The 259,301-nt window shown below is 39.4% G+C and overlaps 10 protein-coding genes across 26 annotated transcripts in view; 1 reads left to right on the top strand and 9 right to left on the bottom strand.

The window, feature by feature from the left end:
• Positions 1 to 122,606: 122,606 nt before the first annotated feature.
• On the bottom strand, positions 122,607 to 138,950 carry ncapd3 (non-SMC condensin II complex, subunit D3). Its single transcript, XM_074647005.1, has 35 exons — positions 138,820 to 138,950; positions 137,544 to 137,719; positions 137,171 to 137,333; positions 136,702 to 136,868; positions 135,576 to 135,746; positions 135,424 to 135,491; positions 135,229 to 135,316; positions 134,781 to 134,914; positions 134,419 to 134,491; positions 134,080 to 134,205; positions 133,532 to 133,784; positions 133,335 to 133,373; positions 132,929 to 133,021; positions 132,693 to 132,766; positions 132,414 to 132,548; positions 132,057 to 132,277; positions 131,471 to 131,662; positions 131,288 to 131,385; positions 130,298 to 130,407; positions 129,970 to 130,077; positions 129,733 to 129,847; positions 129,452 to 129,547; positions 128,545 to 128,783; positions 127,869 to 127,948; positions 127,210 to 127,347; positions 126,844 to 126,977; positions 126,376 to 126,584; positions 126,143 to 126,253; positions 125,814 to 125,981; positions 124,558 to 124,670; positions 124,397 to 124,461; positions 124,179 to 124,226; positions 123,685 to 123,747; positions 123,490 to 123,538; positions 122,607 to 122,839 (listed from the first exon to the last, which is right to left on the bottom strand). The coding sequence occupies exons 1-35, from the start codon at positions 138,869 to 138,871 to the stop codon at positions 122,770 to 122,772; spliced, it is 4,239 nt and encodes a 1,412-aa protein (XP_074503106.1). The 5' UTR covers positions 138,872 to 138,950; the 3' UTR covers positions 122,607 to 122,769.
• Positions 138,951 to 143,627: 4,677 nt separating this feature from the next.
• On the bottom strand, positions 143,628 to 145,488 carry LOC141774374 (calcium homeostasis modulator protein 2-like). Its single transcript, XM_074647006.1, has 3 exons — positions 145,058 to 145,488; positions 144,153 to 144,772; positions 143,628 to 144,065 (listed from the first exon to the last, which is right to left on the bottom strand). The coding sequence occupies exons 2-3, from the start codon at positions 144,702 to 144,704 to the stop codon at positions 143,649 to 143,651; spliced, it is 969 nt and encodes a 322-aa protein (XP_074503107.1). The 5' UTR covers positions 144,705 to 144,772; positions 145,058 to 145,488; the 3' UTR covers positions 143,628 to 143,648.
• A 3,093-nt stretch (positions 145,489 to 148,581) lies between these two features.
• calhm3 (calcium homeostasis modulator 3) lies at positions 148,582 to 153,287 on the bottom strand. Its single transcript, XM_074645371.1, has 4 exons — positions 152,226 to 153,287; positions 150,740 to 150,867; positions 150,516 to 150,643; positions 148,582 to 149,031 (listed from the first exon to the last, which is right to left on the bottom strand). Exons 1-4 carry the CDS (start codon positions 152,510 to 152,512, stop codon positions 148,582 to 148,584), a joined length of 993 nt encoding a protein of 330 aa, XP_074501472.1. The 5' UTR covers positions 152,513 to 153,287.
• A 1,241-nt stretch (positions 153,288 to 154,528) lies between these two features.
• On the bottom strand, positions 154,529 to 167,328 carry hells (helicase, lymphoid specific). The gene is made up of 23 exons (XM_074647007.1): positions 167,069 to 167,328; positions 165,981 to 166,081; positions 164,879 to 164,997; positions 164,520 to 164,642; positions 164,373 to 164,414; positions 164,252 to 164,279; positions 163,629 to 163,687; positions 163,499 to 163,540; positions 163,144 to 163,371; positions 162,738 to 162,920; positions 162,499 to 162,642; positions 161,352 to 161,548; positions 160,519 to 160,612; positions 159,962 to 160,123; positions 159,342 to 159,484; positions 158,538 to 158,682; positions 158,269 to 158,352; positions 157,403 to 157,522; positions 157,145 to 157,261; positions 156,865 to 157,024; positions 156,666 to 156,762; positions 156,451 to 156,527; positions 154,529 to 155,191 (listed from the first exon to the last, which is right to left on the bottom strand). Exons 1-23 carry the CDS (start codon positions 167,074 to 167,076, stop codon positions 155,109 to 155,111), a joined length of 2,556 nt encoding a protein of 851 aa, XP_074503108.1. The 5' UTR covers positions 167,077 to 167,328; the 3' UTR covers positions 154,529 to 155,108.
• Positions 167,329 to 170,252: 2,924 nt separating this feature from the next.
• Positions 170,253 to 182,650, bottom strand: LOC141774377 (ras-related protein ORAB-1-like). The gene is made up of 6 exons (XM_074647008.1): positions 182,213 to 182,650; positions 176,364 to 176,436; positions 175,863 to 175,958; positions 173,958 to 174,053; positions 172,301 to 172,432; positions 170,253 to 171,541 (listed from the first exon to the last, which is right to left on the bottom strand). Exons 1-6 carry the CDS (start codon positions 182,224 to 182,226, stop codon positions 171,341 to 171,343), a joined length of 612 nt encoding a protein of 203 aa, XP_074503109.1. The 5' UTR covers positions 182,227 to 182,650; the 3' UTR covers positions 170,253 to 171,340.
• A 2,337-nt stretch (positions 182,651 to 184,987) lies between these two features.
• cep68 (centrosomal protein 68) lies at positions 184,988 to 193,606 on the bottom strand. 2 transcript variants are annotated; one of them, XM_074647010.1, is made up of 9 exons: positions 193,473 to 193,606; positions 190,853 to 190,944; positions 190,458 to 190,752; positions 188,383 to 189,423; positions 187,093 to 187,333; positions 186,530 to 186,726; positions 186,272 to 186,394; positions 185,632 to 185,728; positions 184,988 to 185,541 (listed from the first exon to the last, which is right to left on the bottom strand). In XM_074647010.1, the coding sequence occupies exons 3-9, from the start codon at positions 190,725 to 190,727 to the stop codon at positions 185,366 to 185,368; spliced, it is 2,145 nt and encodes a 714-aa protein (XP_074503111.1). In that variant the 5' UTR covers positions 190,728 to 190,752; positions 190,853 to 190,944; positions 193,473 to 193,606; the 3' UTR covers positions 184,988 to 185,365. The 2 variants fall into 2 exon arrangements, with proteins under 2 accessions (XP_074503111.1, XP_074503110.1); XM_074647009.1 differs by having other exon boundaries at positions 186,530 to 186,729.
• Positions 193,607 to 196,043: 2,437 nt separating this feature from the next.
• LOC141774379 (uncharacterized) lies at positions 196,044 to 205,870 on the top strand. Of its 15 annotated transcripts, none has more exons than XM_074647012.1 (31): positions 196,044 to 196,165; positions 196,562 to 196,764; positions 197,772 to 197,960; positions 198,110 to 198,291; positions 198,451 to 198,583; positions 199,308 to 199,418; positions 199,580 to 199,654; positions 199,758 to 199,930; positions 200,052 to 200,147; positions 200,231 to 200,308; positions 200,432 to 200,527; positions 200,651 to 200,746; positions 200,870 to 200,929; positions 201,271 to 201,366; positions 201,490 to 201,549; positions 201,673 to 201,768; positions 201,892 to 201,987; positions 202,111 to 202,170; positions 202,294 to 202,389; positions 202,513 to 202,608; positions 202,732 to 202,791; positions 202,915 to 203,010; positions 203,134 to 203,229; positions 203,353 to 203,448; positions 203,572 to 203,667; positions 203,791 to 203,850; positions 204,850 to 204,909; positions 205,033 to 205,128; positions 205,252 to 205,347; positions 205,520 to 205,560; positions 205,657 to 205,870. In XM_074647012.1, the coding sequence occupies exons 2-31, from the start codon at positions 196,588 to 196,590 to the stop codon at positions 205,752 to 205,754; spliced, it is 2,961 nt and encodes a 986-aa protein (XP_074503113.1). In that variant the 5' UTR covers positions 196,044 to 196,165; positions 196,562 to 196,587; the 3' UTR covers positions 205,755 to 205,870. The 15 variants fall into 15 exon arrangements, with proteins under 15 accessions (XP_074503113.1, XP_074503114.1, XP_074503120.1 ...); XM_074647013.1 differs by having other exon boundaries at positions 199,758 to 199,924; XM_074647014.1 differs by lacking the exon at positions 200,432 to 200,527 and having other exon boundaries at positions 196,045 to 196,165.
• Positions 205,871 to 206,912: 1,042 nt separating this feature from the next.
• On the bottom strand, positions 206,913 to 209,214 carry sdhaf4 (succinate dehydrogenase complex assembly factor 4). The gene is made up of 3 exons (XM_074647030.1): positions 209,024 to 209,214; positions 208,614 to 208,727; positions 206,913 to 207,513 (listed from the first exon to the last, which is right to left on the bottom strand). Exons 1-3 carry the CDS (start codon positions 209,100 to 209,102, stop codon positions 207,404 to 207,406), a joined length of 303 nt encoding a protein of 100 aa, XP_074503131.1. The 5' UTR covers positions 209,103 to 209,214; the 3' UTR covers positions 206,913 to 207,403.
• A 3,824-nt stretch (positions 209,215 to 213,038) lies between these two features.
• Positions 213,039 to 221,640, bottom strand: tlx1 (T cell leukemia homeobox 1). Of its 2 annotated transcripts, none has more exons than XM_074647028.1 (3): positions 220,964 to 221,640; positions 218,009 to 218,246; positions 213,039 to 215,395 (listed from the first exon to the last, which is right to left on the bottom strand). In XM_074647028.1, exons 1-3 carry the CDS (start codon positions 221,427 to 221,429, stop codon positions 215,185 to 215,187), a joined length of 915 nt encoding a protein of 304 aa, XP_074503129.1. In that variant the 5' UTR covers positions 221,430 to 221,640; the 3' UTR covers positions 213,039 to 215,184. The 2 variants fall into 2 exon arrangements, with proteins under 2 accessions (XP_074503129.1, XP_074503130.1); XM_074647029.1 differs by having other exon boundaries at positions 218,009 to 218,210; positions 220,964 to 221,639.
• A 36,100-nt stretch (positions 221,641 to 257,740) lies between these two features.
• The window catches only part of lbx1a (ladybird homeobox 1a), a 3,274-nt gene continuing 1,713 nt past the window's right edge, over positions 257,741 to 259,301 (bottom strand). The window contains exon 2 of the mRNA XM_074645372.1: positions 257,741 to 258,575. Within this exon, the coding sequence (XP_074501473.1) occupies positions 258,052 to 258,575 (524 nt within the window). The 3' untranslated portion in view covers positions 257,741 to 258,051. The remainder of the gene's footprint in view (positions 258,576 to 259,301) is intronic.

Consider the following 259,301-nt stretch of genomic DNA (forward strand, 5'->3'; position numbering starts at 1 on the left):
GCATTGACTTGACTGTTGAATTCAGTAAGTGCTACTCATTGGGGTAGTTTTAATTGACAAAAGCAACTGAATGCATTGGAAGCAATATTTTATGGGAATCCCTCTCAGATCACCTCGAATGGAGACACTGATGATTCTTATGTTCATAAGTGCTTCTCTTTGGGGTTGTCTTGGTTGTGAGTACTTCAACAGAAATATCACTGATGGAGTTGATATGCTACAGACGGAAACTGAAGAAAGATGTTATTGGAATCACATTCAGATAACCTCAAATGGATACACTGATGATTATTGTGTTCATAAGTGCTACTCTTTGGGATTGTCTTGGTAGTGAGTTCTTCCACAGAAATATCACTGGTCAAATGCTGAGACAGTCAACTTCCACCATTTTCACACCACTAGCTAAATGCCTAAAATTTGGCACCAACAAAAGCTGTCTTGAAGTGTTATGGCTGATTTACCTTTTGGAGTAGATATTCAGTGTTAACTGTGCTTCATTGTATTGCTTTAAAGGACTGCTGAAGAGAATTGACCACTCAACTGCTAACGACTTGCATACATTTAAGGTGATGGTTGCCTCCTCACAGAGCCATTGAAACTTCATCAAAAAGAAGGCGGAGTTGGGTGGGAATGGCTGCATTTGGTATTTAAGAAGGGCAACTTTCTGCAAGAAACACCACTTCCACTGCAGCTGGGACACACCACAGGAGATGCCAGAAAGAACAGAAATACGAAGAAACTCATGAGCAAAGAAGACCGCACACTGCAAGTCTCTGATATTGGCCCAACTTGAGCATTGGCTTGAGTTTGAATTCAGTAAGTGCTACTTGTTGGGGCAGTTGAACAGGAGAATATGCTACAGACGGAAACTGAAGATAGATGTTATTGGAATCACATTCAGATAACCTCAAATGGATACACTGATGATTATTGTGTTCATAAGTGCTACTCTTTGGGGTTGTCTTGGTAGTGAGTTCTTCAACAGAAATATCACTGGTCAAATGCTGAGACAGTCAATTTCCACCATTTTCACACCACTAGCTAAATGCGTAAATTTGGCACCAACAGTACCCAAACATGGGCACTGACTTGACTTCTGAATGCAGTAAGTGCTACTTGTTGGGGTAATGTTTCTGACCTCTGAAGTCCCAGCTTACTTTTTAAAGAATTAATTAAGACAGCCATTTTAGATTGTGTGTTACCGGTTGAAGAATACTGACGTGTTTTGAAAGTCATGCATATCACCCTAATTTGAGCATTGACTTGACTGTTGAATTCAGTAAGTGCTACTTGTTGGGGCAGTTGAACAGGACATATGCTACAGACGGAAACTGAAGATAGATGTTATTGGAATCACATTCAGATAACCTCAAATGGATACACTGATGATTATTGTGTTCATAAGTGCTACTCTTTGGGGTTGTCTTGGTAGTGAGTTCTTCAACAGAAATATCACTGGTCAAATGCTGAGACAGTCAATTTCCACCATTTTCACACCACTAGCTAAATGCGTAAATTTGGCACCAACAGTACCCAAACATGGGCACTGACTTGACTTCTGAATGCAGTAAGTGCTACTTGTTGGGGTAATGTTTCTGACCTCTGAAGTCCCAGCTTACTTTTTAAAGAATTAATTAAGACAGCCATTTTAGATTGTGTGTTACCGGTTGAAGAATACTGACGTGTTTTGAAAGTCATGCATATCACCCTAATTTGAGCATTGACTTGACTGTTGAATTCAGTAAGTGCTACTCATTGGGGTAGTTTTAATTGACAAAAGCAACTGAATGCATTGGAAGCAATATTTTATGGGATTCCCTCTCAGATCACCTCAAATGGAGACACTGATGATTCTTGTGTTCATAAGTGCTTCTCTTTGGGGTTGTCTTAGTTGTGAGTACTTCAACAGAAATATCACTTGTCAACTTCCACCATTTTCACACCACTGGCTAAATGCCTAAAATTTGGCACCAACAGTACCCAAACATGGGCACTGACTTGACTTCTGAATGCAGTAAGTGCTACTTGTTGGGGTAATGTTTCTGACCTCTGAAGTCCCAGCTTACTTTTTAAAGAATTAATTAAGACAGCCATTTTAGATTGTGTGTTACCGGTTGAAGAATACTGACGTGTTTTGAAAGTCATGCATATCACCCTAATTTGAGCATTGACTTGACTGTTGAATTCAGTAAGTGCTACTCATTGGGGTAGTTTTAATTGACAAAAGCAACTGAATGCATTGGAAGCAATATTTTATGGGATTCCCTCTCAGATCACCTCAAATGGAGACACTGATGATTCTTGTGTTCATAAGTGCTTCTCTTTGGGGTTGTCTTAGTTGTGAGTACTTCAACAGAAATATCACTTGTCAACTTCCACCATTTTCACACCACTGGCTAAATATGTAATTTTGGCACCAACAGTACCCAAACATGGGCACTGACTTGACTTCTGAATGCAGTAAGTGCTACTTGTTGGGGTAATGTCGCTGACCTCTGAAGTCCCAGCTTACTTTTTAAAGAATTAATTAAGACAGCCATTTTAGATCGGTTGAAGAATACCGACGTGTTTTGAAAGTCATGCATATCACCCTAATTTGAGCATTGACTTGACTGTTGAATTCAGTAAGTGCTACTCATTGGGGTAGTTTTAATTGACAAAAGCAACCGAATGCATTGGAAGCAATATTTTATGGGAATCCCTCTCAGATCACCTCGAATGGAGACACTGATGATTCTTATGTTCATAAGTGCTTCTCTTTGGGGTTGTCTTGGTTGTGAGTACTTCAACAGAAATATCACTGATGGAGTTGATATGCTACAGACGGAAACTGAAGAAAGATGTTATTGGAATCACATTCAGATAACCTCAAATGGATACACTGATGATTATTGTGTTCATAAGTGCTACTCTTTGGGGTTGTCTTGGTAGTGAGTTCTTCAACAGAAATATCACTGGTCAAATGCTGAGACAGTCAATTTCCACCATTTTCACACCACTAGCTAAATGCGTAAATTTGGCACCAACAGTACCCAAACATGGGCACTGACTTGACTTCTGAATGCAGTAAGTGCTACTTGTTGGGGTAATGTTTCTGACCTCTGAAGTCCCAGCTTACTTTTTAAAGAATTAATTAAGACAGCCATTTTAGATTGTGTGTTACCGGTTGAAGAATACTGACGTGTTTTGAAAGTCATGCATATCACCCTAATTTGAGCATTGACTTGACTGTTGAATTCAGTAAGTGCTACTCATTAGGGTAGTTTTAATTGACAAAAGCAACTGAATGCATTGGAAGCAATATTTTATGGGATTCCCTCTCAGATCACCTCAAATGGAGACACTGATGATTCTTGTGTTCATAAGTGCTTCTCTTTGGGGTTGTCTTAGTTGTGAGTACTTCAACAGAAATATCACTTGTCAACTTCCACCATTTTCACACCACTGGCTAAATATGTAATTTTGGCACCAACAGTACCCAAACATGGGCACTGACTTGACTTCTGAATGCAGTAAGTGCTACTTGTTGGGGTAATGTCGCTGACCTCTGAAGTCCCAGCTTACTTTTTAAAGAATTAATTAAGACAGCCATTTTAGATCGGTTGAAGAATACCGACGTGTTTTGAAAGTCATGCATATCACCCTAATTTGAGCATTGACTTGACTGTTGAATTCAGTAAGTGCTACTCATTGGGGTAGTTTTAATTGACAAAAGCAACTGAATGCATTGGAAGCAATATTTTATGGGAATCCCTCTCAGATCACCTCGAATGGAGACACTGATGATTCTTATGTTCATAAGTGCTTCTCTTTGGGGTTGTCTTGGTTGTGAGTACTTCAACAGAAATATCACTGATGGAGTTGATATGCTACAGACGGAAACTGAAGAAAGATGTTATTGGAATCACATTCAGATAACCTCAAATGGATACACTGATGATTATTGTGTTCATAAGTGCTACTCTTTGGGGTTGTCTTGGTAGTGAGTTCTTCCACAGAAATATCACTGGTCAAATGCTGAGACAGTCAACTTCCACCATTTTCACACCACTAGCTAAATGCCTAAAATTTGGCACCAACAAAAGCTGTCTTGAAGTGTTATGGCTGATTTACCTTTTGGAGTAGATATTCAGTGTTAACTGTGCTTCATTGTATTGCTTTAAAGGACTGCTGATCAAATTGACCACTCAACTGCTAACGACTTGCATACATTTAAGGTGATGGTTGCCTCCTCACAGAGCCATTGAAACTTCATCAAAAAGAAGGCAGAGTTGGGTGGGAATGGCTGCATTTGGTATTTAAGAAGGGCAACTTTCTGCAAGAAACACCACTTCCACTGCAGCTGGGACACACCACAGGAGATGCCAGAAAGAACAGAAATACGAAGAAACTCATGAGCAAAGAAGACCGCACACTGCAAGTCTCTGATATTGGCCCAACTTGAGCATTGGCTTGAGTTTGAATTCAGTAAGTGCTACTTGTTGGGGCAGTTGAACAGGACATATGCTACAGACGGAAACTGAAGATAGATGTTATTGGAATCACATTCAGATAACCTCAAATGGATACACTGATGATTATTGTGTTCATAAGTGCTACTCTTTGGGGTTGTCTTGGTAGTGAGTTCTTCAACAGAAATATCACTGGTCAAATGCTGAGACAGTCAATTTCCACCATTTTCACACCACTAGCTAAATGCGTAAATTTGGCACCAACAGTACCCAAACATGGGCACTGACTTGACTTCTGAATGCAGTAAGTGCTACTTGTTGGGGTAATGTTTCTGACCTCTGAAGTCCCAGCTTACTTTTTAAAGAATTAATTAAGACAGCCATTTTAGATTGTGTGTTACCGGTTGAAGAATACTGACGTGTTTTGAAAGTCATGCATATCACCCTAATTTGAGCATTGACTTGACTGTTGAATTCAGTAAGTGCTACTCATTAGGGTAGTTTTAATTGACAAAAGCAACTGAATGCATTGGAAGCAATATTTTATGGGATTCCCTCTCAGATCACCTCAAATGGAGACACTGATGATTCTTGTGTTCATAAGTGCTTCTCTTTGGGGTTGTCTTAGTTGTGAGTACTTCAACAGAAATATCACTTGTCAACTTCCACCATTTTCACACCACTGGCTAAATATGTAATTTTGGCACCAACAGTACCCAAACATGGGCACTGACTTGACTTCTGAATGCAGTAAGTGCTACTTGTTGGGGTAATGTCGCTGACCTCTGAAGTCCCAGCTTACTTTTTAAAGAATTAATTAAGACAGCCATTTTAGATCGGTTGAAGAATACCGACGTGTTTTGAAAGTCATGCATATCACCCTAATTTGAGCATTGACTTGACTGTTGAATTCAGTAAGTGCTACTCATTGGGGTAGTTTTAATTGACAAAAGCAACTGAATGCATTGGAAGCAATATTTTATGGGATTCCCTCTCAGATCACCTCAAATGGAGACACTGATGATTCTTGTGTTCATAAGTGCTTCTCTTTGGGGTTGTCTTAGTTTTGAGTACTTCAACAGAAATATCACTTGTCAACTTCCACCATTTTCACACCACTGGCTAAATATGTAATTTTGGCACCAACAGTACCCAAACATGGGCACTGACTTGACTTCTGAATGCAGTAAGTGCTACTTGTTGGGGTAATGTCGCTGACCTCTGAAGTCCCAGCTTACTTTTTAAAGAATTAATTAAGACAGCCATTTTAGATCGGTTGAAGAATACCGACGTGTTTTGAAAGTCATGCATATCACCCTAATTTGAGCATTGACTTGACTGTTGAATTCAGTAAGTGCTACTCATTGGGGTAGTTTTAATTGACAAAAGCAACCGAATGCATTGGAAGCAATATTTTATGGGAATCCCTCTCAGATCACCTCGAATGGAGACACTGATGATTCTTATGTTCATAAGTGCTTCTCTTTGGGGTTGTCTTGGTTGTGAGTACTTCAACAGAAATATCACTGATGGAGTTGATATGCTACAGACGGAAACTGAAGAAAGATGTTATTGGAATCACATTCAGATAACCTCAAATGGATACACTGATGATTATTGTGTTCATAAGTGCTACTCTTTGGGGTTGTCTTGGTAGTGAGTTCTTCAACAGAAATATCACTGGTCAAATGCTGAGACAGTCAACTTCCACCATTTTCACACCACTAGCTAAATGCCTAAAATTTGGCACCAACAAAAGCTGTCTTGAAGTGTTATGGCTGATTTACCTTTTGGAGTAGATATTCAGTGTTAACTGTGCTTCATTGTATTGCTTTAAAGGACTGCTGATCAAATTGACCACTCAACTGCTAACGACTTGCATACATTTAAGGTGATGGTTGCCTCCTCACAGAGCCATTGAAACTTCATCAAAAAGAAGGCAGAGTTGGGTGGGAATGGCTGCATTTGGTATTTAAGAAGGGCAACTTTCTGCAAGAAACACCACTTCCACTGCAGCTGGGACACACCACAGGAGATGCCAGAAAGAACAGAAATACGAAGAAACTCATGAGCAAAGAAGACCGCACACTGCAAGTCTCTGATATTGGCCCAACTTGAGCATTGGCTTGAGTTTGAATTCAGTAAGTGCTACTTGTTGGGGCAGTTGAACAGGACATATGCTACAGACGGAAACTGAAGATAGATGTTATTGGAATCACATTCAGATAACCTCAAATGGATACACTGATGATTATTGTGTTCATAAGTGCTACTCTTTGGGGTTGTCTTGGTAGTGAGTTCTTCAACAGAAATATCACTGGTCAAATGCTGAGACAGTCAATTTCCACCATTTTCACACCACTAGCTAAATGCGTAAATTTGGCACCAACAGTACCCAAACATGGGCACTGACTTGACTTCTGAATGCAGTAAGTGCTACTTGTTGGGGTAATGTTTCTGACCTCTGAAGTCCCAGCTTACTTTTTAAAGAATTAATTAAGACAGCCATTTTAGATTGTGTGTTACCGGTTGAAGAATACTGACGTGTTTTGAAAGTCATGCATATCACCCTAATTTGAGCATTGACTTGACTGTTGAATTCAGTAAGTGCTACTCATTAGGGTAGTTTTAATTGACAAAAGCAACTGAATGCATTGGAAGCAATATTTTATGGGATTCCCTCTCAGATCACCTCAAATGGAGACACTGATGATTCTTGTGTTCATAAGTGCTTCTCTTTGGGGTTGTCTTAGTTGTGAGTACTTCAACAGAAATATCACTTGTCAACTTCCACCATTTTCACACCACTGGCTAAATGCCTAAAATTTGGCACCAACAGTACCCAAACATGGGCACTGACTTGACTTCTGAATGCAGTAAGTGCTACTTGTTGGGGTAATGTTTCTGACCTCTGAAGTCCCAGCTTACTTTTTAAAGAATTAATTAAGACAGCCATTTTAGATTGTGTGTTACCGGTTGAAGAATACTGACGTGTTTTGAAAGTCATGCATATCACCCTAATTTGAGCATTGACTTGACTGTTGAATTCAGTAAGTGCTACTCATTAGGGTAGTTTTAATTGACAAAAGCAACTGAATGCATTGGAAGCAATATTTTATGGGATTCCCTCTCAGATCACCTCAAATGGAGACACTGATGATTCTTGTGTTCATAAGTGCTTCTCTTTGGGGTTGTCTTAGTTGTGAGTACTTCAACAGAAATATCACTTGTCAACTTCCACCATTTTCACACCACTGGCTAAATATGTAATTTTGGCACCAACAGTACCCAAACATGGGCACTGACTTGACTTCTGAATGCAGTAAGTGCTACTTGTTGGGGTAATGTCGCTGACCTCTGAAGTCCCAGCTTACTTTTTAAAGAATTAATTAAGACAGCCATTTTAGATCGGTTGAAGAATACCGACGTGTTTTGAAAGTCATGCATATCACCCTAATTTGAGCATTGACTTGACTGTTGAATTCAGTAAGTGCTACTCATTGGGGTAGTTTTAATTGACAAAAGCAACTGAATGCATTGGAAGCAATATTTTATGGGAATCCCTCTCAGATCACCTCGAATGGAGACACTGATGATTCTTATGTTCATAAGTGCTTCTCTTTGGGGTTGTCTTGGTTGTGAGTACTTCAACAGAAATATCACTGATGGAGTTGATATGCTACAGACGGAAACTGAAGAAAGATGTTATTGGAATCACATTCAGATAACCTCAAATGGATACACTGATGATTATTGTGTTCATAAGTGCTACTCTTTGGGGTTGTCTTGGTAGTGAGTTCTTGAACAGAAATATCACTGGTCAAATGCTGAGACAGTCAATTTCCACCATTTTCACACCACTAGCTAAATGCGTAAATTTGGCACCAACAGTACCCAAACATGGGCACTGACTTGACTTCTGAATGCAGTAAGTGCTACTTGTTGGGGTAATGTTTCTGACCTCTGAAGTCCCAGCTTACTTTTTAAAGAATTAATTAAGACAGCCATTTTAGATTGTGTGTTACCGGTTGAAGAATACTGACGTGTTTTGAAAGTCATGCATATCACCCTAATTTGAGCATTGACTTGACTGTTGAATTCAGTAAGTGCTACTCATTAGGGTAGTTTTAATTGACAAAAGCAACTGAATGCATTGGAAGCAATATTTTATGGGATTCCCCTCTCAGATCACCTCAAATGGAGACACTGATGATTCTTGTGTTCATAAGTGCTTCTCTTTGGGGTTGTCTTAGTTGTGAGTACTTCAACAGAAATATCACTTGTCAACTTCCACCATTTTCACACCACTAGCTAAATATGTAATTTTGGCACCAACAGTACCCAAACATGGGCACTGACTTGACTTCTGAATGCAGTAAGTGCTACTTGTTGGGGTAATGTCGCTGACCTCTGAAGTCCCAGCTTACTTTTTAAAGAATTAATTATGACAGCCATTTTAGATCGGTTGAAGAATACCGACGTGTTTTGAAAGTCATGCATATCACCCTAATTTGAGCATTGACTTGACTGTTGAATTCAGTAAGTGCTACTCATTGGGGTAGTTTTAATTGACAAAAGCAACTGAATGCATTGGAAGCAATATTTTATGGGAATCCCTCTCAGATCACCTCGAATGGAGACACTGATGATTCTTATGTTCATAAGTGCTTCTCTTTGGGGTTGTCTTGGTTGTGAGTACTTCAACAGAAATATCACTGATGGAGTTGATATGCTACAGACGGAAACTGAAGAAAGATGTTATTGGAATCACATTCAGATAACCTCAAATGGATACACTGATGATTATTGTGTTCATAAGTGCTACTCTTTGGGGTTGTCTTGGTAGTGAGTTCTTCCACAGAAATATCACTGGTCAAATGCTGAGACAGTCAACTTCCACCATTTTCACACCACTAGCTAAATGCCTAAAATTTGGCACCAACAAAAGCTGTCTTGAAGTGTTATGGCTGATTTACCTTTTGGAGTAGATATTCAGTGTTAACTGTGCTTCATTGTATTGCTTTAAAGGACTGCTGAAGAGAATTGACTACTCAACTGCTAACGACTTGCATACATTTAAGGTGATGGTTGCCTCCTCACAGAGCCATTGAAACTTCATCAAAAAGAAGGCGGAGTTGGGTGGGAATGGCTGCATTTGGTATTTAAGAAGGGCAACTTTCTGCAAGAAACACCACTTCCACTGCAGCTGGGACACACCACAGGAGATGCCAGAAAGAACAGAAATACGAAGAAACTCATGAGCAAAGAAGACCGCACACTGCAAGTCTCTGATATTGGCCCAACTTGAGCATTGGCTTGAGTTTGAATTCAGTAAGTGCTACTTGTTGGGGCAGTTGAACAGGACATATGCTACAGACGGAAACTGAAGATAGATGTTATTGGAATCACATTCAGATAACCTCAAATGGATACACTGATGATTATTGTGTTCATAAGTGCTACTCTTTGGGGTTGTCTTGGTAGTGAGTTCTTCAACAGAAATATCACTGGTCAAATGCTGAGACAGTCAATTTCCACCATTTTCACACCACTAGCTAAATGCGTAAATTTGGCACCAACAGTACCCAAACATGGGCACTGACTTGACTTCTGAATGCAGTAAGTGCTACTTGTTGGGGTAATGTTTCTGACCTCTGAAGTCCCAGCTTACTTTTTAAAGAATTAATTAAGACAGCCATTTTAGATTGTGTGTTACCGGTTGAAGAATACTGACGTGTTTTGAAAGTCATGCATATCACCCTAATTTGAGCATTGACTTGACTGTTGAATTCAGTAAGTGCTACTCATTAGGGTAGTTTTAATTGACAAAAGCAACTGAATGCATTGGAAGCAATATTTTATGGGATTCCCTCTCAGATCACCTCAAATGGAGACACTGATGATTCTTGTGTTCATAAGTGCTTCTCTTTGGGGTTGTCTTAGTTGTGAGTACTTCAACAGAAATATCACTTGTCAACTTCCACCATTTTCACACCACTGGCTAAATATGTAATTTTGGCACCAACAGTACCCAAACATGGGCACTGACTTGACTTCTGAATGCAGTAAGTGCTACTTGTTGGGGTAATGTCGCTGACCTCTGAAGTCCCAGCTTACTTTTTAAAGAATTAATTAAGACAGCCATTTTAGATCGGTTGAAGAATACCGACGTGTTTTGAAAGTCATGCATATCACCCTAATTTGAGCATTGACTTGACTGTTGAATTCAGTAAGTGCTACTCATTGGGGTAGTTTTAATTGACAAAAGCAACTGAATGCATTGGAAGCAATATTTTATGGGAATCCCTCTCAGATCACCTCGAATGGAGACACTGATGATTCTTATGTTCATAAGTGCTTCTCTTTGGGGTTGTCTTGGTTGTGAGTACTTCAACAGAAATATCACTGATGGAGTTGATATGCTACAGACGGAAACTGAAGAAAGATGTTATTGGAATCACATTCAGATAACCTCAAATGGATACACTGATGATTATTGTGTTCATAAGTGCTACTCTTTGGGGTTGTCTTGGTAGTGAGTTCTTGAACAGAAATATCACTGGTCAAATGCTGAGACAGTCAATTTCCACCATTTTCACACCACTAGCTAAATGCGTAAATTTGGCACCAACAGTACCCAAACATGGGCACTGACTTGACTTCTGAATGCAGTAAGTGCTACTTGTTGGGGTAATGTTTCTGACCTCTGAAGTCCCAGCTTACTTTTTAAAGAATTAATTAAGACAGCCATTTTAGATTGTGTGTTACCGGTTGAAGAATACTGACGTGTTTTGAAAGTCATGCATATCACCCTAATTTGAGCATTGACTTGACTGTTGAATTCAGTAAGTGCTACTCATTAGGGTAGTTTTAATTGACAAAAGCAACTGAATGCATTGGAAGCAATATTTTATGGGATTCCCCTCTCAGATCACCTCAAATGGAGACACTGATGATTCTTGTGTTCATAAGTGCTTCTCTTTGGGGTTGTCTTAGTTGTGAGTACTTCAACAGAAATATCACTTGTCAACTTCCACCATTTTCACACCACTAGCTAAATATGTAATTTTGGCACCAACAGTACCCAAACATGGGCACTGACTTGACTTCTGAATGCAGTAAGTGCTACTTGTTGGGGTAATGTCGCTGACCTCTGAAGTCCCAGCTTACTTTTTAAAGAATTAATTATGACAGCCATTTTAGATCGGTTGAAGAATACCGACGTGTTTTGAAAGTCATGCATATCACCCTAATTTGAGCATTGACTTGACTGTTGAATTCAGTAAGTGCTACTCATTGGGGTAGTTTTAATTGACAAAAGCAACTGAATGCATTGGAAGCAATATTTTATGGGAATCCCTCTCAGATCACCTCGAATGGAGACACTGATGATTCTTATGTTCATAAGTGCTTCTCTTTGGGGTTGTCTTGGTTGTGAGTACTTCAACAGAAATATCACTGATGGAGTTGATATGCTACAGACGGAAACTGAAGAAAGATGTTATTGGAATCACATTCAGATAACCTCAAATGGATACACTGATGATTATTGTGTTCATAAGTGCTACTCTTTGGGGTTGTCTTGGTAGTGAGTTCTTCCACAGAAATATCACTGGTCAAATGCTGAGACAGTCAACTTCCACCATTTTCACACCACTAGCTAAATGCCTAAAATTTGGCACCAACAAAAGCTGTCTTGAAGTGTTATGGCTGATTTACCTTTTGGAGTAGATATTCAGTGTTAACTGTGCTTCATTGTATTGCTTTAAAGGACTGCTGAAGAGAATTGACTACTCAACTGCTAACGACTTGCATACATTTAAGGTGATGGTTGCCTCCTCACAGAGCCATTGAAACTTCATCAAAAAGAAGGCGGAGTTGGGTGGGAATGGCTGCATTTGGTATTTAAGAAGGGCAACTTTCTGCAAGAAACACCACTTCCACTGCAGCTGGGACACACCACAGGAGATGCCAGAAAGAACAGAAATACGAAGAAACTCATGAGCAAAGAAGACCGCACACTGCAAGTCTCTGATATTGGCCCAACTTGAGCATTGGCTTGAGTTTGAATTCAGTAAGTGCTACTTGTTGGGGCAGTTGAACAGGACATATGCTACAGACGGAAACTGAAGATAGATGTTATTGGAATCACATTCAGATAACCTCAAATGGATACACTGATGATTATTGTGTTCATAAGTGCTACTCTTTGGGGTTGTCTTGGTAGTGAGTTCTTCAACAGAAATATCACTGGTCAAATGCTGAGACAGTCAATTTCCACCATTTTCACACCACTAGCTAAATGCGTAAATTTGGCACCAACAGTACCCAAACATGGGCACTGACTTGACTTCTGAATGCAGTAAGTGCTACTTGTTGGGGTAATGTTTCTGACCTCTGAAGTCCCAGCTTACTTTTTAAAGAATTAATTAAGACAGCCATTTTAGATTGTGTGTTACCGGTTGAAGAATACTGACGTGTTTTGAAAGTCATGCATATCACCCTAATTTGAGCATTGACTTGACTGTTGAATTCAGTAAGTGCTACTCATTAGGGTAGTTTTAATTGACAAAAGCAACTGAATGCATTGGAAGCAATATTTTATGGGATTCCCTCTCAGATCACCTCAAATGGAGACACTGATGATTCTTGTGTTCATAAGTGCTTCTCTTTGGGGTTGTCTTAGTTGTGAGTACTTCAACAGAAATATCACTTGTCAACTTCCACCATTTTCACACCACTGGCTAAATATGTAATTTTGGCACCAACAGTACCCAAACATGGGCACTGACTTGACTTCTGAATGCAGTAAGTGCTACTTGTTGGGGTAATGTCGCTGACCTCTGAAGTCCCAGCTTACTTTTTAAAGAATTAATTAAGACAGCCATTTTAGATCGGTTGAAGAATACCGACGTGTTTTGAAAGTCATGCATATCACCCTAATTTGAGCATTGACTTGACTGTTGAATTCAGTAAGTGCTACTCATTGGGGTAGTTTTAATTGACAAAAGCAACTGAATGCATTGGAAGCAATATTTTATGGGATTCCCTCTCAGATCACCTCAAATGGAGACACTGATGATTCTTGTGTTCATAAGTGCTTCTCTTTGGGGTTGTCTTAGTTGTGAGTACTTCAACAGAAATATCACTTGTCAACTTCCACCATTTTCACACCACTGGCTAAATATGTAATTTTGGCACCAACAGTACCCAAACATGGGCACTGACTTGACTTCTGAATGCAGTAAGTGCTACTTGTTGGGGTAATGTCGCTGACCTCTGAAGTCCCAGCTTACTTTTTAAAGAATTAATTAAGACAGCCATTTTAGATCGGTTGAAGAATACCGACGTGTTTTGAAAGTCATGCATATCACCCTAATTTGAGCATTGACTTGACTGTTGAATTCAGTAAGTGCTACTCATTGGGGTAGTTTTAATTGACAAAAGCAACTGAATGCATTGGAAGCAATATTTTATGGGAATCCCTCTCAGATCACCTCGAATGGAGACACTGATGATTCTTATGTTCATAAGTGCTTCTCTTTGGGGTTGTCTTGGTTGTGAGTACTTCAACAGAAATATCACTGATGGAGTTGATATGCTACAGACGGAAACTGAAGAAAGATGTTATTGGAATCACATTCAGATAACCTCAAATGGATACACTGATGATTATTGTGTTCATAAGTGCTACTCTTTGGGATTGTCTTGGTAGTGAGTTCTTCCACAGAAATATCACTGGTCAAATGCTGAGACAGTCAACTTCCACCATTTTCACACCACTAGCTAAATGCCTAAAATTTGGCACCAACAAAAGCTGTCTTGAAGTGTTATGGCTGATTTACCTTTTGGAGTAGATATTCAGTGTTAACTGTGCTTCATTGTATTGCTTTAAAGGACTGCTGAAGAGAATTGACCACTCAACTGCTAACGACTTGCATACATTTAAGGTGATGGTTGCCTCCTCACAGAGCCATTGAAACTTCATCAAAAAGAAGGCGGAGTTGGGTGGGAATGGCTGCATTTGGTATTTAAGAAGGGCAACTTTCTGCAAGAAACACCACTTCCACTGCAGCTGGGACACACCACAGGAGATGCCAGAAAGAACAGAAATACGAAGAAACTCATGAGCAAAGAAGACCGCACACTGCAAGTCTCTGATATTGGCCCAACTTGAGCATTGGCTTGAGTTTGAATTCAGTAAGTGCTACTTGTTGGGGCAGTTGAACAGGAGAATATGCTACAGACGGAAACTGAAGATAGATGTTATTGGAATCACATTCAGATAACCTCAAATGGATACACTGATGATTATTGTGTTCATAAGTGCTACTCTTTGGGGTTGTCTTGGTAGTGAGTTCTTCAACAGAAATATCACTGGTCAAATGCTGAGACAGTCAATTTCCACCATTTTCACACCACTAGCTAAATGCGTAAATTTGGCACCAACAGTACCCAAACATGGGCACTGACTTGACTTCTGAATGCAGTAAGTGCTACTTGTTGGGGTAATGTTTCTGACCTCTGAAGTCCCAGCTTACTTTTTAAAGAATTAATTAAGACAGCCATTTTAGATTGTGTGTTACCGGTTGAAGAATACTGACGTGTTTTGAAAGTCATGCATATCACCCTAATTTGAGCATTGACTTGACTGTTGAATTCAGTAAGTGCTACTTGTTGGGGCAGTTGAACAGGACATATGCTACAGACGGAAACTGAAGATAGATGTTATTGGAATCACATTCAGATAACCTCAAATGGATACACTGATGATTATTGTGTTCATAAGTGCTACTCTTTGGGGTTGTCTTGGTAGTGAGTTCTTCAACAGAAATATCACTGGTCAAATGCTGAGACAGTCAATTTCCACCATTTTCACACCACTAGCTAAATGCGTAAATTTGGCACCAACAGTACCCAAACATGGGCACTGACTTGACTTCTGAATGCAGTAAGTGCTACTTGTTGGGGTAATGTTTCTGACCTCTGAAGTCCCAGCTTACTTTTTAAAGAATTAATTAAGACAGCCATTTTAGATTGTGTGTTACCGGTTGAAGAATACTGACGTGTTTTGAAAGTCATGCATATCACCCTAATTTGAGCATTGACTTGACTGTTGAATTCAGTAAGTGCTACTCATTGGGGTAGTTTTAATTGACAAAAGCAACTGAATGCATTGGAAGCAATATTTTATGGGATTCCCTCTCAGATCACCTCAAATGGAGACACTGATGATTCTTGTGTTCATAAGTGCTTCTCTTTGGGGTTGTCTTAGTTGTGAGTACTTCAACAGAAATATCACTTGTCAACTTCCACCATTTTCACACCACTGGCTAAATGCCTAAAATTTGGCACCAACAGTACCCAAACATGGGCACTGACTTGACTTCTGAATGCAGTAAGTGCTACTTGTTGGGGTAATGTTTCTGACCTCTGAAGTCCCAGCTTACTTTTTAAAGAATTAATTAAGACAGCCATTTTAGATTGTGTGTTACCGGTTGAAGAATACTGACGTGTTTTGAAAGTCATGCATATCCCCCTAATTTGAGCATTGACTTGACTGTTGAATTCAGTAAGTGCTACTCATTGGGGTAGTTTTAATTGACAAAAGCAACTGAATGCATTGGAAGCAATATTTTATGGGATTCCCTCTCAGATCACCTCAAATGGAGACACTGATGATTCTTGTGTTCATAAGTGCTTCTCTTTGGGGTTGTCTTAGTTGTGAGTACTTCAACAGAAATATCACTTGTCAACTTCCACCATTTTCACACCACTGGCTAAATATGTAATTTTGGCACCAACAGTACCCAAACATGGGCACTGACTTGACTTCTGAATGCAGTAAGTGCTACTTGTTGGGGTAATGTCGCTGACCTCTGAAGTCCCAGCTTACTTTTTAAAGAATTAATTAAGACAGCCATTTTAGATCGGTTGAAGAATACCGACGTGTTTTGAAAGTCATGCATATCACCCTAATTTGAGCATTGACTTGACTGTTGAATTCAGTAAGTGCTACTCATTGGGGTAGTTTTAATTGACAAAAGCAACCGAATGCATTGGAAGCAATATTTTATGGGAATCCCTCTCAGATCACCTCGAATGGAGACACTGATGATTCTTATGTTCATAAGTGCTTCTCTTTGGGGTTGTCTTGGTTGTGAGTACTTCAACAGAAATATCACTGATGGAGTTGATATGCTACAGACGGAAACTGAAGAAAGATGTTATTGGAATCACATTCAGATAACCTCAAATGGATACACTGATGATTATTGTGTTCATAAGTGCTACTCTTTGGGGTTGTCTTGGTAGTGAGTTCTTCCACAGAAATATCACTGGTCAAATGCTGAGACAGTCAACTTCCACCATTTTCACACCACTAGCTAAATGCCTAAAATTTGGCACCAACAAAAGCTGTCTTGAAGTGTTATGGCTGATTTACCTTTTGGAGTAGATATTCAGTGTTAACTGTGCTTCATTGTATTGCTTTAAAGGACTGCTGATCAAATTGACCACTCAACTGCTAACGACTTGCATACATTTAAGGTGATGGTTGCCTCCTCACAGAGCCATTGAAACTTCATCAAAAAGAAGGCAGAGTTGGGTGGGAATGGCTGCATTTGGTATTTAAGAAGGGCAACTTTCTGCAAGAAACACCACTTCCACTGCAGCTGGGACACACCACAGGAGATGCCAGAAAGAACAGAAATACGAAGAAACTCATGAGCAAAGAAGACCGCACACTGCAAGTCTCTGATATTGGCCCAACTTGAGCATTGGCTTGAGTTTGAATTCAGTAAGTGCTACTTGTTGGGGCAGTTGAACAGGACATATGCTACAGACGGAAACTGAAGATAGATGTTATTGGAATCACATTCAGATAACCTCAAATGGATACACTGATGATTATTGTGTTCATAAGTGCTACTCTTTGGGGTTGTCTTGGTAGTGAGTTCTTCAACAGAAATATCACTGGTCAAATGCTGAGACAGTCAATTTCCACCATTTTCACACCACTAGCTAAATGCGTAAATTTGGCACCAACAGTACCCAAACATGGGCACTGACTTGACTTCTGAATGCAGTAAGTGCTACTTGTTGGGGTAATGTTTCTGACCTCTGAAGTCCCAGCTTACTTTTTAAAGAATTAATTAAGACAGCCATTTTAGATTGTGTGTTACCGGTTGAAGAATACTGACGTGTTTTGAAAGTCATGCATATCACCCTAATTTGAGCATTGACTTGACTGTTGAATTCAGTAAGTGCTACTCATTAGGGTAGTTTTAATTGACAAAAGCAACTGAATGCATTGGAAGCAATATTTTATGGGATTCCCTCTCAGATCACCTCAAATGGAGACACTGATGATTCTTGTGTTCATAAGTGCTTCTCTTTGGGGTTGTCTTAGTTGTGAGTACTTCAACAGAAATATCACTTGTCAACTTCCACCATTTTCACACCACTGGCTAAATATGTAATTTTGGCACCAACAGTACCCAAACATGGGCACTGACTTGACTTCTGAATGCAGTAAGTGCTACTTGTTGGGGTAATGTCGCTGACCTCTGAAGTCCCAGCTTACTTTTTAAAGAATTAATTAAGACAGCCATTTTAGATCGGTTGAAGAATACCGACGTGTTTTGAAAGTCATGCATATCACCCTAATTTGAGCATTGACTTGACTGTTGAATTCAGTAAGTGCTACTCATTGGGGTAGTTTTAATTGACAAAAGCAACTGAATGCATTGGAAGCAATATTTTATGGGATTCCCTCTCAGATCACCTCAAATGGAGACACTGATGATTCTTGTGTTCATAAGTGCTTCTCTTTGGGGTTGTCTTAGTTGTGAGTACTTCAACAGAAATATCACTGATGGAGTTGATATGCTACAGACGGAAACTGAAGAAAGATGTTATTGGAATCACATTCAGATAACCTCAAATGGATACACTGATGATTATTGTGTTCATAAGTGCTACTCTTTGGGGTTGTCTTGGTAGTGAGTTCTTCAACAGAAATATCACTGGTCAAATGCTGAGACAGTCAATTTCCACCATTTTCACACCACTAGCTAAATGCGTAAATTTGGCACCAACAGTACCCAAACATGGGCACTGACTTGACTTCTGAATGCAGTAAGTGCTACTTGTTGGGGTAATGTTTCTGACCTCTGAAGTCCCAGCTTACTTTTTAAAGAATTAATTAAGACAGCCATTTTAGATTGTGTGTTACCGGTTGAAGAATACTGACGTGTTTTGAAAGTCATGCATATCACCCTAATTTGAGCATTGACTTGACTGTTGAATTCAGTAAGTGCTACTCATTAGGGTAGTTTTAATTGACAAAAGCAACTGAATGCATTGGAAGCAATATTTTATGGGATTCCCTCTCAGATCACCTCAAATGGAGACACTGATGATTCTTGTGTTCATAAGTGCTTCTCTTTGGGGTTGTCTTAGTTGTGAGTACTTCAACAGAAATATCACTTGTCAACTTCCACCATTTTCACACCACTGGCTAAATATGTAATTTTGGCACCAACAGTACCCAAACATGGGCACTGACTTGACTTCTGAATGCAGTAAGTGCTACTTGTTGGGGTAATGTCGCTGACCTCTGAAGTCCCAGCTTACTTTTTAAAGAATTAATTAAGACAGCCATTTTAGATCGGTTGAAGAATACCGACGTGTTTTGAAAGTCATGCATATCACCCTAATTTGAGCATTGACTTGACTGTTGAATTCAGTAAGTGCTACTCATTGGGGTAGTTTTAATTGACAAAAGCAACTGAATGCATTGGAAGCAATATTTTATGGGATTCCCTCTCAGATCACCTCAAATGGAGACACTGATGATTCTTGTGTTCATAAGTGCTTCTCTTTGGGGTTGTCTTAGTTGTGAGTACTTCAACAGAAATATCACTTGTCAACTTCCACCATTTTCACACCACTGGCTAAATATGTAATTTTGGCACCAACAGTACCCAAACATGGGCACTGACTTGACTTCTGAATGCAGTAAGTGCTACTTGTTGGGGTAATGTCGCTGACCTCTGAAGTCCCAGCTTACTTTTTAAAGAATTAATTAAGACAGCCATTTTAGATCGGTTGAAGAATACCGACGTGTTTTGAAAGTCATGCATATCACCCTAATTTGAGCATTGACTTGACTGTTGAATTCAGTAAGTGCTACTCATTGGGGTAGTTTTAATTGACAAAAGCAACTGAATGCATTGGAAGCAATATTTTATGGGAATCCCTCTCAGATCACCTCGAATGGAGACACTGATGATTCTTATGTTCATAAGTGCTTCTCTTTGGGGTTGTCTTGGTTGTGAGTACTTCAACAGAAATATCACTGATGGAGTTGATATGCTACAGACGGAAACTGAAGAAAGATGTTATTGGAATCACATTCAGATAACCTCAAATGGATACACTGATGATTATTGTGTTCATAAGTGCTACTCTTTGGGGTTGTCTTGGTAGTGAGTTCTTCCACAGAAATATCACTGGTCAAATGCTGAGACAGTCAACTTCCACCATTTTCACACCACTAGCTAAATGCCTAAAATTTGGCACCAACAAAAGCTGTCTTGAAGTGTTATGGCTGATTTACCTTTTGGAGTAGATATTCAGTGTTAACTGTGCTTCATTGTATTGCTTTAAAGGACTGCTGATCAAATTGACCACTCAACTGCTAACGACTTGCATACATTTAAGGTGATGGTTGCCTCCTCACAGAGCCATTGAAACTTCATCAAAAAGAAGGCAGAGTTGGGTGGGAATGGCTGCATTTGGTATTTAAGAAGGGCAACTTTCTGCAAGAAACACCACTTCCACTGCAGCTGGGACACACCACAGGAGATGCCAGAAAGAACAGAAATACGAAGAAACTCATGAGCAAAGAAGACCGCACACTGCAAGTCTCTGATATTGGCCCAACTTGAGCATTGGCTTGAGTTTGAATTCAGTAAGTGCTACTTGTTGGGGCAGTTGAACAGGACATATGCTACAGACGGAAACTGAAGATAGATGTTATTGGAATCACATTCAGATAACCTCAAATGGATACACTGATGATTATTGTGTTCATAAGTGCTACTCTTTGGGGTTGTCTTGGTAGTGAGTTCTTCAACAGAAATATCACTGGTCAAATGCTGAGACAGTCAATTTCCACCATTTTCACACCACTAGCTAAATGCGTAAATTTGGCACCAACAGTACCCAAACATGGGCACTGACTTGACTTCTGAATGCAGTAAGTGCTACTTGTTGGGGTAATGTTTCTGACCTCTGAAGTCCCAGCTTACTTTTTAAAGAATTAATTAAGACAGCCATTTTAGATTGTGTGTTACCGGTTGAAGAATACTGACGTGTTTTGAAAGTCATGCATATCACCCTAATTTGAGCATTGACTTGACTGTTGAATTCAGTAAGTGCTACTCATTGGGGTAGTTTTAATTGACAAAAGCAACTGAATGCATTGGAAGCAATATTTTATGGGATTCCCTCTCAGATCACCTCAAATGGAGACACTGATGATTCTTGTGTTCATAAGTGCTTCTCTTTGGGGTTGTCTTAGTTGTGAGTACTTCAACAGAAATATCACTTGTCAACTTCCACCATTTTCACACCACTGGCTAAATGCCTAAAATTTGGCACCAACAGTACCCAAACATGGGCACTGACTTGACTTCTGAATGCAGTAAGTGCTACTTGTTGGGGTAATGTTTCTGACCTCTGAAGTCCCAGCTTACTTTTTAAAGAATTAATTAAGACAGCCATTTTAGATTGTGTGTTACCGGTTGAAGAATACTGACGTGTTTTGAAAGTCATGCATATCACCCTAATTTGAGCATTGACTTGACTGTTGAATTCAGTAAGTGCTACTCATTAGGGTAGTTTTAATTGACAAAAGCAACTGAATGCATTGGAAGCAATATTTTATGGGATTCCCTCTCAGATCACCTCAAATGGAGACACTGATGATTCTTGTGTTCATAAGTGCTTCTCTTTGGGGTTGTCTTAGTTGTGAGTACTTCAACAGAAATATCACTTGTCAACTTCCACCATTTTCACACCACTGGCTAAATATGTAATTTTAGCACCAACAGTACCCAAACATGGGCACTGACTTGACTTCTGAATGCAGTAAGTGCTACTTGTTGGGGTAATGTCGCTGACCTCTGAAGTCCCAGCTTACTTTTTAAAGAATTAATTAAGACAGCCATTTTAGATCGGTTGAAGAATACCGACGTGGTTTGAAAGTCATGCATATCACCCTAATTTGAGCATTGACTTGACTGTTGAATTCAGTAAGTGCTACTCATTGGGGTAGTTTTAATTGACAAAAGCAACTGAATGCATTGGAAGCAATATTTTATGGGAATCCCTCTCAGATCACCTCGAATGGAGACACTGATGATTCTTATGTTCATAAGTGCTTCTCTTTGGGGTTGTCTTGGTTGTGAGTACTTCAACAGAAATATCACTGATGGAGTTGATATGCTACAGACGGAAACTGAAGAAAGATGTTATTGGAATCACATTCAGATAACCTCAAATGGATACACTGATGATTATTGTGTTCATAAGTGCTACTCTTTGGGGTTGTCTTGGTAGTGAGTTCTTCCACAGAAATATCACTGGTCAAATGCTGAGACAGTCAACTTCCACCATTTTCACACCACTAGCTAAATGCCTAAAATTTGGCACCAACAAAAGCTGTCTTGAAGTGTTATGGCTGATTTACCTTTTGGAGTAGATATTCAGTGTTAACTGTGCTTCATTGTATTGCTTTAAAGGACTGCTGATCAAATTGACCACTCAACTGCTAACGACTTGCATACATTTAAGGTGATGGTTGCCTCCTCACAGAGCCATTGAAACTTCATCAAAAAGAAGGCAGAGTTGGGTGGGAATGGCTGCATTTGGTATTTAAGAAGGGCAACTTTCTGCAAGAAACACCACTTCCACTGCAGCTGGGACACACCACAGGAGATGCCAGAAAGAACAGAAATACGAAGAAACTCATGAGCAAAGAAGACCGCACACTGCAAGTCTCTGATATTGGCCCAACTTGAGCATTGGCTTGAGTTTGAATTCAGTAAGTGCTACTTGTTGGGGCAGTTGAACAGGACATATGCTACAGACGGAAACTGAAGATAGATGTTATTGGAATCACATTCAGATAACCTCAAATGGATACACTGATGATTATTGTGTTCATAAGTGCTACTCTTTGGGGTTGTCTTGGTAGTGAGTTCTTCAACAGAAATATCACTGGTCAAATGCTGAGACAGTCAATTTCCACCATTTTCACACCACTAGCTAAATGCGTAAATTTGGCACCAACAGTACCCAAACATGGGCACTGACTTGACTTCTGAATGCAGTAAGTGCTACTTGTTGGGGTAATGTTTCTGACCTCTGAAGTCCCAGCTTACTTTTTAAAGAATTAATTAAGACAGCCATTTTAGATTGTGTGTTACCGGTTGAAGAATACTGACGTGTTTTGAAAGTCATGCATATCACCCTAATTTGAGCATTGACTTGACTGTTGAATTCAGTAAGTGCTACTCATTAGGGTAGTTTTAATTGACAAAAGCAACTGAATGCATTGGAAGCAATATTTTATGGGATTCCCTCTCAGATCACCTCAAATGGAGACACTGATGATTCTTGTGTTCATAAGTGCTTCTCTTTGGGGTTGTCTTAGTTGTGAGTACTTCAACAGAAATATCACTTGTCAACTTCCACCATTTTCACACCACTGGCTAAATATGTAATTTTGGCACCAACAGTACCCAAACATGGGCACTGACTTGACTTCTGAATGCAGTAAGTGCTACTTGTTGGGGTAATGTCGCTGACCTCTGAAGTCCCAGCTTACTTTTTAAAGAATTAATTAAGACAGCCATTTTAGATCGGTTGAAGAATACCGACGTGTTTTGAAAGTCATGCATATCACCCTAATTTGAGCATTGACTTGACTGTTGAATTCAGTAAGTGCTACTCATTGGGGTAGTTTTAATTGACAAAAGCAACTGAATGCATTGGAAGCAATATTTTATGGGAATCCCTCTCAGATCACCTCGAATGGAGACACTGATGATTCTTATGTTCATAAGTGCTTCTCTTTGGGGTTGTCTTGGTTGTGAGTACTTCAACAGAAATATCACTGATGGAGTTGATATGCTACAGACGGAAACTGAAGAAAGATGTTATTGGAATCACATTCAGATAACCTCAAATGGATACACTGATGATTATTGTGTTCATAAGTGCTACTCTTTGGGGTTGTCTTGGTAGTGAGTTCTTCCACAGAAATATCACTGGTCAAATGCTGAGACAGTCAACTTCCACCATTTTCACACCACTAGCTAAATGCCTAAAATTTGGCACCAACAAAAGCTGTCTTGAAGTGTTATGGCTGATTTACCTTTTGGAGTAGATATTCAGTGTTAACTGTGCTTCATTGTATTGCTTTAAAGGACTGCTGATCAAATTGACCACTCAACTGCTAACGACTTGCATACATTTAAGGTGATGGTTGCCTCCTCACAGAGCCATTGAAACTTCATCAAAAAGAAGGCAGAGTTGGGTGGGAATGGCTGCATTTGGTATTTAAGAAGGGCAACTTTCTGCAAGAAACACCACTTCCACTGCAGCTGGGACACACCACAGGAGATGCCAGAAAGAACAGAAATACGAAGAAACTCATGAGCAAAGAAGACCGCACACTGCAAGTCTCTGATATTGGCCCAACTTGAGCATTGGCTTGAGTTTGAATTCAGTAAGTGCTACTTGTTGGGGCAGTTGAACAGGACATATGCTACAGACGGAAACTGAAGATAGATGTTATTGGAATCACATTCAGATAACCTCAAATGGATACACTGATGATTATTGTGTTCATAAGTGCTACTCTTTGGGGTTGTCTTGGTAGTGAGTTCTTCAACAGAAATATCACTGGTCAAATGCTGAGACAGTCAATTTCCACCATTTTCACACCACTAGCTAAATGCGTAAATTTGGCACCAACAGTACCCAAACATGGGCACTGACTTGACTTCTGAATGCAGTAAGTGCTACTTGTTGGGGTAATGTTTCTGACCTCTGAAGTCCCAGCTTACTTTTTAAAGAATTAATTAAGACAGCCATTTTAGATTGTGTGTTACCGGTTGAAGAATACTGACGTGTTTTGAAAGTCATGCATATCACCCTAATTTGAGCATTGACTTGACTGTTGAATTCAGTAAGTGCTACTCATTGGGGTAGTTTTAATTGACAAAAGCAACTGAATGCATTGGAAGCAATATTTTATGGGATTCCCTCTCAGATCACCTCAAATGGAGACACTGATGATTCTTGTGTTCATAAGTGCTTCTCTTTGGGGTTGTCTTAGTTGTGAGTACTTCAACAGAAATATCACTTGTCAACTTCCACCATTTTCACACCACTGGCTAAATGCCTAAAATTTGGCACCAACAGTACCCAAACATGGGCACTGACTTGACTTCTGAATGCAGTAAGTGCTACTTGTTGGGGTAATGTTTCTGACCTCTGAAGTCCCAGCTTACTTTTTAAAGAATTAATTAAGACAGCCATTTTAGATTGTGTGTTACCGGTTGAAGAATACTGACGTGTTTTGAAAGTCATGCATATCACCCTAATTTGAGCATTGACTTGACTGTTGAATTCAGTAAGTGCTACTCATTGGGGTAGTTTTAATTGACAAAAGCAACTGAATGCATTGGAAGCAATATTTTATGGGATTCCCTCTCAGATCACCTCAAATGGAGACACTGATGATTCTTGTGTTCATAAGTGCTTCTCTTTGGGGTTGTCTTAGTTTTGAGTACTTCAACAGAAATATCACTTGTCAACTTCCACCATTTTCACACCACTGGCTAAATATGTAATTTTGGCACCAACAGTACCCAAACATGGGCACTGACTTGACTTCTGAATGCAGTAAGTGCTACTTGTTGGGGTAATGTCGCTGACCTCTGAAGTCCCAGCTTACTTTTTAAAGAATTAATTAAGACAGCCATTTTAGATCGGTTGAAGAATACCGACGTGTTTTGAAAGTCATGCATATCACCCTAATTTGAGCATTGACTTGACTGTTGAATTCAGTAAGTGCTACTCATTGGGGTAGTTTTAATTGACAAAAGCAACTGAATGCATTGGAAGCAATATTTTATGGGAATCCCTCTCAGATCACCTCGAATGGAGACACTGATGATTCTTATGTTCATAAGTGCTTCTCTTTGGGGTTGTCTTGGTTGTGAGTACTTCAACAGAAATATCACTGATGGAGTTGATATGCTACAGACGGAAACTGAAGAAAGATGTTATTGGAATCACATTCAGATAACCTCAAATGGATACACTGATGATTATTGTGTTCATAAGTGCTACTCTTTGGGGTTGTCTTGGTAGTGAGTTCTTCAACAGAAATATCACTGGTCAAATGCTGAGACAGTCAATTTCCACCATTTTCACACCACTAGCTAAATGCGTAAATTTGGCACCAACAGTACCCAAACATGGGCACTGACTTGACTTCTGAATGCAGTAAGTGCTACTTGTTGGGGTAATGTTTCTGACCTCTGAAGTCCCAGCTTACTTTTTAAAGAATTAATTAAGACAGCCATTTTAGATTGTGTGTTACCGGTTGAAGAATACTGACGTGTTTTGAAAGTCATGCATATCACCCTAATTTGAGCATTGACTTGACTGTTGAATTCAGTAAGTGCTACTCATTGGGGTAGTTTTAATTGACAAAAGCAACCGAATGCATTGGAAGCAATATTTTATGGGAATCCCTCTCAGATCACCTCGAATGGAGACACTGATGATTCTTATGTTCATAAGTGCTTCTCTTTGGGGTTGTCTTGGTTGTGAGTACTTCAACAGAAATATCACTGATGGAGTTGATATGCTACAGACGGAAACTGAAGAAAGATGTTATTGGAATCACATTCAGATAACCTCAAATGGATACACTGATGATTATTGTGTTCATAAGTGCTACTCTTTGGGGTTGTCTTGGTAGTGAGTTCTTCAACAGAAATATCACTGGTCAAATGCTGAGACAGTCAATTTCCACCATTTTCACACCACTAGCTAAATGCGTAAATTTGGCACCAACAGTACCCAAACATGGGCACTGACTTGACTTCTGAATGCAGTAAGTGCTACTTGTTGGGGTAATGTTTCTGACCTCTGAAGTCCCAGCTTACTTTTTAAAGAATTAATTAAGACAGCCATTTTAGATTGTGTGTTACCGGTTGAAGAATACTGACGTGTTTTGAAAGTCATGCATATCACCCTAATTTGAGCATTGACTTGACTGTTGAATTCAGTAAGTGCTACTCATTAGGGTAGTTTTAATTGACAAAAGCAACTGAATGCATTGGAAGCAATATTTTATGGGATTCCCTCTCAGATCACCTCAAATGGAGACACTGATGATTCTTGTGTTCATAAGTGCTTCTCTTTGGGGTTGTCTTAGTTGTGAGTACTTCAACAGAAATATCACTTGTCAACTTCCACCATTTTCACACCACTGGCTAAATATGTAATTTTGGCACCAACAGTACCCAAACATGGGCACTGACTTGACTTCTGAATGCAGTAAGTGCTACTTGTTGGGGTAATGTCGCTGACCTCTGAAGTCCCAGCTTACTTTTTAAAGAATTAATTAAGACAGCCATTTTAGATCGGTTGAAGAATACCGACGTGTTTTGAAAGTCATGCATATCACCCTAATTTGAGCATTGACTTGACTGTTGAATTCAGTAAGTGCTACTCATTGGGGTAGTTTTAATTGACAAAAGCAACTGAATGCATTGGAAGCAATATTTTATGGGAATCCCTCTCAGATCACCTCGAATGGAGACACTGATGATTCTTATGTTCATAAGTGCTTCTCTTTGGGGTTGTCTTGGTTGTGAGTACTTCAACAGAAATATCACTGATGGAGTTGATATGCTACAGACGGAAACTGAAGAAAGATGTTATTGGAATCACATTCAGATAACCTCAAATGGATACACTGATGATTATTGTGTTCATAAGTGCTACTCTTTGGGGTTGTCTTGGTAGTGAGTTCTTCCACAGAAATATCACTGGTCAAATGCTGAGACAGTCAACTTCCACCATTTTCACACCACTAGCTAAATGCCTAAAATTTGGCACCAACAAAAGCTGTCTTGAAGTGTTATGGCTGATTTACCTTTTGGAGTAGATATTCAGTGTTAACTGTGCTTCATTGTATTGCTTTAAAGGACTGCTGATCAAATTGACCACTCAACTGCTAACGACTTGCATACATTTAAGGTGATGGTTGCCTCCTCACAGAGCCATTGAAACTTCATCAAAAAGAAGGCAGAGTTGGGTGGGAATGGCTGCATTTGGTATTTAAGAAGGGCAACTTTCTGCAAGAAACACCACTTCCACTGCAGCTGGGACACACCACAGGAGATGCCAGAAAGAACAGAAATACGAAGAAACTCATGAGCAAAGAAGACCGCACACTGCAAGTCTCTGATATTGGCCCAACTTGAGCATTGGCTTGAGTTTGAATTCAGTAAGTGCTACTTGTTGGGGCAGTTGAACAGGACATATGCTACAGACGGAAACTGAAGATAGATGTTATTGGAATCACATTCAGATAACCTCAAATGGATACACTGATGATTATTGTGTTCATAAGTGCTACTCTTTGGGGTTGTCTTGGTAGTGAGTTCTTCAACAGAAATATCACTGGTCAAATGCTGAGACAGTCAATTTCCACCATTTTCACACCACTAGCTAAATGCGTAAATTTGGCACCAACAGTACCCAAACATGGGCACTGACTTGACTTCTGAATGCAGTAAGTGCTACTTGTTGGGGTAATGTTTCTGACCTCTGAAGTCCCAGCTTACTTTTTAAAGAATTAATTAAGACAGCCATTTTAGATTGTGTGTTACCGGTTGAAGAATACTGACGTGTTTTGAAAGTCATGCATATCACCCTAATTTGAGCATTGACTTGACTGTTGAATTCAGTAAGTGCTACTCATTGGGGTAGTTTTAATTGACAAAAGCAACTGAATGCATTGGAAGCAATATTTTATGGGATTCCCTCTCAGATCACCTCAAATGGAGACACTGATGATTCTTGTGTTCATAAGTGCTTCTCTTTGGGGTTGTCTTAGTTGTGAGTACTTCAACAGAAATATCACTTGTCAACTTCCACCATTTTCACACCACTGGCTAAATGCCTAAAATTTGGCACCAACAGTACCCAAACATGGGCACTGACTTGACTTCTGAATGCAGTAAGTGCTACTTGTTGGGGTAATGTTTCTGACCTCTGAAGTCCCAGCTTACTTTTTAAAGAATTAATTAAGACAGCCATTTTAGATTGTGTGTTACCGGTTGAAGAATACTGACGTGTTTTGAAAGTCATGCATATCACCCTAATTTGAGCATTGACTTGACTGTTGAATTCAGTAAGTGCTACTCATTGGGGTAGTTTTAATTGACAAAAGCAACTGAATGCATTGGAAGCAATATTTTATGGGATTCCCTCTCAGATCACCTCAAATGGAGACACTGATGATTCTTGTGTTCATAAGTGCTTCTCTTTGGGGTTGTCTTAGTTTTGAGTACTTCAACAGAAATATCACTTGTCAACTTCCACCATTTTCACACCACTGGCTAAATATGTAATTTTGGCACCAACAGTACCCAAACATGGGCACTGACTTGACTTCTGAATGCAGTAAGTGCTACTTGTTGGGGTAATGTCGCTGACCTCTGAAGTCCCAGCTTACTTTTTAAAGAATTAATTAAGACAGCCATTTTAGATCGGTTGAAGAATACCGACGTGTTTTGAAAGTCATGCATATCACCCTAATTTGAGCATTGACTTGACTGTTGAATTCAGTAAGTGCTACTCATTGGGGTAGTTTTAATTGACAAAAGCAACTGAATGCATTGGAAGCAATATTTTATGGGAATCCCTCTCAGATCACCTCGAATGGAGACACTGATGATTCTTATGTTCATAAGTGCTTCTCTTTGGGGTTGTCTTGGTTGTGAGTACTTCAACAGAAATATCACTGATGGAGTTGATATGCTACAGACGGAAACTGAAGAAAGATGTTATTGGAATCACATTCAGATAACCTCAAATGGATACACTGATGATTATTGTGTTCATAAGTGCTACTCTTTGGGGTTGTCTTGGTAGTGAGTTCTTCAACAGAAATATCACTGGTCAAATGCTGAGACAGTCAATTTCCACCATTTTCACACCACTAGCTAAATGCGTAAATTTGGCACCAACAGTACCCAAACATGGGCACTGACTTGACTTCTGAATGCAGTAAGTGCTACTTGTTGGGGTAATGTTTCTGACCTCTGAAGTCCCAGCTTACTTTTTAAAGAATTAATTAAGACAGCCATTTTAGATTGTGTGTTACCGGTTGAAGAATACTGACGTGTTTTGAAAGTCATGCATATCACCCTAATTTGAGCATTGACTTGACTGTTGAATTCAGTAAGTGCTACTCATTAGGGTAGTTTTAATTGACAAAAGCAACTGAATGCATTGGAAGCAATATTTTATGGGATTCCCCTCTCAGATCACCTCAAATGGAGACACTGATGATTCTTGTGTTCATAAGTGCTTCTCTTTGGGGTTGTCTTAGTTGTGAGTACTTCAACAGAAATATCACTTGTCAACTTCCACCATTTTCACACCACTAGCCAAATATGTAATTTTGGCACCAACAGTACCCAAACATGGGCACTGACTTGACTTCTGAATGCAGTAAGTGCTACTTGTTGGGGTAATGTCGCTGACCTCTGAAGTCCCAGCTTACTTTTTAAAGAATTAATTATGACAGCCATTTTAGATCGGTTGAAGAATACCGACGTGTTTTGAAAGTCATGCATATCACCCTAATTTGAGCATTGACTTGACTGTTGAATTCAGTAAGTGCTACTCATTGGGGTAGTTTTAATTGACAAAAGCAACTGAATGCATTGGAAGCAATATTTTATGGGAATCCCTCTCAGATCACCTCGAATGGAGACACTGATGATTCTTATGTTCATAAGTGCTTCTCTTTGGGGTTGTCTTGGTTGTGAGTACTTCAACAGAAATATCACTGATGGAGTTGATATGCTACAGACGGAAACTGAAGAAAGATGTTATTGGAATCACATTCAGATAACCTCAAATGGATACACTGATGATTATTGTGTTCATAAGTGCTACTCTTTGGGGTTGTCTTGGTAGTGAGTTCTTCCACAGAAATATCACTGGTCAAATGCTGAGACAGTCAACTTCCACCATTTTCACACCACTAGCTAAATGCCTAAAATTTGGCACCAACAAAAGCTGTCTTGAAGTGTTATGGCTGATTTACCTTTTGGAGTAGATATTCAGTGTTAACTGTGCTTCATTGTATTGCTTTAAAGGACTGCTGAAGAGAATTGACCACTCAACTGCTAACGACTTGCATACATTTAAGGTGATGGTTGCCTCCTCACAGAGCCATTGAAACTTCATCAAAAAGAAGGCGGAGTTGGGTGGGAATGGCTGCATTTGGTATTTAAGAAGGGCAACTTTCTGCAAGAAACACCACTTCCACTGCAGCTGGGACACACCACAGGAGATGCCAGAAAGAACAGAAATACGAAGAAACTCATGAGCAAAGAAGACCGCACACTGCAAGTCTCTGATATTGGCCCAACTTGAGCATTGGCTTGAGTTTGAATTCAGTAAGTGCTACTTGTTGGGGCAGTTGAACAGGACATATGCTACAGACGGAAACTGAAGATAGATGTTATTGGAATCACATTCAGATAACCTCAAATGGATACACTGATGATTATTGTGTTCATAAGTGCTACTCTTTGGGGTTGTCTTGGTAGTGAGTTCTTCAACAGAAATATCACTGGTCAAATGCTGAGACAGTCAATTTCCACCATTTTTACACCACTAGCTAAATGCGTAAATTTGGCACCAACAGTACCCAAACATGGGCACTGACTTGACTTCTGAATGCAGTAAGTGCTACTTGTTGGGGTAATGTTTCTGACCTCTGAAGTCCCAGCTTACTTTTTAAAGAATTAATTAAGACAGCCATTTTAGATTGTGTGTTACCGGTTGAAGAATACTGACGTGTTTTGAAAGTCATGCATATCACCCTAATTTGAGCATTGACTTGACTGTTGAATTCAGTAAGTGCTACTCATTGGGGTAGTTTTAATTGACAAAAGCAACTGAATGCATTGGAAGCAATATTTTATGGGATTCCCTCTCAGATCACCTCAAATGGAGACACTGATGATTCTTGTGTTCATAAGTGCTTCTCTTTGGGGTTGTCTTAGTTGTGAGTACTTCAACAGAAATATCACTTGTCAACTTCCACCATTTTCACACCACTGGCTAAATGCCTAAAATTTGGCACCAACAGTACCCAAACATGGGCACTGACTTGACTTCTGAATGCAGTAAGTGCTACTTGTTGGGGTAATGTTTCTGACCTCTGAAGTCCCAGCTTACTTTTTAAAGAATTAATTAAGACAGCCATTTTAGATTGTGTGTTACCGGTTGAAGAATACTGACGTGTTTTGAAAGTCATGCATATCACCCTAATTTGAGCATTGACTTGACTGTTGAATTCAGTAAGTGCTACTCATTGGGGTAGTTTTAATTGACAAAAGCAACTGAATGCATTGGAAGCAATATTTTATGGGATTCCCTCTCAGATCACCTCAAATGGAGACACTGATGATTCTTGTGTTCATAAGTGCTTCTCTTTGGGGTTGTCTTAGTTGTGAGTACTTCAACAGAAATATCACTTGTCAACTTCCACCATTTTCACACCACTGGCTAAATATGTAATTTTGGCACCAACAGTACCCAAACATGGGCACTGACTTGACTTCTGAATGCAGTAAGTGCTACTTGTTGGGGTAATGTCGCTGACCTCTGAAGTCCCAGCTTACTTTTTAAAGAATTAATTAAGACAGCCATTTTAGATCGGTTGAAGAATACCGACGTGTTTTGAAAGTCATGCATATCACCCTAATTTGAGCATTGACTTGACTGTTGAATTCAGTAAGTGCTACTCATTGGGGTAGTTTTAATTGACAAAAGCAACCGAATGCATTGGAAGCAATATTTTATGGGAATCCCTCTCAGATCACCTCGAATGGAGACACTGATGATTCTTATGTTCATAAGTGCTTCTCTTTGGGGTTGTCTTGGTTGTGAGTACTTCAACAGAAATATCACTGATGGAGTTGATATGCTACAGACGGAAACTGAAGAAAGATGTTATTGGAATCACATTCAGATAACCTCAAATGGATACACTGATGATTATTGTGTTCATAAGTGCTACTCTTTGGGGTTGTCTTGGTAGTGAGTTCTTCAACAGAAATATCACTGGTCAAATGCTGAGACAGTCAATTTCCACCATTTTCACACCACTAGCTAAATGCGTAAATTTGGCACCAACAGTACCCAAACATGGGAACTGACTTGACTTCTGAATGCAGTAAGTGCTACTTGTTGGGGTAATGTTTCTGACCTCTGAAGTCCCAGCTTACTTTTTAAAGAATTAATTAAGACAGCCATTTTAGATTGTGTGTTACCGGTTGAAGAATACTGACGTGTTTTGAAAGTCATGCATATCACCCTAATTTGAGCATTGACTTGACTGTTGAATTCAGTAAGTGCTACTCATTAGGGTAGTTTTAATTGACAAAAGCAACTGAATGCATTGGAAGCAATATTTTATGGGATTCCCTCTCAGATCACCTCAAATGGAGACACTGATGATTCTTGTGTTCATAAGTGCTTCTCTTTGGGGTTGTCTTAGTTGTGAGTACTTCAACAGAAATATCACTTGTCAACTTCCACCATTTTCACACCACTGGCTAAATATGTAATTTTGGCACCAACAGTACCCAAACATGGGCACTGACTTGACTTCTGAATGCAGTAAGTGCTACTTGTTGGGGTAATGTCGCTGACCTCTGAAGTCCCAGCTTACTTTTTAAAGAATTAATTAAGACAGCCATTTTAGATCGGTTGAAGAATACCGACGTGTTTTGAAAGTCATGCATATCACCCTAATTTGAGCATTGACTTGACTGTTGAATTCAGTAAGTGCTACTCATTGGGGTAGTTTTAATTGACAAAAGCAACTGAATGCATTGGAAGCAATATTTTATGGGAATCCCTCTCAGATCACCTCGAATGGAGACACTGATGATTCTTATGTTCATAAGTGCTTCTCTTTGGGGTTGTCTTGGTTGTGAGTACTTCAACAGAAATATCACTGATGGAGTTGATATGCTACAGACGGAAACTGAAGAAAGATGTTATTGGAATCACATTCAGATAACCTCAAATGGATACACTGATGATTATTGTGTTCATAAGTGCTACTCTTTGGGGTTGTCTTGGTAGTGAGTTCTTCCACAGAAATATCACTGGTCAAATGCTGAGACAGTCAACTTCCACCATTTTCACACCACTAGCTAAATGCCTAAAATTTGGCACCAACAAAAGCTGTCTTGAAGTGTTATGGCTGATTTACCTTTTGGAGTAGATATTCAGTGTTAACTGTGCTTCATTGTATTGCTTTAAAGGACTGCTGATCAAATTGACCACTCAACTATTAACGACTTGCATACATTTAAGGTGATGGTTGCCTCCTCACAGAGCCATTGAAACTTCATCAAAAAGAAGGCAGAGTTGGGTGGGAATGGCTGCATTTGGTATTTAAGAAGGGCAACTTTCTGCAAGAAACACCACTTCCACTGCAGCTGGGACACACCACAGGAGATGCCAGAAAGAACAGAAATACGAAGAAACTCATGAGCAAAGAAGACCGCACACTGCAAGTCTCTGATATTGGCCCAACTTGAGCATTGGCTTGAGTTTGAATTCAGTAAGTGCTACTTGTTGGGGCAGTTGAACAGGACATATGCTACAGACGGAAACTGAAGATAGATGTTATTGGAATCACATTCAGATAACCTCAAATGGATACACTGATGATTATTGTGTTCATAAGTGCTACTCTTTGGGGTTGTCTTGGTAGTGAGTTCTTCAACAGAAATATCACTGGTCAAATGCTGAGACAGTCAATTTCCACCATTTTCACACCACTAGCTAAATGCGTAAATTTGGCACCAACAGTACCCAAACATGGGCACTGACTTGACTTCTGAATGCAGTAAGTGCTACTTGTTGGGGTAATGTTTCTGACCTCTGAAGTCCCAGCTTACTTTTTAAAGAATTAATTAAGACAGCCATTTTAGATTGTGTGTTACCGGTTGAAGAATACTGACGTGTTTTGAAAGTCATGCATATCACCCTAATTTGAGCATTGACTTGACTGTTGAATTCAGTAAGTGCTACTCATTAGGGTAGTTTTAATTGACAAAAGCAACTGAATGCATTGGAAGCAATATTTTATGGGATTCCCTCTCAGATCACCTCAAATGGAGACACTGATGATTCTTGTGTTCATAAGTGCTTCTCTTTGGGGTTGTCTTAGTTGTGAGTACTTCAACAGAAATATCACTTGTCAACTTCCACCATTTTCACACCACTGGCTAAATATGTAATTTTGGCACCAACAGTACCCAAACATGGGCACTGACTTGACTTCTGAATGCAGTAAGTGCTACTTGTTGGGGTAATGTCGCTGACCTCTGAAGTCCCAGCTTACTTTTTAAAGAATTAATTAAGACAGCCATTTTAGATCGGTTGAAGAATACCGACGTGTTTTGAAAGTCATGCATATCACCCTAATTTGAGCATTGACTTGACTGTTGAATTCAGTAAGTGCTACTCATTGGGGTAGTTTTAATTGACAAAAGCAACTGAATGCATTGGAAGCAATATTTTATGGGAATCCCTCTCAGATCACCTCGAATGGAGACACTGATGATTCTTATGTTCATAAGTGCTTCTCTTTGGGGTTGTCTTGGTTGTGAGTACTTCAACAGAAATATCACTGATGGAGTTGATATGCTACAGACGGAAACTGAAGAAAGATGTTATTGGAATCACATTCAGATAACCTCAAATGGATACACTGATGATTATTGTGTTCATAAGTGCTACTCTTTGGGGTTGTCTTGGTAGTGAGTTCTTCCACAGAAATATCACTGGTCAAATGCTGAGACAGTCAACTTCCACCATTTTCACACCACTAGCTAAATGCCTAAAATTTGGCACCAACAAAAGCTGTCTTGAAGTGTTATGGCTGATTTACCTTTTGGAGTAGATATTCAGTGTTAACTGTGCTTCATTGTATTGCTTTAAAGGACTGCTGATCAAATTGACCACTCAACTGCTAACGACTTGCATACATTTAAGGTGATGGTTGCCTCCTCACAGAGCCATTGAAACTTCATCAAAAAGAAGGCAGAGTTGGGTGGGAATGGCTGCATTTGGTATTTAAGAAGGGCAACTTTCTGCAAGAAACACCACTTCCACTGCAGCTGGGACACACCACAGGAGATGCCAGAAAGAACAGAAATACGAAGAAACTCATGAGCAAAGAAGACCGCACACTGCAAGTCTCTGATATTGGCCCAACTTGAGCATTGGCTTGAGTTTGAATTCAGTAAGTGCTACTTGTTGGGGCAGTTGAACAGGACATATGCTACAGACGGAAACTGAAGATAGATGTTATTGGAATCACATTCAGATAACCTCAAATGGATACACTGATGATTATTGTGTTCATAAGTGCTACTCTTTGGGGTTGTCTTGGTAGTGAGTTCTTCAACAGAAATATCACTGGTCAAATGCTGAGACAGTCAATTTCCACCATTTTCACACCACTAGCTAAATGCGTAAATTTGGCACCAACAGTACCCAAACATGGGCACTGACTTGACTTCTGAATGCAGTAAGTGCTACTTGTTGGGGTAATGTTTCTGACCTCTGAAGTCCCAGCTTACTTTTTAAAGAATTAATTAAGACAGCCATTTTAGATTGTGTGTTACCGGTTGAAGAATACTGACGTGTTTTGAAAGTCATGCATATCACCCTAATTTGAGCATTGACTTGACTGTTGAATTCAGTAAGTGCTACTCATTAGGGTAGTTTTAATTGACAAAAGCAACTGAATGCATTGGAAGCAATATTTTATGGGATTCCCTCTCAGATCACCTCAAATGGAGACACTGATGATTCTTGTGTTCATAAGTGCTTCTCTTTGGGGTTGTCTTAGTTGTGAGTACTTCAACAGAAATATCACTTGTCAACTTCCACCATTTTCACACCACTGGCTAAATATGTAATTTTGGCACCAACAGTACCCAAACATGGGCACTGACTTGACTTCTGAATGCAGTAAGTGCTACTTGTTGGGGTAATGTCGCTGACCTCTGAAGTCCCAGCTTACTTTTTAAAGAATTAATTAAGACAGCCATTTTAGATCGGTTGAAGAATACCGACGTGTTTTGAAAGTCATGCATATCACCCTAATTTGAGCATTGACTTGACTGTTGAATTCAGTAAGTGCTACTCATTGGGGTAGTTTTAATTGACAAAAGCAACTGAATGCATTGGAAGCAATATTTTATGGGAATCCCTCTCAGATCACCTCGAATGGAGACACTGATGATTCTTATGTTCATAAGTGCTTCTCTTTGGGGTTGTCTTGGTTGTGAGTACTTCAACAGAAATATCACTGATGGAGTTGATATGCTACAGACGGAAACTGAAGAAAGATGTTATTGGAATCACATTCAGATAACCTCAAATGGATACACTGATGATTATTGTGTTCATAAGTGCTACTCTTTGGGATTGTCTTGGTAGTGAGTTCTTCCACAGAAATATCACTGGTCAAATGCTGAGACAGTCAACTTCCACCATTTTCACACCACTAGCTAAATGCCTAAAATTTGGCACCAACAAAAGCTGTCTTGAAGTGTTATGGCTGATTTACCTTTTGGAGTAGATATTCAGTGTTAACTGTGCTTCATTGTATTGCTTTAAAGGACTGCTGAAGAGAATTGACCACTCAACTGCTAACGACTTGCATACATTTAAGGTGATGGTTGCCTCCTCACAGAGCCATTGAAACTTCATCAAAAAGAAGGCGGAGTTGGGTGGGAATGGCTGCATTTGGTATTTAAGAAGGGCAACTTTCTGCATGAAACACCACTTCCACTGCAGCTGGGACACACCACAGGAGATGCCAGAAAGAACAGAAATACGAAGAAACTCATGAGCAAAGAAGACCGCACACTGCAAGTCTCTGATATTGGCCCAACTTGAGCATTGGCTTGAGTTTGAATTCAGTAAGTGCTACTTGTTGGGGCAGTTGAACAGGACATATGCTACAGACGGAAACTGAAGAAAGATGTTATTGGAATCACATTCAGATAACCTCAAATGGATACACTGATGATTATTGTGTTCATAAGTGCTACTCTTTGGGGTTGTCTTGGTAGTGAGTTCTTCAACAGAAATATCACTGGTCAAATGCTGAGACAGTCAATTTCCACCATTTTCACACCACTAGCTAAATGCGTAAATTTGGCACCAACAGTACCCAAACATGGGCACTGACTTGACTTCTGAATGCAGTAAGTGCTACTTGTTGGGGTAATGTTTCTGACCTCTGAAGTCCCAGCTTACTTTTTAAAGAATTAATTAAGACAGCCATTTTAGATTGTGTGTTACCGGTTGAAGAATACTGACGTGTTTTGAAAGTCATGCATATCACCCTAATTTGAGCATTGACTTGACTGTTGAATTCAGTAAGTGCTACTCATTGGGGTAGTTTTAATTGACAAAAGCAACTGAATGCATTGGAAGCAATATTTTATGGGATTCCCTCTCAGATCACCTCAAATGGAGACACTGATGATTCTTGTGTTCATAAGTGCTTCTCTTTGGGGTTGTCTTAGTTGTGAGTACTTCAACAGAAATATCACTTGTCAACTTCCACCATTTTCACACCACTGGCTAAATGCCTAAAATTTGGCACCAACAGTACCCAAACATGGGCACTGACTTGACTTCTGAATGCAGTAAGTGCTACTTGTTGGGGTAATGTTTCTGACCTCTGAAGTCCCAGCTTACTTTTTAAAGAATTAATTAAGACAGCCATTTTAGATTGTGTGTTACCGGTTGAAGAATACTGACGTGTTTTGAAAGTCATGCATATCACCCTAATTTGAGCATTGACTTGACTGTTGAATTCAGTAAGTGCTACTCATTGGGGTAGTTTTAATTGACAAAAGCAACTGAATGCATTGGAAGCAATATTTTATGGGAATCCCTCTCAGATCACCTCGAATGGAGACACTGATGATTCTTATGTTCATAAGTGCTTCTCTTTGGGGTTGTCTTGGTTGTGAGTACTTCAACAGAAATATCACTGATGGAGTTGATATGCTACAGACGGAAACTGAAGAAAGATGTTATTGGAATCACATTCAGATAACCTCAAATGGATACACTGATGATTATTGTGTTCATAAGTGCTACTCTTTGGGGTTGTCTTGGTAGTGAGTTCTTGAACAGAAATATCACTGGTCAAATGCTGAGACAGTCAATTTCCACCATTTTCACACCACTAGCTAAATGCGTAAATTTGGCACCAACAGTACCCAAACATGGGCACTGACTTGACTTCTGAATGCAGTAAGTGCTACTTGTTGGGGTAATGTTTCTGACCTCTGAAGTCCCAGCTTACTTTTTAAAGAATTAATTAAGACAGCCATTTTAGATCGGTTGAAGAATACCGACGTGTTTTGAAAGTCATGCATATCACCCTAATTTGAGCATTGACTTGACTGTTGAATTCAGTAAGTGCTACTCATTGGGGTAGTTTTAATTGACAAAAGCAACTGAATGCATTGGAAGCAATATTTTATGGGAATCCCTCTCAGATCACCTCGAATGGAGACACTGATGATTCTTATGTTCATAAGTGCTTCTCTTTGGGGTTGTCTTGGTTGTGAGTACTTCAACAGAAATATCACTGATGGAGTTGATATGCTACAGACGGAAACTGAAGAAAGATGTTATTGGAATCACATTCAGATAACCTCAAATGGATACACTGATGATTATTGTGTTCATAAGTGCTACTCTTTGGGGTTGTCTTGGTAGTGAGTTCTTCAACAGAAATATCACTGGTCAAATGCTGAGACAGTCAATTTCCACCATTTTCACACCACTAGCTAAATGCGTAAATTTGGCACCAACAGTACCCAAACATGGGCACTGACTTGACTTCTGAATGCAGTAAGTGCTACTTGTTGGGGTAATGTTTCTGACCTCTGAAGTCCCAGCTTACTTTTTAAAGAATTAATTAAGACAGCCATTTTAGATTGTGTGTTACCGGTTGAAGAATACTGACGTGTTTTGAAAGTCATGCATATCACCCTAATTTGAGCATTGACTTGACTGTTGAATTCAGTAAGTGCTACTCATTAGGGTAGTTTTAATTGACAAAAGCAACTGAATGCATTGGAAGCAATATTTTATGGGATTCCCTCTCAGATCACCTCAAATGGAGACACTGATGATTCTTGTGTTCATAAGTGCTTCTCTTTGGGGTTGTCTTAGTTGTGAGTACTTCAACAGAAATATCACTTGTCAACTTCCACCATTTTCACACCACTGGCTAAATATGTAATTTTGGCACCAACAGTACCCAAACATGGGCACTGACTTGACTTCTGAATGCAGTAAGTGCTACTTGTTGGGGTAATGTCGCTGACCTCTGAAGTCCCAGCTTACTTTTTAAAGAATTAATTAAGACAGCCATTTTAGATCGGTTGAAGAATACCGACGTGTTTTGAAAGTCATGCATATCACCCTAATTTGAGCATTGACTTGACTGTTGAATTCAGTAAGTGCTACTCATTGGGGTAGTTTTAATTGACAAAAGCAACTGAATGCATTGGAAGCAATATTTTATGGGAATCCCTCTCAGATCACCTCGAATGGAGACACTGATGATTCTTATGTTCATAAGTGCTTCTCTTTGGGGTTGTCTTGGTTGTGAGTACTTCAACAGAAATATCACTGATGGAGTTGATATGCTACAGACGGAAACTGAAGAAAGATGTTATTGGAATCACATTCAGATAACCTCAAATGGATACACTGATGATTATTGTGTTCATAAGTGCTACTCTTTGGGGTTGTCTTGGTAGTGAGTTCTTCCACAGAAATATCACTGGTCAAATGCTGAGACAGTCAACTTCCACCATTTTCACACCACTAGCTAAATGCCTAAAATTTGGCACCAACAAAAGCTGTCTTGAAGTGTTATGGCTGATTTACCTTTTGGAGTAGATATTCAGTGTTAACTGTGCTTCATTGTATTGCTTTAAAGGACTGCTGAAGAGAATTGACTACTCAACTGCTAACGACTTGCATACATTTAAGGTGATGGTTGCCTCCTCACAGAGCCATTGAAACTTCATCAAAAAGAAGGCGGAGTTGGGTGGGAATGGCTGCATTTGGTATTTAAGAAGGGCAACTTTCTGCAAGAAACACCACTTCCACTGCAGCTGGGACACACCACAGGAGATGCCAGAAAGAACAGAAATACGAAGAAACTCATGAGCAAAGAAGACCGCACACTGCAAGTCTCTGATATTGGCCCAACTTGAGCATTGGCTTGAGTTTGAATTCAGTAAGTGCTACTTGTTGGGGCAGTTGAACAGGACATATGCTACAGACGGAAACTGAAGATAGATGTTATTGGAATCACATTCAGATAACCTCAAATGGATACACTGATGATTATTGTGTTCATAAGTGCTACTCTTTGGGGTTGTCTTGGTAGTGAGTTCTTCAACAGAAATATCACTGGTCAAATGCTGAGACAGTCAATTTCCACCATTTTCACACCACTAGCTAAATGCGTAAATTTGGCACCAACAGTACCCAAACATGGGCACTGACTTGACTTCTGAATGCAGTAAGTGCTACTTGTTGGGGTAATGTTTCTGACCTCTGAAGTCCCAGCTTACTTTTTAAAGAATTAATTAAGACAGCCATTTTAGATTGTGTGTTACCGGTTGAAGAATACTGACGTGTTTTGAAAGTCATGCATATCACCCTAATTTGAGCATTGACTTGACTGTTGAATTCAGTAAGTGCTACTCATTAGGGTAGTTTTAATTGACAAAAGCAACTGAATGCATTGGAAGCAATATTTTATGGGATTCCCTCTCAGATCACCTCAAATGGAGACACTGATGATTCTTGTGTTCATAAGTGCTTCTCTTTGGGGTTGTCTTAGTTGTGAGTACTTCAACAGAAATATCACTTGTCAACTTCCACCATTTTCACACCACTGGCTAAATATGTAATTTTGGCACCAACAGTACCCAAACATGGGCACTGACTTGACTTCTGAATGCAGTAAGTGCTACTTGTTGGGGTAATGTCGCTGACCTCTGAAGTCCCAGCTTACTTTTTAAAGAATTAATTAAGACAGCCATTTTAGATCGGTTGAAGAATACCGACGTGTTTTGAAAGTCATGCATATCACCCTAATTTGAGCATTGACTTGACTGTTGAATTCAGTAAGTGCTACTCATTGGGGTAGTTTTAATTGACAAAAGCAACTGAATGCATTGGAAGCAATATTTTATGGGATTCCCTCTCAGATCACCTCAAATGGAGACACTGATGATTCTTGTGTTCATAAGTGCTTCTCTTTGGGGTTGTCTTAGTTATGAGTACTTCAACAGAAATATCACTTGTCAACTTCCACCATTTTCACACCACTGGCTAAATATGTAATTTTGGCACCAACAGTACCCAAACATGGGCACTGACTTGACTTCTGAATGCAGTAAGTGCTACTTGTTGGGGTAATGTCGCTGACCTCTGAAGTCCCAGCTTACTTTTTAAAGAATTAATTAAGACAGCCATTTTAGATCGGTTGAAGAATACCGACGTGTTTTGAAAGTCATGCATATCACCCTAATTTGAGCATTGACTTGACTGTTGAATTCAGTAAGTGCTACTCATTGGGGTAGTTTTAATTGACAAAAGCAACTGAATGCATTGGAAGCAATATTTTATGGGAATCCCTCTCAGATCACCTCGAATGGAGACACTGATGATTCTTATGTTCATAAGTGCTTCTCTTTGGGGTTGTCTTGGTTGTGAGTACTTCAACAGAAATATCACTGATGGAGTTGATATGCTACAGACGGAAACTGAAGAAAGATGTTATTGGAATCACATTCAGATAACCTCAAATGGATACACTGATGATTATTGTGTTCATAAGTGCTACTCTTTGGGATTGTCTTGGTGGTGAGTTCTTCCACAGAAATATCACTGGTCAAATGCTGAGACAGTCAACTTCCACCATTTTCACACCACTAGCTAAATGCCTAAAATTTGGCACCAACAAAAGCTGTCTTGAAGTGTTATGGCTGATTTACCTTTTGGAGTAGATATTCAGTGTTAACTGTGCTTCATTGTATTGCTTTAAAGGACTGCTGAAGAGAATTGACCACTCAACTGCTAACGACTTGCATACATTTAAGGTGATGGTTGCCTCCTCACAGAGCCATTGAAACTTCATCAAAAAGAAGGCGGAGTTGGGTGGGAATGGCTGCATTTGGTATTTAAGAAGGGCAACTTTCTGCAAGAAACACCACTTCCACTGCAGCTGGGACACACCACAGGAGATGCCAGAAAGAACAGAAATACGAAGAAACTCATGAGCAAAGAAGACCGCACACTGCAAGTCTCTGATATTGGCCCAACTTGAGCATTGGCTTGAGTTTGAATTCAGTAAGTGCTACTTGTTGGGGCAGTTGAACAGGACATATGCTACAGACGGAAACTGAAGATAGATGTTATTGGAATCACATTCAGATAACCTCAAATGGATACACTGATGATTATTGTGTTCATAAGTGCTACTCTTTGGGGTTGTCTTGGTAGTGAGTTCTTCAACAGAAATATCACTGGTCAAATGCTGAGACAGTCAATTTCCACCATTTTCACACCACTAGCTAAATGCGTAAATTTGGCACCAACAGTACCCAAACATGGGCACTGACTTGACTTCTGAATGCAGTAAGTGCTACTTGTTGGGGTAATGTTTCTGACCTCTGAAGTCCCAGCTTACTTTTTAAAGAATTAATTAAGACAGCCATTTTAGATTGTGTGTTACCGGTTGAAGAATACTGACGTGTTTTGAAAGTCATGCATATCACCCTAATTTGAGCATTGACTTGACTGTTGAATTCAGTAAGTGCTACTCATTAGGGTAGTTTTAATTGACAAAAGCAACTGAATGCATTGGAAGCAATATTTTATGGGATTCCCCTCTCAGATCACCTCAAATGGAGACACTGATGATTCTTGTGTTCATAAGTGCTTCTCTTTGGGGTTGTCTTAGTTGTGAGTACTTCAACAGAAATATCACTTGTCAACTTCCACCATTTTCACACCACTAGCTAAATATGTAATTTTGGCACCAACAGTACCCAAACATGGGCACTGACTTGACTTCTGAATGCAGTAAGTGCTACTTGTTGGGGTAATGTCGCTGACCTCTGAAGTCCCAGCTTACTTTTTAAAGAATTAATTATGACAGCCATTTTAGATCGGTTGAAGAATACCGACGTGTTTTGAAAGTCATGCATATCACCCTAATTTGAGCATTGACTTGACTGTTGAATTCAGTAAGTGCTACTCATTGGGGTAGTTTTAATTGACAAAAGCAACTGAATGCATTGGAAGCAATATTTTATGGGAATCCCTCTCAGATCACCTCGAATGGAGACACTGATGATTCTTATGTTCATAAGTGCTTCTCTTTGGGGTTGTCTTGGTTGTGAGTACTTCAACAGAAATATCACTGATGGAGTTGATATGCTACAGACGGAAACTGAAGAAAGATGTTATTGGAATCACATTCAGATAACCTCAAATGGATACACTGATGATTATTGTGTTCATAAGTGCTACTCTTTGGGGTTGTCTTGGTAGTGAGTTCTTCCACAGAAATATCACTGGTCAAATGCTGAGACAGTCAACTTCCACCATTTTCACACCACTAGCTAAATGCCTAAAATTTGGCACCAACAAAAGCTGTCTTGAAGTGTTATGGCTGATTTACCTTTTGGAGTAGATATTCAGTGTTAACTGTGCTTCATTGTATTGCTTTAAAGGACTGCTGAAGAGAATTGACTACTCAACTGCTAACGACTTGCATACATTTAAGGTGATGGTTGCCTCCTCACAGAGCCATTGAAACTTCATCAAAAAGAAGGCGGAGTTGGGTGGGAATGGCTGCATTTGGTATTTAAGAAGGGCAACTTTCTGCAAGAAACACCACTTCCACTGCAGCTGGGACACACCACAGGAGATGCCAGAAAGAACAGAAATACGAAGAAACTCATGAGCAAAGAAGACCGCACACTGCAAGTCTCTGATATTGGCCCAACTTGAGCATTGGCTTGAGTTTGAATTCAGTAAGTGCTACTTGTTGGGGCAGTTGAACAGGACATATGCTACAGACGGAAACTGAAGATAGATGTTATTGGAATCACATTCAGATAACCTCAAATGGATACACTGATGATTATTGTGTTCATAAGTGCTACTCTTTGGGGTTGTCTTGGTAGTGAGTTCTTCAACAGAAATATCACTGGTCAAATGCTGAGACAGTCAATTTCCACCATTTTCACACCACTAGCTAAATGCGTAAATTTGGCACCAACAGTACCCAAACATGGGCACTGACTTGACTTCTGAATGCAGTAAGTGCTACTTGTTGGGGTAATGTTTCTGACCTCTGAAGTCCCAGCTTACTTTTTAAAGAATTAATTAAGACAGCCATTTTAGATTGTGTGTTACCGGTTGAAGAATACTGACGTGTTTTGAAAGTCATGCATATCACCCTAATTTGAGCATTGACTTGACTGTTGAATTCAGTAAGTGCTACTCATTAGGGTAGTTTTAATTGACAAAAGCAACTGAATGCATTGGAAGCAATATTTTATGGGATTCCCTCTCAGATCACCTCAAATGGAGACACTGATGATTCTTGTGTTCATAAGTGCTTCTCTTTGGGGTTGTCTTAGTTGTGAGTACTTCAACAGAAATATCACTTGTCAACTTCCACCATTTTCACACCACTGGCTAAATATGTAATTTTGGCACCAACAGTACCCAAACATGGGCACTGACTTGACTTCTGAATGCAGTAAGTGCTACTTGTTGGGGTAATGTCGCTGACCTCTGAAGTCCCAGCTTACTTTTTAAAGAATTAATTAAGACAGCCATTTTAGATCGGTTGAAGAATACCGACGTGTTTTGAAAGTCATGCATATCACCCTAATTTGAGCATTGACTTGACTGTTGAATTCAGTAAGTGCTACTCATTGGGGTAGTTTTAATTGACAAAAGCAACTGAATGCATTGGAAGCAATATTTTATGGGATTCCCTCTCAGATCACCTCAAATGGAGACACTGATGATTCTTGTGTTCATAAGTGCTTCTCTTTGGGGTTGTCTTAGTTGTGAGTACTTCAACAGAAATATCACTTGTCAACTTCCACCATTTTCACACCACTGGCTAAATATGTAATTTTGGCACCAACAGTACCCAAACATGGGCACTGACTTGACTTCTGAATGCAGTAAGTGCTACTTGTTGGGGTAATGTCGCTGACCTCTGAAGTCCCAGCTTACTTTTTAAAGAATTAATTAAGACAGCCATTTTAGATCGGTTGAAGAATACCGACGTGTTTTGAAAGTCATGCATATCACCCTAATTTGAGCATTGACTTGACTGTTGAATTCAGTAAGTGCTACTCATTGGGGTAGTTTTAATTGACAAAAGCAACTGAATGCATTGGAAGCAATATTTTATGGGAATCCCTCTCAGATCACCTCGAATGGAGACACTGATGATTCTTATGTTCATAAGTGCTTCTCTTTGGGGTTGTCTTGGTTGTGAGTACTTCAACAGAAATATCACTGATGGAGTTGATATGCTACAGACGGAAACTGAAGAAAGATGTTATTGGAATCACATTCAGATAACCTCAAATGGATACACTGATGATTATTGTGTTCATAAGTGCTACTCTTTGGGATTGTCTTGGTGGTGAGTTCTTCCACAGAAATATCACTGGTCAAATGCTGAGACAGTCAACTTCCACCATTTTCACACCACTAGCTAAATGCCTAAAATTTGGCACCAACAAAAGCTGTCTTGAAGTGTTATGGCTGATTTACCTTTTGGAGTAGATATTCAGTGTTAACTGTGCTTCATTGTATTGCTTTAAAGGACTGCTGAAGAGAATTGACCACTCAACTGCTAACGACTTGCATACATTTAAGGTGATGGTTGCCTCCTCACAGAGCCATTGAAACTTCATCAAAAAGAAGGCGGAGTTGGGTGGGAATGGCTGCATTTGGTATTTAAGAAGGGCAACTTTCTGCAAGAAACACCACTTCCACTGCAGCTGGGACACACCACAGGAGATGCCAGAAAGAACAGAAATACGAAGAAACTCATGAGCAAAGAAGACCGCACACTGCAAGTCTCTGATATTGGCCCAACTTGAGCATTGGCTTGAGTTTGAATTCAGTAAGTGCTACTTGTTGGGGCAGTTGAACAGGACATATGCTACAGACGGAAACTGAAGATAGATGTTATTGGAATCACATTCAGATAACCTCAAATGGATACACTGATGATTATTGTGTTCATAAGTGCTACTCTTTGGGGTTGTCTTGGTAGTGAGTTCTTCAACAGAAATATCACTGGTCAAATGCTGAGACAGTCAATTTCCACCATTTTCACACCACTAGCTAAATGCGTAAATTTGGCACCAACAGTACCCAAACATGGGCACTGACTTGACTTCTGAATGCAGTAAGTGCTACTTGTTGGGGTAATGTTTCTGACCTCTGAAGTCCCAGCTTACTTTTTAAAGAATTAATTAAGACAGCCATTTTAGATTGTGTGTTACCGGTTGAAGAATACTGACGTGTTTTGAAAGTCATGCATATCACCCTAATTTGAGCATTGACTTGACTGTTGAATTCAGTAAGTGCTACTCATTAGGGTAGTTTTAATTGACAAAAGCAACTGAATGCATTGGAAGCAATATTTTATGGGATTCCCTCTCAGATCACCTCAAATGGAGACACTGATGATTCTTGTGTTCATAAGTGCTTCTCTTTGGGGTTGTCTTAGTTGTGAGTACTTCAACAGAAATATCACTTGTCAACTTCCACCATTTTCACACCACTGGCTAAATATGTAATTTTGGCACCAACAGTACCCAAACATGGGCACTGACTTGACTTCTGAATGCAGTAAGTGCTACTTGTTGGGGTAATGTCGCTGACCTCTGAAGTCCCAGCTTACTTTTTAAAGAATTAATTAAGACAGCCATTTTAGATCGGTTGAAGAATACCGACGTGTTTTGAAAGTCATGCATATCACCCTAATTTGAGCATTGACTTGACTGTTGAATTCAGTAAGTGCTACTCATTGGGGTAGTTTTAATTGACAAAAGCAACTGAATGCATTGGAAGCAATATTTTATGGGATTCCCTCTCAGATCACCTCAAATGGAGACACTGATGATTCTTGTGTTCATAAGTGCTTCTCTTTGGGGTTGTCTTAGTTGTGAGTACTTCAACAGAAATATCACTTGTCAACTTCCACCATTTTCACACCACTGGCTAAATATGTAATTTTGGCACCAACAGTACCCAAACATGGGCACTGACTTGACTTCTGAATGCAGTAAGTGCTACTTGTTGGGGTAATGTCGCTGACCTCTGAAGTCCCAGCTTACTTTTTAAAGAATTAATTAAGACAGCCATTTTAGATCGGTTGAAGAATACCGACGTGTTTTGAAAGTCATGCATATCACCCTAATTTGAGCATTGACTTGACTGTTGAATTCAGTAAGTGCTACTCATTGGGGTAGTTTTAATTGACAAAAGCAACTGAATGCATTGGAAGCAATATTTTATGGGAATCCCTCTCAGATCACCTCGAATGGAGACACTGATGATTCTTATGTTCATAAGTGCTTCTCTTTGGGGTTGTCTTGGTTGTGAGTACTTCAACAGAAATATCACTGATGGAGTTGATATGCTACAGACGGAAACTGAAGAAAGATGTTATTGGAATCACATTCAGATAACCTCAAATGGATACACTGATGATTATTGTGTTCATAAGTGCTACTCTTTGGGATTGTCTTGGTGGTGAGTTCTTCCACAGAAATATCACTGGTCAAATGCTGAGACAGTCAACTTCCACCATTTTCACACCACTAGCTAAATGCCTAAAATTTGGCACCAACAAAAGCTGTCTTGAAGTGTTATGGCTGATTTACCTTTTGGAGTAGATATTCAGTGTTAACTGTGCTTCATTGTATTGCTTTAAAGGACTGCTGAAGAGAATTGACCACTCAACTGCTAACGACTTGCATACATTTAAGGTGATGGTTGCCTCCTCACAGAGCCATTGAAACTTCATCAAAAAGAAGGCGGAGTTGGGTGGGAATGGCTGCATTTGGTATTTAAGAAGGGCAACTTTCTGCAAGAAACACCACTTCCACTGCAGCTGGGACACACCACAGGAGATGCCAGAAAGAACAGAAATACGAAGAAACTCATGAGCAAAGAAGACCGCACACTGCAAGTCTCTGATATTGGCCCAACTTGAGCATTGGCTTGAGTTTGAATTCAGTAAGTGCTACTTGTTGGGGCAGTTGAACAGGACATATGCTACAGACGGAAACTGAAGATAGATGTTATTGGAATCACATTCAGATAACCTCAAATGGATACACTGATGATTATTGTGTTCATAAGTGCTACTCTTTGGGGTTGTCTTGGTAGTGAGTTCTTCAACAGAAATATCACTGGTCAAATGCTGAGACAGTCAATTTCCACCATTTTCACACCACTAGCTAAATGCGTAAATTTGGCACCAACAGTACCCAAACATGGGCACTGACTTGACTTCTGAATGCAGTAAGTGCTACTTGTTGGGGTAATGTTTCTGACCTCTGAAGTCCCAGCTTACTTTTTAAAGAATTAATTAAGACAGCCATTTTAGATTGTGTGTTACCGGTTGAAGAATACTGACGTGTTTTGAAAGTCATGCATATCACCCTAATTTGAGCATTGACTTGACTGTTGAATTCAGTAAGTGCTACTCATTAGGGTAGTTTTAATTGACAAAAGCAACTGAATGCATTGGAAGCAATATTTTATGGGATTCCCCTCTCAGATCACCTCAAATGGAGACACTGATGATTCTTGTGTTCATAAGTGCTTCTCTTTGGGGTTGTCTTAGTTGTGAGTACTTCAACAGAAATATCACTTGTCAACTTCCACCATTTTCACACCACTAGCTAAATATGTAATTTTGGCACCAACAGTACCCAAACATGGGCACTGACTTGACTTCTGAATGCAGTAAGTGCTACTTGTTGGGGTAATGTCGCTGACCTCTGAAGTCCCAGCTTACTTTTTAAAGAATTAATTATGACAGCCATTTTAGATCGGTTGAAGAATACCGACGTGTTTTGAAAGTCATGCATATCACCCTAATTTGAGCATTGACTTGACTGTTGAATTCAGTAAGTGCTACTCATTGGGGTAGTTTTAATTGACAAAAGCAACTGAATGCATTGGAAGCAATATTTTATGGGAATCCCTCTCAGATCACCTCGAATGGAGACACTGATGATTCTTATGTTCATAAGTGCTTCTCTTTGGGGTTGTCTTGGTTGTGAGTACTTCAACAGAAATATCACTGATGGAGTTGATATGCTACAGACGGAAACTGAAGAAAGATGTTATTGGAATCACATTCAGATAACCTCAAATGGATACACTGATGATTATTGTGTTCATAAGTGCTACTCTTTGGGGTTGTCTTGGTAGTGAGTTCTTCCACAGAAATATCACTGGTCAAATGCTGAGACAGTCAACTTCCACCATTTTCACACCACTAGCTAAATGCCTAAAATTTGGCACCAACAAAAGCTGTCTTGAAGTGTTATGGCTGATTTACCTTTTGGAGTAGATATTCAGTGTTAACTGTGCTTCATTGTATTGCTTTAAAGGACTGCTGAAGAGAATTGACCACTCAACTGCTAACGACTTGCATACATTTAAGGTGATGGTTGCCTCCTCACAGAGCCATTGAAACTTCATCAAAAAGAAGGCGGAGTTGGGTGGGAATGGCTGCATTTGGTATTTAAGAAGGGCAACTTTCTGCAAGAAACACCACTTCCACTGCAGCTGGGACACACCACAGGAGATGCCAGAAAGAACAGAAATACGAAGAAACTCATGAGCAAAGAAGACCGCACACTGCAAGTCTCTGATATTGGCCCAACTTGAGCATTGGCTTGAGTTTGAATTCAGTAAGTGCTACTTGTTGGGGCAGTTGAACAGGACATATGCTACAGACGGAAACTGAAGATAGATGTTATTGGAATCACATTCAGATAACCTCAAATGGATACACTGATGATTATTGTGTTCATAAGTGCTACTCTTTGGGGTTGTCTTGGTAGTGAGTTCTTCAACAGAAATATCACTGGTCAAATGCTGAGACAGTCAATTTCCACCATTTTCACACCACTAGCTAAATGCGTAAATTTGGCACCAACAGTACCCAAACATGGGCACTGACTTGACTTCTGAATGCAGTAAGTGCTACTTGTTGGGGTAATGTTTCTGACCTCTGAAGTCCCAGCTTACTTTTTAAAGAATTAATTAAGACAGCCATTTTAGATTGTGTGTTACCGGTTGAAGAATACTGACGTGTTTTGAAAGTCATGCATATCACCCTAATTTGAGCATTGACTTGACTGTTGAATTCAGTAAGTGCTACTCATTAGGGTAGTTTTAATTGACAAAAGCAACTGAATGCATTGGAAGCAATATTTTATGGGATTCCCCTCTCAGATCACCTCAAATGGAGACACTGATGATTCTTGTGTTCATAAGTGCTTCTCTTTGGGGTTGTCTTAGTTGTGAGTACTTCAACAGAAATATCACTTGTCAACTTCCACCATTTTCACACCACTAGCTAAATATGTAATTTTGGCACCAACAGTACCCAAACATGGGCACTGACTTGACTTCTGAATGCAGTAAGTGCTACTTGTTGGGGTAATGTCGCTGACCTCTGAAGTCCCAGCTTACTTTTTAAAGAATTAATGATGACAGCCATTTTAGATCGGTTGAAGAATACCGACGTGTTTTGAAAGTCATGCATATCACCCTAATTTGAGCATTGACTTGACTGTTGAATTCAGTAAGTGCTACTCATTGGGGTAGTTTTAATTGACAAAAGCAACTGAATGCATTGGAAGCAATATTTTATGGGAATCCCTCTCAGATCACCTCGAATGGAGACACTGATGATTCTTATGTTCATAAGTGCTTCTCTTTGGGGTTGTCTTGGTTGTGAGTACTTCAACAGAAATATCACTGATGGAGTTGATATGCTACAGACGGAAACTGAAGAAAGATGTTATTGGAATCACATTCAGATAACCTCAAATGGATACACTGATGATTATTGTGTTCATAAGTGCTACTCTTTGGGGTTGTCTTGGTAGTGAGTTCTTCCACAGAAATATCACTGGTCAAATGCTGAGACAGTCAACTTCCACCATTTTCACACCACTAGCTAAATGCCTAAAATTTGGCACCAACAAAAGCTGTCTTGAAGTGTTATGGCTGATTTACCTTTTGGAGTAGATATTCAGTGTTAACTGTGCTTCATTGTATTGCTTTAAAGGACTGCTGATCAAATTGACCACTCAACTGCTAACGACTTGCATACATTTAAGGTGATGGTTGCCTCCTCACAGAGCCATTGAAACTTCATCAAAAAGAAGGCAGAGTTGGGTGGGAATGGCTGCATTTGGTATTTAAGAAGGGCAACTTTCTGCAAGAAACACCACTTCCACTGCAGCTGGGACACACCACAGGAGATGCCAGAAAGAACAGAAATACGAAGAAACTCATGAGCAAAGAAGACCGCACACTGCAAGTCTCTGATATTGGCCCAACTTGAGCATTGGCTTGAGTTTGAATTCAGTAAGTGCTACTTGTTGGGGCAGTTGAACAGGACATATGCTACAGACGGAAACTGAAGATAGACGTTATTGGAATCACATTCAGATAACCTCAAATGGATACACTGATGATTATTGTGTTCATAAGTGCTACTCTTTGGGGTTGTCTTGGTAGTGAGTTCTTCAACAGAAATATCACTGGTCAAATGCTGAGACAGTCAATTTCCACCATTTTCACACCACTAGCTAAATGCGTAAATTTGGCACCAACAGTACCCAAACATGGGCACTGACTTGACTTCTGAATGCAGTAAGTGCTACTTGTTGGGGTAATGTTTCTGACCTCTGAAGTCCCAGCTTACTTTTTAAAGAATTAATTAAGACAGCCATTTTAGATTGTGTGTTACCGGTTGAAGAATACTGACGTGTTTTGAAAGTCATGCATATCACCCTAATTTGAGCATTGACTTGACTGTTGAATTCAGTAAGTGCTACTCATTAGGGTAGTTTTAATTGACAAAAGCAACTGAATGCATTGGAAGCAATATTTTATGGGATTCCCTCTCAGATCACCTCAAATGGAGACACTGATGATTCTTGTGTTCATAAGTGCTTCTCTTTGGGGTTGTCTTAGTTGTGAGTACTTCAACAGAAATATCACTTGTCAACTTCCACCATTTTCACACCACTGGCTAAATATGTAATTTTGGCACCAACAGTACCCAAACATCGGCACTGACTTGACTTCTGAATGCAGTAAGTGCTACTTGTTGGGGTAATGTCGCTGACCTCTGAAGTCCCAGCTTACTTTTTAAAGAATTAATTAAGACAGCCATTTTAGATTGTGTGTTACCGGTTGAAGAATACTGACGTGTTTTGAAAGTCATGCATATCACCCTAATTTGAGCATTGACTTGACTGTTGAATTCAGTAAGTGCTACTCATTAGGGTAGTTTTAATTGACAAAAGCAACTGAATGCATTGGAAGCAATATTTTATGGGAATCCCTCTCAGATCACCTCGAATGGAGACACTGATGATTCTTATGTTCATAAGTGCTTCTCTTTGGGGTTGTCTTGGTTGTGAGTACTTCAACAGAAATATCACTGATGGAGTTGATATGCTACAGACGGAAACTGAAGAAAGATGTTATTGGAATCACATTCAGATAACCTCAAATGGATACACTGATGATTATTGTGTTCATAAGTGCTACTCTTTGGGGTTGTCTTGGTAGTGAGTTCTTCCACAGAAATATCACTGGTCAAATGCTGAGACAGTCAACTTCCACCATTTTCACACCACTAGCTAAATGCCTAAAATTTGGCACCAACAAAAGCTGTCTTGAAGTGTTATGGCTGATTTACCTTTTGGAGTAGATATTCAGTGTTAACTGTGCTTCATTGTATTGCTTTAAAGGACTGCTGATCAAATTGACCACTCAACTGCTAACGACTTGCATACATTTAAGGTGATGGTTGCCTCCTCACAGAGCCATTGAAACTTCATCAAAAAGAAGGCAGAGTTGGGTGGGAATGGCTGCATTTGGTATTTAAGAAGGGCAACTTTCTGCAAGAAACACCACTTCCACTGCAGCTGGGACACACCACAGGAGATGCCAGAAAGAACAGAAATACGAAGAAACTCATGAGCAAAGAAGACCGCACACTGCAAGTCTCTGATATTGGCCCAACTTGAGCATTGGCTTGAGTTTGAATTCAGTAAGTGCTACTTGTTGGGGCAGTTGAACAGGACATATGCTACAGACGGAAACTGAAGATAGATGTTATTGGAATCACATTCAGATAACCTCAAATGGATACACTGATGATTATTGTGTTCATAAGTGCTACTCTTTGGGGTTGTCTTGGTAGTGAGTTCTTCAACAGAAATATCACTGGTCAAATGCTGAGACAGTCAATTTCCACCATTTTCACACCACTAGCTAAATGCGTAAATTTGGCACCAACAGTACCCAAACATGGGCACTGACTTGACTTCTGAATGCAGTAAGTGCTACTTGTTGGGGTAATGTTTCTGACCTCTGAAGTCCCAGCTTACTTTTTAAAGAATTAATTAAGACAGCCATTTTAGATTGTGTGTTACCGGTTGAAGAATACTGACGTGTTTTGAAAGTCATGCATATCACCCTAATTTGAGCATTGACTTGACTGTTGAATTCAGTAAGTGCTACTCATTAGGGTAGTTTTAATTGACAAAAGCAACTGAATGCATTGGAAGCAATATTTTATGGGATTCCCTCTCAGATCACCTCAAATGGAGACACTGATGATTCTTGTGTTCATAAGTGCTTCTCTTTGGGGTTGTCTTAGTTGTGAGTACTTCAACAGAAATATCACTTGTCAACTTCCACCATTTTCACACCACTGGCTAAATATGTAATTTTGGCACCAACAGTACCCAAACATGGGCACTGACTTGACTTCTGAATGCAGTAAGTGCTACTTGTTGGGGTAATGTCGCTGACCTCTGAAGTCCCAGCTTACTTTTTAAAGAATTAATTAAGACAGCCATTTTAGATCGGTTGAAGAATACCGACGTGTTTTGAAAGTCATGCATATCACCCTAATTTGAGCATTGACTTGACTGTTGAATTCAGTAAGTGCTACTCATTGGGGTAGTTTTAATTGACAAAAGCAACTGAATGCATTGGAAGCAATATTTTATGGGAATCCCTCTCAGATCACCTCGAATGGAGACACTGATGATTCTTATGTTCATAAGTGCTTCTCTTTGGGGTTGTCTTGGTTGTGAGTACTTCAACAGAAATATCACTGATGGAGTTGATATGCTACAGACGGAAACTGAAGAAAGATGTTATTGGAATCACATTCAGATAACCTCAAATGGATACACTGATGATTATTGTGTTCATAAGTGCTACTCTTTGGGGTTGTCTTGGTAGTGAGTTCTTGAACAGAAATATCACTGGTCAAATGCTGAGACAGTCAATTTCCACCATTTTCACACCACTAGCTAAATGCGTAAATTTGGCACCAACAGTACCCAAACATGGGCACTGACTTGACTTCTGAATGCAGTAAGTGCTACTTGTTGGGGTAATGTTTCTGACCTCTGAAGTCCCAGCTTACTTTTTAAAGAATTAATTAAGACAGCCATTTTAGATTGTGTGTTACCGGTTGAAGAATACTGACGTGTTTTGAAAGTCATGCATATCACCCTAATTTGAGCATTGACTTGACTGTTGAATTCAGTAAGTGCTACTCATTAGGGTAGTTTTAATTGACAAAAGCAACTGAATGCATTGGAAGCAATATTTGATGGGATTCCCCTCTCAGATCACCTCAAATGGAGACACTGATGATTCTTGTGTTCATAAGTGCTTCTCTTTGGGGTTGTCTTAGTTGTGAGTACTTCAACAGAAATATCACTTGTCAACTTCCACCATTTTCACACCACTGGCTAAATATGTAATTTTGGCACCAACAGTACCCAAACATGGGCACTGACTTGACTTCTGAATGCAGTAAGTGCTACTTGTTGGGGTAATGTCGCTGACCTCTGAAGTCCCAGCTTACTTTTTAAAGAATTAATTATGACAGCCATTTTAGATCGGTTGAAGAATACCGACGTGTTTTGAAAGTCATGCATATCACCCTAATTTGAGCATTGACTTGACTGTTGAATTCAGTAAGTGCTACTCATTGGGGTAGTTTTAATTGACAAAAGCAACTGAATGCATTGGAAGCAATATTTTATGGGAATCCCTCTCAGATCACCTCGAATGGAGACACTGATGATTCTTATGTTCATAAGTGCTTCTCTTTGGGGTTGTCTTGGTTGTGAGTACTTCAACAGAAATATCACTGATGGAGTTGATATGCTACAGACGGAAACTGAAGAAAGATGTTATTGGAATCACATTCAGATAACCTCAAATGGATACACTGATGATTATTGTGTTCATAAGTGCTACTCTTTGGGGTTGTCTTGGTAGTGAGTTCTTCCACAGAAATATCACTGGTCAAATGCTGAGACAGTCAACTTCCACCATTTTCACACCACTAGCTAAATGCCTAAAATTTGGCACCAACAAAAGCTGTCTTGAAGTGTTATGGCTGATTTACCTTTTGGAGTAGATATTCAGTGTTAACTGTGCTTCATTGTATTGCTTTAAAGGACTGCTGAAGAGAATTGACCACTCAACTGCTAACGACTTGCATACATTTAAGGTGATGGTTGCCTCCTCACAGAGCCCTTGAAACTTCATCAAAAAGAAGGCGGAGTTGGGTGGGAATGGCTGCATTTGGTATTTAAGAAGGGCAACTTTCTGCAAGAAACACCACTTCCACTGCAGCTGGGACACACCACAGGAGATGCCAGAAAGAACAGAAATACAAAGAAACTCATGAGCAAAGAAGACCGCACACTGCAAGTCTCTGATATTGGCCCAACTTGAGCATTGGCTTGAGTTTGAATTCAGTAAGTGCTACTTGTTGGGGCAGTTGAACAGGACATATGCTACAGACGGAAACTGAAGATAGATGTTATTGGAATCACATTCAGATAACCTCAAATGGATACACTGATGATTATTGTGTTCATAAGTGCTACTCTTTGGGGTTGTCTTGGTAGTGAGTTCTTCCACAGAAATATCACTGGTCAAATGCTGAGACAGTCAACTTCCACCATTTTCACACCACTAGCTAAATGCCTAAAATTTGGCACCAACAAAAGCTGTCTTGAAGTGTTATGGCTGATTTACCTTTTGGAGTAGATATTCAGTGTTAACTGTGCTTCATTGTATTGCTTTAAAGGACTGCTGATCAAATTGACCACTCAACTGCTAACGACTTGCATACATTTAAGGTGATGGTTGCCTCCTCACAGAGCCATTGAAACTTCATCAAAAAGAAGGCAGAGTTGGGTGGGAATGGCTGCATTTGGTATTTAAGAAGGGCAACTTTCTGCAAGAAACACCACTTCCACTGCAGCTGGGACACACCACAGGAGATGCCAGAAAGAACAGAAATACGAAGAAACTCATGAGCAAAGAAGACCGCACACTGCAAGTCTCTGATATTGGCCCAACTTGAGCATTGGCTTGAGTTTGAATTCAGTAAGTGCTACTTGTTGGGGCAGTTGAACAGGACATATGCTACAGACGGAAACTGAAGATAGACGTTATTGGAATCACATTCAGATAACCTCAAATGGATACACTGATGATTATTGTGTTCATAAGTGCTACTCTTTGGGGTTGTCTTGGTAGTGAGTTCTTCAACAGAAATATCACTGGTCAAATGCTGAGACAGTCAATTTCCACCATTTTCACACCACTAGCTAAATGCGTAAATTTGGCACCAACAGTACCCAAACATGGGCACTGACTTGACTTCTGAATGCAGTAAGTGCTACTTGTTGGGGTAATGTTTCTGACCTCTGAAGTCCCAGCTTACTTTTTAAAGAATTAATTAAGACAGCCATTTTAGATTGTGTGTTACCGGTTGAAGAATACTGACGTGTTTTGAAAGTCATGCATATCACCCTAATTTGAGCATTGACTTGACTGTTGAATTCAGTAAGTGCTACTCATTAGGGTAGTTTTAATTGACAAAAGCAACTGAATGCATTGGAAGCAATATTTTATGGGATTCCCTCTCAGATCACCTCAAATGGAGACACTGATGATTCTTGTGTTCATAAGTGCTTCTCTTTGGGGTTGTCTTAGTTGTGAGTACTTCAACAGAAATATCACTTGTCAACTTCCACCATTTTCACACCACTGGCTAAATATGTAATTTTGGCACCAACAGTACCCAAACATCGGCACTGACTTGACTTCTGAATGCAGTAAGTGCTACTTGTTGGGGTAATGTCGCTGACCTCTGAAGTCCCAGCTTACTTTTTAAAGAATTAATTAAGACAGCCATTTTAGATTGTGTGTTACCGGTTGAAGAATACTGACGTGTTTTGAAAGTCATGCATATCACCCTAATTTGAGCATTGACTTGACTGTTGAATTCAGTAAGTGCTACTCATTAGGGTAGTTTTAATTGACAAAAGCAACTGAATGCATTGGAAGCAATATTTTATGGGAATCCCTCTCAGATCACCTCGAATGGAGACACTGATGATTCTTATGTTCATAAGTGCTTCTCTTTGGGGTTGTCTTGGTTGTGAGTACTTCAACAGAAATATCACTGATGGAGTTGATATGCTACAGACGGAAACTGAAGAAAGATGTTATTGGAATCACATTCAGATAACCTCAAATGGATACACTGATGATTATTGTGTTCATAAGTGCTACTCTTTGGGGTTGTCTTGGTAGTGAGTTCTTCCACAGAAATATCACTGGTCAAATGCTGAGACAGTCAACTTCCACCATTTTCACACCACTAGCTAAATGCCTAAAATTTGGCACCAACAAAAGCTGTCTTGAAGTGTTATGGCTGATTTACCTTTTGGAGTAGATATTCAGTGTTAACTGTGCTTCATTGTATTGCTTTAAAGGACTGCTGATCAAATTGACCACTCAACTGCTAACGACTTGCATACATTTAAGGTGATGGTTGCCTCCTCACAGAGCCATTGAAACTTCATCAAAAAGAAGGCAGAGTTGGGTGGGAATGGCTGCATTTGGTATTTAAGAAGGGCAACTTTCTGCAAGAAACACCACTTCCACTGCAGCTGGGACACACCACAGGAGATGCCAGAAAGAACAGAAATACGAAGAAACTCATGAGCAAAGAAGACCGCACACTGCAAGTCTCTGATATTGGCCCAACTTGAGCATTGGCTTGAGTTTGAATTCAGTAAGTGCTACTTGTTGGGGCAGTTGAACAGGACATATGCTACAGACGGAAACTGAAGATAGATGTTATTGGAATCACATTCAGATAACCTCAAATGGATACACTGATGATTATTGTGTTCATAAGTGCTACTCTTTGGGGTTGTCTTGGTAGTGAGTTCTTCAACAGAAATATCACTGGTCAAATGCTGAGACAGTCAATTTCCACCATTTTCACACCACTAGCTAAATGCGTAAATTTGGCACCAACAGTACCCAAACATGGGCACTGACTTGACTTCTGAATGCAGTAAGTGCTACTTGTTGGGGTAATGTTTCTGACCTCTGAAGTCCCAGCTTACTTTTTAAAGAATTAATTAAGACAGCCATTTTAGATTGTGTGTTACCGGTTGAAGAATACTGACGTGTTTTGAAAGTCATGCATATCACCCTAATTTGAGCATTGACTTGACTGTTGAATTCAGTAAGTGCTACTCATTAGGGTAGTTTTAATTGACAAAAGCAACTGAATGCATTGGAAGCAATATTTTATGGGATTCCCTCTCAGATCACCTCAAATGGAGACACTGATGATTCTTGTGTTCATAAGTGCTTCTCTTTGGGGTTGTCTTAGTTGTGAGTACTTCAACAGAAATATCACTTGTCAACTTCCACCATTTTCACACCACTGGCTAAATATGTAATTTTGGCACCAACAGTACCCAAACATGGGCACTGACTTGACTTCTGAATGCAGTAAGTGCTACTTGTTGGGGTAATGTCGCTGACCTCTGAAGTCCCAGCTTACTTTTTAAAGAATTAATTAAGACAGCCATTTTAGATCGGTTGAAGAATACCGACGTGTTTTGAAAGTCATGCATATCACCCTAATTTGAGCATTGACTTGACTGTTGAATTCAGTAAGTGCTACTCATTGGGGTAGTTTTAATTGACAAAAGCAACTGAATGCATTGGAAGCAATATTTTATGGGAATCCCTCTCAGATCACCTCGAATGGAGACACTGATGATTCTTATGTTCATAAGTGCTTCTCTTTGGGGTTGTCTTGGTTGTGAGTACTTCAACAGAAATATCACTGATGGAGTTGATATGCTACAGACGGAAACTGAAGAAAGATGTTATTGGAATCACATTCAGATAACCTCAAATGGATACACTGATGATTATTGTGTTCATAAGTGCTACTCTTTGGGGTTGTCTTGGTAGTGAGTTCTTGAACAGAAATATCACTGGTCAAATGCTGAGACAGTCAATTTCCACCATTTTCACACCACTAGCTAAATGCGTAAATTTGGCACCAACAGTACCCAAACATGGGCACTGACTTGACTTCTGAATGCAGTAAGTGCTACTTGTTGGGGTAATGTTTCTGACCTCTGAAGTCCCAGCTTACTTTTTAAAGAATTAATTAAGACAGCCATTTTAGATTGTGTGTTACCGGTTGAAGAATACTGACGTGTTTTGAAAGTCATGCATATCACCCTAATTTGAGCATTGACTTGACTGTTGAATTCAGTAAGTGCTACTCATTAGGGTAGTTTTAATTGACAAAAGCAACTGAATGCATTGGAAGCAATATTTGATGGGATTCCCCTCTCAGATCACCTCAAATGGAGACACTGATGATTCTTGTGTTCATAAGTGCTTCTCTTTGGGGTTGTCTTAGTTGTGAGTACTTCAACAGAAATATCACTTGTCAACTTCCACCATTTTCACACCACTGGCTAAATATGTAATTTTGGCACCAACAGTACCCAAACATGGGCACTGACTTGACTTCTGAATGCAGTAAGTGCTACTTGTTGGGGTAATGTCGCTGACCTCTGAAGTCCCAGCTTACTTTTTAAAGAATTAATTATGACAGCCATTTTAGATCGGTTGAAGAATACCGACGTGTTTTGAAAGTCATGCATATCACCCTAATTTGAGCATTGACTTGACTGTTGAATTCAGTAAGTGCTACTCATTGGGGTAGTTTTAATTGACAAAAGCAACTGAATGCATTGGAAGCAATATTTTATGGGAATCCCTCTCAGATCACCTCGAATGGAGACACTGATGATTCTTATGTTCATAAGTGCTTCTCTTTGGGGTTGTCTTGGTTGTGAGTACTTCAACAGAAATATCACTGATGGAGTTGATATGCTACAGACGGAAACTGAAGAAAGATGTTATTGGAATCACATTCAGATAACCTCAAATGGATACACTGATGATTATTGTGTTCATAAGTGCTACTCTTTGGGGTTGTCTTGGTAGTGAGTTCTTCCACAGAAATATCACTGGTCAAATGCTGAGACAGTCAACTTCCACCATTTTCACACCACTAGCTAAATGCCTAAAATTTGGCACCAACAAAAGCTGTCTTGAAGTGTTATGGCTGATTTACCTTTTGGAGTAGATATTCAGTGTTAACTGTGCTTCATTGTATTGCTTTAAAGGACTGCTGAAGAGAATTGACCACTCAACTGCTAACGACTTGCATACATTTAAGGTGATGGTTGCCTCCTCACAGAGCCCTTGAAACTTCATCAAAAAGAAGGCGGAGTTGGGTGGGAATGGCTGCATTTGGTATTTAAGAAGGGCAACTTTCTGCAAGAAACACCACTTCCACTGCAGCTGGGACACACCACAGGAGATGCCAGAAAGAACAGAAATACAAAGAAACTCATGAGCAAAGAAGACCGCACACTGCAAGTCTCTGATATTGGCCCAACTTGAGCATTGGCTTGAGTTTGAATTCAGTAAGTGCTACTTGTTGGGGCAGTTGAACAGGACATATGCTACAGACGGAAACTGAAGATAGATGTTATTGGAATCACATTCAGATAACCTCAAATGGATACACTGATGATTATTGTGTTCATAAGTGCTACTCTTTGGGGTTGTCTTGGTAGTGAGTTCTTCAACAGAAATATCACTGGTCAAATGCTGAGACAGTCAATTTCCACCATTTTCACACCACTAGCTAAATGCGTAAATTTGGCACCAACAGTACCCAAACATGGGCACTGACTTGACTTCTGAATGCAGTAAGTGCTACTTGTTGGGGTAATGTTTCTGACCTCTGAAGTCCCAGCTTACTTTTTAAAGAATTAATTAAGACAGCCATTTTAGATTGTGTGTTACCGGTTGAAGAATACTGACGTGTTTTGAAAGTCATGCATATCACCCTAATTTGAGCATTGACTTGACTGTTGAATTCAGTAAGTGCTACTCATTAGGGTAGTTTTAATTGACAAAAGCAATTGAATGCATTGGAAGCAATATTTTATGGGATTCCCTCTCAGATCACCTCAAATGGAGACACTGATGATTCTTGTGTTCATAAGTGCTTCTCTTTGGGGTTGTCTTAGTTGTGAGTACTTCAACAGAAATATCACTTGTCAACTTCCACCATTTTCACACCACTGGCTAAATATGTAATTTTGGCACCAACAGTACCCAAACATGGGCACTGACTTGACTTCTGAATGCAGTAAGTGCTACTTGTTGGGGTAATGTCGCTGACCTCTGAAGTCCCAGCTTACTTTTTAAAGAATTAATTAAGACAGCCATTTTAGATCGGTTGAAGAATACCGACGTGTTTTGAAAGTCATGCATATCACCCTAATTTGAGCATTGACTTGACTGTTGAATTCAGTAAGTGCTACTCATTAGGGTAGTTTTAATTGACAAAAGCAACTGAATGCATTGGAAGCAATATTTTATGGGAATCCCTCTCAGATCACCTCGAATGGAGACACTGATGATTCTTATGTTCATAAGTGCTTCTCTTTGGGGTTGTCTTGGTTGTGAGTACTTCAACAGAAATATCACTGATGGAGTTGATATGCTACAGACGGAAACTGAAGAAAGATGTTATTGGAATCACATTCAGATAACCTCAAATGGATACACTGATGATTATTGTGTTCATAAGTGCTACTCTTTGGGGTTGTCTTGGTAGTGAGTTCTTCCACAGAAATATCACTGGTCAAATGCTGAGACAGTCAACTTCCACCATTTTCACACCACTAGCTAAATGCCTAAAATTTGGCACCAACAAAAGCTGTCTTGAAGTGTTATGGCTGATTTACCTTTTGGAGTAGATATTCAGTGTTAACTGTGCTTCATTGTATTGCTTTAAAGGACTGCTGATCAAATTGACCACTCAACTGCTAACGACTTGCATACATTTAAGGTGATGGTTGCCTCCTCACAGAGCCATTGAAACTTCATCAAAAAGAAGGCAGAGTTGGGTGGGAATGGCTGCATTTGGTATTTAAGAAGGGCAACTTTCTGCAAGAAACACCACTTCCACTGCAGCTTGGACACACCACAGGAGATGCCAGAAAGAACAGAAATACGAAGAAACTCATGAGCAAAGAAGACCGCACACTGCAAGTCTCTGATATTGGCCCAACTTGAGCATTGGCTTGAGTTTGAATTCAGTAAGTGCTACTTGTTGGGGCAGTTGAACAGGACATATGCTACAGACGGAAACTGAAGATAGATGTTATTGGAATCACATTCAGATAACCTCAAATGGATACACTGATGATTATTGTGTTCATAAGTGCTACTCTTTGGGGTTGTCTTGGTAGTGAGTTCTTCAACAGAAATATCACTGGTCAAATGCTGAGACAGTCAATTTCCACCATTTTCACACCACTAGCTAAATGCGTAAATTTGGCACCAACAGTACCCAAACATGGGCACTGACTTGACTTCTGAATGCAGTAAGTGCTACTTGTTGGGGTAATGTTTCTGACCTCTGAAGTCCCAGCTTACTTTTTAAAGAATTAATTAAGACAGCCATTTTAGATTGTGTGTTACCGGTTGAAGAATACTGACGTGTTTTGAAAGTCATGCATATCACCCTAATTTGAGCATTGACTTGACTGTTGAATTCAGTAAGTGCTACTCATTAGGGTAGTTTTAATTGACAAAAGCAACTGAATGCATTGGAAGCAATATTTTATGGGATTCCCTCTCAGATCACCTCAAATGGAGACACTGATGATTCTTGTGTTCATAAGTGCTTCTCTTTGGGGTTGTCTTAGTTGTGAGTACTTCAACAGAAATATCACTTGTCAACTTCCACCATTTTCACACCACTGGCTAAATATGTAATTTTGGCACCAACAGTACCCAAACATGGGCACTGACTTGACTTCTGAATGCAGTAAGTGCTGCTTGTTGGGGTAATGTCGCTGACCTCTGAAGTCCCAGCTTACTTTTTAAAGAATTAATTAAGACAGCCATTTTAGATCGGTTGAAGAATACCGACGTGTTTTGAAAGTCATGCATATCACCCTAATTTGAGCATTGACTTGACTGTTGAATTCAGTAAGTGCTACTCATTGGGGTAGTTTTAATTGACAAAAGCAACTGAATGCATTGGAAGCAATATTTTATGGGAATCCCTCTCAGATCACCTCGAATGGAGACACTGATGATTCTTATGTTCATAAGTGCTTCTCTTTGGGGTTGTCTTGGTTGTGAGTACTTCAACAGAAATATCACTGATGGAGTTGATATGCTACAGACGGAAACTGAAGATAGATGTTATTGGAATCACATTCAGATAACCTCAAATGGATACACTGATGATTATTGTGTTCATAAGTGCTACTCTTTGGGGTTGTCTTGGTAGTGAGTTCTTCAACAGAAATATCACTGGTCAAATGCTGAGACAGTCAATTTCCACCATTTTCACACCACTAGCTAAATGCGTAAATTTGGCACCAACAGTACCCAAACATGGGCACTGACTTGACTTCTGAATGCAGTAAGTGCTACTTGTTGGGGTAATGTTTCTGACCTCTGAAGTCCCAGCTTACTTTTTAAAGAATTAATTAAGACAGCCATTTTAGATTGTGTGTTACCGGTTGAAGAATACTGACGTGTTTTGAAAGTCATGCATATCACCCTAATTTGAGCATTGACTTGACTGTTGAATTCAGTAAGTGCTACTCATTAGGGTAGTTTTAATTGACAAAAGCAACTGAATGCATTGGAAGCAATATTTTATGGGATTCCCTCTCAGATCACCTCAAATGGAGACACTGATGATTCTTGTGTTCATAAGTGCTTCTCTTTGGGGTTGTCTTAGTTGTGAGTACTTCAACAGAAATATCACTTGTCAACTTCCACCATTTTCACACCACTGGCTAAATATGTAATTTTGGCACCAACAGTACCCAAACATGGGCACTGACTTGACTTCTGAATGCAGTAAGTGCTACTTGTTGGGGTAATGTCGCTGACCTCTGAAGTCCCAGCTTACTTTTTAAAGAATTAATTAAGACAGCCATTTTAGATCGGTTGAAGAATACCGACGTGTTTTGAAAGTCATGCATATCACCCTAATTTGAGCATTGACTTGACTGTTGAATTCAGTAAGTGCTACTCATTAGGGTAGTTTTAATTGACAAAAGCAACTGAATGCATTGGAAGCAATATTTTATGGGAATCCCTCTCAGATCACCTCGAATGGAGACACTGATGATTCTTATGTTCATAAGTGCTTCTCTTTGGGGTTGTCTTGGTTGTGAGTACTTCAACAGAAATATCACTGATGGAGTTGATATGCTACAGACGGAAACTGAAGAAAGATGTTATTGGAATCACATTCAGATAACCTCAAATGGATACACTGATGATTATTGTGTTCATAAGTGCTACTCTTTGGGGTTGTCTTGGTAGTGAGTTCTTCCACAGAAATATCACTGGTCAAATGCTGAGACAGTCAACTTCCACCATTTTCACACCACTAGCTAAATGCCTAAAATTTGGCACCAACAAAAGCTGTCTTGAAGTGTTATGGCTGATTTACCTTTTGGAGTAGATATTCAGTGTTAACTGTGCTTCATTGTATTGCTTTAAAGGACTGCTGATCAAATTGACCACTCAACTGCTAACGACTTGCATACATTTAAGGTGATGGTTGCCTCCTCACAGAGCCATTGAAACTTCATCAAAAAGAAGGCAGAGTTGGGTGGGAATGGCTGCATTTGGTATTTAAGAAGGGCAACTTTCTGCAAGAAACACCACTTCCACTGCAGCTGGGACACACCACAGGAGATGCCAGAAAGAACAGAAATACGAAGAAACTCATGAGCAAAGAAGACCGCACACTGCAAGTCTCTGATATTGGCCCAACTTGAGCATTGGCTTGAGTTTGAATTCAGTAAGTGCTACTTGTTGGGGCAGTTGAACAGGACATATGCTACAGACGGAAACTGAAGATAGATGTTATTGGAATCACATTCAGATAACCTCAAATGGATACACTGATGATTATTGTGTTCATAAGTGCTACTCTTTGGGGTTGTCTTGGTAGTGAGTTCTTCAACAGAAATATCACTGGTCAAATGCTGAGACAGTCAATTTCCACCATTTTCACACCACTAGCTAAATGCGTAAATTTGGCACCAACAGTACCCAAACATGGGCACTGACTTGACTTCTGAATGCAGTAAGTGCTACTTGTTGGGGTAATGTTTCTGACCTCTGAAGTCCCAGCTTACTTTTTAAAGAATTAATTAAGACAGCCATTTTAGATTGTGTGTTACCGGTTGAAGAATACTGACGTGTTTTGAAAGTCATGCATATCACCCTAATTTGAGCATTGACTTGACTGTTGAATTCAGTAAGTGCTACTCATTAGGGTAGTTTTAATTGACAAAAGCAACTGAATGCATTGGAAGCAATATTTTATGGGATTCCCTCTCAGATCACCTCAAATGGAGACACTGATGATTCTTGTGTTCATAAGTGCTTCTCTTTGGGGTTGTCTTAGTTGTGAGTACTTCAACAGAAATATCACTTGTCAACTTCCACCATTTTCACACCACTGGCTAAATATGTAATTTTGGCACCAACAGAACCCAAACATGGGCACTGACTTGACTTCTGAATGCAGTAAGTGCTACTTGTTGGGGTAATGTCGCTGACCTCTGAAGTCCCAGCTTACTTTTTAAAGAATTAATTAAGACAGCCATTTTAGATCGGTTGAAGAATACCGACGTGTTTTGAAAGTCATGCATATCACCCTAATTTGAGCATTGACTTGACTGTTGAATTCAGTAAGTGCTACTCATTGGGGTAGTTTTAATTGACAAAAGCAACTGAATGCATTGGAAGCAATATTTTATGGGAATCCCTCTCAGATCACCTCGAATGGAGACACTGATGATTCTTATGTTCATAAGTGCTTCTCTTTGGGGTTGTCTTGGTTGTGAGTACTTCAACAGAAATATCACTGATGGAGTTGATATGCTACAGACGGAAACTGAAGAAAGATGTTATTGGAATCACATTCAGATAACCTCAAATGGATACACTGATGATTATTGTGTTCATAAGTGCTACTCTTTGGGGTTGTCTTGGTAGTGAGTTCTTGAACAGAAATATCACTGGTCAAATGCTGAGACAGTCAATTTCCACCATTTTCACACCACTAGCTAAATGCGTAAATTTGGCACCAACAGTACCCAAACATGGGCACTGACTTGACTTCTGAATGCAGTAAGTGCTACTTGTTGGGGTAATGTTTCTGACCTCTGAAGTCCCAGCTTACTTTTTAAAGAATTAATTAAGACAGCCATTTTAGATTGTGTGTTACCGGTTGAAGAATACTGACGTGTTTTGAAAGTCATGCATATCACCCTAATTTGAGCATTGACTTGACTGTTGAATTCAGTAAGTGCTACTCATTAGGGTAGTTTTAATTGACAAAAGCAACTGAATGCATTGGAAGCAATATTTTATGGGATTCCCCTCTCAGATCACCTCAAATGGAGACACTGATGATTCTTGTGTTCATAAGTGCTTCTCTTTGGGGTTGTCTTAGTTGTGAGTACTTCAACAGAAATATCACTTGTCAACTTCCACCATTTTCACACCACTAGCTAAATATGTAATTTTGGCACCAACAGTACCCAAACATGGGCACTGACTTGACTTCTGAATGCAGTAAGTGCTACTTGTTGGGGTAATGTCGCTGACCTCTGAAGTCCCAGCTTACTTTTTAAAGAATTAATTATGACAGCCATTTTAGATCGGTTGAAGAATACCGATGTGTTTTGAAAGTCATGCATATCACCCTAATTTGAGCATTGACTTGACTGTTGAATTCAGTAAGTGCTACTCATTGGGGTAGTTTTAATTGACAAAAGCAACTGAATGCATTGGAAGCAATATTTTATGGGAATCCCTCTCAGATCACCTCGAATGGAGACACTGATGATTCTTATGTTCATAAGTGCTTCTCTTTGGGGTTGTCTTGGTTGTGAGTACTTCAACAGAAATATCACTGATGGAGTTGATATGCTACAGACGGAAACTGAAGAAAGATGTTATTGGAATCACATTCAGATAACCTCAAATGGATACACTGATGATTATTGTGTTCATAAGTGCTACTCTTTGGGGTTGTCTTGGTAGTGAGTTCTTCCACAGAAATATCACTGGTCAAATGCTGAGACAGTCAACTTCCACCATTTTCACACCACTAGCTAAATGCCTAAAATTTGGCACCAACAAAAGCTGTCTTGAAGTGTTATGGCTGATTTACCTTTTGGAGTAGATATTCAGTGTTAACTGTGCTTCATTGTATTGCTTTAAAGGACTGCTGAAGAGAATTGACCACTCAACTGCTAACGACTTGCATACATTTAAGGTGATGGTTGCCTCCTCACAGAGCCCTTGAAACTTCATCAAAAAGAAGGCGGAGTTGGGTGGGAATGGCTGCATTTGGTATTTAAGAAGGGCAACTTTCTGCAAGAAACACCACTTCCACTGCAGCTGGGACACACCACAGGAGATGCCAGAAAGAACAGAAATACGAAGAAACTCATGAGCAAAGAAGACCGCACACTGCAAGTCTCTGATATTGGCCCAACTTGAGCATTGGCTTGAGTTTGAATTCAGTAAGTGCTACTTGTTGGGGCAGTTGAACAGGACATATGCTACAGACGGAAACTGAAGATAGATGTTATTGGAATCACATTCAGATAACCTCAAATGGATACACTGATGATTATTGTGTTCATAAGTGCTACTCTTTGGGGTTGTCTTGGTAGTGAGTTCTTCAACAGAAATATCACTGGTCAAATGCTGAGACAGTCAATTTCCACCATTTTCACACCACTAGCTAAATGCGTAAATTTGGCACCAACAGTACCCAAACATGGGCACCGACTTGACTTCTGAATGCAGTAAGTGCTACTTGTTGGGGTAATGTTTCTGTCCTCTGACGTCCCAGCTTACTTTTTAAAGAATTAATTAAGACAGCCATTTTAGATTGTGTGTTACCGGTTGAAGAATACTGACGTGTTTTGAAAGTCATGCATATCACCCTAATTTGAGCATTGACTTGACTGTTGAATTCAGTAAGTGCTACTCATTAGGGTAGTTTTAATTGACAAAAGCAACTGAATGCATTGGAAGCAATATTTTATGGGATTCCCCTCTCAGATCACCTCAAATGGAGACACTGATGATTCTTGTGTTCATAAGTGCTTCTCTTTGGGGTTGTCTTAGTTGTGAGTACTTCAACAGAAATATCACTTGTCAACTTCCACCATTTTCACACCACTAGCTAAATATGTAATTTTGGCACCAACAGTACCCAAACATGGGCACTGACTTGACTTCTGAATGCAGTAAGTGCTACTTGTTGGGGTAATGTCGCTGACCTCTGAAGTCCCAGCTTACTTTTTAAAGAATTAATTATGACAGCCATTTTAGATCGGTTGAAGAATACCGACGTGTTTTGAAAGTCATGCATATCACCCTAATTTGAGCATTGACTTGACTGTTGAATTCAGTAAGTGCTACTCATTGGGGTAGTTTTAATTGACAAAAGCAACTGAATGCATTGGAAGCAATATTTTATGGGAATCCCTCTCAGATCACCTCGAATGGAGACACTGATGATTCTTATGTTCATAAGTGCTTCTCTTTGGGGTTGTCTTGGTTGTGAGTACTTCAACAGAAATATCACTGATTGAGTTGATATGCTACAGACGGAAACTGAAGAAAGATGTTATTGGAATCACATTCAGATAACCTCAAATGGATACACTGATGATTATTGTGTTCATAAGTGCTACTCTTTGGGGTTGTCTTGGTAGTGAGTTCTTCCACAGAAATATCACTGGTCAAATGCTGAGACAGTCAACTTCCACCATTTTCACACCACTAGCTAAATGCCTAAAATTTGGCACCAACAAAAGCTGTCTTGAAGTGTTATGGCTGATTTACCTTTTGGAGTAGATATTCAGTGTTAACTGTGCTTCATTGTATTGCTTTAAAGGACTGCTGAAGAGAATTGACCACTCAACTGCTAACGACTTGCATACATTTAAGGTGATGGTTGCCTCCTCACAGAGCCATTGAAACTTCATCAAAAAGAAGGCGGAGTTGGGTGGGAATGGCTGCATTTGGTATTTAAGAAGGGCAACTTTCTGCAAGAAACACCACTTCCACTGCAGCTGGGACACACCACAGGAGATGCCAGAAAGAACAGAAATACGAAGAAACTCATGAGCAAAGAAGACCGCACACTGCAAGTCTCTGATATTGGCCCAACTTGAGCATTGGCTTGAGTTTGAATTCAGTAAGTGCTACTTGTTGGGGCAGTTGAACAGGACATATGCTACAGACGGAAACTGAAGATAGATGTTATTGGAATCACATTCAGATAACCTCAAATGGATACACTGATGATTATTGTGTTCATAAGTGCTACTCTTTGGGGTTGTCTTGGTAGTGAGTTCTTCAACAGAAATATCACTGGTCAAATGCTGAGACAGTCAATTTCCACCATTTTCACACCACTAGCTAAATGCGTAAATTTGGCACCAACAGTACCCAAACATGGGCACTGACTTGACTTCTGAATGCAGTAAGTGCTACTTGTTGGGGTAATGTTTCTGACCTCTGAAGTCCCAGCTTACTTTTTAAAGAATTAATTAAGACAGCCATTTTAGATTGTGTGTTACCGGTTGAAGAATACTGACGTGTTTTGAAAGTCATGCATATCACCCTAATTTGAGCATTGACTTGACTGTTGAATTCAGTAAGTGCTACTCATTAGGGTAGTTTTAATTGACAAAAGCAACTGAATGCATTGGAAGCAATATTTTATGGGATTCCCTCTCAGATCACCTCAAATGGAGACACTGATGATTCTTGTGTTCATAAGTGCTTCTCTTTGGGGTTGTCTTAGTTGTGAGTACTTCAACAGAAATATCACTTGTCAACTTCCACCATTTTCACACCACTGGCTAAATATGTAATTTTGGCACCAACAGTACCCAAACATGGGCACTGACTTGACTTCTGAATGCAGTAAGTGCTACTTGTTGGGGTAATGTCGCTGACCTCTGAAGTCCCAGCTTACTTTTTAAAGAATTAATTAAGACAGCCATTTTAGATCGGTTGAAGAATACCGACGTGTTTTGAAAGTCATGCATATCACCCTAATTTGAGCATTGACTTGACTGTTGAATTCAGTAAGTGCTACTCATTAGGGTAGTTTTAATTGACAAAAGCAACTGAATGCATTGGAAGCAATATTTTATGGGAATCCCTCTCAGATCACCTCGAATGGAGACACTGATGATTCTTATGTTCATAAGTGCTTCTCTTTGGGGTTGTCTTGGTTGTGAGTACTTCAACAGAAATATCACTGATGGAGTTGATATGCTACAGACGGAAACTGAAGAAAGATGTTATTGGAATCACATTCAGATAACCTCAAATGGATACACTGATGATTATTGTGTTCATAAGTGCTACTCTTTGGGGTTGTCTTGGTAGTGAGTTCTTCCACAGAAATATCACTGGTCAAATGCTGAGACAGTCAACTTCCACCATTTTCACACCACTAGCTAAATGCCTAAAATTTGGCACCAACAAAAGCTGTCTTGAAGTGTTATGGCTGATTTACCTTTTGGAGTAGATATTCAGTGTTAACTGTGCTTCATTGTATTGCTTTAAAGGACTGCTGAAGAGAATTGACCACTCAACTGCTAACGACTTGCATACATTTAAGGTGATGGTTGCCTCCTCACAGAGCCATTGAAACTTCATCAAAAAGAAGGCGGAGTTGGGTGGGAATGGCTGCATTTGGTATTTAAGAAGGGCAACTTTCTGCAAGAAACACCACTTCCACTGCAGCTGGGACACACCACAGGAGATGCCAGAAAGAACAGAAATACGAAGAAACTCATGAGCAAAGAAGACCGCACACTGCAAGTCTCTGATATTGGCCCAACTTGAGCATTGGCTTGAGTTTGAATTCAGTAAGTGCTACTTGTTGGGGCAGTTGAACAGGACATATGCTACAGACGGAAACTGAAGATAGATGTTATTGGAATCACATTCAGATAACCTCAAATGGATACACTGATGATTATTGTGTTCATAAGTGCTACTCTTTGGGGTTGTCTTGGTAGTGAGTTCTTCAACAGAAATATCACTGGTCAAATGCTGAGACAGTCAATTTCCACCATTTTCACACCACTAGCTAAATGCGTAAATTTGGCACCAACAGTACCCAAACATGGGCACTGACTTGACTTCTGAATGCAGTAAGTGCTACTTGTTGGGGTAATGTTTCTGACCTCTGAAGTCCCAGCTTACTTTTTAAAGAATTAATTAAGACAGCCATTTTAGATTGTGTGTTACCGGTTGAAGAATACTGACGTGTTTTGAAAGTCATGCATATCACCCTAATTTGAGCATTGACTTGACTGTTGAATTCAGTAAGTGCTACTCATTAGGGTAGTTTTAATTGACAAAAGCAACTGAATGCATTGGAAGCAATATTTTATGGGATTCCCTCTCAGATCACCTCAAATGGAGACACTGATGATTCTTGTGTTCATAAGTGCTTCTCTTTGGGGTTGTCTTAGTTGTGAGTACTTCAACAGAAATATCACTTGTCAACTTCCACCATTTTCACACCACTGGCTAAATATGTAATTTTGGCACCAACAGTACCCAAACATGGGCACTGACTTGACTTCTGAATGCAGTAAGTGCTACTTGTTGGGGTAATGTCGCTGACCTCTGAAGTCCCAGCTTACTTTTTAAAGAATTAATTAAGACAGCCATTTTAGATCGGTTGAAGAATACCGACGTGTTTTGAAAGTCATGCATATCACCCTAATTTGAGCATTGACTTGACTGTTGAATTCAGTAAGTGCTACTCATTAGGGTAGTTTTAATTGACAAAAGCAACTGAATGCATTGGAAGCAATATTTTATGGGAATCCCTCTCAGATCACCTCGAATGGAGACACTGATGATTCTTATGTTCATAAGTGCTTCTCTTTGGGGTTGTCTTGGTTGTGAGTACTTCAACAGAAATATCACTGATGGAGTTGATATGCTACAGACGGAAACTGAAGAAAGATGTTATTGGAATCACATTCAGATAACCTCAAATGGATACACTGATGATTATTGTGTTCATAAGTGCTACTCTTTGGGGTTGTCTTGGTAGTGAGTTCTTCCACAGAAATATCACTGGTCAAATGCTGAGACAGTCAACTTCCACCATTTTCACACCACTAGCTAAATGCCTAAAATTTGGCACCAACAAAAGCTGTCTTGAAGTGTTATGGCTGATTTACCTTTTGGAGTAGATATTCAGTGTTAACTGTGCTTCATTGTATTGCTTTAAAGGACTGCTGAAGAGAATTGACCACTCAACTGCTAACGACTTGCATACATTTAAGGTGATGGTTGCCTCCTCACAGAGCCATTGAAACTTCATCAAAAAGAAGGCGGAGTTGGGTGGGAATGGCTGCATTTGGTATTTAAGAAGGGCAACTTTCTGCAAGAAACACCACTTCCACTGCAGCTGGGACACACCACAGGAGATGCCAGAAAGAACAGAAATACGAAGAAACTCATGAGCAAAGAAGACCGCACACTGCAAGTCTCTGATATTGGCCCAACTTGAGCATTGGCTTGAGTTTGAATTCAGTAAGTGCTACTTGTTGGGGCAGTTGAACAGGACATATGCTACAGACGGAAACTGAAGATAGATGTTATTGGAATCACATTCAGATAACCTCAAATGGATACACTGATGATTATTGTGTTCATAAGTGCTACTCTTTGGGGTTGTCTTGGTAGTGAGTTCTTCAACAGAAATATCACTGGTCAAATGCTGAGACAGTCAATTTCCACCATTTTCACACCACTAGCTAAATGCGTAAATTTGGCACCAACAGTACCCAAACATGGGCACCGACTTGACTTCTGAATGCAGTAAGTGCTACTTGTTGGGGTAATGTTTCTGTCCTCTGAAGTCCCAGCTTACTTTTTAAAGAATTAATTAAGACAGCCATTTTAGATTGTGTGTTACCGGTTGAAGAATACTGACGTGTTTTGAAAGTCATGCATATCACCCTAATTTGAGCATTGACTTGACTGTTGAATTCAGTAAGTGCTACTCATTAGGGTAGTTTTAATTGACAAAAGCAACTGAATGCATTGGAAGCAATATTTTATGGGATTCCCTCTCAGATCACCTCAAATGGAGACACTGATGATTCTTGTGTTCATATGTGCTTCTCTTTGGGGTTGTCTTAGTTGTGAGTACTTCAACAGAAATATCACTTGTCAACTTCCACCATTTTCACACCACTGGCTAAATATGTAATTTTGGCACCAACAGTACCCAAACATGGGCACTGACTTGACTTCTGAATGCAGTAAGTGCTACTTGTTGGGGTAATGTCGCTGACCTCTGAAGTCCCAGCTTACTTTTTAAAGAATTAATTAAGACAGCCATTTTAGATCAGTTGAAGAATATCGACATGTTTTGAAAGTCATGCATATCACCCTAATTTGAGCATTGACTTGACTGTTGAATTCAGTAAGTGCTACTCATTAGGGTAGTTTTAATTGACAAAAGCAACTGAATGCATTGGAAGCAATATTTTATGGGAATCCCTCTCAGATCACCTCGAATGGAGACACTGATGATTCTTATGTTCATAAGTGCTTCTCTTTGGGGTTGTCTTGGTTGTGAGTACTTCAACAGAAATATCACTGATGGAGTTGATATGCTACAGACGGAAACTGAAGAAAGATGTTATTGGAATCACATTCAGATAACCTCAAATGGATACACTGATGATTATTGTGTTCATAAGTGCTACTCTTTGGGGTTGTCTTGGTAGTGAGTTCTTCCACAGAAATATCACTGGTCAAATGCTGAGACAGTCAACTTCCACCATTTTCACACCACTAGCTAAATGCCTAAAATTTGGCACCAACAAAAGCTGTCTTGAAGTGTTATGGCTGATTTACCTTTTGGAGTAGATATTCAGTGTTAACTGTGCTTCATTGTATTGCTTTAAAGGACTGCTGATCAAATTGACCACTCAACTGCTAACGACTTGCATACATTTAAGGTGATGGTTGCCTCCTCACAGAGCCATTGAAACTTCATCAAAAAGAAGGCAGAGTTGGGTGGGAATGGCTGCATTTGGTATTTAAGAAGGGCAACTTTCTGCAAGAAACACCACTTCCACTGCAGCTTGGACACACCACAGGAGATGCCAGAAAGATCAGAAATACGAAGAAACTCATGAGCAAAGAAGACCGCACACTGCAAGTCTCTGATATTGGCCCAACTTGAGCATTGGCTTGAGTTTGAATTCAGTAAGTGCTACTTGTTGGGGCAGTTGAACAGGACATATGCTACAGACGGAAACTGAAGATAGATGTTATTGGAATCACATTCAGATAACCTCAAATGGATACACTGATGATTATTGTGTTCATAAGTGCTACTCTTTGGGGTTGTCTTGGTAGTGAGTTCTTCAACAGAAATATCACTGGTCAAATGCTGAGACAGTCAATTTCCACCATTTTCACACCACTAGCTAAATGCGTAAATTTGGCACCAACAGTACCCAAACATGGGCACTGACTTGACTTCTGAATGCAGTAAGTGCTACTTGTTGGGGTAATGTTTCTGACCTCTGAAGTCCCAGCTTACTTTTTAAAGAATTAATTAAGACAGCCATTTTAGATTGTGTGTTACCGGTTGAAGAATACTGACGTGTTTTGAAAGTCATGCATATCACCCTAATTTGAGCATTGACTTGACTGTTGAATTCAGTAAGTGCTACTCATTAGGGTAGTTTTAATTGACAAAAGCAACTGAATGCATTGGAAGCAATATTTTATGGGATTCCCTCTCAGATCACCTCAAATGGAGACACTGATGATTCTTGTGTTCATAAGTGCTTCTCTTTGGGGTTGTCTTAGTTGTGAGTACTTCAACAGAAATATCACTTGTCAACTTCCACCATTTTCACACCACTGGCTAAATATGTAATTTTGGCACCAACAGTACCCAAACATGGGCACTGACTTGACTTCTGAATGCAGTAAGTGCTACTTGTTGGGGTAATGTCGCTGACCTCTGAAGTCCCAGCTTACTTTTTAAAGAATTAATTAAGACAGCCATTTTAGATCGGTTGAAGAATACCGACGTGTTTTGAAAGTCATGCATATCACCCTAATTTGAGCATTGACTTGACTGTTGAATTCAGTAAGTGCTACTCATTGGGGTAGTTTTAATTGACAAAAGCAACTGAATGCATTGGAAGCAATATTTTATGGGAATCCCTCTCAGATCACCTCGAATGGAGACACTGATGATTCTTATGTTCATAAGTGCTTCTCTTTGGGGTTGTCTTGGTTGTGAGTACTTCAACAGAAATATCACTGATGGAGTTGATATGCTACAGACGGAAACTGAAGAAAGATGTTATTGGAATCACATTCAGATAACCTCAAATGGATACACTGATGATTATTGTGTTCATAAGTGCTACTCTTTGGGGTTGTCTTGGTAGTGAGTTCTTCCACAGAAATATCACTGGTCAAATGCTGAGACAGTCAACTTCCACCATTTTCACACCACTAGCTAAATGCCTAAAATTTGGCACCAACAAAAGCTGTCTTGAAGTGTTATGGCTGATTTACCTTTTGGAGTAGATATTCAGTGTTAACTGTGCTTCATTGTATTGCTTTAAAGGACTGCTGATCAAATTGACCACTCAACTGCTAACGACTTGCATACATTTAAGGTGATGGTTGCCTCCTCACAGAGCCATTGAAACTTCATCAAAAAGAAGGCAGAGTTGGGTGGGAATGGCTGCATTTGGTATTTAAGAAGGGCAACTTTCTGCAAGAAACACCACTTCCACTGCAGCTGGGACACACCACAGGAGATGCCAGAAAGAACAGAAATACGAAGAAACTCATGAGCAAAGAAGACCGCACACTGCAAGTCTCTGATATTGGCCCAACTTGAGCATTGGCTTGAGTTTGAATTCAGTAAGTGCTACTTGTTGGGGCAGTTGAACAGGACATATGCTACAGACGGAAACTGAAGATAGATGTTATTGGAATCACATTCAGATAACCTCAAATGGATACACTGATGATTATTGTGTTCATAAGTGCTACTCTTTGGGGTTGTCTTGGTAGTGAGTTCTTCAACAGAAATATCACTGGTCAAAAGCTGAGAGAGTCAATTTCCACCATTTTCACACCACTAGCTAAATGCGTAAATTTGGCACCAACAGTACCCAAACATGGGCACTGACTTGACTTCTGAATGCAGTAAGTGCTACTTGTTGGGGTAATGTTTCTGACCTCTGAAGTCCCAGCTTACTTTTTAAAGAATTAATTAAGACAGCCATTTTAGATTGTGTGTTACCGGTTGAAGAATACTGACGTGTTTTGAAAGTCATGCATATCACCCTAATTTGAGCATTGACTTGACTGTTGAATTCAGTAAGTGCTACTCATTGGGGTAGTTTTAATTGACAAAAGCAACTGAATGCATTGGAAGCAATATTTTATGGGATTCCCTCTCAGATCACCTCAAATGGAGACACTGATGATTCTTGTGTTCATAAGTGCTTCTCTTTGGGGTTGTCTTAGTTGTGAGTACTTCAACAGAAATATCACTTGTCAACTTCCACCATTTTCACACCACTGGCTAAATATGTAATTTTGGCACCAACAGTACCCAAACATGGGCACTGACTTGACTTCTGAATGCAGTAAGTGCTACTTGTTGGGGTAATGTCGCTGACCTCTGAAGTCCCAGCTTACTTTTTAAAGAATTAATTAAGACAGCCATTTTAGATCGGTTGAAGAATACCGACGTGTTTTGAAAGTCATGCATATCACCCTAATTTGAGCATTGACTTGACTGTTGAATTCAGTAAGTGCTACTCATTGGGGTAGTTTTAATTGACAAAAGCAACCGAATGCATTGGAAGCAATATTTTATGGGAATCCCTCTCAGATCACCTCGAATGGAGACACTGATGATTCTTATGTTCATAAGTGCTTCTCTTTGGGGTTGTCTTGGTTGTGAGTACTTCAACAGAAATATCACTGATGGAGTTGATATGCTACAGACGGAAACTGAAGAAAGATGTTATTGGAATCACATTCAGATAACCTCAAATGGATACACTGATGATTATTGTGTTCATAAGTGCTACTCTTTGGGGTTGTCTTGGTAGTGAGTTCTTCAACAGAAATATCACTGGTCAAATGCTGAGACAGTCAATTTCCACCATTTTCACACCACTAGCTAAATGCGTAAATTTGGCACCAACAGTACCCAAACATGGGCACTGACTTGACTTCTGAATGCAGTAAGTGCTACTTGTTGGGGTAATGTTTCTGACCTCTGAAGTCCCAGCTTACTTTTTAAAGAATTAATTAAGACAGCCATTTTAGATCGGTTGAAGAATACCGACGTGTTTTGAAAGTCATGCATATCACCCTAATTTGAGCATTGACTTGACTGTTGAATTCAGTAAGTGCTACTCATTGGGGTAGTTTTAATTGACAAAAGCAACTGAATGCATTGGAAGCAATATTTTATGGGAATCCCTCTCAGATCACCTCGAATGGAGACACTGATGATTCTTATGTTCATAAGTGCTTCTCTTTGGGGTTGTCTCGGTTGTGAGTACTTCAACAGAAATATCACTGATGGAGTTGATATGCTACAGACGGAAACTGAAGAAAGATGTTATTGGAATCACATTCAGATAACCTCAAATGGATACACTGATGATTATTGTGTTCATAAGTGCTACTCTTTGGGGTTGTCTTGGTAGTGAGTTCTTCCACAGAAATATCACTGGTCAAATGCTGAGACAGTCAACTTCCACCATTTTCACACCACTAGCTAAATGCCTAAAATTTGGCACCAACAAAAGCTGTCTTGAAGTGTTATGGCTGATTTACCTTTTGGAGTAGATATTCAGTGTTAACTGTGCTTCATTGTATTGCTTTAAAGGACTGCTGAAGAGAATTGACCACTCAACTGCTAACGACTTGCATACATTTAAGGTGATGGTTGCCTCCTCACAGAGCCATTGAAACTTCATCAAAAAGAAGGCGGAGTTGGGTGGGAATGGCTGCATTTGGTATTTAAGAAGGGCAACTTTCTGCAAGAAACACCACTTCCACTGCAGCTGGGACACACCACAGGAGATGCCAGAAAGAACAGAAATACGAAGAAACTCATGAGCAAAGAAGACCGCACACTGCAAGTCTCTGATATTGGCCCAACTTGAGCATTGGCTTGAGTTTGAATTCAGTAAGTGCTACTTGTTGGGGCAGTTGAACAGGACATATGCTACAGACGGAAACTGAAGATAGATGTTATTGGAATCACATTCAGATAACCTCAAATGGATACACTGATGATTATTGTGTTCATAAGTGCTACTCTTTGGGGTTGTCTTGGTAGTGAGTTCTTCAACAGAAATATCACTGGTCAAATGCTGAGACAGTCAATTTCCACCATTTTCACACCACTAGCTAAATGCGTAAATTTGGCACCAACAGTACCCAAACATGGGCACTGACTTGACTTCTGAATGCAGTAAGTGCTACTTGTTGGGGTAATGTCGCTGACCTCTGAAGTCCCAGCTTACTTTTTAAAGAATTAATTAAGACAGCCATTTTAGATTGTGTGTTACCGGTTGAAGAATACTGACGTGTTTTGAAAGTCATGCATATCACCCTAATTTGAGCATTGACTTGACTGTTGAATTCAGTAAGTGCTACTCATTGGGGTAGTTTTAATTGACAAAAGCAACTGAATGCATTGGAAGCAATATTTTATGGGATTCCCTCTCAGATCACCTCAAATGGAGACACTGATGATTCTTGTGTTCATAAGTGCTTCTCTTTGGGGTTGTCTTAGTTGTGAGTACTTCAACAGAAATATCACTTGTCAACTTCCACCATTTTCACACCACTGGCTAAATATGTAATTTTGGCACCAACAGTACCCAAACATGGGCACTGACTTGACTTCTGAATGCAGTAAGTGCTACTTGTTGGGGTAATGTCGCTGACCTCTGAAGTCCCAGCTTACTTTTTAAAGAATTAATTAAGACAGCCATTTTAGATCGGTTGAAGAATACCGACGTGTTTTGAAAGTCATGCATATCACCCTAATTTGAGCATTGACTTGACTGTTGAATTCAGTAAGTGCTACTCATTGGGGTAGTTTTAATTGACAAAAGCAACTGAATGCATTGGAAGCAATATTTTATGGGAATCCCTCTCAGATCACCTCGAATGGAGACACTGATGATTCTTATGTTCATAAGTGCTTCTCTTTGGGGTTGTCTTGGTTGTGAGTACTTCAACAGAAATATCACTGATGGAGTTGATATGCTACAGACGGAAACTGAAGAAAGATGTTATTGGAATCACATTCAGATAACCTCAAATGGATACACTGATGATTATTGTGTTCATAAGTGCTACTCTTTGGGGTTGTCTTGGTAGTGAGTTCTTCCACAGAAATATCACTGGTCAAATGCTGAGACAGTCAACTTCCACCATTTTCACACCACTAGCTAAATGCCTAAAATTTGGCACCAACAAAAGCTGTCTTGAAGTGTTATGGCTGATTTACCTTTTGGAGTAGATATTCAGTGTTAACTGTGCTTCATTGTATTGCTTTAAAGGATTGCTGATCAAATTGACCACTCAACTGCTAACGACTTGCATACATTTAAGGTGATGGTTGCCTCCTCACAGAGCCATTGAAACTTCATCAAAAAGAAGGCAGAGTTGGGTGGGAATGGCTGCATTTGGTATTTAAGAAGGGCAACTTTCTGCAAGAAACACCACTTCCACTGCAGCTTGGACACACCACAGGAGATGCCAGAAAGATCAGAAATACGAAGAAACTCATGAGCAAAGAAGACCGCACACTGCAAGTCTCTGATATTGGCCCAACTTGAGCATTGGCTTGAGTTTGAATTCAGTAAGTGCTACTTGTTGGGACAGTTGAACAGGACATATGCTACAGACGGAAACTGAAGATAGATGTTATTGGAATCACATTCAGATAACCTCAAATGGATACACTGATGATTATTGTGTTCATAAGTGCTACTCTTTGGGGTTGTCTTGGTAGTGAGTTCTTCAACAGAAATATCACTGGTCAAATGCTGAGACAGTCAATTTCCACCATTTTCACACCACTAGCTAAATGCGTAAATTTGGCACCAACAGTACCCAAACATGGGCACTGACTTGACTTCTGAATGCAGTAAGTGCTACTTGTTGGGGTAATGTTTCTGACATCTGAAGTCCCAGCTTACTTTTTAAAGAATTAATTAAGACAGCCATTTTAGATTGTGTGTTACCGGTTGAAGAATACTGACGTGTTTTGAAAGTCATGCATATCACCCTAATTTGAGCATTGACTTGACTGTTGAATTCAGTAAGTGCTACTCATTAGGGTAGTTTTAATTGACAAAAGCAACTGAATGCATTGGAAGCAATATTTTATGGGATTCCCTCTCAGATCACCTCAAATGGAGACACTGATGATTCTTGTGTTCATAAGTGCTTCTCTTTGGGGTTGTCTTAGTTGTGAGTACTTCAACAGAAATATCACTTGTCAACTTCCACCATTTTCACACCACTGGCTAAATATGTAATTTTGGCACCAACAGTACCCAAACATGGGCACTGACTTGACTTCTGAATGCAGTAAGTGCTACTTGTTGGGGTAATGTCGCTGACCTCTGAAGTCCCAGCTTACTTTTTAAAGAATTAATTAAGACAGCCATTTTAGATCGGTTGAAGAATACCGACGTGTTTTGAAAGTCATGCATATCACCCTAATTTGAGCATTGACTTGACTGTTGAATTCAGTAAGTGCTACTCATTGGGGTAGTTTTAATTGACAAAAGCAACTGAATGCATTGGAAGCAATATTTTATGGGAATCCCTCTCAGATCACCTCGAATGGAGACACTGATGATTCTTATGTTCATAAGTGCTTCTCTTTGGGGTTGTCTTGGTTGTGAGTACTTCAACAGAAATATCACTGATGGAGTTGATATGCTACAGACGGAAACTGAAGAAAGATGTTATTGGAATCACATTCAGATAACCTCAAATGGATACACTGATGATTATTGTGTTCATAAGTGCTACTCTTTGGGGTTGTCTTGGTAGTGAGTTCTTCCACAGAAATATCACTGGTCAAATGCTGAGACAGTCAACTTCCACCATTTTCACACCACTAGCTAAATGCCTAAAATTTGGCACCAACAAAAGCTGTCTTGAAGTGTTATGGCTGATTTACCTTTTGGAGTAGATATTCAGTGTTAACTGTGCTTCATTGTATTGCTTTAAAGGACTGCTGATCAAATTGACCACTCAACTGCTAACGACTTGCATACATTTAAGGTGATGGTTGCCTCCTCACAGAGCCATTGAAACTTCATCAAAAAGAAGGCAGAGTTGGGTGGGAATGGCTGCATTTGGTATTTAAGAAGGGCAACTTTCTGCAAGAAACACCACTTCCACTGCAGCTGGGACACACCACAGGAGATGCCAGAAAGAACAGAAATACAAAGAAACTCATGAGCAAAGAAGACCGCACACTGCAAGTCTCTGATATTGGCCCAACTTGAGCATTGGCTTGAGTTTGAATTCAGTAAGTGCTACTTGTTGGGGCAGTTGAACAGGACATATGCTACAGACGGAAACTGAAGATAGATGTTATTGGAATCACATTCAGATAACCTCAAATGGATACACTGATGATTATTGTGTTCATAAGTGCTACTCTTTGGGGTTGTCTTGGTAGTGAGTTCTTCAACAGAAATATCACTGGTCAAAAGCTGAGAGAGTCAATTTCCACCATTTTCACACCACTAGCTAAATGCGTAAATTTGGCACCAACAGTACCCAAACATGGGCACTGACTTGACTTCTGAATGCAGTAAGTGCTACTTGTTGGGGTAATGTTTCTGACCTCTGAAGTCCCAGCTTACTTTTTAAAGAATTAATTAAGACAGCCATTTTAGATTGTGTGTTACCGGTTGAAGAATACTGACGTGTTTTGAAAGTCATGCATATCACCCTAATTTGAGCATTGACTTGACTGTTGAATTCAGTAAGTGCTACTCATTGGGGTAGTTTTAATTGACAAAAGCAACTGAATGCATTGGAAGCAATATTTTATGGGATTCCCTCTCAGATCACCTCAAATGGAGACACTGATGATTCTTGTGTTCATAAGTGCTTCTCTTTGGGGTTGTCTTAGTTGTGAGTACTTCAACAGAAATATCACTTGTCAACTTCCACCATTTTCACACCACTGGCTAAATATGTAATTTTGGCACCAACAGTACCCAAACATGGGCACTGACTTGACTTCTGAATGCAGTAAGTGCTACTTGTTGGGGTAATGTCGCTGACCTCTGAAGTCCCAGCTTACTTTTTAAAGAATTAATTAAGACAGCCATTTTAGATCGGTTGAAGAATACCGACGTGTTTTGAAAGTCATGCATATCACCCTAATTTGAGCATTGACTTGACTGTTGAATTCAGTAAGTGCTACTCATTGGGGTAGTTTTAATTGACAAAAGCAACTGAATGCATTGGAAGCAATATTTTATGGGAATCCCTCTCAGATCATCTCGAATGGAGACACTGATGATTCTTATGTTCATAAGTGCTTCTCTTTGGGGTTGTCTTGGTTGTGAGTACTTCAACAGAAATATCACTGATGGAGTTGATATGCTACAGACGGAAACTGAAGAAAGATGTTATTGGAATCACATTCAGATAACCTCAAATGGATACACTGATGATTATTGTGTTCATAAGTGCTACTCTTTGGGGTTGTCTTGGTAGTGAGTTCTTCAACAGAAATATCACTGGTCAAATGCTGAGACAGTCAATTTCCACCATTTTCACACCACTAGCTAAATGCGTAAATTTGGCACCAACAGTACCCAAACATGGGCACTGACTTGACTTCTGAATGCAGTAAGTGCTACTTGTTGGGGTAATGTTTCTGACCTCTGAAGTCCCAGCTTACTTTTTAAAGAATTAATTAAGACAGCCATTTTAGATTGTGTGTTACCGGTTGAAGAATACTGACGTGTTTTGAAAGTCATGCATATCACCCTAATTTGAGCATTGATTTGACTGTTGAATTCAGTAAGTGCTACTCATTAGGGTAGTTTTAATTGACAAAAGCAACTGAATGCATTGGAAGCAATATTTTATGGGATTCCCTCTCAGATCACCTCAAATGGAGACACTGATGATTCTTGTGTTCATAAGTGCTTCTCTTTGGGGTTGTCTTAGTTGTGAGTACTTCAACAGAAATATCACTTGTCAACTTCCACCATTTTCACACCACTGGCTAAATATGTAATTTTGGCACCAACAGTACCCAAACATGGGCACTGACTTGACTTCTGAATGCAGTAAGTGCTACTTGTTGGGGTAATGTCGCTGACCTCTGAAGTCCCAGCTTACTTTTTAAAGAATTAATTAAGACAGCCATTTTAGATCGGTTGAAGAATACCGACGTGTTTTGAAAGTCATGCATATCACCCTAATTTGAGCATTGACTTGACTGTTGAATTCAGTAAGTGCTACTCATTGGGGTAGTTTTAATTGACAAAAGCAACTGAATGCATTGGAAGCAATATTTTATGGGAATCCCTCTCAGATCACCTCGAATGGAGACACTGATGATTCTTATGTTCATAAGTGCTTCTCTTTGGGGTTGTCTTGGTTGTGAGTACTTCAACAGAAATATCACTGATGGAGTTGATATGCTACAGACGGAAACTGAAGAAAGATGTTATTGGAATCACATTCAGATAACCTCAAATGGATACACTGATGATTATTGTGTTCATAAGTGCTACTCTTTGGGGTTGTCTTGGTAGTGAGTTCTTCCACAGAAATATCACTGGTCAAATGCTGAGACAGTCAACTTCCACCATTTTCACACCACTAGCTAAATGCCTAAAATTTGGCACCAACAAAAGCTGTCTTGAAGTGTTATGGCTGATTTACCTTTTGGAGTAGATATTCAGTGTTAACTGTGCTTCATTGTATTGCTTTAAAGGACTGCTGAAGAGAATTGACCACTCAACTGCTAACGACTTGCATACATTTAAGGTGATGGTTGCCTCCTCACAGAGCCATTGAAACTTCATCAAAAAGAAGGCGGAGTTGGGTGGGAATGGCTGCATTTGGTATTTAAGAAGGGCAACTTTCTGCAAGAAACACCACTTCCACTGCAGCTGGGACACACCACAGGAGATGCCAGAAAGAACAGAAATACGAAGAAACTCATGAGCAAAGAAGACCGCACACTGCAAGTCTCTGATATTGGCCCAACTTGAGCATTGGCTTGAGTTTGAATTCAGTAAGTGCTACTTGTTGGGGCAGTTGAACAGGACATATGCTACAGACGGAAACTGAAGATAGATGTTATTGGAATCACATTCAGATAACCTCAAATGGATACACTGATGATTATTGTGTTCATAAGTGCTACTCTTTGGGGTTGTCTTGGTAGTGAGTTCTTCAACAGAAATATCACTGGTCAAATGCTGAGACAGTCAATTTCCACCATTTTCACACCACTAGCTAAATGCGTAAATTTGGCACCAACAGTACCCAAACATGGGCACTGACTTGACTTCTGAATGCAGTAAGTGCTACTTGTTGGGGTAATGTTTCTGACCTCTGAAGTCCCAGCTTACTTTTTAAAGAATTAATTAAGACAGCCATTTTAGATCGGTTGAAGAATACCGACGTGTTTTGAAAGTCATGCATATCACCCTAATTTGAGCATTGACTTGACTGTTGAATTCAGTAAGTGCTACTCATTGGGGTAGTTTTAATTGACAAAAGCAACTGAATGCATTGGAAGCAATATTTTATGGGAATCCCTCTCAGATCACCTCGAATGGAGACACTGATGATTCTTATGTTCATAAGTGCTTCTCTTTGGGGTTGTCTCGGTTGTGAGTACTTCAACAGAAATATCACTGATGGAGTTGATATGCTACAGACGGAAACTGAAGAAAGATGTTATTGGAATCACATTCAGATAACCTCAAATGGATACACTGATGATTATTGTGTTCATAAGTGCTACTCTTTGGGGTTGTCTTGGTAGTGAGTTCTTCCACAGAAATATCACTGGTCAAATGCTGAGACAGTCAACTTCCACCATTTTCACACCACTAGCTAAATGCCTAAAATTTGGCACCAACAAAAGCTGTCTTGAAGTGTTATGGCTGATTTACCTTTTGGAGTAGATATTCAGTGTTAACTGTGCTTCATTGTATTGCTTTAAAGGACTGCTGAAGAGAATTGACCACTCAACTGCTAACGACTTGCATACATTTAAGGTGATGGTTGCCTCCTCACAGAGCCATTGAAACTTCATCAAAAAGAAGGCAGAGTTGGGTGGGAATGGCTGCATTTGGTATTTAAGAAGGGCAACTTTCTGCAAGAAACACCACTTCCACTGCAGCTGGGACACACCACAGGAGATGCCAGAAAGAACAGAAATACGAAGAAACTCATGAGCAAAGAAGACCGCACACTGCAAGTCTCTGATATTGGCCCAACTTGAGCATTGGCTTGAGTTTGAATTCAGTAAGTGCTACTTGTTGGGGCAGTTGAACAGGACATATGCTACAGACGGAAACTGAAGATAGATGTTATTGGAATCACATTCAGATAACCTCAAATGGATACACTGATGATTATTGTGTTCATAAGTGCTACTCTTTGGGGTTGTCTTGGTAGTGAGTTCTTCAACAGAAATATCACTGGTCAAATGCTGAGACAGTCAATTTCCACCATTTTCACACCACTAGCTAAATGCGTAAATTTGGCACCAACAGTACCCAAACATGGGCACTGACTTGACTTCTGAATGCAGTAAGTGCTACTTGTTGGGGTAATGTCGCTGACCTCTGAAGTCCCAGCTTACTTTTTAAAGAATTAATTAAGACAGCCATTTTAGATTGTGTGTTACCGGTTGAAGAATACTGACGTGTTTTGAAAGTCATGCATATCACCCTAATTTGAGCATTGACTTGACTGTTGAATTCAGTAAGTGCTACTCATTGGGGTAGTTTTAATTGACAAAAGCAACTGAATGCATTGGAAGCAATATTTTATGGGATTCCCTCTCAGATCACCTCAAATGGAGACACTGATGATTCTTGTGTTCATAAGTGCTTCTCTTTGGGGTTGTCTTAGTTGTGAGTACTTCAACAGAAATATCACTTGTCAACTTCCACCATTTTCACACCACTGGCTAAATATGTAATTTTGGCACCAACAGTACCCAAACATGGGCACTGACTTGACTTCTGAATGCAGTAAGTGCTACTTGTTGGGGTAATGTCGCTGACCTCTGAAGTCCCAGCTTACTTTTTAAAGAATTAATTAAGACAGCCATTTTAGATCGGTTGAAGAATACCGACGTGTTTTGAAAGTCATGCATATCACCCTAATTTGAGCATTGACTTGACTGTTGAATTCAGTAAGTGCTACTCATTGGGGTAGTTTTAATTGACAAAAGCAACTGAATGCATTGGAAGCAATATTTTATGGGAATCCCTCTCAGATCACCTCGAATGGAGACACTGATGATTCTTATGTTCATAAGTGCTTCTCTTTGGGGTTGTCTTGGTTGTGAGTACTTCAACAGAAATATCACTGATGGAGTTGATATGCTACAGACGGAAACTGAAGATAGATGTTATTGGAATCACATTCAGATAACCTCAAATGGATACACTGATGATTATTGTGTTCATAAGTGCTACTCTTTGGGGTTGTCTTGGTAGTGAGTTCTTCCACAGAAATATCACTGGTCAAATGCTGAGACAGTCAACTTCCACCATTTTCACACCACTAGCTAAATGCCTAAAATTTGGCACCAACAAAAGCTGTCTTGAAGTGTTATGGCTGATTTACCTTTTGGAGTAGATATTCAGTGTTAACTGTGCTTCATTGTATTGCTTTAAAGGATTGCTGATCAAATTGACCACTCAACTGCTAACGACTTGCATACATTTAAGGTGATGGTTGCCTCCTCACAGAGCCATTGAAACTTCATCAAAAAGAAGGCGGAGTTGGGTGGGAATGGCTGCATTTGGTATTTAAGAAGGGCAACTTTCTGCAAGAAACACCACTTCCACTGCAGCTGGGACACACCACAGGAGATGCCAGAAAGAACAGAAATACGAAGAAACTCATGAGCAAAGAAGACCGCACACTGCAAGTCTCTGATATTGGCCCAACTTGAGCATTGGCTTGAGTTTGAATTCAGTAAGTGCTACTTGTTGGGGCAGTTGAACAGGACATATGCTACAGACGGAAACTGAAGATAGATGTTATTGGAATCACATTCAGATAACCTCAAATGGATACACTGATGATTATTGTGTTCATAAGTGCTACTCTTTGGGGTTGTCTTGGTAGTGAGTTCTTCAACAGAAATATCACTGGTCAAATGCTGAGACAGTCAATTTCCACCATTTTCACACCACTAGCTAAATGCGTAAATTTGGCACCAACAGTACCCAAACATGGGCACTGACTTGACTTCTGAATGCAGTAAGTGCTACTTGTTGGGGTAATGTTTCTGACCTCTGAAGTCCCAGCTTACTTTTTAAAGAATTAATTAAGACAGCCATTTTAGATCGGTTGAAGAATACCGACGTGTTTTGAAAGTCATGCATATCACCCTAATTTGAGCATTGACTTGACTGTTGAATTCAGTAAGTGCTACTCATTGGGGTAGTTTTAATTGACAAAAGCAACTGAATGCATTGGAAGCAATATTTTATGGGAATCCCTCTCAGATCACCTCGAATGGAGACACTGATGATTCTTGTGTTCATAAGTGCTTCTCTTTGGGGTTGTCTTAGTTGTGAGTACTTCAACAGAAATATCACTTGTCAACTTCCACCATTTTCACACCACTGGCTAAATATGTAATTTTGGCACCAACAGTACCCAAACATGGGCACTGACTTGACTTCTGAATGCAGTAAGTGCTACTTGTTGGGGTAATGTCGCTGACCTCTGAAGTCCCAGCTTACTTTTTAAAGAATTAATTAAGACAGCCATTTTAGATCGGTTGAAGAATACCGACGTGTTTTGAAAGTCATGCATATCACCCTAATTTGAGCATTGACTTGACTGTTGAATTCAGTAAGTGCTACTCATTGGGGTAGTTTTAATTGACAAAAGCAACTGAATGCATTGGAAGCAATATTTTATGGGAATCCCTCTCAGATCACCTCGAATGGAGACACTGATGATTCTTATGTTCATAAGTGCTTCTCTTTGGGGTTGTCTTGGTTGTGAGTACTTCAACAGAAATATCACTGATGGAGTTGATATGCTACAGACGGAAACTGAAGAAAGATGTTATTGGAATCACATTCAGATAACCTCAAATGGATACACTGATGATTATTGTGTTCATAAGTGCTACTCTTTGGGGTTGTCTTGGTAGTGAGTTCTTCCACAGAAATATCACTGGTCAAATGCTGAGACAGTCAACTTCCACCATTTTCACACCACTAGCTAAATGCCTAAAATTTGGCACCAACAAAAGCTGTCTTGAAGTGTTATGGCTGATTTACCTTTTGGAGTAGATATTCAGTGTTAACTGTGCTTCATTGTATTGCTTTAAAGGACTGCTGATCAAATTGACCACTCAACTGCTAACGACTTGCATACATTTAAGGTGATGGTTGCCTCCTCACAGAGCCATTGAAACTTCATCAAAAAGAAGGCAGAGTTGGGTGGGAATGGCTGCATTTGGTATTTAAGAAGGGCAACTTTCTGCAAGAAACACCACTTCCACTGCAGCTGGGACACACCACAGGAGATGCCAGAAAGAACAGAAATACGAAGAAACTCATGAGCAAAGAAGACCGGACACTGCAAGTCTCTGATATTGGCCCAACTTGAGCATTGGCTTGAGTTTGAATTCAGTAAGTGCTACTTGTTGGGGCAGTTGAACAGTACATATGCTACAGACGGAAACTGAAGATAGATGTTATTGGAATCACATTCAGATAACCTCAAATGGATACACTGATGATTATTGTGTTCATAAGTGCTACTCTTTGGGGTTGTCTTGGTAGTGAGTTCTTCAACAGAAATATCACTGGTCAAAAGCTGAGAGAGTCAATTTCCACCATTTTCACACCACTAGCTAAATGCGTAAATTTGGCACCAACAGTACCCAAACATGGGCACTGACTTGACTTCTGAATGCAGTAAGTGCTACTTGTTGGGGTAATGTTTCTGACCTCTGAAGTCCCAGCTTACTTTTTAAAGAATTAATTAAGACAGCCATTTTAGATCGGTTGAAGAATACCGACGTGTTTTGAAAGTCATGCATATCACCCTAATTTGAGCATTGACTTGACTGTTGAATTCAGTAAGTGCTACTCATTGGGGTAGTTTTAATTGACAAAAGCAACTGAATGCATTGGAAGCAATATTTTATGGGAATCCCTCTCAGATCACCTCGAATGGAGACACTGATGATTCTTATGTTCATAAGTGCTTCTCTTTGGGGTTGTCTCGGTTGTGAGTACTTCAACAGAAATATCACTGATGGAGTTGATATGCTACAGACGGAAACTGAAGAAAGATGTTATTGGAATCACATTCAGATAACCTCAAATGGATACACTGATGATTATTGTGTTCATAAGTGCTACTCTTTGGGGTTGTCTTGGTAGTGAGTTCTTCCACAGAAATATCACTGGTCAAATGCTGAGACAGTCAACTTCCACCATTTTCACACCACTAGCTAAATGCCTAAAATTTGGCACCAACAAAAGCTGTCTTGAAGTGTTATGGCTGATTTACCTTTTGGAGTAGATATTCAGTGTTAACTGTGCTTCATTGTATTGCTTTAAAGGACTGCTGAAGAGAATTGACCACTCAACTGCTAACGACTTGCATACATTTAAGGTGATGGTTGCCTCCTCACAGAGCCATTGAAACTTCATCAAAAAGAAGGCAGAGTTGGGTGGGAATGGCTGCATTTGGTATTTAAGAAGGGCAACTTTCTGCAAGAAACACCACTTCCACTGCAGCTGGGACACACCACAGGAGATGCCAGAAAGAACAGAAATACGAAGAAACTCATGAGCAAAGAAGACCGCACACTGCAAGTCTCTGATATTGGCCCAACTTGAGCATTGGCTTGAGTTTGAATTCAGTAAGTGCTACTTGTTGGGGCAGTTGAACAGGACATATGCTACAGACGGAAACTGAAGATAGATGTTATTGGAATCACATTCAGATAACCTCAAATGGATACACTGATGATTATTGTGTTCATAAGTGCTACTCTTTGGGGTTGTCTTGGTAGTGAGTTCTTCAACAGAAATATCACTGGTCAAATGCTGAGACAGTCAATTTCCACCATTTTCACACCACTAGCTAAATGCGTAAATTTGGCACCAACAGTACCCAAACATGGGCACTGACTTGACTTCTGAATGCAGTAAGTGCTACTTGTTGGGGTAATGTCGCTGACCTCTGAAGTCCCAGCTTACTTTTTAAAGAATTAATTAAGACAGCCATTTTAGATTGTGTGTTACCGGTTGAAGAATACTGACGTGTTTTGAAAGTCATGCATATCACCCTAATTTGAGCATTGACTTGACTGTTGAATTCAGTAAGTGCTACTCATTGGGGTAGTTTTAATTGACAAAAGCAACTGAATGCATTGGAAGCAATATTTTATGGGATTCCCTCTCAGATCACCTCAAATGGAGACACTGATGATTCTTGTGTTCATAAGTGCTTCTCTTTGGGGTTGTCTTAGTTGTGAGTACTTCAACAGAAATATCACTTGTCAACTTCCACCATTTTCACACCACTGGCTAAATATGTAATTTTGGCACCAACAGTACCCAAACATGGGCACTGACTTGACTTCTGAATGCAGTAAGTGCTACTTGTTGGGGTAATGTCGCTGACCTCTGAAGTCCCAGCTTACTTTTTAAAGAATTAATTAAGACAGCCATTTTAGATCGGTTGAAGAATACCGACGTGTTTTGAAAGTCATGCATATCACCCTAATTTGAGCATTGACTTGACTGTTGAATTCAGTAAGTGCTACTCATTGGGGTAGTTTTAATTGACAAAAGCAACTGAATGCATTGGAAGCAATATTTTATGGGAATCCCTCTCAGATCACCTCGAATGGAGACACTGATGATTCTTATGTTCATAAGTGCTTCTCTTTGGGGTTGTCTTGGTTGTGAGTACTTCAACAGAAATATCACTGATGGAGTTGATATGCTACAGACGGAAACTGAAGATAGATGTTATTGGAATCACATTCAGATAACCTCAAATGGATACACTGATGATTATTGTGTTCATAAGTGCTACTCTTTGGGGTTGTCTTGGTAGTGAGTTCTTCCACAGAAATATCACTGGTCAAATGCTGAGACAGTCAACTTCCACCATTTTCACACCACTAGCTAAATGCCTAAAATTTGGCACCAACAAAAGCTGTCTTGAAGTGTTATGGCTGATTTACCTTTTGGAGTAGATATTCAGTGTTAACTGTGCTTCATTGTATTGCTTTAAAGGATTGCTGATCAAATTGACCACTCAAATGCTAACGACTTGCATACATTTAAGGTGATGGTTGCCTCCTCACAGAGCCATTGAAACTTCATCAAAAAGAAGGCGGAGTTGGGTGGGAATGGCTGCATTTGGTATTTAAGAAGGGCAACTTTCTGCAAGAAACACCACTTCCACTGCAGCTGGGACACACCACAGGAGATGCCAGAAAGAACAGCAATACGAAGAAACTCATGAGCAAAGAAGACCGCACACTGCAAGTCTCTGATATTGGCCCAACTTGAGCATTGGCTTGAGTTTGAATTCAGTAAGTGCTACTTGTTGGGGCAGTTGAACAGGACATATGCTACAGACGGAAACTGAAGATAGATGTTATTGGAATCACATTCAGATAACCTCAAATGGATACACTGATGATTATTGTGTTCATAAGTGCTACTCTTTGGGGTTGTCTTGGTAGTGAGTTCTTCAACAGAAATATCACTGGTCAAATGCTGAGACAGTCAATTTCCACCATTTTCACACCACTAGCTAAATGCGTAAATTTGGCACCAACAGTACCCAAACATGGGCACTGACTTGACTTCTGAATGCAGTAAGTGCTACTTGTTGGGGTAATGTTTCTGACCTCTGAAGTCCCAGCTTACTTTTTAAAGAATTAATTAAGACAGCCATTTTAGATCGGTTGAAGAATACCGACGTGTTTTGAAAGTCATGCATATCACCCTAATTTGAGCATTGACTTGACTGTTGAATTCAGTAAGTGCTACTCATTGGGGTAGTTTTAATTGACAAAAGCAACTGAATGCATTGGAAGCAATATTTTATGGGAATCCCTCTCAGATCACCTCGAATGGAGACACTGATGATTCTTATGTTCATAAGTGCTTCTCTTTGGGGTTGTCTCGGTTGTGAGTACTTCAACAGAAATATCACTGATGGAGTTGATATGCTACAGACGGAAACTGAAGAAAGATGTTATTGGAATCACATTCAGATAACCTCAAATGGATACACTGATGATTATTGTGTTCATAAGTGCTACTCTTTGGGGTTGTCTTGGTAGTGAGTTCTTCCACAGAAATATCACTGGTCAAATGCTGAGACAGTCAACTTCCACCATTTTCACACCACTAGCTAAATGCCTAAAATTTGGCACCAACAAAAGCTGTCTTGAAGTGTTATGGCTGATTTACCTTTTGGAGTAGATATTCAGTGTTAACTGTGCTTCATTGTATTGCTTTAAAGGACTGCTGAAGAGAATTGACCACTCAACTGCTAACGACTTGCATACATTTAAGGTGATGGTTGCCTCCTCACAGAGCCATTGAAACTTCATCAAAAAGAAGGCGGAGTTGGGTGGGAATGGCTGCATTTGGTATTTAAGAAGGGCAACTTTCTGCAAGAAACACCACTTCCACTGCAGCTGGGACACACCACAGGAGATGCCAGAAAGAACAGAAATACGAAGAAACTCATGAGCAAAGAAGACCGCACACTGCAAGTCTCTGATATTGGCCCAACTTGAGCATTGGCTTGAGTTTGAATTCAGTAAGTGCTACTTGTTGGGGCAGTTGAACAGGACATATGCTACAGACGGAAACTGAAGATAGATGTTATTGGAATCACATTCAGATAACCTCAAATGGATACACTGATGATTATTGTGTTCATAAGTGCTACTCTTTGGGGTTGTCTTGGTAGTGAGTTCTTCAACAGAAATATCACTGGTCAAAAGCTGAGAGAGTCAATTTCCACCATTTTCACACCACTAGCTAAATGCGTAAATTTGGCACCAACAGTACCCAAACATGGGCACTGACTTGACTTCTGAATGCAGTAAGTGCTACTTGTTGGGGTAATGTTTCTGACCTCTGAAGTCCCAGCTTACTTTTTAAAGAATTAATTAAGACAGCCATTTTAGATTGTGTGTTACCGGTTGAAGAATACTGACGTGTTTTGAAAGTCATGCATATCACCCTAATTTGAGCATTGACTTGACTGTTGAATTCAGTAAGTGCTACTCATTGGGGTAGTTTTAATTGACAAAAGCAACTGAATGCATTGGAAGCAATATTTTATGGGATTCCCTCTCAGATCACCTCAAATGGAGACACTGATGATTCTTGTGTTCATAAGTGCTTCTCTTTGGGGTTGTCTTAGTTGTGAGTACTTCAACAGAAATATCACTTGTCAACTTCCACCATTTTCACACCACTGGCTAAATATGTAATTTTGGCACCAACAGTACCCAAACATGGGCACTGACTTGACTTCTGAATGCAGTAAGTGCTACTTGTTGGGGTAATGTCGCTGACCTCTGAAGTCCCAGCTTACTTTTTAAAGAATTAATTAAGACAGCCATTTTAGATCGGTTGAAGAATACCGACGTGTTTTGAAAGTCATGCATATCACCCTAATTTGAGCATTGACTTGACTGTTGAATTCAGTAAGTGCTACTCATTGGGGTAGTTTTAATTGACAAAAGCAACTGAATGCATTGGAAGCAATATTTTATGGGAATCCCTCTCAGATCACCTCGAATGGAGACACTGATGATTCTTATGTTCATAAGTGCTTCTCTTTGGGGTTGTCTTGGTTGTGAGTACTTCAACAGAAATATCACTGATGGAGTTGATATGCTACAGACGGAAACTGAAGAAAGATGTTATTGGAATCACATTCAGATAACCTCAAATGGATACACTGATGATTATTGTGTTCATAAGTGCTACTCTTTGGGGTTGTCTTGGTAGTGAGTTCTTCAACAGAAATATCACTGGTCAAATGCTGAGACAGTCAATTTCCACCATTTTCACACCACTAGCTAAATGCGTAAATTTGGCACCAACAGTACCCAAACATGGGCACTGACTTGACTTCTGAATGCAGTAAGTGCTACTTGTTGGGGTAATGTCGCTGACCTCTGAAGTCCCAGCTTACTTTTTAAAGAATTAATTAAGACAGCCATTTTAGATTGTGTGTTACCGGTTGAAGAATACTGACGTGTTTTGAAAGTCATGCATATCACCCTAATTTGAGCATTGACTTGACTGTTGAATTCAGTAAGTGCTACTCATTGGGGTAGTTTTAATTGACAAAAGCAACTGAATGCATTGGAAGCAATATTTTATGGGATTCCCTCTCAGATCACCTCAAATGGAGACACTGATGATTCTTGTGTTCATAAGTGCTTCTCTTTGGGGTTGTCTTAGTTGTGAGTACTTCAACAGAAATATCACTTGTCAACTTCCACCATTTTCACACCACTGGCTAAATATGTAATTTTGGCACCAACAGTACCCAAACATGGGCACTGACTTGACTTCTGAATGCAGTAAGTGCTACTTGTTGGGGTAATGTCGCTGACCTCTGAAGTCCCAGCTTACTTTTTAAAGAATTAATTAAGACAGCCATTTTAGATCGGTTGAAGAATACCGACGTGTTTTGAAAGTCATGCATATCACCCTAATTTGAGCATTGACTTGACTGTTGAATTCAGTAAGTGCTACTCATTGGGGTAGTTTTAATTGACAAAAGCAACTGAATGCATTGGAAGCAATATTTTATGGGAATCCCTCTCAGATCACCTCGAATGGAGACACTGATGATTCTTATGTTCATAAGTGCTTCTCTTTGGGGTTGTCTTGGTTGTGAGTACTTCAACAGAAATATCACTGATGGAGTTGATATGCTACAGACGGAAACTGAAGAAAGATGTTATTGGAATCACATTCAGATAACCTCAAATGGATACACTGATGATTATTGTGTTCATAAGTGCTACTCTTTGGGGTTGTCTTGGTAGTGAGTTCTTCCACAGAAATATCACTGGTCAAATGCTGAGACAGTCAACTTCCACCATTTTCACACCACTAGCTAAATGCCTAAAATTTGGCACCAACAAAAGCTGTCTTGAAGTGTTATGGCTGATTTACCTTTTGGAGTAGATATTCAGTGTTAACTGTGCTTCATTGTATTGCTTTAAAGGACTGCTGAAGAGAATTGACCACTCAACTGCTAACGACTTGCATACATTTAAGGTGATGGTTGCCTCCTCACAGAGCCATTGAAACTTCATCAAAAAGAAGGCGGAGTTGGGTGGGAATGGCTGCATTTGGTATTTAAGAAGGGCAACTTTCTGCAAGAAACACCACTTCCACTGCAGCTGGGACACACCACAGGAGATGCCAGAAAGAACAGAAATACGAAGAAACTCATGAGCAAAGAAGACCGCACACTGCAAGTCTCTGATATTGGCCCAACTTGAGCATTGGCTTGAGTTTGAATTCAGTAAGTGCTACTTGTTGGGGCAGTTGAACAGGACATATGCTACAGACGGAAACTGAAGATAGATGTTATTGGAATCACATTCAGATAACCTCAAATGGATACACTGATGATTATTGTGTTCATAAGTGCTACTCTTTGGGGTTGTCTTTGTAGTGAGTTCTTCAACAGAAATATCACTGGTCAAATGCTGAGACAGTCAATTTCCACCATTTTCACACCACTAGCTAAATGCGTAAATTTGGCACCAACAGTACCCAAACATGGGCACTGACTTGACTTCTGAATGCAGTAAGTGCTACTTGTTGGGGTAATGTCGCTGACCTCTGAAGTCCCAGCTTACTTTTTAAAGAATTAATTAAGACAGCCATTTTAGATTGTGTGTTACCGGTTGAAGAATACTGACGTGTTTTGAAAGTCATGCATATCACCCTAATTTGAGCATTGACTTGACTGTTGAATTCAGTAAGTGCTACTCATTGGGGTAGTTTTAATTGACAAAAGCAACTGAATGCATTGGAAGCAATATTTTATGGGATTCCCTCTCAGATCACCTCAAATGGAGACACTGATGATTCTTGTGTTCATAAGTGCTTCTCTTTGGGGTTGTCTTAGTTGTGAGTACTTCAACAGAAATATCACTTGTCAACTTCCACCATTTTCACACCACTGGCTAAATATGTAATTTTGGCACCAACAGTACCCAAACATGGGCACTGACTTGACTTCTGAATGCAGTAAGTGCTACTTGTTGGGGTAATGTCGCTGACCTCTGAAGTCCCAGCTTACTTTTTAAAGAATTAATTAAGACAGCCATTTTAGATCGGTTGAAGAATACCGACGTGTTTTGAAAGTCATGCATATCACCCTAATTTGAGCATTGACTTGACTGTTGAATTCAGTAAGTGCTACTCATTGGGGTAGTTTTAATTGACAAAAGCAACTGAATGCATTGGAAGCAATATTTTATGGGAATCCCTCTCAGATCACCTCGAATGGAGACACTGATGATTCTTATGTTCATAAGTGCTTCTCTTTGGGGTTGTCTTGGTTGTGAGTACTTCAACAGAAATATCACTGATGGAGTTGATATGCTACAGACGGAAACTGAAGAAAGATGTTATTGGAATCACATTCAGATAACCTCAAATGGATACACTGATGATTATTGTGTTCATAAGTGCTACTCTTTGGGGTTGTCTTGGTAGTGAGTTCTTCCACAGAAATATCACTGGTCAAATGCTGAGACAGTCAACTTCCACCATTTTCACACCACTAGCTAAATGCCTAAAATTTGGCACCAACAAAAGCTGTCTTGAAGTGTTATGGCTGATTTACCTTTTGGAGTAGATATTCAGTGTTAACTGTGCTTCATTGTATTGCTTTAAAGGACTGCTGATCAAATTGACCACTCAACTGCTAACGACTTGCATACATTTAAGGTGATGGTTGCCTCCTCACAGAGCCATTGAAACTTCATCAAAAAGAAGGCAGAGTTGGGTGGGAATGGCTGCATTTGGTATTTAAGAAGGGCAACTTTCTGCAAGAAACACCACTTCCACTGCAGCTGGGACACACCACAGGAGATGCCAGAAAGAACAGAAATACGAAGAAACTCATGAGCAAAGAAGACCGCACACTGCAAGTCTCTGATATTGGCCCAACTTGAGCATTGGCTTGAGTTTGAATTCAGTAAGTGCTACTTGTTGGGGCAGTTGAACAGGACATATGCTACAGACGGAAACTGAAGATAGATGTTATTGGAATCACATTCAGATAACCTCAAATGGATACACTGATGATTATTGTGTTCATAAGTGCTACTTTTTGGGGTTGTCTTGGTAGTGAGTTCTTCAACAGAAATATCACTGGTCAAATGCTGAGACAGTCAATTTCCACCATTTTCACACCACTAGCTAAATGCGTAAATTTGGCACCAACAGTACCCAAACATGGGCACTGACTTGACTTCTGAATGCAGTAAGTGCTACTTGTTGGGGTAATGTTTCTGACCTCTGAAGTCCCAGCTTACTTTTTAAAGAATTAATTAAGACAGCCATTTTAGATTGTGTGTTACCGGTTGAAGAATACTGACGTGTTTTGAAAGTCATGCATATCACCCTAATTTGAGCATTGACTTGACTGTTGAATTCAGTAAGTGCTACTCATTAGGGTAGTTTTAATTGACAAAAGCAACTGAATGCATTGGAAGCAATATTTTATGGGATTCCCTCTCAGATCACCTCAAATGGAGACACTGATGATTCTTGTGTTCATAAGTGCTTCTCTTTGGGGTTGTCTTAGTTGTGAGTACTTCAACAGAAATATCACTTGTCAACTTCCACCATTTTCACACCACTGGCTAAATATGTAATTTTGGCACCAACAGTACCCAAACATGGGCACTGACTTGACTTCTGAATGCAGTAAGTGCTACTTGTTGGGGTAATGTCGCTGACCTCTGAAGTCCCAGCTTACTTTTTAAAGAATTAATTAAGACAGCCATTTTAGATTGTGTGTTACCGGTTGAAGAATACTGACGTGTTTTGAAAGTCATGCATATCACCCTAATTTGAGCATTGACTTGACTGTTGAATTCAGTAAGTGCTACTCATTGGGGTAGTTTTAATTGACAAAAGCAACTGAATGCATTGGAAGCAATATTTTATGGGATTCCCTCTCAGATCACCTCAAATGGAGACACTGATGATTCTTGTGTTCATAAGTGCTTCTCTTTGGGGTTGTCTTAGTTGTGAGTACTTCAACAGAAATATCACTTGTCAACTTCCACCATTTTCACACCACTGGCTAAATATGTAATTTTGGCACCAACAGTACCCAAACATGGGCACTGACTTGACTTCTGAATGCAGTAAGTGCTACTTGTTGGGGTAATGTCGCTGACCTCTGAAGTCCCAGCTTACTTTTTAAAGAATTAATTAAGACAGCCATTTTAGATCGGTTGAAGAATACCGACGTGTTTTGAAAGTCATGCATATCACCCTAATTTGAGCATTGACTTGACTGTTGAATTCAGTAAGTGCTACTCATTGGGGTAGTTTTAATTGACAAAAGCAACTGAATGCATTGGAAGCAATATTTTATGGGAATCCCTCTCAGATCACCTCGAATGGAGACACTGATGATTCTTATGTTCATAAGTGCTTCTCTTTGGGGTTGTCTTGGTTGTGAGTACTTCAACAGAAATATCACTGATGGAGTTGATATGCTACAGACGGAAACTGAAGAAAGATGTTATTGGAATCACATTCAGATAACCTCAAATGGATACACTGATGATTATTGTGTTCATAAGTGCTACTCTTTGGGGTTGTCTTGGTAGTGAGTTCTTCCACAGAAATATCACTGGTCAAATGCTGAGACAGTCAACTTCCACCATTTTCACACCACTAGCTAAATGCCTAAAATTTGGCACCAACAAAAGCTGTCTTGAAGTGTTATGGCTGATTTACCTTTTGGAGTAGATATTCAGTGTTAACTGTGCTTCATTGTATTGCTTTAAAGGACTGCTGATCAAATTGACCACTCAACTGCTAACGACTTGCATACATTTAAGGTGATGGTTGCCTCCTCACAGAGCCATTGAAACTTCATCAAAAAGAAGGCAGAGTTGGGTGGGAATGGCTGCATTTGGTATTTAAGAAGGGCAACTTTCTGCAAGAAACACCACTTCCACTGCAGCTGGGACACACCACAGGAGATGCCAGAAAGAACAGAAATACGAAGAAACTCATGAGCAAAGAAGACCGCACACTGCAAGTCTCTGATATTGGCCCAACTTGAGCATTGGCTTGAGTTTGAATTCAGTAAGTGCTACTTGTTGGGGCAGTTGAACAGGACATATGCTACAGACGGAAACTGAAGATAGATGTTATTGGAATCACATTCAGATAACCTCAAATGGATACACTGATGATTATTGTGTTCATAAGTGCTACTCTTTGGGGTTGTCTTGGTAGTGAGTTCTTCAACAGAAATATCACTGGTCAAATGCTGAGACAGTCAATTTCCACCATTTTCACACCACTAGCTAAATGCGTAAATTTGGCACCAACAGTACCCAAACATGGGCACTGACTTGACTTCTGAATGCAGTAAGTGCTACTTGTTGGGGTAATGTTTCTGACCTCTGAAGTCCCAGCTTACTTTTTAAAGAATTAATTAAGACAGCCATTTTAGATTGTGTGTTACCGGTTGAAGAATACTGACGTGTTTTGAAAGTCATGCATATCACCCTAATTTGAGCATTGACTTGACTGTTGAATTCAGTAAGTGCTACTTATTGGGGTAGTTTTAATTGACAAAAGCAACTGAATGCATTGGAAGCAATATTTTATGGGATTCCCTCTCAGATCACCTCAAATGGAGACACTGATGATTCTTGTGTTCATAAGTGCTTCTCTTTGGGGTTGTCTTAGTTGTGAGTACTTCAACAGAAATATCACTTGTCAACTTCCACCATTTTCACACCACTGGCTAAATATGTAATTTTGGCACCAACAGTACCCAAACATGGGCACTGACTTGACTTCTGAATGCAGTAAGTGCTACTTGTTGGGGTAATGTCGCTGACCTCTGAAGTCCCAGCTTACTTTTTAAAGAATTAATTAAGACAGCCATTTTAGATCGGTTGAAGAATACCGACGTGTTTTGAAAGTCATGCATATCACCCTAATTTGAGCATTGACTTGACTGTTGAATTCAGTAAGTGCTACTCATTGGGGTAGTTTTAATTGACAAAAGCAACTGAATGCATTGGAAGCAATATTTTATGGGAATCCCTCTCAGATCACCTCGAATGGAGACACTGATGATTCTTATGTTCATAAGTGCTTCTCTTTGGGGTTGTCTTGGTTGTGAGTACTTCAACAGAAATATCACTGATGGAGTTGATATGCTACAGACGGAAACTGAAGAAAGATGTTATTGGAATCACATTCAGATAACCTCAAATGGATACACTGATGATTATTGTGTTCATAAGTGCTACTCTTTGGGGTTGTCTTGGTAGTGAGTTCTTCAACAGAAATATCACTGGTCAAATGCTGAGACAGTCAATTTCCACCATTTTCACACCACTAGCTAAATGCGTAAATTTGGCACCAACAGTACCCAAACATGGGCACTGACTTGACTTCTGAATGCAGTAAGTGCTACTTGTTGGGGTAATGTTTCTGACCTCTGAAGTCCCAGCTTACTTTTTAAAGAATTAATTAAGACAGCCATTTTAGATTGTGTGTTACCGGTTGAAGAATACTGACGTGTTTTGAAAGTCATGCATATCACCCTAATTTGAGCATTGACTTGACTGTTGAATTCAGTAAGTGCTACTCATTGGGGTTGTCTTGGTAGTGAGTTCTTCAACAGAAATATCACTGGTCAAATGCTGAGACAGTCAATTTCCACCATTTTCACACCACTAGCTAAATGCCTAAAATTTGGCACCAACAAAAGCTGTCTTGAAGTGTTATGGCTGATTTACCTTTTGGAGTAGATATTCAGTGTTAACTGTGCTTCATTGTATTGCTTTAAAGGACTGCTGATCAAATTGACCACTCAACTGCTAACGACTTGCATACATTTAAGGTGATGGTTGCCTCCTCACAGAGCCATTGAAACTTCATCAAAAAGAAGGCGGAGTTGGGTGGGAATGGCTGCATTTGGTATTTAAGAAGGGCAACTTTCTGCAAGAAACACCACTTCCACTGCAGCTGGGACACACCACAGGAGATGCCAGAAAGAACAGAAATACGAAGAAACTCATGAGCAAAGAAGACCGCACACTGCAAGTCTCTGATATTGGCCCAACTTGAGCATTGGCTTGAGTTTGAATTCAGTAAGTGCTACTTGTTGGGGCAGTTGAACAGGACATATGCTACAGACGGAAACTGAAGATAGATGTTATTGGAATCACATTCAGATAACCTCAAATGGATACACTGATGATTATTGTGTTCATAAGTGCTACTCTTTGGGGTTGTCTTGGTAGTGAGTTCTTCAACAGAAATATCACTGGTCAAATGCTGAGACAGTCAATTTCCACCATTTTCACACCACTAGCTAAATGCGTAAATTTGGCACCAACAGTACCCAAACATGGGCACTGACTTGACTTCTGAATGCAGTAAGTGCTACTTGTTGGGGTAATGTCGCTGACCTCTGAAGTCCCAGCTTACTTTTTAAAGAATTAATTAAGACAGCCATTTTAGATTGTGTGTTACCGGTTGAAGAATACTGACGTGTTTTGAAAGTCATGCATATCACCCTAATTTGAGCATTGACTTGACTGTTGAATTCAGTAAGTGCTACTCATTGGGGTAGTTTTAATTGACAAAAGCAACTGAATGCATTGGAAGCAATATTTTATGGGATTCCCTCTCAGATCACCTCAAATGGAGACACTGATGATTCTTGTGTTCATAAGTGCTTCTCTTTGGGGTTGTCTTAGTTGTGAGTACTTCAACAGAAATATCACTTGTCAACTTCCACCATTTTCACACCACTGGCTAAATATGTAATTTTGGCACCAACAGTACCCAAACATGGGCACTGACTTGACTTCTGAATGCAGTAAGTGCTACTTGTTGGGGTAATGTCGCTGACCTCTGAAGTCCCAGCTTACTTTTTAAAGAATTAATTAAGACAGCCATTTTAGATCGGTTGAAGAATACCGACGTGTTTTGAAAGTCATGCATATCACCCTAATTTGAGCATTGACTTGACTGTTGAATTCAGTAAGTGCTACTCATTGGGGTAGTTTTAATTGACAAAAGCAACTGAATGCATTGGAAGCAATATTTTATGGGAATCCCTCTCAGATCACCTCGAATGGAGACACTGATGATTCTTATGTTCATAAGTGCTTCTCTTTGGGGTTGTCTTGGTTGTGAGTACTTCAACAGAAATATCACTGATGGAGTTGATATGCTACAGACGGAAACTGAAGAAAGATGTTATTGGAATCACATTCAGATAACCTCAAATGGATACACTGATGATTATTGTGTTCATAAGTGCTACTCTTTGGGATTGTCTTGGTAGTGAGTTCTTCCACAGAAATATCACTGGTCAAATGCTGAGACAGTCAACTTCCACCATTTTCACACCACTAGCTAAATGCCTAAAATTTGGCACCAACAAAAGCTGTCTTGAAGTGTTATGGCTGATTTACCTTTTGGAGTAGATATTCAGTGTTAACTGTGCTTCATTGTATTGCTTTAAAGGACTGATGAAGAGAATTGACCACTCAACTGCTAACGACTTGCATACATTTAAGGTGATGGTTGCCTCCTCACAGAGCCATTGAAACTTCATCAAAAAGAAGGCGCAGTTGGGTGGGAATGGCTGCATTTGGTATTTAAGAAGGGCAACTTTCTGCAAGAAACACCACTTCCACTGCAGCTGGGACACACCACAGGAGATGCCAGAAAGAACAGAAATACGAAGAAACTCATGAGCAAAGAAGACCGCACACTGCAAGTCTCTGATATTGGCCCAACTTGAGCATTGGCTTGAGTTTGAATTCAGTAAGTGCTACTTGTTGGGGCAGTTGAACAGGACATATGCTACAGACGGAAACTGAAGATAGATGTTATTGGAATCACATTCAGATAACCTCAAATGGATACACTGATGATTATTGTGTTCATAAGTGCTACTCTTTGGGGTTGTCTTGGTAGTGAGTTCTTCAACAGAAATATCACTGGTCAAATGCTGAGACAGTCAATTTCCACCATTTTCACACCACTAGCTAAATGCGTAAATTTGGCACCAACAGTACCCAAACATGGGCACTGACTTGACTTCTGAATGCAGTAAGTGCTACTTGTTGGGGTAATGTTTCTGACCTCTGAAGTCCCAGCTTACTTTTTAAAGAATTAATTAAGACAGCCATTTTAGATTGTGTGTTACCGGTTGAAGAATACTGACGTGTTTTGAAAGTCATGCATATCACCCTAATTTGAGCATTGACTTGACTGTTGAATTCAGTAAGTGCTACTTATTGGGGTAGTTTTAATTGACAAAAGCAACTGAATGCATTGGAAGCAATATTTTATGGGATTCCCTCTCAGATCACCTCAAATGGAGACACTGATGATTCTTGTGTTCATAAGTGCTTCTCTTTGGGGTTGTCTTAGTTGTGAGTACTTCAACAGAAATATCACTTGTCAACTTCCACCATTTTCACACCACTGGCTAAATATGTAATTTTGGCACCAACAGTACCCAAACATGGGCACTGACTTGACTTCTGAATGCAGTAAGTGCTACTTGTTGGGGTAATGTCGCTGACCTCTGAAGTCCCAGCTTACTTTTTAAAGAATTAATTAAGACAGCCATTTTAGATCGGTTGAAGAATACCGACGTGTTTTGAAAGTCATGCATATCACCCTAATTTGAGCATTGACTTGACTGTTGAATTCAGTAAGTGCTACTCATTGGGGTAGTTTTAATTGACAAAAGCAACTGAATGCATTGGAAGCAATATTTTATGGGAATCCCTCTCAGATCACCTCGAATGGAGACACTGATGATTCTTATGTTCATAAGTGCTTCTCTTTGGGGTTGTCTTGGTTGTGAGTACTTCAACAGAAATATCACTGATGGAGTTGATATGCTACAGACGGAAACTGAAGAAAGATGTTATTGGAATCACATTCAGATAACCTCAAATGGATACACTGATGATTATTGTGTTCATAAGTGCTACTCTTTGGGGTTGTCTTGGTAGTGAGTTCTTCCACAGAAATATCACTGGTCAAATGCTGAGACAGTCAACTTCCACCATTTTCACACCACTAGCTAAATGCCTAAAATTTGGCACCAACAAAAGCTGTCTTGAAGTGTTATGGCTGATTTACCTTTTGGAGTAGATATTCAGTGTTAACTGTGCTTCATTGTATTGCTTTAAAGGACTGCTGATCAAATTGACCACTCAACTGCTAACGACTTGCATACATTTAAGGTGATGGTTGCCTCCTCACAGAGCCATTGAAACTTCATCAAAAAGAAGGCAGAGTTGGGTGGGAATGGCTGCATTTGGTATTTAAGAAGGGCAACTTTCTGCAAGAAACACCACTTCCACTGCAGCTGGGACACACCACAGGAGATGCCAGAAAGAACAGAAATACGAAGAAACTCATGAGCAAAGAAGACCGCACACTGCAAGTCTCTGATATTGGCCCAACTTGAGCATTGGCTTGAGTTTGAATTCAGTAAGTGCTACTTGTTGGGGCAGTTGAACAGGACATATGCTACAGACGGAAACTGAAGATAGATGTTATTGGAATCACATTCAGATAACCTCAAATGGATACACTGATGATTATTGTGTTCATAAGTGCTACTCTTTGGGGTTGTCTTGGTAGTGAGTTCTTCAACAGAAATATCACTGGTCAAATGCTGAGACAGTCAATTTCCACCATTTTCACACCACTAGCTAAATGCGTAAATTTGGCACCAACAGTACCCAAACATGGGCACTGACTTGACTTCTGAATGCAGTAAGTGCTACTTGTTGGGGTAATGTTTCTGACCTCTGAAGTCCCAGCTTACTTTTTAAAGAATTAATTAAGACAGCCATTTTAGATTGTGTGTTACCGGTTGAAGAATACTGACGTGTTTTGAAAGTCATGCATATCACCCTAATTTGAGCATTGACTTGACTGTTGAATTCAGTAAGTGCTACTCATTAGGGTAGTTTTAATTGACAAAAGCAACTGAATGCATTGGAAGCAATATTTTATGGGATTCCCTCTCAGATCACCTCAAATGGAGACACTGATGATTCTTGTGTTCATAAGTGCTTCTCTTTGGGGTTGTCTTAGTTGTGAGTACTTCAACAGAAATATCACTTGTCAACTTCCACCATTTTCACACCACTGGCTAAATATGTAATTTTGGCACCAACAGTACCCAAACATGGGCACTGACTTGACTTCTGAATGCAGTAAGTGCTACTTGTTGGGGTAATGTCGCTGACCTCTGAAGTCCCAGCTTACTTTTTAAAGAATTAATTAAGACAGCCATTTTAGATCGGTTGAAGAATACCGACGTGTTTTGAAAGTCATGCATATCACCCTAATTTGAGCATTGACTTGACTGTTGAATTCAGTAAGTGCTACTCATTGGGGTAGTTTTAATTGACAAAAGCAACTGAATGCATTGGAAGCAATATTTTATGGGAATCCCTCTCAGATCACCTCGAATGGAGACACTGATGATTCTTATGTTCATAAGTGCTTCTCTTTGGGGTTGTCTTGGTTGTGAGTACTTCAACAGAAATATCACTGATGGAGTTGATATGCTACAGACGGAAACTGAAGAAAGATGTTATTGGAATCACATTCAGATAACCTCAAATGGATACACTGATGATTATTGTGTTCATAAGTGCTACTCTTTGGGGTTGTCTTGGTAGTGAGTTCTTCAACAGAAATATCACTGGTCAAATGCTGAGACAGTCAATTTCCACCATTTTCACACCACTAGCTAAATGCGTAAATTTGGCACCAACAGTACCCAAACATGGGCACTGACTTGACTTCTGAATGCAGTAAGTGCTACTTGTTGGGGTAATGTTTCTGACCTCTGAAGTCCCAGCTTACTTTTTAAAGAATTAATTAAGACAGCCATTTTAGATTGTGTGTTACCGGTTGAAGAATACTGACGTGTTTTGAAAGTCATGCATATCACCCTAATTTGAGCATTGACTTGACTGTTGAATTCAGTAAGTGCTACTCATTGGGGTTGTCTTGGTAGTGAGTTCTTCAACAGAAATATCACTGGTCAAATGCTGAGACAGTCAATTTCCACCATTTTCACACCACTAGCTAAATGCCTAAAATTTGGCACCAACAAAAGCTGTCTTGAAGTGTTATGGCTGATTTACCTTTTGGAGTAGATATTCAGTGTTAACTGTGCTTCATTGTATTGCTTTAAAGGACTGCTGATCAAATTGACCACTCAACTGCTAACGACTTGCATACATTTAAGGTGATGGTTGCCTCCTCACAGAGCCATTGAAACTTCATCAAAAAGAAGGCAGAGTTGGGTGGGAATGGCTGCATTTGGTATTTAAGAAGGGCAACTTTCTGCAAGAAACACCACTTCCACTGCAGCTGGGACACACCACAGGAGATGCCAGAAAGAACAGAAATACGAAGAAACTCATGAGCAAAGAAGACCGCACACTGCAAGTCTCTGATATTGGCCCAACTTGAGCATTGGCTTGAGTTTGAATTCAGTAAGTGCTACTTGTTGGGGCAGTTGAACAGGACATATGCTACAGACGGAAACTGAAGAAAGATGTTATTGGAATCACATTCAGATAACCTCAAATGGATACACTGATGATTATTGTGTTCATAAGTGCTACTCTTTGGGGTTGTCTTGGTAGTGAGTTCTTCAACAGAAATATCACTGGTCAAATGCTGAGACAGTCAATTTCCACCATTTTCACACCACTAGCTAAATGCGTAAATTTGGCACCAACAGTACCCAAACATGGGCACTGACTTGACTTCTGAATGCAGTAAGTGCTACTTGTTGGGGTAATGTTTCTGACCTCTGAAGTCCCAGCTTACTTTTTAAAGAATTAATTAAGACAGCCATTTTAGATTGTGTGTTACCGGTTGAAGAATACTGACGTGTTTTGAAAGTCATGCATATCACCCTAATTTGAGCATTGACTTGACTGTTGAATTCAGTAAGTGCTACTCATTGGGGTAGTTTTAATTGACAAAAGCAACTGAATGCATTGGAAGCAATATTTTATGGGATTCCCTCTCAGATCACCTCAAATGGAGACACTGATGATTCTTGTGTTCATAAGTGCTTCTCTTTGGGGTTGTCTTAGTTGTGAGTACTTCAACAGAAATATCACTTGTCAACTTCCACCATTTTCACACCACTGGCTAAATGCCTAAAATTTGGCACCAACAGTACCCAAACATGGGCACTGACTTGACTTCTGAATGCAGTAAGTGCTACTTGTTGGGGTAATGTCGCTGACCTCTGAAGTCCCAGCTTACTTTTTAAAGAATTAATTAAGACAGCCATTTTAGATCGGTTGAAGAATACCGACGTGTTTTGAAAGTCATGCATATCACCCTAATTTGAGCATTGACTTGACTGTTGAATTCAGTAAGTGCTACTCATTGGGGTAGTTTTAATTGACAAAAGCAACTGAATGCATTGGAAGCAATATTTTATGGGAATCCCTCTCAGATCACCTCGAATGGAGACACTGATGATTCTTATGTTCATAAGTGCTTCTCTTTGGGGTTGTCTTGGTTGTGAGTACTTCAACAGAAATATCACTGATGGAGTTGATATGCTACAGACGGAAACTGAAGAAAGATGTTATTGGAATCACATTCAGATAACCTCAAATGGATACACTGATGATTATTGTGTTCATAAGTGCTACTCTTTGGGGTTGTCTTGGTAGTGAGTTCTTCCACAGAAATATCACTGGTCAAATGCTGAGACAGTCAACTTCCACCATTTTCACACCACTAGCTAAATGCCTAAAATTTGGCACCAACAAAAGCTGTCTTGAAGTGTTATGGCTGATTTACCTTTTGGAGTAGATATTCAGTGTTAACTGTGCTTCATTGTATTGCTTTAAAGGACTGCTGATCAAATTGACCACTCAACTGCTAACGACTTGCATACATTTAAGGTGATGGTTGCCTCCTCACAGAGCCATTGAAACTTCATCAAAAAGAAGGCAGAGTTGGGTGGGAATGGCTGCATTTGGTATTTAAGAAGGGCAACTTTCTGCAAGAAACACCACTTCCACTGCAGCTGGGACACACCACAGGAGATGCCAGAAAGAACAGAAATACGAAGAAACTCATGAGCAAAGAAGACCGCACACTGCAAGTCTCTGATATTGGCCCAACTTGAGCATTGGCTTGAGTTTGAATTCAGTAAGTGCTACTTGTTGGGGCAGTTGAACAGGACATATGCTACAGACGGAAACTGAAGATAGATGTTATTGGAATCACATTCAGATAACCTCAAATGGATACACTGATGATTATTGTGTTCATAAGTGCTACTTTTTGGGGTTGTCTTGGTAGTGAGTTCTTCAACAGAAATATCACTGGTCAAATGCTGAGACAGTCAATTTCCACCATTTTCACACCACTAGCTAAATGCGTAAATTTGGCACCAACAGTACCCAAACATGGGCACTGACTTGACTTCTGAATACAGTAAGTGCTACTTGTTGGGGTAATGTTTCTGACCTCTGAAGTCCCAGCTTACTTTTTAAAGAATTAATTAAGACAGCCATTTTAGATTGTGTGTTACCGGTTGAAGAATACTGACGTGTTTTGAAAGTCATGCATATCACCCTAATTTGAGCATTGACTTGACTGTTGAATTCAGTAAGTGCTACTCATTAGGGTAGTTTTAATTGACAAAAGCAACTGAATGCATTGGAAGCAATATTTTATGGGATTCCCTCTCAGATCACCTCAAATGGAGACACTGATGATTCTTGTGTTCATAAGTGCTTCTCTTTGGGGTTGTCTTAGTTGTGAGTACTTCAACAGAAATATCACTTGTCAACTTCCACCATTTTCACACCACTGGCTAAATATGTAATTTTGGCACCAACAGTACCCAAACATGGGCACTGACTTGACTTCTGAATGCAGTAAGTGCTACTTGTTGGGGTAATGTCGCTGACCTCTGAAGTCCCAGCTTACTTTTTAAAGAATTAATTAAGACAGCCATTTTAGATCGGTTGAAGAATACCGACGTGTTTTGAAAGTCATGCATATCACCCTAATTTGAGCATTGACTTGACTGTTGAATTCAGTAAGTGCTACTCATTGGGGTAGTTTTAATTGACAAAAGCAACTGAATGCATTGGAAGCAATATTTTATGGGAATCCCTCTCAGATCACCTCGAATGGAGACACTGATGATTCTTATGTTCATAAGTGCTTCTCTTTGGGGTTGTCTTGGTTGTGAGTACTTCAACAGAAATATCACTGATGGAGTTGATATGCTACAGACGGAAACTGAAGAAAGATGTTATTGGAATCACATTCAGATAACCTCAAATGGATACACTGATGATTATTGTGTTCATAAGTGCTACTCTTTGGGGTTGTCTTGGTAGTGAGTTCTTCCACAGAAATATCACTGGTCAAATGCTGAGACAGTCAACTTCCACCATTTTCACACCACTAGCTAAATGCCTAAAATTTGGCACCAACAAAAGCTGTCTTGAAGTGTTATGGCTGATTTACCTTTTGGAGTAGATATTCAGTGTTAACTGTGCTTCATTGTATTGCTTTAAAGGACTGCTGATCAAATTGACCACTCAACTGCTAACGACTTGCATACATTTAAGGTGATGGTTGCCTCCTCACAGAGCCATTGAAACTTCATCAAAAAGAAGGCAGAGTTGGGTGGGAATGGCTGCATTTGGTATTTAAGAAGGGCAACTTTCTGCAAGAAACACCACTTCCACTGCAGCTGGGACACACCACAGGAGATGCCAGAAAGAACAGAAATACGAAGAAACTCATGAGCAAAGAAGACCGCACACTGCAAGTCTCTGATATTGGCCCAACTTGAGCATTGGCTTGAGTTTGAATTCAGTAAGTGCTACTTGTTGGGGCAGTTGAACAGGACATATGCTACAGACGGAAACTGAAGAAAGATGTTATTGGAATCACATTCAGATAACCTCAAATGGATACACTGATGATTATTGTGTTCATAAGTGCTACTCTTTGGGGTTGTCTTGGTAGTGAGTTCTTCAACAGAAATATCACTGGTCAAATGCTGAGACAGTCAATTTCCACCATTTTCACACCACTAGCTAAATGCGTAAATTTGGCACCAACAGTACCCAAACATGGGCACTGACTTGACTTCTGAATGCAGTAAGTGCTACTTGTTGGGGTAATGTTTCTGACCTCTGAAGTCCCAGCTTACTTTTTAAAGAATTAATTAAGACAGCCATTTTAGATTGTGTGTTACCGGTTGAAGAATACTGACGTGTTTTGAAAGTCATGCATATCACCCTAATTTGAGCATTGACTTGACTGTTGAATTCAGTAAGTGCTACTCATTGGGGTAGTTTTAATTGACAAAAGCAACTGAATGCATTGGAAGCAATATTTTATGGGATTCCCTCTCAGATCACCTCAAATGGAGACACTGATGATTCTTGTGTTCATAAGTGCTTCTCTTTGGGGTTGTCTTAGTTGTGAGTACTTCAACAGAAATATCACTTGTCAACTTCCACCATTTTCACACCACTGGCTAAATATGTAATTTTGGCACCAACAGTACCCAAACATGGGCACTGACTTGACTTCTGAATGCAGTAAGTGCTACTTGTTGGGGTAATGTCGCTGACCTCTGAAGTCCCAGCTTACTTTTTAAAGAATTAATTAAGACAGCCATTTTAGATCGGTTGAAGAATACCGACGTGTTTTGAAAGTCATGCATATCACCCTAATTTGAGCATTGACTTGACTGTTGAATTCAGTAAGTGCTACTCATTGGGGTAGTTTTAATTGACAAAAGCAACTGAATGCATTGGAAGCAATATTTTATGGGAATCCCTCTCAGATCACCTCGAATGGAGACACTGATGATTCTTATGTTCATAAGTGCTTCTCTTTGGGGTTGTCTTGGTTGTGAGTACTTCAACAGAAATATCACTGATGGAGTTGATATGCTACAGACGGAAACTGAAGAAAGATGTTATTGGAATCACATTCAGATAACCTCAAATGGATACACTGATGATTATTGTGTTCATAAGTGCTACTCTTTGGGATTGTCTTGGTAGTGAGTTCTTCCACAGAAATATCACTGGTCAAATGCTGAGACAGTCAACTTCCACCATTTTCACACCACTAGCTAAATGCCTAAAATTTGGCACCAACAAAAGCTGTCTTGAAGTGTTATGGCTGATTTACCTTTTGGAGTAGATATTCAGTGTTAACTGTGCTTCATTGTATTGCTTTAAAGGACTGCTGAAGAGAATTGACCACTCAACTGCTAACGACTTGCATACATTTAAGGTGATGGTTGCCTCCTCACAGAGCCATTGAAACTTCATCAAAAAGAAGGCGGAGTTGGGTGGGAATGGCTGCATTTGGTATTTAAGAAGGGCAACTTTCTGCAAGAAACACCACTTCCACTGCAGCTGGGACACACCACAGGAGATGCCAGAAAGAACAGAAATACGAAGAAACTCATGAGCAAAGAAGACCGCACACTGCAAGTCTCTGATATTGGCCCAACTTGAGCATTGGCTTGAGTTTGAATTCAGTAAGTGCTACTTGTTGGGGCAGTTGAACAGGACATATGCTACAGACGGAAACTGAAGATAGATGTTATTGGAATCACATTCAGATAACCTCAAATGGATACACTGATGATTATTGTGTTCATAAGTGCTACTCTTTGGGGTTGTCTTGGTAGTGAGTTCTTCAACAGAAATATCACTGGTCAAATGCTGAGACAGTCAATTTCCACCATTTTCACACCACTAGCTAAATGCGTAAATTTGGCACCAACAGTACCCAAACATGGGCACTGACTTGACTTCTGAATGCAGTAAGTGCTACTTGTTGGGGTAATGTTTCTGACCTCTGAAGTCCCAGCTTACTTTTTAAAGAATTAATTAAGACAGCCATTTTAGATTGTGTGTTACCGGTTGAAGAATACTGACGTGTTTTGAAAGTCATGCATATCACCCTAATTTGAGCATTGACTTGACTGTTGAATTCAGTAAGTGCTACTCATTAGGGTAGTTTTAATTGACAAAAGCAACTGAATGCATTGGAAGCAATATTTTATGGGATTCCCTCTCAGATCACCTCAAATGGAGACACTGATGATTCTTGTGTTCATAAGTGCTTCTCTTTGGGGTTGTCTTAGTTGTGAGTACTTCAACAGAAATATCACTTGTCAACTTCCACCATTTTCACACCACTGGCTAAATATGTAATTTTGGCACCAACAGTACCCAAACATGGGCACTGACTTGACTTCTGAATGCAGTAAGTGCTACTTGTTGGGGTAATGTCGCTGACCTCTGAAGTCCCAGCTTACTTTTTAAAGAATTAATTAAGACAGCCATTTTAGATCGGTTGAAGAATACCGACGTGTTTTGAAAGTCATGCATATCACCCTAATTTGAGCATTGACTTGACTGTTGAATTCAGTAAGTGCTACTCATTGGGGTAGTTTTAATTGACAAAAGCAACTGAATGCATTGGAAGCAATATTTTATGGGAATCCCTCTCAGATCACCTCGAATGGAGACACTGATGATTCTTATGTTCATAAGTGCTTCTCTTTGGGGTTGTCTTGGTTGTGAGTACTTCAACAGAAATATCACTGATGGAGTTGATATGCTACAGACGGAAACTGAAGAAAGATGTTATTGGAATCACATTCAGATAACCTCAAATGGATACACTGATGATTATTGTGTTCATAAGTGCTACTCTTTGGGGTTGTCTTGGTAGTGAGTTCTTCCACAGAAATATCACTGGTCAAATGCTGAGACAGTCAACTTCCACCATTTTCACACCACTAGCTAAATGCCTAAAATTTGGCACCAACAAAAGCTGTCTTGAAGTGTTATGGCTGATTTACCTTTTGGAGTAGATATTCAGTGTTAACTGTGCTTCATTGTATTGCTTTAAAGGACTGCTGATCAAATTGACCACTCAACTGCTAACGACTTGCATACATTTAAGGTGATGGTTGCCTCCTCACAGAGCCATTGAAACTTCATCAAAAAGAAGGCAGAGTTGGGTGGGAATGGCTGCATTTGGTATTTAAGAAGGGCAACTTTCTGCAAGAAACACCACTTCCACTGCAGCTGGGACACACCACAGGAGATGCCAGAAAGAACAGAAATACGAAGAAACTCATGAGCAAAGAAGACCGCACACTGCAAGTCTCTGATATTGGCCCAACTTGAGCATTGGCTTGAGTTTGAATTCAGTAAGTGCTACTTGTTGGGGCAGTTGAACAGGACATATGCTACAGACGGAAACTGAAGAAAGATGTTATTGGAATCACATTCAGATAACCTCAAATGGATACACTGATGATTATTGTGTTCATAAGTGCTACTCTTTGGGGTTGTCTTGGTAGTGAGTTCTTCAACAGAAATATCACTGGTCAAATGCTGAGACAGTCAATTTCCACCATTTTCACACCACTAGCTAAATGCGTAAATTTGGCACCAACAGTACCCAAACATGGGCACTGACTTGACTTCTGAATGCAGTAAGTGCTACTTGTTGGGGTAATGTTTCTGACCTCTGAAGTCCCAGCTTACTTTTTAAAGAATTAATTAAGACAGCCATTTTAGATTGTGTGTTACCGGTTGAAGAATACTGACGTGTTTTGAAAGTCATGCATATCACCCTAATTTGAGCATTGACTTGACTGTTGAATTCAGTAAGTGCTACTCATTGGGGTAGTTTTAATTGACAAAAGCAACTGAATGCATTGGAAGCAATATTTTATGGGATTCCCTCTCAGATCACCTCAAATGGAGACACTGATGATTCTTGTGTTCATAAGTGCTTCTCTTTGGGGTTGTCTTAGTTGTGAGTACTTCAACAGAAATATCACTTGTCAACTTCCACCATTTTCACACCACTGGCTAAATATGTAATTTTGGCACCAACAGTACCCAAACATGGGCACTGACTTGACTTCTGAATGCAGTAAGTGCTACTTGTTGGGGTAATGTCGCTGACCTCTGAAGTCCCAGCTTACTTTTTAAAGAATTAATTAAGACAGCCATTTTAGATCGGTTGAAGAATACCGACGTGTTTTGAAAGTCATGCATATCACCCTAATTTGAGCATTGACTTGACTGTTGAATTCAGTAAGTGCTACTCATTGGGGTAGTTTTAATTGACAAAAGCAACTGAATGCATTGGAAGCAATATTTTATGGGAATCCCTCTCAGATCACCTCGAATGGAGACACTGATGATTCTTATGTTCATAAGTGCTTCTCTTTGGGGTTGTCTTGGTTGTGAGTACTTCAACAGAAATATCACTGATGGAGTTGATATGCTACAGACGGAAACTGAAGAAAGATGTTATTGGAATCACATTCAGATAACCTCAAATGGATACACTGATGATTATTGTGTTCATAAGTGCTACTCTTTGGGATTGTCTTGGTAGTGAGTTCTTCCACAGAAATATCACTGGTCAAATGCTGAGACAGTCAACTTCCACCATTTTCACACCACTAGCTAAATGCCTAAAATTTGGCACCAACAAAAGCTGTCTTGAAGTGTTATGGCTGATTTACCTTTTGGAGTAGATATTCAGTGTTAACTGTGCTTCATTGTATTGCTTTAAAGGACTGCTGAAGAGAATTGACCACTCAACTGCTAACGACTTGCATACATTTAAGGTGATGGTTGCCTCCTCACAGAGCCATTGAAACTTCATCAAAAAGAAGGCGGAGTTGGGTGGGAATGGCTGCATTTGGTATTTAAGAAGGGCAACTTTCTGCAAGAAACACCACTTCCACTGCAGCTGGGACACACCACAGGAGATGCCAGAAAGAACAGAAATACGAAGAAACTCATGAGCAAAGAAGACCGCACACTGCAAGTCTCTGATATTGGCCCAACTTGAGCATTGGCTTGAGTTTGAATTCAGTAAGTGCTACTTGTTGGGGCAGTTGAACAGGACATATGCTACAGACGGAAACTGAAGATAGATGTTATTGGAATCACATTCAGATAACCTCAAATGGATACACTGATGATTATTGTGTTCATAAGTGCTACTCTTTGGGGTTGTCTTGGTAGTGAGTTCTTCAACAGAAATATCACTGGTCAAATGCTGAGACAGTCAATTTCCACCATTTTCACACCACTAGCTAAATGCGTAAATTTGGCACCAACAGTACCCAAACATGGGCACTGACTTGACTTCTGAATGCAGTAAGTGCTACTTGTTGGGGTAATGTTTCTGACCTCTGAAGTCCCAGCTTACTTTTTAAAGAATTAATTAAGACAGCCATTTTAGATTGTGTGTTACCGGTTGAAGAATACTGACGTGTTTTGAAAGTCATGCATATCACCCTAATTTGAGCATTGACTTGACTGTTGAATTCAGTAAGTGCTACTCATTAGGGTAGTTTTAATTGACAAAAGCAACTGAATGCATTGGAAGCAATATTTTATGGGATTCCCTCTCAGATCACCTCAAATGGAGACACTGATGATTCTTGTGTTCATAAGTGCTTCTCTTTGGGGTTGTCTTAGTTGTGAGTACTTCAACAGAAATATCACTTGTCAACTTCCACCATTTTCACACCACTGGCTAAATATGTAATTTTGGCACCAACAGTACCCAAACATGGGCACTGACTTGACTTCTGAATGCAGTAAGTGCTACTTGTTGGGGTAATGTCGCTGACCTCTGAAGTCCCAGCTTACTTTTTAAAGAATTAATTAAGACAGCCATTTTAGATCGGTTGAAGAATACCGACGTGTTTTGAAAGTCATGCATATCACCCTAATTTGAGCATTGACTTGACTGTTGAATTCAGTAAGTGCTACTCATTGGGGTAGTTTTAATTGACAAAAGCAACTGAATGCATTGGAAGCAATATTTTATGGGAATCCCTCTCAGATCACCTCGAATGGAGACACTGATGATTCTTATGTTCATAAGTGCTTCTCTTTGGGGTTGTCTTGGTTGTGAGTACTTCAACAGAAATATCACTGATGGAGTTGATATGCTACAGACGGAAACTGAAGAAAGATGTTATTGGAATCACATTCAGATAACCTCAAATGGATACACTGATGATTATTGTGTTCATAAGTGCTACTCTTTGGGGTTGTCTTGGTAGTGAGTTCTTCCACAGAAATATCACTGGTCAAATGCTGAGACAGTCAACTTCCACCATTTTCACACCACTAGCTAAATGCCTAAAATTTGGCACCAACAAAAGCTGTCTTGAAGTGTTATGGCTGATTTACCTTTTGGAGTAGATATTCAGTGTTAACTGTGCTTCATTGTATTGCTTTAAAGGACTGCTGATCAAATTGACCACTCAACTGCTAACGACTTGCATACATTTAAGGTGATGGTTGCCTCCTCACAGAGCCATTGAAACTTCATCAAAAAGAAGGCAGAGTTGGGTGGGAATGGCTGCATTTGGTATTTAAGAAGGGCAACTTTCTGCAAGAAACACCACTTCCACTGCAGCTGGGACACACCACAGGAGATGCCAGAAAGAACAGAAATACGAAGAAACTCATGAGCAAAGAAGACCGCACACTGCAAGTCTCTGATATTGGCCCAACTTGAGCATTGGCTTGAGTTTGAATTCAGTAAGTGCTACTTGTTGGGGCAGTTGAACAGGACATATGCTACAGACGGAAACTGAAGAAAGATGTTATTGGAATCACATTCAGATAACCTCAAATGGATACACTGATGATTATTGTGTTCATAAGTGCTACTCTTTGGGGTTGTCTTGGTAGTGAGTTCTTCAACAGAAATATCACTGGTCAAATGCTGAGACAGTCAATTTCCACCATTTTCACACCACTAGCTAAATGCGTAAATTTGGCACCAACAGTACCCAAACATGGGCACTGACTTGACTTCTGAATGCAGTAAGTGCTACTTGTTGGGGTAATGTTTCTGACCTCTGAAGTCCCAGCTTACTTTTTAAAGAATTAATTAAGACAGCCATTTTAGATTGTGTGTTACCGGTTGAAGAATACTGACGTGTTTTGAAAGTCATGCATATCACCCTAATTTGAGCATTGACTTGACTGTTGAATTCAGTAAGTGCTACTCATTGGGGTAGTTTTAATTGACAAAAGCAACTGAATGCATTGGAAGCAATATTTTATGGGATTCCCTCTCAGATCACCTCAAATGGAGACACTGATGATTCTTGTGTTCATAAGTGCTTCTCTTTGGGGTTGTCTTAGTTGTGAGTACTTCAACAGAAATATCACTTGTCAACTTCCACCATTTTCACACCACTGGCTAAATATGTAATTTTGGCACCAACAGTACCCAAACATGGGCACTGACTTGACTTCTGAATGCAGTAAGTGCTACTTGTTGGGGTAATGTCGCTGACCTCTGAAGTCCCAGCTTACTTTTTAAAGAATTAATTAAGACAGCCATTTTAGATCGGTTGAAGAATACCGACGTGTTTTGAAAGTCATGCATATCACCCTAATTTGAGCATTGACTTGACTGTTGAATTCAGTAAGTGCTACTCATTGGGGTAGTTTTAATTGACAAAAGCAACTGAATGCATTGGAAGCAATATTTTATGGGAATCCCTCTCAGATCACCTCGAATGGAGACACTGATGATTCTTATGTTCATAAGTGCTTCTCTTTGGGGTTGTCTTGGTTGTGAGTACTTCAACAGAAATATCACTGGTCAATTTACACCATTTTCACACCACTAGCTAAATGTGTAAATTTGGCACCAACAGTACCCAGACATGGGCACTGACTTGACTTCTGAAGTCACAGCTTACTTTTTAAAGAATTAAGACAGCCATTTTAGATTAAAACGCAAAATTACTACTTTATAATATTTTGACTTAATCTCATAATACTCACTTTTTTTACTCGTAAACTTCTGATTTTATTCTCATGATATCATGACTCATGACTTTATTCATGTAATATTGTGACTTTACTCTCGTATTGTGACTTTTTTCTCGTAATATGACTTTATTCCCGTAATATTAACAATTCATTCTCGTAATATTGTGACTTCATTCTCGTTATATGACTTTATTTTCGTAATATTATGACTTTATTCTCGTAAACCTATGACTTTTTCTCGTAATATGACTTTTTCTTGTAATATGACTTTATTCTCTTAATATTAAACTTTATTCTCGTAATATTATCACTTTTTTTTCGTAAACCAATGTCTTTATTCTCTTAATATTATGACTTAATTCTCGTAATATTATCACTTTATTCCCTTAATATTGTGACTTTATTCTCGTAATATAATGACTTTATTCTCGTAATATTATCACTTTATTCTCGAAATCTCTGATTTATTATTTCCCTCAATGTGCCCCTAATACTCTGTAGTACCATAGACCTACAACAATGATAAATTTAAATTTAAACAAAAAACAGTTATTCATTTCCACTTATTTTTTAATAATCCACAAGGAGCCACTGGAGAGGGGCTAAAGAGCGTCATGTGGCTCCAGAGCTGCAGGTTGAAAAGAACTAGTAATAGCTTAAGGCTCACAAACCATTTAAGATGGGCTTACTCATTTATTTACAAACTTTAAATGAGGCTACCATGTCACATAAGAAAGCAATACGGCTTTCTTGGCAAAGACACAGGACAGCCTACATTTAAGTCTCTATACTCTGTCCAATAGTTGTCATACCATCAATGTATAACCATCAACTTCCAACACTCAGGTACTCACCTTTGTTGATCTTGATGTTCTTTTGTTGTGGCTCTCCCGAACAAACAAAAGCTCAAACACACTCATAAATAAAACAGGTCTTTAAACAAGCTAAATTGTTGTCTCTGAAGTGTCTTTCTTTAGGTCTAAAGCTGTTTATTGTAGAGTTTTGTTGCTGTTTTTTGCAGTTGAGGACCGTTGCTGTCATCCTGCTACCGCGCACACCTGATTTTAATTGGGTCGTTGTGTAGGACGTGTAACACAAACTCTCGCGAGATGGCTTAGGTTAAGCTATGGGGATGGGTAGCAGGTCTCGCGAGGCTTTTTTGCAAGTTTTAGGGCAATTTGCGGGGTACCTTCTAGACACGACTTTCTAATTTTTCTTTAAATTGTGGTAGGGTATAAATACGGTGGCCACTTCAGGAAAACTATAAATAAATATAAAGAATTTTATACATTTATATGTATATGTATATATATATATGTACTGAAACATTCTACACATATAGGCATACATGTATGTATGTATATACACATATTCATATATAAATACATATATATATATATATATATATATAGTTTATATTGTGATTTACATTCTCTGCACTGACAGAAACATTCTACACATATATACATATATGTATGTATATAATTTCCCACCGGATCAATAAAGTATTTTATATTTATTTATTAATTTTTTCTAAAATATATAAATATAAATATATATATTGTAAAAATATTACAGAACTGTAATGGAAATTGCTACCACATTGGTTGAGTTCTTCAAATTTGTTGTTGATTTTGGTGATTCAGATTTTCCATATGTACATTATTTGGGAGACTTGAACCAACATTTTAATGTTTATTTGTTTTGTCTATGTTAATGTTACTTTCCATTATATAGCATATTTATTATTCATTATTTTCTTGTGTTGTACAAAATGAGCAATATGTCATTTACAGTCCAAGGAAATAGTCACAACGTTATATACAGTATCAGCAGTGATTGAATATTTTTTTTATCCAGATGGTCGTCATGGCTCAGCCGTCACTCACTTGAATTCATTGCACGCTGCAGTTTTATTAAACTGGATTCCAGCCATTAGAATGACTGCGAGTGTCAACCTGAAGATGAACATTTCAGTAACATCTCTTAACCCATGTCACCTGTTTGCTACACACATGCAAGCATTCTTACCGGAAGAAATATATTCTCACTCTTGCTTTTAATATTTGTTTACTTTTACTTTTTCACATGGGATCTCAGGACAAGTTTATATTGTGATTAACATTCTCTGCACTGACGGAAACATTCTCTACATAGAGATAATTATTGAAGTACAAACTGATATAAAGATTCTTGTTCTCAGATCTTGTTTTGACAGTACTGCAAAAAATCGGGTCACATAAAATATGCTAAACCTTTATTACCAAACAGATAAAGGACAAACAGTGACAGAAACATAAACATAAAAAAATGAGAGAATATTAATGAAGTGAAATGAAGATGTAACAAGTAGTAAGAGTAGTAGATACAAGAAAACAGAAACAAAGACATGAAGCTGTATGTCAACTAAACTTTAGATGTTTTTTTCTTCTGGCGGAGAGGAGACTGCACGTTCCACTGCCTCAGTCCAGGAGCTCTGAAACACACAAGAGAGCTTTAAGTTAAGGTTTTAAAATCACATCTTCTCCTAAACACACCGTACACATGAAATATAAAACAACTAAATATTAATGCAATGTAATATTGGAAAAGCTTCACCATTTAAAGTCAAAATTAAAAATTTAAAGTCAAATAATTAACTGTTTTAGATTACATCCCTGTGCATATTGTGCACTTATTTAACAATATATGCATTGTAGCGACTACAGGAAACAAACTAAAAGCTGCTGAGAAGCTGAGTTCATCCAACGCGCTACCAAAGTAAGTCTCTGAGATCCGAAAATAGGTTGAACAAAATCTTATTTAATGAAAATGATCAACTTATTATAATGTGCACAAAATCAGGTCAGCAAACAGCAATCAAAAAGAAAATAGCCGTCAACAAAAAAATACGGCGACCCACTGTACCTGTCGCCTTCAGGGCGAATGCTGCAGTATAGCTATATTAAGGGGTTATTTTTTTTCATTCACAAATGCTGGTTTAGATGACTAAAGACAGCTTTTACCATTTATTTAGATGACATCATTGTTACTGTGCACTCCTTCGTGTGAAAGTGGCTGAAGAACTAGAATTAGAGGCTGCAAACATGGACTGTGTGGATGCAATGACAGAAGTAGTGCACTCACTGCTGCTCATTTGACCGCACATGAAGAACACTGCTCTCCCCGACAGGACCTGTGAGGAAACAGTAGACACAGATTAATCTAAACCTAAACCACCTGAAAGCAAATGCAAAACTTAAAACCTGTGTATTTTATACTCATTAACTGCTGCATGAACACCTAATTAGTGAGATTGAGTGAGAAGTCAGAGTAGCTTACTTATTCCTCGATCACTGAAGATTGCGCTGACTCCTTCATCAAAAGTGAAATTGATGTTGACACCTGGATTACAGGGAGGACGACAGATGGACAGTTGGGGTTTAGGGTGTGGGGGGAAGATAAAAAAGTTATTCTCAATAAGGTAACAGCACTAAAATGACAAAACCGGCAACACATAAAAGCAGACCTTGACATTGTGCCTTCACTCACGCACCGCGCTCGTTCTCGCGCTCCACTTTCACGTGCATGAGCGCACACTACACACTGCAGGAGAGTTAGTTTAGCTCTGAGAATATCTAGTGAATGTACAGTGGAAGTTTGTGCAGAAATAAATGCTGCAGCTCCTCCAGAGCAACAGAGGTTTCCCATGCTCCGCAGCGAGAAATGTTATCGTCTCCGACCAAAACTCATACACTGGTGCTGGAATATTATGTGGATTGAATATCAGGTGTGTGATGTGTTATAGTGGTTCAGACGGCGCTGTGGGCGCGTACCTTTAGGTGTGCTGATGGCTCTGTTATCCACAGCTCCTTTAGGCATCACTGCAAAGTCAAATAAGACAAATAATCAATCAGGATGTTGTCACTCCATGAAATACTGATGTTGGAGAAAAAACAGTCAGTCAGTCTGATCGGATTATTGCACTCAGTGGAAGTTCAGCTGAGTTTCCTTAAACATGTAAATTGCAGTTTTAACCTCCAGCGTGACGTACCTGTTCCTTCCAGAGCCATTGACTTTGACTGGACATGTTCCTCCTGCCTGGATCTGCCCACACGCCTGATAAAACACACAAACATATTATTGTCTTGTCATGCCAATTCTTTTTTTTATACCCTAATGCGCCGTCGTACTGCACTCGGGATGGGAACATACCTGTCAGTGTGTACCAGTCTGGCAGACGAGGGTTTTGGACGTGGCGGCTGCGGTGTGGCAAAGGTAAACGGTTGGAGGGGCCTGGGCCTGATGGGAGAACCCTGGACTGAACGCTGAGGAGAGAGCAGAATCACCAGGACACCTTCACTGACTGTGGGGAACTCAGAGACTCCGAGGCCTGCACTTGTTATTAATGTAATAACTTAAAATAATCAGTCATTCTTAAACATTTGAAAATAATGCTTACAAAAACAAACATCACAATAGTGATATTAATGTATTTCTTTTTAAATCAATTTAAATTTGAAAGAGGAATTTCAAAACACAATGACAGCAGCTATACAGACCTGTCAGAGGACAGACCACATTGATTGATTTTCTGACCAGAACAGAAGCTCATCAAGAAACAACATTTTAAAAGACTTTCAAATCTACAATATTACAGCTGAAGACCATTTAAGGCCATGAATTTAGATGCTTAGTCTCAGTACGATTTAAGGATTTTCCAGGCCTTACAGAAACCCTGTTGACAAACAACTACATCACTTTTATTTTCGATTAATCTGCCGCTTATAGCGATGATGAATCGGTCGGTCGTTGGTCATTCTTCCAGAGTCGAAGGTGAAGCTATAAAATGTTTCCTTATACTGTGTAAATATTTATATTGATACAAAGTCAAGAAAACACCAGAAACAGTTCAGCTTTTTTACGATTAATCAGTTACCAAAAAAGTTGCTTATTAATTTTCAGTCTATTGACTAATCAATCAATTGTCTTATCGTTTCAGCTCTAATAATTTTTTTATTTTTGTATAATTTATTTTAACATTGTAATAAAACAGTAAATATCGTTTAAATTAGAATACCATAACACAAACATCATAGCGTTTTCACATATTCGTCCTAGTACAGTTTATATCTGATATTATATTCAATTAATAGTTATTAACATTTATTTTTTAGGTTTATATGACTTCCTGTAAAGCACATTTTAAAATTGCAATGTAAGATATTTTTTGGTTGTTTTAAATTACTAATTAAATCCACCATCAATCTAAAATCAATTAAAATATTGTTGAATAATTGAAGACTGATTTTGTATCTGAAACTATCAAATTTAAACGTTATTGAGTATTGTTATTAAATACTGTCAATTGCAAGATTTAATCGAAAAATATACAGCTCCTGCTTATATCATATATATTATAATATTTACTAGAGTCTGTGTGTGTGTGTGTGTGTGTGGTGTGTTCTGACCTGTGCAGTGGGAGTCCTGGCGTCTCCTGTCAAGCTGCAGTTGTCCATCTGTTCCTCCATCTCTCTCTCCTTCTCAGCCGTCTTCAGAGCAAACTCCAGCTCTGCCGCCAGCTGCTCATCTCCAGAGAAAAACTCCTTCACCTCGTTACGGTAGTCCTGCATCGTCACCTGATGGGAACAACGGCATCATGGAATAGTGTCAGTGTACTGCTTATGTAAAACCTCCTTTTTTTACTCATAATGCATGTCATCATGCTGCACACCAATTCCATCTAAATTACTCAAATAAATCTGCAGAGAGCATCCAAGTGTCTGTGCTGTGGTCTCACCTGAAGGTAGGCCATGAGGTCTCTGAGGACAGGAGAGCGTTTCTGCTCCAGCAGGCTCTTCAGGCTGATGATGAGAGGAACCGTGTTCTCTATGAAGGCCTTCTTCTGGACCTGTGGATCAAAGCAGGAAGCTGTAACGCTGCTTTTGCTACTGGGTAATTACAGTAGTGAAGGATTTCTCAAGGACATTTCAAGGACAACTGATTACAAGTAAGTTGGCCAACATTGCTAACCTGTGACACCACCTTCTTCCGAGCGGCCTGCAGGACAACCTTAGCCATGGTGGCCATGTTCTCCTCCTCTGGTTCCTCCCCTGCAGCGCCTCCTGCTGGAGCAGATATGGCCTGCAGCTTCATCTCCTTCAGACTCAAGATGTTGAAGGTCTCTGACAAAATTGCAGCACCATCTGCATCCAAAGGCAGCTCCTCGTCTGCAAAGCATGCTGGGATGGGAAAAGGAAAGAGGTTACAAGTGATTTCTTTTTGTTTATGTAAACACTGCTCTAGGCCCAAACTGGTGCGACCTAACAGTCCAGACTTCACAAAGAAAATGTGTTAAGATGCCCCAAGAAGAAGAGCATCAAGTCATCATCAGAGAAAAAAAGACATTTAGACCACTCAGAGCTGGAAAAGGAATTGGTGGTTCTATGCTGGAACACTTTCTAGCTTTGGTTTTGCTTCTCAATCCACATACGTGCTCACCTAAGATGGTCTGGTTGATCTTGATGCTGATGTTGAAGCGCTGGGCGTCTGTGAAGTGCTCCAACAGGAAGCGGTAAATGCGAAAACGCTTCTCGCGGTGCTGAGCTCCTTTCAGGGAGAACTGAACCTTTTCTCTGCATAGATATTAAGAAATAAGCCAATGAATAAACACAGAAATAACTGAATGAACTTTACAAATGATCCTCGCATGTAATGTAACAGGATACACGCTGTACTGTTTCAGTTTATCTGTCTAGTTGAAAAAAAAAAAAAAAAGTTTAAAGTGTCATCTTTGAAAATAATCAAAGCGAAATAAAGCCATATTTTGAACTGGATGACAGAAATCATATCCACATAGCTTCCTACCTCTCACTCTGAGGGAACTTGTTGTAGGACTTGTGTTTGTTGTAGGAGCTGAAGTGGAAAATGCACTCGATGAAGTGCTGGCTGAACATTTCTGGGTTCTTCTTCAGCAGCAGGTGGAGCAGGCAGTATTCGCACAGACTGGGACAGGAAACAGGAGGTTAGGTTTGATATTATGGTGAATTTCTTTAGGTGTGTTGTGTTCATTTGTTCATGTGCAATGTGCAATGCCTGGGGAGATCACGGCATCATACAGCACGGTAACACGGTATGACTGATGTGGAGGATATACAGTACGTGTGCACTATGATCTTTGTCTTGAACATTACAATAGTGTCACTGTTTGCTTGTTGTACATGCTAGACCCAAAAAATAAAATCACATATGCATTCCCTTTTATCATGTCATGGATACCCCTAAAAAAACTGCCCTTAGCTATGTGTTTCTTTTAAAGAAATAACAATACATCATACAACCCATGTCGAATGGCATACTAAAGATCCACAGAACAGGACGTTGCTGCTTATTTCCCAACACTGACAGCACTTTGGTGCCTACAGGTATCTTAAGGTCAACAGAGTTTTAAAATCACGTGTTTAGATGTGAGATGCTAAAATGATCTACTTTGTCATCATCTTTGTTATCTATGCAGTGTGATTTACCTGGCGATGGCGGGGACTGGATCGACCAGCGCCACCATGAAGCGAAAGAAGAGGGAGCCCTTCCACTTCACAAATTCCTCCTAGAAAAAAAGATGAGACAGAAGAGCAATTAGAGACAGACATTTGAAAACAGCCTAATAGCATGAAGGAGGGATGCAGAGTTGATCAGTGCAGAATCTTCCAAGACGACCAAGATTAAGAGATTAAAATGTGTTTAATCACCAATCAGATGTTTCTTAAGACATTATTTTCAATCTTGGTTAAACAGTTTAAAGAGAAGCTCACCGTCTAGTGCTGTTAATAAAAACATTTGTTTCACAGTGGGTTTTAATTGTCTTTATGGTGTCAAAGTTCAAGTGCAGTCCATTGACGTTTGACAAATGCAGAGGAGCTGAATATGCCTTGAATTTATTAAACTGAAATGAATTTCAAATGCCTTTGCTGTTGAACATAACACTTTAATTTACAATTCCTTATTTTTCAAATAACATTTGTTTGTTTGTTGTTATATTAAGTCAATTGAAGAAAAATGAACTTGTTATTTGAGGGAGCAAAAATCGCCTTGGACTTTATAGATGTTGATGTCATCCCATTTCTTTTTTATGAAACTAGAATGAATAATTGAATACATGTTTCTAACTGTAGCCTAGTGAAGAATGTGTAGAGCAGTTCCTACCTGGAGCAGGTTGGTCAGCATGATGAGAGTCTGCTCCCTGATGACAGCCTCATTGTCTCGCAGACAAGCGGAGATGTTGGGGATGTAGTGATCCACGGTGTTGGTGTACCGAACACACAGATCACACATAATCACAACCACGTTGTTGCGCACGGCAACCTCCGTGCCAACCTCCAGCTCCCTGGCAAACACCGGCAGGTACTTCTGGACAAGTTCCTCATGCTGCAGGCACAGCTTACCTGAACAAGACAGACGGCAACGGAGAGGAAACGTTAAATGTACGATGAGACGGCAGAAATGAATGGAGGTTTAGACTATGAACAATGTTTCTCATGGTGCGTGTCCACAGGATCCATCATTTCCACGCTTCCCATTCATTGTTTACTGTATGTAAGCAGTCGTGCAATGCATTCTGGTAGCACAGCATTGCATTTTGGAGAGACAGGGCATCATGTCGTCCGCTCCTCCTTTGCATAAAGTTGAGGTCTAAGCTACTTTATGCAAATTAGGGGCGTCCAGCATGACTCGCTGCCTCTGAAAACTCCTGAAAAACGTTTAAACTAACCGTTGTCAATCTAAAATGAAGACAAATTCAGAAACTGCATGGCTTATTTCTCGCCTTAATGTTTTCAGAAATATATTTTGGTCAACTATTTTCGTAACATAAAGAGAAAAAAGTTTCCAAAAAAGGTCGCCACGTTGGTCCGGTTTGAAAGCCGACAGCCCACGAGTGAAAGCGTTCGTTCAATAAGGTGCCTAGTGTTTAGTGGAAGCCCCCCCAAGCGTCCAATGCTGGGAAGCGGCGCGACCCCTCGTGTCTAAAAACGCCCCTGTGGACATGTACCATCAGACATAACTGAAAGAGACATAGAGGAGGCGGATATAAACTGAGAGAGGGACAGTTTACCTAAAGCGATGACTCCGTGGGCTCTGACTCTGGTAGGCAGAGAGTTTGCTTTGAACTGGGACAGAGGCAGCGACGCTGGCAGCTCCTCCCGGCACTCTGTCAATGACCAACATAAAGATCAAGTCAGCCATGTTAGCACAGAATACATTTAATATTTTCCTGTAGTATGTAGACATAGAAGATGTTCAATCAGAACACACAGGGAAACATTATTTCAGATCCTGTGGATTTGGAAAAAACACAGTATCTCTGTTTCTTAAATGTCCGTCCTCTTTACCTACCTGCTAGTTTGTCAGAATGTGTTGTCAGGACGGATTCCACCAGCAGCACCGTCCTTTTACCAACCTTCGCAGGACAGTGGAGTGACGCCACACCCAGAGTGTGGAGGTGTATTACCTGGAAGAGAGAGCATGTTCAGTTACATCACAAGCACAGCTGTACAAGAACCGGCCTGGGTCTGTGATTTTGACAAATAAAAAAAAGAGTAATGTGACACGTTGTCCACACTTAGATCTCACCATCAGCTCCTCGTTGAGGTTCTGGGCTCCCGTTTCACTCAGGATGATGCCGGCTAAATAAGCCTCGCAGACTGACACCAGCTCACCACAGTGCTGGTTCAGAAAAGCCTGAAGAAAACCAAATATAATCACATATAACCACATATAGCCAAATTTGAAGAAATTCGCTCAAGGAGAGATATCCCGTTCACAAGAATGGGACGTACGTACAGACAGACAACCAGAAAACATAATGCCTCAGGCCACGGATGTCGCCGGCGTGGAGGCATAAAAAGCTTGATTACGGTGTAACTGTGTAGATCAGCAAGTGAAAAGCAAGATCTCTAACCTGAGTCTGTTTGATGTCTTCACTGCGGCCAAGTTGATAAAGAGTCTCCATAGCAGCACTGATCACCTCCAGAGACAAAGTGAAAGTCTTCAACCAAGACATCAGATCATCTAGAGAGACCGAGAGAGATGGAGTAAATTATTCTGTTCCTACAAATGATCCATTACATTACTGTTAACTGGAGATTCATTTCAATACGGCTACTGTACACCTTCATCCTTCCCTAGACACATATGATAGTCTGTATGATACACTGTAAAGAACTGAAGCCGCTGTATCCATCTGTGCTCTCGCCAAAGCCACGAGACTCCATCGTCATTTTTTTAAATTTTAAACTTGCAGAAAACGGGGGTTGCTGATTTACCGCTGCCTCGATCGGTTAGTTCGTTTGTGTGATTTTGGTGAATCTGGACCAACAAAGTCAGCGGTAGACGAGCAACTCCCCGTGTTCTTCGGGGTAAAATTACTACTCTTTTCCATGGAGTCTGGTGGCTTTGGCGAGAGCTTCAGGGCTTCAGTTCCCCCGTCGGAAACATAGACTGTATAGCTGTCTCGCGGCAAGGTAAACCGGCGAAAATATTCTAAATATAGTGTACACTTAAACGTGTATTGATTAAGTTTTGCTGCTGCCTCCGTCCACAGCAGTACGTTGCTTTACTTCCGTGTGGTAACTCGCAGACCGCCACCTACTGTAGGTAGTACACCGGGATAAGTACCTCATACAACCCCACTTCAAAACACAGAAACTATCCCTTTAATGCTGTTAATGTTCATATTATTATTCAAATGTTGTTGTTGTTGTGTACTGTCCAAATATTTGGACAAATTAAATTTGGATCCATTGTAAACATTGTTGTTGAAACTTTCATGGCAATAAAGCCTCTTTGAATTTGAGAGACGGAGGGAAAAAGAGGGATATACAGAGACAGAAAGATTATGACAGTTCCAGACTCTTCCTGTGAATATTCCCATCATCCCACATTCACTTACCAACTATCCTGCTCTTGGTATCTTCGTTCAAATGCGCGACGATGTCTCCCATCACACACAGGATGTGACAGCAGGTCGTCACAGATACATCCTTTGAACTAAGAGCAGAAGATTTCTCAGCTGAAAATAAAACATGAGCTCAATGTAAATGTTGTCAATATAAATACTGTGTGTCCCTCTCACCTGATCATGCTGTCCCAGGCGTCCATGATCTTCTCACAGGGCGGTGAGGGGGACGAAGCGACAACCTTGGAGAGCAGCAGCCAGGCCCCGGCGGCGTGATCGGCCTCGGTGTGTGAGATCAGGTTGTTGACGAAGGTCTTTGTGAACTTGTTCTGTTTGGACCAGATGGTGAAGGCCCTGCTGAAATATCGGCTGGAGACCCAGGACAAAAAAACTATATCAGCAACAGCAGTGGTGATGTGATCATTCTCCAAGCAATGCATGTGATTATCATAAAGTGGGCATGTCTGTAAAGGGGAGACTCGTGGGTACCCATAGAACCCATTTTCATCCACATATCTTGAGATCAGAGGTCAAGGGACCCCTTTGAAAATGGCCATGCCGTTTTTTCCTCGCCAAAATGTAGCTTACGTTTGAAGCGTTATTTTACCTTCTTTACAACAAGCTAGTGTGACATGGTTGGTACCGATGGATTCCATAGGTTTTTCTAGTTTCATGAGGCCGCTATAACCCCCGAAAGATAGATTGCATTAACTTTAACAGCCCTATATGAAACACAAACTGCACTGAATGTAGTTGGTCCAACCTGAGGTTCCGGCATTCGTGACAGAGCATGACCAGCAGGTCCCAGGTCAGCCTCTGATTGGCATCAAGGTGGCGGCTGGCAGAGTACGGTTTGATGTGGCTGAGCAGCACCTCATCCAGAGCCTCTAGGGCCCTGTCCTGCACGGAGCTCTCAGCGTCCACCACAGCTGGCACCACACCCTGCAGCCACGCCTTCTGCACCACACTGCACTCTGGTTTAGCCTGGCGGTCAGAGGAAATAACAGAAATACTTTTAAAATTGATGTGTAACACATTTTCTTCTCTCTTCTCTTTCGTCACCAAGTAGTAAGCATGCAACATGTTTGACTGTCTCTCAGAGCCGCTGATTAAGACTCACAGTGAGCAGCTCTCCTACGCACTGCAGGGCCTTCTTCTTCACGGACACAGCCGGGTCTCTGCAGCGCTCCGACAGCGTAGCCAGGTTCTCCCCGCTCATCGGGATCACGTTGTGTTTCAGGAGACCCAACAGGGCCTGTGGAGGGACAGCCGAGCACAGAGGTTAAAGGTCATCTGTGCATCTCTTTGTCTACCACAAGCATACTGCACAGAAAGCCAGAGTAAAACACATACACTGGTGACTGATTGTACTCATCATTATTTGGATTTGAAACGATACCTGCAGTGCCGATTTTCTCACGTTCGTCTTTGAGTCTTTTACACGCCGCAGGAGAAGAGCCAAGTTCTCTCTCGCTGCATTGAAAATATAGAATAACACATCTCTTTGAGTCCATGTCAGACTTTGAGTGTATTCATACCCACACAAATTATTGCACATCTATTTTACAAAATACCAGCCCAATATTATGCAGTAAAAAAAACATCTGAATGGTAGCTGAGGTTGGTTTGTCTCACCGTCACAGTCAGAGCTGACGGTGCTGCTGATCTCCACAGTCCTGAACGGCAGAGTACGGTAGGTTTTCTGAGTCTGCTGGGAACTGACGCTTGCTGAAACATACAGTCACATCTATAAAGACACCAACACTTCAAACAACATGAACCAGGCCTGGTTATCAAACTTCACTACATTTAAAAAGGTACTGATTGAATTGCATCTGTAGCACACTGTCATGTGCCAAGAGCTGGCGCTGAATGCTTGATCAGATAGTAAGCCTCGTTTACTTAACACATTTAACCAGCTAGTCGTGGCATTTATAAACGGGTAACTCAAATCAAGCAATCGCTTGGTACATTTTGTCACCATCAGCCTCTGCGGGCACTTAAACAACAAACTCTGTAATAAAGAAAGAAAAGAGTGTACCTTCTGTGATTTCTCCGTCCAACATTGTCCCGGCTCCAGCTAAACAGAGAGAACAGACAAGTTACTTTAGTGGAAATGTGTCCACAAAAACTGTTTATAATTTCTCGTTACATTCTCTAATAATTCAAAGAGTTGTGTATTTTCATACTTCAGCTCTACAAAGTGTATAGTCTACTGAATCTGTGTGTTTTTCTCACTGGCAGAGAAGAGGTTGTGGACTGCCCGGGTGACGTTGAGTGAAGGCAGCTCCAGACACTGGGCCAGACAGGCCAGAGCGCGACCTTGAACGGTGGGCGATTCGTCCATCCGCCGGGCGAACAGCAGGCTCTGGATCAGGAACTTGTGCGGCAGGAAGCAGGAAAGCTCCGGGTCCTGACAATCCTCCGGGCTCCTCTCCGGCTGCTCCAGCAAAACCATCACCACGTCCACGGAAAACAGCCGGGACACCATCTACAGAAAAGCCAGCACAACAGACTGTAAACAGATTCCACTGATAGGAGGTAATGAAGCCTGACTGATAGTTTGTAATAGGCTTAGTTAATATCCTGCAACGTATCATAAAACCGGTTAAAATAAGTGTTATGAAAATCTGTTTGCATTATAGATGAAGAAAGGAGTCCTGCTAATCAACTTGAGCATGTACAGAAACCTGCAATCATCATATATTGGGGTCTGAATCACGACAAAAATATGAAATACTGTACAGAATATACCAATATGTAGTGTTTGAGGTGACGATTGTTACCTTTGAGCTTCTGGAGAAGTTATACAGCCACTTGATGAAGCCAGCGTAGTCTGTACCTTCCATCTGGGACATCAACATCCCCACAGCCTGAGACCCATGGCTTCGAAACTCACTCTTCTCCACCATCTAAACATCCACAGCAGAAACATTATATCACAGATATACTAATGCATAAGCTAATAACAGCCAAACTATTCCCAACACTACAATCATCTGTAAATAGCCGTGGATGTGATGCGACTGCCTTCATAACTTTAAGACAAAGAGTTTGACACAGAGTCTCTGAGCTTTACACAAACAGGAAGTGCATCACTGCTGAGTATTTGCTGGAGGATTCACCTGGAAGCAGATATGCTGCAGGAGGACTTGCAGGATAGGCAGCGCCAGCTCTTTCAGCTCACCCACAAGATGACTGTAATCACAAACACATAGATCATTAACAAAGTCATACATGATTCAGAACATGTCTGCAGGTAAATGGCTAGAAATTATGTGGGAGAGATACTGATACACACATATTTAATCAACATTAAAGTAAATAAAAGTATTGGATCAGACCCGGTATCAGCATTTTAAAGTTAGTATTATACCGAATCTGTTGTTTAAAAAAAACTGTGGAACTATTTTTAAAACTTCTTCACTTGGTTCAAATCTAAACAAAATTGTTGTGCACCATATTAAGATTTAACGCAGCTGTTTACCAAACAAAATGGATTGCCTGGTCGCGGGTGGCGAGGATGGCCTGGTTCGGTACGAGGAGGGAGGGTTTCCCGCTGTTGCCTTTCGTCATCATCAGAATCACGTAGAGAAGCCGGTGGAAAACCCTCCGTAGGGACTGGACAAGAGACACATCAGTTAAAATTAGAAACATCCCTCTGTTATGGCATTAAGGACAAATAATACTGTAGATATCAGTTGGAGCCTATATTGTTCTACTAAATCTGTCTCATGGCTGGCGAGGAGTTCAACCAAAGAAGGATGTTTCCATAAAAAATTTGCAATTTATTTGTTATTAATCGTGATTAACTATGGACAGTCATGCGATTAATCACGATTAAAACATTGTATTGATTGACAGCCCTTTTACGTAGTAAACCAACAAGTGTGCATACTATTGGCCCACCATAGACAATGATTATTGGATCTTACTTCTTTCTGGTCTCCGTGTTTCGGCGAGCAGAGCAGCTGCAGGCCGTAGAAAGCCATCTCAGGAACACTCCTCAGCTTGGTGATATCTCTGTGCAGAAATAACACAACTGTCTCAGCTCCATCAAGTCCTGGATACATCCTTCAACAAGGCAGAGAAAGAGAAAGAGAAATAGATAGAGAGATAAGAAAACTCACTGTTGCTGCTGAGTAGCAAAGGTCAACTCTCCTACGACCGGCTCAAAGTAAAGCAGCTTGCTGAAGATCTGCAGAGAGAAAAAAGGAAACGCATGAAAACACAGCAGTGTGGTGCAGACTAGAGCGGACGTGATGATGGAATCGTTAGTTACCTGCGTGCAGTTGCCGGCGCTCTGTGGTCTGTCTTTGAGTGGAAATGTCTGCAGGAGTCTGAGGAGGCTTTGGACCAGAAGAACCACAGCATCCCTGATCTTCATCAAGTCTTTACTAGAGAAATTAAGCTCCTCTTCCTCCTCCTCTTCATCTGCCTCATCCACTTCCATCTGAGGATAACAGAGACAGGCAGTATTATTTCCAGACATCCTCTACACCAGTGATTGGCAACGTAATTACAGATTTTAACCATCACTCCTCAGTGAACTGCCTCCTTGGCGGAGGTCTGAGAGCATTTTCTAGTTAAATATCTAGCATTTATTATGGATTTCCCGCGTTTATAGGAGTCTGTTCACACTGATATAGGCTAATAAAAATAGCATTATTTTTGTAAGAAAGTGAAAATATTAAACAACAATATGCTAATTAGGCATAAATAAATTTAATATTTTTTATTTGAAAGTCTGACCCCCGTAGTGTCTACTTAGAAAAATCCTGGCCCTTTGACAAATGTATTTGCTGACCCCAGCTCTATTTATTCCACTTTATTAGGCACACCTGTTAAATTGCTTGTTAACACAAATAGCTAATCAGCCAATCACATGGCAGCAACTCAATGCATTTAGGCATCTAGACGTGGTGAAGACGACTTGCTGAAGTTCAAACCGAGCATCAGAATGGGGAAGAAAGGGGATTTAAGTGACTTTGAACGTGGCATGGTTGTTGGTGCCAGACGGGCTGGTCTGAGTATTTCAAAAACTGCTGATCTACTGAGATTTTCATGCACAATCATCTCTAGGGTTTACAGAGAATGGTCCGAAAAAGAGAACATATCCAGTGAGCGGCAGTTGTGTGGACGGAAATGCCTTGTTGATGTCAGAGGTCAGAAGAGAATGGGCAGAGTGGTTCGAGATGATAGAAAGGCAACAGTAACTCAAATAACCACTCGTTACAACCAAGGTATGCAGAATACCATCTCTGAACGCACAACACGTTGAACCTTGAAGCAGTTGGGCTACAGCAGCAGAAGACCACCCGGTACTAGCAAGGTGTACCTAATAAAGTGGCCGGTGATATCTTACAATGGTCCTGTGGGTTTGAGTGATTTCTGATGCAGGACTTTACCTCTGGCCTGTCTTTCCGCTGTGGTTTGGAGCGTTTGCCGTCTGCCTGAGAACTCTTCAGGCCGTCCTTCTTGCGCTTCTTTCCAGAGTCCTGAGGCCAGCAGTGAGAGGTCAAGTCTGAACACGTGTCCAACAAAACCTCATGGAAAACCTTGTTGGCGATGCTCCCTGGAAGCAATACAAATGTTACGCATCATCAATAGAAGAGTCTTATTTTCACCTTATAGAACAGTGCACTGTGCACCTTTAGCATCACCACAAGTATTTTTCATTACTCTGTTAATATACGATACAATGGGCACTGATTCACACACAAGTAAGTGAAAAGACGAGATATACAGTATGTATTCACTAGGAAAAAAGTTGAAACCTTATTACTGTACTATAGTTTTAATGAATTTGACTTTGTGGCTGCATTGAAACTATATGCAGACCTTCTTATGTATATATATTTTCTCATGTTTTCTAACCTGGGATTCCCAGCAGCAGCAGGTAGAGTGAGGCGGCGTGCAGACCGCTCACCCTCTGCTGGACGTTGGCCTTTTTGGATTTTCCCGCCAGGACAAAGAAGGACAACACAGCCACCAGAGACTTGATCGACACCTCGTTCTCCCCGAGAATCGCCCAGATACTCTGCAGAGCAACATGGGAGACAGACGGTGTTTTGTTCTGCTACCAGACAGGAAAATAAAAGATACCTACAGTAGCAGACTGATGTTTTGCAACATCAAAGCACACAGCAAATGTTTAGATTGATTACCTACACACTTCCTTCTTAATAATCCCTCTATTTGTGCTCCCTGGAGTAGAGGACAGAGCGTCTCTGTGCTGGATCAGTTTTACCTGTGAAGCTCCATCTCCGCCTGCAGACTGTTGTTGGTCAGCAGCATGGGCCAGTAAACACTGGTACAGGGTGGTGAAGGCCTTGTTGTCTCCACTGGTTGTGAGTTCGTCCTCTATGGTGTCATCCAGTGGGTTTCTTTCTGTGAACTCAAAGTCCCACACTGTGTCCACCCAGGCTGGAAATCACAACAGTTATCACATTATATTAAGTGATACAGAACCACAACAGACATTGGATAACTAAGGAAATGAATAGCTGGTAAACGTTTGAGTACGATAAAGCTAAATGTATAGAAATGTAAGGATTTATCTTCATTTAAACCAGGGGTCTGCAACCTGAGGCTCTGGAGCCACATGCGGCTCTTGAGCCTCTCTGCAGTGGCTCCCTGAGGATTATTAATAAAATCAGTGGAAATTAATAACTGTTTTTTTGTTTACATTTTCAATTTTATCTGTCATTGTTGTATGTCTATGGTACGAGTATTAGGGCCACATTGAGGGTTTTTTTTGGGGAGATTTTGAGAATACATTCATAATATTATGAGAATAAAGTCATAGGTTTACGAGAAAAAAAGTCGTAATATGAGATTTTTATTATGAGAATATTATGTAGTAGTAATTTTACATGTCATTTTCTTTTTTTTCCCTAAAGTAATGAATTTATTCTTGTAATATTACGACTTTTTTTCTCATTAAGTTATGACTTTATTCTGGAAATCTCAGATTTGTTTCCCCTCAATGTGGCCCTAACTCTGTAGGAGGAGCTGCTAAAGAGCACTAACAGCAGTTAAGTCTTGGGAACTTTACAACAAGTCTCTCTAACAACTTTACACTTAACTACAAACCTCCACTCTTCAATTCGGCTGATAGTAAACATTAACTAAAGCTGTACTAAAGCTGAGCTACATATAAACAGCTGATCTGATGAGCAACTTTAACTCAACTTTTTAACTTATGTCAGTTTAAGCGACTTTACTGCGACAACGAAACACAGTCAATTAAACAGTTGTTAGCCGAATTCACCACTGACTCGCAACGATTCAGGTAGAAAGTCTTAAGTTTCATTTTAACTTTAATTTTGCGTCTAAAACAGGCGGTATTAGCTAAATTGTAAGATTTGTGAACGGACCTCGGAGCGCTGTTCTTCCGGTAACGTTACAAAGCTTCTTTAACATCAACTTTACTGACAAACAGCTAAAATATCCCAATCTATTCAATCCCCGTCAATCTATATGATATTAAATCTCGCTCACAACATACAGGAATACATTTTTACCTTGTGGTATTTGATTTATCTTCATAAACTGCAGCGCAGATATTAAATCCATCTTGTTTATGTTTTTGAATCAGCCCGCGAAATGAGGACTTTCACGCATGCGCAGTGGAGATTTATTATTATTCTTCTTCGTTGGTGTGTATTGGCGGTCGGTGAACCAGCCTAAAGGCGCATTACTGCCACCTACTGGATTACTGGAGTGTGAAGCAGGAGATTGGCAGGGAAGAAAATAATAAAAAAAAAAAAAAATTAAATTCTCTCCATTATTCCTGTTGCCCTTAAATAATAAATTAGAAGATTGTGTACTTTCCTAGCATATTCCCCAATGTAATATTTCCATCATTTAAAGGGACTGTTTGTAAGAATCAGAAATGCTTTGAAAGTCAATGAAAGTCAGCATCGGGCTTGTGCTTGTGCTCGCTCTAAATAGTCATGAACGAGCATCGCTTAAAACAGTGAGGCGACACACGTCAGCTAAAACCACAATATCACTATATTTCAGCTGCTTGGCAGTAATGTTAGCAGACCAGACGAAGGTATCTCCATGAATCACTGCTGATCCTAGTGTTGGCTTTGGAGGGAACAGGGAAGACACCGGCACCCGGTCAGAGACGATAACGTTTCTCGCTGCGGAGCCCCGTCACTTCACAAGACACGGAAAACCTCTGTTGGTCTGGAGGAGCTGCAGCAGTTATTTCTGCACAAACGTCCACTAGATATTCTCAGAGCTACGAAGTCTTCTGCAGTGTGTAGTGTGTGTACATGCACGTGAGGTGGAGCGAGCTGAGTGAAGGCAAGCAGGCAGTGGAGCAGAGTACAGCAGAGACTCCGGCCCTGGAGACCAAAGCTACATTAGATATAACTTTGCGGTTTTGGTGCTTCCGTGTAGTTTGTGTTGGAGTCTTGTCTGAACAGCGTAGCCACACGTGAGCGCGCATGGGACACCGACCCGGGTGATTTATACGTGTAAGAAGTTACAAACAGTCCCTTTAATCCTGATATTAATTCCCTTTCCTTCTGTGTCATACCTGTTGCACTCTATTAGAACATGCTTGACAGTTTATTACAGTGTGTGCATAGTCCAGTTGGATGCTTACCTATTCTGTGAAGTGTTTGGTTTAATCCTGTATGTCGTATTCTCAGACGGGTAATGACCATCTCTTCCTTTGGGCTCCTGCTACATATTCCACCAACTCCTACATGTTTTTCAATACTGTACAGATGTCTCCCTGTGTCACTTAAATCACAATATTCTTGCGAGGTTTTGTGCATGTATTGTCCTTAATGTTAGTTTTAACCTCTGCTTTACTTAACAGTAATTGTATGTCAATTAACTGTCTTTTTAATGATTGTTTGGCGCAAGTTGGGCTAATACTGGCATCATATTTCACTGTGCAATATAATTTTTCCACTTGTACAATTGTGTTAATAGTCTGGTAATAGTCAGTACTGTATATATTGTTCCTGTTTTTAATATTTCCCCTTGTTTATATTGTTCCTATTTTTAAATTTCCTTCTATTTAAATGGTTCCTATTTTGTTTCGTTTTGCACCGTGTTGTAGCTGCTTTTTACCGATGCTTCTTGTTTTTTGCACTATCCCCTTTGTTGCTGTACACTGCGAATTTCCCCACTGTGGGACTAATAAAGGAATATCTTATTTTAATATTTTATCTTATATGAAAATAGAAAACCTAAGGAATCCATAGGTACTGTACCAACCATGTCAGACCAGCTTGTTGCAAAGGAGGTTAAATAACAAACTTGTGCTAAATTTTGACAAGGAAAACATTTTCAGCTGTTGTTGGCTGTTGGGCTTGAGTTTGCCATGTTATGATTTGAGCATATATTTTAATGCTAAATGCAGTACCTGTGAGGGTTTCTGGACAATATTTGTCATTGTTTTGTGTTGTTATTTGATTTCTAATAATACATATATACAGACATTTGCATAAAGCAGCATATTTTTCCACTACTATGTTGATAAGAGAATTAAATACTTGACAAATCTCCCTTTAAGGTACATTTTGAACAGATAAATAATGTGTGATTAATTTGTGAATAATCATGGACATTCATGCTATTAATCGTGATTAAATATTTTAACCAATTGACAGCCATAATATATTTATGACTTCTCTGTACATACATCCCTGTTTACACCTCTGTATATATATACAGTATACTGTGCTGGGTACTGTGCCCTACTAAAGGGATCATTTGTTGTCTGCTCCAAGCATCAGCATTCCAAGTTTGTCTAATCTGGATAAGGCCCGCGCGATAGGACAAGTTGAAGCTGGTATGAGGAATGGAACGCCATCCCACAGCAACGTGTGACCAGGTTGGTAACCAGCATGAGGAGGAGGTGCCAGGCTGTTGTGTTTACGTATGGATCTTCCACCCGCTACTGAGGCTCCTGATGGTGTATTAAATGAATAAAGTGTAAAATTGTCAAAATGTCTTGTTTTTTCCTTGTTACTGATAGTAATCGACCAAACACAAATTTCCAAACTTTTTTTTCAGAGTTTATATATATATATATATATACATACATTTTGAATGAGCATTGTTGAAGGGTATCTGTGACCCAAGATATTTTTTGCCAACGACTGCTTGCTGTAATTGCTGTGCATATGACAAATAAAGAAACTTGAAACTTGACTTGATCAGTCAAATTCATCTTTAACTTTGTTTATTGTGCGTTTTGTCTCTTTTTTTGGCAAATTAATTACAATCAAAATAACCATAACCATCTGTAACCATAACTGTATATATAAAATGATTTAAGAGGTGCTGGATGATTTACACAATATTTACATATGTCTATTATTAAAAAGATATCTATATATATAGATATATTTTTAAATATCACGTGTATCGTCAATATCGGTAATTCTAGCCAATCATGGACTACGTATCACACCATAAAGTAAAGAAAAATACGAGATCCGTAGTTTCTATTTCTTCATTACAGACTATTGTGATCTGATAAAAGGTCTATGAAAAGCTAATTTCCTGCTGAATTGCATAGGATATAAAACATTTGTAAAGAGACTATCGATCACTTTGTTTGGCAAAATCTTACTTGAGGAATCACGTCCATCAATGAGGGGGGCATATGAGATTTTAGCTATCAAAATAAAATAAGCTTTTAATAAGCTTTTCATACAGAATTCATCAAAAGGTAAGATATTGCCAGATTCATCTAATAAGGCTACTATAGGTTAATTTTACAAGTAAGTTTTTTGTTTTTTTACAACAACAACACTTTCTGATTTGTTTTTAAATGCCTCGAAAACATTTTAAAAATCAATTTTCTTTACAGGTTATTCAACCTTAGACATTAAAATATACAGTTGTGCATGAAAGGATCTGCTGAAAAATTACCTACCACCTCAACGCCCTGTACAAATGGATTTTTTTATTCAATTTTATATTTGTAAATAAGTATATAAAAAAAAAAGGTGGTACATTTGGTAATCATTACTTCAGAGAATACTGTATGAATGCCAACAACAACATATATACATTCATATGAAAGTGGGATATTTTTATGACATCCTGAGAACTCTGATTTCCTCCCAAAACTTCTCATGTATTTTAACAGCTAAAAATATATCACAGAAAATAAATAATTGTCCATACTGTATGCATGACAACATGACAACATAGATTCTGTACCTGCTTGTTCCAACATTGAAATAACGAACGATGGCACCAACAGAGTTGAAGAGACTATAAGGGGGAAATACTGGGCACCATGAAACCCCTATTAAAGGGATATTTGGGGGTGTAAACGGGTACTTAAGCATAGTCAGTGTATTACCTACAGTAGATGGCGGTCGGCACGCCCCCCAGTTTGGAGAAGCAGACAGGAGTGCGGGCAGAGCAAAGCGATGTATTGCTGTGGACGGGACCGGCAGCAAAACGTACTTTAGCCATCTAAAAGGAAGGCCCACCTAAAAAAAAATGATCTGCAAATGAAACTTATCTATACTGTTTTTGTCAACTGGACGCAGTTCTGATGTCAGACTCTGGAGGACCGTTTTTGTGTCAAATTATTGATTTCCTAAAGGCAGTGTTGACGATGTTCTCCAGTATACACTATTTGTTATATTGGTTGAAATGGTCTTTACACCCCGACAGTGATCCATTACTGATGAGCTCGGAAAAGGACCGGAAAAGATCCGTCATCTGTAGCTGCTGTAATCCTGTAAAAACGTCTACCAATCACTGCCTTGCGGTCCGCTTGGAAAGAACCAATCAGATGCCTCCCTGCTCGTACTCTACCCTTGGCGTGCACAAGACTGAACTCAATGCGCGTCGCCGCCGCCCTGAAGGGGTTTCTTTCACAACAATGACCCGCTAGCTGGACATTATCCCGCTTATCACATGGCTACTTACTTAATAAATCAATAATTTGACACAGAAACGGTCTTCCAGAGTCCGACATCAGAACTGCGTCCATAGCAACGGTCTGCTATAAAGAAATAACAGACCGTAGAACGTCATGATTGACCAATCAGAATCGAGCATTCAACAATAATAAGCCACATTAACTTTCAATAACGGTCGCTCAGTACTTCACTTTGTGCGCGTTGCTCGTTGTACTGCGTCACTTGCTCTGCCCGAATGCAAAAACGTCGACATTCAACGTGTCTGTGGTTTGCAGATTCTGGCGACTGGGCTGTAACTAAAGTATGCTTCAAACAAACTGGGTCTTATGAAGTATCGTCCAAATACGCCTAAAGGTAAAGAAATAGTGTGCGTGATTGTCAGATTGTCTGTTTCAGAACATTAGGCAACTGGACCACCTTCCAGAAGAATACTGTCAGCTGATCAGCACGTCCATCTCTTTCTCCATGGCCTCCTCGTTATTCTCCAGGCTGTACGTGGACCATTTGTTGAGTCTGCTGTACAGAGGCAGTCCATTATTCTCCCTGTAGAGGTAGACGCCGGTCACTCTGTTCCAGTTAGTGCTGCAGATAGGTCTCACGCTGTCTTGCTCGGCCAGCTGCTCCTTCTCTTCCTTCTCTAGCGCCACGAAGCCAAGGAAGGTCTTAACGTTCTCCGCGGCCAGGATGCGGGCGTGGACAGCTGCCGTGCGTTGGAAGAGGGTCTTTTCGTTGTGGCGGTAGTCGTCCCAGTACTCCTCCTGCCGGTAGCCAAGTGGAGAGGTGCAGCGCTTTATACACAGCATCAGGAACACCGTCAGAGACAATCCTGCCACCACCAGCCAGCCTATCAGCTGAAAAGAGGTCAGAAGAGGTCAGAAGTCGTGATGTCAACATCTTAGGTTCTTCTAAGGCAAAAACAGAATAAAATACTCCACTACCTGAGACTCGTATTTCATTCGTCGCTCAATTTCAGGCCAGAAGACTTGCAGCTCTGTCGAAACACCTCCTGGACACGGGAATTTCGCCATTACCTCTGACCCCTGATCCGGGGGGAAGCCCGGTAGCGTGCTGGAGTTAACAAACTCACTGAATGCACACGTGTACGCCTGGCCCTGCAGCAAAGAGATGACCGACCACGTTATCGGAGCCACCACAGCTCGACCGAAGATTGTTCCCAGCAGCGCGAAGGCCGCGGCGATGGACAGCTTCCGGCACCTTCTGAGCCGACACTCAGAGACCAGGTCCCAGGTGTTCTTGTTCATCATTACTCCGACGAGGAAAAACGCTAGCGCTGGAACACCGATGGCAGCCAGGCCGTAGAGGTAGTTCCTCCCAGAGGAACACGGACATTCAAAGGCAAAAACATTGTATGCAGTCTGGCTGGCCACAGTGCCCAGAGCGATCAGACCGTTGAAGATCATCACATCTTTACTCTTAAAGAAGAGGGACGCAAATTTAAAGTTCTCTGTGACGAGGGCATATGCAGCCATGTTGGGATGTCGGGACTTTACTGAGAATAATAATGAAGAGCTGTGAGTTGGTTTACAGCGACGTCAGGCTGCAGTGAGAGAGAAAAGGGGAAATAAATATGAAACTATTAGTTTAAGAGAATTTTCTGTTCCAAACAAACGCTTTGATTATTGCTGTCTGAAGTGTGAATGACTGTTTGGTATTGAATGGATTCAGTTTAGTTGCAGAAAATGAGTGTCACACTTAAGCACTTATTGCAATGATCAATCAAAAAAGAAGCCGGAGACGGAGGAAAACATACTGCCATTGATGTTTTCTAAAAATAAACCCTGCCACTTGATTGAAAACAAAGTATGTAGTCATGCAAACTCACGCTCTAGCAGTGTCCTGAGGCAGAACATGTGACTCAGCCTTTGTAATCCATTTTCAGCATCCAGTGCAATAACATCTGAGGAAAAGTCCAAAACATAAAATCAACTTTATCAATGTTTTGAGGAGAGAGAAGTCCCTCTTTTTTGCGAGCAACTTTGAGTCTGTGGAAGCAGTCTGTTGGCGGGCACCAGTGATGACTCACAGTCAGGATCTGCCCCTTCGGTTTCCTCCCTAGTGGAAAAAAAAAAAGATCTGCAAGTGAAAACACATGTTGCTCACACGACAAAAAAAAAGTCCAGCCCAGGAACTGAGAGCCTGCCCCAGATGGCTGGTCTGACTCTGATTTAACTCAACAGCTTGACTGGCTCTTACAAATAAGAAAAGCAAAAAAATCAACAGGCAAGTTCAACCATTATTGAAAAGTTAGGCAGAATTTTTGGAAGAATCCAAAAAGGTTGTTTTTTCCACCGGGAGCCGTTGCCACTCCTCCTCCTCCACTCTCCCTGCTGTAACCTGATCTAATTAGCAACTGATAGCTTGCCAACACTCAAAGCGAAGACGACAAACATGAAACCCTACCTGCATAGCAGCATTAGTATTGTCACAGTGAGCATGTTAAGTACAGCCTCACAGAGCCGCTCGCATGGCTGTATGCTTTTAGTCTTGTTCCTCTGATGTGTTACTCATCTGTAGGAGAAAGTGGGGCAAGTTCAGCCTCACAAAAAATAAGTTTATTCAAGTATGCTATTAGTATACTTCTTTTAAACTTAAAATAAGACAGTATGTTTTCAGATTACTTTTTATGTACCTATCAGAGTTAAACTTAACAAAAACTATACTTCAGTATACTTGGCTTATACCGACAAGTATACAGAAAAGTCCATGTATACTTGGCTTATACTGAAAAGTATACAGTAAGTATATTTATTACACGGCTATGTTGAATACTCGATTGTGATTGGTCAATCATGACGTAATACGGCCTGTTATTTCTTTATAACAGACCGCTGCTGTGGGCGCAGTTCTGATGTCGACACAATATAAAGTGAATTACCGCTTCATCCACTTTTGCTTTCTTAGCTTGCGACATGATTTCCTGAAAGACAAAATTAAATAAAACCAATGTGAGCAGATCAGTAAACGGAGAAACTGCAAAACAGACAAAAAGTCAAATGAGACCTTACTTCTTTAGACATGACATCTGCTATTTTGTAGTCTTCATCCCTCCTCCTCTTCTTCTTATCTAGTTCAACAGGGAATAGAGTCAAAAACGTCACACATTTATACAAACAATGGAAACTGCTTATAGTAGGGCTGGGCGATGTGGACTAAAAAAAAATCTCTGTATTCTTAGGCTGAATGGCGATCCACGATATATAACTAGGTATTTAGGACAGGAGACTTTGGCCAATCACAGGTCATTTCAGAGAGAAAAGGCGTTCCTACTGGCTGCGCTCCGGCTGGTGGGCGGTGCTTGGTATTTCCTCAACTGATCTCAACATGGCTGCCGGGTCACAAACGTTTTCATTCTACAGCTAAACGGTAAACTACAAGATGTTTCTGAAAACATTTGAGGTGAGAAATAGGCATTACAGTAACAGAATATTGATTCATATTTGATCAGCGCTGCCTAGTTTGACCGTTTGATCAGAGTTTGTGAGTGATTGACAGCTGCTCAGAGACGACAAGGCTCCAGATCGGCTCTGATTGGTTGTTTTCCTCTGGTCTGTGTAATCTTGCAGATGCCATTAGGAGCACCGGAGGACACCGGAGAGCACATGATTTTTTTCAGATTACCTGTCTCATGCACTACAGTCAGGATATAGTGACCGTTTCATAAAAATAACTTTTTCTAATCGTATTTGCTCCATTTCTACCCACTGCAGCCTTAACAAACCTGTATCATCCAGCAGGTAAGAGAAACGTCACGCTAACAGTATAGCCTCATATTGTAACTTCCTAAAGCACTAACACACGTGAGATTTTTTCAGATTTGTCTGTAATTGTTCCGACACAAGAATCATGACTCCTTGAACAATGAAAAAAAACATGTTTTTTAACCTTAATGTGCTTACCACTTGTGATATGGGCATCTCTTCATCACAGGTTCAGTAGATGACTCTCCATATGTGGTCACATGACCAATTTGGTCTGTGGTTGCCTAGAAACAAGGGCTGGGTCAACTTCCCCACGGGCTCAAATCACCCCTCTATCCTGCTATCTACTTGAATATGGTTTGAATTATGCTTTGTCATGCAACTCATATATCCTCAATAAATGGCTTTGCTTTCAGAAGTAAATGAAGAGCTTTGACAATGAGAAAACATTCTTTGGTGGAAGCGACAGGACTTCAAGCGAGGCGTGTCAGGTAGTTCAGTGTTTCTGCGGGGAAGAGTAACTCCCTTTAGTGTTGGCTTTGTAACTTTGCAGACCTTTTACATGCACACAAAAAAACTATATAACACACTAAAGGAAAGGAAAAAAACAAACACAAAAGCATAATAGCTCCCCTTTAATGAAAACTACATAAAAAGAAGTAGAGTCTTTGTGTGAAAGTTATTTATTTCCGAATGTCCATTTGCATGTTTCCATCAATCCATGTGGGTGAGCTCCACGTCAACAACCTGTATGCAAAACCAGCCAGAACGCACCCTAACAGTCAAATCAGGCTTGCAACATGGTTTGTCCCTAAGAGCAACTATTTAGTAGTAGTTCAGTACACAAAAGAATCAAGTCAGAGACCTCAATCACAACTGTCAGTTATAGCGTATAAGCTCATGATGAGGTCATTAATATCTGAAACCAGAGGCCTTCTTTGAACAGAGACGAGGTTACCATCTCCACCCGTGTAGAACCGCCTGCCATCACCTGACTGAAAGTTCATGATTAGGTCCTGTGATGACTCCAAAAGGGAGTCAATCACCATAGACCCCCCCCCCCCCCCCCAAATGTTAAAATGGCCAACTTTACAGCATAAATAAATGTGTTTCCAGCCTGGTACAAAAGTAAGGTTTTGGTCGCTATAGCTAATGTCTCCGTTCATGACAACTGTACGGGGCTGAATTTCTATATAACTCACCCGTTTAAATTATATTAAGGCTTAAAGGTTGACATAAAGAGGGCGAGGCCGCTTTGAGTGACAGGTTGGTGCCGTCTCAGGTCGCTAGCTGCTAGTTGTCTGCCTCAGCTCTACCTCTTTGCCCAGATTTGGATTAGCCGCGAGTTAGGCTGTGTCGTCACTGCCAAGATGACGACGGACGGAGCCGCCCACTTTGAGCTTCACCTTTTTTGGGTGACGTCACGGAGACTAGGTCCACATTTTATACAGTCTATGGTTAGAACGTGTTTCATTTCACTTTTACAAAGCAGTAGGTGTAGCAGGCCCCTGTTGACTCATGTCTATGAGGCTGATAACAACTGATAACGCATATTTAATGTGCTGACAACAGTCAAATCGGGTGCAATATTGGTGAACTGATCATCATGACATGATTTATCCTGCAGCTATACAGCACTAAATGTGTCCTAGACATCAGAGTATAAAGTCTTCCCGTCCCGGTCCTCCCAGGTAACACACGTCCGGGGTCTGTGGGCTATCCTGGTGACGTCCAGCTCAGGTTTACTGTAGTACCACTTGTTGAGCAGCTGGTCCACCTGTTCTTGCTTTGACACCCCATGAAGTCTCTCCTCTTCTTCATCCTCGAACTCCTCTCGGCAGTTTGCGATGAAGAGCGGGTGGGGAAGACGGAGCACGTCGTCCTCCCTCATGTCCTCGAAGAACTGCACCACGCATTTGCGGGCAAAGTCGCGAGCGTGCAGGACGCAGGTCTCGTCGAAGAGCTTCTGCTCCACGTCGAGGTAGTTGCTCCAGTAGCGCGTCTGCAGGGAGGTGGCGTGGTCGTCGAAGTAGGGCTTGATGAGGCGTCCCATTGCGCCCAGTACAATCAGGAAGAGGAGGATGGACCAGCCAACTGCCTGCACAGGACAAGGAGTTAGCCACATAAAGCCATCAAAAACAATCAATCAGCAGCAACGACGAGCGCATAAAGAGCCGCCAGTCAGTGGCACCCATTGTTCATGATACTCCCACATACGGAGTGTGTGTGTGCACAGTGTGTCTTTTACAAATGACTCCAACACTGCAGCCTCAAATGTTAAATCCACAAGGGGTGTAAGGATACATCGATGTGGATCGATATATTGATTCAATGATCAACGATCCAATATCATCAATGCAAAGTGAAAATATCGATACATATCATCATTTTTAAGATACGCCTTTATTTTGAAATGACCACTCACAATTAAAAAGGATAGATTATTTTTTAATTTAAATGTCTGGAGGAGCTCAGAAATAAAATTGTCAAAATCATATTTTAGTTGCTTTTTGTGAGTTGATATAAATGTAACTGATTGTGTTAAATGGGCGTATGATATCGTCTCATATCGATCGCAGACCCCTGAATCAAATCGATATCGCATCGTGGCAGACTTTGTAATATCAGCAAATATATATAGAGTTGTCCAAAGAATCAATATAATATTGTATTGGGATGAAACTTGTGATTTACACCTCTGAAATCCACAGCATTTAATGTGTAAGTCAGTTTTTGCCGGGTTGAGGATAGGCACATGTATAGCATGTGTTTGTGTGTTTTTTCCTCATACTATTATCATAACTATTTTAATATATCAGTTATGACAACTATGTAGGCTACTCACCAAGTTAAAGGATTGTTTTTTCCATTTTTGTCAAGTCAAACTTCAAAGATTTTGGTTGTCAGGTATGATTAAGACCATAATTCTACAGTTGCCAACTACATTTGAGGACATAACCGAGGAGGAAGTGAAACATATGATCAGAATAGTCGCTCTTATGACTCTCATGCCGAACCTCACTGTCTGTGTGAGCAGCGTGTGACGCTACCTTGCTAAACCGCTGCATCTCTCCCGTGTGTGGTGTCCACACCGACAGCGTTGCTACTGCTGCTGCGCTGCTGCAGCCAGCCATCTCTCTACATAGAGTTTACCTTTCATAATGGCCACTTTATTTCATTATAAATGTCATTTATATTTATTTTAGACAGAAAAAGGTTAAGAAGTGTGTGATCATTTGTAAATAATAATAATATTCCACAATTAAAAGCCAGTACTCAAATATTTAAGAATAAAAGACTCGTGTTAACAAACGAAGGAATTCTGTCCACAGACAAACGGTAGAGGGCGTTTCTCACATTGGGCTTACTTCTATACTTCTATAGTGAAATAAACAGTGAAAATAAACTATTCCCCATTTTTAACATAAGAGATAGGGTCCAGGTTGAGTTATCTTTTAAGGGGCCCTCTGATCAGACCAGGTATGTGGGGTAAATGAACCCTGACCCTGATCTGACAGAGCATACCACTGATTGAAGGTCTTCGTGAGGATGTGTATGCATGCTGAGGTTGCAACAGCTTACTTGTGAATAGCAGCGAACGTAACGAGAGACTGCTTTGCGGAAGGAGCTGTTCCTGAAGATAACGTCCTCCTTACAGGGCACTTTTGCCATGACTTTGATCACATCCAGACCTGTATCGTTGGGCCAACCTGAGGAGAAATACTACATAATAGATCGTACCAATAATGTGCAAACAATACTCAGTGAATATGTGTTTCTTTATATAGACATGTGTGTGCTGATACCTGAGAAGAGTGCAGGGTCTACACTAACACTGAAGGCACAGATGAAGATCTTTCCATCCAGCAAAGTGACCAGGATCCACACCATCGGGGCCAGCAGGGCCCTCTGGAGCATCGCTGAGAACAGGTACCTGCAGGGAGATCAAGGACCAGTTTTCATCCTCACATTTTATACAGCTTGACCCTCAAATACCCCCTTTTAGCCCGTCACGGTCTCCTGCTACAAGTAAACTAGGAAAGAAACACGGTTGCATAGTGTCAGCAGCATTATGCAGTCATTTTATTCATTTTGCTAAATTTGATATTGGATCATCTATAGAGCATAGTGAATACTGGATTTAAAGGAATACCTCAAAGTTCCAAGTTATTTATTTTCATATGCACAATAATTACAGAGAAGCAGTCTTAGATCTCAGGCTCCCTCCAACAATGCTCATTAAATATATGTAAAAAAAGAAAATCGCGCAATTAAAAAAATGAGAATCTAAGACATAAAATAGTTCATAAAAAATAAAATATATGGATACAACAGAACATATATAAAATATAATACCTGTGTGTGTGTGTTTCAAAATGAATAAAATCCTGAAGTTTTCAAATTTTGTTGGTCGTATGGAATTTTAATATATTCAAATAGCCGACGCTGTTCTGAAAAAAAATTATTTCAATTACTTGCTTGTGCATCACTGAATTTATACATATATTTATATAGTAAAAGGTCCAATGTAATAACCAGTAATAGCAAAAATATGGCCAGGACTCCAGAGGGTTTCTACTCTAACTCTACATCTCCATCAGGGCTGCAACTAATGATTCATTTAATAGTTGACAATTAATCAATTAATCGTTGCAGCTCAAATCTCCATTATGATTGGACTAGATCAGGGAGCAGCAACCTGCGGCTCCGGAGCCACATGCGGCTCTTGAGCCCCTCTCCAGTGGCTCCCTGTGGATTTAAAAAAAAAAATTGTGGTAATGAATAACTGTTTTTTGTTTACATTTTCATTTTTATTTCTCATTGTTGTAGTCATGGTACGACGGTACGACAGAGTATTAAGGCCACATTGAGGAAAAAGAATAAAGTCATAATATTTTAAAGTAGTAATTTTACGTGTTATTTTCTTTTTTTCTCGTAAAGTTATGACTTTATTCTTGTAATATTATGACTTTTTTCTTGTAAAGTTATGCTTTTATTCTGGAAATCTCCCGATTTTTTTCCCTCAATGTGGCCCTAATACTCCTTAGTACATTTGCAATTTGGCCCTCACTGCTTAGACTTATATACTATATACTTAAACTATAAACTGTGTTACCTTCATCACAATGCTCAAATGTTTTGCGGCTCCAGACAGATTTTTTTTTTGCTTAAAATGTCTCTTTTGATAGCAAAGGTTGCTGACCCCTGGACTAGATTGAAAGACGAAAGTCAATAAGAAGATCTATCCGTCATCCAAAACAAGATGACGATAGTAAATCAATGAAGACTCACTTAACCACGGCCGGGTTCTTGGATCTCTTCCCAACGGGTCTCATCCACTCGTCCATCATGACGCCGGTGTGTCGGTTGACCAGGACCCCCAGGAAAAAAAATATGATGGGCGGGACGATCATCACCCCCATAGAGTACAGCTTGTTGTACTGAGGGAGGCACGGGCAGTTAAAGTCGAAGCTGGTGTAGAGCTTGACGCTGACCAAGGCCAGGATGATACAGATCCCGTTGGAGATGGACTCAGAGTTGGACTGGAAGTACTGCAGGACCAACTTCATACGCTCCATAGCTTAAATATACAAAGAAACAGCAAGATGATAATTCAAAATAACAGAAATAGTTCCAGTAATAAATTACGTTACAAAATGTTTTAGCTTCTGTAAAAATGTATTTGATTTACAGTTCACGTTACCTCACAATATGAACTAATCCTTTGTGAAGAAAAAAGTCTTTACAGTAAACAACCTGAGCTTCACCTGCAGTGATCCAGAGAGAGTCTGAGAATGCATGAATACACCTGAGCAGGTGACAGAGCTGTGTGGCCACACCCTGTCTCACATCACAGGCTTACAGAGAGAAAAGCAGCCGCAGCAGTAGAGTTCCTGGGAGGGCTGAATTGTCTGTCATGACCGGGCCTGAAAGTCAACTTCAAAGCGTATGAGACTGTACAGTAGATCAAACACCACTTGTGGTTATGAGCATTCAGACAAGAGAGATTGCCAACAGGTCAAACCAAAAAAGTGAAATGTGACTAATAATAGTATAATATAGTATAATAATAATAATCCCTCATAGCGCAGAAAAGCTGTGCAGGCTAGCAGGTGAAAGGTGAAGCAGGACGTGGATCTGTAAACTGTGATGGATGTTTACAACAGACCGCTCACCTTTGTTTTCTCTTGTGATTACTGATTTGTGGCAATTTTGAACATTTTAAGCTTCGAGTTTGGCAGTTTAGCCGTCACCATCCATCTTTGTTTTTGGCCGTCGACATCTTTTTTTTAAAAACCAGAAGTGACAGGAGAGGGTGGAGCTAAGTACAATTGTTAGGCGATCAACTAATTAAGGCGGTCAATCGATTCCATATTTAACCGGGATTAATCGTGTGATTGTGCACAGTTGATCGTGATTAATCGCACATTTTTTATCTGTTCAAAATGTAACATTAAAGGGAGACTTGAAAATGGTCATGCCAGTTTTTCCTCGCCAAAATTTAGCATAAATTTGGAGCGTTATTTAGCCTCCTTTGTGACAAGTTAGTATGACATGGTTGGTATCAATGGATTCATTAGGTTTTCTAGTTTCATATGATGCCAGTATCTTCACTCTAGCTTTAAAGAAATTAGTGGCGTTAAGGCTTAGTCCTTACTGCAGCAGCCTGGGCTCGAATCCAACCTGCGGCCCTTTTGCTGCTGCTTTTCCTGTCTATAAAATTGTCCAATCCAATAAAGGCAAAAAATAATCTTAAAAAAAACAACCTTAGATATAATTAACTTTCATGAACTGAAAACACAGTGTGAAAGGGTTAAAGTTGTAAAACGAAAACACGGACAACTCTCAGACCGGACAATGCCGTGTTAACGACCTGTCAATCACAAGGCAGCCACGCCCTAAAGCATCCCCTGCTTTATGGTCTATTTGACTCTAAATGGGACCATAATTTACTAAATGAACATCATGCTGTATTGAAGAAGACTTGAAACTAGCGATTGAGACCATAAACTCATGTTTACAATGTTTACTGAGGTAATAAATCAAGTGAGTAGTAGGCTCATTTTCTCATAGACTTCTATACAATCAGACTTCTTTTTGCAACCAGAGGAGTCGCCCCCTGCTGGCTGTTAGAAAGAATGCAGGTTTAAGGCACTTCAGCATTGGTTTCACTTCTCAGGCATGGTGGTTGCCCCTATGGTTTGACTAACCTGTTGGTTTGTTTACTGATCATTTTAATTGTCCCGTCAAGACATTTTTTAGTGATGTTACCTCATTCCCAGAGCTCAGCTATTAGTACAATGTGTCAAAAAGTCAACCTGATTTTAGTGCCACATCTATTTACCACATACAGTAGGTACTAATTCTCATTCTGTCTTTTCAGATCCTGCCACTACTTTGTCTGCATGATGGTTTAAGGAACCAATGTGACTCAAGGTACACTGGCAAAGGTCTAAAAGATTTATCACATCTTTTTGTAACTTAGCATGGGCTTGCAAGGAAAATGGAGAGCATTTCTACTCAACATTACAAATCAGAGCCTGACAGGACAATGTTTTCTAGCAAATGCTGGAGGGAAAAAAAACACAACAAAGTTATTAAATCAGAGTTTATTTATATAAAAAGACATACAAGAATGTGTAAGCTTAACCTGCAGAAAAGTGCTTTGATTACAACAAGAAAATGAAAGCAATGATTGGGGGGGGGTACTGGCGGGACAACGGTTGAAGCAAATGTGCATTTCCGTGACCATCAGACACTGCAAGCACACACGCAGCGTCGTGTTTTGGGTTTTACCGGCAGGTTCGTTCCTCTAATAGTCTGCCAGTCGGGGAGAAAATGAGCTGAAGAATCTTTTCTTCATCTTTTTGCATGAAAATGATCAAAATATCATTGACGGCCATCAGAAACCCAAATCTCAATCAAAAAGGGTACTGTATAGTGGTTAAACAAAAAAAACAGTACTATGAAGGCAGTTACAATAAAAGACAGAAAAATACACTGTTAAAAGTCTACAAACAGCAGTTTCAGGATATCTTCTCTATAGCAAGTGACAGCAGTTTCAGGATATTTTCTCTATAGCAAGTGACAGCAGTTGTGAGCCGTCGAGGTGCAGCTTCAGTTTTTCTCTTTAGGATAGTGGTCACAAGTTCGTATGTGAATACTCAAGTGTTCTCAGGTCAACGTGATCTCTGGCGACTCTTCGATCACTTCGAAGACTCCCACCTTCTCTTTCTTCGTGCTCTCCTTTCCTTTGACTGAAAAAAATAAAAATAGTACTTCAGTTCAACAGTTGAACAGACCACAGCTGAAATCATGGTCAATACAGATAAGAGATGAAATCACAATTTATACCTGCAAGTGGTTACAAATAAGTGTACTGTGAAGGTCAATGGAAGGGACAACGCAGTCTACACAGAAAGGTCTGGCTCCACACATTATCATTCTGCTATAGGGCGGAAAAAAACGCCCTAGCTTGTCTGTATTTCTTTAAACCAATCACAATCGTCTTGGGCACTGCTAAGCACAGGATGCAGAGACGGTGTCCTTGCAAAATAGAACAACAGCCGGATACAGTCCCCGGAGCAACGGGCTACTGGAAAGACACTCACTGAAATCATCCAGAAGGTGAAACGGCAAAATGGATGTGACTGGCACACTGCCCTAGACTGGACCCTTTTGGCTAGTAAGAACAGCATGTTCTTAAGAACTCAGTGTTCATGGCTACAGCCCACATAAACTGATAGTCGGACAGAATCCTAACCTCCCTTCTGTATTAGTTGATAAGCTACCTGCCCTAGAGGTACCACTAAAAGTGCTAGGATAGGAGAACACTCCTCAGCATTACATGCTTCCAGGAAATCATTCACAGAAGCTGAATGTTCAGAGAGGATGAGGAGGGCACTGAGCAAGCAGCTCAGACCCACAGATGACAAAGTATATTACAAACGAGCAAACTGCACAGTAGGGCTGCACAATTAATCAAATATTAATCTCGATCAAGATTTTGGCTTCCCACAATTAGATGAACACGATCGACTGCGATATTGACGTTTAAAATGCTCCGCTCATAGAAAACTCTGCTGCATAAATCAAGCGCTTCCTAAAGTAACAGCTAGAGATGCAAAGTATTTCCTAATTATTTGAATTGTGTATTTTTATGCAAATAGCCACTATAGATGACAGTAATAAAGTAAAAGCATAACATTTAGAGTGTTTGACGTGTGCAGCACAATATGGAAGAGAAAGCAGCGCTCTGTTTATTTAAATATGAAATTGCAATAAAAATATTTTTTCCCTAAAAATCAATGAATAATCTTGATCTCATATTGATCAAAATAATCGGGATTATCATTTATTATTTATTTATTATATCACTAACCCTAACCCTAGACATGATGGAATTCTTGTTAGAGTGCATCACTCTAGGCTTTGTAAGGCGAACACACAGGATGAGATTAAACAAATTGTAATCGCAATAATTTATTCTGCAAATCCGAGTGGTGCGTCTCCTCACCCATCAAGTCACTGCGATCCAACAAAAGCTCCAGGTCCTTGTCGCTGATCACCTTTCCCCTTGATGCTTTCACCTCCCTGAGTGGGACAAAGTTACAGCCACATGTTACTCTCCAGTTGTGTTGAGAAGTTTGATCCCAGTAAAGACCCAGTTTCAGTTCTTCTTTACATTCTCTAAAACATTTTAACTCGTCGGAGTAGAGGATGATTTCTTACTTCTCGGTGCCTCTGGCTTTGAGCAGCGCCATGAGCTCGTCCAGATCAATGCAGCTTTTACCGTGGCTCAGGTCTGCCCTCCCACCTTTGAACTTATCTGTGGAGGAAAGAAACAAAAGAAAAGAAACAATCATCACAAGTCCACATTTGGAAAAATATTTCAGACCATACAAAGACTACACAAAATGAAGCCACTTACTCTTGTGGATGACCATCTGCTCCAGCTTCCTCTTGGCCGAGGCCTTCTCCAGGATCTTCTGGTCGATAGTGTTGGCTGTGACCAGGCGGTACACCACCACCGGTTTGGTTTGCCCGATTCGGTGACAGCGGTCCTGAGCCTGCAGGTCTGCCTGGGGGTTCTGAGAGGGGAATGAATGAAGCATCACCACACGCTGACCAACACAACACATGTACAAGGGAACACTTTGAATGGTAATAATGTTTCAGAAACAGGTTTAATTTTTTTAATCTGCACCCACCCAGTCACTATCGAAGATGATGACGGTATCAGCAGCTGTCAGGTTGATCCCAAGTCCTCCCGCTCTGGTGCTCAGCAGGAACAGGAACACCTCTGGATCACTGCTGAACTTGGCCATCTGGGGAAGAAGAAAGAACCTGATGATTAGTAATCACAGAAACACTCTGCCGTCTACTGAGGCTCCACTTGATTGCCAGTTCTTGATCCAGACAACAGCCTCAAAGTGTTCTGTATCTCCCAATGAGCTGAATATACTCACATTTTTCTCTCTGTCTGCATAGGACATGCCGCCATCCAGTCGGCTGTACTCGAAGCCCCGCAGATAGCAGTAATCCACTATAAGATCCAAGATGGTCACCATCTGACTGAAGATCAGAACCTGGATCACAACAACAAATCAAACAAACACACATACAAGTCAGATATATGCTGGCATGGAAGATACCAAAGAGAACAAACAGCATGGGCAGAGGATTGTTGGCACACAGCAGCACCGTATCAAGCGGACATACCTGAGCTCACAGTGCTAATACATGCTACATCCCTTCACTGCATAATTCAGATGGCAATACACAAAAGCCTTTGCACGATACAGAGGCCATGATATGATACGTATCGCTACAACATCTGTTCTTTATGCATGTTTGTTTTAAATTGAGACATGCACTGTTTGTGTAATGTGGATTGGCTTTTGCTGCCACCTATTGGCACTGCACCATAGGTGAGGTTTCTTTTTCAAAACTGCCGTCACAGCATGTGCTGCTGTATCGATACAGTAGCATCTGCATCGATACAGCATGTGCTGCTGTATCGATACAGTAGCATCTGCATCGATGTGCGCATCACCAAGAAGTACATCACGTTAGATCGCTGTAGTTGTGCACAACTTGGTCGTAGTATGCGGTTACTGAATCCCAGTTAGGGCCCCAAATAGGCTTGGTTAGTTTCCACAATCAGACAAGAGATGACTTAAGATGTACTTTCTGGTGGTTCACAGCAGGTCACTGTAAATGTCATTAGCTGATTTCTCTTAGAGTGGACGTATCCTGAACATACCAGGGGCAAAATGTAAGTACTTGTGCCCCCAACTCAGCAGGGCTACTAGTCATTAGTGTCCTGTTTCACCTTATGTCCCCTTTCCTTCAGTGCAGGCAGCAGTCTGTCCAGTATGAGAAACTTCCCAGAGGTCTGCACCAGCTGCTCATCAATCTGTAGGGAGGACAGCATGCGAAGAAAGGGACGTGTCACAAAAAGGTGAAGAAGAATACAATTAACCGGCAGTCATACCAACTGCGCTTCTTAAATATCACTACTGAAAAACATTCTCAAAGTTACACAGCACCTGTAGCTCCAACGTTACTGTACCAAACAAGTACGAGTGACGGCCGCGTTACCTTGAACTCCTGTGTGGCGGGGTCGAGGGGGTACTCCACCAGGTAGGGGTGGTTACAGCATTTCCTTAGCAGCATGAGAATGTTCCGCAGCTTCAGGTTGATCTCCGAGTTCAGCGGGGTCTGGACATCCATCACTGTAGGGGAGCTGGAGGAGATCAGAGGATTCAGGTTAGACTGAGTTTTATTCTGGTGTGTCACTTTTGATGTCACGAATGTCCCGGAAAACAGGGTTAGTAAACAGTGAAAATGTTACGGTGGTTAAGTCTTATTTTATATCTGTTAATGATTTCTTATTTATACGTATTCAGTCTCTCTTTCAAACTCTCAAGCCAGAGCTGGTCATTGTTGGAACAGTGGAAAGACGAACAAAGACGGTTTTGATGAGTTCTGTTTTGTTTCTGTCGAGTTTGAATGAAGTGTGTTTCGATGATCAGCGAGGTAAAATGACTATTGCCTGAATGGAGTCTGGTGGCTTTGAGGAGAGCATATTAATTGTATGTTTTGTACGTTAATAAATTAGAATATTTTTATTTATTTATTATATATTCACTTAAACACGTGTCATATAGCATGGCGCTGGAAAAGGGGCTTAAATTAGCGTGTCCACGCGGCTGTCATGTTTCCATCACTGCCTATCAGAGCTGGAGATGATAAATACCCGTGACTACAGCAGATCATAACCTTTCCCACTAAAGACAAAAGCCAGATGTTAGTGGGCGTTAGTGGGTTTTCGGTCCAGTGGGAAAGGGGCTTAATATTTAATTATTTGAGTGTGCAGCTGAGAGGAGTGTCGTCAGTGCTGACCTGAGCTCGTGCTCCTTGCGGACCTTCTCCAGATATTCCTCCAGGTCAACCGGCGTGTCTCCGTCTTTTTCTTTGTAGTTCACCGGCCTTCGACTGCCACGCTTCGGCCTGCCACTTGGCGTCAACGCTACAGGAGCCTCCGTCTAAATAAAACAAGAGAGCAGATCCATTTCAATCACTTAGCTTTTACTGGACTCCACTGATAAGGCAGAGCTCAGACGCCTATTGCCAACAGTTTAAGCACTGCTCAAATAAGGCAGGGCACCTTTCAGCTACAACACAACTAAAAGTGTTTTACATTAAACATCAGAGAAACACACGGCGATATGTAAAGACATGTAAATAGGAATAAGAATAATGGCAAAGTCTACTTTAGAGACAAACATCTTTGATTAGCATTTCTTAAAGAAATGTGGAACCTCAACTTATCAGCCGACATACACTGATACCGATATATCTGTAATAAGCCGATATATTGGCTTGGCAAAAGGTTGAAAAGATAGATTGAAAAACATGTTTTAAATCTGGTATTTAACAACAGAACTACATTGTGTAGGGACATTGACACTGTAGCTGTGGGGACTGATGGAAAATAAACCTACAGAGACCAATTTACAAACCTTTTCCATGCCCAGCATCTTGGCAATAGTTTTGTTGACCACAGCGGTGTAAAAGGCCTCCTGTTTGGCTGTCAGAGGAGCGTAAACAATGATCTCCTTCTTAGGAGGAATCTCCAGCGTCACGTCTGACTTCAGCCTCCTCAGCAGGAACGGAGTCAGAATCTGAAACGAGAGAAAACCTTTAGAAAACGTATGTTCCTGTAGAGCAGGAGGGGATTACCTCCATGGATACCAACAACGTTTCATCAACCATTGAAGAAATAACCACTATTGCTGCTTTGTGCATGTTGTGGGAGTCCCAGATACGTCAGAAACATATGAACTTATAAAATGTTTGCACTTGCGCGAATACGCAAAGCAAACTTTTCATGCAGCGCAGTGACATATGAAGTCGATGTAAAGATGTGAATAGTTACAATTTGCGGCAGGCGACGCAAATGACTGATGGTTTAACATCAACGCTATTATATCAAACTCACTTAATACATTATAGCATGTCAAGTAAGGGTTATAGTGTCCCATGATTGCGATGTGTTGTGATGGTTCGAAGGACTGACCTGGTGCAACATGCTCAGGATGTTCTGCTCGCGTTCAGTAGCCACCACACTCTCTGCTTCACTGATGCTGCCGATGTCGAACCACGACTCGAAGCTACACAGCAGACATGTCAACAAGAGGTTAAACCTGAGCAATGACTTTAAGCTGAACAACTGACACCTCCTAAATTCCCTCTGTGCTCCAATAACAGCTGAGCAAGCTTGGAACCCGGCAGAACCTCGGTCAACTTTCCCTTTCCCCGTTATACTGATGGTAATACTTAGATATGCTACGTCTGTTCAAAGGTAACATTACCAATGAAGTCACAATACAATGGTTTCACAATCTTCACGGACACATTACATTGTATATAGTCACAGTTACTACGAGGAACTTTAATTTTGTGTTGATTTTGACAAAAGCGGTAGTGTTTCCGAGCACCAGAGTCCCTTTAGACAACCTCTCATTTTACTGCAGCAGGGTCTGACAGTCTGCCCCGCACAGTCCTGGTTCTCCTGTGCCTCCCTTCCCTCCAGCGGGCCCAGCAACACGGCCTTCACCTCCGTCTGTCTGCGGTGGGCTGGCCCACGCTGGAGGCCCCCACTGGAGTCAGAGCTGAAGGAGTTTCTGGTGAACCTGTGTGATTTTGCCAGATTCCAACCCGGTGGCACGAATGACAGACATCAAGAATAACTGTATAGAAATAGCCAATCTTCTCGCTGATGGTCTTGTTTGGTTACGTAGGTCATATAGAGGCATCAATATTAGATTGAGACTGTTTCATAACCAGTTATAAGTTCCTCGTAGTAACTTTAAACAGAGCAATAGCAACAGAAATGACATGGCTCCATACCTCTTGAGGTCATCAAAGACCTCTGGCAGGAGGAAGTTGAGGAGGGACCAGAGCTCCGCCAGGTTGTTCTGCAGCGGCGTGCCGGTCAGCAGCAGCTTGTTGTCGGTGGGCAGCATCTTCAGCTCCCGAACCAGCCGACAGTTGAGATTTTTGATCCTGTGGCCTTCGTCCACTATCAGGTACTTCCACTGGTAGCGCTGGAGCAGAAAACAGACATGGCTTAGCTTCTTTTACAATACTCATGAGAACAGTGAAACAAGGCTGCAACTAAATTATTTCTAATATCCATTCATCTGAATATTGTTTAAGTCGACCACGGGGATTACGATTTTGGCATAATTTTGACCCAGAAATTCAGGTCTTTAAAAGGCACCTTCTAAAGAAGGGCTGCACGATTATGGCACAATCACAATTATTTATCACGATACTAAAAAGGACAAAATATTTTACGTTTAAATAAACAGAGCACTGCTTTCACTTTCATGTTGTGCTACATTCCTGCTGATGTACAAATATTTGTATCGAATTAAGACTAAAAATAAGGTTGTTCTTCACCTGAATTCAGTGTATTTTTGTTTTACTAAACAAGTAATATACAGCATATTACTCTTCTACTCTGGACTGCAGCCGCAACATTCAGGAACGCATTTTAAATGTCAATATCGCAGTCGATCATTTAATTGTGGGAAGCCAAAATCTTGATCGCGATTAATATTCGATTAGTTGTGCTTTTTACTTTATAAAATACAATTGATCATTTATTCTGGTAGATCATGACGTTACCTTTCAAATGATGTATAATATACCAAGGTTTAAACAAATATAACTTGGTTGGCACAGAAAAAGGCATTTAGCCTCTTCAGAGACTACAGCTCTATCATTTTTCGGTATGGCTTCCCAACATCCAAAGACACCCTGACCCGGGAGTTTGAGGCCAAGATCATCTTCCACTCCCACCCTCAGAGGAACCAGAGCGACCTAGTCTATGACACGTCTGGGGGTGGTTCATATGTCGAAGCGGAGCTCTATAGAAAACTACGATTGCAGTGTGATTCCACATTTTTGTCCCTCTGAAACCTGCATGTTTTAGTCATATATAAGTTGGTATAATATCTTTATTTTAGTAAAGGATGAGCAGGGATCCTACCTGCAGGAATTTTCTGTCTATCATGGCGATCTCAAAGGAGGTGAGGACCACAGGGCACATGTTGAGGGACCCCTGAGGCCGACGGATCTGCTTCAGCAGCTTGGCCCTCTCTGGCTGGGGGCCGTGGTAAAGCAGCGCAGACACCTGGGACAGACACACAACTTTGCTGTCAAATCTGACATGAAATAATGATACTAAAACTATTTAATTACTGCGGGGAGTATAACACGTCCTCCTACCTCTGGTGTGAAGCGCTTGAATTCGCTGATCCAGTTGGGCAGAGTGGAGAGAGGCGCCACCACCAGGAAGGGGCCCATCACTTTCTTTTCTATCATCATGGCGATGTGAGCGATGCACTGGATGGTCTTTCCCAGTCCCATCTCATCAGCCAGGATCCCATTGATGCCGTTCTCCCACAGCATCTGACACAGAGGGAACACCACAGACTGCTGGTTTACAATCACTGAAGAACACACAAACTGATGTGTACTGGAGACAAGAAAATTACTGAATCTTCAACACACTATTATTATTCACTTCAAAAACTATATAAGCAAAGCTAAATTTAAAAAACATTGTCTTCTACTCAAACAAACAAACAAACAATCAGCTTCAACAATCTCATGTTGGTCAAGTGCTACTCACCCTCAGCCACTCGATGCCTTCGATCTGGTACGACCTCATGACCCCTCCGGTGAAGTGCTCCGGCTGCTGGGCGGGGACCGGCTGGCCGTTCACCTTCCTGTTAGGATCCAGGAGATGCTTGGCGTTGTCTCGCACCGTCTCCGACAGACGGTTCTTGATGTCTTGGTTGGAATCGCTCATCTTCTCGATATCCTCGGCTTCTAGTTTCTTCTGGGCCGGTCCCTCGTCCTGGTATCAAATGTTGGATATACACATGTTTGTTATGACCCTACGTTTCTATATTCACCCCTCTGGATTATTAAAATGACATCTCAACTACCCAGATGGAAAAAAAAGTCAATATAAAGTGAATTACCGCTTCGTCCACTTTTGCTTTCTTAGCTTGCGACATGATTTCCTGGAAGACAAAATTAAATAGAACCGATGTGAGCAGATCAGTAAACGGAGAAACTGCAAAACAGACAAAAAGTCAAATGAGACCTTACTTCTTTAGACATGACATCTGCTATTTTGTAGTCTTCATCCCTCCTCCTCTTCTTCTTATCTAGTTCAACAGGGAATAAAGTCACACATTTATACATACAATGGAAACTGCTTATAGTAGGGCGGGCGGTGTGGACTAAAACAAAATCATATCTCTGTATTTTTAGGCTGAATGGCGATCCACGATATATATGAGAATCAGAATTGTGTTTATTGCCAGGTGTAAGAGGTATACACTAGGAATTTGCTTTGGTTTTGTAACTAGGTATTTTCTACAAAGTGGGCTAAATGCTCAGTAGAAAGTCAGAGCCTTGTGAGATGTCACAAGCACTTTTATAAAAACAGATATCATGTCATATGACGAGGTATTGCAGACCGTTGCTATGGGCGCAGTTCTGATATCAGACTCTGGCGGACCATTTTTGTGTCAACTTATTGATTTCTTAAGCAAGTAGCCGTGTAATAAGCGGGATAATGTACAGCTAGCGGGTCACTGTTGTGAAAGAAACCCCTTCAGGGCGATCCCTTACTTGGAAACCAGGGTTTAGCATATCACTTAAAACTGTGTATTGGAGCTTTTCATGCTATATTTAGTATAAAAGCAAACATCAGAAGATCCACTCACCTTTCTCAGGCTCTGCAGTCTTTGTTTTCTGCATTTAAAAAAGACAAATATACCTCTATGAATAAGGTCACAAGTACTTTAATGCTAAGCTAAAATGTGTTTTCAGTGAAGCTTCTCTCACCTTCTTGCCCTTCTTTTCAGATTTCTCCTTCTTGACATTCTCCTGCAATCAGAAAACGAGTGTGATTGAGCCGGCAGCCAGCAGGTGTTCACACAGCAGAGGCTGTTTAAGAGTTCAACATGTGTGGTGTTCAAAGACACACGGTACCTCAGTCTGCTGTTGCTCCATCTTAGTCAGCAGGAATTTAGAGTAGATGTTGCTCTTCTGAAGCAAATGCTGCAGTCTCTTGAACCGCATGTCATGAGAATCCCTCTCCTGAGACTCCCGGGCCTAATAATCAAACATTATGACATTTTTGATACTAGTGACAATAAAGGATGATTCTTTGTACCTAATCCAACATTTTCAATTCCTAACTTTGAGGAATATGTTCTTCTACGAAACCCTTTTTATTTAACAAAGTTGTTAAATGTTGTCTAAACACAAGCAGCCGTACAAGAACATGACATGATGCAGTTTTAAAAAGCGGGAGAACACAAATGTTGATGAATTAATAAGCAACACACCTTATCCATCATCTCCTTTTCTTTCCTCTCCCCTTCCTCCATCAGCTGCTTCTCTTCTTCCTCCATTTCCTTAGTGATGAGCAATTCAGATGTCTCATTCTCAGATTTCACAGCGACATCTTAAAAAAGAAACAACAGTGACAGATAGTCAAGCTGATGGCCGGGTCCACACCTCCCACATGTCCTCATTACTATAGCAACAGTTCTTTTAAAAGCTGATCAACTTCCATTAATTATTATTCAGTTATATTATTTCTAAGTACATTGAGAGAGATGCATAAAATCAGAGTCAATTTCCTTGTATGCATGTAGATGGTAAATAAAGCTGATTGATTAGTTCCTGCTGGACAGCTGTTAATAATATAGGCGAGGAGACTCACAGGATAAAATACATGATTTCCACATTATCTCAACCTTATGAGTGTAACACTGCATTAATTAAAGTTGGATTTAGTGCTGCAACTAACGATTATTTCCATCATCGATTAATCTGCTGATTATTTTCCAGATGAATCAATTAGTTGTTTGGTCTATAACATGTCAGAATATAAACATTTTTCTAAAACACATTATACAATTACCAAGAAAAACAATATACGACTAAAATTACAATATACTAACTTATTATGCACCGAAAAATGAACTCACGTCAACAAACGCGTCACAAGTAATGAACTCTGAGCTTTCAGAAACTTTCCACTCACGAGGTCGTGAATACGACATGAGGGGGGCGTTCATATGGACTCATCTCGTAAACACGGTAAACACGGTAAACACGACCCCTTTTGAAGGCACTATTTGCCGACTAAGATTTCTTTAGCCGATTAGTCGTTTTTTCCCCACTTTTTTTATGCTGAATGATTTATTTCTAATAAACTTATGAGCACATCTCTGGTAAACACCAGATTTAAAGTGGTGCTTTTGTGCGATTCTCTTGAAGATTTTACAGATCTGTCGGTTAAATCAACTAATCGATTAGTCGACTAAGAATTCTTCGGTCAGGACAGAAACACCTTATTAATTAAAGTTGGATTAGCGCAAGAAAATCCCCTCAGTAAGCCCCTTTGGGAGGATCACAGATAGGGGGTCCTTTGTCACTGACCATTAGCAGCAGCTCCAGTCTCCATGGCTGTGCCCAGAGGCTCCTCGGATTCATCCGGTTTGGGGCAGTGAGGGGACCCACTTCGACTTTCTTCCTTTATGCTGTCAGCATGGGGAGGAAACACAAATCAAAATCTATAGAGTGGCTGGTAGATTTAGTAAACTTTCTTGTCCACTTGTCTTGTGGACAAAAAAGTTAATTTCCAAAACTGACTTAGACCCATATTGTCTGTAACATGGAGGAGTTCAATTCAATTCAATTTGCTTTATTGGCATGACTGTCAGGTGAAGAATATTGCCAAAGCGTCAATTCAATAATAAATAAAAATTAAAAAAGAACAAAATAAAACAAAAACATATATATACACAATTCATTAAGCAAATTACAATATATAGATATTTAAAAAGAACATGCATGTAAATGGAAGAAAACAATAAAGAAGTAATTCATGTTTGTTGTGTCAATAAAACAAACAAACAAATAAAAATAATTAATAACAATATATTGCAATATCAAAGGATAAATGTAAAAAACAACAAAAATGAAGTAGAGGAGTAAATTAGCTAAGTTATTATTATTTATTATTATATATATATAGTAATTATTAAGTTACTGTCTGTAACTCATGGTGTCTATTATCTGGAAATTCAAGTTTCCAGCATCACAGTTCCACAGTGCAAAACATGTTAGTAAAAAGGCAGTAAAAAAGTTAGTAGTGCAAAGTACAAAGAAATATACCAGATATAAAAATACAAGGAGATGAAGAAAAACTGTTAAAAATGAATATAGTACAGGGTAACAGCTGTGATACAGGACCATTAAAAAGTGAATATAGTGCAGAAGAGACTGTTAAATGTAAATTTAAATGTAATTTTTTTTATTACTATAATTTATTTGATCTTATTTCACATGAAAAGCAACCCATGTTCCATTTGTGTGTTCTATAATTTCACTGTAAAAAAAGTGGGAAAAGTTGGTTTACTTCATATTTGTATCTAATTAAGTATGTTTATGTAAATGTCTGAGTTAAACCAAATAAAGGAAAAACAAAATGAAAAAAATAAATACATAAAAATAATGCAACTTACCAGCTCATAGTTGTCAACAGATGATGGTATTAATGTGGTTAACTGTTAAGACTATTTAACTATAGAAAAATGTAGTTTTTTCTCAACAAAACTTGTTACACAAGGAGGTTATTCAACTCAGTCATATAACTCTATGAAGTAGCTAGTTATTAAGTCGTTTCTGAGTGTAAAGCCGCAGATATCACACAGAAATATGATCTAAAACTATGCAAAAAGTCTGTTACAAGACTAATAATAGTTTCCAGTCTGTCCTACTCTGCAGAAAGCAGCACGGTGTGAGTCCTGAATGATGTCAAGCAGCTACACACAAGGAATACACATCTGGGTAATACGTTTCAAAATAAGACTGCTAACGCAACATTACGCTTTAGAGCTGCATTGAGAAGTCGTGGTTATCTTTTATTTTGAAGGCTGTTCTACGTCAGCTCGGCTAACTTGACGCAGTATTATGGGCGGGGCTGTTCCATTTCGCGCCAGTTTGGACGAAACTACTGCTTGTAAAAATAGGGTGGTATATTAATTAAAGAGTAGATAATGCAGTATTTAAGAAGTATATAGAATAATCGGAATGAATATAAGTAATGAAAAGTATTAAGAAATGAAGTGTAGAAAACAAATTTTCAGACTACAGATGATTTAATTAATAGGGTAAACTATTTTACAATACAGCCACCCCTCTGAGCGGAAATATGTACCATACCTAATCTGATATTTCCCGCGAGTGCCGATTGCCTGTAAAGGTGCATGCATATTATAAAAATGAGATTTTACATTTTGAAAATGATAAAGATAACATTAAATTCATTGTTAACATACATTGTACATTTTTCATACACCAATGCAGAAATGCTACCTCCAATTTCCACTCGATTTATATATGAATTAAAAGAATATATTAAAATTCTCAAACACTAAAAACATATCATAAAAAAACCTATATATATATATATATATATATAATAAAATAATAAAATGTTTAGAATAATAAAATATTTAAACACCTTTTTTCCCCAAAAATGTATTACAAAAACATACAATATACAAATATTGCAGACATGTACTCAACACAAATGTACAGAGTCAGGAATATGACTTTAGATAAGAAAAATCATAATGACAATTATTAAAATAAATAGAATCAATAAGCTTCAGGAAAAAATGAAAAACAAGATGGAGAAATGCATTCTTCTTCTTTAATGAGTTCACTACACAGTATGACAGTTTTATTGCTGTTTATAGTGTTTGAGAATTTTAATATATTCTTTAAATACATATAAAAATCAGCAATAAAACTGTCATTCTCATTGAAGAAGAATGATGCATTTTTCCATCCTTTTTTTTGTTACTGGAGCTTATTTATTCTATTTATTTTAATAATTTTCATTAAGATTTTTCTTATCTAAAGTCATATTCCTGACATTTATGTTGAGTCCTTGTCTGCAATATTTGTATATTGTATGCTTTTGTCATAATGTTTTGGGGAAAAAAGGTGTATAAATATTTTATTCTAAAGGGTTAGAAAGGTAATCATATTCCACACACGATTTTCAAGAGGTTATTTATTTATTTTCAATGGATTTAAACAAACAGTAATTCTATAAATAAATGACACACTACTCTTTGTTTGTATGTTTATCTCATGCTGCTTCTCAACAGGCGTAGCGGTATTTTTGCAATGAATAAGCAAATGCATGCATCAATAAAACTAAATACATTTCATGCCTATAAATGTGCAGTCAATCTGCACTCAGACAGGTGACAAGGGATATATATACATATATATATATACATATATTCACACTGTGCTGATGCTGCTATTGTAGTTTCTGCTTGTTGCCAGCAGAGGTCAATAAAGGTCACAGAGGAAATCATCACTATGATGACATTCTTTAAATCATGAAGAGTCTTTTAGTTATCACAGGTTTATGTCTCCCTGTACAATGTGGACACTTGGTGAATCATACACTCTTTCTGCCCCCCCTCATTTCTTTCTTCACTTTCTCCTTTCTGTACATCTTTCCTTTTCTGCCTTTTCATTCTCCTCTTGACCCCATCTTCCCTTCTTTTTTTCCCTTCTTTTTTCTTTCTTTTTCTTCCCATTCTTTGTCCTCTGTTCTCTTCTTTCCCCCCTCTTTTTTCCCCCCTTCATCGCCTTTCCCTCTTCTTCCCTTTTGTGATTTATGTGACATAGCTGCTGTAACAATAATTTCCCTTGGGATCAATAAAGTATTCTATCCGTCTTATCCTTTTTAAAGTACTTGTTAACACGCCTATACTATAGTCCTATAAATCAGTGATTCCCAAAGACTGGTTCGGGACCCACAGGTGGGTCGCAGGAGATTTTATTAGGGTCGCCTAATAAATTTACAGATATTTCTTCCAGTCTTTTCTTTAACATTTATATATTCAGTACACATTTGAGCCACATGAGGGAGCCTGAATGTTCATATTGTTCTGATAATTGTAGCCTACTTATAATATTGAATCTAATATGAAAGGCTAGCGTACAATCTGTTTGTTTTACTGATGCAGAGGAAAAACTACAGCCTGTTAACTCCACTTAAATGCATTGAAGTATTTAACATGTATATAGAACATTCAGATAAGGCCTATTGTGAACGATGGTTTGTCATTTGTAAAAAAGGTTTGGGAAACACTGATATTAATCAGACTCCTGCCTCAGACTGTTTAACAATAAGTATCTGCTCTTTGCAAACATGCTTTTCAGCATAAATTGTACTTCCCATTTGACTAAATGTACATTGCAAATGCAGGGATAATTGTTGTAATCATCACCGGTTTCACTTCCACCAGCATGGACAGTTAGTTACACACCGAGTGAACCAGCACACTTTGTTTCAAAGGTTTCTGGGAAGTCTGGTCAGTGTGTTTCTCTTTGGTGACGTGTGCCATGCAACATTCAAGATGGGATGTTTTAGAGAAGTGCTGGCTCAGATGCTTCCTCTCCGCTCCAGTGATTCAGGCTGCTCTATCAGTCGGTTATGACTTGTGTTTCAGTGGAAACTGGGCCACACTCTTTGCAGTTTAGGATTGAGGTTAAGTAGCTAACGAGTATGTCCACTTACACACACATGTATGGCCATTGTGTTGTGCCCTGACCTTCACATGCAGCTGTACAATAGAGCACTGTTCTAACATTATTATTCAAACACTAGTCCCAGAGTTCCTTTCAAACTGAATTCAGTCGCCTTTATTATGAAAACAAGAGAACATTGTATTTTATATATGCAATTCTGTACTGAGATTACACAGCAGTTTGCAAACAGACCCTATGTAACTGGCAGTAGATATGCCAAATGAATGTAGAATAAATAATTCAAACAGGTTTTCTACACATCTCACCAAGAATCGAAGACAGGTCCTCCCATTTCATACAGTCTGGTAGTACAATATTTATTTTTCAGTTCAAGTGTTACATGTTGAGCAACAAACTTACAGTTGTCTTCAGCCACAAATGTAATGCAGAGATAAAGAGTCAAGACTAGGCCAATGACGTATTGAACACTACAGAACTGGCAAATCGGTCGGATATATATATATATATATATATATAGAGTATATATATATATATATATAGCTGTACATATATGGTTGCACTAGACTTTAGATGCTAGACAGTGAGACACTGCTGTGCAGAGGTTGGTGAGAAAAATAAAAAACGCCTTCAAATGGGGGACAGACTGACAGACACATGCTGATACAAACAGCAAAAATAATCATTGAAGGAAAAAAGAGAAACAACAGAAAAAGAAAAAAGGTCCATACAGACAGAAACTGCTTCATTTACCAACCCCGCTGTAGGAATGCAGAGAAACAGACACATTCTCATTCAAACACACACACACACACACACAGACACACACTGTTCTCACGAACCTGCATTCAGAGGGCCAAATAAAAGAGTAGTCTCTGAGAGGTCTGAGATCGGGAGGGTGATGGGGGAGTTGGGGCCGGGTCGAATGATCACCTATCTGTAGAATTAGTCATCAATAACAGGACAGTATGACAAGAGGGATGCTTTATTTGTTTTTGGTAGTGCGGCTATACTATGTACAGTACAAATACAGGCAACTTCATCTTGTTCTCACACGGACATGTGAACCATGTCTTCCCTGTCCTGTCTACTTGTGGCGGGGCTTTGCTGGGACAGAGTGGAGTTTGAGGGGGGGATGGCGGCCAGGCTGACAGGCCTGCAGAGTAAGAGGGCAAGGGGAGGAGAGAAGGGGGGTAAAGTGGAAGTGGTTTTATCTCTCAGCAGCATCCTCCTGATGAAGGCTTGACAGTAGTGCCGGGGGTCAGCTTCACGTTGGGCTTCTCCCCTCCTCCGGCTGTGGCCCCGGGACCCATCCTCTTCTTGATTTCAGCAGCCATGGTCATGAAGGCCTGCTCCACATTGGTGGCGTTCTTGGCGCTGGTTTCCAAAAAGGGGATGCCCAGAGAGTCTGCAAACTCCTGGACACGATGGGAGGAGAACAGAGCGACGGGAGTTTAGGCATCTTTGTTTTTTGCACAATATAGGACAAAGCGAAGCTAAATGTAAACCCTGTTGGATAATGGTGGAGTAGCGTTTAGATAAGCTCAGTGTTGTGTGTGTGTGTGTGTGTGTGGGAGAGAGGAACAGAGAGGCGGTGTGTCTGCAGCTCAGGACAGGCAGGTGTGCTGGTGTCAGGTTAGCAGTAAACCGTGAATGTGTCATATGAGCTAGTTTGTTTAGCAGCAGCTGAGATTATAGCCCTGAAGGTAGCTACAACTTCTCCCCTGTGTTTCCTTACCAAAGTCTAGAGGCTGTTTGTTTAAATAATGTCACTCCATACTCTAAAACATCCCACTGATAGAATGAAATAACTGAAGTCAGAAGTGCACCATTAGCCACGAGCCGTCAGTTTTAGCTGTTGCCATTTTGAGAGCGTGCGGAGGCAATAGAAATGCTCCCAATCTCGCATTTAGCACCTTTAACATACTCATTAATTACAAACACTTTCAAGTGTTTGCTTAAGAGGGAGGTTTTAAGGGTAGCACCTTTTAGGCTGACTTAAGTAAGATAACTTTTAATAATCTCCTACATGTCATACTAATGCAATGACACTGACTCCCTTACCAGCAGAAAGGATACAGTACAGAAAATAATTCAGAACAAAACCTGTTTGAAGCATGAAAACGTATATATACAACAGCTTGTGTGTGAAGTGAGTAAATAGCCAGGTGCCTTACCTTTGCTGTTGTGTAATCCACCACCTTCTTTGTCGTAAGGTCACACTTGTTCCCAACCAATAGCTTGTTGACATTTTCACTGGCATAGCGGTCGATCTCCTGTAGCCACTGTTTGACATTGTTGAAGGACTCCTGAGACGGGGAACAGTTAAATATTAGCACTGAGCTAACTCTGCTAACTCAGCAGATTTTAGAGAGCCAAATGCAACACTTTCTATGCAACATTTTGACACCTTTTTGATGGGAAGTCAGTTTGAGACATTGCAAGAATGCAAGATCACGATAAAAGCCAGCATGATGTTGCAGCTTATGAAATTTGAGAACACAGAAGCTATGGATTCATTCAAAGGAGTTTGGGCAAACTTCCAACATGTTATGAAGACAGTGGGGCCTACTCTCACATATCTCTAAATGAAAATACAGAGTGTGGCTGCAGCACGGACTCACATCTGCTCAGAGCCGTTTGTAACTTCTGGAACTGTCCATGTTACATACTGTATATTACAATGTATATCTCCCCTCAAGTCAGCATATGGTGAAGGTAACTGAAGCAAGTACTCTTTTGCTTGCTTACTAACGGACTAATGTGGGTAGACCACATATTGTACTAGTCAATTCCACCCAGACATTCCTGCATTGAATTTCCAAATTGTCAGCCTTGGGAAATTACTGCATGTCATTTTAGGAATGTCACGAGAACCGGTACTTTACCAAGTCGATGACAAAATTCTGAAAACGTGACGGTACTCGTTCTTTTCTACAGTACCACAGGCACCATCAGGGATCAAGACTAACGGCCTCCCGTTGTCCCAGGGACAATAGAAAATGTGTTTGGGACGCAGTAATTTATCAAACACTGTGGTGTCTACAGAGCAAAGCCTATCAGGGTCTAGACACTTCACTCCTTTATACCTAAATACTATCAAATTACATCATGCTTTACAGGTCTTGACAACATATTTACAATACATCATTTGCTTTCATTCTTGTGAAACATGGAGTCGAGAGCCCAGCCTTTAAAAACAGATGTATTCCTGGCCAAATATAGACCCGACATCACGTCACAATATTTCTAGTGCAGCAACAACAGACCTCGATAGCACACAATATTTCAGCGAACTAAAACATCAAGAGTAAACATCCCTATTTCATGTCTGCCTCTGACTCAAATAGTTCTTTTGTGAAACTTTGAATTAGACGAGCATTCCATAAAATCACAGTGAGAAATCCTTTGAGGAAGAAGATTCATTTCCTCTCATCACAGACCAGAGAGAAATTATTTGAGTAAAGTGCACACTAGCTTCTTTCTCAAATGGAAAAAAAGTGCTCTTTTACACTCATTAATACCGCACTACGTCTGCATGTACATACAGCATCATACCCACAATGCCCAGCTTTGACTGAAAGCAACTACTATACCTCTGGGTCTTTCCTCTGGGGGTGTTAATATATCTAACAGTGTCATCTAACCGGGTCCCCAGCAAAATGAGGAATGGTTCATCTATCTGCATTTCAGTTCATTAGAGACCAAGATTCTGTCTCGCCAATATGGTAGGTGGATGAACAATTTAACAAGTCCTATTGAGGCAAAATCTCATCTCCTGGTGTATTAATGAATAGTTCTAATAGGTATAAGATGGCGTGGTGTTACACTGACCTGGTCTGTGACATCGTACACTACAATGATACCATGAGCACCTCTGTAGTAGCTGGATGTGATTGTACGAAACCTCTCCTGACCCGCCGTGTCCCACTGTCAAAGGAAAAAGATGAATACAGTTAATGACTTTGAAAGTTGACAAAAACAAAAGCAACACACTTTCAGCTTTTTTCATCAATATTAAATATTGGAGGCTAAAAGCCTCCATTAAACTTCTCCACTGAAAGCCATGATAACAAATTAATGTAGCATTCACATTCACTCTTTACATGCTTATTCACATTTATTAAAAAAAATAAAGAAGAAGAAAAGGCTGCTAGTCAACAAATCTCATGCTCTGAGCCAAACCTACAATACCTGTATCTACTAACAAGTATTGTATGTGTATTAAAGCCGGTTATATCTTCTTCCTGTTTTATAGAGCTCCATTGTTGTTCTAAAACTATTAAAAATACATCAATGAGCAACACTTCCCACCAAATGTGGATTAATCCGCTGCTGAAAATAGTCTCAAACAAATACATTATTTCCTCTTGTTTGAGTAACGTTAGTTTCAAACTACAGTGACCAGCTGTTTTAGGAAATTACTAAGCTCCTTTTAAAAATGAAACTATATATTGGCGAGTCGTTTTCTAAGATTTACAACTTCAAGAGGAACCCATGGGCATGAAGCTGAGAGCCACAGACGGGGTAGAGAAGTTAGAAAGAATGAAAACACTTAACTCCTGTTCTGAAAAACTGACTTTCTGAGCAGGCACGGCGCCAGAATTTAAATTTAGGATGGGCCAAAGTAATTTTGGCTTGGCCTTTTACTTACAGACGTTAATACTGTTTGCCTTACTTTGATGGTTTCCAACTGGTAGTCTCGCTAAAACAGAAATGACTGATATAGCGCGTCTGGTTGATTATGTCACTTTTAAAATATTTTTTTCTAAAACATTTTCATTGCAGTGATAGCTCACTATTTACCCGCGACAGTTTGTATTTATTACAAGCGTCACACGTGGGTATATTGCTCAAAACATGCAAAAATGAGACATAGTATTCTATCTGTCATGTTTAGTTTTTGCTGTGGATTGTGTAGAACAATACATCTCTTCATTTAGACCATAGACATTGTAATTCTGTTTAAGGAAATACCATCTTGTTTGGATGATCTGGCTGGATTATTATTATTTGTTTAGGTTGATTGCACGGAGAGAGAGAGAGAGATCGACTGCTGGGTGAGCTAAATTGACTTTCAACATGAGAGAGAGCAGTAAGCTTGTCTCAACAAACGGTCTATGCTTTCAAGGCAACACAGAAACTATAAAGTCAGGCAGGAATTTGAATTTACGTCTTGTCTACATTGTTTTCTAGGTTCTTCCTGTGGCAGTAGTTTAAAATTTTAAAATTTTAATAATTAAAAATGAAAGTTAAGAAAACATATGTTCTCCAAGTCATTTAGGATGGGCCAGTTGTACAAGTGGGCAGGTACAGGCCCATTAGGCCCACCCATAAATATGCAACTAATACCACTAATTTGTGAGGGAAATTCCTTATTCTTTTATTTGACTGATATATTTGACTTCAGGACATCTCTGACTACATACATGTTGAAAATCAAACATTTTTATGTGTCAATTTAGATCATTTCCAAAGTAAAAGTCCCTAGAAGTGTATGATTCAACTTTTTCTCACAGCCTAATGTTAAAAAAAGTTAACAGAAATCGCAATAAATCATAATATCGAAACGCAATACTAAAAAATCGCAATACATATAGAATCGGCATCCAAGTATCGTGATAGTATCGGATCGGGAGATAGGTGAATCGTCCCAGTCCTACACAACGGTGTGCCTGTTTCTGAGTGAGCCATGGTTACTGGAGGACAATGATAATGAAAGTGAAGCAGTATACTTACAATCTGAAGTTTAATGGTCTTTCCATCTAGTTCTATGGTTCGTATTTTGAAGTCCACACCAATAGTGCTAATGTAACTTTCTGTGTATGTGTCATCCTGCAAAGAGAAACAGTTCGTTAGTTGGCTCACACATCCTGTTCACTTCCTGCTTCACTATATACACACAATCAGTACCAACAGTCACTACCAGCAGTAGTGGGAAGTACCCAAGGTGTTGGTTCAGTGAAAGTTTCAATACAAACTGGAGCATGTTACACAGGGAATGAATGAGTTACAGGCAAGTTAACTGCTTGAGTTTGCACATGCAAGCCTCATATCCTGTTTAGTATAACTTACTTTCTTTTTGAGTTAATAAGAAACCCAGTTAAGATAGCTATGATATATTGTTGTCCAACTCAAGACAGCTTTCAACAGTCTGCATGAAATCACTGTAAGACTGAATCTAAGGGGAAAATGGAGTTAATGTAAAGATAGTGTATGTGCTATTTTGGGGAAACTTACTGCAAATCGGAGAAGAAGGCAAGACTTTCCAACACCAGAGTCACCAATCAGGAGCAGCTTGAATAAATAGTCACTGTGAGGGAAAGGAAAAAAACATTAGTTAGAGGATATTCAGAAGTTGTTAACCAAATGAGTGAGTGACAAAATTACCGAGGGCTCCAGACTACCTTTTTCCATCTTAACTGTATTACTGATAAATGCCTTGCTAATAGACAATTTACAGTAATAACAACTGTGTGCTGTTTTATTTTAATGGAAGAGTCACACAATGAAGCAGTGCTTTAAGAGAAAAAATCATTTAAAACAGTTCTTTTTAAAACATTGACACGGATCGGACTGTGGTGATGTGCATCTTGCTCCCTGTGTGCTTTCGCTAAATCATAATTGTTACTTTTTGAGCATGCAATAAATGCAATTAGCGTCACCGCGAACCCGCGCCCTGGTGGCGGTGTGGGCGGGACACGCACACATTATGGGTCATCGGGCCATTATGGTTTTATTAATGTGAAAACGGGAGTTTTTTCTGAGACAAAACAAACGCTGATGTGCCATTTTACACACTGCCTCACAATTATTCCCAAAGGACAATTTAGAGCATACGACTGTCCCGAGATACCTGTAGCTTTCTACACAGTCACCAACACGCAGATATGTTTGGCTCCAAGAAAGACTCTCATCCAATGACTGGGTCATGGCTGAACTCATTGTCGTGGAGCAGACTCACAATGACTGAATCATCTGCAAATTTCATCCTGTTCTCATGCTTAATTGGCATGTTTGCGTGCATTAAACTAAATAGATGGCTGCCATAGTAAGGGCATGGGAACACATGGCTTATAGTAGGGCTGCACAATTAATCGAATATTAATCGCGATCACAATTTTGGCTTCCCACAATTTAATGAACACGATCGCCTGCAATACTGATGTTTAAAATTCTGCTCATAGAAAAACGCTGCAGCATATTAAATCAAGCGCTTCCTAAACTAACAGCCAGCCAGCCGGCCGGTGATCGAGAAGATTTGGCTTCACTTTTGGGTATAGATATTATCTATACAAGCAATGTGTTTATGATTAAATTAAGAGCATAAAATTGTTTATCTAGCCTTTAAAATGTAGCTAACAAAGGGGTAGGGTGAATACTCCTGTATTTTTTCATATTGTAATATATATAGCAGAAAAAAAAGTCAGTTTTTTGCAACATCGTGCAGCCCTAATTTGTACATTAGCAGGAATGTAGCACAGCATGGAAGTGAGTGGAAGTTTAAATGTGAAATAAAAATATGTTGACGCTAAAATCTGTGAATAATCATGATAAATAATCATGATATCAATATTGATCAAAATAATCGTGATTAACATTTTGTATTTTGGTCATAATCGTGCAGCCCTATCTTGTAGTATATTATAGTTCTTCTTAGAAAGAAAATTGGAATTGGCAGGTCAGACTTTTTAAAGATCAGAAATCGGCCAAGAAAATTGCAATCGGTGCATCTCTACTGCCCTTTCATAGCTGTTTCAGTTAGAGACGAATATGCTCATCAGCATTTGTGTCATTACATCATTTGGCAAAATGGCTGAAACATCCGAGTTTTACAAGGAAAGGAAACATTCAGGACAGTGAACCCTGCTGAGCTCAGGCACATTTTCAGAAGGAAGTGAAGGAAGTCGCCTGATCATGTGATTGGACATATGAAGCCAGCTGAAAGGACCAGGGAAACCAGAGTAGACATCCCCCTCCAAAAAAAAAGTCCCTGCTCCTAAGGTGGTACTTTCCAATAACCCAGACAAACAGTATAAGGGTGGAATTAGCAGTACTGAACGCTACGCTTGTGTACAGTATTTACTTAGAGAGCAAGAAATCAATTGTTTCTGCATATTTTTCCCATAATGTTACTGCCATTTAGATGGAAATTATGGAGCTGATTTCCTTCAAAAAGGGGTTGAGAGTCTGCAAAAGAACCGGGAAAAAAACTCCTCAAACTTAGTTTGCCTATTGTTTCAGATTTGGTTACTCCCAACAACTAAAACCTTCCAACAATGATCTAAACATCAGGTGCACAAAGGTGAATCTACCAAGCTCAGACCAACGGCTGCTATATAATGCGTTGCCAGTCTAATATACTTAATCTTCAATGTTTTTAAGATTAAGAGTGAAGGTATTTTCAGTTCTTAAAATGATGTAGTCCACTGTGGGATGTGTCGGACAGATGCGCAGTTTTCATTCTCAAAGAGCATTGTTGAGGTGTTATCCAGCCCTGTGACCCACCTTAACACTGTCATGCAACAAGGCGGGTCCAGATAGCCCGCAACCATCATACAAGTCTAAACTACATCCTGCATCATTTACAAATACACCCATATCAAATTAAGCAATCTAATGATAATCCTTCACTTCCCCAAAACACACACAGCATCATTTGCTGCATCTGACACACGTCAAGTGTATTTTCTCATTTTACATACCTCTTATGATTATTTATTCTTTCTCCATTTATCTGTGCTATTGCTGTCTTTGTGCTGCAGTTACAACCAACTTTATCTTTAGGGATCAATAAAGGTTTATCTCATCTTGTTCATCTTATCTTATTGTAGTAAAAGTTGCAAGTGGCACTTGGCAGTGAACCTTCTGATATTACACCACCAGCATCAGTAGAGGAAGCGCAGTAATGTACAACGTAATTCTCACATTAGTCTGAGTATTATCCTGCCTCCCAGGACTGTCTCAGTTCCTCTCCATTGTAATAAAGTTCAGTCAATCCTTCTTCATGAAGTGACTGTGGACAATGCAAGGCTGACCTCTCACTGTTCATCAGAACTCTTACAACGATACCAAGTTGACCAAAAACGAGAGTTTAAAAAAATCTGAGGTCCAAACTAGGCAGAGTCAACTTTGCTACCTTGCTCAATATAAAGGCCCTGACACACCAAGCCAACGGTCAGTCACTGGACAGTTCGAGTCCGTCACTGAGCATCTGTCGGCCTAGTTTTTCAGTGTGTCCGGCACTGTCAGCTCTAGTCTGCCTGTGTTGGAGGTTTTCCGGCCAATTCAGCATGTTGAATTGGTGGCGCCGCCCGTCGGTGAGAGAAATCCCTCTGATTGGCGGTTAAGCTTAAACGAATCAGTGCATGAGAAGAGAAACGGAGGTGAGGCAAGCAAGCCAACGAGTAAAGTTGAGAAGGAAAACACAGAAGGCTCTTCTCATTTTTCATCTTCATCTTCATCTGATCATTCAATACACAGATATTTTCACAACAACATGGCCATCTGGAATGAAGTGGTTCAATTTTGTCGGCTAATAAATTAATTGATTTAATGGACAAATCTGTAAAACTGAGTTTCTCCACAAAGAATCACCCAAAAGCACCACTTTAAATCTTGTGTTTGCCAGAGATGTGTTCATAAGTTTCTTGGAAATAAGTCATTCAGTAGGGGTGCACCGATCTGACTTTTACAGTCCCGATACCGATAGCGATACTTGGGCTTCAGGTATCGGCTGAAACCGAGTACCGATCTGATACCAGTGTTTAATTAATAAGCTGTATGACTCGCTGTGTGGAAGTGACTGGGATCATTCGTATATGGTTAAGGCAACATCAGGCTTGACTTAAACATTGCTTTCTTAACTTTATAAAACAAAATGTAACATAAATACATAGATAATAAAGATGTACACCAGCAACTTTGTAAAAAATCTTAAAATTAACAGGAATTACTTAATTCAAGTATAAACATAGCATTGAATTGAATAGATCGTCACTGATACCCGATCCAGCTATTTGAGTCAGTTTATTACAGTATATTAGTATGTACTTGTTTGATATATTGTATTGCTATTGTTGTTACTATATATATCTTGTTCTGATTGTTTGTCATCATTATTATGTAGTCATATTATTTCTGTATATTAATCTTGTTCAGATAAGCCCAGTGGGTTTTTTGCTTCTTCCTGCAATGTATATTATTTATTGTTTTTGTTATGTTTGTGTAGTCTTAATTTGTGCAAAATAAATAAATAAACATATATATATATATATATATATATATATATATATATATATATACATATATATATATATATACATATATATATATATATATACATATATATATATATATATATATATACATATATATATATATATATATATATATATATATATATATGTATATATATATATATATATACATATATATATATATATGTATATATATATATATATATGTATATATATATATATATATATATATATATATATATATATATATATATATATATATATATACATATACATACATACGATCTGGTATCGGTGCATACTTGTCATTTAGCATGAATTATCCTTTAAAAAGACAACTAATCAACTAAAGAAATCTTAGACAACTAAGACCAAAACGATCGATTAGACAACTAATCGACTACGAGGTAGTATTCAACATACTACTTTAAACCATAATGTGGGCTAAAAATGCCTCCTTTCCATTTTGATAGTGACTCTCATTGAGTAAGAAGATATTGGACCTTGCCTTGGTGTATCTAGTCTGTACTAAGAAGGTGAATCATTAATACAAAATCAAGCAGTCCTCAGAGGGGAATGGGGGATTGAATATCACTATTTTGACGAGATAAAAAAAAGGACAATACAGTTTTTAGATTTAAGAGTAGTACTATGTGTAACATCTACAATCCACCCATGTCAACATTTATGAATGCAAAACCAGAAGGCAGCTGAAATTGCTCAACGCTGCTGTGTCGAAATAGAGGGCTTGTCCTATAGCATGTGACCTACACATGACTGAGAGGCTGTTTCAGCACTAGAGACCATATGACTGAAAACTGAGTCATGCTCCAACCACCAGGTAAAGAGTAAAAAACACCATACCTGAACGTAAACAACACACGACTGTTTGCTAATAGTAGTAAAGGAAATAAGTAGTGACACACACAGACTGATGTGTATGAATTCAATCAGCTAATTCTAGCTATGTGAAGTCTCTGATAAATAGTGTAACGTTAATCTATCAAATTGTATATCATTAGAATATATAAGATAAATTATTTGTTGATTTAATTTATTATTACTCGTATTTTTGTATTATTATTGTTTGTTTTTTGTTACTCTATTCTTTCTTTTTATCATTATTATTTCTTTTCTGAATTTTATTTCAATTTTGAATGTTGAAGTTGTTTTCTCTAGTGTACTTAATGAGTTTGTCTATAAGCTCATCTACTTAAAAAATGGTTTATAAAACTATTATAAAAAAAGGGAAAAAAATAAAGTATAAAAATAATCTATCAAATTGAGAAAAGGCTCACATTACAGGCAGTCACAAATACAACAAGACACCTTTGTTGTGTAACATTAAACCAGTCACTAAAGCTACTAGTTAGCCCAACAGCTGGCTAACATGTTAATTAATTATTATATATATATATATAAAATATTTATATATAATAATAATTTATAATAATATATATGACATATTATAATTAATATTATAATAATTTTATAATATATTATTATAATATTATATTAATATATATATATATAAATATATTAATATTATATATATATATATTAATTATATATATATAGCTAACATGGCTAACTTGATAATTAGCACTTTGTTGTTTTGTTACACATATTTATCGATTGATAAATGTTGTTTAACACCAACACAACACTGTTCACAGCATCCCAGACCAGCACAGATGTTGACATTGAAGCTAAATGTCAGCAGATGTTAGCAGCTATAACTTTAAGTTATCTGTCAATGCTAACTTGTTAGCACAGAGCTAACATAAGCTAGCTTGCTAAAATGTTGACATTCATGAGTCTGATACTTACTATTCGGGATTCATTGTTGACTCGTTGTTTAGTGTATAGTCTCGTCAAGCTGTCTCCTTTGTTACTGCAGATGAACCGCGGTGTTTATAGCTGTAGTCGTAGTTGAACTGGAGCTGTGTCTGCTAGCTAGCTCTGCTCCTGAAGCGCGACCGGCTGCTTGTTTCTCGGTAAAAGACCCAAAATGGCGTCCGACTCCAACCAGGAAACAGCTCACTAGCATCAGCCAGCTGTTAGTCCGGAATAAACACTAGATAACCTGTTTGTTACGGGTTGTATTGTTAAATTAGACTATTGGTATACAAGCCGTAAAGCTAGAGTGAGTAAACAGGGTAGATTATGGTAGATAGCTCTATAGCTCTCTCTCTGTCTCTCTGAGTGTGTCTGTCTGTTACCGCAACAGAGAGCTGTCAGGTCCTGGGAGAGATTACGTCATTTAGTGAAACGTGGCAAAGACGAGTCAGACCAGTAATAAACTACATGTTATACGCCTACACTACTTCCGGTCAAATATTTCAAAATAAACTAAATTATATGGCTTAAAAAGAATACCATCCTTTTAAATATACTGATTTTAAAACATATTTGACTACAATTGAAAACTTAAAAAATTCTAAACTATTATATTATTTAGAGGTTTCAAATTTACTCCAGTTGTTTACCGATTTTTTTTTCTTTTACTTACATTTTATTTGTTTTTATAATTTGTATCTTATTTTTATATAGTGAAATACATTAACTGATTTTTTTGTACTGAAAAATCTGAACATGTTTATTTAACTACTGTATTGAACTTTCTAAATAAAGTATTTAAAAACTTCAAGATAAACCTCATTTCAAAATAAACTAAATTATATGGCTTAAAAGAATACCATCCTTTTATACTTTTAAATATATAGATACTGATTTTATTTGACTACGATTGAAAACGTAAAACTAAAAAATTCGAAACTATTATATTATTTAGATGTTTCAAATTTACTCCAATTGTTTAACAGACCCCGATTGTTTTTTTTCCTTTTTTTTGTTTTATTCCTGTTTTCTTTCCTTACATTTTATTTGTTTTTATAATTTGTATCTTATTTTTATATAGTGAAATACATTAACTGATTTTTTTGTACTGAAAAATCTGAACATGTTTATGTAACTACTGTATTGAACTTTCTAAATAAAGTATTTAAAAACTTCAAGATAAACCTCATTTCAAAATAAACTAAATTATATGGCTTAAAGAATACCATCCTTTTAAATATACTGATTTTAAAACATATTTGACTACAATTGAAAACTTAAAAAATTCTAAACTATTATATTATTTAGACGTTTCAAATTTACTCCAATTGTTTACCGACACCGATTTTTTTTTTCTTTTATTCATTTTTTCTTTTCCTTACATTTTATTTGTTTTTATAATTTGTATCTTATTTTTATATAGTGAAATACATTAACTGATTTTTTTTGTACTGAAAAATCTGAACATGTTTATTTAACTACTGTATTGAACTTTCTAAATAAAGTATTTAAAAACTTCAAGGTAATCCTCATTTCAAAATAAATTAAATTATATGGCTTAAAAGAATACCATCCTTTTATACTTTTAAATATACTGATTTTAAAACATATTTGACTACAACTGAAAACTTAAAAAATTCGAAACTATTATATTATTTAGACGTTTCAAATTTACTCCAAGTGTTTACCGACACCGATTGTTTTTTGTCTTTTACTTACATTTTATTTGTTTTTATAATTTGTATCTTATTTTTATATAGTGAAATACATTAACTGATTTTTTTGTACTGAAAAATCTGAACATGTTTATTTAACTACTGTATTGAACTTTCTAAATAAAGTATTTAAAAACTTCAAGATAAACCTCATTTCAAAATAAACTAAATTATATGGCTTAAAAGAATACCATCCTTTTATACTTTTAAATATATAGATACTGATTTTATTTGACTACGATTGAAAACTTAAAATTAAAAAATTCGAAACTATTATATTATTTAGATGTTTCAAATTTACTCCAATTGTTTAACAGACCCCGATTGTTTTTTTTCCTTTTTTGTTTTATTCCTTTTTTCTTTCCTTACATTTTATTTGTTGTATAATTTATTTAATTTTTTTATCTTATTTTTATATAGTGAAATATATTTAGTGATTTTTTTGTAATGAAAAATCTGAACATGTTTATGTAACTACTGTAATGAACTTTCTAAATAAAGTATTTAAAAAAACTTCAAGATAAAACAGACAAGACACAAGTATTATTTCCTGTTACATCTCAGTTAAATGTGACGAGCTTGACACATCAGCCCTCAGTAGCTTAGTTCACCCTCAGTTCCACTGTACACTCTGGTTCCCTGTTGATTACATCCCAGATTGTCATTTTCAGTCCCCAAAAGTATTTACAAGTGAAAATAAAATACCAAATTCAATGTGATCAATACTATAAATCGCAAATGAACTCCCATTAATCCAGAAACTTCTGCCCTGAGTTCATGTACGTGTACATGAGTCATGCATGGTTGTGTCATGGTTTTAGGAAGTAGGTGTGATTAGGACATACCTGTACACCGTACACAGTGAGTTTACAAATAACATGAGTCATTTGATAAAAACTGTCCTGCATTTTTTCCACAATGACACATGGAATCAGTGTGTAACTTATTTAAATTCAGGTTCCAGTAGGAATTAATTGGATTTTTTGGCCTTATAGTAGATTACATAGTATAGGTTTGACCAAAAAAGTCTGTAGCTGTCTGAAAGTCTTCATCAAGTTCACAATAAACATTTATTTTTCAGTTTAAAAATGCTGGCATACAGTTGTTTTTTAAACAGGCATTATGAGTGACAGAAAGGGTGATCATATCAATACAATGGTGACAGTAAGAAAAGTAAGAAAAAAAGCATGATAGAACATTTGTAATGCATTATTATTCAATGTGATCAGTTCAGTTTAGACACTAAACTGTTTCCTTCAGAAGATGTCCATACATCTTGTTATACCATACATATCCAACTGATACACATGATGCTAACATGTTAAAAAAAAGAAACATAAATGAGATCCTTGTATTATAAAAATAGGAATTGTGTAGTTGAAAGTAAGACAACAACAAAATAGGTGAAATAAATCCTATCACAGACGTGTCACAAAGTGGACCCCTGGACCCCCACAGGGCCCGGGTCCTCCTCTCTGCTCAGCTGGACTGGACCGGGGCGGGTGAGGCTGTCCATGGCAGACAGGATGGAGGAGAAAAAGTGTTCAGTGTGGGTCTCCAGAGCTCCACTCTGCCTCTCAATCAAAAGCAGGGTGTCTCGTAAAACTGGAAACGCAGAGAGAGAGAATGCAGTAGTGAGAAAATGATGGGATGACGTTTTTTTGTTCATAATGTGTTAACATGTTACACACTGACATGGAGACATGGTGTTGATGCAGCGGAGGAGAAGCTGTCCGGTGTGCAGAACGCAGGAGGTCAGGGGCTGATGGCTGCTCACTTCTCTTTGAAAACTCTGACAACAAGAGCGTCACAACACACGGTCAGCAAAACAGGATTATTCCACTTATTAAATGAGGTCGGGTTTGCTGAGGAAACACTTTTCTTTTCCACTGTAATGAACATGACACACACTAGGGCTGCAGTATTAATCGAATATTAATTACGATCACGATTTTGGCTTTCCACAATTAAGATCTTGAGGTTTAAAATGCTCCGCTCATAGAAAACTCTCATGATGTAATCTTGTAAAATGCAGTTTTTGGCGAGAAACTTTAATAAATCCGGTTGTTTGAAGGAGATGTTTTCACAGAGATATTATAATAGATAATAGAAAGGGAATTATGACCTGTTTAACTTTCTAAAACTAGGTCTAAGCAGCTAATAATATATAATTATATATTATAAAAATAATGTTAACTACTAATGCCAATTTGTTTTAATCAAAGCAAATATTTTAATAAAAATTCAGCAAACCCACAGGTTAAATCACGCTCACAAATGTGTGTGTGTGTGTGTGTGTGTGTATTCTTGAGTATAACAGGGCCTTGAAGCTCACCTGATACTCAGCCAGAGATGACTTCACGCTGTCTAAGTCCACAGTGGGCGCAGCCAGCAGCTCCATCTTCTCTGACACTGTATATAGCTGCTGGATGAGCTGCTCCAGGTGTGAACAGAAGACCTGAAACATTCACGGCTGCTTTTACTATTTGATGGTCACGTCACAATGAAAATAAAACCCTGCAGATTTTACATTTTTACTGTATTTGTTATCATAGTGTAATCTCTTGTATGGAAGGTTAGATTGCGTCTCTACCTCGATGTGTTGCATCAGGGAGTCACTTCGCTCCTGGTCCTCCTGGCTGCTCCTCTGGCTGCCAGGCAGAGTGAGGCCACACAGCTGCTCGATCAAAACCTCCACCTCCCTGAGACTGGATGGACTCGGTCCCCCTCCTACAGGCTCCACCCAGGATCCAGAACTCCTCCTCGCTGCCTCAGAGTCCCTGTGATCAGCTGCTGATGGACAGGAGATGGGTGTTTTTGACATGTAATTTTTCAGCACTGTAACCACCACAAACTAAATAACATTCACCTCCACCATTGTGTTGGAGAGGAGGCAGAAATGATCTCACAAACCTGGACAAATACAATCTAAACTATCTGCATGGAGAAATGTCAATAGAGAGCAAAGGAGCACATTTAATTATCTGTTCTACAGTATGTTGATGTGGCGAGGCCAGAACCTTACTATTTACTATTAATATTCCTTATTACATATATTAATTTATTATTTTTGTTATTTATTTCCAGATTCAATTACACCTGTTCATTACACATGTTATGCTGGAACTGGAATAACAGTCATTTCTTCTAACATACCCGTCTGAGCAGATCTCCTCTCCTCTCTGTCCGTCTCATCTTTTCCTTCATCTGTGTCTCGATTGCCGCGTTCCAGCTCTTTGACTTTAGCCTCCTCCTCCTCCTCGTCCTCCTCATCCTCGTCTTCAGCCTCCTGTTTCTCAGGCAGGGTGATGGAGGAGAGGATGGAGGTGGTGCCTGGCTCCAGAGACTCCCAGCTGGCTGTGACAGGCCGACTCAGCCGGGCCGTCACCTCCCGCACCTGCACACAACAAGGACCATATACTTTATGTCTTTAGCTGAGGGAATGCAGAAACTACGGAACAACACTGATCCACTGTCTGTTCCTCCACCGTCGTGTTTGACTTTGCATGAAGTGTGATAATATGATCCAGATTTGCAGCCATTTAGACCCGAATTGTGTTATAGAATTGTCCTCAGTTTAATAGATCAAGGAGGCATGTTTGTGGCCATCCATGTTACTGTATTCTGAACAGGATATATATCTGTATTAATGTCACAAGGAGGAATTCAAAAACAAGCCAGAACAGACAGCAACATTCGCCTTCAATTATCTGTCCATTCAGTAAAGAGCTATGTGTGGCTGCATCCCAAAACGCCTCCATTTTCCTGGAGCTCCTGAAGATGTAAATAAGCTTTTCCACATACACACACACACAGTGGGTGCTGCTGGTAAATAGATAATAATTAGCAAATAACTTATTTGAAATTTCTCAAAAAACTCCCTGAATCATTACATCAGCTACCAGGTTACATTTGTGTCGAAAATAAGTCACACAATGGTGAGATTTGTGCCTGATCAGAAGTGTCTTCTATTAGTTTTGGTTTTCCACCTCCGATGAAGAGCAGCGCTCAGCCGCTTCTCAAGCCTAAAGGCCCTATTTTAACCATTATATGCTATTTCAGCATGTAATAATTAAATAATGTTTATGATTAAGTAATTTTCGATATATTTTGAGGTAAATATTGGGGTAATTTGGCAATAATTCCAAAGGAATTTAAAATAAGTTACTTGCTAATTATCACCTAATTACCATGAAATTTGCGGACCTGTAAAATGAAGTGTTACCGAATATTTTTCTATTTCTATGAGCTGGCCATAAAAAAAACAACTAAAACTACCGTAAATTAAAATGAATATATAAAAACTGAAACTAAACTAAAACTAGAAAATGCACTCAGAACGCTAACTAAAACTAAACTAAAATGAAATTGAAAAGTACAAATGAAAATAAAATAAATACAAATTCAAAATTCAAAACTATTATAACCTTGGTCCACTGCACTGACCTTTCTGGACAGCAGCTTCAGCTCCTCCAGCTGCTCTGGAAGAGGCCGGAACTCCTCGTCCACCTCCAGACACACACACCTGGACTGTGGGAGAAGTCTGGTGGAGCAAGTGAAAGCAGTGGAGGTGGAGGCAGACGGAGCATGGTGCTGATGACAGCGACCATCAGATTTGTAACGATTCATTCCACCTTCGTTCCTACTGCAGTCTAAACTGTCCGAGGACAAACCCACAGGGTCTGTTGGGGAGCGCAAGGTCCCAGACGGCTGATCATCTGAGTATCTGGTGAACCCCTGCAGGTCAGGTGACCTATGACCCACACTAAGAGAAAAGTCCAACCCTGACAGACTGGTAGAGCTACAAAGGTGGTCCAGTTCAATCCCTGAATCCTGCAGGTTGGGGTCCGTTCGGAGGAGAGAGTCTCTCTGGAGCTTGGAGCAGTCCCCCTCACAGACCACCTGTCCTGGTCTCAGAGGGTAGGTGTAGTCCAGCAGGGCCTGGTACTCCCTGTTTGGGTCCCAGCCTGCAGAGTGCCTGTCTGGAGAAGGAGGCAAAGCTTTGGGGATGGCACAGGCCCAGTAGTTCGCCTGATAGGGAGACACTGGATGTCCTTTTGAGTGTCCTCCAGAAGAGCATAGTTTGGTCTCCCCCTCCCTCCCCCCCAGCCTGAGCTGGGTCTGGTCTGGCCTGGAGTGCCCTGAGCGAGGGGTGTATGTAGGATACAGGACAGTGGAGGTCAGTTGCGGCCTAAGAGGAGGGTTTAGTCTCTGGACCTCCAGGAAGGAGCTCGAGAGGCTCCGCCGAGCTGATCTGCCGCCAGAGAAAGGTGATCCAAAAGTGGGTTCTTCATGGCACAGCCTAGCGCTGAGCTCCGAGACACCCAGGGGTGAGCCGGGGTCTGTTCTCGAGGCGGAGGGAGGTGAGATGTCACTGTGAGAGAGGCTGAAGCTCTCTGGGGTCAGCTCCTCTCTTGGTCTGGTCGAGAAATTCATGTCAGTGCGTTGCTGGTTTTCTTCTCTTCGGCTAACACTCAAGTGTTTCTCCTACAAGACAGGAAACAGACAGAGTTAGAAAATGATACTAGAACATTGTTGGCTTCATCTGTCTGTTAAAGCAAGGGCTGTTTTTGGCAGTTGTGAAATTCATATGTGGTAGCTGTATGTACAAGACTGAAAGTAGAATATTTAGGGAGTCTGATTAGTAACACATATTTGGGCGACCGTGAATAAAAAGTTGAAATATTAAAAAAAAAACGTTGTTGATAAAGTTGTAATTTTTCCGGGAAAAACTGTAATCACAAGACAAAGTTTCAATCTTATATGAAAATGTGGTAATATTATGAGATGTTTATTGTGCAAGTGAGAGCATTCTGGTCTATGTAAAAGTGAGTATATTATGGACAGTCAGAAAATGCTCAAACTTGCACATGAAATCTGATCATCAACATTTTCTTTCTTGAAATATCAATATTATATTCATATTTTCTCACAGTATCATGACATGTTTTTGCAAAATTATGACTATTTTATTGTAAAATTATGACTTTTTTTCTTGAAATTACAACTTTTTTCTTCATTTCATTGATTTTCTTTTATAATATTCCTTCTTAGATGGTGAAGCCGGCCACACACGATCAGCTGTAAAATCACTCTGCGCTGGCTGTGCCATTGTTTTACTATGGGGAGAGTGGTGCTTTTTTAAATGAAATATTTTTGGGGTGAAGAAAGGAAGTTAGACACACTTCAACCATTTCACAAGGAAGAGTAAGCCTGTCTGGTGCTCACAGAATAGGGCAATCTTGTAACAGGAGAAACTTCCAGAGACCAGGTCCAAAGCACACTGGAGCACACAGATCAGATAAGACAATCAACTTTATTAGAAGACTAACGTTTCGACGCCAACTGCGTCTTCATCAGAGTCGATGGTGTCCAAATGTTAGACTTCTAATAAAGTTCTAACTGCATCTCTATCAGAGTCGATGAATGGAAATAGTTTGTATTTACTAGAATTTAAAACATGCAGTTTAATTTCCTCTAGAAAAAATAACCCGAATCAGTAAATCCACTGAGACTCTCACCTTCTCTGTGTGCTTCTGTGGATGTGTCTTCTTTAAGATAGATGTATGTTGTTCCTCAGAGAACAGAGGCTTTCTCATTACATACTGTCTGTCTGTCAGATACCTGGAGGTGGGAGCCATAGTAACACTTTTGTGTGGCCCTCCTCTGTCTCTGTCTCTCTCTGTCTTGCCTCGTTCGCTGTCTTTAGTAGTCGGACTCGGGCATCTCCTGCTGTGTTTAAACTCTGGGAGATGCATCTTCCACCTCTGGCTGCATCCCTTGGCTTCCATCGGACATGTAGGAAGGTCCTGTCAACTACAGGAATATATATAATAATTTAGTAACTTGCAGAAGAAAAGTTCAAATGTGTTGATCATTGAAACTTTGTTTGATTCTTTTGGTTTCATTCCTGCACCTTGAAGGAACTGCAGGCTTGTGGCAGAGTTTTTCGTCCAGCGTCTTCTCACCAACAAACATCATGTTGCTAAGTGGAGGCACACGGGAGCACTGTAATGACACAGAGAAGATTTTAGCTTTAAATCAATAATGCAATCCTTGTAAACGTTTGTTCCAGATAAAAACAGAGTGACACACACACACACACTTCCAGTTGCTTAGTGAGAGGAATGCCTCTACCTGTTGCTGTGGGATCACTAAACAGCAGGCCTGACAGTCGGGTCCAGGCAGTGAAATGATATGCTCGCTGCTCCTCACCTGACTGATCTCATTAAGACTGCATGCTCAGACCTGCCTGAGCTCACCGGACCAACGGGGAAGAATAATGTCTGTCCACAGCAGCACTGAAGTCAGAGCCGTGGACACATCACATCGAGAACTCAGAGACCATTGTTCATACTATTAATGTTTAGTAGAAAAGGTGCTGGCTCAGCTGCATTTTGTGCTGATAAATATGAAAAAGTCAGACAAAATATGCGATGACGTTGAATTTCGCAATAACAATATTACGTGCAATAAATATAATAAAGTTTAAGTTTAAATAAACAGATCTGTTTAGTGTCTACCTTTCTGCTGCTTTCGGTTTACTGCTAAAATACAACAAATTGCTTGTTGAATTAAAAAAATTAAAGGAAATTATTTCCAACAATCTTTTATTGAACAAATTGAACATTGAACTGAATTTTTTGAGACAAAATTCTGAGAATTTGTGTACTTCGTCTAGACAAGACAGAGATGTCTGTAATTTATTTTGATAAAGATTGATTGCTCCATAAGTGACAAACTGATGTTTAAAAAATGCTTGATTTCCATTGACTGCAATGGTTCACATGAGGGTAAAATTCAAAATACTGTCAAAAATACAGTTTTCAAGATATAATTTTGAATTTTACCACCCTACGTCTACCATGACCTCAACATTTTGTCATTTATTTTCATGAACATTGGAGCTTTATTTAGTGAGAATTTGCAGTAGCTGTGTATAATACTGTTTACAATAAAAAGTGCTCAATTTCTGATAATTCACAAAATCTGGCTGAATCGTTTGTGGAGGACAGTCTGAAGATGCAGAGGAGCAAGTTTTGGTGTAAAAAAATGTGGGAGGAGATAGGTTTAAGAAGCTGCCCGGACCCTAAACAGCATAAAAAAAACGACTAATTGACTAAAGAAATTTAAGACCAAAACGACCTATTCGTCGACTGATTGACTAAGAGGGGGCAGCCCTAATCCATCAGTATGTGACAAGACAATAACAGCCAACCTGCTCCATCGACGGAGTATTAGGGCCACATTGAGGAAAATAAATAAATCTGCGATTTTGAGAATAAAGTCATAATATTACGAGAATAAAGTCATAATATTGTAAAGTAGTAATTTTACGTGTTATTTTCTTTTATTCTTGTAATGTAACGACTTTTTTCTCCCAAAGTAATGAATTTATTCTTGTAATATTACGACTTTTTTCTCGTAAAGTTATGACTTTATTCTCGTAATTTTACGACTTTTTTTCTCGTAAAGTTATCACTTTATTCTCGTAATATTAGGACTTTTTTTTTCCTAAAGTAATGAATTTATTCTTGTAATATTACGACTTTTTTTCTCATTAAGTTATGACTTTATTCTGGAAATCTTCAACTTTTTTTCCCTCAATGTGGCCCTAATACTCCATAGTACATTTGCACTTTGGCCCTCACTGCATTAGACTTACGTACTATATACTTAGACTATAAACTGTGTTACCTTCATCACAATGCTCAAATGTTTTGCGGCTCCAGACATATATATATTTTTTTCTTTGCCTAAATTGGCTCTTTTGATAGGAAAGGTTGCTGACCACTGGTGTGGTCAGGCTGAAAACTGTGTGGGCCAATCACCAGTAAAAACTCAGTGTGTATCAAGTTAACAGTCACACAGTCCATTCACAGTGCCTTTAATGGCAGTCAGTTCAATTAATTCATGTTTGAGTTGCCCCTCAGACTAAATATATACAGTATATGTCAAACACAGAGTGGCTCTGTGGAGGTAACCATGGCAACAAGCATGGCCAAGCAGCCACATCCTATACAAGTGACCTACTCAAAGAGAGGAGTTGTCTTAAGAGCTGGCCATGTACGGTTGTCACAAGACTATTGTATATAGTAGGTTTAGGTTATATGTATAGGTATATAGGTAGAGGTTCTTCCTTGGATAATTCAACACCTTTCCACAAAGTTTCATAACAAAAGGGAGCATACAGAGAGCTACAAGGTTTATGTGTGATTTCACTTGAGCCAAACTCCATTCAAAAATCATGCAATTTAAGATGTTCTTGCTTTATAAACACACACACATAACCAATATAAACCAACTTTGGTACTTTCACAATTCTTCTGGCTCTTCTCATTAATTCGGCATCCTTTTGAGCCACAAACTGAGTTTCATTTCCCATAAAATCTCTAATTTAAAGTGTTGATGACACTTTTTCACATCTTATTATCAAAAACCATATCAAAAACCCACACAGTCTGACTAACAAACTGCTCAAGCAGCATTTATAATCATGTGTCTGTGAAAAACTGTATAAAATGCCAGTAACTTACCGTATTTAGCCCCGTTATTTCAGCTAGGAGCGGCCAGTCGTCTTTGTTACCGCTTCCTTCCTCCTCCGTCCTGCTGCCTTCAGGTGCTTCTCCTCACATCCGGACTTTCCTGTGTCCTGGTCGAAGTCAATTAGGTAGCATTTCTTCACAGTCTTTTCGTAACACTGCTAATTAGCAAGCGGTATGGGTGGGATGTAACTAAATCTTAAGGATACAAAAGTAATGAGTCAACAATAACAAAAAGAAAAGAAGCGCGCCAGTTGTATTACTGTTATTGCTTTGTGCGGTTTAAAACATTCATAATTCCCATATTGATGACGGTATTTTAAGGCAACTTGGCAGATGTGGCTCTATGCTGCCCTCTAGATAGATAGATAGATAGATAGATAGATGGATGGATGGATGGATGGATGGATGGATGGATGGATGGATGGATGGATGGATAGATAGATAGATAGATAGATAGATAGATAGATAGATAGATAGATAGATAGATAGATGGATAGATGGATAGATGGATAGATGGATGGATGGATGGATGGATGGATAGATAGATAGATAGATAGATGGATAGATGGATAGATGGATAGATGGATAGATAGATAGTAACTCTATTGATCCCGAGGGAAATTTAAGTTTCCAGCATCACACTTCCATAGTGCAAAACATGTTAGTAAAAAGGCAGTAAAAAAGTTAGTAGTGCAAAGTACAAAGTTCAAAAATATACCAGATATAAAAATACAAGGAGATGAAGAAAATTGTTAAAACTGAAAATAGTGCAGGATAACATCTGTGATACACGACTATTAAAAAAAGTGATTATAGTGCAGAAGAGACTGTTACAGACCGTCCTCCTTTGTCCCTAGCAGATGGCCCTAGCAGACAAAATAAGAATATTTACATCACAGCTTTTTGCAATTGCTAAAACACATTTTCTGAAACTACTAGGACCCTTTTGTCAAAACTCTAGACACAAAAAAATAACAAAAACATATATACAAAATATCTTACATATATTGCAAAAGCAAACTCCATTCAAAACTATATAAACTCTTCTAAATTTTGTATTTTCTGTATCACAGTTTTGCACACAAACACCAATAAATAGCTCTTTATTTACTACTTTAACCTAAATAATATATATTTGTATTTAAGCATTAGTAGTCCCTGAGGCTACCTTTATGTTGATGCTAGGAGATGTTGATCTGTGTATTTAAAATCACGAGTGTTTGCTGCCCTCTAGTGGTGACTTACACTTCCGGTAAATTATTTCAAAATAAAACTTTCAACATACAAAGAGATGTAGTTACTCGTCGTCACTCAGGAGATCAGTGTGCAGCGATGCAAATTATTGACCATAAGCAATAATAACATGACAAATACACGATATTTAGTGTGATTATTTAATGTTATACATAGTATGTTTTAGGGATTATGTGGTACACATAAAGGAAAGGTTGATTTAGTATTAGGAGTATTAGGAAAAAATAAATAAATCTGAGATTGCGAGAATATGCAACTCATTCAATATAACAGTATCTAAGAGCCACATCTAGCTACTCTCCTCAGAAAAAAAGTAGTATACTTCAAGTTCATTTTATGAAGTATAAAGTTCAAGTATATACTGTAGGCTATATTTCCCAAGTATACTTGTCTTATTATTATATTATTGCTATTATTATTATTATTATATTATTATCGTGAACAGATAATACAAAAACAAAAAATTTCTTGATGAATTGAAGTAAATTCATATCATAACATTCATTTTCAAACTCTCACACATTTTAATCTATCAAAAAGTAACCACAACTACAAGCCAAGTATTCTTTCCTGTAAGCCTATAAGGCAAGAATACTAAATTACACTTTAAGTACACCTCGATAAAAAGATTAAGTACAAGTACAAGTACTTTTCTGTATAATTATCAGTATGAGCCAAGTATTTATTTATTTATTTAAAAAGGATCCCCATTAGCTGATACCAATGGCACCAGCTAGTCTTCCTGGGGTCAGAAATCAAGTACATTACATTTATCACATACATACTATATACAACATCATATTTGTGTTACACTAATAACATTCATATTTTCCAAACATATATAAATTTCACAGTCGTACACATCTTCCACAACCATTTAGCCTCAAAGCCCGATCATCAGAGAAAAGGAACAAAAGAAAAACCATACATGTCCAACACTGGTATATTTAAGTATACTTTTGTTAAGCATATCTCTGATAAATACAAAAAAAATTAAACTGAAAGTATATACTCTCTTATTTTAAGTTTAAAAGAAGTATACTGATAGCAAACTTTTTTTTGGGTAAGGGTCTACGAAGGCCAGACCAGTGTTTTTGCATGTTGCACTGACCCACCCATTCTGTGCTTCCTTCACAATTCTATTGTCTGAAAAGTCGTCATTAGTGCTTCACTGCATTTTGTTTTTATTTAAAAGAATGTTACCGTGGTTACTGCACATCCAGTCACATGTCATACAATTCTAAGCTGAACTGAATTTAGAACTGTATGACATCACGACTTGATGACATCTTAAAGGCGTTCTAGAACTGAGAGCTTACATAAGGTGATGAGAAAGTCCTACCAGACAGACAAGAAGCAAGGCAACAAGCTCCTTGTCAGGTAAATCGAACCAAACCGAAGAACCAAACTTTGAAGCCAAACTGTGTAAGGTGAGTAACTCTATACTGCTCTCTATGTAACAACATTTTGAGCTCCTAAAATCCTCTAATTTACAACCAGAGGAGGAAAATAGGAGAGAAATATACAATATTAAGATCTATTTAGTCAGTCATTAAAAGTAGCCACCTATTGTCCCTTATTCTAAATTTAATTGAGGTGAGAGGTCATAGAGATAATCAATTTTTCTACAACACTGTGAAATATATAATGAAACAAATGATGTGCTTGTGTCAGTAAATGTAACACGCAGTTTTGCAAGTGTGTTATAATCTGTGAGAATGTAGATTAGATTTACCAACTTGATATTGAAAAAGTAAGTCTCAACAACCTGAGCTCAATCAGCACTCATAACATAATACATAAAACGTTTTCTCTTTTGTTCCCAGTTCACTTTCCAGCTCTTTGAGAGAAAATGAATACATCAGCGAACAACTCAAATAAGGACCATCTCCCAATCCCCAGAGGATATGAGTACCAGAAAGTTCTGGCTGAAGGCAATAATGCACAAGTCATCAAGTGTGTGAAACCACGCACTAGAGAGACTATGGTTGTGAAGATTGGCAAAAACGGCAACGACCTCATTCACGAGGTAGGACACTGTTTGTTTTGATGACTGATTTTGATTTCATGGGTGTAAAATAGACATTTGAAAAAATGGGGTGGGGTGGGGTATGTACTAATGGCTATGGTAATAATGGCAGTACTGCATACTATATACAAAACTACACCAAAGTGGTAACAAAGAGCCTGACTGGTACAGTGTCCCAGACCATGAATGGGCAGCACAGACTATCACGCTCAATATTTGAACTGGAGGAAATATACTTGAATTATCAAGTGATTTGATTAATTTAAAGAGGATTTGACTGAAACAGTTGTGATATGATGAAAACAGAGACATGTTTCATCATTTTCCCCGTTTACATTCATCATTCATCATTCTCAACACAAAATTGCCATTTATCATTTAAGGAAAGTGGCTTCAAGGGTGAAAAAAAAAAGACATTTGCCTGCACTGTAGTCAGTGGGCGTGGTTTATAATTGACATTTTGGGTGAAAGTAACAAACACTGCGTGCTGTAAATTATAAATGTCATTTAGGTGTTGTGAAGGATGAATGGTCGACAGGTGATTATCAGATCAACACTGTTTCAAATAAAATGTCAATCAAGTTCATCAAACCAATTAACAAATTTATCAATCTATTTTTCCATTATTAATTCATAAGCATTTTCATCACTTCCCTTTCCTTCCAATTAGTTTTTGTTACTTCCACCCTTGAGGCCCCTCTTTAAATGACAAATAGCAATTTTGTGTTGTGATTGACGAATGTAAGACGCGGAAAATGATGAACCATGGCTCTGTTTCCATCATATAACGACTGTTTTAGTCAAATCGGCTTTAAATTAATAAAATCACTTGATCATTTCTTCAATTCAAATGCATTTTCATCACCATTTTTTTTTATCAATTAATCTTTGTCACTTCCACCCATCAAGTGTTTCTAATATTTCTGGGTAGTAGTGATGACTGTTGTTGTTGATAATGGCTAGTTAGTCCATGTGAACATATCAGTTAACATTTCATGTCTCCCCAGGTGAAAGTGCTAGAAGACCTCAGGGAGCACAACATGACCAGGTTCAACATTGTGGATTTTTTTGGCACGGTCATCAATAACGGCAAGACTGGTCTGAAGTTTGAGACGTTGGATATCGGCCTTCTGGACTACATTCGAAAAGAAGGCGGCCAGATGCATCTGGAGGACATCCGAAAAGTCATTGAGCAGGTAGGGCATCGGCAAGAAACTTAAAGCTCTGTCACTTTCGAACTGTGCTCCACACTTCCAAGCACTTTGTAACTTTGGAGTTCTGTTTTTATGTGATCAAATTTTCTATCTCTACATTTCATTCTTAATATTATCATTGTTACTTGCAGCTGGCATTCGCATTGTATGGCCTGAAGATGCAGGGCATGATCCATACTGATGTGAAACCAGACAACATCATGCTGACGAATCGCAACAGAATTCCACTGAGGGTGAAACTCATTGACTTCGGCAAGGCAATATACAAATCTGATGTCAAGCCGGACACGGATGCCGAGCCGGTTTACAACAGGTAAGAAACACCGATAATTTTTTAAACTGAGAATACTTGAATTCAGGGCTGCATACTCCCCACCTTCTGTTAAAAACGTGCTGCTGCTATTATTTAGTTTGTAACTCCAAGTTATGTTTTGCTTTGATTATTAAATCAATGTTCCTCATTTCATTCAAGGTTTTTAAGCGCTCCAGAAAATCTGTTGGGACTCCCGTTTTCTGAGGCCATCGACATGTGGTCTCTGGGCTGCGTGTTGGGGATCATGTTGACTGGCCGGACACTCTTCCCCGACACAAACAGCCATGACACAGTGAGTATTTGACCACAAAACAACTCTCTGCCTGCTTTCCACTCTATTTCTGAATAGACAAAGTACTGCTGCATTTATTAACTCTCCCTAAATGGCCAGCCTCAGTTTGCTATCTAAAGAATGATTGGGCCTCTATTTGTTTTTTGTTTTTTACAAACTGAAACTCATTTTCATTACTTTGAAAATCATTCTTTTCAGTTGAGAATCACAAGCACACACAATCAGAGTTTTAAACCAGTAGTCCAAATATGAAATACTATTTATAAATGAAAACAAACAGTTAATAAACTAATGGACTGTAAAGGTCCATTCGTTTTTTGCTGAGCTACTTCCTGGTACAACTTTGAGTGCGTGTTTGGCTTCATCCGAGTGAATTCTTTTCAAGCTAAAGCGCATGCTCAACCAAGCTAGAGCATCAAGCTGGTAGCACTTAAATGAGGAGTATCGAGGCCTAAATTTGATTGGAAACTGGGCGTTCCTAATTGAAAGCTACAACACAGATGAGGCTTGCCAGACCAGTGCCTCTTTTTAGATCTTTTTTAAAGTAGTTTCAAGTCTGATTATCTACTGTGTGACACTCTGGTGTTATTCTTTATTTTTGGCAGCTGCAAAGCACGTAGTACAATTGCTATGAATGTTATAATTGTAACCATAGCAATGCTTAATGACAAAAGATATAGGTGGCATTACTAATGATTATTTTTATGATGCGTTTTGTATCCAGCTCCGATCCATGATCGACCTCCTGGGTCCACCACCGAAGCACCTCATCGACGCTGGTCTGAGATCCAAGATGTTCTTTGAGAAAACTATCTCCGATGAGTGGATTCTGAAGGTATAATACACATTCTTTTACTTTTCCAATTGTTAATTTATCTTTAACCTTCCTCCTCTTATTAAAACAAAAAGTTTTTCTACAGTTATTACAAGTAATCAGCTAATTATATTGACATATATGTATCTTAAATATGTTAAACTTTCTTTTACACGCTTCAGGAGCACCCGGGATCAGCAGATGACTCCTCAGACGCCCCGCCCGACACGTTCCATTCTCTGGAAACATTGAAGGCGGTAGGTGGTTAGCTGCTAAAAAGTGATTTTCATTTATTGTCTTTTCATGATTTAGGAAAAAGACTTGACCAGTGTTGTATTTTCCATTTGTATCCTAAACCAGATGCGTCTGGAGAAATACAATGACAAAGAAGCCGATCAGAGGGGGGCATGCATTGATCTGTTGAAGGAGATGCTCAGGTGGGATGGGGGGTTGAGGATTTCCCCTAATGCTATTTCCAACCACCCATTCTTAACCAGGCGCTACCACGACAGCATACCCCCCCTCAGGTCCTGGTAAGTCCTGTGTGCATCTGTTTGTATGCCTGGTGCCCCCAATGAATCAATGTTATTGATTGGCTTAATGATCAGTGTAATTAATAAGAATGTCATGTAATTGTATGTCTTGATTCAACAGTATCTCACTGACAGCCGGGATCGTCATGGTTCAGCCCGCCGCCCCTGAGAACAGTACACACCCGGAAAAGACGTCTGATCTGGACAGTGAAAAGTGGTATGATTATTTTCTCTGAACATGGCACAATGATCAGTGTAATCAATAAGAATGTCATTTAATTGTATATCTTGATTCAACAGTGTCTCACCGCCATCCGGTGTCATCATGGTTCAGCCTGCAACCCCCAAGAAGAGCATTGATCTGGACAGAAAAAAGTGGTATGATCATATTCTCTGAACATGGCACTCATCCCTCCAATGGAAGAGAGAAATTGATTGATTGGCACAATGATCAGTGTAATCAATTAGAACATCATTTAATTGTATGTCTTGATTCAACAGTGTCTCACTGCCATCTGGGATCATCATGGTTCAGCCTGCAGCCCCCGAGAACAGAAGACACCTGGAAGGGACGTCTGATCTGTACAGTGAAACGTGGTATGATTATTTTCCCTGAACATGGCACTCATCCCTCCAACAGAAGAGAGAAATGGATTAATTGGCACAATGATCAGTGTAATCAATAAGAACGTCATTTATTTGTATGTCTTGATTCAACAGTGTCTCACCGCCATCTGGTGTCATCATGGTTCAGTCTGCAGCCCCTGAGAACGACATTGACCTGGACGAGGATTCTGATGAGGACTGTGAAACAAGGTAAGATTATCTTCTCTGAACATGGCACTCATCCCTCCAACAGAAGAATTTTTTTTATTGATTGACATAATGATTAGTGTAATCAATAAGAATGTAATTTAATTGTATGTCTCGATTCAACAGTTCCTCATCGTCATCCAGTTCAGACCTGGACGAGATTCCTGATCTGGACAATGAAAGAATGTAAGATTATTTTCTCTGAACATGGCACTCACCCCTCCAACAGAAGAGAGAAATTGATTGATTGGCATAATGACTGTGTAATCAATAAGAACGTAATTTAATTGTATGCCTTGATTCAACAGTTTCTCACTGCCAGGCGGGATCTCCATGGTTGTGTCTTCAGCCCTCAAGAACGGTACACACCTGGAAAAGACGTCTGGTGTTGACAGTGAAAGGTGGTAAGATTATTTTCTCTGAACATGGCACTCATCCCTCGAACAGAAGAGAGAAATGGATTGATTGGCACAATGATCAGAGTAATCAATAAGAACATCATTTAATTGTATGTCTTGAATCAACAGTGTCTCACTGCCATCCGGTGTCGTCATGGTTCAGCCTGCAGCCTCCGAGGACAACATTGACCTGGACGAGGAGTCTGATGAGGACAGTGACGCAAGGTAAGATTATTTTCTCTGAACATGGCACTCACCCCTCCAACAGAAGAAAGAAATTGATTGATTGGCATAATGATTAGTGTAATCAATAAGAATGTAATTTAATTGTATGTCTTGATTCAACAGTTCCTCATCGTCATCCGGTTCAGACCTGGACGAGGATTCTGATGAGGACGGTGAAACAATGTAAGATTATTTTCTCTGAACATGGCACTCACCCCTCCAACAGAATAGAGAAATTGATTGATTGACATAACGATTAGTATAATCAATAGGAACGTCATTTAATTGTATGTCTTGATTCAACAGTTTCTCACCGCCATCTGGTGTCATCGCGAATCAGCCCGCCGCCCCCGTGATCAACATTGACCTGGAAGAGATTCCTGATCGGGACAATGAAAGAATGTAAGATTATTTTCTCTGAACATGGCACTCACCCCTCCAACAGAAGAGAGAAATGGATTAATTGGCAAAATGATCAGAGTAATCAATAAGAACGTAATTTAATTGAATGTGTTGATTCAACAGTTTCTCACTGCCAGGCGGGATCTCCATGGTTGTGTCTACAGCCCCCAAGAGCGGTACACACCTGGATGAGGAGTCTGATGAGGACAGTGACGCAAGGTAAGATTATTTTCTCTGAACGTGGCACTTATCCCTCCAACAGAAGAAAGAAATTGATTGATTGGCATAATGATTAGTGTAATCAATAAGAATGTAATTTAATTGTATGTCTTGATTCAACAGTTCCTCATCGTCATTCGGTTCAGACCTGGACGAGGATTCTGATGAGGACAGTGACGCAAGGTAAGATTATTTTCTCTGAACATGGCACTCACCCCTCCAACAGAAGAAAGAAATTGATTGATTGGCATAATGATTAGTATAATCAATAGGAACGTCATTTAATTGTATGTCTTGATTCAACAGTTTCTCACCGCCATCTGGTGTCATCGCGAATCAGCCCGCCGCCCCCGAGAACAACATTGACCTGGAAGAGATTCCTGATCGGGACAATGAAAGAATGTAAGATTATTTTCTCTGAACATGGCACTCACCCCTCCAACAGAAGAGAGAAATGGATTAATTGGCAAAATGATCAGAGTAATCAATAAGAACGTAATTTAATTGAATGTGTTGATTCAACAGTTTCTCACTGCCAGGCGGGATCTCCATGGTTGTGTCTTCAGCCCCCAAGAGCGGTACACACCTGGATGAGGAGTCTGATGAGGACAGTGACGCAAGGTAAGATTATTTTCTCTGAACATGGCACTCACCCCTCCAACAGAAGAAAGAAATTGATTGATTGGCATAATGATTAGTGTAATCAATAAGAATGTAATTTAATTGTATATCTTGATTCAACAGTTCCTCATCGTCATCCGGTTCAGACCTGGACGAGGATTCTGATGAGGACGGTGAAACAATGTAAGATTATTTTCTCTGAACATGGCACTCACCCCTCCAACAGAAGAAAGAAATTGATTGATTGACATAACGATTAGTATAATCAATAGGAACGTCATTTAATTGTATGTCTTGATTCAACAGTTTCTCACCGCCATCTGGTGTCATCGCGAATCAGCCCGCCGCCCCCGTGATCAACATTGACCTGGAAGAGATTCCTGATCGGGACAATGAAAGAATGTAAGATTATTTTCTCTGAACATGACACTCACCCCTCCAACAGAAGAGAGAAATGGATTAATTGGCAAAATGATCAGAGTAATCAATAAGAACGTAATTTAATTGAATGTGTTGATTCAACAGTTTCTCACTGCCAGGCGGGATCTCCATGGTTGTGTCTTCAGCCCCCAAGAGCGGTACACACCTGGATGAGGAGTCTGATGAGGACAGTGACGCAAGGTAAGATTATTTTCTCTGAACATGGCACTCATCCCTCCAACAGAAGAAAGAAATTGATTGATTGGCATAATGATTAGTATAATCAATAGGAACGTCATTTAATTGTATGTCTTGATTCAACAGTTTCTCACCGCCATCTGGTGTCATCGCGAATCAGCCCGCCGCCCCCGAGAACAACATTGACCTGGAAGAGATTCCTGATCGGGACAATGAAAGAATGTAAGATTATTTTCTCTGAACATGGCACTCACCCCTCCAACAGAAGAGAGAAATGGATTAATTGGCAAAATGATCAGAGTAATCAATAAGAACGTAATTTAATTGAATGTGTTGATTCAACAGTTTCTCACTGCCAGGCGGGATCTCCATGGTTGTGTCTTCAGCCCCCAAGAGCGGTACACACCTGGATGAGGAGTCTGATGAGGACAGTGACGCAAGGTAAGATTATTTTCTCTGAACATGGCACTCACCCCTCCAACAGAAGAAAGAAATTGATTGATTGGCATAATGATTAGTGTAATCAATAAGAATGTAATTTAATTGTATATCTTGATTCAACAGCTCCTCATCGTCATCCGGTTCAGACCTGGACGAGGATTCTGATGAGGACGGTGAAACAATGTAAGATTATTTTCTCTGAACATGGCACTCACCCCTCCAACAGAAGAAAGAAATTGATTGATTGACATAATGATTAGTATAATCAATAGGAACGTCATTTAATTGTATGTCTTGATTCAACAGTTTCTCACCGCCATCTGGTGTCATCGCGAATCAGCCCGCCGCCCCCGAGAACAACATTGACCTGGAAGAGATTCCTGATCGGGACAATGAAAGAATGTAAGATTATTTTCTCTGAACATGGCACTCACCCCTCCAACAGAAGAGAGAAATGGATTCATTGGCAAAATGATCAGAGTAATCAATAAGAACGTAATTTAATTGAATGTGTTGATTCAACAGTTTCTCACTGCCATGCGGGATCTCCATGGTTGTGTCTTCAGCCCCCAAGAGCGGTACACACCTGGATGAGGCGTCTGATGAGGACAGTGACGCAAGGTAAGATTATTTTCTCTGAACATGGCACTCATCCCTCCAACAGAAGAAAGAAATTGATTGATTGGCATAATGATTAGTATAATCAATAGGAACGTCATTTAATTGTATGTCTTGATTCAACAGTTTCTCACCGCCATCTGGTGTCATCGCGAATCAGCCCGCCGCCCCCGAGAACAACATTGACCTGGAAGAGATTCCTGATCGGGACAATGAAAGAATGTAAGATTATTTTCTCTGAACATGGCACTCACCCCTCCAACAGAAGAGAGAAATGGATTAATTGGCAAAATGATCAGAGTAATCAATAAGAACGTAATTTAATTGAATGTGTTGATTCAACAGTTTCTCACTGCCAGGCGGGATCTCCATGGTTGTGTCTTCAGCCCCCAAGAGCGGTACACACCTGGATGAGGAGTCTGATGAGGACAGTGACGCAAGGTAAGATTATTTTCTCTGAACATGGCACTCACCCCTCCAACAGAAGAAAGAAATTGATTGATTGGCATAATGATTAGTGTAATCAATAAGAATGTAATTTAATTGTATATCTTGATTCAACAGCTCCTCATCGTCATCCGGTTCAGACCTGGACGAGGATTCTGATGAGGACGGTGAAACAATGTAAGATTATTTTCTCTGAACATGGCACTCACCCCTCCAACAGAAGAAAGAAATTGATTGATTGACATAATGATTAGTATAATCAATAGGAACGTCATTTAATTGTATGTCTTGATTCAACAGTTTCTCACCGCCATCTGGTGTCATCGCGAATCAGCCCGCCGCCCCCGAGAATAACATTGACCTGGAAGAGATTCCTGATCGGGACAATGAAAGAATGTAAGATTATTTTCTCTGAACATGGCACTCACCCCTCCAACAGAAGAGAGAAATGGATTCATTGGCAAAATGATCAGAGTAATCAATAAGAACGTCATTTAATTGTATGTCTTGATTCAACAGTTACTCACTGCCATGCGGGATCTCCATGGTTGTGTCTTCAGGCCCCAAGAACAGTAGACACCTGGAAAAGACGTCTGATGAGGACGGTGAAACAATGTAAGATTATTTTCTCTGAACCTCACCCCTCCAACAGAAGAGAGAAACTGAGCCATATTTAAGCAGATTTTTTGTCATGACAATAGCAGGACAAAAATACTAACTCTGTGTGCATTTATATTTTTAATCCCCAATCTGCTCCACTTCCTCCCACTCCTGTGGACGCCACCAGGATCCATCCGGACAACGAAGACCTCTCTCCCGACACTTCTGGTAAGAAGAAATGATCTTGTTTCTTAATTGTCGAGAATTCCATAATATTGTTTAATCTGGGGATGGTTGAGGTGTTTAATGTTGATTTATTTTCAGACAAAAAGAAGAAAAAGAAGAACGGCTTCAAACGTTTCCTGTCCTGGATGAAGAAGGCCATTTGCCCTTGCTGCAACGTGAAGAACGTGCAGGACTGACAGTTTCTACAAAGGTTTAGTAGCAAAAGACCTGAGAGGTGACCTCTCAAGTGTTCTGCTACAAAAGCATTTGTAGTTGTCCTTACAGGCAGCATGGTGGCATTGTTGGTGTTTGTGTGAGTTTTCTCCGGTTGATCCGGTTTCTCCCCACTGGCCAAACACATGCCTGTCAGATTGGTTGGAGACTAAATTGACGCTTAAATGTTATGCGTACGTTTAGTCCGGGTGATCCGGTTTCTCCCCACTGGCAAAACACATGTCTGTCAGATTGGTTGGAGACTAAATTGACGCTTAAATGTTATGCGTACGTTTAGTCCGGGTGATCCGGTTTCTCCCCACTGGCCAAACACATGCCTGTCAGATTGGTTGGAGACTAAATTGACGCTTAAATGTTATGCGTACGTTTAGTCCGGGTGATCCGGTTTCTCCCCACTGGCCAAACACATGCCTGTCAGATTGGTTGGAGACTAAATTGACGCTTAAATGTTATGCGTACGTTTAGTCCGGGTGATCCGGTTTCCTCCCACTTAAATCATAGATTTAACAAAGATTAATGAACCTAAAATAAAAAATAATAATAATAATTTAACCTCTGTGTTCCTTGTCCAGCTCCTTGTATGTTTCTATATGTAACAGAGCTTTCTTGGTGATTCCACTTGCAAGCTTAATAACCAGTCACCTCTCCTCGGCATATACATTATATACATACTGTGCCAGAATGAGAGGATTGTGCCCGAACTGTTAGACATTTCCAAAGGTTTTTAGGGAAGTTACCATAATTCAAATTTACACTACCATAACCGTATTCTACTTTTACACTAACTGTTACTGTAATTGTATATTACAGTAACGTTACAGGTGTTTATACAGGTGCATTCTGGGTGCAGGATTAATAATTGAGTGAGGTATTTTAATGGCAGTGTTTAGCAAACAACAGATAGGCTACATAAGTCAGTTGTTTCAATAACTGTTCCACAAATACCCGATTTTCTCTTGCAATCACAAAACAAACTGTATATAGTGATATTATATAATTAGATATAATATATCTCGTAGCAAGAACTTCTGCAAATACTACCACTACCAATACTGCCACAGCTACTACAATGAATGGTACTAATGATGATAGGATAATAGAACACAGTGACAGAACTCCTATAAATAAAAGGACTTTTTTATTTTTCTTTGGAACAACACAAACAGGAATCACATATGATCCATCCAAACCAGACTGCACCCACAGATCCCATTAGGAGGATTCCTAAGATCCCGTTTAAAAACTGTATGCATATGAGGCAGCAGAAGTGTCTCTAGTGTCATCCTAGTGTGATCACATGTTGAGCATTAAAACATGCAGTTATTACTTGGAAAACAGATTAATTCTGGAAAAAAACAAAAAAAAATCAGATGCTGTTTTAAAATGACTGGTTCTAACTTATTATTGTAACTGATACATTCCTTATATAGTCAGACAACACCAATGTACAATGCGTCTTGGAGCTTCACATATTATCATATTTCATGACATTTGTTTTTAATTTTTACATCCTTTGTCAGCCAGTATACACTAACACCTAGTTAAAGTGCCACTGACTGACTATTACATCTCCATAACACAGGTGTGATAAATAACCGTTATGAGTATTGAGCTAGAAGTCGACACAGCGGCCCTTTCTCTCCCAGTCTCCGTAGCGGGTGGGCTCTGGACCCCGAGGACCTCCCTTCTCCTTGGTGGCAGGGTTCACATCGTCGGGGTACTCTGGAGGACAACAAGTGAACAGTTTAAAGTTTAAAAGACCCTGATTTCCTCCCACAACTGCTTTACTTCAAAGCATACAGCACACACAGTGTTCAATTTATTAGGTCCACCTAGCTCACTGGTTCCCAACCTGGGGGGGTGCCAAAGCTTCACGGGGGTCGCGAGGCCTTCTTGATTTTAAGGGGTGCGTGTAAGACAACTCTTTAAACATACAGTCAAGCCTATATATCAACATTTCATTCATTTCTGTGAAGAAACATATCACCGGGTGCAAGCTGCCCAGCCTGCAGGAGCTGTACACCCAGCGGTGCCTCAGGAAGTCCCTGAGGGTCATTAAGGACAACACACACCCCCACAACAGCCTGTTCTCCCTCCTGCCCTCTGGTAGAAGATACAGGACACCCAGGACTCTCACCAGCAGACTGAGGAACTGTTTTTTCCCCCGAGGCCATCGGACTTCTAAATAGATAATTCATACGACACCTTCTCACACAAAAAGTGCAAAAACAAGTGCAATACCTCAATCATATATCTTATACTGTATATACTGTATGTTCTTAATGTATATGTTCTTAATATGCCTTGTACAAAGTATTTCCTTTTATAATTGTAATATAACTTATTACTTTTAATGGAGCTTCCCAGCAAAAAGCATTTCACACGATTGTACTTGTATAATCGGCGTGACAATAAACATCTTGAATCTTGAGAAATCTAAATGTTCTTTTTAAAGTTTGGATTATTATTTAAGATATGAACAAGATAAATACACAGTGAAGACTTGAACACAAGTGATATTCATTGAACGTTCCCTCTCTGCTGAACAGCCTCGTCCTGCATTAGAAAAGTGCACATTTAAAACAACCAAAGAGCTGATAGAACAATGGCCAAGAGTCAGGGAGAAGAAAACACTGAATTTGTCAAAAAATAAGCCTTTTAAATAGGTATGATTGTTAAAAAGGAAAAAAAACAAAAACAATACAGACTGACAATTGTATTAAAAGTGCCTAAAAATAACAGGACACACCTCTCACTGATCACTGAGTGCAACTTTGAGCCCAAATCAAAGACAGACAGTCATAATAATGCATAATTCTCACTTTGCAGAGCAGCTTTGCTCGCCTCCTCGGGGGTGTCGAACCGGCCCTGCGGGGTTTTAGCCTTCTTCAGCGGCTCCTTGTCCTTCACTGCTCCGCTGGCTGCCCGGGAACACCCTGAACACCCTGAACCAGACACACCAGGATTAATACACATCTGTCTGCAGCCAGCACAATGTAGGATCATTCATAACAAACATTAATGACCTCCAGCTCTCATTTAACCTTAACTAATGTAGCCAAGTGTAACTTTGGTGAATGTCCAAGTTAAGCCAATATATCATAACCTTTAAATCCTGCTGTAGGATATATAAAACATGTATAAAACATGTTAAAACATGTTAAAACGTGTCAAAACACGTTTTAACATGTTAAAACAGCAGGTTTGTGATGTAGTTTTAGCTCACACTGACCTGTAAACACAGACTCCACAGATAAACTCTTGGACACAACATGTCTGTTGACTGTTGAACAGAACCGCAGGAGAGACATGTCCTCAGTGTAGGAGATAAATGTCTTTATAATGATGTTCTCGCTGCTCGGACACTTACACAACTCACGCTGTGTTGTTGTTGTTGTCCGTCGCGCTTCAATGACTCATATGTCGTCATCACCTAGCGACGGATATAGATGATAAGCTGGTGCTGATGTTTATTAGAAGCCAGTAGAGGGAGACAAAGCTCTATATATATATATATATATATGTACAGTATTATATATATATGTACAAAATATAAAAATATATATATATATATGTACAAAATATAAAAAAATATATATATGTAAAAAATCTAAAATCTATATATATATATTAAAAATATTAACATATATATATATATATATATAAATATATATATATATATATACATGTAAACAATATAAATATATATATATATGTAAAAAAAATATATATATATATAAAAAATATATATATATGTAAAAAATCTAAAAAAATAAATATATATGTGTAAACAAAAATATATATATATATATAAAGCCATCTGACTGACATGATACATAATACACTATAGCGTATTCTTAAAAGACAAAAATTATTTAGAAATACAGTAAAATATACAATTGAAGCTGCAGCTTTTTGTTGTAAATCATTTCACTTTTAGCAAATACATTTAATAGGCCCTACTATAAATAAATTATAAAAAAAAAGTCCATGTGTGTCTCCTCCTCATTTACCTGCCTATGTGTACCTTTTACAGAATTTCACTTCACGTGTGAATCAGTGATTAATGACTCAATATATGGTAATTATTCTAGTCAGTAATTATTAAAGGTCAACAAAGACTCATCACATTTTCTAAATTAAAGGGTAAAGCTGAGGTTTAGCCCAGAAACAAAGCACTATATAACTGTACAGTATTATTTAGGCCCCATTGTGATGTTTCTTTTTTTTTTTCTTTTTATATTTTCAGCTTTATTATCAACACTTCATTAAATATAGCTTCATATGTAGAAACCTGGCATGTACTTGTATTATAATTAGTGATGTAAAGACAGTAATAATTTGTATGTATTAGCCTAATTTATGCTTTTCCTCCAATTTGCTTGATAACTTTTCTTTGAGTTTGTCAGTTCCTGCGTAAATAATTTGAGTCTTTTATGGATTATAAAGGATTGTAAGTATGTTTTGTCTGGTTTGGTTACAAGAAATTACCCGTAAGCTTTATTTTGCACTGTTTAATCATTTTCACATACCTTTCTTCAACAGTAACTAGAAAATATTGTTATTTTTGAAAGAATAATTTATCATTTAGGGATTAATTATCATTAATTGTTCAGATATCAATCTCTTTCTCAGATCTGTTTATTGATTTTACACAATTATTTTGAACTCTCTGATTTCAGTGCAGCATCTTTTTTTGTTTATTTGAGAAGGGACAGTGCAAATTAATAAGAATTAGCCAAACGGCTATTTTTCATCTGTTGTCATCTGGATAATAATTCAGATATTCAATAAAGGGCTTCCAGGTCTTCTCAAAGGATCCCAGCACCTGAATTACACCAAGTAAGACGTTGCTGAAACCCCTACATGCTCCCAAATACATGACCTCACTGTCCTCAGTGGTAGCTACGGTCCTGTGGGTCAGCATTTAAGGGGGGCTGAAATGATTTATACGTTTATTGTATATTTATTGTTGAATCTATGTGAGTGCGGCAGTGATAGACAAAATCCACTCATTTGGCAGCAAATGTGTCACACTGTTCCTACAAGTCTGAACTGGAACAACTCCTCCATACTGTCTGCTTGTAGCCTCATCAAACTCGCTCTGCTGTTACAATACAGATGCAATTAACAGGAAATTATTTCATGGAGCACACAAGACATGTTGATTTATTTAAAATTAGAGACCGAGCAACTTGTGTAATGTGTTTTGCTTTGCTTGTGTGAAATGAATAAGAAATGAGAGGAGCACTTAGACAGTTCAGGGTTACAGAAGAGCTGTAGTATAAAGTGAGGAAATGTGATATGCTGAAAGCTTGGAAAGAGCTTGTGAGATTATTTTATCACACACTATAATGATTCTTCAGAATATTCACATACTTTTGGTCATTTGGTGTACATAAGAGCAGCGCTGGGCTGTGAGGCGATTTTGGTGTAGTGGCCATTTTCAGTATTGCAGAACAAGTGAGGCACACTGGCCCCGAAAATACTTTTCTCCATGCACAATCATCATAAAAGAGTGTCACAAACACCCTGAAATGACTCGTAGTATCACCAGAAGCTCTTGGAAAGCTGCTGAGACTTTATTGCATCATGTTTTCAGTGAGCAACTTTGACATCTGAGCAAACTCCGTCCACTGATGAAAAGCACAAGATGAGGTTGAAAGCTCTCGAAAGAGCTAGTAAGCGGCTTTTAGATACGTTTTTTTAAAGGTCAAAAATAAACTTTCAAGGTCAACTGTAGCCAAAGTATACTACTACATACTATATACTAAATGGCCACATGGACACCTGAACATCCCAGACATACTGTATGTGTTAAGCATATGATTCCAACATCATGCTCATTAATGTGCTGCTACAGTACAACAGCCCAGGATTTGCTCCCATTCAGACCCAGCCCAGTCGCCAGGGAAAAAATGTTGATATTGTATGTTTCTGCAAACCACGAATAGGTTGAATGTCAACTTTTATTTAAATTTTTTTTTTGCATTCAGTCAGAGCAAGTGACGTTGTATATCGAGTGACCTTTATCCCTCACTAGTTACGTGGTATAGGGTATAACGATAGACTGTAAATAAAGATGGTCGACATGACAGCTCCTCAAAAGTGAAGCCAAAACATCTGGATCTCCCCCTGGTGGCTGCCTGCAGTAGAGGTCATACATCCCGCCCCCTCCACATTAGAGGATGGGACATGAGTCAAACTAAAAAGTCAAATTAGACGTCAAATAATTTTTTCCAAAGATGGTTTCTGTTGTTTTAGGTAGTTCTTGTCACGCTGATGAATGTTCAAGTGTTCATTTGTGTGATAAGTTTGCAGCAGCTCTGAGTAGTAGTAGTCGCAGAGCCGGAGGCTCGGGAATTGTACAAGAGAGGAGACGTTACTTGTAGTTGTGTGGGCGGGACGTCGATACCGCGGCACCTGCCTCTTTGATCAGTACTACGAGACTCTGGCTCCAAATTACGTCAAAATCTCAAGATGGCAGCTCTCCTATCCGGAAAATTTTGGCTTCACTTTTGTACAGTGGGAGGAAGTGGCGACGCGTCTTCCATCTATTTATACAGTCTATGATTTGAACACAAACCATGATGTTTTTTCAAACCTTAACAAAGTAGTTTTTCTTGCCTAAAACTAACCAATCGTTTCACAACGTTAACCACGTGGCGTTGAGGCTGCAAGGCTGATATGAACCGTATTTATGAAACGTATTTTTGGTTCATAAACGTCGACATTCAACGTATCCCGCGGTTTGCAGAAACATACAATGCCAACATTTTTATGGTGTCTGGACAGAACACGTGTCTGCTTTTGTGGTCATTGGGTTTGTGTCAAATACTGAGAAGGAAATAAGGTATATATAAAAAAACTAAAATAACTACGTGCTGTGCGGAGTGGTATATAGTTTTCTCAACTTGCTTCATCTTTATCAGCTCTGGTGAGTGACCACTTTTTCTCCCCAGGGTCAAACCGTGTGCATGTCTGTGTGTATGTGTGTGTGTGTGTGTGTGAGGAATTCCAGGAGGTTTCAGTGCAGCTCAACTCAAGCGGCTCAGTGCAGATATTTCTGAGTGGATGATGAAATTCTCCTTTACATTCCTCTTCAACCTTTTAGAAAGCAGTCCTGGAGAATGTCACATCACACACCACACACACACACACACACACACACACACACACACACACTGCTGGCTCAGCATGCACTGCCGACTCCGATACACACATTGGACAAAAACTACATTTTGATATTTCTTTCATCAGAGAATGTTTATATTTTTGCATCAAAATATACACGTTTGTGTGAAGTGAGATGTCTGTGTAAAAAAGGAACAAAGGAAACATGAGAGTGTGTTGTGTACAGTTTCTTTCCTTCTGAAAAATAACTTGAAAGAAAAGTGAAACAAAAATAAAACTTTGTCACATTATAAACTGTAAAATCTTCATAAGACTTTTTTTTGTGCACAAACCCCCTCCTGCTATCTGGGACTGTATTGTGAGAGCTGACTCTCCTGCAGAGTGACCTGTTTCTTGTCATCTTTCCACCAATGTTTTTGCACTTCAAAATGCCACTTTTTCAACCATCTGGAGAACAGTTTATGATAAATGGGATGGGATGATCACTTGAAACACAAAAATATGGTTTCAACTATGATGGTTGGAAACACAACATACAAGAATTTTGGAACATAGGAGCAGTATTTGTACAAATGAGCCCAGAAATCCAGTGTCAGTTCACTTCAACACAACCAAAAACATTGGAGATACTTTAGAACATGTCAAGGAGTTTCCTCCCATCGTCCGAAGACATGTACTGTAGTTTGATTAACCGGTGACTCGTAGGTGTGAATGTGAGCGTGAGTGGTTGTCTGTCTCTATGACACCCCTTTACACCTTGCATTAAAATGCGTCTTGTATCCAGATTGTATCTATATTTAATTTAACCTGATTACATTTTGTGTGTCTCCAGTGTCTACATTGAAATCCGATCGCTCTGTCCAGCACAAACAACCAAACGTCACAACCTCCTCTCGTTTGCATTGCAGCCAGACACTTGTCTCGACTCTATCAACGAGTGTCTTCTTGAATATGGTGGAGAGGAGGTCGTGTTTCTCTGGCTCTATCTGTTTGGCGTGGAGAGGAGGTCATGTTGCTCTGGCTCTATCTGTTTGGCGTGGAGAGGAGGTCATGTTGCTCTAGCTCTACCTATTTGGCGTGGAGAGGAGGTTGTGTTGCTCTGGCTCCATCTATTTGGCGTGGAGAGGAGGTCATGTTGCTCTGGCTCTATCTGTTTGGAGTGGAGATAGATCGAGCCAGAGCAACACAACCTCCTCTCCATGCCAGATAGATAGAGCCAGAGCAACACGACCTCCTCTCCACCATGGACCCTAGAGAGAGAACCAGATTTTTACTAACCCAACGTGGCATTTTACTTGCCCCAGGCGAAAGAAAAGGGAAGTGTCAGGGTTCATGGTGGCACGCACTCACACACACACGCACACGCGCACACACACACACACACACACACACACACACACACACACACACACACACACACACACACACACACACACACTTGCGGTCAGCTTATCTTAACTCACAGGTCTGAGATCTGCTTCCACACTTCCACACAGCACAGTGGTGAGAGAGAAATAAGAAAATACACTTTGTAAAGTGTTTATACAAAAATAAGAGTCCATGAAATGTGAAACGTGGTAAAATGTGGTGAAAAATATGGTCATTGTTAAATGTGCAACTTGTTCCTAAATTATAAAAAGGGTAAAATATAAACAGATATCTGGTGTGCTGCTGTAAATCATCACATGGGGTCCTTTTCATTTTGTCAGATTATTAATACAAAAGGTGCTTAAACAAGTGCTCTGTTATTATTTTGCAGTTGAGTAAAAAGTCCATTAACATGGCAGATAAACACTGATGGCAGAGATGAAAATATGAAAATATGCTGTTTTATGAAACATCAAGTCCCTTATAGGTCAACTATAATACAACAACTCACTGGTGCCAGTCTGTCCTGGTTCCTGGAGCACAATGTTCATCATGATGTCTCCAGAAATATTTCCAAAATGTCAGTCTGGTCTCTGCAGGGCTGAAGCAGAGGATTCAGTGCAGACCTCTGGAGGATCCAGATCAGACTGTGTGGACCCCCATTAGATGGGAGTATATATAGTGCTGAGGGACCCATGTCTGTTGTTGGCTGCAGCACCAGTGTCTGTCTGACAGAAAGGTGATAATAAGAGCAGGGAGATGACCTGATAATAACCAGGATCTGGACTCCTCTGCACGGAGCTACAGGGCCCCATGTCTCTGCCCTCCTCTGCGGCCCCTCCAGTCATGTATACCAGTGCAGACGCCCAGCTGGAGGCCGTGTAGCAGGCTCTACTCGCAGGCCGACACGCTGCTGATCTTGCCGGTGTTCTCGGTCCACGGCTGCAGGTTCTGCAGGGCGTACAGGGAGCTGTTCTGCAGGCACAGCGGGTCAGGGGTCACCGGCTGGTTGATGGTCTTCTGGAAGGCCTCCTGCTGCAGCTGCATGAGGATCCGGTTGGCCTGCTGCCGCTCCGCCTCTCGCTCCTCCGCCGTCTGCCGCCTGAGACACCGACAAGGAGACACCGGAGAGTAGGTCACACATCACACCCACAGAGGCCACAGTGCGTCAATTACGCGCTGTATATCCTAATATTAACAACCTTGTACTGCACTTACTGTTGTTCCTACAGTTGTCTTTGTTTTATTAACTATAACGAAAACAGTTGATTTAAAAGGTGGTTATATTGTGTGTTTTATATTGTGTTTTATTGTATGCAATGCACACATTAAATATGACTTTACAAAATTAATAATTAAAATTAAATCCAGAGGTTTATCATTTTCAACGAAAAATTAAATAATACAAAAACAGCCATAGCAAAAAAAAAAAAATGATTAGGCCTATTGTGAAAATTGTAGTAGGCTATTAGCTACAATTATTCCAATAACTGGAAAAACAGACGCTCCATTTCTCAGGTCATTTTCTTTTTGTAATAACAAAATAATCAGTTTTAAATTACATTTTTTGCCACTCTATTTTGTCATTTAGGCTAAACGATTACTATTTTAAAGACTGTTTTTACCACAGTCTTTCAGGTCCATATAGATTCTTATTTAGTACCCTCGATTTGTTTATGTCCACATAAAATAAATCAAATAAATAAATTGTAAATAACGTTGAAACTACGAAGAATGTCAAAATAAAATGAAATAAAATTGCAGTCTTATTAAGTCAACATGTTTCTTATCTTTTATCTACGAAAATATTCTATAACCTACTGCATTTATTTCTGCTGAATCAATTCATGATTTTAAATTAATTTGTATGACACAGCCAAATACCAAATAATTCTATAATGTGTATTTTATTCCTTGTATAAAAATGTTAGTAGTCCTTTATATTTCTTCTTGATAAATGATTTGCCCAAAATAAGAGTTAAATGAACGAAGAAGCATTTTTCTTCCTTTTTAAAAAAAAAAAACAAATAAAAAAAAAAACATCTACGATATTTTATTTCTGCCTCACAGAAACGCATATAAGGAGTTATTTGAGGCTCTATTACTCAATTTTACAGTTGTTAAATTAAAAGGAAGCTTTTCATTTTAAAGGTGTTATTTATGACATTTTTATGTAGATTAATATATATATAAAATAATACATCCACAGAGCTTTTAGAAAATAAAAACAACGACAACAAAACAAGAACAAGAACAAAATTATGATTTTGAATAATAATTTTAAATTTTTTGACGGGTCCAAAATGAATCCGAAATGATCAAATTTTTTTTGTATAAAGTCAGTGTTTATTAGGTTTAAACTCCTGCAATAAATCTTACCTTCATGACAGGTGTTTCTATTTTTTTGTCTTCCCCATTTATATCATTGAGGTTAGACACAATAACAGAAACACCTCTCAGTATAATGCAATACAGTTCAACAGCAGCACAAACTGCAGCCTCCAATATGTTGGATATACACCTCTGAACAGGCTCAACACAAACCGAACATTTACTGCAGGACTGATGTATTAGATTGTATTATAGTTTTAGATAGATGTACCTGAATATTTGCTTATTTTTTGTTATGACTATGAGTGTGAAAGTGCATTAAACTGTCAGATAAGGGCACAGAAGAAGATAACCACAGAGGTGGGAGGGAAGCTTACGATAAAAACAGTCATTACACTGTAAACAATTGCTGTTAAATTACAGCAGGATTTCAACAGTATTAACCTGTTATTGCTAAAAACAGTGCTTTACTGTTAACACAAAAGAAAACCTGTTAAATTACGCTCATAGGCCGTTTTTTAACTGAACTATAATGCATTCTTAAAAAACATCACTTTACTGCTGATCAGCTGTCTAAGGTATCATCAGTAACAGTTTCATGCAGTATTTTTTTAATTCTGGGACCTGATCTGCTCATTTGAGGCTTGTACATTGTACATGATTGTAAAATCAGTGAATTAGCTTTACTGTTCTTCACTCACATGTTGTTCTGGTTTGCATTCTGTGCTTGTAGCCAGCTAGAGACAGACATTTTGGGAAAAGTGTCAACAAGTCTATTATAACCTTTTTCCTAACAAGTGCCTTTAATTGTATTTAGTGTGACTATTTCTATGTCTGTAACCTGCTAAGTCTATTCATCCAGGCAAAAAATAATGTTTATTAAAATGTATGTAAAAAATACAACCTAAATAGTGCATTAAAACAAATCAGTAAGATAATGTAAAAGAAAGTTGAAAAACAGCTATATAATGTATCTTTACACAGTAAATTAACTGTAAAATACTGTGAAATAAAAAAAAACCCAGTTCAAACTGTATTTTTCATTAACAGTACAAAGCTGTAAATTTCAGCGACAGTATAATAATGTTAATTTTATAGTAACATAAAGGCAACCCTGCTGCCAGCTCTTTACTGTTATTTTACTGGGAAATTCTTAACAGTATACTTATGAGTATAAAATCTTTGTATTGTGCTTTTATGACATAAGAGGGACCCAAGGGGCCTCCAGGAGAGGAGACCTTTAAACCCACTGGAGGACCCCTGACAGCCCTTAGGAACCAAACGGGCCTCCAGCCCACCATAAAGAATGCAGAGCCTCTTTGGTGAGGTTGTCCGCTCTGTAGCCGTAACAATGCACTGGTAAAAGGTTAAAACGTTACTTCACCTCCATTTGGTGCGTCTGTTTTGGAACCAGGTTTTGACCTGAGCGTCGGTCATCTTCAGGGCCTTGGCGAGGGCGGCCCGCTCAGCGGACGCCAGGTACTTCTGCCGGTGGAACCGCTTCTCCAGCTCGCAGATCTGCAGCCGCGTGAAGGACGTCCGAGGCTTCTTCTTCTTGGGAGGTGTCCTGTTCTGGTAGGGGTGACCTACACGACGTGTTACAGTGAGGGGTGAGAGGGACACTGGACGGGACAGGACAGGACAGGAGGACGGGACAGGACAAGAAAGGAAAAGGACAAGTACAAGTCAGGAGAGGAGAGGAGGACAGGAAAATATAGTACAAGTCAGGACAGTACAAGTCAGTAAAGGACAGCACAGGACAAGGAAGGAAAGGACAGGACAGGAGGGCAAGAGGATAGGACAGGACAGGACAGGGCAAGACAGGAGGGCAGGAGAAAAGGACACCACAAGACAGTACAGGACAGGATGAATCAGGTCGGCAGGACAGGACAGGACAGGACAGGAGGACAAGAGGACAGGACAGGATGTGACAGGACAGGACAGGACATTACAAGGCAGTATGAACAGGACAGGACAGGACAGGACAGGACAGGACAGGACAGGACAGGACAGGACAGGACAGGACAGGACAGGATGGCAGGAAACAGGACAGGACAGGACAGGACAGGACAGGACAGGACAGGACACGAAAGGACAGGACAGGAAATAGGACAGGACATAACAGAGGAGGACAGGACATGTCAGGACAGTACAAGTCAAGAAAGGACAGGACGTGGACGGAAACGACAGTACAAGTCAGGAAAGGAAAGTATAAGGCCGAACAGGACAGGACAGGACAGGACAGGACAGGACAGGACAGGACAGGTCAAAGCAGGGCAAATGCAGACAGACAGTAAATGAGTGAGAGAGCTTAAAAACAAGGAGTCCATATTTGATGTTAAGGTGTTAAATATAGTGTTATATACAGCATACTGTCCATTATTGTCCTGTAATTTACAACAATTTAGGAATGCAAGAGTCACACTGCATTATTCATTGTTTTAAAGTCCTTTGTATTAATTTATTCTTTTACCATTTTCTATTTCTATTTATTTACACATTTATTTCTTATACCAAATAACCTTTGGAGGAATTACCAAAGAACTTTATGCATTTATATATGTAATTATCTTTGTGTATATATATATATATTTTTTTTTTAATTTATTTATTTATTATTCAAGCCATAACCAAGAAACATTTACAAAACTTTTGTTTTGTATGTATGTATTTATCAGATGGCATATTCAAAGACCTTTGGAGATGTTGTTTTTTCTGCATATAGGGGACATTTTGATGAAATAATTGACCACAATAACACAAATCAGTCAAGTCTTCTGTTGTAAAATGGCTTATCAGTATAACTACTGTAGATTCATATGAATAACAGGCGGAGCATGTACAGAAAGAGAGAGGAAGACTGCAGCAGGAATAGATAGATTACACAGCTCAGAAATACCACATATCATCGTAAAATGTCAAACAACACACGTAAAGAATATAGCAGGCTATACATTAAATTTGTAATAATAATACACAAGAGATACTTCAGTCTATCTTACAGTAATGTATTAGAGGGATATAAGTAGAAATTATAATTATGATTTAAATTATACTGAACTATAATTTGTATTCATGAATTGTAACGACTCAGACATACATGTACTGTATAACTTCAATAACATTATAAGCTTTAGCAGTTTGTTTTCTGTTGAGTTTCTTATTGTAAAAGTTTGATTCTTGTTTGTATTGAAAATTGTTAGCAATAAAAAAAGCTAGGAAATAAACTTCTGTATTTTTCTTTTTTATGTTTTAATGTTATTTTCAAAAATGACATTTCTGCAACTTGACTGGGATATACCTCAACTTTATTCTTTTGATTTAGAAATGTGATGAGTCTTTGTTGACCTTTAATAATTACTGACTACAATAATTACCATATATTGAGTCATTAATCACTGATTCACACGTGAAGTGGAATTCTGTTAAGGGTACACATAGGCAGGTAAAAATAGGAGGATACACACATGGACTTTTTTTATAATGTATTTATAGTAGGGCCTATTAAATGTATTTTGCTAAAAGTGAATTGATTTACAACAAAAAGCTGCAGCTTCAATTGTAAATTTTACTATATTTCTAAATATGTTTTGTCTTTTAAGAATACGCTATAGTGTATTATGTATCATGTCAGTCAGTACTCATGTTTTTTATGTATGTATATGAACAGTATATATATATATATATATATATATACATATATATATATATATATATATAAATGTCTTAATATTTGTGTTTTTTTGTGGTCTGTCATATTTTTGTTAATATTGCTGACCAGTCCTTTATACATATAATGTATGGTTTGATTACCTTTTAATTACCTGTATTCATTGCTGTATTGCTGATTGTATGTCTACATCTCTTCGGTTCAAATAATATTTAAAAAATAAATTAATCACAAAAAAATAGAAATATAAAAAATAAAATAAAAAAGAAATACACTACTGTATTATTATATTATATTTTGTTACATTATATGATATGATATATTACATTTTGTTACATTATATGATGTGATATTATATTTTGTTACATTATATGATACATGATATTAATTTTTTTTTACATTATATGATATGATATTACATTTTGTTACATTATATGATATGATATGATATGATATGATATTTTGTTACATTATATGATATGATATGATATTATATTTTGTTATAGAGTATTATATGTTGTTGTATTATATTATATTTATATATAATTATTACATTATATTATATTATATTATATTGCATGTTGTTGTATTATATTATATTATATGTTGTTGTATTATATTATATTTTGTTATATTTTATTTTATGTTATTTTATTATATGAGGCCTACCTGTGAACCTGTCTTTGGTGTATCGCCGGTTGCTCTCCATCCATGGGAAGGTGATCGTGCTCATGTTGTTGATGTTGTTGATGTTCCCGGTTGGACCGGAGGAGTTCCCGCAGCTCAGCGGTCGGTGCGCGGGGACCCGGATGACCCCGGCGGGGCTCCCGGTACTCCCGGTAGTCCCGTTCCCGTGTATGCCCATATTCATGTTCATGTTCATGTTCATGTGATAAGCACCGCACGACCCGGCGGTGCCATTATATCCGGTGTTACCGTACGCATACCCACCGGTGCTCGAGCCGCTGCTCCCGTAGGCCCCGTGCCCGTAGTCCGGCTCGTGCATCCTTGCGCCCAGCATGCAGCTCTGCTCCACGTTACTCAGGATCTGATCGATGCCGAAGCTGATGGGCTCCACGTGCGGGTGCGTGTGCTGCTGCAGGTGCGCGCCCAGAATTCCCTGCAGGTGATCCATGGTGCTCCGGCGCGAGGAACAGAGGATGCTCCACGCGCCGCTCACCTGGAAGGACTCTCGTGAGTCTGGAGCTTCTTCTTCTGCTTCTCGAGCTCAGCAGTCGTTATCTAGTGAGTGCGTTGTGCACGTGTGTGCGTCTGCATGCAGTAGAGGAGAGCAGGAGAGGAGCGCGAGGCTGCACTGTTTGTCTCCCCCCCCTCTTCTCTCTGCTGCGCGAGGACATCAATCAAAGTGCCAAATAGACAGCGCGAGATTAAGACCCAATTTTGGGCCGATTGGCTAAAGACAGTGTGAAGCTCTATGGAGGCTCTATGGCACACTTCATAAAAACACTGATTAACAGCTGGACAAGATCAATAACACACAAGATACACGATTTATCAGCTTCACGTGAGCACACACACACGCGCACTAATGTTCACATGACTTTATTTTATTATAAAGCTTTATTTAGTTTAGCACCTGAATAAAAGGAGAGTCTCTATTGATATTTACTGTTATTCTCCTGCAGTGCTTGTTGTTCAATTGAGAATATTTTGCACATTTTTGTAACCATTTATTTTTAAGTTTTTTTTTCCTTTTCAGATAAAGTCTATTATTGTGCATTTAACTCCAAAACCTCAGAGCCACAAAACACTATAAATATTATACGAAACCATGTTTGTTGTGCCAAATAGACAGCGCGAGATTAAGACCCAATTTTGGGCCGATTGGCTAAAGACCGTGTGAAGCTCTATGGAGGCTCTATGTGGCACACTTCATAAAACACTGATTAACAGCTGGACGAGATCAATAACACGACCATGCACCATTTATCTGCTTCACGCGCACTGATGTTCACATGACTTTATTCTATTATAAAGCTTTATTTAGTTTAACACCTTTAACACCTATACTAAATTTGTTTACACTTTATTTATTACATCTACCCTACCTGTTTTACAAGTGCAATTACCTCTGTTTACATTACATCTATTTTATATGTTATACTTCTAGTGTAACACTTCTGTTTATATTTATTTATTACATCTACTTTAACTGTCTTATTTGTCTTATTATAACTGTGTGTGTTTTTTTTACCTGTTATATGTTTTATCTGCTTCGTTTAGTCTTGTCAAGTTTTGTTTTAAAGCACAATGACCAGAAGTGGCAACTGTGAATCTCGTTGTATTTAATACAATAATGACAATAAAGCTTTCTATTCTGTTCTATTGAATAAAACGAGCGTCTCTATTGACATATATTTATTCTCCTGTCTGTGCTTGTTGTTCAATTGAGAATATTTTACACATTTTTGTAATTTTTATGTTTTTTTTCCTCTGTCAGATAAAGTCTGTTATTGTGCATTTAACTCCAATATCTGAGCCAAAAAACACTATAAATATTATAGGAAACCATGAAAACACTGCAGCTGTAGAGAAAAAATGACCCAAAATATAACATAAATAAATGTTCGATCACCAGATATCCAATAACCTCTTACTGAGCCCTAACACATCCTTTGTTTGATTGTAATAACTCGTTAACATTATTAGTTTGCAATATAATTAGAAAACGTTGGCAATCATTAGGAGAACTATATTAGTATAAACTAGTTATGCCAATGGGCAAACAGATGCAGCTTATTATACTAATCGTGCTCCTAATGATTGCAGAAACACACATTTTCTACACCAATTTCATTGCAAATTAATAATGTTAACGAGTTATTATAATTAAACAATGTAGGGAGAGGTTAAACTATTGAAAATCTGGGGATTCAACATTTACTTTAGTTATTTTTGGTTAATTTTTTTCCTACAGCTGCACAGTGTTTTCATGCATACTCTCAGGAGTTACGTGGCTCTGATATGAGGAAGGTTTGGAGCTATATGAAGGTGCTCGTTGTCTCATAGTCAGTCCATGAATTAAAGCTTATTTGAAAGCATCCAAACGTCACACAGAGATGCCATTATTGCATTATAAGCAAATAAATACCATTAATTCAATAAAAACCTTCCCCAGTTTATCCTTTCAAAATCTACAACTTCCTCTGTTTTGATCCAGGATTTTAATAAATTGACAATAAATGGGTTGAAATTGCACATTATAAATCACTGGAAAAATGATTGATGTTTTTCATGCAGACCTACTCGTTTATTGTTATATGGAGCTGGCATCATTATTAATTCATGCTCAGAGTTGATGACATTGCTGCAAAACACGTCCTCATTTGTTTCTGGTGGGAACAGATTTTTTTTATTTCATGGCATTTTTTTTCTAGGACTAAAAGCAGCAAATATTTTAATAATACAAATAAATGATAGGTCGTTATTTGGCTTATATATGCTATGCATTCATTAAAAAAAATATTAATGAATCTGACTGACTGTGCAGCAGGTTTTAAATTATAAGGGGTGTTTATTGCAACATAATAAATGGATGCAACTTTGTTTAATCGTATATCATAAATAACGAGCGTCGTTTTCTAACGATATTCTGCAGGTTTGCTTCTCCTCCAACAACTATACCACAACAATTAAATGAAAAATGTAACCATGTGGCTCATTGATTTCCTCTCCTTCTATAAAAGCCACTGGGACTTAATTACTTAACTTGGGGCATTAAGGTATTAATATTTAATGTGCTTTGAGCTGCTCTCATTGGCCAAATTGGACCGACATCAAATGTTAATGCCTGCAGTAGCCTATCCAAGTACCGAGGCGCACCTATTCGTTTAAATGTGCACCAATAATGAACATTAGGGGACTGGAAAACAGCAGGCTAAATTACTGAGATGAAATGCAATAGTGGACTAATGCAGCAGAGCAGTATGGATTTTATATGCTGTTTTATTTATAATCAAACGAATTCAGGGAAAGTTCCTCTTAAAAGCTTTAAAAAAAGAACATTGTTATCGAGGATTCAATATATTTCGTTGATAAAAAATAAAAAATAATAATAATAATGAGGAAAACTCTAGATTCGTTTAAGTAAATCAGTTTCTCTTAAAAACTGAATAATTTCACAGTATATGTGTTATCTGCTGTATTCCCCAATAGACCTGCACTGTAAAAAAAACATTTTTTTACATTTTCTTTCAAGAAATTTTACATTTTTTGTCTGTATTTCAAAATGACAGAAAGAAATTTAAAAAATACATGTCATTTGTCATTTATATGTAAATGGTCGTAGATTTTTTTTTAGGTTTATGACTCTATTTTAGCAATTATTTTATGTTAAAATGTTTATTATTTATGAAAAAGGATTTCATGGAATTCTAAAAATATATCTTTTAAAAATACAGATTTTTTTTTGCAAAACTTCTGAGTTAATGTAAATTTGGGCTTTTGCAACGTATAATTACATGTTTCATTTGTGATTTATATGTAAATGGTCTTAGATTTACGGTGTATGACTATTCTAACAATAAATATATGTTAAAAGTAAAATATTTCTTGTAAAATTACAGTAATAAAGGCTAATTATATAAAGATAATTACAGTTGTTTTTTTTTTACAGTTGTTTTTTTTTTACAGTGTATAGTGTCAGGCCTGTATAAACTGGCAGTAACACTGGCAGTGGCATCTTTTCAAACTCAATTATCGAGCGACCATTTTCATCTCGAATGTCCTTTTGGGGTTTGCTGGAAAGAAAAAAAAAGAAAATTATCTCCTCACTTCAAAAGGAGAACAGTATTGATTTCTGGTCACAGACTCCACAGGCTGAATAATCCCACAGAGAGGCTGAGAAGCTGCCACAGTCCATCAGAGACTCAGACTAAACTGGGTGCCACACTGGAGCCACTTTACTTATTATATTATCATATTTATTAATTTAATGGAAGTTTAACATGTTGGTATAGGCATGGGATGATATGATAGCCAACTTTATTTTGAAATATTGCAAAACATAAATCACAATACTGTCTGTCATGATTAGAGCCTGAAACCTGCAATCATTTTTATATTTTTTTTGTGCACTTTTTGTGGACAAAAGAAACAAGACTTGGGACAATATGACAATTTCATGTCACGATTATCCTTTACAAAATAATTGCAATTCATGATATTATCCCAATAATCATGAACAAGCTGTTAAAATGGCACTAAAACATATTGAAATCACTTAACCTCACACATTTTTGTTAAGAAACAACTATTTTTGATTGCATCACAGATAGGACACACATCTTTTTTTTAGTGAAAAACAAACAATCTTAGATAAGTCAATCATAAATTATAAGGTTCCCCTGCATAAATAAAGGATAAATAAATAAATCAATCAATAAATAAATCAATAAATCAATAAATCAATCAATAAATAAATCAATAAATAAATCAATAAATCAATAAATCAATAAATAAATAAATAAATCAATAAATCAATAAATCAATAAATCAATCAATAAATAAATAAATAAATAAATAAATAAATAAATGAAAATATCACTGTAGTTTCTTACATAAAAATGCCTCTATTTTTTCTACTTCTCTACAACGATAGTGAGCTAGACAACTTTTTCGATTGTGACGATATTACCGATATTACACCAATTTATTGTGAGTATTTTTTATTGCGATCCACTATAAAATCCTATATCGTTCCATCCCTACATGTCTGTCACATGTCTGAAAAAAATTACCTGCCACTTTTATGTAAAAGTCACCACCTCTTTAAACACACGTCCTCTACAGTATTAGGCTACACAGGCTCAGGTTCTCCACAGGTTCAACATTTTAAAGAATAATTCCAGAAAAAATGATGTTGGGAATGTAAAAAAAAAACACAGAAAAACAATTCACAATTCAACACTCTAAAAAACACAAAGTTCCAGTCCTGTGGATTTATCTTGTTTCCTGAATCAGATCATCACAAACGTACACATTTCCAGTTTATTGGATTGAACTAAAGCTAACAGACCTGCAGTAAATCCATTTGTTCAGTTTGTGTTTAAGAGAGGTGTTCAACTGAACATCATAACTTAAACTAAAAGACATATGAAGTCCTTTGTCACTGCCTTCCATCATGACTCATTAACATTTTATGATCTGGCCTAACCACCCTCGGATGACATCCTTTGTCAGTGCCTCCTCAACTGGTTACTAATTAATCAATTACAAAAAAGATTCATATAAGCATTTTCTGATCTGTCACTGCTAGGATTTGCTTAGGCAAGGTTTAAGGAATGGAGTTGTATTCAACTAATAAACTGGCAACTGAGTCTAGATATCATGTCAACATATCAACAGCATCTACATTCAAGTTGATACCAGACAAGGTTCAACAATCTAACATGAACAGTAAACAGTCAAAACTATGAACCCACATTCAGCAATCATTTATGCATTTATTCTTCGCCGAGGCCAAAACTGTAATGGGTTCTTTGCTGACCAATGCAATGTTTTTCTGTATCCCTGCCAACAAACAGACAAACAAACCGAACTGAACAAATAACCTCCTTGGCAGAGATAATAATCAAAGATCTCTTTCATTACACTGTACCCTTTTTGGTGTTGGCCTAATACTTGAATCAGTTAATACAATAATAGGTTGCCAGTTAACAGACATTGAGTGGCGGTATGCATATTTGGAAGTATACAGCACAAGCAGCAGCCTCCTGGATGAAAGTCATGTGTTTGACCTGTCCAACCACCACGACCTTTTCTTTACGCAGACTTTCTCGCTCTTTATACAATGTCACCTGGCTTCCAGAGCACTTGCTCTGAGCAACCACCCCCGCAGCGTGAAATGACAGCAATAACACACAAAATGAGTTACAAAATTTGTGTGTTATTCATTTAGTGAGACCAGGCTGGTGTTGCAGCCTGTAGCTCCTGTTTTGTCTTTGTTTTCCCTTTCTGAAGGAATGAGATGTGTGTGTGTGTGTGTGTGTGTGTGTGTGTGGGTGCGGCAGTGAGGGGACTACCTGAGTCCTTGACCCTTGACCTCAAACTCTCTGGCGCCAGCTCCATCAGCTTTTCCTCTCAATGCAAGCTGAGCTTTCCCCAACCTCGGGTCTGGTGACCTAGTGGAGTAGTTTAATGTCAGCGTCACTCATTAGATGGGAATAAAATGTTTTCATAAAGGACTGTACACTTTCCTAATGTAGTTAGTTTCTTAACGGCATGCAGCGATTTGTAGTGTTGGCCAACTTTTACTGTCCAGCACAGTCTTTCACTATAAACACACAGATTGAAAAGAGGAAGACGTTTGTTCAATTTGACATCATTTGGTTTAGATAATTGTAGTTTTGTTTTTAATCAGATTTCAGTAATGAAGTTAGTGCATAAGCTGTTATCAAACCTGAATGGAGCGAAGAATAAAACTATAAAATTAAGGTCCAGATTGTGAGAAATGAAAATGAAAATGTATGAAATTGTGCAAAAGAGTTTAATGGAGGATATTTGAATCATTTACGCATCAAATACATTTTTAAAATATCTGGAATTCCACATGTGAAACTTGAAGGGAGACAACCTATAGTAGATAGGGTAAATAAATGAACTAATAGATATCGCCATGAAACTTCCCCAGTTGATTATTTACATTAAGACAAATCTTTTTTGTATTACAAGTTTTCTGAAATATGATGTTTAAATATGCAAATGAATGCATATGAATCCCAATAATACCAACTTTTGGTGAATTCAGGAAAAATCTACAGACACAAATAGACAAAGTAGTAAAATAAACACCTAAATGTGTATTTTGGATGTTTTCTTTCCTCTAAATCTGAAAGAAAACATGTTGTGGAAGCAAAGTAGCCCAAAATCTCCAAATTGTTTTTTGCCTTGGGCATCTCACCTTAAACACAAATATGTTGATGTGTTGATGAATAGCTGTTATCCTTAACAGATACAGATCATAGAAACCACAACAGTAAACTGAAATGGTGAAACAACACAGTGTTAAAATCTCATCACGCCACATCAACACACAGTTTTAAAGGAAAAACACATGATAGACAGGTGTAAACATTGTAAACAGGTCACATTCGTTTGGAAAGTCAACTGTTTGAGAGCTAGTGTGTCCCATCTTCCCCACTGACGTGAACACAGCATGATCCTGACTGATGTGTACCTTTGCAGCGTGTTGGAAATAGAGAAAGGGAACCTGGATCTGCTGCACTTTGAGACTGACAGAAGTTAATAAAGTCTCTCTCTGTCAGGTCTGAAATAACAGTTTGAGGTACTGAGACGCGGAGATAAGTGACTGATCATCCTGTTTGTTTAGTAACACAGGAAAACGGCAGCCACCGAAGGGAACCTGCGCTGTACGGACTCCAAGAGCCACACGACAGGAGGAAACACACACATACATATGTGGTCATGTTGTAGACTTAGAGGCGTACGCGTTGTCAGGGAAACAGGCTGTTTTGGTTGTCTGCTGCAGGCCATCAGTGTCCAGTCGTCAGACCTCACCATTCTTTGGTGTCACATCAGTGAGAAATGTGAGGAGGTAAATACTCCTTATTTTGTCTCAAGCACTTTCAAATGCTTTGGACGAGTTAAAAAAGATGCTCTTGAGGGCGTTGCCATTGGTCACCAAAGTGTGAAATGATCCTTGACAGAGCAAGTAATACTCTCTAAAACTTAAAACACATTCTCACTCCCAACTCGCAAATACTGACACTTCAGTCAGTGGCCCTACGCCTCAAACTATGACGCTCTAGCGTCAGTTTTGGCAGCCCGTTCGCACGAAAAGGCATATAAATAACAAACTAAAGTGCAAAAGGAGCTCACAAGCTCGAGGTGGACAAACCTAACAATTAAATCAAAACCAAACAAAAGAAATGCATCTATGATTTTTAACCAGGAGATCCATGTTCGCAAACGGCGGCTTCCTGGGTGAAAGTCCTGCTTGCCTATGCTCTGTCTCTTTCTCTTAGTCCAACGTGTCCACCATCTCATGTGGAAAACACTGGTACTGTGATAGTCTTCTTCTCCTCTGAGGCAAAGGGCTGCTGTTTTCCTTCCCGCTGTGTGATTGACAGCTCCCTATCAGTGCACTTATCATCTGAATGTCAAGGACTTCCAGAAAATCCCATTTTCAGGTGATTGATGGAAGCCAGTCAGCAAATGAAGAGACACAGAGAGTGAAAGAGAAAGAGTGGGTCAAAGAGAAAGCAAGAGCAGACAAACCTCCCCAACAGACTACATGTGGAAACCAGTGAAGCAGCTGATTTGGTGAAAACAGTTTAAAACCGGGCTAAACTGGGTTAAAAGACACTGGAACATTACTGTATGATTTTACCATCCAATGCAAAAAAGACATGACAGTGACAGAGTATTAAACTTACAGAACAGGACATGAGTCACTCGTTGTAAGTACGATGCTTCGCTAAAATGAGTAACATGATAATCGTGACATACTGTTTTAGATAGCCTACTTTTACTTACTTTCCATCTTTAAAAAATGCTTTAAGTAGAGGTGTTCTGATACAAGCAATCAAAGGCTTAAAGAGACCATCACATTTATTCTTTTTTGGATAGTAGATGTAGAGGTGGAATCAAACCACCCGTTTTGAATGTTATCAGCCGATTGAATGGGCATTATCAGTGGTTATTACTACCATTTTAATGCTTCAGTTGGGCCAATCTGCACCTGCACGTTGTGAAAGTCAAAGTGCAACTTAATGTTGTGAATTGAAACAAAACAACTTTATGTTTAGGCAACAAAACTACATGGTTTATGTTTATGAAAAGATCACAGTTTGGGTTGAAATAAGTACGCTTGTTACGCAATCTATGTACATACCGTTAATAAAATAAGTCAATGTTGAGTTTTTGTTTTTTTGTTTACCAGATGTTATATTCTCATATTGCTTGGTTTTCTTGGGGATGGCCTGTTACAGCAACACTCTCCATGTTGCATTGATGTACAGTAAATCAGAATCCAAACCATGACTTACAGTAATAGATCCGCTCACCCACAACTTGCCATACTTTTCCCATATAAGGCCTCCCGTCAGTCAGGTTCAGTGTTGTTGACCCCTTGAGGAGAATAGATCGAGTGGTTGATGGGAGGAATGGGGAGGAAACTGGGAATGCTTGATGCTTGGCCCGAGCTTTCAGAGCGGAAGATTTAACTTTTATGATGAAGAAATCTCTTGTCATTGTGATCTGTCTAACGTGGGATTACAGATGGTTGCTGTGTGAATTTCCACAGAGGAAAATCCATGTTGGCATCGACCAAATTGACTGAATTCTAAATGTGGACACCCCACCATGTGCTTTGAGAGAGTTCCTGGAAACCTAAAAGGGGAGCGATGATGCTCCTCTGGTGTGTCCTCACATAACACGAACAATCATTTGTTTTTTCATTAGCGACTTCCATAAAAATACCCTAAATTCTTAAATATTTTATCTATTTTATCTACCTCAGGCAAAGAGAACAGGTCTTTATTTGAAACAAGTTTATGTAAGAGACATGCTTTTATTCCTAATTTAACCTGCTTTCCAGTTAACACAAACACACTCTGCATTTTTACCTGTTGTCTTGATGAATTCAGTATAATGGACACCTCCACAGCAGTCATGTCTTATTCACTCAGCAGCTCTCACTTTTGTTTCTTTTACAGAAATGCTATTTTCATTCACCAATTAATTCAACTCCTTTCACTTCTCCGTTTTCCGTTTTCATCGATGTTAAGCTACTGTGAATACTCTTTAATATTGTACGTAAACGTAACGTAAAATAACTGTTTTTGCAATCAGACATCCCTTTCCATCGTGGAACTGAAGCCGTTATATCGCTCTCTTCAAAGCCACCAGACTCCATTGACAATAACAACAATTTTACCTTGCAGAACACAGGAGTTGCTGGTCTATCAGTACAAATTAAACATCAAAGGAAAATATTTCTTAAATAAACACCTGAATCATGTAAAAAATGCAACAGAAGGACACAAAAAATGTTGCTAACATCTTTTGCAGCTGTTTAGTTTGTGTATATCTCTGCTCTGTTGTGGCAATTTGGTTGTAATTACAGTGACGTGAGAACAAACATTGTTACTGTAATTTGCTTAATTTTGTGCCAAATGAATTCACAGCCCTTCACTGTAAATTATTTTGTTTGTTTCCCTGCATACAACGTATATAGACACATTTGCATTTAGTTACTTTTGAATGTCCGAATGTATTTTGTATTTTTTGTACAAAGGTTATCCGAGGTGTGTAATGCTTTAGTTTCATCTTCGGTACAGGGCAGTATACCTCAAACACAATGACTCCACTGATTATGACTGGATTGCCCTTGTATAACTACTATTTCTTTTCTTCCTTTTTCTGGAGCCTTCCATCAAAAGCAGTTCACACGACTGTACTTGTATAACCGGAGTGACAATAAACAACTTGAATCTTGAATCTTGGATACTGGCCTTTGATTACAAACCATTTCATCCCCCCTTAAAAATGATGGAGGTTACTCGATGAGCAAAGTCTCTAGTTGAAATAGATAACGGTAGAGAGCACACACAAACACATCTGTTTTATTAATGTGCATAGTGTGAAAAGGGCACAAGAACTGATTCTACTTCTCCAAACCTAAATTAAAAAGTTGGACGGGTTACAGTGGAGATTTAAAGCGCATTAGAAATGTTCAAATATTCCAAAATTGGCAGTTTCAATTATACAATATCATTATCAGCACTCAATCTGTCAACCCTGTTCACAGTTGGCTCTGCGGTAACAAATTAGTGCAACATGTGTCATCAGAGCTGAAGTCATAGACACAACAACAGAGCTGTGATACCGCAGCCCATCACTGGAGCCGATGTGAAACGTCCCTCTTTAGACCAAACACAATCTATCACACAGCCATCCGTCTGTGTGCAAATGCCACCATGATAACTACAACAAGCTTCACACAGGATGGACTGAAAGACAACTTGTTTTTTTTAATCATGTGGCATATAAAATGTTCTCTTTAATGTATGTTTTTGATTCCCCATCATTACAACTCACGACCTTGCAAACTGCTAACTACCATTTAAAAGATTGATTTTGTCTGATCATTTTTATATAGAGGAACTTTTTGCATAATTTTTTATAGCATTGTAACGCTTCACAGTCCTGACCTAGTGTTACTTAATTTAACTTAAAGGATAAGGCTATTTCTCGGCCTATATTTGCTGACTTCCCTACCCTGTCTGTGGCTCTGAGCTCCAAGCCCACTGGTTCCACCTGAAAACCACAACTACAGTATCTAAAAAGAGCTCAGTAATTTCCTAAAACAGTTGGTCACTGCAGTTTTTAACAAAATCACATAGACAAGAGGAAACAGCACATTTGCGGAGGACTATTTTCAGCTGCGGATTAATCCACATTTAGTGCTCTAGTGAGTATTTGTGGAAGCAGGAATCTGAATGTGGGATTGAGTCAGAAATAAATTATCGTGTGTGTTCATGCATGAAGGAACATGTCACCCACTGCAACATATCCTCATACAACTGTTTGTATGATATCTTGTGCGTTTTCCTGCAAAATTCCAGCAACACAAGCACTCAGTGCGCCTGTGCAAAGCCCTGCAGCGCAGAACCTGTTGTTTAGGCAACAAAACTACTTGGTTAGGTTTAGGAAAAGATCGTGGTTTGGTTTACAATAACTACAAAAGTAGCATTACTTAAAGCGACTGTTTGTAAGAATCAGAAATTTGCTTGTGGCTGTTAACTCAACAAAAGTCAGCATCCTGTTGCTCGCGCTTGCTCTACATAGACATGAACGAGCATCACTCAAAACAGTGAGGCGACACACGTCAGCTAAAACCACAATATCACTCTATATTTCACCTGCTTGGCAGTAATGTTAGCTGACCAGACGAAGGTCTCTCCATGAATCAATGCTGATCCTAGTGTTGGCTTTTTCCTGCCTCAGCCTCCCGACCGCGGCCAGAGGGAACAGGGGAGACAACGGAGTTTTGGTCGGAGACGATAACGTTTCTTGCTGCGGAGCCCCGTGACTTCAAAAGACACAGGAAACATCTGTTGGTCTGGAGGAGCTGCAGCATTTTTTTCTGCACAAACGTCCACTGTACATTCACTAGATATTCTCAGAGCTAAACTAACTCTTCTGCAGTGTGTAGTGTGCGCGCATGCATGTGTAGAGGTGGAGCGAGAGAGCGAGAACGCGTGCGGTGTGTTAGTGAAGGCAAGCAGGCAGAGGAGCAGAGTACAGCAGAGACTGCGGCCCTGGAGACCAAAGCTACGGTCTCCCCCGCATCCTCCGACCGCGGCCAACACTGTTTTGCAAGACGGGCTTCACTAGATATAACTTTGCATTTTTGGTGCTTCCGTATAGTTTGTGTTGGAGTCTGAGTCTGAACAGCAGAGCCACACGCGAGCGCGCATGGCACACCGACCCACTTAGGATATTACATACTTAGTTTTTTGTTTTTCTTTAGCTTATGTGTTGTATGTATTTGAACCCATAGCAAAGGAGGCTTTTAAGTGTATGTATGTCTGCGAAGCCACAATTCTACACAAGTGGACAATAAAGATGTCTATTTTATTCACTGAACTCATTAAGATCTGTAAACATGGCACCAACATTACAAAAAGTCAAACAAGTACAACAAGAAGCAGGAAGTGGGTCTCTGACTGCTTGTTTATTTTACTTCTTTTACTTACATCTTAGTATTGAATAAAAGTGTACATTGTGACTTTATGCTTTTACACAAACATAATGACCACTTAGACTCTGAATCTGTATATTATTTGGATAACTGCAGTTCTTCCTTCAGCTATTCATTCTAATTTATCATAAAACAGCACAAACTGGTTTCACTCAGGGTTTATGGAGCTTCACTGAAGCAACAGAAATCACTCTAGAAAACCAGCTTTTGGATTTATATCTCCATGCTTTCCCCACACACACACACACACACACACAACAGGTGGACTGTGTCCGGTGGAACGGTAGCCCCTGTCAGCACCCTGAGGCCCCAACAACCCCCACACCATCCTCCCAGTGCATTGTGGGTGCCTCCATCCTGTTCCGAGGCCCTGCGGGTCGAGTGTGCGCTTCCTGCAGCACTGTGTCCGATTGGATGGGATGAGTGGTGACTATTCTGGTTTCCAGTTCTCATTCATCCATCCAGTAATGGACAGCTGGGAGACGTTGACTCCCGCCAGGACAGATGGGATCATCCTGCTGGACTCCAAACCCTCCGACTCCTCGCTGCACTCACTGCCATCACATCTGCAACTGCTTCAGGTCCTGTCCATCTTGAGTTGTTCTTTAGAGGATTATTCTTCTCTCATTGTTATTATTATTATATAAAAAGCCATCTAGACCACATGGTTCATACTGAAATCGGTGAAGAGAACGTGTTCTTCTGATGGAAGGATACTAAATGTTGTGTTGAGTGTATAAAACACAGTGCAGATTAGTATTTGGAGGAGAGAGGCTGTGTTTGATTTATTCCGGAAGTGTTGCCTGGATTCACATACACACAGGAAAATACATCCGATTATGTTGAATTAAGATGTATTAGACATTATTGACTTTGCCTGCCACACACACACACACACACACACACACACACACACACACACACACACACACACACTGTAATGATACTACAGCAGACGTACCAGTAGATGTACGGGGTTCGGTACACACACATCACAGTGAATTGGACAGGGTTAAAGGCAGACATGATGCATTTGGCCTTTCTGCCCAGTCCTCCCAAATCCAAAGCAGCATACACCTAAACAAACCTGTAGCCCCCCCCCCCACACACACACACACCTAAACACACACACACTTCAAAAACAGACTGGCTGGTGCCTGCGTAGCCCCAGGGGTGTGTGTTGCTCCCTTAATGACGTGCTCAGATCCACATCGAGCTGTGGCGTCTCCTTAGCTTCACTCGGGGAGGAGGGATGAGCCTCAGCTACTGATCCGGGGCCTCCTCCACCTCCTTCTACTGCTGCAACTACTCCTCTGCTCCCTCTCTCTCTACAGTATCTCCTCCTCCCATCTTTATGACATTCATACTGAAATGTCTTTTACCTTTTCCCATTCTCTTTTTCTCTTCTACCTCCATTACTCTCCATGCATATCCTCTCTTTCCTCCTCTCTCTCCTCCGTTCTCCTCTCTAAACCATTTTAACAGATCTGTCTGAGTCCGGTCAAGACCCACTCCGTCACTTCATTAAGTTGCAATCACACTGACAAACTCAAGTGCAGCAGTCACCGCTGTTTTTCCATTGTCTTGTGTGTGGACGGTTGTGGTTTCTATGGTTTCCAGTTAAACAGTTCGTCCATGGCTGTTGCATTAGTGAGCTGCAATGCTGAATGAGCAGCATGTGACGTTGAACCCAGTTCAACTCTTTGCAAACGGGCAAGTATTGCTCCAAAACACTTTGCATGTAAGTATCTGTGTGTGTGTCAGTGATTTAGACAGCAAAATGAAGCCTCACAACAAGTGAAGAGGTGAGTTTAGACAGACAGAAGAACCACACAGATTAGAAGGTGAGAGTATATTTTCCCCCTCTGTAGCGCTCTCTCGTTCTCCAGACGTCAAAGGTCAGCTCTAATTGGCTTAATGGACTGTCCCGACCCAAAACAAGCAGATATCAGGTCAGCCTGGATCAGAGGCCAAGAGGACCTGAGAGGAGCAACAAACCAGTAAACAGATTGGTGTTAGACACAACACTGCCATCCAGCAGCCAGATAGAGTTACTGAGCAGCTCCCATGTGGACCCAGACAGAGGTCTTTATCATCAAAAGGAGGCATATGGATAGATACACTGTTGATAGTCAAGGAATAGTTCCGGCACATAACTGAGAACAGAAAGTTTGTTTTTTCTCCACTGCTTACGCACATTTCTTAAAGTACAAGTTACCAAGTGCATTAGCACATTTCCCATCCTACACACCCATTTATAAAACTCACATTTCCATCATCAATCAGTGTATATAGCTTCCAAAAAAACGTTTCCGCTCTGATTTGAATTTTTCTTTATTTGAGGCGCTCAGGGTACTCCTGTAAAAACGCAAGGCGTTCAGCAAAGCCACCCCAGTCTGCTAAAACGCGCTCTGTCTGATCAGGGCCTAAGGTGGAAGGAAAAGTGACACCATCCTGGGATGGGCTGTAAACCAGTCTGTGACTGGGAGAGACGGTGAAACACCACTTCGTCCATCTTTAACTTTATTTTACAATGTTAAAGCATTGCAGCAAGTGAGTGCAAAAAAAGGGTAAATATAGGATTTTAAAAAACTACCTGCGATAGTAGTATGTAGGGACTAATAGAGATATTTGGCACAAACAATATTGTACCAAACCAGAGATAGAAGCTTTCAGTCATCTATTGACAGCTGGTTGTCATTTTAGCCTTCTCACATGGACTGATTTAGTCCCGATGCTGCAGTTTGGGCCCTAAGGAGCAGAGTTAGGGGCTACATCACATTTATGTATTTACGGACAGGCATCAGTTTGGCTAACAGAGTGTGTGAACTCTGTGTTTTCCAGCTCATAAATATCTCTGAGTGCGACAAGCCTGAGAGGCATTCATTCAAGAGCTTCCGACCAGCCCCAGGAAGCTGGAGAAACACACTCACCATGGAGTTATGATGGTTTCTGACCCTCGACCTTGACCTGGAAAGTACGTTCCAAAAACCCATGAGCCGCAGTGTGCCGTTTTGTCTCTGTGATAGACATTCACATACTGACAACCAGAAACTGCCTTGGCTCTTTGAGATGAATTACAGAGGGTTCTCTGGGAATAAAAATCAGTTTCTTATTTTGTTCAAATCCCGTCGTGAGAACATAGCATGAATATGTCACGTCCATCTGCCATGTTACATCTTAATACTCCTTTTATCACTACTTGCATTACCCATAGTATATTTAATCTTGCACTCATTACTGGTAAGATACTAGCAGTAGGGCGGAAGCTCAGGTCATCCAACTGCACAAAGATGGATCCACTGATAACATGAACAAATATTGTCCAAAATTTAATTTCTTGCAAAGATCCTTGAAACATGCTTGTATAGAATATAAACTTGTCAAATGCAGACATTTGGTAAGCGACCGTTTGCGTCTGATAACAACACACCAACACACTGTTTATGCATGTTTTAAATAGTTTTTAGAGGTTTTAGAGATGCATGTGTTTGGGAAGTAGTGAGCATACGACTGGATAAATGAGACTTGGATTATACTGCACCAGTTGCTACCGGTGATGTGGTGGTGGATAAATAGTTTACCTCTGTGCCACCTGAGTGCCTGGCTCTCTGTGCTTAGCGTATAAGTTATGTGTTCACCTTGGAAAAATTGCTGGAAACTCAGCATGCAAAAAGATTAAACAAAAAACTGTGAACAGAGGTGCTCTTGCAAAATTTCCGAACAAAAAATTCAAGACAATTTGGTCCCAGACAAGGGGTCAGATTAAGAGCGAATCAAGAATGGCAACTTTGGTAAAAAGCTGCCTCTCCCAAGTTAGGGAGACCGAGGCCTCCGTCTGGAGCCAGACCCGAGAGGGGCGCTCAGCAGCGAGCACTTTGGGTCGGGTGATGGGGCTGCAACCTTGTGGGCCATCCACCTCCAAGGCTATGGCAGAACAGTCAGGTACGTTACCAACTGAGCAGCAGGTGAGGGTTGGGGAAAACTTAAAGAATAGTGCATAGTATGTACTTTATGATTACTGTGTCACATGACTTTGTGGTTAAGAAAGTCAGTTAATGACCACTTTGTACAGTAATTACACAACGCTAAGCTTCCATGATTAATGTAAGGCACAAACCTCCAACTGTCCTACTACCCGAGTGTGTGTGTGTCTGTGTGTGTGATGGATTTATGATATGTTTGAGTCAGCAATAAGTAGAGGCAGCACGGCAACACTCAACAACATAAACAGTGTCAGAGTTTAAAATAGTCCAGACCTCCTTCTCCCTCACTGTCCCATCACTGTCTCTCTCTCTCTCTCTCTCTCTCACACACACACACACACACACACACACACACACACACACACACACACACACACACACACACACACACACACACACACTCCTCTTGTTCCCCGTCTCCACCTTTGGCGGCCTGCTCTTTTCCTGTCATTGTCACTCACCCACCCAGGGACAGTGCAGCAAAACACTACCTGCCTAGTGTGTGTGTGTGTTCCTTGAAAGTACAGCACACCTACACACACACACACACACACACACACACACACACACACACACACGCACACACACGCAGACAAGTTCGGTGTGTGTGTGTGTGTATGGGAGGGCTTGTAAGTTTAACAACCTTTAATTGACCAAACTTTTGTTCGACATGCGAGGGAAACACGGCCACATCAATCTCGCGCCAATTACAAGCGGCTCCATGCCGACCGGGCCCCCAGTCGCCGTGACAACCCGGATGATTGATCACCAACGGCAACGGTTCTCTAACCTGATCAGGCAAATTACCGTGGCGACCGCCGGGGCCATCTGAGTCCCGCATCGCAAAATTAAATCCACTGAGCTCATCACCTCGACTCAGTGACACTCTTACAAAGACACACACACACACACACACACACACACACACACACACACACACACACACTGATGCTCTCTCTCTCTCATGTCAACACACACTCAGACACACATAGGAGACTCATCCACACACTGTCACACACTCTCCCTCCCTCACACACACACACACACACACCAGCCGCTTCATTCTCCTCTCCCCTTTTCATGCACAGAGACAGAGAGGGAGAGAGAGAGTCTCTACCGGGGCCTCAAGGGGCCCCAAGCACCAGGTGATAGCAACGGTAGGGGGACATGAAGACGTATTAATGTACTAAAGACTTAATGAACCTCCATCCAGAGCAGAGGCGGAGGAGGAGGAGGACAGGAGGGGGGGAGGAAGAGGAGGGGAGGAGGCGAAGGGAATGGTGTTTACTTTATTACTTTACAGCAGATTAATGGGGATAATCATTTAAGTGATGGAGATGGATTACCCTCTCAAAGCTGGCCGCGGCTACGCACAGCCGCCCACCTACAGCCAGCACACACACACACACACACACACACACACACACACACACACACACACACACACACACACACACACACACACACACACACACACACACGCACGCACACACGCACACACACACACAGCTGATGAACCAGGTGGAGGCAAGATAGGGATGGGAGATGAGGTCCGTGTATGTGTGTGTGGTCTGGTCTTCACGTATCAGTCAGGTTATAGTGCTGTATAAAGTTGTCTTGCTATTGACAGTCACATCAGGTCAGTGCTTTGTGATGTAGTTTGATTGATTACATATCTATTGTATCCGTGAGTAGACCTGAGCCTGAATAGACTATGATGTGACATTTAGATCAGATATACAGTACATTACAATTATTTTTTTTGCATTGAAGTTTCTCTCTTAATCAAGGATGCATCCACAGTGAGGGATGATAAAATGTATTGGACACTGATTCTCGCATTTCCACAACTTCTTACACAACCCAGTATATACCCGTACCTGACCTACCAGATGGTTTGTTACACAGAACCGTCTGAGAAGCCGTCATTGAAAACTGTTTGGAAAAGGTCAGGCACTTTCAAAAAAATACTTGACAGGTGATTGGATGAACCACCTGTCAATCAAACTCTTGCCGAAACCAGCCGGGAGAAGAGCGAAAACATCTGAAAACAGACGTGAATGATTCTGCATCGATGCAGTGACAGAACATAATCGGGCATCAGTTTTGGACGTGTCAGGGACAGCGTGTCAGTTTCAAGTGCCTCGGTGCATCGGCATCGGACACCGCGGGACAGTGATCAAGCGTTGGTATTTGACGAGTTGGTAGAGAGAACGGCTTGAAATGTCTGCTGTAAAAAAAGGCCCATGATAATGTAACTAAAGATACTGACTCAACAATCTTAGGAAATTTAGGGGAATTTTATGCGCCCTTACCCTGTAATTACCACCGTTTTACGTCTAATTGTTTCTCAGCAGCAGAGGAACTTAAAAAGAAAATTAAAAGCGAATCCCTGAATTTGTGATATCGTGTTGTGATTTTTGTGAAAAACCTGTCCGTCCAAAGCCAACTGTGATTCATCATATCATATCATATCATATCATATCATATCATATCATATCATATCATATCATATGTGAATCATGACTAACTGGCAGCTGTCACCAAATCACACGCTGAAACTTTACACAGCAAGTCTTATGTTGTTCTCTGTACTTTCACTTAACTCTATAAGTAACAATATTTTTTTTTCCAGAGATAAGGATACCAATGACCTTCAGTCCACAAAAAACTCCAATTTTTTCCCCCCATATTTTTCAATCTACCTTTATTTTTCAATTTGAAATATGAAAAAGGGTTTAATATTTGGGGTAGGTGAATATGTTGGTATATATGTGTACAGGAAATTATCTTATGGTAAATGGATAAAGGCTTATGAAAACAGTGGATTTGCTTTGAGTTTTGCTTCTTTTTGTTATGTTTGTGCCATCAGCTGTTACCAAGCTCCAATCTACCAGCCTAAAAAACACACACAAACAAGTTCATTAAAACATAAATATATAATATTGCCAATATCACAATGTACCAGAGTTACAGAATCGTTGGTGGCTCTCTTTCAAGGATGTAATCTTCTGTCAACATACAGTAACACCAGTTATTGAAAACACAATCAGATCAGCGTTCTCTTTATCGGGATTTTCAGAAATCCCCTAAAATTGTGAGCAGCATTTGGATGAAAACATAAAAGATAGCGTTTAAGAACCAGGTGAAACTGGAATCCATGGCTGTTTTCTAGTTAATTTGGATTCAAACATCAAATATATTAATTTCAAGAAAACCTTGACGTCCAGTTTAACACTTAACTTGCTCCACATTCTTGTTTTAGTTCTGCACTGCAGTCCTGATCCTCCATCTGGAGCCTGAAGCGACAACTCGTCTTAATCCTTAATGAAACCTAAACAAATTCCAACACTCGGCCTCCAACACTGCTCCTATCCTCAACTTAACCCACTCCTGACTTCATTACAGTCATACGGGATGAAATGGGATCAGCGCACAATATAACGTAAAGGCTGCTCGGGGTTTGCAGCTGTAAATAAACATTAGGCTAATGGAAATGTGGAGCGTGGCCCGGGCCTGTCGCTCAGCCTGCTGGGTGATTGAGTTTAGCGCTGATGTGGAGTTGATGGAGAGAGTCACAGCTCCCTGAAGGAAATTAAGACGCCATTTTGTCACCCACGTCTGGCCTCGTAGACGAGATATTGCTTCTATCCCCAGGCAATAAAAGTGTCAAACACACACACACGCGCCTGCACACACACACATGCTGGGACACTCATAGACATACTAATATATACACACTATGTTTTGAGACAACTACATACAATTGCACATACAAATGCACACATTGTACACTGTAACACCAACAAACACACGCAGGCAAATGTGAATTTGCACACACACATTGGGACACACACACACACACACACACACACTCAAACCTGCATACAACACATGGTGGAATGAGTTTGCGCCTACAAACATCTGCACACACATAAAGACATAGATGCATGTGCATTTATATAGACAGAAAGACACACACACACACACACACACACACACACACACACACACACACACACACACACCATCCACCAAGAGGTTTAATTACTGTCCTCTCGTTCGGTTTCCCTCTCTCCTGCCCACTGCTGCAAGATAGATCTCAGTGTCAGAGCGGCTGACAGATTGAGACAGAGCACAGGTACCACTGCATATGCACACACATACGCACACATACGCACACACACACACACACGCTTATACACATGTGAGCAAAAATCCTTCTCCCTCTTTCTGTTCTTCTGTTTTCAGCATCCCCCCCCACTCCTCGTCCGTCCCCTCCCCCTCGCCTTACCTCTGCTATGTCTCCCATACTTCCATGGTTACGGGGTTCACAGTGTGAGTAAATACTCCTCCTGAGTCAGTATGGATGGTTTGGATTAAAGCAGAATAGTCAGACTGCAGGCTGGACTCAGTTTACAGCACGGCATCCACACACAAGTGCTCCACATAAACACCACTTATAAGTGTAAGAGGAGTACATACATCTAGCTCGCTGCTGGTGGAGCGGACAGTAAAAAAAAAATAAGGCAGGGTCTCTAATAGTTCTTCAAACGACCAGGAGAAGAAGAAAGAACTTTCACAACTTTCTGAAAATCATTTTATGTTTATCAAATGTTCACAGTATTAGACGCTCAGAGCAATGGATGTAGTATTAAGAGCGAGAAAGTCCTCTAAGGGTATGGGTGGGAGAGGTGGATGATGGGTCAAACAACACAGGACTTTCTTTAACTCAGGGGACCGGCGTTTGTGTCCTGTGTGAAACCAAAAGTTGACGATGTTATGTCACATGACGTTATGTCCTTAGCTTAAAGCTTCAATAGGCAGTATATTTTTGGCATCATTGGGCAAAATGTCCATAATAACCTTTCAGCATATTGTGATTCAAGTGTTCTGAGAGAAAACTAGACTTCTGCACCTCCTCATGGCTCTGTTTTCAGGCTTTAGACAATCTAGCCCGTGACGGGGAGACTTTGAACATTCCCAGGTCAGAGAGAGAGCGTTCCTATTGGCTGTGCTCCGGCTGGTGGGCGATGCTTGGTATTTCCTCAACCTGATCTCAACATGGCTGCCGGGTGTCAAACTCTCTCATTTTACAGCTAAACAGTACACTACAAGATGTTTCTGAAAACATTTGAGGAGAGAAAAAGGCATTAACGTAACATAATGTTGATTCATATTTGATCAGCGCTGCCTAGTTTGACCGTTTGGTCGGAGATCGCGAGTGATTGACTCGTGGCTCTCATAGATGCCAGACTCCAGCTCAGCTCTGATTGGTTGTTTTCCTCCGGTCTGTGAAATCTTGCAGATGCCGTTAGGAGCACCAGAGGACACCAGAGGACACAGAGGGACATGAATTTTTTCAGATTACCTGTCAGTACTACTGTCAGGATATAGTGACCGTTTTATAAAATAACTTTTTTTAATCATATTTGTTCCATTTCTACCCACTGCAGCTGTAAGTTATGTAACAAGCGTACTTATTTTTATCCACACCATGATGTTTTTTCTAACCCTAACCAAGTAGTTTTGTTGCCTCAACCTAACCGTGATCGTTTCACAATGTTAACCACACACGAACATTCTACGTCAAGATTCTACGCAAAAGGCTGCCACGGTATCACTATCAGGTTTCCAAGCGTCAAAATATGACAAGTAGGGATGGGATCATGTTGCACATCATTACTCAACCAAAACCCAGAAGAAAAGTAGGAAAATAAGAAGAAATAAAGTTAGTGTAATTCCCAGTTTTGTCTAAACTGGGCAGATTTTTACAGCCTGTTTTTGTAATTAAACCCAACAACATCTTATTGTAATTATTAAAGAATTACACACCTAATATTGTAAATAATTGTTGTGTCTTAAATAAGTGGAACATCAGACTTTATAACTTTAGAGAAAGAGGAATAAGAGGAAGTTGTATTGAATTTGGATTGAATATGAAATGAATGCCCTTATTTCACATTAGCATAGTCATAGAAACATACTGTTTGTTGTCAAAGGTTATACATCAACATGCATAATTTACCGAGATGAAAAATGAAATGCAGCACACACATATGTTTTCATAGCATTAGCTCTGCGGGTCTTTGCATTTCAATGAGCTGTTGTGATAAACCTCCACCTATACAGTATGTGTTTGTTTTTACTACAACTAAATGCACTTTAATGCAACATGTTCTCCATGTCAATATGGGAGTTATATGAAGAGAACCTAAGAGAATTTAACAAAATATAATGCTTTCCAGCGGTTTACACATTGGCAAAGTTGAGATATGATTTCTAGTCCTAAAAACTGTTGGTATAAGAGTCACAGATGTAACTTTCAGATTTCTAATATTTTTATGCTTTTTAACCTTCATTTATTCGGGGACGTTACACTGAGAGGAAACCTCTCTTTTGCAGGAATGATCACATCCGCACAGTTACGCATTCACACCTGGTAGCTGCCCAGTACAACCACAGTCTGATCTGCTGACCACTGAGCAGCTCCACTGGACCAGTTGGGGTTATTAAGGGCCTTGCTCAACGGCACCTCAGTGGTGGTTATGAGGGAGGGGCAAGTGCTGCTTTTCACTTTCCCGAACCAGATTTATCCTCCTTTAATCAACGACGTCACGGTCACAAGCTTGCCTCTCTTAACCCTTATAATTGAAAAGCACAGGCATTTTAATTTGAGCTTAAAACACATTTAAAAATGTTATACAACATGAAGTACATCTGATTATGACTGAACTATTGAGTTGTATTAAGTGTGTGCAAGGGTGGAGGTTTGCTTTGATGTCAGAAGAAGTATGTGAATGCCATTTATTTCCATTCATTTTTAACTTTATATATATATATATATATATAGTAGGTTTGGTTTCTCTTCTTCAACGCCATAAGAAGTTCCCATTATCTCAGCAACGGAAACAGTGAAAATAATTCCAGGACACATACCATAATTAATAAAGATGTGTTAGGAAAAAAAGCACAACATATAGAACTTAAACTGATGTCCGTGAATGCAGCTTTATTTTTATTTCCAGGAGAGAAAACAATCCTGCAGCAAAACCGACACAAGAAGCCGTTGAGTGGAGTAAATAAATACATAACTTTCATAGGTTTCAGTGATGATGAAGAAAAATGACCCTGGAGTTATTCTCTCAAATAACAAACACAGTGAGGATACGCCCCCTTGTGGTTCATATAACAGCACAACGCTTATAATCCAAAACTCCAGCAGAGATTGTTGTAGAGTGGAGGATAAACTAAATGACCAGCATCTGTTTCAGTTTCAAAGGGAAAAAACAAAAACAAGAAGAGAATGAGAGACCAAATTATAGCCAAAGAAAAGAAAAAGTAAATACAGCATATCTACTAGAAAACTGAAAGTAAACTTTCATGTTATTTAGCACCGAAGTGGCAGATTATCCGGGCACTGTGAGAGATCAGAAATTGAGAAAGACATGAGCTAAATACAGAGACAGTGATCACAACTCGGCCATTGAGACAGATGAACAGTATACAGACAAACCAGGCAACCCAGAGAACACACACTATTATATATACACAACAAGAGGGAGAGCAACACTTTCTGCTTCGCTGCAGCCTGTTAGAAAGACACAAAAAGTAATTTAATAATTAGAATGAAAAAAACTGACATTGGCATGAGTTTCAGTTTTATTCGTCATATGCAGGTTAACGCAGGGTCAACGGTACAATGACATGTATAGGATGAGAGAACGGGTCAGCAAGATAAAATAACAATAATATAATATATATATATAATAACATTAATAAAATAGAAAGACAATGATAAGATAAAGTGACAAATAAGTTGTAAGAAAAAAGTGACAACATTAAACAACATTAAATAGATAAATGAATGAATGAATGAATGAATGAATGAATAAATGAATAAATGAATAAATGAATAAATGAATAAATAAATAAATAAATAAATAAATAAATAAATAAATAAATAAATAAATAAATAAAATAGAAATATAGTTCTGTATCATGAATAAAATAAAAATATAGTAATATGAATAAAAATATAGTACTACAGCAGCAAAATATGTCAGAGCACGTCACATCCAGAGGGAAACATGGAACTTTGGGAGAGACGGAGAGAGATTTGATTTTGAAAAAAAAAAATCTTTATTTAAAATCCTAAGAAATCAAAACATTGTTTCCATGATTATAAATAGAATTTTTAAGTGCCATTGAGTATTGTATATAAAACAAAAAAACAATTACAACACACCACAACAACTTCAATAACCTAAATAGAATATTAAATATTAGGTTATCACCTACTACAGAACATATTGCATCATTATATATCACTGCTGTTTAATCAATCATCTATGTTGCTCATTCCCTTATAAAATCTAAAATCAAGCCAGACTCTGGCTTTCACTAAAGCTGTTCTCTACTTTCTCCTTCCTGCTGCTGTAGATGCACAGTTTGCAGCCCACTTATCCCTATTTTAGTCATGGAAAGACCCTGAATTCGTTAATTCCATTAACTTAATTTGCAATAAAAAAAAACTTAATGTAATGTATGCATATGCCGTATACACCAATACACTATTTTAGTTGTCTTGAGTCCTTTTATTCACCTCTAATGATCATGTTTACTCAACCCTTCTATCAAATCTATACACTGAGTAAAGAGCTGAGAAACATTTGAGCAATTAGCATATTGCAGTGAGATAAATCACTTCTTCTACAAACTATCACTAACCTTTATCACATTTGCTCAAATAACTCTAGCAAAGGCAATAAATACTTGTACCTGGAAACAATACAATCTAACTAAGTTCAGGTTACATTCAATTCAAGACACACAGACACACATCCCTGCACTTCTATCTTTGTGAGGACACTCATTGACATAATGCATTCCCTTTACCCTAACCTAAACCTAAACAGAAACTTAAGCTTAAACCTAAACCTAAACCTAACTCTAACCAGAACATTAAAGCTAAGTCTGAACCCTCAAACAGGCTTTTGAACCGGACAAAAATGTCCTCACTTTTCAAAAATGTCCTCGCTCTGAAGGTCTAAAACTCAAATTGGTCCTCGCAAAGATAGATGTGCAAGCACACACACACACACACACACACACACACACACACACACACACACACACACACACGAAGTTACAAAAACACATATTTACATCAGATGTAATGTGATGAATCCACCACTAGGTGTCAGTAGAGGAACAATAAACTGCTTCTCTGAGTCTGAGAGAACATTAAAGTGAGACAGACCATCACCAACCATCAGACAGCAGCTGAGCTGTCTGTGAAACATGAACATCATGGGGGACTTTGTCCTTTTTTCAGCCTTCAACAATTCAGAATTGTTTTTATTTTACCTGCAGTTAAGATGTCCTAACACCTCAATTACACATTTTCTTATGTAGAGACCGTGCTTCATTTCTTGTGGTCACGTTTTAATGATTAATTAATGCTGGATATCAGCATAGCTCAGAGAGAGCGCTTTAAAAGAAATCTGCCAATGGAACACGTGAAATAAGATGTAATATTTAATTTGATATTTCAAGATAAAAAGAGATCTCGAATTTAGCTGGGAAAACTCATTTGAGCTATATTTCACTAGTATAATGAGCCTGTAATGCTCAAAAGTAGTATTTTTTTTCACCAATATATTCAAGATGCATTGTCTAAAAACAAGTCAAATCTCACTGAAATGTTACTAGTTAGGTGATTGTGTCTTATAATAAGTGTTATGAGATATTTTGACTTGTAATTAGACAAATATACTTGGTAATATTTTAAGTTTTTGCAGTCAGAATGAGCTGACCACGTTGTGTCCGACACAGCGTTTAGTGCTTCTTTAAGCTTTAAGCCTGCTGTGACAGTCTGACAGAGAAGTTGATTTTGAGAAGATAGAAGATAAGAAGAATATGATGAAGATTTACCTCTTTAATACGTGCCTGCAGACATTTGTAGGTGCATGACATGCTCAAACGCTCAAAACTGAATTAAACAGGACCTCACCTGTGTGACTGTAATGGGCAAGACTTTCACTGAGGATACATAACAGAGGATGAAAGCTGGTCCAGTACTCGACTCTTTTGGCACAGCTCACAACTTTACCAAGCATTTTCTCTACTACTGTGTTCACAAAGAGGGATATGAGGGAGTTTCTCTACCAGCGTTTCCACATTTGTCAATATGAAATTTTAAGAATGGATCAAACTGACTGATCGGCTCCAAAATGCCCAAGTAACTCCAATTATGATGTCTGACTGTGACCCCACAATGGAAGACCGCGCTCAACCAACAGAATCCACCGAGTCCAACACTGGCTGTCATCATTAAATTGCTTTTTGAGCTCTGAGTCGATGGCTCCTCATTCAGCACTCCGGTTGATGTATGACAACATGGCCTTTCTGTGGATTTCAGAGCCTTCATGCTCAAAAAATTTGATCTTGCTCATATTTCCGATCGCTGAATCCCTATCTGAATGATAATTGTTCATTTGCATCTCCAAATATTTTACAAGCAAAACAAAACACACTTTCCTTGGACGGAGAGTAACAGCCACTCTCTTGAAAATGTTTGCCATTGCGTAATTTGCGAGTGACATATTTTAATAATTCTCTCGTTCACTTTGTCCCTCAGTGTTATCTTTGGCTCTCTCTCTAGTTTGTTGGTTCGGGAGCAGAAGCTGCTCTTTGGTGTCTTGAACAGCCTCTGACCCTGCTGTGGATGTACTTGTTTCAGGTGTTTCAGAGTCAATGTCCTGGCTTAAACTGTATGTAAGAAGTGAGTGAAGACATAGCCACCGTGATGTCACTCATTGTTTTGTGGACTGCCGCTTTAAAGACTCGAGTTCGGCAATTTGGCCGTTGCCATCTTGCTTTTTTGCAACCAGAAGTGACACGAGAGGGTGGAGCTACAGTACAACTAGACAATGAATAAGACATTTTTATGTGACCAAAATGTTACAATTAACTGAAAACACACAGTGAAAGTGGAAATAGAGTGAATATATCTCACATTAAATTATAGTTGCTACCCAACCTGTGATTTTCAGCTTCACATGTGACTTGATTACTGATAAGAAGAATACTGGTATGTTTATTTCTGAACGATATTATCCACGATACAGATTAAAAGGGTAAATAACAGATCACGAGGAGAAAAGTTATTTATGTGTCTTTCATTATTCAGACCACACATATCTGATTTTTTTTTTTCTGCTGTCACTGTAACACACATGAGACTGAACTTTGCTGCCTAATGATGCCATCTCAGTAATAATGTGATGATGACAGATGAGCTGGACGGAGAGTCCCGTCTCCTCAGTCCCTCTAAAGCTGAGGAACAGCTGCTGTGGATGATTGAGTGGCTGTTCCGTGGACAAACAATGACAGGCATGTGTCTGTAGTGTGCCTCTCCAAACACACATAAACACACTGGACAGCTCATGTTCAGTTAGTCAATTACATTCAATGGGACAGGACAGACAACAGCAAAGCAATACAACGGCTGCTGCTGTTGGGAGAAAACCTTGAATCTCCAAAATACCAACTTTTTCTGGAATGAAGAAAGGCAGCCTTTTTGCTGGATCTTTTAAGATCATAATGTTTTGAAGGGTTTTATGAACTCATGGTCTGAACCATACGCTGTATATAAAGATGGACGACATGACAGCTCCACAAAAGTGAAGCCAAAACATCTTGATCGCCCCCTGGTGGCTGGCTGCAGTATAGGACATAAAGACTGCCTCCTTCATGTTAGCGGATGGGACATGGGCCAAACTAAAAAGAGTCAAAGTGCACATCAAATACATTTTCCCAAAGATGGTTTCTCTCGTTTTATGTAGTTCTTATCACGCTGATGTATGTTCAAGTGTTCATTTTTCTTTTAAGTTTGGTTTTAATTAGTTATTTGATGATATAAAAAAGGAGGTGAGACGTCATGATTGACTTAATTGATTGAATTAACCCACAACGCAGCACACAGACTCTGCAAGCAGGTTAAAAAGGTTTATTGCAAACTTGGTTTTCTGAATGGAGATAACGGCAGATGGGTTAAAGTGTTCTTGGGGCTGATCCAGTAGCTGAATAGACGGGAATGGGGAGCTGGGTTTGACGGCTGAGAGTAAGCAAGCAGGAGAACAGAGGTTGATCTGAGCACAAGGAAGCAAAGTTTTAACTCAGAGACAAACAAACAGGAATTCCAAAAATCACTTCTGAGGCCTGAGAACGTAGTTATCACTGTAGAACATGGAAAGATCTAACAAGGTCTGGGAGGAAAGCCAGGGTTGATATCCTGCAGCAGCTGATTAGATGATGAGACTCAGGTGTGTCAGCTGCCAGAGCTCAGGAGCAGAAGAAGCCACGTTCAATCAGACACACAGACAGACAGACAGACAGACAGACAGACAGACAGACAGGAGACAGACAGACAGGAGACAAGAGGACAGGGAGCACAGAAGAAACACCAGGAAAGGCTAGGGGAGAGGCACAGATCATGACAGGTTTTTTAAAGGACCATGTCTACATTAGCTTGACAGAAAGTGTCTGTCTTATGTCATCTGAAGGGTCAACTGTAACCTCTGGTTCAGGGGTGTCAAACATGCTGCCCGAGGGCCAGAACCGGCCTGCCAAAGAGCCCAATGCGGCCCATTGGATAACTTTGCAAAGTGTGAAAATTGCAGAGAAATCATCAAATTCCAATTTCTTTATAAAATGCACTGCTATTCCTATTTGTCCACTGGGGGTTGCCATGACTTAAGAGTAAGGCAAGGCAAGGCAGCTTTATTTGTAGAGCACATTTCAGTAGCAACTCTAGCAGCAGCGTTCTGAATCAGCTGCAGCTGTCTGATTGATGTTTTAGGAAGACCAGTAAAGACGCCGTTACAGTAGTCAAGTCGGCTGAAGATAAATGCATGAGCTAGTTTTTCCAAATCCTGCTGAGACATCAGTCCTTTAATTCTTGCTATATTCTTCAGGTGATAGTAGGCTGTCTTTGTAATTGTCTTAGCAGGCTCTGTGTTGGATATTAGATATCCCACATGCTTACGTACAGGCTACGTGACACAACACTGTCAAGCGTAGGCTACTGTTCATGCAGGAGCCATCAGTGGAAAATATCTATGTCAGAAATGATTAAGTGGACACAGAGTGTTGTGTTTTCCAATAAAAATGGACCAGTTCCTTTTCTTCACGGAGGTAAATGAGTGCTTGGTGTGTTTACAGCACCTTTCAGTGCTCAAGGAATATTTGGCGCCACTATCTGACTCATCAAGACAAATGAATTGTTGGCAGGATTGAGGAAACAGCAGTCTGTTTTTAGTCTTAGCTGAGGGATCAGCGAGACATGTCAGGCTGTTCATCATCTGTTTTGTAAATGTTCATTACTTGTGAATGTTTTCAGAATGAACATTTGAAAGTCCGGCCCACTTGAGTTAATTAGGCTGTATGTAGCCCATGAACTAAAATGCGTTTGACAACCCCTGCTCTAGTTGATCATCATATACCAACATTAAAACAAAATTCAGTAATGCCACATAAGGAGGAGGTTGTAGTGGATGGGTGGGTCAAAATACACCGGACTTTTACCCCAGGAGACCGATGTTCACACCCCGTATGAAACCAGAAGTCAGCGTTGATTTATTTGTCATGTAACTTCCGTACTTAACTCACACAACTTTCAAAGTTAATTTAACCCAAACCATCTTTTCCTAAAACCAACAAAGTTGTTTTGTTGCCTAAATCTAACCAAGTCAATCTTTTCCTAAACCTAAGTTGTTTTATTTTGAAAAGACTGGAGCGGAAATTGACACATGCATCACGTGTTGCTGGACATTCATAGGAAAATGCACAAAAATGAGGAGTACATTTTTATAAGATATTATACATGAGGATACATTGATATTATAAAGACCGTATTTAAACTGCTTAGCAGTGCACCCCAAAAAAGTGAGCACTGGGTTTGCCTGCCTTTAAATCCCCTGCATACGTCTGTTTGCATATCCGTATCGTTGATGTAAGTGCATGCATACGTGAGAAGCTTTGTGCTTGCATCAACACATTCTCATAATTCGGCCTTCTTCTAACCGTGTTAACCCTCAGTATGTTTTCCTTCTTCACATCTGCCAAAGCATTCATTTCCACTCATCAATACCCTTGGATTTACACATAGGTGACCCCGCCACAAGCCCACACTGTACATACACAGGCCTAATCAACCCACACATGCACACACACATACACATGCACACACACACACACACACACGCACACACTATAGCTCCCTGCCTGCTCTCTGTAAATCCCAGGCCGCTCTGACAGGCCACATTAAGAAGAGCCTGCTCAGCATGAACACATCATAAAAGTGGACATGCAATTTCTGTTTTCACCAAATAGCCAGCCGAGCTCGTTCTGCATCTCTGACTTTAATACACTCGACAAGCAGCTTAGCAGCCAGGGAGAGAGAGAGCTCAGGCCCCAGGGAGGGAGGGCGAGAGACTGAGTGCATGTGTGGAAGCAGAGAGAGAGTGAGTTATGCCTTCGAGCGCTGCTAAATCCATTTCTCCATCTGAATTATCAACTAGAATTTGATTAATATGCAAATTCAGAGGGGGGAGGGAGAACTTCTGGGATAATTCTCTTTGTGGATAGTAATTAATCACCGGTTAAAGTAAATTAATACATATATCAATTTTGTCAGGGACACGCTTAGTTCAATAGCCCGTAAAATTGAAGTTTGAAGTGTTAAGGGGCTCTACAGGAACGTTATAACTAAAACTTTCAAATCTGCCCTATTTAGTGATCAATCAAGCTGTGCCCTGCGGCAGAGGCAGCTCATTTCTTCAGCTCCGTCCTGACACACAGAAACACACAGAGCAGAGCAGAGCAGAGCAGAGCTCAGGCACTCTGTTAACACACACTGCTCCTCAGTCAGAGCTGCAGCACACTCCCACGCTCTCCACACTGCAACTCAGCACAACACAGCTCAGTTCAGCACAGCACAGCACAAGACAGCACAAGACAGCACAGCAAAGACCTGCACAGGACAGACCTGCACAGCAAAGAGTTGCACAAGACATTGCAAGACAGCACAGCACAGCACAACACAGCACAGCACAGCAAAGACCTGCACATCACAGACTAGCACAGACCTGCACAGCACAGCTCTACCTCTGTCCAGGACACAGCAGGAGTTGGTTCTCTATGAAGAAGGCTGCTGATGATGATGTTGTTGATGAGAAAAACAATGATTGGACCTGTGGTCACTGGATTTAACTGATAAAACTATGGTGTAATATAACCAAAATAACAATGACTGTGTGCTATTTTTATTGTAATAATAATAATAATAGTAATAATATAATATAATATAATATAGTATAATAATAATAATAATAATAATATAATATAATATAATATAATATAATATAATATAATATAATATAATATAATAATTATAATATTATAATAATAATGATGGTCTCCATTGCATTCAATCTACAGTTGAATATTGTTTTTCTAATACTACTGCTACTAATAATATATATGAAGCAGTAATTATCTTATTTCAGAATGCAATTTCTTTTAATTAATTTCTTTCTACCACTATGTTGTTGTTATTATATTATACATAAGTTGCTTACAGGATGCTGCTACACCAGATATTAGTCATGGAAACATCCTCTAAAAAAAACTCTTTTATTTGCATAAAGTAAGAATAATAAGACTAATAAGACGTTAAATTCAAAAATGTATTTAGATTATATAGTCATTTTCGTTTGTATGAAAATAACTGTAATGTTCTGGGCTTAATTTCATTTTTTTTTTTGGATTCCTTAATGCAATAATGTTATATATCATCATCATCATTATTATTTATTATTATTGTTATTATTATCAATGAATAAACCAGCGATGACCTCCATGGGAAATTGGATAATAATTTAAATAACAATAAGTGACAAGCTAGAATTTATTTGAAAAAAACTCACTTAATTTGAATGTAATGCTTTCTAACACTCCTACTGCTGTTAATAATAATGATAATAATAATAATGATAATAATAATAATAATAATAATAATAATAATAATAATAATAATAATAATAATAATAATGATAATAATAATAATAATAATAATATTATATTATATTATATTATATTATATTATATTATATTATATTATATTATGTTAATGCTAAAGCTGCAAGCTTTCGATGCACTTGATGCAATAATGATGATGAATATTTGGCTTGAAGATGAATATATTTGCCAGTGTGTTGGCAGGCCCCAGATGGTAGCAGCCAGTTGTTTAGAGGTCCAGCAGGAAGAAAGGAAGAAAGGGAAGAAGGGAGGAAGGGAGGATGGGAGGAAGGGAGGAATGGATTGGGGGAGGTGTCAGGTCCAGTTGTTTAAGCAGGGGGCCATGCATCAAACTTCAATTTTCCGGCCGATTGAATAAATGATTCTTCTCTCTCTTTATGTGTGTGTGCTGCAGTGTTTGGCCCACATCTCTCCTCTTAAAGAAACACGTTTTCCACCAGTGAGCTCAATGCTTACTAATGAAAAGCTCAAACACTCATAGAATGTCCTGGACACACAGTCTACTGTGTACATATATACGGCCTGTATGTATGGTAGTGGATTAAATAAAGAAATAAAAATATATATTTGTCTCCATACTAATGGAGGAGAACAACCACTTACTATGGGGGAACAGATATTTTCCTTTTTCTTCATTTATGAACAATAAATGTATGAGTACCACATTTAATTTTATACAGCTCCTCAACTAAAGAATGTATTTGTACTGAATTTAATGTAATATATTAAAACATAAGCTCACCACTTGTATGAAAGTATATGCTTGAAGGGTTTATCATTTATCATCTGTTTAGATTCGTTCCTATAAATAATAAGTTCGTTCATGGAAATAATAAGTCTAAAAGGATATTGTTGGTTTGTTTACAAGGAAATGCTCCATCTGACTGAGCAATATTGAAGACCATGAGATGCAGTTAAAAGCTCCAGAAAAAGGGGACCTTGATTTCTCGCCGAACTAGGAGGCATTTTTACAAATATATGTTGGAAATTAGAAAATAGACTTCAAATACCTGCATTGCTTCATTAAGTCACTGATAAAAATGTAGTTTTGTGCTCTTGTTTTATGTATTTATATAGACTGTTTAGACCTATCTGTATATACTTTTGTGAGCTGGACATAAGGATAGTACTACAGACAGCTGATGGAGAGCAGATGAAGTGTGTGATTGAGAGCTCTGTCATCTTCAAGTCAATTATTTGTGGGCTCCGTCCAGCCCACTGAGCTACTTTCACATTCATTGCTGTGTTTTTACGCAGAGGGCCCGAGTGTGTGTGTCTGCTTTTATGTGTGACACAAAAGGGGACCACGTTGTTGAATAGACGGGTTAAGTCAATCCATCAAAGTGACTCGTAATTGAGAGGAGAATCCTTAAAACCATATGGCCTCTGAAACACTCTCCTCTGGCCGCCTTTGTGAGAGACGCTTGTCGCCGTATTGAAGCACTGCTGGAGAGAGAGGCCCCCGGGGAACACACACACACGCACACACACACACACACACGCACGCACGCACGCACGCACGCACACACACACACACACACACACACACACACACACACACACAGACACACACACACACACATACACACGCACACAGACACACACACACACACACACACACACACACACACACACACACACTGGAGGGCCTCTTGGCTCCAGATTGTGTTTCTCACAGAGAAAAATGAAAATACACGCAAGAGGTCAGAAGGCAAGTTGCTGTTGTAAATGAATTGTTCTGCTCCACAATCCTCCCAAACACACTGCAGCTCCAACACAGAGAACTGACTGTTAAATAGAAATATAATCAGACCAAAATAACTCCATTATTAAATATAAAATAAATATATTCCTTAGAAATACATTTATATAAATGTGCGTAAAGCTGGATATTGGAAAAAGGATTTTTTTTATTTTACATTGTCAGTATAGTTTACATTACAATTTGTACAGTTTTTATGCGTTCTGTATATTCTAAAGGCACTTTAAAGGTTGTACAAAGCATTATAAATATATTAAATTGAGATTTATTACAAGATATTAGCTACACATGATCTGTGTGTGATTATCATTTTCAGAACAATGAATATATATATATAAAAAAAAGCTGAAAACAGTCGAGCTTATAAAATGATTTGTAGAAGAAGCCTTTTTCATCCATTTCAAAAATCAAATGAAACATGCAGGGTGAAATATTGCAGTGTGATTGTAACCAGAATAATAAGCACCTGCATGTTTTTGCTTCCTGGCCTTTTTTCCTTCCTCTGTCTCTGATCTTCAGCAGGAAGCAGCAGGCCTTTCATGGCTTCCCTTTAACCAAAAGCACCGAGACTGTTGTTTCTGGATAGTTTGCTTGGTGTCCGTGTGTAAAAGGATGAAATCCTCGTCAAGTTTCTGTCTTGCAAAAAAATTTTTTTTGCCACTTAACACACGGTGACATAAACTGGGAGTTTGTGTTTGGTGGATTATTTCTCTGTTGTCACAATGCTTATTGTCATTGTATTTTACATTGTTGGAAAGCCTGTTTATTTACCTACACAATGATGTCCAACTTGTAAGGATCATGCATTTGTGGGATGAGCAGCACAGCTGATTATGTGGGTAGTAACCAAGAAAGATTTTCCAGAATGTAAAAAAAGTGTAAAAATGACAATATGTCTTGTTTGTCCGTTGTTACTGATAGAGAGTTCAATCATCCAATCCACCAAACAACTCAAAACAAGAGTCAATACCAACAGGAGAATACACTGTTTACCATTGGCAGAGCATTTTGGCAAATTTTTCTTCCACATAATCAGCTGTGCTGCTCATCCTGCAAATGCATGATCCTTACAAGTTGGACATCATTGTGAAGGTAAATAAACAGGCTTTCCAACGATGTAAAATACAACGCCAATTAGCATTGTAACAACAGAGAAATAATCCATCAAACACAAGTTTCCGAATTTTTTCCCCCAGTTTATTTTGTGTTAATAATCTGAATTTGTAAAGTAACTAAAGTTGTCAGATAAATGTAGTGGAGTAAAAAAGTCTAATATTTCCCTCTGAGATGTAGTTGAATAGAAAGTAGCAGAACATGGAAATACTCAAGTACCTCAAAATTGTATTTGAGTACTTAGTTACATTCCACCACTGAGTACATTTTATACTGTTGTGTGTTTTTTTCAAAGCATTATTTACTCTTCCTGTTGGAATAAAATAATTGTTAATTATTTAACTGCAAAGTATTAATGTGTTTTTGATACCTTCACTTTTTTTTTGCATTAAAGGTCCCATATCGTGCTCATTTTCAGGTTCATACTTGTATTTTGTGTTTCTACTAGAACATGTTTACGTGCTGTAATGTTAAAAAAAACCCTTTATTTTCCTCGTACTGTCAGCCTGAATATGCCTGTATTCACCCTCTGTCTGAAACGCTCCGTTTTAGCGCATTTTGACGGAATTGCAACAGAATTGCGTTGCTAGGCAACAGCTTGGGTCCATGTGTACTTCCTGTCAGCTGATGACATTCACATACACTGCAACAGGAATAAACTGGGACACATTAAGAATGTTTATGTTTAAAATTGTGTCAAGGGTCTAAATATTGTATATTTGTGACATCACGAATGGGCAGAAATCCTGACAGCTTGTTTCAAATGCAGAGTTTCTGAATACGGGCTGTTTGTATTTCCCTGTGGATTGAGCGTTTCGATACTTTCACAGTATTTATATAGGACTTAAGCCTGCTTTATAATAAAAAAAACATGAAAATCTCACTTCTTTATAATATGGGACCTTTAAATCACACCGGGATGTTTGCTGAAATTGATTGGATGTGGCACAGCTCCACCAAGAAAAAGAATCCACTGGTAAAGGATGAAATCCTCGTAAAGTTTCTGTCTGCAAAAATCGTGTTATTTGGCACTTTGGCACATATTTCAGTCATCCACGTCAATCTCCTCATCTTCATCCTCCGAGCAACACTTGCTGCTCAGCCGGTCTGTGCACCACGACGACGCGGGCGAAGGAGGCGACATGTTCGGCCTGCTGTAATCTGGACTCTCCTGCAGGGACCGTGAGGAGACCTTGTCTGGCTCGGTGCGTCCTGGTGCAGAAACAGGCCCTCCAGACATCCCGCTGGCTGCACACTTCTCCAGCTCCGCCAGCTTGGAGAGCTTCTCCAGAGCCACAGTGCCAGCGACCTTTGCAGACTCCACGTCCGCCTTCATCTCCTCGATGTCCCGCTTCAGTTTGGCTCTCCGGTTCTGGAACCAGGTGATGACCTGCGCGTTGGAGAGACCCAGCTGCTGAGCGATCTGGTCCCGGTCGGCAGGACTCAGGTACTTCTGGTACAGGAAGCGCTTCTCCAGCTCGTAGATCTGGTGGTTGGTGAAGGCTGTGCGGGACTTCCGACGCTTCTTCGGGTTGTTCCTCTGGCCGAAGCACGACAGCCCGTCTCGACCTATAAGAGAAAAATGCATTTAGATCATATGAGGTGAAAAATCACCTGCGTCCAAAATACTATTATGAGTCACTAAAAACTTAGAATTAAATAATAAAAGTAGAATAAATAATAAATAAGGTCTGTCAGTATGATCAAATATCAGATCAAATTAATAAAAAAAATAAAAAATTTTGCTCATAAAACAAGACTGACACTGAATTTGAAAATGTTCAATTGAACACGCCCCCCCCCCCCCCCCCCAGTATTACCAATAATGTTATACTAATATGTCTTTAGTGTTTCACTAAATTATTATTAAATTAATCTAACGAAATTAGGTCCACTGATGCTGCATTTGCTATTTTGTTTTACACCAAAGAAGCTGGAATCACAAACAATAATAATAAAATCACCTGCGTCCAAAAAACTATTATGAGTCACCAAAACATTCAGAAGTACTCCAGTACAATTCTGCTGAAGTAGAATAAATAATAAATCAGCCCTGTCAGTATCAGATAAAATTAAGATAATATTTCTCAAATTTTGCTGCATGACAATTGTTATTTATTAAAAATAATTAAAATGCAATTTTTAAATAAAGAATTGCTTATATTATAGCATGCTGCTACACCAGTGTAGACAATGTAATTACATCAAGTGCAATTACCTCTGTTTACATTACATCTATTTTTATATTTTAAACTTCTAGTGTAACACTTCTGTTTATATGTATTTATTACATCT

The sequence above is a fragment of the Sebastes fasciatus genome, chromosome 9 (assembly GCF_043250625.1).
Source record: "Sebastes fasciatus isolate fSebFas1 chromosome 9, fSebFas1.pri, whole genome shotgun sequence".
Classification (NCBI taxonomy): domain Eukaryota; kingdom Metazoa; phylum Chordata; class Actinopteri; order Perciformes; family Sebastidae; genus Sebastes; species Sebastes fasciatus.

Coding starts and splice junctions, on each gene's coding strand:
- hells (XM_074647007.1), bottom strand. Junction 162,921..163,143: donor AAGGCATCGAGTGGCTGAGG/GTGAGTAGCACT, acceptor CCTCTGTGTCAG/ATGCTGTGGGAGAACGGCAT. Junction 157,025..157,144: donor TCATCTTCGATAGTGACTGG/GTGGGTGCAGAT, acceptor TTCCCCTCTCAG/AACCCCCAGGCAGACCTGCA.
- sdhaf4 (XM_074647030.1), bottom strand. CDS start 209,102: ATGTCTCTCCTGCGGTTCTGTTCAACAGTCAACAGACATGTTGTGTCC. Junction 208,728..209,023: donor TGTGGAGTCTGTGTTTACAG/GTCAGTGTGAGC, acceptor CAGGGTGTTCAG/GGTGTTCCCGGGCAGCCAGC. Junction 207,514..208,613: donor GAGCAAAGCTGCTCTGCAAA/GTGAGAATTATG, acceptor GTTGTCCTCCAG/AGTACCCCGACGATGTGAAC.
- cep68 (XM_074647009.1), bottom strand. CDS start 190,727: ATGGAAGCCAAGGGATGCAGCCAGAGGTGGAAGATGCATCTCCCAGAG. Junction 186,730..187,092: donor GAGGAGATCTGCTCAGACGG/GTATGTTAGAAG, acceptor CCTGTCCATCAG/CAGCTGATCACAGGGACTCT. Junction 186,395..186,529: donor CCCTGATGCAACACATCGAG/GTAGAGACGCAA, acceptor TGAATGTTTCAG/GTCTTCTGTTCACACCTGGA.
- ncapd3 (XM_074647005.1), bottom strand. CDS start 138,871: ATGGATTTAATATCTGCGCTGCAGTTTATGAAGATAAATCAAATACCA. Junction 134,206..134,418: donor TGCAGCATATCTGCTTCCAG/GTGAATCCTCCA, acceptor GTGGATGTTTAG/ATGGTGGAGAAGAGTGAGTT. Junction 123,539..123,684: donor CTTCAGTGATCGAGGAATAA/GTAAGCTACTCT, acceptor GTTTCCTCACAG/GTCCTGTCGGGGAGAGCAGT.
- LOC141774377 (XM_074647008.1), bottom strand. Junction 174,054..175,862: donor AGACCATTAAACTTCAGATT/GTAAGTATACTG, acceptor TTCCTTTGACAG/TGGGACACGGCGGGTCAGGA. Junction 172,433..173,957: donor TGTACGATGTCACAGACCAG/GTCAGTGTAACA, acceptor TCCCCGTCTCAG/GAGTCCTTCAACAATGTCAA.
- tlx1 (XM_074647028.1), bottom strand. CDS start 221,429: ATGGATCACCTGCAGGGAATTCTGGGCGCGCACCTGCAGCAGCACACG. Junction 218,247..220,963: donor CACCAAAGACAGGTTCACAG/GTAGGCCTCATA, acceptor TGTCCCGTCCAG/TGTCCCTCTCACCCCTCACT. Junction 215,396..218,008: donor AACAGACGCACCAAATGGAG/GTGAAGTAACGT, acceptor TCGGTGTCTCAG/GCGGCAGACGGCGGAGGAGC.
- LOC141774374 (XM_074647006.1), bottom strand. CDS start 144,704: ATGGCTGCATATGCCCTCGTCACAGAGAACTTTAAATTTGCGTCCCTC. Junction 144,066..144,152: donor GAATGAAATACGAGTCTCAG/GTAGTGGAGTAT, acceptor ACCTCTTTTCAG/CTGATAGGCTGGCTGGTGGT.
- LOC141774379 (XM_074647012.1), top strand. CDS start 196,588: ATGAATACATCAGCGAACAACTCAAATAAGGACCATCTCCCAATCCCC. Junction 200,747..200,869: donor GATGAGGACTGTGAAACAAG/GTAAGATTATCT, acceptor TCGATTCAACAG/TTCCTCATCGTCATCCAGTT. Junction 202,609..202,731: donor GATGAGGACAGTGACGCAAG/GTAAGATTATTT, acceptor TTGATTCAACAG/TTCCTCATCGTCATCCGGTT.
- calhm3 (XM_074645371.1), bottom strand. CDS start 152,512: ATGGAGCGTATGAAGTTGGTCCTGCAGTACTTCCAGTCCAACTCTGAG. Junction 150,868..152,225: donor AAGAACCCGGCCGTGGTTAA/GTGAGTCTTCAT, acceptor ATCTCCCTGCAG/GTACCTGTTCTCAGCGATGC. Junction 150,644..150,739: donor AGACCCTGCACTCTTCTCAG/GTATCAGCACAC, acceptor ATTTCTCCTCAG/GTTGGCCCAACGATACAGGT.